This window comes from Vidua chalybeata, chromosome 2, assembly GCF_026979565.1.
Source record: "Vidua chalybeata isolate OUT-0048 chromosome 2, bVidCha1 merged haplotype, whole genome shotgun sequence".
NCBI classification, from domain to species: Eukaryota; Metazoa; Chordata; class Aves; order Passeriformes; family Viduidae; genus Vidua; species Vidua chalybeata.
The window spans coordinates 70959879-71177545 of record NC_071531.1 but is presented as its reverse complement, the minus strand read 5'-3'; the positions used below and the strand labels follow the sequence as shown (position 1 = coordinate 71177545).

General features: G+C 37.9%; 1 protein-coding gene across 10 annotated transcripts; it reads right to left on the bottom strand.

Annotated features, from left to right (window-relative positions):
- Window positions 1-1005: 1005 nt before the first annotated feature.
- STXBP5L (syntaxin binding protein 5L) lies at window positions 1006-182697 on the bottom strand. Of its 10 annotated transcripts, XM_053933533.1 has the most exons (28): window positions 182354-182697; window positions 166366-166463; window positions 115643-115724; window positions 113525-113625; window positions 93315-93449; window positions 82219-82282; window positions 75306-75389; window positions 70439-70562; window positions 68828-68906; window positions 68500-68654; window positions 66840-66912; window positions 65460-65607; window positions 63848-63915; window positions 62613-62653; window positions 59265-59482; window positions 55395-55567; window positions 50955-51080; window positions 46964-47115; window positions 45202-45273; window positions 38515-38580; window positions 30963-31013; window positions 19498-19668; window positions 7298-7537; window positions 6037-6397; window positions 4915-5080; window positions 3044-3155; window positions 2451-2671; window positions 1006-1450 (listed from the first exon to the last, which is right to left on the bottom strand). In XM_053933533.1, the coding sequence occupies exons 1-28, from the start codon at window positions 182540-182542 to the stop codon at window positions 1409-1411; spliced, it is 3612 nt and encodes a 1203-aa protein (XP_053789508.1). In that variant the 5' UTR covers window positions 182543-182697; the 3' UTR covers window positions 1006-1408. The 10 variants fall into 10 exon arrangements, with proteins under 10 accessions (XP_053789508.1, XP_053789546.1, XP_053789517.1 ...); XM_053933571.1 differs by lacking the exon at window positions 19498-19668; XM_053933542.1 differs by lacking the exon at window positions 30963-31013 and having other exon boundaries at window positions 182354-182696.
- Between the last annotated feature and the right edge of the window lie 34970 nt (window positions 182698-217667).

Below are 217667 nucleotides of genomic sequence, written 5' to 3'. Positions count from 1 at the left end.
TGGCAGTGAGTCTTGTAGGATAGGGTGGAGCAGGATAGGCAATAAATCCAGCTTACTGTTCTCTTCTGTGGCTGTGGGTTGCAGAGTTTTCTGCAGCATTCACTGCAAAAACCAAACAAGCCACTCTGAAGCAGAAGCACTTTTAGCAGTGTGAGCAGAGTATAAATTGCCACTCACCCATGGTGTCACTTTATATCTGTGTTTTGTATATGTGTTGACAATGGTTTTCCATGCTCCTCCCTGGCCCACTGTGTAGTGTTCCTGCTGTAATCTCTCTTTCTCAAAAAGGTTTTGGGGGGGTTTCTGTGCAGGCCTCCTCTCATAATTTCAACTGAGCACTTAAGCTGCTCTGCAAGCTTCTCTGCAGCCTCTGTGAGCAGTGTTTGATGGGACTGTGGTTTCCCATCTTGCCTTTCCTAACTTGAGAAATGCTTTCCAAAGCTGGTTTTCTATTTCTGTTACTGGGAAATAAGGCAACCAAGTGATACAGACTCCACAGGAATGAAAAGTGCCATGGCCCCACTTCAAGGACAACAGATGAATCTAGAGCACATTTTAAAAAGTATAGATTAGGATGATGTTTCATGTGCTATGAATTGCAAATTAACCAGCTATGCACATGTATTAATCATCTTTTTAGATAGTGCCTGTCCAGCTACCTGCAAAATCGTTGGATTCTGGGGATAGGACTTTAAATTTATTTATTCTTCTGGTAGGAGTTAAAGGGCACTGCCTTGAGCAAGGCTTTTCAAGGGAAATAAATAGCAGATAAGAAAATGCAGCTCAACTCATTTTTATGTGGAGAACAGCAGCAAACATGCTTGAAATGTCCTGGCTTTTTATAATATAACTTTTAAAAAATAAAGATTTTTGTCATTTAAGGTTTTTTTTGTTTTTGTTTTTTTTTTTTTTTTTTTTTTTTGGTTTTTTTTTGGTTTTTTTTTGTTTTTTTTTTTCCTCAGAATAGAAATAAATCCCAATTTTCTTCAGTCACAACATGCTTCCTTTTTCTCTTTTTTTTTTTAAGTTGGCAATTAGTCATGCAAAGTTTTATAAGTGCATTAACATTCGAGTTTGTACAGAATATTTTTAACCAGATGCACTCCCCACAGTTCATACCTACAGCTTCTGAAAAACTACATGCCACAGTGATGGTTGAGTTCCTTTTGGGAAGAAATTGGCCACCCCAAGAGTCAGCTGTTGGAAAGACCCTCACGATTCCAGCTTCCATTCCACGGTCTGTAAAATTTCTCCTTGACGTCCACTGTGATGAATCCAATAACAGTAACAGGAAAACATCTTCTAGGAGAAAAAAACTGTCTCTTGCCAGTGACTGGTAGATCTGGGAATAAAGATTGCTTCCCTGAACAGTGCTCTTAATAAAGCCACAAGCAGCTTCTTTGAAAGTCTAAAACTGGTACCACTTTTTGTCCTTGTATTTGAGCATCACCTACAGAGATGGGGAAAAAACCAAACAAATGACAATCAAACACTGCCCTGCATATGAGAGACCACACATGACCTAGGCCCATTAACTGTCAAACTTCAGAATTTATAAATGCAGAACAATGCAATACTTCACTAACAAAGTCAGCAGGTCTTGAGTCCACTGAGATCTCGTATTTAATTTCATAGTTATTACATTTAAAAAGCATTACCTGCTATTGCTGATTTTAGAAGATTTTCCCTGTGGAACTTTAACTACTTTTCTTCCTCAAAAATTAAAGAAACTTGCTTTCTATAGGAATAAAAAGACACTTCTCTATGGAGCATAGTAGATATGCCCTGACTATATAAACTTCTTGCAATTCAGGGCACATTCTTTCTGCCTCACACTAACAAAAGCCAATAAAAATGTAAAGGTCTTGTCCAGAGATGTGATGCACATTAAATGAAAAACGTGCATTTTGGGAAGAATGCTTTGATGTTGTTTTATCTTCAAGAAAAATAATTTTAGTTTTCCCAGCATGGGAAAAGTTTCCCAGTTTAACAGCGTGGGATGGAAAAGCTTTCCATTTCCAGCCCCAAGCACAGAAGCTATTCCTATTCCTGGCAAGGCCTGTTCTACATAACAGTACCACAGGGCTGTACTTACTCTTCCCAGTAAGATCTGTAAAGGTTCCTATACACTCATCCACCTACCTGTTTTCTGCCCTAATGCATGGTTGTGCTGCATTAAGTGGCATAACGAATTTGTGAGAAAGGCAAGATGAGAAGTGCCATGTTCTAAATTCAGAGGCTAACAATGGATGCTCATTTCTGGAAACGTGAAAGGAAGGAGTATGTTTATTTTTGGCATTCTGATAGTTTGGGAGCAGGAGCACACCTCCAACACCATAATTGGGTGGAGGGAGAGATGGGCACTTGGCTTTCCCAAAGGGAAGCACAGGCAGGGTCGCAGGGTTGGCAGTTGTCAATTGCAGGGTGTGGGTTCCTGCCAGGGCTCCTACCTCGTGTGCATGTTTGGAGAATGCCTCTGCGCTGGCCATCATGCTGGCAGTCCTTTCATCCAGCTCGCCCAGCTTCTGTCCCCTCTCATCCAGGGCAATGCGTGCACGAGTCAGGTCCCCGATGACCCCACCCGCGGCTCCTCTCACGCCTTCAATCCCGCCGGATCCAGGGATGTGCTGGGCGAGGCTGCGAGAGGCTTTTCCTGCTGTGGCCTCGCCAACTGCAAAGGAGAAATGGACAGAGAGACAGGGATGAGCTCCTGGCCTGGCTCTGTCATTGCTCCCCAGTCTTGAGCTGCCACCTTGCAGCAGTGACATCGTTGGAGGGGTAGGTGGCACATCTGGAAGGCTTTGCTCTGCCACCACCACATCTGCAGCGCAGTCCTGTGCCCCTCACTCAGCTGATCAAAAGAAGCTGCCAAGGTGAAGTTTTATGCAATGGCAGACAAGGAGCCTCCCCTTTCTCCACTAGGTCAACTTTCTCTTTTCATCAATCATCTAAATCTTGTGTACTGCTCCATCCTAGATGACAAGGGCAGGGGATCTCAAGAATGAATTTCTGCCCAAAAAACCCCAAGCAATAAATTACTCACAAAGCTCCTCCCTGTCAAAAGCTTGTCCACTTCCTCCAAAAAGTCCTTTGAGGAAGCCTCTGTTTTGGGCTTCTGGTGTTTCCACAGGAGTAAACAAATCCCCAAGCATGTCCTAGTAAAGTCAGAAAAAAGTCCATGTAAAAGGTTGAAGAGTTGAAAGTGGTTCTAGGTGTTTTCTTGATTTTCATTAACAGGCCACATACACTGGATCTAATCAACTAGTTTTAAAAGAGTCTGTTGTGTGAACAGTATGGTGCAGGTAATATTTGTGTATTCTGACAAATGCTGGGGCTAACTAGGCTCACTCATGCTTTCAAAGGGACTTGGTTTGTCACTACCCAATCCCATGTTTGTTACCAGAGAAAAAAACCTGCAGTTAATACAGAATGAAAATACCAGTGATAAGGTCGCATTTTGCTTAGAAACAGCAGAGGTGACACTATAATTGAATAAACCATTTGTTGAACATTATGTATTTTGCTTTAGTGATTGCTCAGCCAGGCTGGGCAGTCACTCTGCTTTCTTTTTATAGCACACCTGAGTTCAACACTTGCCGGCAATTCAGAGTTTGGTAGTTTTTTACCTTCCTACAACCTTCCCCCACCCCATTAGTGTGCCATCAGCGTAGCTAAATAAGCACATCTGCTGAAGGCACTGCTCTGGTGCCACATCTTGGAACAGTCACTCTGAACAAATGTCAGGCTCAGATTTATTTGCAGCAGTATTAGGGAAAGCTGGTTCTCTGGAAAAAAAAACTGATGGGAAAAGTGTGCAGTCCCATTAGTGTTTGAAACCAGGGGGCTGTGTGCACTGGGAACAGTTTCTGCCCTGTTGCTCAGCTCTATGTTTGCTCAGCCAAGCCTCAGCAGGCAGATCCAGCTGCTGTGCTGCACACAGCGCTCGCTCCTGGGGGCTGAGTGCGAGGACAGCGCAGTGACTCACAGCCACTGCTCCTCTGCACAGTCACCTGCTCTGGGGAGAAAAATTACTGCAGCCCTTGGAGCCTAAGTGGAGCTCTCATGCAGCCCAGCTTTGTTTTCTCAGGTAGCAGGTGATACTGGGTCATCTGCTTTCTGTACACACATAATGACCATGCAAACCATTTTTTTTGCCTAAAAGCCAAGATAAAAGCAGCCCTAGTCCAGCAGTACAGAGAAGCAAGGGCTGTATTTCCCTTTGCTTGGTAGTTGCATGGCTGGTAAAAAAAAAATTTAGCTTGTAACAGCCTCTTGCTGTAGGTCCATAGTCTAAGATGCATTGGTCAAACCTTTAGATTATTTTAAAATTAGCTCCTTGCAAAATAATCTCCTCTCTGGTGCACAAAAGCTGGTCTGCAATGCTCACTCCTCAAAGTGCCTTTTCAGACTTGAGACAGTGCTGTGATGTGAGTTGAGCAGCTCAGCACATGTTATTCCCTAGGGCATAATGAGTGCTGGCAGGACCATTTCTTTTATACTTCCATTCTGGTTCACTGCTAATTATATAACCCAGAACTTATTCCCCCTCTTTTTTTTTTTTTTTTTCCTTTTATTACTCATGTTTCTCCCTGTAACCTCTCACAATTCCTTCTCTTCAGTAAATGACATTCTTATTTGCATTTTCATTGTAAAATAACCCAACCAAACCAGCCCATCTCTAACATTGTAAAGACTTCTTGCACAGGTGCAGGTGAGAGTGCATGAAAAAGCCCAAGGAACAACAGAGCTGCTGACCTCCCTCTGTTGCTTTGGCATCATTCAGTCAGGGCAAGTGGAAAGGAACAGATTTGTCCTGCCCCTGCAGCACTGTCCTTATCAAGGCCAATTTACCCCTGATGAGTAAGGCTACCATCCCTCCCACACACAGGCACCAGAGTGAGGTGTGAGCCCTACCTGCAGGTTGTCACACATCTCCTGGCTGTACGTCAGGCGCTGGATCTCTGTGGGAGAGCTCAGGTACAAAGCCTGCCCTTCGTTAGTGAAACAAAAGGTCCGTGCTATCCTCATGTCTGTGACAGGCAAATAGTTGATGTCCAGCAGTGGGCGAAGGCTGGGCAAGCTGAGGAGAAGCAGATTCCCAGGTTAATCACCAGCTGCCACACATGGTACGCCTGCTCTGTGCCTGCATTTTAAACAACACTTCACTTTATGCTCTCCATAACTGCAACAGTTAAACTACAGCTCTAAGCTGAAAAATTCTGCCATAAAACCGCTGTATTCCCATCACATTTTGTTTGCTTGCATGGAGGAATTTTAGCTGCCTTGCCTCCATGGCCCTAAGGCTTCTGCTACTGTCTGGATATGGGATGTGCATGTAGCATGGTACGGCTTGTGCCACAGGACTGGGTTGTTTGCAGGGCAAGGCCTGCAGGGACACCTATAGGAAAGGGCCTGGCAGGGCCCTGCTTCCACCCTGTGGACAAAGGCTCCAGCATCGCCTTTGCTGTCCTCCAGCTTCCTGTGGTTTGCTGTTTTGGACAGAACTTTCCCAAATTTAAATGGCCTAGCCAGGGAAACAGGGAGCAGCAAGGTGAAGGTACAACTACAGGGCTACTGCACAGTCAGCTCCCAGGGGGAGGGGACAAGAAAGGGGAACCAAGTGCTCTGAACAGAAAAGCTTCAGAAGTGCCAGGAGTGGGACTTGGTACTTCACAAAGGATAAACAGAACCCCTTCTATGGCTGAGTTCTATACTTCTCTATACCTGACCCACCACAACTGGGCAAAATTATCAAGGCTTTCTTTTATCATAGTTAAAAATCACCAGCCATCAACTGTCACAGGTAGATTACTAGAAAAAAACAGGAGCTTACTTTACTGTGCACCTGCCTGCCTTAACTCCCCACGTGGAGACAGCCCAAGGATCAGGTATGGCTGCATCAAGGCAGGGAATTAACGGCACCCACCAGGGAGTTAATGCAGAGCATCAGGCACTCTGGGGCAAACACAAGTGGAATATTACAGCACTGTGCCTCCTCTTTGCTTAGTTTTCCCACAAGATTAGTTAGATAAGTACCTTAGTGTCATGATGTGCCCATTAGCACAAAAGCACGCCAGACAGACGCTGTTACAGAGGGTGACCACATCTGCTCGCAATAAAAAGGACGTTTCGGTGATGTTGTGGACATAAAGACATGTTTGGGAAGGCAATGAGAAGACTTTGGCTTGTTTTTCTGAACAAATGACTGCAAATTGATGATCACCCATATCCTGGGAGGAGGAAGGGGAATGCATGACAAGTTTCCTTTTCCTTGTTTTGTCACCATCATCAGCACTGTGTGGATCCCTCCATACTTCATAGGGCTGATGTGTCAATGTCCCCATGCAGTCCAAGCACGCGAAGGTCAGCACAGCTCCCTTCAGTGTCAGGACGGTGCCTGCAGAACAGAATTTCCTCTCACTGGCACTGCAACCACAACCAGACTGCCTGTCAGCACAGCAGAGCTGACACCCAGCTTTTGTAAACACAGCACACACATTAATCCAGCCAAGGTGACAAGGCATGCATGCTCAGTTCTTTCTGACCACATGAGAAGGTGAACAAACAGCCTGCCAGTACTGGAAAGCTCTCAGGCAGCTGATATCTATAATGCTGGATGTAATACATGCTGTTGAAGATGGCCTGTTGTTTATCTCTACATTATACTAGTAGAGTATGTATTCCCCAGCAGTAAAATTGCTCTAAGTCTGGTGAGCTTCCACCATTGTTTTTCTAAACAAACTGGGGGTGGGAAACCTCTGCTTCTGTGCATTCTCCATTTTTTGTCCATTTTTTAAGCACATGCTGCCTCTCCTCAGACCTGACCTCTCAGCCCTCTGTTCTCTCTGCTACACCATCTGTCACTCACTCAGCCAAGGATCTCTCCTGGTACAGCAACCTGCCAACATTTTTGTTTCCTCTCCTGAACTCCCTTCTGCTTCTCTGCAGCTTTCTGATACTAAGACAGCCAAACTGCTTGCAGAATCCCAGACAGAATTGTAAACAGGACTGTAATTTCACAATATGAAGGAGCTCTGGTAATTTTCCCGTCCTCACAAGAAACACGTAACTTTGCCTGTTACACAAGGGTCTCTTTGGAATTAACACAACCAAAGCATCTCAGTCCATGAAGCTGTTGGTCCCTCATGAGCATCTTTACCTGTGTGCCCTCCACTCAGTCAGTGGCCACTGCTTGATTTTTTGAGACATTTCTGCCCAAAAGGCCATACAAAATCATACAGTTATTGCCTCATTGTACCAAGAGAGATAAAAAGCAGGAAAAGAGCTGCACTCTCACCACTTGGTGACACCACGACTGGCTCTGACTGCCGTAAGTCGTCACTAGCAGGCAGATTAAGGGACAGGATTATGACCATTCCGAGGCCTGTTCCGACCCAGAGGCAGGAGGAAACAGCAGAGTCGTTCTTTCGGGCAAAGGACTCCATGAAGTACAAAGCTGTGATTGCCTCCTTTGAGTCCCTGTCGATACTGGACACGCTGGAGCTTCGGGAACGGCTGAAGGAGTTTTCCCTATTTTCTGCACAAATAGATACAAGCAAACAGGCATAAATTAGTGCTCAGGAACAGGCACGAGCCTGCAGCAAATACAAACTCCCTGCAGAGTACAGAAAATAAAGTTTTCTTAACCTGAGCAAACATTCTGACCCTAGTGTGATAGCAGCTTGCTGCCAGTGTATAAATAAGTGTGGAAAATGCTGTCAGACATCATCAGTTAGATCTGCATTAGAAATAGCTGCCTATTATGGAGATTAGCATGGACTAATTAGAATTTACAACAGCCTTAGCTCAAAGGACTTGTTCTAAATAGCACAAAATAATTTTAGACCCATATGTTACCAATGCATTTGGAATTAATCCATGTATCTCACTGCTGCAGGACATGAAGGGAGATGCCATTACCAGCTTCAGAGCACGTGTCCCCTGCTCTGCTCTTGTTGCCATCACTAGGACGTTCTAGCACTGCGTTCACAGCCATCATTTATTGTGAAGGTATATAACTGCTTCCTGGGGAAAAGATACCCATTGCTGAACTGAACCCAGTCTCCAAAATGTCTCAGGGTACACATCCACTCTGGCTTCCCAGGGAGTGAAGTGAGAAACCTGCTCTGTGCCCTTGGCAACAACTGCAGAGTGAGCTGGCACTGCCTAAGTTTTAGCAGGCAGCATCGAGAGCCAGCTGGAGACAGAGCTGTGCTCTCCCCACTGCAAGTGCCCAGGTACAGAGACTTTCTCTGAGCTTTTCAGAGAGAGGTAACCATGAACAGGCTGAGGAGCTCTGCTTTGCTTTGCCTAGTGCCAGGCAGGAAGCACGAAGCTGTGTGAGGGAGCTCCTGGCATTAGCAGGAACATCAGAGGCTACAAAGCACAGAGGGCTAAAATATTCCTGAAGAGTCAAGGAGGCAGAAGGAAGATGGGACTAGGTCTGGCTGCTGCACAGTGCTTGCAAAACAACTTATGCCAGTGCTGCTGTTTACCAACCTGTACTTAAAAATGGGATCAGATCATTGGAAACCCCACATGATCTTTTGCAACAATAATAACTGGAGGTGGAGAAATAGTTGAAGGTACTCGATCTTAGATAAAGGTCCTGCTCCTGAACCTATCATTATAAAGCAGATCTGTATCTGGTACAAAATTATCCTTCTTATAGCTCAGACGAGTCACCTCTTCAGAACCAATAGAAGTGTTTAAAAAAGAGGAATTGTTTCTGCCATGGTTGAAGAATAAAATTAGAAAATTACTTTCTTACATACTCCACCTTAAAACGGAGCTAATCCGCACATCGTATACATGGTTCCTGTGCTCCACCAGAGCAGCAGCTTTGGCAGTGAATCTGTTCCTCAGACAGCAAATTGCAGCATTGTGCTCCCCTGCCCAGATGCCTCAGTGCAAAGTCATCCCTACACTGCAACTCCCTGGGGAAGACTGGAGAGAACCAGGGCGAAGCACTGCTGGAACCACACCAAGTATTTCTGCATGTGCTTCTGCCTTAAGTGCTTGCACACAGGGTTGGGGCAGATTCTTCTGCTACTCTTTCACTCTTGGGCCACCTTGTGTCCTTTGAGGGCATCTGTAGCAGGTCAAAGAGGAGTTTCACAGGACAGCTGTTCCTGGCACTTCAGTTCCACTCTCATGGAAGAGAAGCTTATGTCTGCTTGAACTTCCAAGCACGGCCCTCACCCCATTTCCACATTCATGTTGCATGAGAGCACTGTTGTAGCTCTCAGGTTGTGTCTCAGCACTGCTTCATGTAGCTGCATAAACTGGGATTGTTGGCACATCTACAGACACAGCTGCCAATACCTTGAGAATTAGTGTCTCCCATAACCCCAAGAACTTTGTACTTCTCCTGCAGGGAATGAGTTGGCCCAGCTCCTTCCTGAGCACTGACAGCTGGCAGGTAAAGAAAGGAAGACAGCAATTTCGAGGCAGAAATCATCAGGGCTCCACATATATATATATATACACATACACACACACACACACACATATATATATATATTTTCTCCCAAAGGGTACCTAATCTTTAATAAAAATGCTATTATATAATTAATCTTCTCTTTAACAGGTGTATTAATATCACAGTCACATAGAATTCAAAAATGGTGGTGCTCAAGCTAAGAAAGATGTTGAAAGGACAAATGCAGTTAGTGTAGGCGACATACACAGAACTTAAAATATATGATGTGCCATTTGCATGTGTCATCAAGCTTTCTCCCTCCCTAAATTAACAAGAAATGTTCTTCACTCCTGTACAGTACAGTTAACTAATACATCTCTGCAAAACTGACACTAACAGATATAATCTTTAGGACACTTTTGGGAACATACTGTGCCATTTTCTATTAAATACACTACTCAAACTGAAATTCTAAAGATCAGCAAGACATATGCCAAAATTTGATGTCATTAAACATATCTGAACAGTAAAGTCTGAAACTGCTATGTGACTTTATTGGCTGGCTCTAAAGCAAGGTAGAAATCTTTACTCTTTCTAAATTTCAGGATAAAATTTAGTTAAGTCTTGTTCCCTGGGACTCTTTTCTCAAAGAGATTCTACCCCAAATTCTTCATCTAGAAAACATGCAATTGTATCCTGGAGAAACACAAAAGGACTTTCCGTGGGAAGTTTTAAAAATTTGCCAAATCATTTGCTAGTGTGATTTCTATGTCTTAAAATGACATCCCGTATTCTCAAAGTTGACTTGCCAGTCTGTAGCAATCCTTAACCCAACCACCATATTCCAAGTTTTCCGTTCTATTTTCCTTTTCTTGCTCTGCATGAGGGGTGTAGCAAGAACGTTAGCTACATCTTTCTGCAGGAGTCTGAGCTAGGACCACTTCCATGTAACATAGGTCAAAGTTGATTTGGACTCTGTGCTTCAGTGAGGGGACAGAACATTAACCTTTGAAAAGCTCCTCAGAAGTTTCTATCTTCTCCTCTGGAGAACATCCTGCTACATGGCACTGTCTCATAAATGTGCTCCTGTCTCTAGATTACTTCCTGCTTTGAGGAAGCCCAGTATTCCCTTTTCTCTGAGAGGCACATATCCAGCTCCCAGGATCCATTAGGTCCCATACAGCCCCTCAGACCACCACATCCTTTCTCCTCTTCCTCTTGCACACCCAGATTTCTTGGCTTTTCTCCTATATAGGTCTCCAGACTGTTCCTGCAGCTGGCAGCAGAGAGCACCATCAGCCGGATCCAGTGGCCCGAGTGCTAAGTAGTGACTGTAATTTGGGAGATGCCACTGTTGGATGATGAACAGCTCTGAGCTAAAGCATTACTACCTGCAGTCAATGCATTTCAAAAAGCTGCATTCCATGGGTCAAGGCCACACAGAATAAAAACCACTGCTGTCCTAATAGTAGCCCTGTTTACTTCAAAATGTTTTCATTCAGCCCCATCCTATGCACACTTTGGGTTAATGAGCTGCAGATGGAAACTCAGGAACCAACTTCCTTTGTGACACTGGACTGGTTGTTAAATTTGGGTGATGAGCCAGCAGCATACAAACAGAAGCTTCATGACTTAAAAGCAACCAAAAGCCCTCTAAGTTGTTTCCCACCTCACGGAAAAACACACAGGACACTTCAATGCACACACAGGTTAAAAAGGAAGCTGGTGCTTTTGAGTCCTCCCTTTGTTCATTTGTGTCTGAGCAGTGCAGTGACGCTCATAGTGTGAGGATGTCCTGATTCCATGGAAGTGCTGGAACTGGGAATGCCACTCACTGCCACAAAGGCACACACATTGCAAAAGGACAGGAACAACTGAGCCAAACATCATCATGATATTTATACAAAAGCAGCCCTGAGCAGTTGTCCCAGCTCCTTTCCTTGCCTGACAGAGTGTCCTGCTGCAGTGCACTGGTGTCTAGGGGAAGATTTAATTTAGGGTTCGGGGGTTTTTTGAGAATTTAAAAGATCATTTGAATAAATGAGTACATGCATTTCAACTGACACCTGTACAGAGCAAAGATTGCAGAGATTTTTTTTCCCTTTAGCTTCCTTTTGCTTAGAAGAAACAAAACCAGAATTTTCTCACCTTCCCATGGAATTAAGAAAACCCCACGTGTATGCTGTGCTCAGGGGAACATTCTGACTTCTCTATTCTCAGCTGCACCAAAAGCTTTGTATGGGGAACACATCCTCACATATCCTATCTTTCAGGAAACTGTTACTGGGATTTTTATAAAACAGTGGAATTAGGACTAACAAAGTGATTTTCTTTATGAAATTAGGAATCAGAAAAATAGAAGCATCACTTGTTAAGAGGAATGAAAAAACCCAGCCTACCAGTAACAAAGATCAACATTTTCATAGCAAATATTTACATTCATTACTGAAGTTTTGCAATTGATTGTCATTGTCTTGGATGCTATTTATAGGTTCTTTCCTGGTTATAAAGTAATGAGTAATTGATCTGTTTATGAAATATATACAAAAGTTGACCTTTTTGACATGGAAATCAATATAATCAGGGGGGAAAAAGTGGAATTATTTATATTCTCCTCACTTGGAGAACTCTAAAAGTTTTAATCCCAAACACCAAACCTAACAGAGGCCAATGGAACTATTTAAAACATTTGCCAGTTTAAGACCATCATCTTACATTTTTAAGAGAAATCTGTCACTTCCAAAATTATGTAGTCAGGAAAACATTCAAAGCTCTGAATGTCAAAGGAAATATACGGTACAGGAATTATACTTACAGCATGAATTTGTGCACAGTAACATCACAGAGACACAGAGACCAAACATGGTGCTGATGGCAATGCTTCAGCAACACCGAGGAGAAAGGGGCAGGACGTAACACACATGAAGGAACACTGCACATTTCACTAGCTATAAAACCAACATTTTAACAGTACCACTCTAAAGCTGCTTTCCACATAACACAATGCACTAGAAAGCAGCAGAAGTTGTCCTAAGCACAAATAATGTGCTGGAATTTTACTACAAATGATCTCTTACCAGATCTACTTATATAAGTTAACCTAAAACTATGCTGTGGATATGTAGCTTGCAGAGCATTCCATTCACTGGAATGGCTGTGTCTGTGCTCTCATGGAGCTCACAGCTGTGGGATGCTTGACCCTCCCCGGAGAAAGTTCTGAAATGTATTGCCCTGAAGTTGCTACAATTAAGGCAGTGTAACCTGAAAGGTTTCATGGAATTCCCACTGACACAACACTGATGGAATGGATGACAAATAAATGCTTGAAACACAAAATAGATTCATGACAGTAGACCTGGATTTTCGGTATTTCCAGAATATAGTAAACTTGAGGCTTATGTTTTAGTTCAGCAAGTTTTAAAATCAGAAGGGAACTGTCAGGGCAGAATGATTCTTCAAGTTGAAAAAGTAGAATTAATATCTATAAAAATGCAAAATATCTTTGCAGTAAGAATCTATCAAACTTCCATATTTAATTGTATGAATCACTTTCCTTGACTTACACAAGCAAATTGTCTTTACATTAACATCACTAAAAGCTCAATTTGGACTTACTTTACGCGCTTAGACATCTGTTTTTTAATCAAAGACATCACAATTCTCTAGAATTGAAACCCCAACCTGAACTATCCATTCTGTTGAAGCATCTTTCATAACACTGATGGTTCAGGAAAGAATAACTTGTATACCTTTTATACATGGAAGTACTCAAGGGTAAGGTGGAAACAAAAGGCATCATGGAAGATGATGAAGCCATGGCATGGCAATATCCCTGCCTCCACATCTTTCTCACCTGGGCCACTCATGGTGCTGGGGACCTCAGCCTCATCCCCAGGCTGTCACTAGGGTGAAAGTTCAGAGACTCACAAAACTTGAACCTCCAGGGGCACTGGGAGTGGAAGAGGCAGGCCAAGGAAAGTGACCATGGATATAGAAAAGCACTTTGTGTTGATCTGAAGTGATAGCTAGCAAGGGAGAAAAGCTAAATTTGAGTATGCAGGGCATAACTCACCCTCAACTTCAACATGCCTAGAGTACAGTGTGAAATTAACTTCACCTGGAATCAAATAATTATTTAAATGAAAACTGACTAAACTGACTAGACATTCAGTGATGGTAAGAACAACAATATTTTCATTGAGTTGGTTGTTTTAAAAACAAGGAAAATTTGCAGATTCTCATACGAAATCAAGTCGATCCTAGTAGATCCTAACAGAAAACATACTCCAAGGAAAGTAAGAAACACACTTTCTAGATCTAGAACAAGTCTTCTCTGCAACATTTTCATCTGCTCCTCTGCACAGACAAGAAATATGGTGACAAATAGAACAGTTAGTGGGGACTGTGGTTTACCATAGTGTCTCTAAGTTTTTTCCTGTTATATATATAAGTCTTACCAATTACACTGATGGCAAAGTAACTTCAAACGCTATCAAAATTGAAATGATTTACAGGAAGAATTAACACCATCAGCCCCTCCCTGAGGGGAAAAAAAAAACCAAACGATAAATCAAGCTAAGGGCTTTTCCATATGCTATGAAAGTCCAGCTGTGAAAAGCCATGGCATTCAGGGACCTCATGAAGCGTGGCCCCAGGACTGCTGTGCCATGCCCAGGACATCAGGTAAGAGTCAGTCTGGCTTGGCTCCTTGGGCAAGGAAGTTTACCAGAAATGATCCACTCTGCAACACAGAGAGTATTGGCAATGCGAATGTGCTGGAGAACATGAGCTGTTCTGAAAACCTGCCAGAGAAGCAATAACCTCCTCAGAGAATTAATTTCTGCAGTTAACTACCCTTGTGATCAAAATGAATCCCCAGCTGTCTTCCTTAAGTCAGGCTTCTGCCTTAGTAATTTATGTCCTGTCCTTTTCTCAAGAGACACTGACAGCTGACTATTCCCTTCCTCTCTGCAGTACCCAGCCATGCATTTGAATAATTTTGTGCTATTTTCCCAATATTTTTCTAGATCAAGCAATCAGGTTCTTTTTCTGTTTCCTTGGAGGCCTAAGAAGCACTGCCTTAAAAACTACACCAACCATCTTCTTGGCCATCATTACCTACCTTACATCCACATGTGGGCTTCAGACCCAAGAGACTCAAGAAAAAGAACCAGTGATAAAAACAGAAACCTCCCTCTTTTACCCCCACCTTGCCGCATGGGAAGGAAACCTCATGGCCACATTTACTCATGCAGTGCAAAAAATTCCAATGTGTTATGGATCCAGCACTGCTGGAGATGGCTTAATAGCACAGCCATAACTGACAGGAGAAAAATGATATAAATTTTGTATAAATTACACAGCAAACACTGCAAAGCTCAGCATGACACCAGGTGAGTCTGCTTCCTCAGGCAGTGGCCTTTTTTCTAAGATAACTACTCAATATCATGTTTCTAGACCCTAACTACAGCACACTGGACTTACCTGGAAGTGTCCATCAGGCTACCTAAAAGGGTTTTTTTAAATGGTAATTTTCACAAATACTTTTGATGAATGAAGAAAGTTTAAAATATATAGTATATACCAAATACTGTGTATTTTCCAAAACAAATTGGACAAAATATGCAGATGAGAGAACAATTTATCCCTGAATAACTGTAGTCATCCTATGCATATACAGACACAAAAGAAAAGCTTCAGGTATAAAAATATACTGGATCAGTTAAAATGGAAATTGTGTTGTACTTGCCATAGAATTTTGATAAGGTTACTAAAAATAGTAACTACTTGAGTGGTTCGTTTTGCCAGCTCACAGTGACATTTCATTCAAGTGCTCTGTATCGAATTTTAACTACATATAATCAAAAGAGTTAATCCAAAAGCTAAGTGCTGAAACAGAATTGTTTTACAGGAAATCTAAAGCAAATTCCAAGTCTTTCTTCTTAGCATTCTTAGAAAATTACAATCACAGCAAAACCTTGCTAGGATTCCTGGTTCAGAGGTAATTTTATAACACCAATATGTGAATGGCCTTCATAGAACAAGGTGATTAGGCTGGACTAATTAAAAACTACATAGTGGGGAATAAAAATAATAGTAAAAAAAGGAAGACAGTTTTCTATCACTGCTGCTGGAAGTAAATGAATTTCCAAACACAACACTTCAAAGGAAAAACTCCACTCTGTCTTTACTTTCTTCTCATGCTGTATGATGGAACCACAGGTGGATATATGTATGCAGAATGCCCAGATTTCTGTATGGATGCAGACAAGGAGGAAAAAATGGCAGACTTGGCCAGCACAAGCCAGAGAGAAACATTTGTAGAATGAAAAACATCTTTAAATAGCAGTGTTTGTAAAAAACCCAAAACAACCAATAACCAAGAAGTATCAAATCTGAAAGACTTCTCGTAACACACAAAAGAGAAATGTGTGCCAGCATGTGGATCTGTGCACACAGCCACGTACCCAACAGCTACACAAGTACAACCACACTGAGCTCCCTCCCACAGCAATTTTATTTTTATTCTTTAATGCCACTGTTTTCTTTAATTCAGGGGTTTCTTTAATCTAAAATTGCAATTAAAAATTCAAACAAAATAAATTTTCTTTTCCTGTGCAGAAAAGAAGCAGATGTTTGGGATCAATTCATCTACACTGTGATTCTTGATCAGATTGGGATCTCTGCAGGTTTAAAAATTATGATGTTAGCTCTTAGGCTGAGATGGACTATTTTGGGTCTGTGCCACAGTATAGAAGGCAAACCAGTCGAGCCACACAATTTCCCCAGGAAGCTAAACAAAAAATTTAATCCCTATTTCAGTGTTTCTGTGAAGACCTGCAGAAAAAAATTGGGTGCTAGTCAGAACCCAGAGCTGGAACAGACTGAAACAATGCAATGAGCAATGCAAATGGCTACAGCCCTCAAAGAAATCCACTAAGCTTGAAGACAAAACACATTCCCATTCTACGGAATGCTATAATGGGTCAAAATCTCTGTAAGGATTTCATTGGCTATGAAGAATTTGCATTCATGTGGGTTCTTTTATTGCTGTTTAAGAGCACAATGTTAACTTCATAATAAAAAAATGTAGTTTATACTCTGTGCAAGAAAGCCTTATCAAAGAAATATAATCACTAACTTCTGAAATCTCAAAAACTTCTTTTCAAAAGGGACTTGAAGCTCAGTAATGGAATTTCCTGTATTTGTGGGTTTGTTTACAATGCCCATAAGTTCTTACATTATCTCAAGAAATATACTGCTTAATCAAAAGTACGTGAAAGAATTGTTTAGACTCAGTGATCACGGGATCATAGAGTAGTTTGGGCTGGAAGGAACCTTTAGAGGTCATCTGGTTCCAACCCACCTGCAACAAACAGGGACAGCTTCCACTAGGTCAGGTTGCTCTGAGCCCTGAACAATCTGACCGTGAATGTTTCCAGGGATCACCTCTGTGGGCAACCTGCTCCAGTGTTTCATATTAAAAAAAAATCTCTTCCTTATAAATGATAATATGCTATTGAGAATTTGCAAGGTTCTAATTGTTTTGCTAAAATTAGATATAGAATACTGAAGAACTACAGAATTTTTTACTACATCCATGAGAGCAGTGCATTAATGAAAGCAGAAGATACTGAGACAACATGCAACATTTCAAAAAGCATAAAAGAGGATGATGAGGAGACTGGGAAAAACATAGGTTTAGGCAGTAACAGTAATGATGCACACTTCTCTGCCACTGCTACTTGGCTTTTGAATTATTCTGTTATGAATGTGGCAGAAATATCAGCACTGTATGAATCTGAGCAGTTTGCAATATTTCAACCAGCAGACAACTACCCTGCCTTTCCCTGCCCCCCCGCCATTTCCTTCCTATGATTCATCAGTGCAAAGACGTTCTTCAAAAATGTTTGTCTATATCAGGAATCCTTCTGCAGAAGTAAAGGGGTGAGAGTCAGCAAAATCTTGCCAATCAGCTCACTGTAACAAAGTCCCAAGAATTTATTGTGTGAAAGTTTGTTGAATATAGACTTGATGAAAATGCTGGAAATACAGCTCCTGTTGTATTCCAGGAGGTCAGATTTGAGTAAGTAGAGTTTGAAATCCAATGCAAGGGGAGAAGATTAATCTATTATTCTAATATATGTCTTATGATTACTTACCAAAATGTATTATCTTTTAAATCAAATCATATGGAAGAGGTTGTAAAGAACAGGAACTGGAAGCATTATTAAAAAACCTCCAAGTATTATCAGTGCCTTTGAGACAGGCTTAAAAAAGGTAAGAACCATTTAGCCACACATAAAAGCTTTTTTTTTTTTTTAATGTCCAAGAAGTCCTTCTGAGACAGCAAACTAATCAAAATTCTACTCTGGTAGAATAATAAAATCCTACCAAATTCTAACCTGAAATGCTACCTTCTAGAAAGGATATAAAACATGTATCCTGACTCACCTCATGAGAATATAGAAATAAAGGAAATAATTTCTTGGGAATACATCTATTTTTTTGTTGCAGCGTATGCTCATAAGTAGCCAATAAATTCTTAGCAAAGAAGGGAATTTTCTAATTTTTTTTGGAACAGCTCAACCAGGTTTTGATCAAAGTCACTTTCACATTAGAGAGAAAATTCTTATTCTCAGCATATTCTTTCTCAAACCTTCTAACTTCTCTTCTTCCTTTTCCCTCACCCAGACTAAGAATCTTTCAAGCATCATACCACCTTCCACCATATTATTTAGTAGAAAAGCCTTTAGAAACACATCAAACCCTTGACAAAGCAGTTTGTGTAGAAATTCAAGATACATGAAGAACAGTGGAATGTCAGTCATTCCAGGCAGATCAGGCACTAGAGGGAGAACTCAAGAAATTAATACCACCAACTGAAAAATAGTTTAGACAAGCTGGACAGAAGACTTTGTTTTACTAAGAGTCTACAAATAATCAGAAAACTATTTTAGTCAGCAAACCTGCTAAAAGGGGACTTGTACACAAATCCACACACCCAAGGACAAACTGCAACCATGCCCCATCACATTACATGCTGACATAAATGACTCTGGAGATTGTCTGGCTTGCTCTTGGCAACAGTTGTTTCACTGACTTTACTGAAAGTTTTAATACTATTAAAGTGATGCTTTCAAATAGGAATTTTTAATGTCAATTTACTTCTCAAGCCTGAAAGCAAGTTAGATTATTATCTCTAAAAGAGATACACTTTTATAATAAACTTAATAGGTATTATAAATAATGATGAATGAGATAAAGTGAATCTTTCATGACAGAGATATGCAGAACGCAACATTATGCCATCAAAAGTATCACTGTATTACTAAATGTTTTGTACACAAGAGCCAGTGGGACCACAGGCGGCTGTGGGTTCTGCCTACCAGTGACCCTATTTACTCTGGGAGGATGGAAGAAAAAAAGAAGCATAAAAGGATTAGATAATACTGTGGCCTTGGCAGGTACAAGTAGTGTACAAGAATTCCAGAAGAATTTGGTACTACATAGGATGAAGAAAAACACTCAGCAATAGAAACTACTGTAGCAGTGGTATATTTTCCATCAGGAGCTGTTACAGTGTAACTTACCATGTTTGTGTGGCAAATAAAGAGAGCTATATGAAAGGATTATGTTATATTCATAATCAGTCATCAATGTGGAGGAAAAAATTTGCTATTTTATGTTACTATAAAAACTAAAAAATCAAATCTTCTAGCCATGTGCCACTAATAACAAAGGTATTTGAAACAATTTGCATTTAAAAATACAAAGGTAGACAATCTGAGTGATATAATTCCCCTTGCCTTGTCTTCATTAAATAGTGTGGAAATCAGGGAGCACTGGTTCCAGCTGTAACTGTGATGCATACACTCCTGCAGGTGGGTGGCTTAGGATACAAATATTCCTCACAAAAAGAGGATTAGGATCATGGTGTTGCTGATTGCCTATCACAGTTTAAAGTGTTAGTTAGCTCAAGGCAACAACCCAGACAGGAATCCTGCTGAACTTATTCCCTTTCACACCTGGTGAGAAATTCACAAATAGCTGGCAAAACAGTCATTGCCACCCACCTTCTGTGGTGACTGGGAGAGAAATCTCCATGCAGGCTGCAGACTGGGCTTTCCTGAAGGGGGGCCTGCCAGGCCCTCGGCGGTTTGCTCTCGACACATCTGCACTGGAAAGTCGTTTGCCTGAACTGCAGCTCTGGGATGTTGGGCTTGTGCAGTGACCATTCACGTGATCTGGAAAGTGAATGCAACAAATGCTAGGTAAAGTGTCAGCTCCCAAGATTCAGAATGGAGGAGAAATGTGTGTTCTGACACTTGAGAATGGGTTAAATCAAATCTTCTGTGAATAACTACTGATTTATTTTACCAACCCAACACATGTATGTAGAAAATAACTCACCATATCTTTAAGGTATAGTTTGAAAAAACCCAAGGGCCATAGAACTGGTACGTGTTCTTAGAGCTGCAGATCCCACAGCATTTTGCTGACCTGTGCACACAGGCATTTACCAAGGTAACACTGGCACCCTGCTGTTGTGTCTCCTAAGAGATACCAAGTCAATTTGAATGTTTTCTTTCCCTTTTGCTCTCATAAGAACTGCAAGTATAATTTACTAAAGGGTAGAATTCAGAGCTAGACATCTTCCCTGCCTGAACCAAAGCTGCAGGAAAATAGCTGCCACTATTTGAGATAATTACAAAAATAGCCACAATATTGCTAAGTATTTTATTCTTTATATATCACATAAATTTATTTTACTTCTAAGGAAACTGACTGCTGAACAATTGATTTGTCTGCTACAGCTCTATAGAAATGAGGCCATGGTCAATCAGCACACCGCATGTTGCTGTCTCATGGGGTGGGAAACAAAACATGCCTGCTTCAAACTCGTACTGCATTCATCTGTTCTTGGTCAACAGGTCTTTAAACCACAACATCCATTGATCAGGGTTTGGATCAGAGTTCAGAACTGGACTGGACTGTAAAATGTTCAGGTGAAATTTTTCTTCCTCTCATGCCGGGCAAGACAACACAAGGAGAATTACTGAACACAATTTCCCCTTCAACATATGAAAGGATACACACCCAGGTATAAGTGAATTATTTTTGGTCAGCAGGTCATTTTAAGTAAACAGCAGGTCATAAGCAAAACAAAAGTTACGATTCATGCAAGCACACTGAGGATTTTGTTCAAAATTGTAAAAGCTCAACACTATAGGTAGGGACAATCTTGAGGTTTCTGCCTTAATTTTAAATGTTGAGTTATTTATATCTGAGAATTATCTTAGTCTTCAAGGGTCTGCATTTAAGTACCCTATTCAGTCAACTCCCTTTGATTTGTACTGTATCCAAGGAAAAGATGAATGTTCATGTACCAAGATAAATTTATTTCTTGGTTACCATGCCATGATAGCACCAGTGTATATTATGAAAAGCTATTTCTATATTCACTCAATATTTCGGTCCTGTGCTGAATAAAGTGTTAGTGTGGTACATGTAGCCTTTGAATGTGCAGGTCATGTCCTTTCCACATGAAAAAAGTTCACTCTTAATGAACAAAAGTGGAAAGAAATGTTCAGAATTATAGATTAGAAAGCAATTTAGTATCTGTACTGTGTAACAAAATAGCTCTGTAGGAGACACAACTTCCATGATTCTTGTCATTTTTCGTTAATAGATGGCTATTAACTGAGCTAACAGCAGATATAAAACTGATGTGGATGACTCATTCCATTTTTAGTTAGGAAATTTTCCAAAATTTGCTGGAACTGTTTGTATATTTCAGCAGAAAGTCCTTTGAGATCGGGGGCTTTGTTCAAGGACACAGGCTGACTGTTCAACCTCAGCAACAGACACATCCTCATCCAGCTGCTTCCTTTCTTCAAAATTCAGTTTGTGGGAAGGTGTTTCAGCATGATATCTAACTATCTCCACGGGGAATCCTAGGAAGTGGTGAGGAACATAACAGAGTGAAAAAAATAATATTCTATAGAAACATCAACAACATTTGTGAGTCCTCTCCACTGAGCATTGTAGAGAATGGCCACAACACATCCAAACCCCTGCCCACTATGCCTCAGCATAAGAGAAATGCTGCTATGTTTCTCTAGTATGCTGGCTTGTCTCAGTTACCTTCAAAGACCCACATGAAATCATCATTAGGATCTGGGCACCTAAATCCCTTTAGCTGTTTTGATAATGCTTTTTTTGAATAAGCAAAGCCAGTTCCTGAGAAGAAAAACAAAAATCAGGCCTCATCCTAGAAGCTGTAGGGACATCCTTCAAGTACTGATGTAGGTGAAATATTAGTGGGTGCTATAACAATGAACAGAAGAGGGATTTTAGTGATCAGCTACAAACTTGTCTGTATTTTAACATTGTTCTGTTCCTCTCATTAGGTACAACTTTTTAAAATGTATACAAAAAAAAAAAAAAAAAAGCAGGTCTTCAAGCCTTATTAAAAACACAGGATAGTACAATGAGTAAGATAATTATAGGAAACATGACTGCAATTTTTTTTTTTCATGGAGAAACTGAAAAGAACCCAGCAGATAAAGACCATGCAAATCTATGAGAAAATTTTATGTGTGTATTTAAAAATTCTCACATTTTTTAATGCTAAAAGGTGATACAAAACAATTCTAAAGAAAGGTTATGTACTGTTTAAGAAAGGGTTTCTTACTGCATTGTCTGAAAAATGATGAAGTGTGTAAGAAAAGTGACAAGAAAAAAAAATCACTACTTTTCTACAGTGTACTTTCTAAGGGAGAATGAGAATGTTCAAGCTCTCAGCCTTTCAGAATGACTGCGATGATTTACTACCCCTCTGAGGCCTGAGTCACCTGATTCTCCTTTGCCGTGACAGATGTCTCCCAGCCACCCCAAAGAACATGTACAGGAGGCTTGTAAAAATACAGCTTTTTGCCAGCTTTGTTAGATTTGTAAGGAAAAGCAACATTTGAACTTTTGTCCTTGCTGGATTACTGCTTTTGTCACATGGCCACTGGGGCTCCTCTCAGCTCAGAAATATTAATTGATATGGAGCATTAGTTGACATCAGGGACATAATTGTTGGACTTAAGCAGCAAGGCACAGATTGCTCTGTTCTACTGACACCATCGTGCAACAGCTCCTTACTCTTCTGGAGGAGGCAAAGAGTTGTTGCTGAAGAAAACATTGCACAAAATATCCCTTCTCTTTTCTACCACTGCATTTACCATCACTTCCTACCCTTTGGGTGGGACTACACCTCCTACACCCATGGGTGCTACTACCCATGAGATGAAGGGAATTAGAATTCTCCTCTCCAGTGCTCCTGGATCCCTTCAGCCAGTCCCACACTAATGCAATATATTTGGGCAGCAGGGTTTAGTGGAGCTTATCCTTGAAGCAGTTTCCAAACTGTGTAAGAGCCATCCCACTATCTACTCCCTGTGGATAGTGAACTAAATGGCCAGGGCTCAGTTTATAGCTATTCTGAGCATTAATTTAAAAATTTAGTGCTCATGCAAGCCATTGGAAGTAATCATAGGCAATTACCTCTTTAGTCCATTTAATACAAATTAAACTATATTAGTTTAATAAAGTAGTAAATCATTGTATGTATATATGATGTATTAAAATACATAACAGTTTACAACACAAAATTCTGTAACGTTCTCCATGGACTGCTTCTACAGTGCAGTTCATGGTTGTATTCCTTTGGGGAATTTGTATTCCTTTGTTTGGGCCCATGGAATTACAATTGCTTACCCATATGAATTAAAAATGCTTTATCTGTCCCTGTTACCAAACACTAGCACCATTCAGTGCCCTGTGCACCCCACAAATTGCTTTAAAAAAGAAAGAGAACTGTGCTGGATGTAAGGCAAGAGAGTCACACAAAATATCAGTGGGATGATGAGATCAAGAGGAACTGAAGAAGCAACATCAGTTTCTGTGAACCTGATGAAACTACTGAGAGATGTGATGTGCAACATGACAGCAGCAAACCTGCAGGGCAGCCTCAAATTAAGCCAAATTTTCTTGAGGCATGTTGCGCAGGGAGAATATTCTATATACACATGTGGATTTTAGTTTACACACAGTAACATGTATATCCTACAGAACCTGCCTGATTACAAACATAGAACTTTTGAACAACTTGCTGACTTCTGCAAAAATGCAAAAGAGACAAGAATTTACCACTAAAAAGGATGAACGCTTGTTAAAGCTAAATGCAATGAAAATGTCAGCAAGAAAGAAGCACTCATTTTCAGTTAGTGCATTGCAATTTTTTACACTTGACACAGAAAAACAGGAAAGAATATGATCAACTAATTCTTTCAGTTCTAACAAAAGGATAAATTCAAACAGAGAAACTATCTGAAAACCTTCTTCCTAATGATTTGAGAGAGGCTGAGACAAAAAATATAAACTTCCATAATTAGAAGCATTATAATATCATTTTAAGTTGCAAGGAAGTAATCAATAAAAGAGAAGATGAGAACCAGAAGAGAACTGGAGAAATGCTTTAATATGGAGGAGAAAGAACCTGAAAAATAAGTCTCAGAATCTTCTCAACAGCTGTTGAAGAATACAATCTTTAGTGTTAAAGTGAAGAAAAATCAATCTGTTCCCACTGGGGGATTTTTTTGTGCATTACCAATAAATTAGATTTTCAGTAATGATTATGATGGTGGCTAAGTTTTATTTTTACACAGCAGAGAGATACACATTTAAGTTAAGAAAAAAATGCAATCTTAAAACTGTACAAATGGCCCCAAGAGCTGTCTCAGGTTTGTCTGTAAATAATCCAAATTAGTGTAATAGTGTGAATATTCATTAGTGAGAACACAGACTGATACCATAACATTCAAAAATTTTTTGTAAGGAATTTATTAAAAAGAATTTCCTTAAAAATCAGAAACACAAATTTCTCTCAGTGCAGATCTGTCAGCCAGAGAGGAGAGAAGATGAAAGCCCTGGCAGAAGAGGTTAATGCAGATGCACTGCCAACAAAAATGCACATTTAACATCGTGTGTTCATCAGTTTGAAGAGGAAGGAAGAGCTGCCCTAATGACATGCTGGTAGAATATCTAGGTCCACTCTAACACTATAATATGCTGTCATTTTAACATTCTGCCTACTGCCTGTATGATATAATGCTATTCTGCCTATGGTAACAAAATCCTCTCATACACTTGGTTCTAAATCCACTATGTTTTTTGAAAGCAGGATGAACAGATGTATTTGTCAGAGAACCAAATTACTGTGAAGTGCCTGAAAACACTATGTGCATTGTCAGATCACTGACAGATTCTCTTTTAAAACTACTATTTTTTGCCTGAAATTACGAAAAAAAAAAAAAACAAAAACCAACCAAAACTCTCCAAATGAAAAACATTGAGAATACATTATTGTATGTCATAACATCACCTCTATGTTATCATATCTGAAAAATCAAAACCTGGCTGTGCTAACAAATCTAGCTTTGCTTACACAGAATAGTGGGAAATTTTTGGACTACTTGGTCTAACTCTGCTCCTCAGATTCATCTGCTGAATTTCTAGTGATCACACAACACTACTGGACTGTCTTAAAAAGCACACAGCACTCAGTGTGCCTCCACAGAATAATCTGACATAAATGGTTGCTATGCTTTGTGCAATAAACAAAAAAACATAAAACAGAAAACTTGATTGAATTCTGAAACATAAGCATGAAATGTGTAAGTCCTGAGCTGCACAGAAGACAACACTGGAACATGCAAACAGAGTGGATAGACCACAAGACCACCTGAATATCAACAACTTGTCCTGAGCACTCCTTAGTGCAGCATTGCACCTGTATTTTCACCATGGAAAAAACTGGCATTCATTCTCTGGCTTTAAAAATGAAAAATGTTACAACCTGAGAGGTGAACAGAGACCCCAGAATGGAAGAATACCCTGTATGTGTTTGCAGTGCTTGAAAGGAGTGGAAAATTACTTACCTTTGAAGTCCTCAGTAAAGAACTCTTCTTTATGTAAAACCAAAGAACTTGGGAACAGTGAGTACCTGTTACACTGGAGCCTAGCCAGTTGCATTTAATTTTTTTATTACCAACTTCTAAATGTAGGATGATTGTTACTGCTTTGTTTTTCCAGCTACCAAATTTCACTGCCTTTCCTTTGTGATGAAATTTAACTGTATTACTTATAATCATTTTAGTTAGGGTATTTTGTATAGTTCAAGGCACTTACCTTTCCTTTTAACTACTTGCTTGTAAAATTCCCAAGTAGATCAGCTTGTTGTATATTTTTTTTTCTCATCTGGAAACATTAGAAGTTAGAACACAGCCCCTTTCTGCTGTGAAATATAACCACAGAACACACGTGTATTCTGCTATAATAACCAAATTATCCTGTTGCTTTTTTAAAATTCTGATTATTTGGATTGGTAGAGGGCTAATATATCTATTAGATATATAGGTTCTCTTTTAAAAATGTTTGACTATAAACATTCTTCTACTTAAGGAAGGAAGAAACTGGTGCTATCATACACCTGACCTTCGGAACATCAAGAGACTTTTCTCTAGTAGGGTCCTCAATACAGAATATCAAAATCCCAGCCTCAAGATGTGAAACATCTGAAAGACTAAAGTTTTAAAACCATTTTTGTAAAAGTGAAAGACTTTAGTCCTTCCTCACAATGTTTTGCACCTTCATAGTGATCAAACTTGAAGCAGAAAAGGCAAAGCTCATCCTCCACAGACTCAACAAGAGCATAAGCAGCTGCTTGAGGGCTGAAATCCTTCCTCCGTATTTGGCATTTGCCAGACTGCAGATCAAGTGCTGTGAGACTTGACTGGACACTGTCCTGACCTACCTGGTGTAGCCTGGCCTGCTTTGAGCAGGATGGGGGTCTAGACAACCTAGACCTGTGGGGTCTAGAGGTCCCCTCCAAACTTGATTATGCTGTGACTCTACCAGGGGGCAGAGTTGAGATGATTCCTCAACTCAGATGGTACTTGCACACTGAGAAGAGGACAGAAAATTCCTCTGCCCTCTGGCAGGAGACATACAGTGGACAGTCTCTAAAATCCTTATCATGCAAAAATACAAATAATTTCCAATGTATATTGCCAAGCATTTAAAGAAAATCATTGGTACACCTGGATGTCTGGGCTGCCTTTTCTACAAAGTCATACCAAGGAGGAAAGCAAACTCATATAGTTTCAAAATTTCTGAAATGTTCTTCAGCCTTGTAAACAGAAGTACAGATCTAGATAAATCAATATAGAATTCTCCATCTAAAATCTACCAGTTTGTCCAGTGCAGTAGTAAGCAAAAACAGATTAAAAGCTTCAAAATGGTGTGAGTGCCTAATATCTGCTGTAAATACTTTGAAAAATGAAAGCAAGAATTGCTATAACCCCACTGCTCATTCTTAAAATGGAAACGAGGTTTCATTTATTCAGGCAATGTTTTGTAGGCTTGGGAGCATCTAGGAAGTGATACTTCCCTGTCAATGAAATACAAAGGCATCAAATGGTGGATATTTTCATACTATAACTCTATTACCATTTACATAAATCAAACAGATTCCACAAACTTCATCCAAAATGGACAAAATGAAGCACAAACCCATAACCCCAGGTGCTTAATCAGATCCTTACAATTATGTTTTATGAACCCAACTTTCAGAATTAAAGCTCTTAGGCCTCTGCATTGGAATGCAGAAAAAAATGAACTCATTTGGTAATTTTTCTAGATTTTCACTGCTGTATAAAATGGAAGACATTAACTTGACTTGGGAAAGAACTCATTCACTGCTTATAAGTATCTGCAGAAAGCATAAGAAAATATATTACAGTTTTGAAGATCACAGCTTAGCAAGAGGGAAAAAAAAGACATCTATTTATATTTGCATTTCCTTTTGTTCTTTCACTAATAAAGTCTAGGTGATGGCATAATTCCTTACAGTCAAACCATCTGTTCATAGTAATTCTAGAAAAGTCAGCAATTACTGTCTCTCCCCCATCTTTAGCTGTGGCTTCTGTCTGGCTCCCTGTGATCAGCTGGAACCTTTAAAAGCTTTTAGTAAAATGAGCAGAAATATTTTCTAAAAGAAAAATACAAGGTGATGCTTGAAGTGGCTGGTGAAGCAACATTAGAAAGCTCTTGTACCAAAGCAGTTCTATGTGTCTGGATATATCTCAAACTCTCCACTTGATTCAATAAAATTAGGATTATCCCCATAATTCATCTCTGTGAAACACTGCAAGGAAATGAAGATGATCTGTTCAGAAGACTTTGGGAAACATTATTAGGTTTAAAAATAAAGATACTATTATTCAGAGCTGCCTCTGAAGGGTAATAGAGAAGCTGTACAGTCTATGCAGCAGCGTTGCCATGTCTTCCTTCTGGTCAACTCAAATAAACATTGGGTTGCTGTGACCTGCAGTAGCTAAAACTATCAAGAAGTTTCAGTGTATCCCTTCATGAGCCACATCATTCATTTCTGTGTGGAGATACAACATCCACAGGTGACAAGTGCTTCAGCAAGGAGAGATAATAATCACCGCATCAAAATAAAAAGAAGCTGAGATCAACTTCATCAATCATATAAAGGTCAATGTGGAGTCCCAAAGTATCTTTAGGTCATGAAAATCCTGCTGAGGTTTTACAAGAACACCCTGAGTCATCAGATCACACATTATTCCCCTAAATGATAGCAAACTACTCCCCAAACAATTTCCAGTACAGGCAACACCTCCACCTGAAATAGATTTAACTTCTACTTAACCTCTACTATTTACAATTCAAAGCAAAGTGAAAGCAAGGACATTCCACGAGGCAGATCATAAGAAGGGAGCAGAACTGTAAGCTGCCAAATGCTAATGCATGTCCCAATTAGCTGCAGCCACTGCTGAGAGTGGGCGATGTATCAGCACTCTCTAAAAAGCAACAAGCCAGAGCCAATGGGATATATGGACAATATTTTATCATCTCAAAGCAGTGACCTGAATATCTTTATAAGAAGTGTGGGCCAAAAACTATTGTTAGCCCCTGAATATTCAGACTATGGGCACAATCTCAGGCAACAGCCAAACAGTGGATAAATAATCTCTGACAGTGTGGCCAGGACATTTTGGAGCAGAAGTAACTGAAATGCGGTCATCACCTTTTCCAGGAACTCTCATTAAAATGTAGCTCCTTATACTGAGAAAGAGAGGCTCTTCCCAGCCTGTTGTTAACTAAGCAATCTATAATTCAGCACAGTTTTAATGGCTAGAATAATTAACAGGAATATTTTGCCCTTCTAAGACAGTCATGAAAGAATTGAAAGTCTGGGGGTTTTTCAGTCCATTTTCTTTTCCTTTTCTAAACCTCCCTCTGCTGTTGATTATCCATGAGCATCTGCCAGTTTATACACTGAATGCTTCTTCCACGTGCTTCATCCTTAGCTCCTGGGTAATCTGAGCACAGGATACCTGGTTGCTGCAGCACTAACAACAAACAGGATGCTTTAGTGACAATTTGATCACTCCTTTCAGTGCTTATGAAGCTTTTGGTACAAATGGCATGCCACTATTTTCTGCAAGATGTTGAAGTAGACCTTCTTAAGCTTATTTCAGTTTATACTTAGCTTGTTCTATACTATTAAAAATAATTAATACAAGCAAATAAAGGAATGGTAAAAACATGACTACTCTGAAATCAAAACTACAGGCAGGATTATGCATTCCATTAATCTTCCCAGTTCCTTACACGTCATACATTTAAATGGATCATTATGCTTCCAACCCTTTCAGGTTGAATTTCTTTAACTTCTGGAGCTTTTTACCCTGCTCCCCTGTCCTTGGGATTTTCTGGGGATTTTTTTTTGGTGTTTGGTTGGGGTAGTTAAAATATAAATCCACCTGCAATTTGTCAATATATTCCAGGAAAAGCTTACAATGCCCCGCTCCCAACATGATTACAGGAAAGCTGATGATAAGGTTGCTTTTTCTCTCATATGCAACTTCTTATATTACACAATAAAGCGCTCACCAATTCTAATTACAGTGATATACTTCTTTCTTTTTCAAAATCCTCTAAATCCAGTCTTTTGTCCATTAAGTTTATCTTTTGCTTGTCTTATGCTTCAGGATTTAAAGTTATTTAATACTATGTGTCCTTCAAGACAATGTATTTTTAATAACACTAACAAAAAGAAGTTTGATCTGTAGAATATGGCTTAGTCTTAAGTCATATCCTATGGCTATTTTGATACTATAAGTATTCACCTTCCCTCTTAACAGCTGCCCATTATATTAGTGATAAATATTAATTTTACAGGTTTATAGGTGCCTATTTCTTTCACCTGTTTGGAGTAGTAGGAACATTACGATTTTCCACTCCAAATTGTGTTTGGTTGTATTCCTCCATTTCTACTTTCTCAAACTTATTTCAACTAAATCACTTTGTATTCTGAAGCCTGCACAATTTGGGTTGAATTTTCCAGTGATTTTTCAACATTTACTTACTTAATCTTTAGCTTTTTTTTACTTACTTAATCTTTACCAGGAGGAATTGACAGTTTTCCAAGTTTCTCAGTCATCTATAAGGTGAAAGACACATTTATACCCCTGACTTTTGCCTTGTGGAACAAGTGCTACCTTGGTTAACAGGTGCACATGATTCCCAGTGACAGAAATGAAGTTCCTCTGTCTTATCCAAGGACATGATCCAACTTTAATTTTTATCTCTAAAAGGACACTAAGTAATGAGGCATGGTTACTTGGCTTTTGCAGTCATCTTACAAGGGAAACTTCCCAAGAGAACAAAACTAGAAAGAACTCCTTGAGACTGAGAATATCTAAAGAACACTTATAAGAATTTTTTTTGTGAACCACACATTCCAATCCAAATACCAGGAGCAATACCCTTTATGGTGTTGTATGATCTGCTCCCAGCAGTTTTAGGCTATTGAAGATATAGAAATTTTCATTTTAGCTTTTTTGAGGTGAAATTTGTGCTCTCATTATGCTCTTCCACTGAAATATTAAAACAGAATTGAGAAAAAAGATTGCAGCAAACTATGTATTTAACAGCTGGCTGCGGTCAGTCTCAAGGAGAGGACTGAGACAAATGACTGATTTCCAACCTGACTTCTCAGACATTCGAAGACACCATAAAATACAGATGTTCAATTGTCTTACCACTATTGTGGCACAACTCGCACACCAAATAAAGAAAATAGACCAGCGCATGCATTGGGTATTATAGGCAGAGTTCACCAACAACCAGCTCGGAAAAACTTCTGGAGTTTTTTCAGAATAAAGTATTACACACACAGTGTGTAATGATTGGCAACATATGTCTACATGAAATAAATGAATATTAAACAAGCAAAATGCTGAGAGCTGCCAACAGAACTGTATGGGTTAATAGGTGGTTTTTAGAAAGCCTTTTCAGACAAAGCCTCTGACGTTATTGTGTTATCTCATGAATCAGTTGGTAAAATGTTTTGCCAATGAATGTAAGGAAGTTTAAAGCTGTTGGCTTTCGCCTACCGTACCAAGATCAGTCTTAAGATCTGTTGGCAGACTTAACTTTCTTGATCCTTTAACTGAAACAACAGAAAAAGGAGAAAGGCAGTTGTTAATAAGTAAGAAAGAAAAAAGAGCGAGGGAAAACAACATGCCATCTTCTGGTTAAAACCATGTTGCGAATTTGTAGCACTTTTAATCAGCATATAAAGGCAGAAAAATGGTTTAAATATTTTCATTTACACCATTCAGTGAAATAAATGCAATTGAACAAAGAAGCACTGGAAAAAAAATTACTCCAGCTGTCAAGGAGTAATGATGTTTTACACAGCTTTGGCTCTGTGCTGCAATATCTTACCTTGTGGTGACAGGAATGATAAAAAAAGAAACTACAAATGAGATTAAGGCAAATATTGCACATGCTGGCTATGCAGCATATCACAAATATTTAAACACCTGCAAACCAATTTAATAAGAGGGTGCAATGAAATTATGAGATCTGATGACATCATACCTCAAGATAGCATTTGAAAAAGAGAGGGCATATTGTAGAGGTTATGGGGACAGAACATACTGTTGTAATATTATGGAAAGGAAGACAGATTGCACAGAAACGAAATACAGCAGCTTCAGGACATAAAGTGGTGTTACCTAGTCATCAAAATTTGCACTCAATTCAGTGAAGGTTTAATTATTTGCTGTGTTACAATTATTCAAGAAACTGGTAATTTTGCTTCTGTTCAAAAATGTTTTCATTTCCTCACACACGAGCACGTTTTCAAACAATGAACACCAGAGAACTGAAATAAAGCATGTCTTGTAGCAGTCAAAATGGCATTAAATTTATCAGAAGAATGCCTTAAGAAATCTTTTATTAATTATTCAGAAGACTTGATTTCCAATTTGGTTATTTCATTTTGTATTAATTATGTTTTTTTCACATGGTTTTCTGGCTTTTACCCCTTACCCATGCTGTCTGTTACTAGAAGGGAACAATAAAATATTTGTCAGCTACTTATTTTATTACTATTATTATACTTCCAAAGAAAGTCCCACATGATGAGTACCACAGTGACAGGAAGATATGAATATAAGGAACAAATTCTTTGTAATTTGTATTTAGTAAGCTTTTAGGTCAGAAGGATGCCCAGAACAGACACTTCACTCTTTTATGTCACAAAATCCCTTAAAAAAAAAAAATTCTGTTGTAGTCTTTTGCAATGCCTGCAATTTGGCAGAATTAAATATCAGCCAGCACCTATGTTATTCTTTTTCTCTTCAGGGATGAGTAGGGGAACCCATGAGGCTCTTAAGCAATATTTTGCTATCAGTAGAACCAGCACAGCCCTCCCACTAACTCATCTGTAGCCATAACTTTAAATCAGGACATGGTGAAGAGGTCTCTCCAGAGCAGCCTGACATCAAAAATACACACCCCTAACACTACTACATAAAAATTCTCTAATTTGGATACCAAGTGTTAGGCACCAACATCCATTTTAGGCACTCACACAAAGGGCAGTTTGATTTTTAGAACAGCCTTTAAAAACCCATTCCATTTATCTGAGCAGCTGTCAAATACTCTTTCAGACTGTGAATGGGTGGCTACTGCTCCAGAAAATCAGTGCTCTGCTATAAAGAAGCATCACTTGTGATATAATCTCTTTCTAGGGGAAGGACAACATCTGGCTTAACCAGCCCTCTGAAAAAGGACAAGCAATTCATAAAAAAAACTGTAGGACACTTCACTAACAGATTAGGACTTAGAGTAGCCAAATTAGTGCTGTTATCATGCAGCTTTGAGCTTTGAAAAGTGGTAGTCTAGCCTCTTCTATTTCTAGGTTACAGGTGTTTGTGTACAGCAGGAATGATGTGTCTTGTGCTGCATGCCACAGCTGTCCCCCAGATGGTGACACATCTGAACCGCAATAGCTCCCAGCAGGCTCATACGGCACATGCAAAGTTTGGACTTTCTGATTCCTCTGAAGGAGTCTACACAGGCTTGGTTTGGGAGCTGCCATGTGACAATTGCACACCCTTCACGTGGCAGTCACACAGCTGGACATTGATGCACTAGGACACAGCACAGATCACTGATAATAGACCCCATATTTGAGGGTAATAACAACAGAAGAAACTGGTTGTTTTCATGCTTTACTGTGATTAAAGCTGTCTATATTAATTTTTTTAAACTAACTTTTAACTATTAATAATATCCACATTCTGATCAGTTTATGTAACCTGCTTTTAGTACCTAAATCATGCATGTTTTACTATCTTTATGCTTATTATAAAGAAGCATCATACATGTAAGCCTATCTTGCTGACAGAGAGCTTTTGAAAACCAGATTTATTTGAGAATGGAGTATAAAGGCTCAAGAGGCCAGCAGAGTTGTCTGCTATCATCATTTGTTTATATTCGTGCTGGAGGCAGCCAGCAGAAATTGTGATGCTACAGCATAAGGCAAGACAGCCCCTACCCAAAAGAGCTTCAAGTGTTAAGAGTCAAATTATTCAACTGTGCGATGAGGAAGAGTTCCTAGGTACAGTCTAGTAGCAGCTAAGCTGAGCACGCAGGTCTCCTGACCTGACAACATCCTGCTCCGTAGCCATATGGTTCCTCTCAGTCTTTCAAGGAAAACACCACAGCACAACCAACAAACAAACGCACACTCACAGCTCTGGCACTCAATGCTGAGTTTCCCTCAGCTATTACAGCAGCAGGGTGGTCACAGATTTTCATGTTATTCAAAATGAAGGTGACTTCATACAGGATTTTTTTCTACTAAGGAGCTTCTGCCTGGCTAACACTCAGAAATATCAGTCCCAGTTATTGCTAAAGCCCCCTTGAACCCTGAGCCATGCACCAGGGGCTGCACAAGGGCCCAAACCCAGGTCCTCAGCTCACACTGCTCCCTGTTCCTTGCTAATCTGTACAGACAAGTCGCTTCTCAAAAACTTAAGCATGAATTCACCTGTTCAGAAACTCCCTTGCTTATGGGAAATAGTAATAAAATGCACCTTGTATCCACACTGCTGAAGCTAATCTCTAATTATTGTCTTCTGACTAGTTAACATTCTTTTCAACTTAACATGGATAAGAAGAAATGGTTTTGCAGTGTTATCAGTAACTAAGTTTCAAAACAAATTACATTCCATGTTTTACAGACACAAAATGTTTTGAAACGTTTACTTTCTAGCTTGTTTTCCAGGAGAATACAATTTTCAAATGGAGTCAAATCTCTTCAGCCACTCTGAAGTCACCCACATGTTAAGAAAGGGAATGATTGTTAAGAAACTTAATAATATTCTTCTTGAAAGAAAGCTATTTTAAAAACACTACACATAGGAAAGTGGGAGTTTGGCATGGCAAAGGCCTAATCCCAGCAGATTTAAATAGTGAGATGAATAAGGATAGCAGCACTTGGAAATCATAGTATGTATAAAAATTTGTGGTCATGTCATTAGGGACCTGTCTTAAAGCTCATAGGATTTAGTTGTGGGAATCTTTACACAGCCTTCTCTAAGCTTCAAAATCTTAAAAGCATTTTGGATGCAAGCCCCCAATATGAAGGTGCTTCTTAAGAAAAAACACAAATCCTTTTTCATTTTAAAATAAACATTTGAGAAGTCACTCTCCTATACACAGACAGAAGAAATTCTTTCCTTCTGGTCTTTGAAAGAAGTCTAAAGCGTCCACTTGCATCTCACACAACAAATGACCTATCCAAAGTTGAATTTTCCTGTGCTCACAGTGTATTCCCATTAATACCCTTCAATATGAAGCTCCATATCAATGTTTAAAACAGTAATGGACATACATAATTATATATTATACATTATATTCCTAAGAGCCCCTGAATAAGTTTACCTAATGAGATGATAAAAATAAAGACAAAATTTACTGGAATGGATACTGTTCTGTAATACATTACACAGTAATTAACTCAAGCATTTGATACAGCACCACTTACATGATGAGTGCTTTAGAGCTACTGAGCTCTCGTGTGCCACTGCAGAATGAAAACAGTACAGAGCCCTTTTGACTCCCAAATCACAAACAAAAATGAAAATGCAGTTTGAAAGAACAAGGCATGCAGATGTAAGAATAGGATGTTCTGAGGCTTTTGGTTTTAAGGCACCAAATACCATGATATGGCATGCCTTGCTGCATTTCCACATTCATGAAACATGCTTTAGATAGGTAAGAGTTTGGGGGTTTTTAAAGTTCTTTTCTTCCACATTTTTTACCAGTGTTATTCCATATATATTACTACAGCTAGAATATATTTACAGTGGAAATTGCCACCTCTCAGATATTTAAAAATAAGCAGAATCTTTCAAATGGCTTTACTAACTTCTTTTCCTTTATAGTGTTGTAAACACATCACTATAGTATTTAAATACTAGTTTAATTAAACAAGATACCAGTGGTTAAGGAAGATTATTCTCCTCTGCCTACCATTCTTAAAAAGCAAGATTGCTATTTCTTCACTTGCTGCTATCCTCTCTGTGGCACTGTGCATTTCAGAATTTTTTTAATCAAATGGTTTAATTTTATGTTCTATTCCGAACAGTGTTCAGAACGGGAATCTGATTTTTCAATTATAACATCTGCAAAGTCATGTTTTAGTAAGTATCACAGGAGGAACATCTGAGAAGACAGTCTTGTGAACCAAGTTAAATATTACTTAATGGAGAAGTAGGATTTGTACTGAATTATGTACTAGCCCTGAATGTGAAATAAGGAGTACTCTTCAGCTCTGAGTCTCTTGCTCAGTGCTCCATCACTCGTATCAATGATAGTACACACGAATGCCTAATTCTGCTTTGAGGCAGGGAGAAAAACAACACAGACAAATTACTGAGTTGACCTAGGCTGTCTCTGCAGAAATTTAGTCATAGGTTAAAACATTACCAAGCACTAGAATGTTATAGGCATAATCAATTTTTCATGGAAACAGAGACAGTTCAGGCCGTCTAAGCAATGTTCAACATCAGACCAAGAAATGAGGAAGAAGGACATTTTTCAAGTTCTCCAAAACACCTTTACCAACACTGTTCTTATGGCCTGACTGGAATGGAAATCTGACTAAGCTACTAATGGTTCTCTCGGATGTAGAACTACTCATGTTTACACTGGCAATTAGTGTGCCCTAGGGATTCTTCCTAGGCACTGTCTTGGAAGTCTCAAAGTACACACATGAGCACAGCAACGTTGTTCCTCAAATCATTGCCCTTCTGACAGAGCTAAGGATGAAGATGCTCACCACTGTGCCAGCCATCATGTGTGCAGTGTTTGCCATCTAGACTCAAACTGCCCTCCAGCAGTTTGCACTTTGCGTATGTATTGAGCACACTCAGGGCCAGCACCTGGCATGAACTTCCCTGCTGGGAAGAACTGATGTTGATGTGCTCTGGCAACCAGAATGAACAGCTACAAATCAAACTCCGTTCCGTCTGTCTTTGCAACCTCATGTAGCCATACCCAGGAGGCCCTCCTCCACTGGGCAGCAACTTGAACCACTTCACAGAACAGTTCAAGTGTTCTTTCTGGTTTTGCTAAATTTCTGAAGGAGCAAGTCTTGGTCTGTTTTCAGCAGAGGAATGTGGTCAGTGGTTTTACAAAACACAAAGATCACAGGGCTCTTACGGAACACAGCACACTTCCATTGCAGAACCTGTGTGCCATGTACTTTAAACAGATAAAGGCAAGGCTGGAAGTAGAAGGATTCTGCCTGACAGATCTGTAACTATGTAGCTGTACTCTATGAGCAAGAAATATTAGTCAGTGAGAAGGCTGATGTGGGTGTGAGGCTGTGCTGGTTAAGCACAGGATTAGTTCCACTCTCAAGTTTCGGAGGGTGCAGTTTTGAGGTCACTTATTCCAAGTGACTTGGTTGGATTCTGCCCCGTTTTACAGCAGACATACAGAAGCAATATTAATTAAATTTTGCAATAATTAAATAAAAATAATTCATATCAGTCAAAGAAACTTATTGTTTTAAAAAGTAGTTCTAATAATAGTTACTTCCTACAAAACTGCACTTGATTTCACATTTAAAAATATAAATATAGCTTGGAAAACAACATGAAAGTGCTAAAATAGGAAACACCCATAAATATGCCATGTTTTCCCTGCTGAATATCTCCAAAACAGAAAAAAGCAGAATAAATTTTGGAGCAAATTATCTCAGATTTATCTAAGAAAGCTATTTTTGACCACTAGCAGAATGAAAAATTGAAGTTAACTGCAGAAAAAGTGTTATAGGAGACACTCATCATTATAAAACTAAGAATATACACATATGGTTACCAAGTCAGTCATCTCTTAGCTTTCACTGAAAAGAAAAGCTTTTAGCTCATTTCTGAAGAGAAAAGTGAGAAGTTGAATCCCAGTGAGCCACACAATAAATAAATTTATTATAACTGAGCTATCAAATGTTTTATTTTAAAGCCTAGATCATGAGTTTCTGAGGCCCTGCTCAAGGGTTTGAGCCCCTAGTTTTATACTAATATTATTATAGCCTATTTCACTTGGATATCTTCATATCTACAGATTTTGGGTTGCAAATAGTACAAGAAAATACATATTTCAAAGCAGCTGTTTTGTTTTAGCTCTTACTGTGTCAGGGAAACACTTATTAGTTTCAGCTTTTTATAAATTACTAACTAGTGGCTTTCATTCAAGATTAATGTATCCTGTTATTATGACATAAAATATGTGAAACAATAACAGAGAATTTGAATAGCATACATTGAATACAATAGGGTATTTGTTACCATAACTAACGGGGAAAAAATCCAGCTATCAATACTTACCAAATTACAAGGAAAAGAAGTGTGATATGTATACCACAAGGAAAATGAATGTATCACAGCTATACCTCCTTATTTTCCATAACATTTAAAAGCCAGCTACTAGAAAACAGCTCTTAGCAGCCATCTTTAAGACAGTGAACTCACACTAAAGAGATCAATGTAGACTAGGCACTTGCTGAAAAGGTCTCTAGAAATGGATGAATTCCACGTTTTGAAGTACTGTGGGTAAAATGGGAAATATTTATGAATTTTTGTGTGGTCAAGATTTCCCTGCCCTGGCTCATAAGCAAATATTTTTATCTGAGGTTCTGCTTTCATTGCAAATGATGTAAATCAGGCACTGGGGTTCTAATGGCTAAAATTTACCATCTCCATATTGCTGATTTCAAATAATTTCTCCATGTACACGTACGCATAATATATACATTTAGAACTACAAGGACTCCCTACTGCAAAAAAAAACTTAGCCTTTTAAGAAAACAGAGAAACAAGCTTCTTATAGGAGGTTATAGGAATATACCTGCATGATCCTTTTACTTCATATGTTTTACACTGTTCACCTCAAGATGCACCACGTACATTTAAGTTTTCCTTAAGGAAACAGACTTAGGATTTTACTGTGCTACGTAAAAAGCGCTTCTCCAGTAATTTCTTCTCTTTGGAACTATGCACTTCAGTTCTTAGGGATTAATGAAACACAGCGATGCATGACATGAATGGCTTATACAGACTGCAGGAAGAGAAGCCAGTCACCTTTACCTGAAGTGGGAGACTTGCAACGCTCAAGCTCCAGGGAAACTGGACTGTCACTGAGTTCAGTCAGGCCTGAAAAAATGGAGTTAAAGAGTTAAGTCACAATCTAACAGGGCATGCTTCAACTTTCTTGGTTGATGATATTCTGCACTTTAAAGTCAATTTGGAGAAAGGAATGGTGTGAAATGAGAAGGAAATAATCTATTTCAGATAAGTGCAGTTATCAGGCTGTCACTGCAGCAATTCAGGCTTGGTTTAAAAAAAAAAAAAATCACACCTCTTGTTAACTCAGATTTGTTTTCCGAGTGCCTCAGGATAGAAAAGAGTGACTGTACCTAACAAAAGAAAACAAGTAAGTATAGTTTAAAATTTGAAAGTCTGTGATATGACTCAAACTCATTCATCCCTGTCAATCTGATGTGGAATCAACTCTGTGCTTTCAACTGCTGCATAATGCAGGGAAGAAATCTTAAAAGAGGGGAAGAAAAAAAAGTAAGATTACCACTACTGTGCAATATTAGCATTTTCATGAATTCACACAAGATAGGTCATTTTAAGGGACACGGAAGCATTGATAATGCTGGCTGGGTGTAACACTGAATTTTTTGACAAAATACTTTATACATAGTTTATATATATTTGTCAGGAACTTCACCTACATTGAAGACAGCACCAAGGAAAGCAATCCTAGTCTGTACTGCATAAACTCGAGCTTGTTTCTGTTAGCAAACTAAGATCCAACTTTGGCACAGATTGAACATTCAAGTTCAAATATGCCTTTGGCATGGGGGAGGGAAAGTCTGAGCTCACTCTATCTTTTACCATGGGCTAACTGGGCATGGCCATACCTGTTCAAATGCACCCTTTCTATGTATCCGTAATGCCCTGTGGCTTACCCTTGTTATAGGAGCTCTGGCACTCCATACCATTGGCTACCTGGGACTGACAGGCAGCCCTGCCCAGACATTCACATGCCAGCTAGGTGGACCCACAACACTCAGGTCAGAGTGCACAGTCAGGGGTACTGTCCAATATCATACTGATATTGGATTTACACACACTCTGCTTGTGCTTCATCCTGAGAATCAAACATCCTACAAGAACCTTTCAGTATGCTTTAAATGGGCACCGTGGCTCCTGTAAGAGAACATGTTATAATTTTTATTGCTTCTGGACCCTCAGGCCCGGAGACCCTCACCACTAAAATTCATATACACTCTTGTTTTGGAAAATTCTGCCACTCAGTCACCAGTCCTGCTTTCTTAGTATTAAAACCAGTGTAATCTTAACATAGGTACTGACAACTTTATAACAATGTATTTTTGAACTGCTATAAAAACTGGAGACGATCCAGAGCCCCAGCCAGCAGAACAAAAAAAAACCTCCTACCACTAATGAAGATGCAGGAGTGCAAGAATAATGCTGAGAGTCCTTTGGAAAACCAGCAGTACTGATTTAGTCTGTTAAATCAGCATTAACAACATACTTGTTCCTGACTTAAGAAACAAGATCTGCCAAACTAGACACTATTGTTGAAAACCAAAGATTTTTTATTTTGAAAAATGTACTTGAATCTTTCTTTCATTTCACTTAGAATCTGTGAGAAAAATTTATACTTCAATCAATTGCAAATTCAGTCACTTTTGATGTTATGAGAATATTCAGGAACTGTAATAATTTGGGAAGCCTCTCTAGTACAGGAGATCTTACTTCCACTTGAACCCAAGATTTCTGTATGTACCTAGAGATTTGGGACAGAATTGATTTTTGCTGCGGAACTGTCTGCAAGGCGCAGCGGAAGCAGTTTTGCATAGCGTCAGAGGCCTTGGATAGATAAAACTTATACTATTTATTTTGTAAATGCATTATTGGAGATAGGTAAGTTTTAACACCTTGTCTAAGATGTTCTAAACATTGTATATTCAGCACTGATGTTGGATACAATATCAAATCCCTGGTCAGACTTTGCTTCTAAATAGTTTGAGGTTTACTATGGAGTTCATAAGAATAGTATTCCATCTCAATATAAATTATAGTGCTATGGACTTGAACAGGAAAATCACCAAACTGCACCACCCAAGAGCAACCACAGTGAGAAAACCATGACTTCTTCATGTTTGGCACAATTTGCAACATAAAACATTAAAGATACATTTCATGTTATGCTATTTAAGAATGTTGAACACGTGAACTTCTCTACAAACCTTCACTTGCTGTCAAGCCACTGCCACCCCTAGCAATGACCACCTACAGATGCCTTTAAAGAATGCAGCATATCCCTGTGTGAAATGTAAGTGGTACCATGTGCCCTGCACAAGAGCATTGCCTTAATCTCACTTAGATTTGCTTAAGCACTTCCACTTGCAGATTTTCTCCTGCCATAAATCTTTATTGCTTTGAAATACTATAATGAGTTTTGCTCATTACACTCCCATTCATCCAAAGTCTCTTTTAATCTTGCTAAATTTTAAATTCTGAAGATATTATAAGGCAATTAATTGCTCAATCATCATTCATTGCAAAGGATAAACACATATATGTCAATTTTTATGTGTTACCTTTAATTCCACTAAATGTTTCCCTTTGAGATAAGAAAGTGAGCTCTCAAGCTTTTCCTTGTACTACTGCTCATTTTCCGCTCTCATTTCCTTTTTAAGGAAACAAAACGAAATATTTTCAATAATTAACCATGTATAAATATTTCCACAAACCTCAGCTTCCCTCAAATGTCTGAGAGACTACAACAGCTACTGAAGTTAGATTAAAAAATATTTTCACTTTCCATTTTGAATTCTACAGGCAGTTTGTGTCCCAAGATATTTTAGCTATTTTCAGCCCCCCCCAACCACCACCCCAGCAAATATTAAACAAGATGAATATAGCAGTAAAAATAAAGGCAAAAACCTGAGACTGGCAATGTGAACAACTACCTGAGAGAAGATATACTCATGGACATTATAAAGAAATTGGCTTTGGTTTAAGCAAATCATAAACATGTGCAAATAGGGCAAGATATAAATGTATCACATAAGGCATTAAAACATTTTAAAAGACATGTCCCATGGATACTTTTCTAAGCTTAGTGTGATTTTAATTTCTTTTTTATTCAAGGATCAAAACCCATACTAGTGTGAGGTAACAACTTTAATGAACCCATAATTTAAAATTATACTTGAAATTTCTATCTCTATGTTTGAGTGATACATTTACTCTAAAGCACCCAAAGCCATCATATCTTTGCTTATAAATAAATTAATTATAAATAAATTACCATAAATATTCACAAGCCAAGAAATTAAGTAAACTCAGCGCTATCTTAATCCCTCAACTTCACACTGAATTATCATACCATGTTTTCTTTATGTTTATATAACTATATATATCTATGGATTCTTTGGAAATTAGTTCATTCAGAATATAGCTATTGACTTAAACTCAACCTACATTAGCTTCTTAGGTGTGAATTGAAGTGCCAATTACTGATATACAATGACTCACAGCACACAGTTTTCTGTATCCTCCTGTCAGACCAACATTATTTCTGCTCACCCCCTCTCAAGGGACTGGCCTGAGGGAGGAACAAGGACTTCTCACTGAAAAGTCTTCATTATGAAAATTATTTTGCAATGTATGAAGGTCCTTTGGATTTGACAACATTTTGGATGTTTCATAAAGACTATTTTCTTGTTCTACCAACAGATGGTATGAATTTCTAGTAGGAGATGCAAATTCCTTTTGCATCATTTTGGTATTTTTATATTCTGCTGCAGACATTATCCCTCTAGATGCAATAAATGTACTTCTTTTAATATTTGAATGCATGTTATCCAAAATCAGGTAATAACACATACAACTTGATTTCAATTGAAGAAGAAAACCAACCAAACAACCTCATAATTCTGCAGTACATCACAGAGAGTTTATTTTATTTAGCTTGTCATATAATCTTGCTACAAATGGAGGTGGCTGTGGATGTTACAGCAAATGGAACCAGTCATCAACACCTGAAAGTTATCCCCAGCTCTGCACTTATGCTTATCTTAGCTTCTTCTTTTCCTCAAATTTCTTCCCTGATTGGAAAATTATGTTCCAGTCTCTTCTACTGTGTATGCCTAGAGCTGGTTACATTTCTTCCCTCCTTGCTTCCCTTTCCCACTTTCACCTCCCAAACCAGAGAATGTGCTGCCTTAATGCTCTAAGTCCACTCTGGGTGCATTTGAGTCTACTTTACATATGTAACCAGTATCAAGCTATCGATAGATTTATTGGCAAAATTCAGAACATTTATTCCACCACTGTGCTTTGCATATTGGATGTCCTTGACATTGCTGATTATGTCTTTCCTCTAGAACGCCTCTTCTCCAACATATTGCTTCTTTCCTCTTACATGTTCATTCTTTTTTTTCCCTTTCCCTATTCAGTTGCAGGACATCTCAGACTGAAATATCAACACTTTTTTTCCTCTGACCCAGTAGTTGAAGATATTCTTTGGTATAAACATGGCAATAATTTTATATATATATATATCCCTAGTGATTCATAAATACACATCTTTAACTTGGATTTCTTCCATCCAAGTTAGAGTAGTAATCCTGTCTTTCTAAAATCTATTCAGGAGTGTTGAAATAGGAACTTAACATCACCAAGATGAACTCAACTATTTTTTTTTTTTGTGCTGGTTTCCTCTTTACTACATGAACAGAGCTATGAGCATCACTGTCTTCTCTGATACTCTAATCCATAATCTTGGTTACATCTTTGAATGTCACACTTTCACTCTCATAATTAGGCTGGACACTAAATTACATTGTCTCTTCCTGCAAATCGCCTCTAAAATGTCCAACAAAAATCTAACTATCTTGCTCAATGATAATATCTTTTTTTGCTTCAATGCCTGCAAGTCTTATTTTCTCATACTGATCCACATGAAATTATCTTCCTACTTCATTACTTAATTGAATCAACTACTCATTTATCTTCCCATTAACTTCCATTTTCATTGATATAACCCTAAAAAGTTTAGACCTAATGCTTCTGTTATCACATGACCGTTCCTGCTTTTGTCATAATAATATTGGCTTTGACTGCACAATTTCCAAAAATAATTTACTTTTCCCATCATCATCCCTTATCAGAGAAGATAAACTTGTAAGCAAAATCCAAAATCCTCTCTTAATACCCCTCTTAAAATTCATCTCTCAGATAAGAGGTATAACAAAGCATGACTGGAGAATGACTTTGCAAGATATTTCAGTCTGTGACAGATTCTAGTCCTGTTCTTGATTTTACTGCATGGTGCATCTTTCAGACCATACAATATATACTCCTGTGTAAGTATCAAATGAAAAAAGCAAGAACCAAACCATTTTTGACGAAAGAAATGAAGCTGTTAATGATCTTGCCTAAAATTCAGATTACTACTTCATAGGAAGATTTTGCAGACTTTTCTGACAGAAACAAGACAATACATTTTCAGCTATGAAAGACTCCATGGTCTATTTCTGTAATTCTGAATGAAAATATCGGTAATTTTTGCCCTTAGAATTTACTAATTTTTTAGAGGGGGGGAAAAGAAATCCCAAACATGTGACTTCTGTCTGTCACTCAGGTTCTCTGCTACAGACTTGAAATTAGCAAGATCAGACTAATAGACTTTAAGATACCATACACCAAACCTTTTTATGAACTGTTGAATTTGTAACTGGACTAGTCTTTCAACTAAACGGACTACCTTTTATGAACTATTATGAAAAAAAGTCATAGAAATAAGCCTAGAGGGATGGAACAGAATGTGTAGTGCAAGTGTACGAATGTATTTCAATAGCTACATAACTTTATATTTATGAGAGATGATAAAACAACTACCACTCTTTTATCCTGCCTATACTGAATATTTAATATAAAATTGCCTATCTTGTTGTTCTGTGAAAAGCAAAAAGAGGCATCCTAGAGACCTAATTACATATAAGGACTGCAGTTAATTAAGATATGTATGGCTCATCTGTTGAACAGTCATTTTTGCAAAATTAATTATAGCTTTGTTCACTGCATTCTGCAGTGATGAATACTAATATTTAAATTTCATATCAGTATAACTCAAAATTTAAAGATATTAAAAACATGAATTTTCATAGCCCTCTTTGATGTATGTATTTTTATGCCCACTTTTACATTCCCCATCAAAGAACAGAGGCACGGGATGGTTCCCCAAAGCCAAATATTTAAGTACCAAACCAAGATTAAAATTTTAAATTTCACAGCATCCAATTCAATGGGTACTCTTTTAAACCACATTGTTCTTCTGAAAAAAGGGAAGAATTAATTGGTAACTACAGATAGTGCCATTGCAAAACAAGAAATGCTTCATATTAGTAAGTGTATGTGGAAACAAATATAAAACCAAAGAAAGATACTGTTACCAAGAACATAACACTGTCGAAAAATAATTTCTAAGGTCCAATCTGTCCCATATAACACTGAGGTTTTCTCTTTGACTTTCTTTTTAAAGAAAATAATTGCTGTATAACACAGGTAATTGTCAAAAATAAGCATGGTTGACATCATAAAATGTAATAAGTTTGCATGCATGCTGAATGTGTTTAAAAAACACATTACAAAGCACAAACACATGGGTTTAAGTCAGGCATAGTCCAATCATGATAAAGCTTTTTGCCTAACCTTTATAGAACTTACTCTGATAGGAAGTACGGATCCGTTTCGTTAAATCTGGATAAAAGTTAGACAGGCCACGCATGCAAAAGTTGTCTTTGGAACATGCCAGTACACCAGCATCAGCAGCAGGCAGAGGAAAGAGAGAAAAAAACAGTCTAAAGTGAAAGGAAGTGATATCATAACCAGCACCTAGAACAGCCAAGGTGAAGAAATTTCAGCAGATGCTTACCTTCCAGTTGGGAGATATAACAAGAAAAATAATCAAAAAAGTAAAGGATGTGGGATGGATGGTGAGAAAGCAGCTGAGGCTTTTTTTAGATGCATAGTTGCTATGAGCAATCTAGAAGTTGCAATCCTTCTCAGCGGTCATTTATCCGCAGTGGGCTCCATTCTGGCAGCACTGGATAGCTGGAACGATGCCTTAAAGGATTGGCCCAGACTGCCACTGACAGAGAAAAACCCTCTGTGATACAGTGCTTATAACAGCTTTTTCTACATGAGCAATCCTCCACTTTTTGTACAGAGTTCTGCAGCATGTTGTTTGTGGCTAGCTGAGCTGCTCACAATTTTTAGGGAGCTGCTGTGAGGCTGGCTGAAACCGGACAGAGAATCTGAAGGCAACTTGAAGCTGCTCATTTCTTCTCTCCTCAGCTGTGCCAAATTTACATATTTAACACTTGGCACAGATGGGAATTAAGCTTCCCATGTTTAAATGCATAGCAAGTGGGATAAATGGTCTTTCAGGAGCAGAAGTAGGCCTGAAGACTTGCATTTTAGTCTATAAATTTTCCTCTAGACTTTACTTTCTGTTTGGAGTGTAAACACATTCCCAATTAAAAAAAAGTATTTCCCATAACTCTATGGAGAAGTAGGACTTGATGATTCAGTGCAGGGTCTGCTGATGAAAATGCTGATGGCATAAACCCACTATAATCCGTTGCTTTTATAATTTTAGGATTAGATTTAAAACTCTGCATTTTCAAAGATATTTTAAAATCAAATTTTAAAACTTCACAGCTATGCAAAACACATTTCATAATTGTGTCTGACTCTTGCATGTTACTATGGAATATGTCAAGTGGAAAGACTTGAAACAGATGATCTGACTTTTTCTTGTACAAGTAAATGTTTATACAAATAAATGTTTAGATAACCAACAAAGTATGGCAAAATTTAGCTCTATTGAAGTATTAATATTTCTAATACACAACACATAATAACAGTTATGACTTACTGTGAGCCTCTTAACATCAAATTTTAATATGGATATTATAGGTCTATATTAAGAACTTCAGTTCACTAATCAAGTGCTTAATTTGAGCTCCTTGTGTTACCTACACAACATGCCTCCCAGGTGTTACACATCTCTAAACACAGCTGATTATTTAAATTAATACCTCCTGGCAGAAGGTACATTTAAGCTTAAATTGAAGTCTTACTTATTGGTATGAACTTATTGAAACCAGAAAGAAAACAGCATACAAACTACACATCAAGTGACTGCCAGAGAAACAATTTATTGCTCTGCTCATTATGATTTTTTACAGACTCAGCTAAGGGAATTACTTGCTGACCTCCATCCCAAAAGGAAAAAAAAAACCTCATAAAACATATTATTTCTGAGAAAGTGCCCACACCTAGAGCATGTCAAGTTTCTTTTGCCAAGTTATAGAAACTCCATTGGCCGGCAAATAGTCATGCATTCCAAAAGCACTAGAAAAGCCACAGGCAAAAAAACCAAAGAAACATATCAGGCTCATAACCACAGTGATTTATTTCCTACCTGCAGCAAACTGCCTGCTCTTGCGAGGTGAGCGGGGCTGCCGCTGGTATGGATCACTGGACCCATAGAGGTCGAGGGTGCCCATGCTCAGCAGGACTGTCTTCTGCATGAAATCCACAACAGCCAAACCATTGCAGTTCCCAAAAGCCACTCTGCAAAGAGAAACGTCCCTCAAAAGTGTCAGCAATATGTAATTTAATCCTGAAAATAATTATAATTGTTGTTATGAACAGTGCACAAACTTTTTCTTCAGGAACTACTCAAGCTCACATTTTTTATTTCTTACAGATTTGTAATCCTGAATTTTTAAAACTGTTTTCTGAATTAACTTTCCAGAAAGCAGAGTTACAACTTCTACTAACTTTCTGTATCAAACACATTGCAGTAATGTCTAAACATTACTTCATTGAACAATATAATTCTAATGATAATGATATCAATTAAGCCTAAAAATCGGGACATGGACCTTAAAAAGTGGTTATTCATTTATATAAAATACAAATATAAATTAAAATATAAATACAAATACATGTAAAAAATTCTTTTAAAGCTAAATGTTAATGACAAATGAAGTATATTAGACTGTGTTGTGGAGATACCCAAATCTGAAAAGCATTTATAAAATTTCCTTCTAACTCTGTCAGCTTATCTACAGCAGAGATTCCTGTTAAAACAGTCTCTATGCCTCTGAAATACTTCTGCAATGCATATTGATGGTGGTTTGATTTATGGACAAGATCTCTCTCCTTCTGTATCAGACTGCAATTTTAAATTCCAGACAGAAAGGATAGCAGGTACAGCCACAAAGAAACTCAAAAACCCAAACTATGTTCAATCATATTCAGAATCACTTGCTATCAGGTTCTGTAATTTTATGCATAAAAAAACTTAATTCACACTAAAAGTGAGCCGTGCACTCACTTCCACCTGACTCTTCTTAATGTATCTCCAAAATATCTGAAAGCAATTTGTGTGTGGAAAAACAGTGATGCAAAAGGAAAGTAATGAGGTGGAGGGAAAGCAGAGTAGCTAGAAAATTTTCTTCTGTCCTACCTTTTCTTACATTGCTTCTATTATAAAAAAAGAGGGTTCCATACAGCAAATTAAAAAGTAATATGTAAAGAAGAATGAAATTATTTTTCCTCAGTTGTCAAACTAGCAAATTAAGGCACCATCTGCAACAGTGGCTTGAATTCTACTGGTTGTTACTACACTGTGTTTACCACTCTAGTCTCAACACTGACTGCAGTACAGCATGTATAGAAATACTATGGATGCACTTTGACTCTTCCCCATTGGCGTTTTTTTCCCCGACTGATGTCTCTCAGGGGCCCATACTGGGACCAGTACAGCTTAATGTCTTTAGCAGTGAGAGAGACAATGGAATCGAGGGCACCCTCAGTAAATATGCAGACAACACCAAGCTGAGATGTGCCTGAGGGACAAGTGCCATCCAGAAGGACCTGGACAAGCTTGAGAAAACGGCTCGTGTGAGTGGGGGCAATGGTTTTAGACTAAAAGAGGGTTGATCGTACATGTTCATGAATTCCTGCATTCTGGGTGGAGGAAAAAAAAAGAATAAAAATGACAAGTGTCAATCTCATCTATTAATAGTTTAGGGAAAAAATATGGTCATTTGCACTTTGAAAATTTTTAATCTGAGATTTATTACTTTTTGAAAACAAGAGTTACAAGAAGAGCTAGTGATCATTCACACCCCTGGTAAGCAATTTAACAAAATGTATAATCTCCTGGTCTGTATTTTTCTTAACTCCTCTAATTTCACACACAAGCATGGATCTAATGTTTCTTATACCCAAACAAATTAGTTTAAAAAAGAATCCGAAATTGCTCATTAATAACGCTTCTGAGGATGGATAAAAAAATCTAGACAGCCATTACTATTAGCAAGGCTTAAGATAAATTGCTAATAACCAAGTCCTTATGAAATCAGAAAACAAAATTAAATTCTCAGTTTTGAGCAATGAACAGAATTAGTTGCTAGGTGATGTCCTATTCTGTTCTTATCTTTTACAGAAATGTCATAAAACCCTCATCAGACATTTCTGGACAATTAATATGCAGATTGGCTGAAAACTGTTACCCAGTAATAAATTTTCAGTCACTGCTTTCAGTCAAACAGAACCTACTTCAAAACAAATCTATTATTTTTATTTAACCTTGTTCCTCAAGGTTAACCTAATTCTTCAGTTGTAATTGAAGCATTTTGTAAAATTTTCTTTTCTACTTTCATAACATGAAGAAGTTTTTGATGATTCATTTCGACATAAATAAAACAGGGGTTAATACTTTTAATTTGTAGCCTTGGTACTCTTAAAAGTAAACCAATTACATTAAATAAAATTTTGCAGAGTCTGAAGTCTTTCATCTTTGCTGGGAATAAAGGGATTTTTGCATCTCACTTTATTCCTGTTTCATGGCTGTAGTGTAACAGTTCCAGAAATCATAGTAATTAAAAGAAACTTGAAACAGACTCTCCAGAACACACAGCATTTTATGTCTTCAACCTAGTTAAACTGATTGGTATAGGAAGAAAAATTAGGCAAAAGATGACCCAAATAACTCTACAATTAGCTTGGCAAAAACGATGTAGTTTCAGGCTTCATGCTGAAGTGGAATAGGTTTTTCCACATGGTGAAGATAGCTAACAGGTGACAATTAAAGCAGTAAACAAAAATTTCTGAAAGAAAGGATTATGCCTTGTCATAGGCCTAAGGAAAAAGTTAAGAGCAACAAGAGAAAGGAAGAAAGAAGAGAGTCTGCAGAAAAAATGTAAGGAAAAAGACCTTTCCTGGGTAGATTTTGTAGGAAAGTTAAATTCAGGTTATCAGCCTACTTTATTCATGCATGCATTTATTTCTGAAACACTCTTGTACTTAGCTTATTGTGTTTTAAAGGAGGCTTTAATAATCCATTATTGCTCCTAGCAAATGAAACAATTTAAAGCACTTGATTGAATCAATCAGGGGTTTAGGAAACCATTGTGACCATTAAGAGAACCACAACCTATCAGAGTAGTTTACAAGTGACAGAACAGTGTGATTATTCAGATGCCGTCTTGAGGTCTGAGACCTGCAAGGGAGCAAAACCTAACAATTTGCACAAGTGACAAATGCATCAAGGTATGGTAAACAAAAGAAACTTCTAGAATTCATTAATAGGAAACAATCTAGAAATTCAGGCTGAAAACTTGAAAAAACAACCCCCAGAAGACAGGATTTTTGCAGAAATGTAAGAACTCTGCATTAAACTGCCAAAGTCTCTGAAAAGAGCCCAGTGACTTACTGAAAATCAGAAGGAGTCACCTAACATCCATTACAGCCATATTGGACTAACACATACAGGGAAAACCATTTTAATGTAACAGGGTGACTCTCAGTAAGAGAAAACATTAACAATTTGCAAATAAACTGAACCTGAGGAAACAATTACACACACTCATTTGCATTGCCATCCAGAATACAACATTTAAATGCTCCTTATTAAATTCTCAATTTCAGGTCACCAATTCTTGTGCAAACAGACATTAGCACAGACATAAAAATGCTGCTCTCAGAAGACAATTTCCAACTAAAATGTGATGTCATGAAAAATGGTATTTAACAGTTAGTCACTTCACCATTTTCCATTAAATGCATTTCACCTTGGTGAACCTTTCAAAATAACTTTGAAAATTACAGATTTGAAATGCAATTAGATCTTATTTGAAAGGATGGAAAGAATTATGTGAAAAGATTCAGTCTTTTAAATAGGATTAGTAAAAATATTGGCAAAAATGGCAGTTTAACATCCCATATTGCAATCTGTATGTCAGTTCAAATAACTTTTCCCCAATAATCTGATTTACAGCATCTTTTGAATACTTCGCTCTGACCTTAATTGTCTGTGGGAGATTTCAAAGTATAGTTGGAAAACGTGATTTAGCACAATAAACAATAAATCAGTGCAACCTTAATTCTGAATTACTTACAGTCCATAAGCAGAGTTTACAGCAAGACTGGTGATCTGTTGTGGAGGCTCACCATCCACCCACACCAACTGGATAACCAGATCTGCCTGGTAGCCAGGAGGCATTCGCACAGGTCGAGCCTTAACGCTAAGAAGAGGCACAAAATGAGAACAAACAAACAAACATTGGGCCATGAAAAACAACTGATTTGCATCATTATGAATTGTCAACTTGAATGCAAAACCTTTCTTTTGAGACTTTGAAAAAGGACATTTCTGTGTATTTGGAACGTTTGTCTTCTGAAGTAAAGCATGACAGAAAAATGCAAAGAGGCAAGAGAAGATGAGAAGATACACCTTTCTGCAGCGGTCCCCACCAGAGCATATTAAAAACTTATGGACTTAACAATTCTATTTGTCCATGTAGTGCAAACAAGTCCTGTTTTACCTCTAGGAGTATAATCACCTAATATGTGAATAAATGGTTCCTACAACAAATCTGATACAACAATTAACACCTGTTCCTACTGTTTTATGGCAAGTTCAGTGACTTGCAAAGCAGGTAGCGAAGAGAAAGTGTAAGAGCTGAACACCTCTGTATGACTGCTTTATGTGCTTTTTTGAGTGGTACAATAATGTGGGATATGCGGGAAGAAAACATTATGCAATAATAGTAATACTTTGAGGTATTCATGTTAATCATTAGTACATTCACGCTGTAGTAGTAATTCACACGTAAAACCCACTAGTCAGTGCATTTTTACTGTACCTTTTACTGGTGAGAGTGCTTGTATTGCACCCCTTTGCATATAGGCATAAAATAGGGCAGTATACTTTATGAGAAAGTCATTCCTCATCTATCCTCTAAATGCATTTCCTTAACAGCAGCTTGGCACATTCACTGTTCTATTTCTTTTCCTTGTAGTACTCTTCAGACCTTACATGTGTATTTGTCTGGAGCAGTAATCAGGCACTTGGCTTGGATATTGTTGTAGGAAAGACATGACAGTGCAGTTCAGCAAGTGCCCAACACACCACACCTGGCAATAGCTTTGTATTGTTGTTTTCTATCAACAGCAAACCTCTGCTCAGACCTTTGCAATTTCTAACCGGTTCTGCTGGCATTAAAGCTTTGCCCTTTTTTTGTTCATATGATACATAGCCACGAGCATTTCTGAAGTGATGCTTATTCCTAACCTTAAAGAAGCAAGCCCTGCATTACCCAGGAGCATTCTTGTGGAGAACAAAGGTGTGAACATCTGTGAACTCAAGCTGCGGAGGGAGAGGGGTCCTTTGAGACCAGGATAAGCTGAAACTACAGACAAGAGCTGTATACAGTAAAGATGTATTGTTTTCAAAGAAACTTCACAGCAAGTAGAAGCTGAATATTTTACAAGCAGTCCTTCAAAGTATCTTTGTGATGGAGCCCTTCAACTTCTAATGTCCGCATGTAAGCCTTTAAGAGGCATAATAGTGGTGGTCTTTCCATCTTGTACCCCATTTTCAGCTTCCAGCTCCTGCTCTTAAAAATGTTAGAAAAATATAGAACAGGTAAATGAAATCCAAGAACCAGAACTTAGTCTAATGCCATTTCAGCTGAGCTTTCTGTCCATATTTTCTAATGGATAACTGAAGGTGTGGGAGAACACAAGAGGCAAGCATGCTGCTCCAACAAGTATCTGTCAAAGCAAATATCTGGTTCCTTCTTCTAAACAAGCTACCATGAGACTGACAATGGCAGCAGAAGTAATTCTGATCTTCTAAAACATGTTTTTTAATGTAGTTTTACTTTTCCGATGTGTTTTTAATGGCATCCTGAAAAAATTAAAGAACTTCAATTATCTTCTAAGTTTTCTTTTGGACTGCTGTCACTTGAGGGGGAAAGAAACAAACACATTTCCCTCTAAATATTTTTCATGATAAATTTGAGGATCTGCTTTGATAAAAATGGATATTATTTCACAGAGATTTTCTCTAAGCATAGAATAAACTATAGATGGTGAAAGACTATAATAATGGATTAAAATAATTTCAGATTTAATAATTAAGGTTGTCATTCCCATGTTTCTGTGACATCTTCCTGTTTAAGAATCTTTGAGGTATTTCCCTTGTTTTCCTAACTATCCTGCTTAAACAGTAATGCAGATACTCAGTTTTGCACCTTGTTTTGGATGGCTTTTTATCTCAAGTGTTATAATAAAAGCCTAAACAGACTGCAGGACTATGAGCAGAAGGAATGTAGACATTGCAGAGATTTCCTTGACATGTTCTTGTTATGCTACACTGAATTTCATTGTTGAAAAGTTTTGGTTTTTAGTTTTTTTCACAAGATATTCACAGTTCCTTATCACTTTGGAGTTACTTGAAGCTACTGTCAAAACCCTTGACTGACCTAATTTTGGGATGATACTAGAAGTCTGGGAACAAAGACTGACATTCTGGGTTCAGCTTTATGATAACAGCATTTACATCAAAAGTGTTTATCTGCATAATCACAAATCCATTGGTTTCTTAGGTTATTACAGCTGCCTATTTCACTGCAAAATCTTCTGAAAGAAGCAAGAATAATATTTATTCCATACTGCTGCCTGCCTCTCTTGGTAACAGTTACTTTTGATTTCAGAAAAGCGCCAAGTTTTCATTACTTCAGTCCCTCCAATTACTTTCTTCCTAGTAGCTATTCACAGACACAAACACATTCAGTCATTCTGACTTTTGGCTAGAAAAATTTATTTAGTGTGGAATGCCATTCACTTGCTGTAACAACGTTGAGAAGCAGATATGAAAATAAACATAATGGAGCCAGTTATGTTTGTGCGCAAAATTTTATGTGCGTTAACAGTATAGTTCAAGCTGTGCACTCACCCTCCATGTGCAGCTGGCTGCAGCTTTATATTAATATTGCTCTATTTTAGATTCTATCCTGCTGCCCACCCGAATGACTTACATATACAGTCAACAGCATCACCCTGGTCTTTACTGACTTTTTCCAGTGTTTTCGGCACTACTTTCATTTTACCATCATAATTCTGTTTAAATCAGAATTTCTTAGGCCAACAAGGCCCATGGATCCAGCTAAGATTTGGGGAGAAAGTGTGGATATTTGTATGTCTTTCCTGAGAAGGATAATAGCATACATAAGTATATTTTCATCTAAATGTAGGAGTGTGCCAGCAGTTCTCGTGGTATAATTACTCTGACTTTGAAAAATCACTTAGTCAAAATAAGATTACAGTTACCTTGTCTAAACTTTGACAAAAATGTATTGGCTGGCTTAATCTGACACCATTTGAGATAAGAAAAACTTCTAAAAACTAACAAGCTGAACCTCTGTGGGTTCATTACAACTTTTCTGCCTCTAACATCAACAATTCCTCTCTTTCACAGACAAAATCAAGTAAGAATCTCTTAAGCAAAACTCTTAGCCAGTGAAATGATTAAATGATTGCATTCTGCCTGATATCAATGTCATAAACAGATTTCACATTTGGATTTTTTAAATAACTAATCTCTGCCTCTTCTGTTGATTTTCATAGTTCAAATTAATGATTAAACTGAGGTCTGAAGTTCAACTGCCTGTGACTAAATGAGATGGACAAATGAATAGAATGCCAAAAAATACTGTTAATTTTACAAGGACAATATCACAATATTGCTTTTAAATGCCAATGCCATTTTCAGAAGCCAAGCAGCCTAAAGTATCTGCAAAATCAGGAAATGTTCATTTTAACTGCTTTTGAAATAATGGAGGCATTTAAAAGATTTAATAATAATTAGACCAAAATAATAACTAATTCACCAAAATGAGAGCAATTCTTGTCAGCAATGCACTCTAATTGCTGGAAAATTACAGTTTTTATAGAGTTTTGTACAGAATTACTGTTTTAAGCTGTTCAAATCCATAATTATCTGCCTTAATAATAAGAACATATTAATCTACTCCAAAACAGTGACAATGTATTCTAGCAGAAAACAATTTGCTTTTTTTCTAAAGATTAAACAAATATACACTTCCACATGGTACGATTGTTTCATAATCGTACATTTTAAAGATTGTTTCATAAGTATGAACACAGTTTCCATGTCTTACACACCATAAAATACATACAGTTCTTTCATTTAAAAAATAGTATTATATTAATTAATCAAGGACAGAAAGGTTTGCACATGCTAGCTTTTATGGAAGTTTCTTAATGAACTACCCTCAGAAATTCCTTGAAGATGTACTCCTAGATCACACTGGAAAATGAGAGTCAAACATTTACTGTAACAGTAAATGTTCTATCCTTTTAAAATCCCTAGTTGATTATTTTGCCTTAATTTGTTTTTGGTTTTGTTTTTGTTTCCTCCCATTTTGTGTCACATACATACAGTTAATCTTTTTCTTGGCAGTTGATGGATTGACTAACAGATAAGAATGCTTCTTAGAAAGATCAATATTTAAACAATGGCATAAACTTACCTAAGACATGGGATACTGTCCTTCATCGTTCCTTCACATGCTACAGTGTTGGCACTGCCTGAAAGGCTCTTTAAAGAAGGAAGCTGGGAGGAGGCATCTGGAAATGGAGGATTTGTTTCTGGTTCAGGAGTAATGATATCTTCTACTTCACACTGAAGTCGTACCTCTAACGACTTAAATAAATAAAAAGCTAAGTTATCATTTTATAAGGAAAGCTGCTGAAAGTTCTGTTACTTTCAAATTAATATCAGTATGCTTTTTTTTTTTTAAATAACCCCCAGTTATCATTATAATTTGCAAGCAAAGAATACTGTCATTTGTTATTTATACAGAGTAACAGCAACATCAGATAGGAACTAGAAGGATCACCAACTCTGCTCCATGATTACTCGTACGACTGAGTCTCTACGAGACAAGTTTTAGCCAGGATGGATAAGCCTGACAGTGTGAATAGTACTGCTACACGAACTTCATTTATCCATAGGTGGGGCCAGGAAATCAAAGATTAGAGCACAGACAGCTCTGTATTCCTTAGAATGAACATAAGTTTGGTGGATATTAGAAAGCAAAATTCAAACCAGTTACCTTTTGCTTTCCTTCTGGCCTCTCTAGAAAAGGAAAAAGAGGCCAAACCACCCTACAATTTTCTCCACTAATTCAGGAAATATTGAGGACTCCAGGGAGGAACTGGACAGGAAGTTCAAATCTAGGTAAGTAAATACTGAGCAATTCTTTCTACCTCATGAGTTGTCCAAGGGAATCCGCATTTTGAAAAGAATAAAAACCAAGGTACAGCTCTCAAGGAGACAAGGTCTGGGGATTACTAGCTGAACAGTCATTTCAGTGCTGCTACCTTCATGGGAATAGAAGCAATTGCAGAGGTAGACACTTTAAACTCAATCTTAGTGACCTTTCACTGAGATATCACCTGTACCAGAATGAAGATTAACAAAATAGCTAAATTTCATGAGAACTGGGAGATAAAGGTGAGGAGTACTGAAGTCACCTGTTTCTCAACCATTGTGCTAAAACAAACAAGATTTCAGAAAGAAGAGATTCTGTTCAACCAGGAGAGAGAGTAGTTTCTCAAAACTTCCCTTTTGTTTTCTCCTTTCAAAATCCATGGATATTTTGTGCCTGAATCAGTTAAAGAAACTACAAACAACATTTGCCCTCAAAGATTAATGAGTGAAATATTGAGTTCAGGAAAATCTAATCTGGAAGTAATTGCAGCTGACTGAAACAATTTATAATGCTGTTTAATCTTTATGCAGGACTGGAGTAACTGTTGAAGAGTATGTTCTTCTGCTTACCATGTTAGAAGTGCATCACTCTTATTTGAATGTTTTTCTGTGTGTATTCTTTTTTCTACTAAAATTAATTTTTAAAGTTCTAGCTGTTGTGCACTTGAAGAGAGAAGGAAAAATTCAGGCTAAAAACATGATTGTGAATTTTTCTTATGTTATTGTCCCTGCTTTGACTGGACTCTAGGAGGGTTATAGAAATGTTGAACCAATTTATTTTGACACAGATTAAAGGTATTTTTGGGGAATTTCATCACTGGGCTTACTGATTCCCCTTTCCACATTCAAATGAGTGTAAACATTTTTCTTCTGTTTCTTCTCAAGAGCTTTGAAGAGAAGCTTCACTGAGGAAAGACTGCTCACTGAGAAAGTGATCATGTTTAATTAATAGATCATTTTGAGATGGGATGAAGTGGATTCAGATAAGACAACAAAAATAACAGCAGTAAATGCTTTTTATATAACTGCATGGCAATGACTCCAAGGTTGGATAGGAAGCAGAATTTGTCTCATGCATACTCCTTGCCTCCAGAATCTGATATGAAATGATGCAAATAATACTTCTGTTGAGGAAATTCCAGGCACAGCCTATGCCCCTGAGGCATATTCAGCTGCAGACTTCCCTACTACATGGAGCAAACTTTGAGTAGCCCCCACACTTCCCATTTGCCACAGCAAAAACATTACAACAGTGACATCAGGGCAGTTAAACCAATGTGGGGGCCTTAAAATGCTGGGATTTGCAGATTGAACTCAAGGTAAGTTCAGCCTGGCTGATAAGGAAGGGAGGACACAAAATGCTTTCTACCTCAGGCAGCAAAGAAATCCTGAGATTGGCCAGCTCAGTCTCAATACAGACAAAAACACACAGCCTAAAGTCAGGTACAGATCCTAACAAAGAATTCCATACTTTTGTTTAAAAATCCCTCCCATCATTTAGAGCAACGACTTGAATGCAAGAAGCAAAAATGCAGAAAGAAGAGAGAAGGCCCATTTCAGAGATGCACAAAACCCAGGGGAATTCTGTGACTATGCCACCAAGATTGCATAATTTAATATTTAGGGAAAAATGCTTATTAATTACAGATGAAATCTAAGAAACTGTTAAATTGCACCTATTATAACTCTTTGGAAAATACCAGTAATGATGCAATTCAGCCAGAGAAGTGAAGAACAGTGAAGAAAGACATTAAATTATAGATAATAAAAGATAAGGTGCATTTGCTGTAGAACAATGTAAGAATACTGAAATGGAGTAATTTTAGCAGCATTATACATGAGCTGGTCAGTAATGTGAAATTACTGTTCATCAGTTTTAAACCTTTCCTGAAATGATACATTCAGGCAGCCTAATAATTTCCTGGGGAAGAGGGGAGAAAAGAGTGGAAAACAATAGAAGATCTACAGGTAATGAGTATCCATACAGAATGGCACATGGCTAGAGGCCAAAATTAACACAGGTTTTTGCCACAGTAGAACTTTCTAAAGAGCATTAAAATACTGTGAAAACGAAAAGAACTATAATCAGGGAAGGTGACAAATAATCTGGCATTTCATATGATTTCCATTTTTAGGGAAACAATGTCAGCATAAGCCAGAAAAAAGATCAACTCTTTGTTTTGTTAAACCCACTGATAATTTTCAGTCTCCTTATGAACAGAAATTAAAGAGATTAAATACTTGAGTGAAAAATATACATTGTGCATGTACACAATGTATATTAACTGATAAAACATACAGCAGACTGTAATTTTAGACCAGGTAAATACAACAGAGATTACTGTATCATAAAGTCTTAAAAGCAAACCATGTCTGAAAGCTGCACTGTATGTTACTACTGAAGCAAAAAAAAAAGTGGAGAGTAGGTTCCCAAACCCTCAGATTTTTGTCAGTAACTGAAGCAGTATTACGGCTTGGTGTTCCCCGGGGGTCCGTCTGGCCCCCGGGGCAGCAGCCGCCGTAGGTGTCCCGGATAGCACTGTGCTGATGAGGCACAGCCTGTCTGGGCCCCCCGGCTAGCTCCGAGCCGCTGGCTACTTTAGCGAGCACTTGTGGAGTGATTTCAGCTCTGTGCTCGCAAAGTGCCTCAGCAGACGCAGAGAAGGAGAGAGGTGAAGGCTGTGTGGAGTTCTGCGGAGATGTCTTTATTGGCAGCTTCTGCAAAGGGTTCCAGTGACAGCTCTTCCATCTGAGCTGGGCAATGGTATGGGTTTATATAGGCTGTTGAGGGATCAGGATTTGTCCTATGGCTGAGGTCGAGGAGAATACGACCTATAGCCTTACAGAGAGATAACAGAGGTGTGATGTGCGGAAGAGGGGCAGCTCTCTTCCACTCATCATGACTCTGCATTTCTTATCTTAGGCTAGTGACTGCTATGGAGGCCTTGCATGGCCTCTGACTGCTACAAAGTAGGATCAAGATTTCCCTGGAAAGGTTTAAAATGGAATGTCCCTAAACCTGTATTTATACTGACTGCTATTTTTATTTAAGTACTTGAGCACAGATGAATCAAGGCAATTTGATTTAGAAATTGTTCTCTTATAAGAGAGTGAAATGAGTACTTACTGCAATTTCAGTATTTACTTCATGTTTGCTGAACCTGTAAACAATCACATATGCAGAAACTCCTGCCACACAGAAAATTCTGCTTTCAGGACACCAGTACATCATCTGAACAGCAAAAGGATCTTCTTCCACAATTTCAGCTGTTGCTTTTCCTTCTCCCACTTTCTGTTTTTCAAAGACCTTTGATGTTTTTAGTTTGTACAACATCTGTAGAGTAACTGGAATATATTAAAACATATAAAAATACTAACATGAAACAAATCAGTTATAAAATTCCTCAGTTCTCACTTTCATTTTAGTTGTGGCATAACAAGTAACCTTAGGAAAGCCTAAGAGGAGATGTGTATTATACAATCATCCAAACCAGGACAACAATACAGATACTGTTCTGGTACACATTACTGGTAGGATATGTATTTATTACTTCTCAGAAGGGTATTTGTCTGTGAAATACTTCTTAGTACTTTCTGGGGAGGGGTGTCAAAGGTGTAAATCACTGTGTCCATAATTAGGCTTATAATCAGTGCTATAGAGAGCTCTGATGATGTTAATACTTTCCTAAAGAGATGTGAAACTAAGATTTCATTTGTCTGAGGTTATGGTCTTGATAAAATGTAGAGTGTATGGCAATTCAAGAAAAAAACATTAGGAAAGCATGCTGGTGGCCTGGTCAACAAAAAGTTATTCTGAATTAATTGGAGTTAAAAAATGTTTTGAATTTCTTGACTAATATATAGATCTATATTTATACCTGTATATAAAATCCTAGTATCCAGAGGCTTTTGTTAGAACTCCACTGCAGCAAATTCCAGAAGTAAAGGAGGGGTGACAATTCACCCCATTATGTTTTACATTCTTCCCTGTTTTTACTATTTTTACATTAGTTTCTCAGTGACATTAATCAGTAGCTGCATAATGTCAGAAAAAGTCAGTCAGGCCCAGCACCTATAAAGGTGTGCATAACCACAAAGGCAAAGCTGCTGCCTACGTCAGTGTAATTGTGGTAGCTAAGCCTGGCCAGCTTGTGTACAAGAGCAACAGAAAGATGAAAGGACAGTGTTTTAATTATGTAACCAGATGATGAACACAGCAAAATTACATTTTTGTTTGGCAGTGCAGATATATTCCAGGAGGTTTAGTATATACAGTTTTTAAAGCTTTAAAAAGTTTTAGCACATAAGCACTTCTGAATCTCACAAATTACAGTAAGTGCTTCTGTAATAAATACATAATTCTTCCTGCCCTCAGTGGCAAATAAAGAGGACTCAGGTTGCCAGTTAGTGCCAGTAGCAAATCTAGAGTGGTACTTCAAATCAGGCATCATGGGTCCATGCATATTATGACTGGAAGAATTATAGAATCATAGGATACAGAGACAAGACAAGACTTGTCTTGCTGTCTTACTGGGTAACATCTGCACAAATAAATAAAAAACCAGCAGTATCTTTTGAATAAAGATACATTTCGGAAACAGCTCCAGTGGCCTGGCAAGTCCCTGTCTTTCACAGATCTGTGCTTTCAGACACAAGATTACACAATTAAAATATGTCTAAAAGCAAAGCATTTTGTGCCTTCAAATACCAGTAGGATATTGTGCTTGCTAGGGAATCTCAAATGAACTTTGAACTCCATTAAAAAGGTTAACACCTTGTAAATAAAATAAATAACAAAACTTTGTAATAATCAGAACCTTGTAAATAAAGAGTACCAAGTATGGTAGGAGTAACATAGTACATGCCCTGAAAATCAGGACTAGGACCAGGACATCAGAGATGCACTGAAAATACCAGTACTGTTGAAGAGATTGTGAATATTCATGATCATCTAAGCTTTTAATGTTAAGAAAAATTCCTACTGTAGTATGTATATATTGATTAGGTTATGCTAATATTCCCTATGAGAGGTTTTTTCCTTTTCCATTTCTGCCAGAGTTCTAGAAGGAATAACTAGCACACTTGCTTCCTGTGCAGTACACACACTAAATGCCTTGGGGTCTTCCAACAGTCTGTATTGTTTCACCCTAACTTTAGAGCCTGTATTTGTACATTCTTAAAACTGAAATATTCACAAGACAAAGTCTAATGTCTCACCATACTTCTCGAAATAAAACTAATTATCCTACTTTTGTTCATATTAAAGCTCTCAAAAACTTCTGTTTCAGCAGATAAACTGTTGACCTCATTTGATGACTGGTGTTCACCATAACTTGAAGACAGTGGAAGATGTAAATGCTGAGCGCCATGTGTCTGTTCTCCCACCATTTCCAAACAGACAAATTACATAATAAAAAACCAACCCATGGCCATGTTCAGTTTCTGTGCCAGTTTAATACATGAAATGTATTTTGTGAAATGAGGCTTTGGAAATCTTCATTTTCTCCTTGTCCATCCTGAGTGAAAATATTTGGTATTAAGCAAAAAGGCAAGTACCTGATGAAGTCATCAGGTTTAGCTGACATTAAAAACCTGTCAACATTCCCCCTGCTTGGCTGGTAATGGTACCAATATTAATCATTTCAATTCTGTGGCACCACATGGAACTTGCAGGTATTTTAAGTATCCCACACTCTATGATCTTGGCATCCATTTAAACTGGTTATTAGGGCCGTATTAAATAACTCTATGCCTAACATTTAATCCAGAATTTTCTTTCACACTATTTTTTCTTTAACACACTAATACCTCATAAAAGAGATATTACCCAGACATGCCTGTACCATCAAAAAGACAAGAATACAAGGCAACTCTACAGGAACTTTGGTGAAGCACTGTCAATTATTTGAAGCAGAATATTTTAAAATTCCATCAAAATGTATGTGTATTTTAATAAATATATTTTACTAATAAGTACCTTATGTATTTTCTGTAGGGGAAAGTACTGGTTGCTGATATATGCAGTTTTAGCTAGATTATATGGAACAAATATTTTCTGAAGTTTTTTCCTGCTAGGATGAATGGAAATGCTTCCCAATTATTTCCTGGGATTTGAGACTGGAAAAGAAAAGGTTTTGGTATTTTCCACCCTCACCAGATTAAATGTTTTGAAACATATTAATGTATTTTAGTATCTTATTTTCACTTAGCTATAAAGAAGACTTGTTGTACAAGTACAAATGTATTTGTTGTACTCAGTATAGAAGTGATATGACAACTGGAACTGAATGTTAGATCTAACTGAGCCTTCTCCTCTATACACACAAGTAGAGTGTGCCCTAGGGACACGTGCCCTTTGTCCTAATTATATCAGCCCAGCCATTACTACTCAATCTGTTAAATATCCTGTTTTATATAAAAATGTGTCTTTGTGTGATTTGTCAGCATTATGTAAAAGTGAACTTTAGAAACTTACTGGCAGAAGCATCCCAAAATTTTACTGATCCATCTGCATGGCTTAAAAAAATATAAAAATTAAATGTGTTAAACAAGAGGCAATTCTAAAACATTATCTACTTTCAGTGACTAATAAATACAAACAGAAAAATTCATTTTGTTTATGTAAATCTCTATAACTTACTGACAATATATTAAAGACATACATACAAATTAGAAGAAAATATTTTGTTATTTGGTTTCATTTGGTTAACAAAATATTTTTATGCATTTCCTGCAGAGAGGTAAGCTCCCAATGAATTTTAAGATTGCAACAAGAAGAAATTACTTCCCATACTAATAACAAGTTTAAGTCATGGCACTTTTGGCTTTGCAGTGGGCCAGCATCAGACCTATGCACTCTAAAAATGCCGTGTACAGTGAACTTTGAAAGGACAGAAGGTAACTTCATTTTGCTTGATACTTCACAGCTGTGTTCCTTTTATTAAGATAAAATTCCTGAAGCAAAGCTGGCAAAAGGAGACACTTCTGTTTACAATGAGAATGATTCCTTCATCACTTTCTCGTACTACTGCATACATCATAACCTTATTTTTAAAATCAGGTCTTTAGTGTCATTGATAGGAACAATTTATCAAATACATGACTGAGACTAGAGGAAAACTCATTGCACATCATAGCTGAATGAATAGTGTCTGTTTTACAGTATGATCCCTTGGGAATCCACCAGGCATTGCTCATGGAGCTCCTACTGCAATCTGAGCCGTTCTTTTTGCTCTGTCTCTCCGCCCACAAGGTGAAATTCATCCCAGTGGACCACACCCTCACTAATGCTGACTATTAAAAATAATTCCCAAACTGTCCCCAGATATAGAGTCCAGAAGGCCAAGGGACAACAGCTGCTCTCATTTTTAAGCTATTCTATGTGACCTCCAAGGCCAAAATATTCTCTTAAAATAGATTTTTTTTTCCAAAGACCCTGCCTTCACAAGCATTGCCATCTAACACCGGTTATTCTTACTGTATTGTATAACACTGGTTATTCTTATTCAATGGTTATTCTTATTGTAGCTCAATCCTGGGTACTACGTTCTGCCTTCTACAGCAAAAGAGAATTTCTGTGGTGAGACTACTCAAGTGAAGAGCCAGGAAATTCATATGTGGTGAAGTCTCAACTCTTATCTATAGCTAACTCACAATCAAAGGAAGAGATACAAATAGTTTTAAAGTACCAATCCCCAGTTTCATTCTCACCCTGTAATAATGATTTCAGGATATGTCTGAGCTCCAAGGTTCCATGCTCCACCACTGATAGGCCATTCCTAAAGAAACAAAAGTACAGAGATCACAACTCATTCTGATGAACCTTGTTTGGCTAATTTTTAAATTCAGAAGTAGACTACATCTTCCCCCAAAAAGCAATAAAACTCTTAAAAGAACAAAAATATGAATAATTCAAGGCTTTTTCAGTTTATTAACTTTTATTTTTGTGTCATCAGTTCAGGCTTTGGAAATTTAATAACCCTTTTATATTATCAACTAATGTTCTATGCTTTTAAAATATTTCCACACAGCTAACATTCAACAGCCTAAAGCAGGAATGAGAAGGAGGAGTAACAAACAATTCTGCTGGTCTTTTGAGATGGCTTTTCTCTTGGAGATTCTATAGAACACTGAATAGACCAAGAATTTATTTTTAATACAAAGACCAGTGAAGAAGCTGGCCCAGAAACAAGTATCAGAGCACGATGCCATGAGATAAGAGAATGCAACTTTTACAGAACATATGAGATCATCATCTCTTCCTTGCCTTTTGTTTACTAATGGTCTAGAACACTACCCTGTGCCTAAAGCCCTGACATGTATGGATACAGGATGTAGAGGGTGACATATGTGCAGAGTGGGTCAGGATGGGTGCAGAGTATGAGTGGGTGGAGAAAAACCAGGAGCACAGATTGCTTGTGTGGATACATGGAGTGGATGCTTGTGGGTCAGTCTGGGACAAGAGTGACCACCTGCCTTCAGAGTGCATTTGTACATGCATAAAAAAAGCAAGGGGGCAAGAAAGGATGTAGGAAATACAGGTAGGTGTGCAAAGTGTATGAGGTAAGTGTAGATCCAAATAGGAGAAATAAAAGTATTTTCTGAAGTGCTTTTGCGAACCAAGGTGCAAAAGAAGTAGAGAGGGTTCACTCTCTGAGTTAGTGGAAAACAACCCAGCTCCAAGGAGAATACTTCCATTGATTTGAATGTAAATTGATGATGTCTCACTTGTTTACCCAGTATTTTTTTTCTACTTTATTTATTAAAATTTATTAGTTCCAGCCAAAATACAATTCAGTTAAAAGCCTGAAATTTATACATTAATTGAATTTCTCCTTTTATGTCCTGAAGCTTGTCCTCTTTCTACAGCATTATGGTAAGACTTTGGTAGGTCAGTAAAATAATTATTAATATTATTATCCCTATTTAATAACAAATCTCACAGACACTGTCAGCTCTCACTGAACGTCTGCCTACGTCTTTCAGTTATAATGCTTTCACTTTTTTCTTGGATAGAGAGAACCTATCCATACAAATTTGAATTATACACTGATGGCTCACCTTTAACACAATCTGATCTGGAATAACTCCAGCATCTTAATGATTAAGTCCTATCTAATGATAACTAATGGTTCTGCTTAAGTGGTCATGTTTCTAAGGGACAAATACTGGACTGTAATCAGGCTGCTAAGCTGCTGGCTGCACTAACCTTAAAGTGATTATTAAAGGAGTAAAACAAAAATAATATGGTAAGAGGTTACAAAAACATAGGTTACACATCTACTTCCTTTGCTTAAAAAAAAAGAATATTGGTTTTTTTTACCTTATTGCTGTATCCTTGCTTTTTATGTTTTGCTCCTACAGAATAGAGTACAGGGATCAAATCTGGAGGACAGTCCGCAAAATATTCTGTGCAGGTAACAGGTGACTCATGAATGTCAATAGGATATGGATTTTCAAAGATTGGAAAACTAGTTAAGGAAGACAATTTATTAGAACCACTGTGACACACTGAGCCATAGAATAAAGCATATTCTTACATTAAAGTATATAACAGAATCTAAGTAAAATCACTACTAATTAAATATATTTTCCCTTACTTATTCAAACTTATGTATTGTTTTTAATATTAGTAATAATGTGTAGTTACTCAAATAAAGACATAAAAATTCAACAAGACAAGAATCCTACATAAATACTCCCTAAGGCTAATAGGGCTACCTTTATGAATGAACAAGAACTATTTTTTTCTGATATCTCAAAATATTATTATATAGAAGTGACACATTTTCCAGAAGTTTCAGGTTCATGGATCTGATATATACCATGAGCTACAAACTACTTTTACAATTGTGGATTTTATATTGAACATCTTAGCTTATTGAGTTGGTAGACTTCTGATTATACAATGAAAAATTGCAATAACCGATCTCAGTTTATTTCTCGCTTCCGTCAGTTTGAACAGCCTGATAAGGAGGAAAACCTCGCTTTTCGCACATTAGACAATGCTATTCACAATTAAAAAATATAGGAAACTGGGTTCTGATTTCAGTTATGTCCATTTTACACTTCTGAGATGATCTGAATTATTCTTTAAAGTAAGTGAGATCTGAATATGATTCACTTAACATTTTTCGATATTTTTTTTTTGACAGCAAAATCTGTTCCTTGTTACACCAGTGTGAATGTGGATGTCCATTACTTGTAGTATTGGAGGCAGAACAAAAGAAATAACTGGATTATGTTTTACATGATGTAGAGTTCCTCTTTGATAGGAACATTGATTCTGATATGAAAAAACTATTTGTCATTTAAACCAGCAACTGGATCATGAAGTAATTCTGTAAATCCATATAAAACAATGCCATTAAGATTCTGAGGCTCGACATGCATAAAAGTAGTTGCTGAATCTTATTTCCAAATTACATATGTGTTCAAATATTATTTAACTTTGGTGTTGAATGAATCTTTGAAGGCTGTGCTGAAGGGACTGCAGATTTAGCTTTATTCCAAAGTTTAAGAACAAATATTATCCTAAGTTCCTCTTCATTAGATGAACTTAGCTCCTAAAGTGGAAGTAAATATTTAGCAGGAGTTATTTCCAAGAGTGAATGATTTTGGATAGTTAAATGATTTGGAATTTTATGGTAATTTACTGGACAGTTAAACACACAAATAACTTCATATAAAACTTTATACTTACTTGCTTTGTGTCAGGTCAACGACAATGAGATCTTTTTCCAAAAGCACAACTACAGCATAGGGTTCTTGAAATTCTGTAAGCAAGGGATCGAGTATAAAAGACATGGAGTTCTCCTACCAGCCATTTTAAGCAAGCAAGCAATATTTATGTTCTTTAAACTTTCACAGTGTATTAGAAGCTTTGAGGTATCAACCCTTGACATATGCACAAACCAGACATAGCTGGAAACTAGGGCCAGAGAGGAAGTAGGAAATTACTTTTGGACAGTACTGTTGATAAACATACAAAGCAGAAGAATTGGAGTATTATAGTCTGCCAGCATGATGCTATGTTGAAAGTAAAGAAGTAGAATATGAATAAGTTGTGTGCATCATTGCATTATTGAATCAAATTGTTATACAGAAAAAGTATTTTTGCTGTCCAAAAGTAATACTTCTACTGTGTACAACTGCTCTGCAGAAACAGATAGTGCAGAATACTTCATGATACACAATGCCCCCATTTCTGAGATGATTCAAGGAGAATATTCCCTAGGAATCCTGTAAGTCTGCTGTTTTCAATTCAGGTAATGACATGCCCCTTCCTCCCACACACCCTTTAGGGGATTATATGCTTTGGTTTTTTATACAATTCTCTTTTTATTTATCAAAACTAAAGAATTAAGATAACAAATAAATGCTTCCCTTGATGCATAGAGTATATTCATTTACATACTTTTTATCATTTACATTTTTTATTTAAAAAATAGAAATGTGAAATTATGGCTTTCTTTTCAACAGCAGCAAATCATTCCAGCACGTGCAAGCTCAGAACAAACTGGTCAGATGGGTGATGCCAAAAGGAAGAGTATATGAGAGCAACTTATTCATCTTCCTTTCAGTCCTGCTATGAATGCACATTATTTGTTGCCTCTTTTTATACTTGGCTATCAATAACACAAGTTAAACCAAAATGTTTAAATATTGGTCTGTGAGCAGGAGAGGATGCTAAAAAACCTAAATACTGGGAAGTATTTGACACAGTTAAATGGAAGCCCAAAGCAACTCTGATTACAGAAAATTAAATTTTTGCATGATATTGAAGTACATTTACACTTTACTAAGTGTTTTTAATGTGTATTTGTTTTACCTACATATATAAGATTTATTATACTTTTCTGCTTGAGGGCTGAAAATGCTGAAGTTAGTTCCTTTCTGACTTACAGCTTTTCTTTATTTACTTTCTGGAACTTACTGACAACATATTTCAGAACTTGGCAGCCCCACAGTATGCAGCAAACATAACACTTTTTAACAGTTCATTGCATGCTGAAGTGTAAGAACTTTTTTGCAGGTAAGTGATAGTTAAATTTTCATAATTTAGCGAGCTACAAATGATGAAAATTTTCAGAAATAAAAGCACCTATCTTTAATAGCAATGTTTTCTCACAGTAGCCCATGGGTTTTAATCCTATAAGTGGAGATTTATGCATGCTTTCTTGTCCACTCACTACTTGCTTCCTACATTTAGACTGCAAACAAGTTCCAGGTACTTCCAGTTATGTAGTTTTCCCGAGATGAAGACAAATATGAGGCTGGAACTCCCTGGGATGGGATTAATGTATGAGGAAAGATCACTTTGTTTATAGTTTTCATAATTGTATTTTTCCCAATAAACTCACCATTTGGATATGGGGTTTCACAAAGAGTTAAAAAATCAACTATAGGATGATCCATTTCAAGAACTGTAATTGCTTTCCCATGCATGATTGTTAAACTTGGTCTTCGACAAGGCTTATCATAGGACAATCCACCAGAAAATATCACAAATGGTTCACTGTATTAAAAAAAACCAAGTGTAAGTCTACACAGTACATACAAGTTTATGTTATACGTTTAGTATCTGCAGATACTAATAAATAGGTTTGTAAAAAGAAAGCAGGAAAATATCCTAAAAGGACTTAAACTTGGGAATGTAATATTGAGTTAATTACGGAATTATAAACAAACCTGTTTTTACAGGTCTTGTACTCTACTTTAAGAATTGGTTTACAAGATTCAGGTTTTTTTCCATCTCTTTGAACTTTTCCTAAGGAAAGAAAGAACATGAAAACTATTAAAACATGAAATTGAATGTTCAAACTAAAACATATACATTGAAAGAACTGTATAAGAAACAAAAAAGGAACTTTAAAGCTACAAAAGATTAGAAGCATTAGCTCCTATTTCCATAAAATACGCATTTGTCTAAATTAATTACATTTATTGTCTTTGTGTTTTTACTGCCACATACATCTAAAGAACTACAGAACACACTTCAAAGACATCTATAAACCATGCAGATTTCTGAGTATGAAACTTCACTAATAATGAGTGAATCAGACTAATTAGGTGCTTTTTTTTTTCTGAAGACGTAATGACCATAACAATTTAATTTTTTTCTAAGCCATTCTTAGATTGACTTAATTCCTGATGTTGACAAAACATTACCTGCTTTGGAGTGTAACTAGTTGAGTGATAAAATTAAATGAAGCATACAACTGAAATTCATTATTTCTTGGTTAATTATGGCTCAGTACTTTTTTCCAGTCAGAGAAAAGTCACTTAGTCACTTGCAAACTGAGAAAACAGCCATTTTGGGTTTGTTGCTTTGGAAAGCCTCTGTTGGCTTTTGACAACAGCCTGACTGGAGGATACAGTGTAGATGGATAAAGACTTTTCTCAGAGGTAAACAGTGCTATGATGGGAGATAAAGGACATAAGCTGTGGCATGGAAAATTCTGGTTAGATATTAACAAAATAATTTGTGCTACATGGGTCATTAAATACCAAAAGATATTGCCCAAAGAGGTTGTGCAATTTTTTGCTGGAAGTGTTCAAGTGCCCAATGTCCTGAGTTTACTCATCAAATCAGGCCTGTTTTGATCTGGTCATCTGACTGGCTGAGAGTTCCCTTCTGACATTGTAGAATTCTATGACTAAAAATGATAAAACAGAAGTAAATTAAGAAAATGCTAAATTCTTTTGGGGCTACTTAGATCTTGACTTCTTCTCCTTCTTCCCTCTCTACTCAGACAGTTTTTTCAGTAAAGTAAATGTAAATGTATACATTTAAAATGGTGTCAGTAGTTTTACATCTAGTTTGTAGGAAGCCATTTTATACAGAATCCTACACATAGAAATAAAGCCATCTCTAACTATGGCTCCTTTAAATTCTTCATTGCAGTTCTTTGGGAAGCCTTGTACCATCCCCATGACAAACACCACACTACCTTGTACAAAACACACTAATTTGTTGTGAAAATTGCACAAAAAAGTACAAACTATGAAAGAAAGAAAGAGCCTGAGTGTCTCACAGACCAGCAGTCGACTCTTAAAAGGAAGTGGATATGACATTAGAGTAATATTAATCAGAAAGAGGTATTTATGACACCAATTACAATAAAAAGCTTGATCTAAGCTCCTAATTTTACAATAATTTGCAGCTACTTTGGAGATCAAAACATTTATGCAAGAAGCAACATCTGGGCTACAAAGAAAAATTAAAGAAACATACATATTAGCAAGCAGCATTGAGAACACTGTTGCTTCTTAGTTACACATTTTAACTATCAGAATTACCGTGTGGAATTGTGGTCTGGAATGGTCTGTTAGGGCTTTTCAGATTCCATAAGGTCAAGCTGCCATCAGAGTGACTACACATGAACTGTTTCCCTTCATGATGCCAAGCAACAGAATGAATAGCCTACAGAAATGAAAGAAGAACTTGAGACTGGAATGGAATATAGTGTTTACACTAATGATAGTTTCATGTATGATTTCAGATTATATTTTTCTGATGGTACATCAACAGTTGGACAGTTGCTGTTTGTCTGAAGTCCATTACCATCACTTTTTAGCCACAGATGGCTGTAATCCACATTTCATCATAAAGGCTAATGTAACATGGTAATGATAAAAAGCCTGTACTGAATCAGGCCAAAACTGAAGGAAAAGGGTATTAAGGTAAAAGTGTAAGAACAAGGGCCATGAACAATGCAGTTGTAATATGTCTGATAGCTTTCCTTAGAAATATTTAATCTGGTAAATTTACAGGTAATTCTGTGTTAAAATCTTTACAGGTAACATACAACACACAGAGTTTTCCCCAGAGAAAGAAAAACACTTCTTAGATAATTTCCACAGGTACTCTCACATACTTAAGTTGTAGAGCAAGTCCACAGAAATCTGGAATGTTTAATGTCAAAACCAAAATACTAAAACATCCAGGGTGTTTCACTGATATAGAAAATTACCAAAACAATGATATAAGATAGTTTTGGAACAGATAGTGCATCAGAGAAGAGGAATATCACACTCCTTTGTGCATACAAGTACCACACGATGAATGTTACATATACCATTCTTAGTATTTTGTGCAGTGGAACTGACTTGAAAATATCCATTGTTACATCAAACTATCGGAAAGGATAATGGTGTAAGTCCTTCAATTTCCCTAGTATGTGCTGGAAACTAACAAAAGCCATATCCTGACAAAATATTCATTCCTTACCACAGTTCCTCACACACTCCTCACAGAAGCACAAACTCACAGAATTCTCCCCAGAATCCAAGTCCCTTCCTTTCACTGCTAAATAGCAAAAAACACAATATAATTTTATGTAAATGTAAATAAAAGATACCGATTTTTGAATGCAGCTTAATAAATTTCCAGGGTTTTTTTCAACCTAGGAAATGCTAAGGCCTTGCATGCACTTAAAATTGCATATAGACATTTATCTGATTTATTCAAATGACAACAACATGGCTGGGTGTTCATAAGTCTGCATTGCGGCTGTTCATATTAATTTTGTTTAAGTGCTGCTGGTCACTATTTAAAACTCCCTGTTGGTTTTCCTCTTTTAATCATTATATTGATTGTTATGGTTGGTTACAGCTCATGGTCTGGAGAGAGTATCAGAAGAAATCAACCAAAGGGCCATGACCCTTTACCAAAGCTTTACTCAGCTCCTGGGGCTGGACAGCAGAGCCACATATCAGTTTGCATTAAGATGACCCAGGTGTTTTAACAGGAATCTGACACACCTTGTATATGAATGCTTGATTAACACACTACTAAAACAGTTGTGCCAAAAAGGACACACAAAACAGAGCTGAAAAAAATTGAACTCTAGATATTTATTTTTTGGTGACATAATGGGTATCGCCCAAACTTCTACCTTCCAGAGAGGGAGTTGGTACACAATTCCTCTTAAATAACCAGAAGAAACCAAACCATAACTGAAGTAACAAAAGAAAGATAACACAGAAGGATGGTTCATGTGGAGTCCAGTGTTGTTGCCCTCAGGTAGAATAACCTTAGTTCTGTGGGGAGCACTGCTTCACTTACACTGAAGGCATGTCTATCCTCATGCAAATTAATTCTGACATGAACTCATTCATGCTTGCTACCATGCCAAATTGGAATCTGGTTTTGATGTGTTGTCACCCTTAGAAACATTTCACATGGTTACAGTCACTGACTGTCTGAGCAGGAGCTAGCAACTAGCTAAAAAACAAACCAAGCTGCCTGTTAAACTGCCTCTCTGTGACCAGGTGCCACTGACCAGCATCAACCTCCTGTGGAGGGGAGCTGAGGTGGGATGATCCTGGCACAGACAGCTGGCATAGCAGCAACTCAAACTGACCTGTTAGACTTTGCCACAAAATGGGCAAGAAAAACAGAAATGCTTTTGGAGGTCTCAGCTGCAAGTTACGAGTAATTCTGAAAGATGGTCCTGAACAAATCCTGAATTTTCTCTCTGCTAGATTATGTCTAGCATTCATATCCACTTCTTTAGCATCCACACACAAAAGGAGCAGTTATTTGCTTAGAACAGGAGTTCCTTATGGTGGGTGGCTCATGTGAATGTTCACATAGTGTATGCACATAAAGCATCTCACTCCAGATTAGGTATGTTCCTCCTTCTGCAATACCCACAGTGGTTGCATACACATTCCATCTTCTCTCACACTCAGCATGTACTAAAATTAAGCATGCCAAACACCATTTCAGTTCCTTCCCAATCACAAATCTTCTCCACAGAGGGTCTTTAGTACCACATCTAACCATATTTTGGACATGAGCAATGCTTGTCTCATCTTACTGTTTGAATGCTAAAAAATTGTGTTCGTAGTACTGCAGGACCATTACAGCAAGGGCCACATCCTATTTGATACTTCTACAGTGGCATGGTGCTAGACAAAAACAGGGAGTTGCCATTTGGCAAATGCCTCTGAGAACTCTGCAGCTTCATTTTGGGGATGCGTTCCAGTGAAAGATGACAACTGCTTCAGACAGCTCTGAATAGGGGTTGATGCAAACTTCGAAATCCACCCAAACTGGCTGGATTTTGGGTTTGCTAACTATCAGTAACAACTTGAGAACAATTTGAAAGCTCTGTCTTGTTTATGTGTTGTCTTTTCATACCACTTGATGGAAATAAAACTTTTGCAGGAAATTATAAAAGAGCTTGGAAGGAAAGCCTTTTATAGAAGGCATTGTGTAGGAGCCTTGTTTGGAAGGGCCTCAATGTCTCATGCATATCACCAGTGAGAAGATGAAAATCATAATGATAGTAACAAAAGTGAGGGTGAATTAATTTAAATCAGAACTCATGCAAAGAGGCACTTTGGTACTTAATCAAGATACAGAACACTTACAGGAATTTATCTGAGACTTCACAGATACCCTGCAACTGGAACTGTTCTGGCCCAGTCCCAGAAAAATACTGAGAGACTGGTCAGGCATCATGGGGCACAGAGGCCTTCCATCAGTCCAGATAGCATGGTGAAGGGGAGCAGGAACAATGACTTCTGGATTGTGATCTTTGGTGGCCAACCCGTAAGATGAGGCTTACGCTTGATAATTTGTGTTGCTGCTAAATACCAAATAGCACATGCCAAACTAGTAATTTTTGACTCACAGAACCTATGTAACCCAGGATTTAAAAAGGAACCCTTTTTAGTGGCTCCCTAAGGGTAGTGGCTTCCCTAAAGGAATTCTAGCAGGTCTGGAACATTATGAACATGGAGCCTGAAAGTCTGGAATAAAATAAAATGGCTAGTCACACAGTCCTTTAAAAAACAAAATAAGAATCTTGCAATTATTTCAGTATATAAGAAGCTAGCACAAGTTGAACAAAGTGGAGTAATGACACCGTAAATAACCACTGAGGAGGAAAGCATGGGACTGATTAAAAGGCAAAAAAAAGTTCCTGAGAACAGTATTGAAAAATGTGGAACAACTAAATTCTAAATTGTATGAGGAATTTTCAATATCCATCCACTCTGCCTCAAAATGAAAAAAAAAAGGGGAACCAGCATTAAGATCCTGCTTATGTAGTTTCATTCTGAGTACAAGAGAGGACAGTGAGTGAACAGACATCCCCACCCCCACCCTTCCTGAAGAGAAGGAAGGGTGTAAAAGGAAGAAGTTGTTCAGCCTTAAGTAATAGAAGGGGTGCAATTTCACAAGTGTTTGCACAAGCAGACTGTCACTGAGAGATAATTCAGTGGGCATGTCTTGAGGCTTAAGTGCTGGCCTGTTCAAACTTGTCCTTTGAAACATTTGCTATGTTGATGCTCAGAAACTTAACTTGAAACTCAGAGTAGCTTTAATGTGTCTCTGACAGCAGGTCTGAAAGAATGCAGGATCCACATGTATTCAGATTGCTTTTTAGAGGGGGAATAAATGTGTATACACTCCTTATACATAGCAAAATGACAAGATGAAGAAGGAAAGAGAACTACAGGAAACCAATTACTGCTAGGATCACTTTAAAGAAAATGTCCTTTTCTACCTTCAGCTGTAGTTGCATTCATGTTCATCCATGGTGAACTTCAGAGGACTGTCAGAACAAAGAATATTTTTTCCTAGGGCTAGTGCTAAAATCATAATAACTAGGAGTATATCTATTTCTCAAGCAGCTTGATTATTGATACAAGAACTGCATCTGTGGTTAACACAGGCTGCTTACAAATGACAAGAGACAACTGTGTGATAACTATGACAATATAATTTTGAAAACTGTTTAATCAGATCTTAAGTACTAGGCAATATCAACAGCTGTACAAGGCAATTCATCTTCCAATATAATGAATGTTCTAGATATACCCAGTAGAGATTATTATGTAATTGCTATTGTAGCTATATCTCAGGTCAGCTCATTGCTAAACTCTGTTCAACTGAGGATCCCCACAGAGAAGTTGATGAACTTGTCAGGATCAAGGGGAGGACATTCTGTGTCACAGTACACTCATGAGAGCCTAAAGCATCAGAACTAGAGATTTCAGACTTTTATTTCTATTGTCAGTAACTTGCCCAAAAGCATAGCACAAACAGTATTTCCAGAACCAGCATTGCCTTTAGATAAACATCCACCTGCTTGGTAAGACATATGGCAAACTGCTGAATAATGGCTTTGCTGAATTAATGGAAATTGCTTACCTCATCATAATAAGCTCTCAGATCAGCTCTTTTAGATCGTAAGTCCCAGAACACGATGGTCCCATTTTCATAGCCTATCAACAGCTGGAGCAGGGACAAAAACCACAGTTACATTTTTTGGTTCAAAAGGTACATATAAATATTGAGTAATATAAAAAGAAATAACAAAGTGATGTGCAAGATTGTAATTTGCTCTACACATAATACCTTCTTTCAAATTATCTTTCAATATAAATTACTTCACATTGATGACAATTTAAGATCGGACATGTCAAATCATCCCTGGATGATTATGCACCTGGACAGTCTTCTCAATTGCATATCTGCTGAAAACCAAAGATTTTAGTATGTTCCTACCAGCTCTCACCTTCCCTGCCCCTTGTTGGAGAAAGAAATGTTTGACACCTAATATACCACCTAAATAACTTCAAACCAAGAGAGTCACTAGATTAGACTTTCATTCAGTTACTTATATTCCTTTTATTTATGTTTGCTATTGCTTTAAAACATTCTGAAGAACTTCTCCAGTAGAGAAAAAATTGCTTGCTTTCCTAATAATTAAAAAAAAAATTAACTGATATTTCAATTTTTGCTTCTTATAGCACTGGGATTTCATATCATCATGCACACCAGAGAAATACCAGCAAAGATTTCTGAAAAGATGAAAGAGGAGAAAAACAATAGTCAGGAGAAAAATAAGAATGAACACAATAATTTCTCCTTGTCTCCACTGAAAAGAAGTGAAATATTGATCTGGTTCTGTACAGTTACTCTTCATTTGAACACAATTAATTTCAAATCTTATGGACAATATAATGTCTAGCTTATTTAGGTATCCTGGAAACTGTTTCCCATAGAATCTGTCTTCTTAAGAATCTGTTCTGGACATGAAGACTGGAAATGGCTAAACTGGCAGACTCACATTTCTGTGATAGAATATTTCATACAACTGGCAATGATAATTGCAGTTATTCATCATGTGTAAACAGACATATCACAGAATGCAGACAAGGATTTACAGTTTCTATATAAAGAATTTGTGAAGAATAATGACAAGATAATCTCTTAGTTGGAGAAACCTTAACAGCATCTTTGCTATCACTCACTTTAGCTTGCATAAGTCCTAAAAATGAAATTTGGCTGGGCTGCTAAACAAAACATCACCTTCTTTCCAAGTTAAGTATAACTGATACATCAATACTGCTACAAAAGAGCCTGGGAATACTCTCAGATCTACTGGATTTGGTTCTTTTTCTTGACAGGAGAATATTCCTTTTGTGGAATCTTCTAGCTAATCTGGAAACAATTTATGGTTAATATATTTAATACCTGAATATGAACAATATCTACTTATGCTCCTGAAGAATCATTCTCCTGAAAAAAAATTCAAACTGTCCTGGAAAAATTCGAGAATATTTAGCCATTTTTCTCTGGATGGCTCCACATGGGATTTTTGTGTCAGAGTCAGAAAGCATGCAGCTAACTGAATAGTTCTTGTGTCAGGATGCCATATGGTATTCTGGGATAATAGGCTGCCATTGAGAGAGTGAGCAAAGGAGGGTCTTACTGCAGCTGCTTGCACTGTTGGTATAGCAATCCCAAATGGAAGCTATTTGTATATCCAAGAGTTAGTGACGCTCACAGCAGTTCTCTTGAGTAGGTGCAGGTCTGTGCTGTGTTGTGCTGCACACAGCACTTGGCTTCCAGGCCTGCATCATGCTGCACATATTCCTTGGCCACAGGGTAAACTTAGCTGCTAATTCTAAAGGACCTTGTAGGCTTCTCCCACTTGATAAAGGTAAGGACAGCACCTCTGTGCCTTTATCTTAATGTAAGGCACTATGACTCATGTGAACATCCTTTTGCTTGACAGTAGGAATGGATATGGAGCTTTCAAAAAAAAAAATCTTTTGGGATGTCCAAAGACCAAAATGCTGGCAAGAGCCTCTTCACAGAGGACAGTGCCATGTCCTTATTGGAGATCCATCCAATGCTACACAGCTTGGGGTTCCCACCCTCCTTTTTGTATTCACTGCAATAAATAGTATTTTAGTAATTTATGGAGTCTTGAGTGCCCGTCTTACTGTCATCACAACAAGCACTTGCACCCGTGCATTACAGCTGGGTACCAAACCAGTCATATTCAGTTTGTATCTACCAATACTCTTTTCACCTCAGCTTTTGTACAAATATATTCAGAAAAGTGAAGGAATTGAAAAGCATTAAGTATGTGGCCCTGTTTCTTAATAAGCCTTTCTTCCCTCTCTTTTGCAAAGATATCATGCTCCAGGTAATTACTAAAAGGTTACATATCTTTTATTAGAGGCCATATTTCACCTGAACTATTGCTGAAATGCTTAATGCCCAACTGCACTAAAGAATTGCAAGTTATAAAGTGTGATTTCAGGGAACAAATTGAAAGGCAAAGAGTTTTGCTGCATAGCCAGGAATCTCTCTTTTTGTTCAGACAGTAGTCATGCTGCTCTAGTACTAACACTGTGGTACAGCACTGAAGTCACAATTCCAGCTTGAGTGAATGGGATTAGTCTCATTGCCAGGATATTTGGGATGCTTTGGATTCTGACCTGTCTGAACCATAGGAAACTCAAACATTCCCAGTCTCAGTCACAGTGATCACTTGGGAGATCTACAAGACAAACTCTATTTCTGTAATAGAAGTAAAAGCAAAATATCCATAAATGCAGTTGGAGAGGAAAACCCAGACAAAGAAAAACAGTATCTGTAAAAAGAGTCAAGGATGGAAAAAACTCCAAAGATTTATCTTGCCTTTTGTGGCACCTCATTTAATTACTCATGCTTAATTAGGTTACAAAAAAGCAGAACATGGGACAGAATTTGGAGAGAGAAGTCCTGGCAAGATCCTCCTTGTTTAGTGGAGTTGTTTCACATTTTGACTTAAATCATTCTTCATCAAATGCTTTTGATAATGGGAGGAAATTTCTTTTTTACAGTCAACTAATTACATTCTGGTACATGACAGCAAGCCCCTTCCTTGTCCTGGTAACACAAAACAGCTGGAGAAAAAATCCCAAACAAACAAGCCTGCCAAACAGGCTTGTTGTTTTAGGTATTATTAGATCTCAGAACTCAGACTCAGAGATAGGAAGTTTAGTCCACCAGCTAATTGTAAATAACATTAAACCTTTTCCTATTAAGCTTTCTCTGTTTGCTGGGAAACTGCAGATTGTTGCAGTTAATGTCTTTTCCTTTGTCAGCAAGAAAAGTCATGTTTGCAACAGATCTGCCACTTATAAATGTCTATGCCCTCCAATCTGTCCCTAATGTACACTTATTAATTGATTTGGCAGACACAGTTATATTTCATTAACTTAATCACTTGGTCCCGAATTGTTCTTCAGTGACACATTAAATGCCTAAATTCTCTTTGATGTTTGTCTTCCAGCCACAGCTTTTTAGATTCATAAAAGAGACTTGTCTCCAAAGCCTGCCTGGATAGTTTGCCTGGAGGCCACTCTGGAAAAGTTCTGAATGGCAGAAGTCATCTTGAATTGCATTCACTCTTTTGGCACAAGGAACCCCATCACCAGTCCATGAAATATACTGGAACTTTTAGGAATTCAAAGGATCTTAATGAAAAAGGTGAAGATACTGCCAGTGCACAAACTTCCCTGGTTTTCAAATGGAGCTCTAATGATTGTACTAGATTTTGACTATGTTTTAGGACACTAAACCACTCAGTGTTCATAGGAGAAATACTTATTTACTTCAGCAAAACACTCCCAGATATGTAAACAACTTTGTAATACCCCAGAGAAGGCTATACCACTGGACTCTTGGAAGAGTACTTGCAGAGTAGTACTCTTGAAAAGTACAGGAACATCTGCATTTTGAGTAATGATTATGACAGGTTCGTATCTACTATTTAATTCCTGAAACACATGCAAAGAACACTTCTATCTGCTGCCTATCATGATGTGATGTGTGGAATCTGATTCTGCCACCAATATGTTTTGGTTGTCTTTGGTTAGTTTTGAGCTGTGGAGATTAGCAAAGTATGTGGAACTATCATCAAACAGCTATTTTATCTAAAATAACTCTGCTAAATTAAATAATAGTCTACCTATGACAGTATCTTGTACTGAAATGGCCAAGAGCAAATACCAAGTAATATGGGAAGAAGACAAATATTTGTAACATTCTCACATGTTCTCTCAGTCTAAGTAATTTTCTCATTCAACTATAGCCACCTCCTCAACTATACATGACTCTGTTTAACCTCATCTATAAGAACCTTTTAGGAGAATTCAGCAAATCTCATCAGTGACCCTCACATGGATTTCTTTTGTGTTAACTTTTCTAGTCTTCCTTGTGATCAGTACATTTTCAGCACATACAATAGCATTTGGAAAAAGTTTCATAGGTTCTACCCATTGCACATTTGAAGAAGTACTTAATTGGCTTGTTTGGAATCTGACCAGACAGCTTTATTTGGTATCCTTTTAGTTTTTGTATTGAAAGACACTATGAGCTCTTTCCATCCTCTTAATATCAACTGTGATTTTCAAACTTGGAATCACAGTCAGGTCTTTTCCATAGTGAATTTTCCTGTCTCACTGAGTTGTCTCTCATATAGAAAACTCAGTTCCTTCTCTGAATTTCTTTTAGCATTATGTTCATTTTAGACACAGAAGGACAAGTATTATACTCAGTAATCAGCAGGCAGGTCAACAATGCATTTCTTTAATAGCTTTGTTTTGTTCTCTATTCTTCTCTGCATAATGCCTAATTTTGATTTTCTTTATTATTCACTACTGAGCATTGAGCTGACTGACATTTCCACTGAACTATCAATCATCACTCAAAGCTCCTGATATCAAACAGGAATCATCAGCTCACACCCATTGGTTTATATGTAAAGTCAGAAATATTTTGCCCTACATATATCACTTGTCATCATTTACACTGACTATACTTAAAAAGACAGTATTTAACCTGCCATTTTACTGCTGAGTTTCTCAGCCTCCTGAAGTCCAGCAAACCAGGTGACATCACTGCTTACTCTATTTTCTAGGCTATATATGACCATGTTGAACAGTAAAAGTCCCAGGAGCTGCCTTTTCCCCCATTTTTACCTCGCTCTGAATAATGATTGATTTATTCTGCATTCTTTAACTAAAGTTTAATGAGACTAAGCTGAAAAATGTAGTTTAATTTATTTCTCCACTGTTGATTTTTTTAATTTAGAATTGTCTATTGATTTAATGCTTGGATCGTCTCTTACAGCTGTGTACCTTTTACTGATATCTTCCTGTAAACACCATCAATTCTACATTCTGCAAAACTGCAAGAATTTTGTTAGTACCAATTCATTCTTTGCACCACTCCCAACCTATCAATGATATAAAGAGCTGCATTGAGATGGTTTTAGTATCCCTTACATTTTCTACTCCTTCTCCTCATAAATTTTCAATGTTTTTTTCATAGGCATTTGTCTGAATTTGCTGTTGTTCTTCGAATGCTAGTACTTCATCAGTGCCCAGATGTCTCCTATGTGCCCTCTGAGCAACAAGCACTTGTATTCCCAAGCCAGTTCTCTTTTAACTCTCTTGCCTGGGTCCTTTTCATCTTCTCCCTTTATGCTGAAAAATATTCTTAGGTTTCTGTTTGTACACAGTGCATGGCACTTCTGTAAAAAATCTTCACTGACAAGACCATTTTTTTTAGTACCCCTTTTTCCTACAGTGCCTTAGGTAACTCAGCAGCAGCTTCTGTTGTGGCCAGCAAACAAGAATGATGCCTCATTAATAAACCTTTATTCTCACCAGGTATTTTGCCAGAGATAATTAAACTGCATTTCTTGATGGCTTCTTGTTTGAGGCTGCAACACTACACTTCAATATGTTGAATTACTTTATCTGATAGTATTCTAAATTGCTTGACCTATTGTGATTCTTCCAGAAAGGCTTAGAGATGCCATCGAAGTTGTTGCAGGGTTGGTTCACAAGTGCACCGTTTGTGCGTAGCTCACCTCGCAATATGGGTAAATCCAAGGAAAAGTGACGCAAATGAAAATCACATGTAGCCATCAGAGCTTTTCTAGGTACCCATAATTTCAGCATAATATCCCCCATATCAGTATCAGAGATTTAAACTGCTGCTAGTTTCTAACAACTATTCGCTGTTATGTGAGGCACGCTGTCAAACATATACACCATTTGGAAGATGCAGTACTTTATAAATACACACTGAAATGCAATCACAAAAAATGATCAAAACCAATAAGAGAGTTAAATACCGTTTCCACACAGGCAAAATGCTCCAATATCAGTAGCAACACATTAAAAAAAAAAAACAACTGTAATAGAACCAGAATTCTGTCAACCATATTTCATCTTTGAAAAGCTGCCATACAAATAAAGCCAACTCTGATTCTGCCTCCTGGTGGTATCAGTGACAACCCTAATGCTCTGACTATATGTTTGGTTTCCATTTGTGGATAGTGAACAGAGTTGAGAATTGCAAACAGCAGCAAGTTCCAAACCTGGGTTATTATGATAATTCTTATATAAGAAAATATTTCCTATCTTATAAAACCTTACTACAATGCCTTCATAAGCGTGTGTTTATCCAAGTACCGAAGTCATGATACAGTTTTTAGTCAAACCTTACTTATACAAAGTCAAGCTTTTGTAAACAGGAACAATTTAGATGGCTATACATTTCAAAGTAGAGTATGTTGTCTGCATCACAAATGTTTACTCATTAAATTTGTACAAAGATCATTTTTTCCTTAAGAACAGTAAAATAAAGTGACTTGCAAACTTAGAAAGAAAGCAGATAACAAAATCAGTGAGTAAGCAAAAGGAAAGAGTAGCAAGGCAAATAAAGGCTAAGAAATACTGCAAGATTTTATACCAGTGGTTGTACTCACTTTTCCTTCGTCTCTTGGGCTGTCGCTTAAATGTACAACTGGGCCAGGGTGAGTCTTGGTGGATCTGCAAGACAAAAAACAAAATCTGTGAATGTTTTTTGTTGTAAGAAGAGCTAGATACCTCAGCTTCTAGGTGTGCTAACATGTACCTCCAATGGTTTAAAAATAATTGTGAAAAGCCTAACAGGGTAAGGTAAAGTTATAGGTATCTTTAAACATTCTCCTCTATTTAGTTTTTGCCATTAAAGACAAAGATTCTCTTTTCTTAATGAATCCTTCCTTCATTTCTTTTTTTAATCTCACTATTCTTCCTATTACAGTAATTTTCCCCTCTCTCATTCTTACAGCTTTTTTGCCTTTTCTATTCTCTACTTCATCTCTTTCTGACTCTCTCTCCTTACTTGTTCCATTTGAAGGGCAATTTGCCAAGGATTTACAAAGTCTTTCTTCACTGTATTCATTTCAGATACTGATAGCATGACTCACCAAGTTCCAGTGTCACTAAAGAAAGGGTTTCAGTAACCTCACCTACACTGCCCTGTCAGGAAGGGTTTTAGCATTACTGCAGCAGGGTTTCAGAAATGGAGCAACTTGCCTCTGTCTGAACTGTAAAGCCTTATCTTCAGACCAACTAACACAGTTACACCCACAATGCATGTTCGGCGTGGTTCCTCAGCCACAACACCCATCCTATGAGTCTTTGTGAACCTATATAGAAATGAATTACTATCCTTGACATTGCCTCCCTTTTTGCAACATGTATCAACCACATCATATGCAACTTAGTATTGAGTTGTTAATGTCCAGCACCTGACAGAAAATGCAAATCATAGGAAACTGATTGGACAGATGGAGATTTTTCATCTATCATCTTTTTTGACCTGACCTTCAGGCCCTGGCAGTCATAAAGACCAAGAAGACAAGCACCAGTCCACACTGAATGCCTGCACAGAGAAGGACCTTTCTCCCATCTAGGTTCTGGGGTCAGAGTACATGTCCCTTGGAGCTCAGCTTAAGATCTGAACTTGCATGACTGGTCTTGGTTCACCAAAGTTCATTAGGAAAAAAATATGGCAGAGATTGGCAGAGTCCATAAAGTGAAGATTTTTCCTGAAACCATATGTAAAATGACCTAGGCTCCAAGTTTTATAACAATCTGCAAGAGAACTACAGAAACAAACCAAAACAAGCTTCTCCAGCCAAACTACTCAAAGGATTTTTCTAAAATAATGGCCTCTTCCTTTGGCTGAATACTGCACTGTAGCAAAACTGGTTTCTGTTCCACAGGTCAGACTCCAAATCAAGACTGAAAGTGGTCATAAAAATTCTCAGACAACTCAAACATTAAGACACCGTGGACTGATCCATGGCCTCATAGGTTCCTCCTTCCCAGAACAGTATGCTCCAACACTCTTAAAAGCATGCATACTCTTCTCTGGCCTCTAAACTTTGCCCACATTATGTTTTAAATATTTTAAATATTTTGTCATGCATCAAAGCTGGGTCAAAGCATAGAAGCAAAGATCTAGTCTGATATTTATTTCTGAGCTGAGGACAATGAAAAATTACTCCAGACATCCTGAACATGCAGCATGTTATTCTCCTACATGAGGTCTCCATAAGCAAGGATTCTGCAAGAACATTTTGCAGCACATCCCATCACAGAAATGAGATCAGCAGGAAAGCAGAGGACAGACAATTTGTACAGTGACTTCTATACAACCTGTCTTTCATGGTGCCAGCAGCAAGCACCCGTTTGTCTTGAGGCCTGGCACAAAACCATTTCTTACAGAGATACAGACAGCAGATCTGGCTGTCATTGCTATACAAGCCAACTTACCAGAGAGGACCCCTCTGGCTGAGCTTCTGTTTCTGAGTAACTTGTACTGAAATAAAAATATCATTTGCACAACAGAAGGCCTTGGAGCAGGCAGGATAGGTAGGCAGTGATAGGGAACTGGGGGGCGAAATGAGGTTGCTTGCAAGCAGTGCTTAGACCTACACACATCTTGTACATCTGTCCTGAGGGAGTGTATGTGACAGTCTGGGACATTCTAGGCTGTTTCAAGTGTTGTTTCTGACATAGATTCACCTGTCTGAACTGGTCAGAGTATTTTCACAGAAAGAACTAGGTCTGTTTGGAGCATAAGCTGCCTATGCAGTGATGTGCAAAGGAAGAAGGAGAACAAGAGGATAAAACAAGAAGACACAGAATAAGAATTTTCACTTTTTAGCCAGATAAGAACCACAGACAGATGACATAAGAGAGAGCAGAGGCAAGCAAACATTAGATATGTTTCCCCAGAAAGCTGGGGACAAACAAAATGGTAGCAGAAGCACATGGAGGCTGACAAAGCACAATGGGTTGGGCAGCTATCCTAGGTCATTGACCCAACCAGGATGTATGGTTGGATGCCTGGCCATTCCAGTCTTGGTACATGACCAGGAACATTGGCAAAATCATGACAAATGGAGGGAGAAAGGAAAAAAGCATACCATCTTTCTAAGGTAAAGATTGATTCCATTTCATCAGCTCTTTGTACCTACTAATTTTAAAAGTCAGGAACAGTTTAGTTAAATCTGTGCAACCAGTTGCTTTGAAGGATACATATGACATTGCTTACCAAAGAATGTATCAATTTCTCTTTGGGTAGAAGAAAATTCTTACATGACCTGTCCTCTACTCTTTAGGCTAAGTATACTTTCATAGTCACACAAACTCATTGTTCCTCTGTAAATGGTATAAAACCCCTGTCTTTTACTACCAGTCTTATTTTTATATTACATTCCTGCAGGCTGTAGCCTCAAATTTCCATGCTAAAACCTCAGCTGAAAGGGGAATCCTTCACTAATCAAATACATTTTCCAATCTCCTCAATTTCCCTCTTGAATTCATTGTAGTCGGGGGATCCTGGGATTTACTACACTGTATTAATATTGTAGGGTTTGGGTATTTTTTTTTTCTAAGGCTCTTTTTGTTTCTTTTAGGAATATTGTAATTTAATTATTATGCACCTAGTTACTTCTTTAGTTTTGTTGAATAACAGCTTTATATACACTATCAGCAAAGTTCATACCAAACACAGCAGTCTGTGCATTAAATGTATGAGATTTTATTTTTCCCTATCGTTTTTCCTCTATATTTGATATAATGCTCTTAGTATTCATATTACTTTACTTCTTGTTATTTTAATAATTTAGTTGTTTTGTATAACACCTGGCTTGCTCTGGCTTCTTCCTTTTTCTTTCAGTTCTATTACATTTAAGACTGTCAGGTATGCCACTCCATCAAAAGACTCAAGAAACCATTCTTTAGTTTTCACACATACATCATTGGTCTAGGAAAAATAAGGATTCAGGGGGAAGGGGCTTTAGCTTTTGTCTTTGTTTCTCATAATTCTACTCTGTTTTAACTGGCAATAAATTAAATTAATTTTTTCCAAGTCAAGTCTGGTTTCTCCATTGACAGTAGCTGGTAAGTGATCTTCCTGATTTTCTCTTTATTCATGAACTTTTCCATCTTATTTTCTTTCCCTGTCCTGTTGAGGACAGGGAGTGAGGGAGCAGTTGGGTGGAGGTTTCCCAACTAGCCAGGATCCAACCTCCACAATTTCCTTGATTGCTTAATGGAAGCCAGCTTTGTTTATACATAGGTAAGAGTAAGTAGAGAGTCTATTAAGTTTGGCAGTTATAACATGGCTTCTGTCAGGAAAGCAGAAAGGATCCTTTTCAAATAGTTGTATATATCTAATGTGCCATCACAGGTAAGATCGCACACAGTTGACAAGAGATGTTCCTGAAGCTTTTTGGAAGTGTAGAGCCTATTACCTGGCAGTCCTCCTACACTTCCTTTCCAGAGCTCCAAGAAACACTGCTTTTTTTATAGACAGCAAGTGTTGTTATTGGACACGAAATGAGTATACAGAATAAGTTCAAAGAGAAAAAAAGAGGAAGTTTTATTTGAACATCTGGTATTTATAGAATTCCAAAGGTGACCATGGATTGGAGGATGGAATTACCACCTCTCCAACCACACTGGTCAAACTAACAGTCCATCAATGCTCTCTTCTTACAAAGAAGAATGTAAACCAATTATTATTTACATGAACAGTGCATGAGAACTCTAGTAGAAATATGTAAACACTATCAGAAGGCTAAAGAAGTTTTATGAGAACTTTAAAACTTTCAAAAGAACTATAAAAGAAAACTTAACACTTTTAAAAATCAGGGCAACAAGTAAGTAAAGTATTTGCATCAAAACTGATTCCTCTTTCGACTACATAAGGAGGAATATTCACAAGATGCAGCAAGCATAAAGTTTGGTGTTTGGTTTTGGATGAACATGCACAGTCCCATCTTGGGGAGATGTTTGTGGGAGGATGAAGTGACACAAAATAATTCCAGTTCAGGTGGAGCAAGGAAGAAAGCATTGCTGTGTGTGAAAGCATTGCAACTTCCACAATTCTGCAAGAGCTTTTGCTTATTGCTCTGAGCCTGCCCGATGGCTGGATACAGAAGGAGTGACACAATAAATCTTCTCTGGTTTGCTTCTCCTGAAGTGATGTTATCTCCCTTTGGGCACAGGGCTGTGGCGAGGAACACAAACCTTGTCCTTTGTGCCACACTAAGACCAGGAACTGTCTGCCAAAGGCAGATCAGTGCCTCACTTCTTGCATCTCCTTGTCTCCTCAAGGAAGGTATGTATAAATAGAAATAACAACAATATCTTTTTGAACCCTAGGGAAATGTTGCTTGTAAAAGAAGAGCAAGGCATTAGGCTGTACAGTCAATTTCTCTTGAGGATAGACAACATGACTGCACTACATGCAGGATTAAACAAAGCAATTATTTAGTTAACTATATTATATCAATAACATTATTTTATAGAACCCATGAAACACAATCAGAGCTACAGATACCATAATTACTGCTTTCAAACAGTAAATTATACTGCAAGGGGAAATGTCTACACACAAACTCCATTTCGCCTCAAGTTGTTTTTGTATACATAAAATGTTCTGTTTCCCCTCATTGCTATTACAGTAAAGTTGTCAAGAAGGTCGGAGAGTTGGACATTGTCATTATGGAACTGCCTACAAGATAAAAAAACCCCACCATTGAATTATATTAAATGCAAAAGCAGAGATCCAACAGCTCCTGGAAAGAAGAAAGAGGTGCTGGAAAACCAACCAGATTTGAAGCTATTGTGAATAAAGCACTCTACTGTTGATGACAGATACTTGTGTATAGGCATTCCTTCAGCTGGCTTTGGGGAGCTGCATAAAAACTAACTAGATCCTATTCCCTGAGAAAGGGAAAAATAAAGAAGAATCAGCAGGTGAAAATAAGGCGTAAGTGAAATAGTTGAGCAGGGAATGTCTGAAAAGACACAAAAAGGATAAAACACAAATCCAAGTCAATACTCAGCAGAAAGAAAAAAGAAAAAAAGAAGGTCAAGTCTAAAAACTATCAGCAAGGATTTGCAGTAAAAAAAATTCTGAAATGAAAGGTAGCTTCAACAGAGCAAGAAAAAATATGAGCTAATGATACAAAACTTTGCAACATTTCATAGTCTTCGTTGACCTTTAAGCACAAAAAAACAGACTTCAGAATTGAAAAATTGAACCAAAGATTCCCATGACAGCTGTGAAGAACTAAAACTAGGCATTTGCTGAGAAGACATTGATACTTTGAGTTGTTCTGCACTTCATCAGAAGTTGTTCCTGACAGCAGCAGGTATTAATTTACTTGGTGTGTATTCATTTGGGGAAATGAGAGAGTGGTTATGCTGTAAGACATGTCTCTTACTCAGAAGAACTGGACTGAAATTAAGACAGCAGTCACTTTAAAACAGGCTTCAAAAATTTTTAAGGATGGAAGCTTTTATTTGATTATTTTATCCTAAAATTAGAAAGCTCAAAAAGAAGTCTTCGGCAATGTTACAATCTGGACCCAGCAAAATGTGGAAAATACATAGATGATGTAGTCCTCAATCATCCTGGAATGTTTTATGCACTCTAAGAAATCAAGTGACTTAAATACTGTCATAAGGACTTCAAATGCCAAGACAATCTTTAAAGCAGGTAAAAGTATGCTGTGACAAAATAGAATCAAATCAAAACCAATTTCCTTTTGAAAGAAAAAATAGCCTGCACAATTGGAGAAGTACTGTAATGATTTCTGAGAAGGATAAAAATCTGATGTTAGAAAGTGATAGAAGCAGTTAGGAGAGGGGAAAAAGAAAGAAAACATCCATATTCATTGTTATGAAGTTGACTGAATGTGGCAGTGCTGGAAAAAACACGTGCACAGACAAACACTTCTTCAGTGTCAGAAATCGGACATCATCCCCAATTCTGCCTTCCATAAAGGTGCAGTGCTGCAGGGAATTTAAGACCCTCTTTTCATTGGTAGAGCCATAGAGAAATTTAAGATAATAAGTTAGACACACTATTCATATGATGTGGATCAAAGCTGGGAGTTGGAGTAAGCAAGAATCAGTTCAACCTCAAGATGCAACTCTGAGTCTTAGACATATTTTCTGAAATGTCCAGAAAAAGGAAGCCTTGAAAACTGTGCTTTCTTTATATTAATAACTATCTCCATTTGGGTCTGCACACAGAGAGGGTAGCAGATTCTCCTACACTGTTACGTCTCCTCCTCCTTTATACTGCTTTCCCTCACTGCTGTGGATCTACTGACTGAGTTTCCATTTCAGGAAATGGGGATGGGCAAAGAAAGGGCTAAGAAAGGAGATACCAAGTTATGGCTCTGTCATAATTGAGTTCCAGTCTGCCCAATTCTTTGATCCTTCAAATCCCATAAATTTTGTCAAGTTGCAGTTATTCTTTCATTAGATATTGGGGTGTTAAAACACTGGAATCTTACTGGGAGCTTACACTGCAAATTTTTCATTTTTGGAGCTCAGAGGACACATATAAAGATCTTTTCCTTTCCAACACTAGACGACCTTCCCAAATGTATGATCATGCTGTGAAAATTGATCTCATTGTAGTTGGAGTAAATGGAGACATGCTGGGCTCATTGACTATTTTTCTCTTCCAAAGCTGTTTCCAAACATTTGGAAGGAAAAGAGATAAACTATTTGCTTATTAGAGAGTAGAAAACCAAGCAGTATCATGAGCCTCAAACCCGTCTGGCAAAGGACTAGCTGTGCTACATGACAGAGAAATGACAAGTGAAACAGTTTTGATTTATTCATTCTTAGCTGAGAAGATTGGTTCGGTGTGGCCTGAAGTATTGGTGATGCATGAGATGATAGAAATGGCTGAGACAAGAATTGGTACCCATATGCTTGTGTTTTTTCTCAGTTCTGTTCAAGGACAGGTGCACTGAGACACAGACAGTGTACATAATTTAAGAAGGAAATTTTTCCTGTAACTTCCAGAATTGGTTATGACTTAGTTCTGAAAATAATCTGAAAAAGAAAAGAAAGAAAAAAGAAAAGAACAAAAAAAAAAAAAAAAAAAAAAAAAAAAAAAAAAAAATCTGTTTCCTTTGCATTATTAGCTGTTCAGGCCTTAATTTCTAACACTAGATTCTGTTTAAGCTCCCTGAATTTCTCTCCTAAGAGAAGACAATAGTCACTTTTGATAGAATATGTATTGCAATCATCTTTTTGACATGTATCTCCACTAGATGCTTGTGAACAGGGCATAAAACCAGAAACACTCAAAGAAAATAGTGCTCTCCAGATCTTTTAGATACAAAAGTAGACAATAAAATCACAAAAAAACCCCTCTGCACCAAATGCCAACTTTGTAAATAAAAGTAGCAGTGCAGGACAATGTGATCAGATTTCTTGCATCATATGCAAAGTCTAAAAGTGTTGCATCTAAACCTGTTTCCCCTTCAAGTCTTCAAACTATCAAGCCTTTTCACCTCAGTCTTTCACTGCAACAGAATCACTGTTACAAAAAAAAATCTTGCAGACATTTGATAGGCCTCACTGACTCAAAATATTTGATTGTTTCTGAGGGTGAGGGTTACATGGAGATTTCATTAGAAGTAGATACAAATCAGGGAAAAGTAAGAGGGGCAATTAAAAGAAAGAGAAGTTATGTTGGTAGACTTTTGAGAATTGCATGAAGAGGGATGAACTCCTTCAGGCTTGTTAGAACAGATGATACACAAGCTTGACACACTTAAAATTTTATTTATAAACCCTCCATCTAAGCTGAGGACTTGACTAGAGCAGCAGAGCAATGGCTTTTACTGGTCTTTTCTTGCCAGTAAGTTTGAAATACATATGATTGCATAAAAGGTAATCCCTTTCCTTCCAAGCCTTATAGAGAACAGTAACATCTTCAACCTAACCTCACACTCGGAAATGTTATCATTAACTCAGAATTTAACATAATGTTATGAGCATTGTTGCCCTTTACACTGTTCATACTAAGGTTGAAGATTTTCCTGAATTTTACATACATATATTTTCCTATTTTCTTTTGTTTTTGAAAGCACCTAACATCAACAGATCCTGTGAACTTATGCATCCCAAAACAATCTGATTTTACTGTAAGCAGGAAGTTGGTCTTGAAAATTCTAGAGAAGCCTTACAACATGAATTATTTTATGTTTCTATAATATAAAATGTAAAAATATGCAAAAATTATGTGAAAATAATGTGGAGATTAAAAATATAATCAAATCAGAACATATCCATGGCCCAAAATAAAACTGTTCTCTCAAACATTTTTCTCAGTAATATTCTAAAGGAAAAGTCTACAATCATAAGCTCACCCTCATGAAGTACATTTAAAGGTAATAACATTTCCTTTAAAAGCTAATCTACATTCCATTTTACGTGCAGGAAAGCAACAGTACTGGAAGAGACATTAGTTTATTACCAGAGAGTGTTCCAATTACTTTACTGAGTCACCCAGTTTCAACTTCAGAGGGACTATAGCATTTATAAAAGAGGCTGCTGTGGCAAATCACCATTATTCCCACCAGTCTCTTCCTCTAATACAGAGAAATTAATCTGAAGACACACAGGATCCCCTGACCACCTGCAAAACATTTACAAGGACAACATCCTCTACGCCATATCAAGGACTACATGACAAGGTTGGATGGAAAGGCTGGAGCTGTAGAGAAGCACACTGCTTACATGGATCAATTTATCCTTGTAACACTGGTAGAACTAGAAGCAGTAATGAATGAATACCTGTGCTCACCTGTCAACAAAACAGTACATGGCAAACTTGCTGTTTAGAAGAACAACCTATTTTGGTAACCATGCAGCGCCTCCAAGTACTTGAGGTGACACAGACTATCTTTATTGTGCTGTCATTACCTTTTACAACTTATGGAAAGAGAAAATTTGGAAAATCTAGATATTTTCCTGCATAGAAAATACAGAGAAGGAAGTTAGGAGGGGCTGCTTGCTTCATTGAAGGTTCTAGAGAGGGAGCATATTGCACAGCATCTAACCTATGTCAACAAATCAATTGTGAAGCTTGTTAGAAAGCAGCCCTTATTTTCCACATACAAAGAGGGGTATCATTGTACTCTACTTTCATGAAAAATGTTTGTTGTGGCCACCAAAATAATTTAAAAACATTTATCCAGAAAAATTTTGAAATAATTAGAAAGTGAAACTTGGTGGAACATTTCCAGTCCATAAAAACCTTTGGATCTATTTCCCTACAGAAATAGAAACATCCTAATTTCTGGAGGAAGCAAAATTACAAGTGCACACAAAATGAAAACACGTGGTTCCCAAAAACTTAAAGATGTTATCTACTCAATGTAGTAAATATAGACATTCTAAAATACAGGATTCAAAAAGCCCTCCAATATGTCAATGTCACCAAAACAAAGTGAGAAACAGAAAATAATTACGATACTTTCCACCTGTGTAACTCATCAAAATTATCATACTCTCATGGTTGAAACCATGTTTTCCAGCAGTACTTTTTTGCAGCCAAAACTATTAAACAGAGCCAAGCAGTCGCACAGGGGCAGAACAACCAAACATTCCAAAATTGAGAACTGGATGGAAGATTTACCAGCAGACTGCATCCTGATTACTATTTGAATCCTTGGTTTTATGTCCTTTGAAGGTAAATCTAGATTTTTACAACTGTACCTATGAAGTTTGGTGAGGGCAGAGAGGAAGAAAGAAAATGAGGCATCGGTTCAACCTGGGGGACAGAGTGATTACTATAATAATAATAATAATAACAGAGGGAAAAGAAAGGATTGAATTTTTGAGAACTTGGGTTACACTGCAGGCCTGTAACCCTGTTCTTAGCTACTGTTCTTTTGGTTCACTGAGATCAGTGTATTTCAGTTTACTACCAGAGGTTACAGGTCCCTCACAACATTAAGCAAATGTCTCAGAAACTGCAAGCAGTACTTTGAGCTTTCCCACAGAAGTTCCTCTTGCTGGAACTTCACAGAGGAACCAGCAGAGAAAGAGTTTTTCATTTCTGTCAAGGCTTTTACTTGCAGGAAACATAGATGTATCCCAGATTTTTGTATGTCTCTTTCCATTCATACCCACAACACAGGTACCTTGCTTAGCTTTTAATAGGCACTCATTATCTTTCCCATCACTTCATCATGTTTTGATCTGTTTGAATTAACCTTCAAATTCTCACTGTGTCGAGCAGGAGGCTTGGTCTAGAGACCTCCTCCTGTCCCTTCTCATCTAAATGATCCCACAGTTCAATTAAGAAAAGTTCTCTATAGAATCTTAGGGCAAATATCCTCCATTATTCTCTTCAGAGGATGGAGACATGGTGATCAAGCTTTCCTCATAAAAATAGCAAAATCTGAATTTTAGTGATTAAAGACTTTCTGTATTTCATGGAACTTTATAGTTAAACAATACAACTTTTTTTTTCTTTCTTTTATACAAAATATAATTACATGGTCTCTAACATAAATCTGATTCCTAATGTCCTGTAAAAAAACAGCTAATACTGCAAATGCATTCACTGAAATTAAAGGCTTCAAAAGATGTGGTAATATTTGAAAAACCAAATAATTCTTAAAAATTGAATTTAAGACAGGTATGAAAATGACCACACATACAAATGAAAAAAAAAAAAAACAACTGCACTTACAGTTCTATTGCCTTGTTCCACATGATAACATATCCAGAAAGAATGAAGGACTCAATATTTACAATGTGTGTATTTCCTCTCTCTGTTCCAACATAAAGCCATTTACTCTGGAAAGGTAGATGGCAGTAAGTAATCCTGGAAAAGAAAAAAAAAAACAAAAAAAAACCAAAATAAAAGTGACTGAATACCACATTAACAATATTTTTTAACACTTTTGCAGCTGAAAGAATTACTCTTTCCATTTTATAACTTGAGAAAAGCCTGCCCAGAAGGCATTCTGAAGAATGTGCAGGTTCTGGGGGTCATCTCCAGGAAAATAATAAAAGAGAACATGAAACAAAACAGGGCCATCCTGCCTGCCAGTATTAAGGGTAGGACAAAAGAGAAGCATCACCTGAGCACTGAACTAGGTCTGTCTATCTCCATGAGCATGTAAATTGCACTTTGGTAGTATTCAAGACTCTCAAGGAAGGCTTTCTTACATCCTTTCTCAGAGTAAGCAGATTATCCAGTTGAACAGAGTTTTGTGTACATAAGTGGGATTCATGTTTTGCACAACATAAGTATAATATTATAATTCACACAAAAAACCAGTCATTTATTTGCCATTTGGAAGAGCAGGGCCCTAGATAAGAGCATTTATCAAAACTGAACTACCACAGACACACCGATCCCTACACTCATTACAAGGTGATGAAAAAGTGCTACATTAGCTTGGAAAGATGTCATGACAATTTCTCATGATAATACATACAAGTTTTCACAGATGACAAATTAGTAGGTTCAGGTCACTTTTATATTATATAGATATTACATACACTAAAACAAAACTAAATCTATATGAAATGAGAAAACATTTACTACTAAAATGTAAGTGAATGTATGCTACCTACAGAGACTGAAACTTAATCCAACCTTATGGTACAGACTTGTAAATTTTGACAAAAAAAACCAGGTTTTTTTTCTTGGTATGTCTTATGTTATTAAATTTATCACTCAGTTCCACAAACAGGCTATTTCTGGCTTTTATATACAAACTCGATTTTTTTTCCTTAGCACCTTCAACCACCAGAAATGTACATGCATTATTTAAAACCATGCATATTAAAAAATTTCATTCTTATGGTACAGCAATTTTTCTGAATTAATTATAAAGGAGTGAGAGGGGTGTTGGCAATCTTTCAGTAATTTGGCTCTCTCAGTCAAGTAAAGTCCTCTGAGTATGGCATTTGCCAGTCTTTAAGGAATTGTTCAATAATTATACAAATTAAATATACTTTATGTAATGGTTTCCTATAAAGTACTCAACAAACAAAAAGGTTCCAAAAAGATTATACTTGGTATTTGCATAGTTCTGTAGTTTTCCAAGTATCTAATAAGCTGTCAGTACATTTAATGCTAGATTCATTCAAGTGAGGAAAATTACTTTTTTTTGTACTTATGCATCACACTGGATTGAATACAGTTGAAATATGGAGTCTTCACATTTGTAATTTATGGAGAAAATTACTGTGGAATCATGGAACCTGGAAAAAGGCTTACCCTTCACAGAAATCTTGTTTTGTTAATTAAAGTGAGACCTAAATATGAGATAGCCTTTGCTCTGTCCAGCTGTACAGGGCTAAATTTTACCATCAGTTGTCTAATTTTGGCAAAAATTCCAGAGCCTTTAGTGGAAAGAGCACCAGCTCTTCCAAGAGAATTGCTTTGAGAATGGGAGCTATATTTTAGAAGGCATAACTGAAAATGCCTTCAAGCAGCAACATAATACTGATATTGTGGGCGCAGTCAGACCAACAAAGATCCAACAGAAACAACTGCAGAAGGTATATGCCACTACAAAATCCTTGATGGAGTTCAAGCTATGAGCTTTATTCTTCTGCTCATAACAGGTGCAAGGAACCATTTGCCCTTTTGGCTTTATAGTTTCAAATGGGAAGTTGTTTTTCACAACTTTCCTGATCCTTTTTCTTTAAACTAAACAAGTCTCTTTCTTTTGCTTTCTCTTCTGGTCCACCATTTCCTTCACTTCTGGTTAAATTAATATTTAGTCCATTTTTTTGGTTGTTGTTGTTTCATTTCTTGCATTTCTGTTCCTCTACTCTTCTTTCTTGCACTGCAAAGCATATGGATGTTTCATTAGGTCCCAGCCCATAAAAAACTTCCCTAGCTAATAAACCCTCTTAATCACTTCATGTTGAAGATCACCCAACACTTTTTGCAGTAAACTGTTAAATTACAGAAGAGGAGATAATTTTGACTTGAAGGTGTTGAAAATGCAGCTATCTAGTCACTGACAAAAAAATTCCTAGTTCCAAAGTGAGCCCTACTTCACTTGAACTCTGCTACTCCAAATTCTTGCAGTAGTGCCATCAGACTAAGCAGCTTCAAGTCCACCTAGGACAATGCTATTTTTCAGTCCTCCGTTAAATCCAAGCACAAGCCACTACAGGGTACAGCAGAAAACTTGAATCTCCCATGTGCAAGAATGAATTCAACATCTTGATTATGAATAAAATTTCAACATCACCTCACACACTGTTTGAGGCTGCTTTGGGCTGCTTTTCATCCTTTTTGAGATTTGCTTCAACGTCATAATCTCTAGGACACACTGCCACAACAACCAACAAAGTGGGTGTCTGCATTCCCAGATATTGCACATCCTCCATTTGCCTGCCTTAGGTTTAAAATTTCAAAAACTTAATGCTTTAAGAACAAGGTCCTACAGCAAGAGAAAAATCAGACCAAGGTAGTAACCACTACTAATAAGTAGTTAGGCCAAAAGTTACTAGACTTAATATCTTGCTGGCCTATCTGAAATCCCAGACACCAGTCACTACTAAGCCTGGATGTACAATATGAAGGACCAAAAGATAATTAAGTATTGCTAAAGGATAAAAAAAAGCACCACAGCTGAGCCTGTTTTCTTAAGCCCAACTATTTCCTCTTAAATAATTTCATTTTGTTCTGCCAAATTTATGGGACAGCCAGGTAAGAAAGTATTCTGCATGTTCTTTCTTTCACAAAGTAAACTACGCTATGAAGCTTTATTGTTTACCCAAACTGTTATTAGACATTATGAAATACCAAATTATGAAATGTATAAATGTCATTATGAAACCTTTTAGAATATGTGAGCTTATAAGGAAATGGCACTCCCTTAAAGACAATCCAGGTATGTAACAAACCTATTAGAGCACAGGGATTACTAGGCATTTTAATAAAATATATTGCTAGGCTTCACCAAACAAAGCCATATGATTTTCATATTCTCCTAAAACTCTGCGCTTCTCTAAAGTAATTTTATTTTACATTATGTAAATTAAATTCAAACTGCTTTATATATTATAGGCTTTTCACTTCTACAGAAAATATTAACTTGACTTTGAGGCTTGGAAGCTTTGAAGCAAGACTCAGATTTTTAATGAACATCTTCCATCTCAGTAAGTACTGAAATTACATAATGATTTCTTCAAGAGAAAACAATGAAGTCTCATACTGTAGTTTTCATTGGGGATGAAAGGTATTCTATTATATGACTCTATTAGTCATATATCCCACAAGCAAATGAAGATGTCTTTTGATGCCATTACAAAAACAAGTCAATAAGACAGAAAGAAAGAAAGGCTATTTTTCTTCTGAAGAAGTTAGGGGTTGTATTGAATTATGTCAGTATGAAGTGCTTTTGACAAAGTTTAATCAGATTGCCAATCTGATTGAGATAACATGCAACAAAATTAAATGGAAACTTGAGGATTTTCTCAATGTTGATCACTTAACAGAAAGTCAGCCAGAAATGTGGATATTGTACATTCTTAGCAGCAAACCACAACATGAATCTTATTGATCATTATAAGAAATAGCAAAACAATTATGAATTGACCCAAAAAGGTGTTTCTATTCTGCCAGAACAGTCTGAAACATTGTATCATTTTTTTCCAAATGACAAAACAGGATATAGAATATCCTGTAGGATATAGTAATTTTTAAAAAATCAAAAGGTACTAACTTAAATCAGAATTTAGTAAGGAAAAGTACTTTGCTAAGGTCCTAAAACATACCTTATTTAAATAATTAAACATATTATTTACATAAATTATGTAAGTAATAAAAGAAATAAAATGGAATAGCTGAAAGAGGCATTGTCTCTCTCTCTTCAAAACATTGAAATTTATTTTAGAAAGGAATATATTCTGACTAGCAAATCTTGAAAAGATATATTTTTCAGAAAATCTCAGCACTCTAGAATCTTACAACCATGGACAAAAACTCATTGCATATTAGTAGAATACTACAATATTAAAATAATTTAGAATGCTGTAACCTCTAAAGTATTAGTAAAAACTCTCAGATTATGTAAAATCATCTTTATTACGTTGATTGTATTCCTCTAAGAAAAAGAAAAGATAATTTTGAGAACACTTCTTTCTGCCTCTGCTTTGTTATTTTGTGTTTTTTTTTTTTTTTTTTTTAGCATGAAAAGTTTCCTGGAACACTATTGCTGGTAGTGAGTGGGAAGACCTGGTGAAGGACGGAGAGAAAATTGCATTTTTTTGTCAAAATGAGAAACAGTTATTCCAATTTAATTATTTAGTCATGCATTCACAGACATTAAAATTGTAATTAAATTTACACTATGGCTTTTCCCTTTATACAGTTAACCTTAAATATGAACAAGCATAGAAACTATGTATTCCTTATGCCCAGCACTGACTGTCAGAGTTCAGTTTCTCTAAGTTCCTACAGAAAAAAAACATTAGCTTGAACTCCCTTTCAGATTCCTACCAAAATAAATTCAGAGTCCAGGTTCTCAGGAAATATGGAAATCTCACAAATTTACAGGAAAAGAGGGAGATGAAACATGAAGGAGCATTAACTCGGGAACATCATTGTTGCTGACAGGAAGCAAGCCCAGTAGCTGCAGGACACACCAGTCATGGTCCTGGGCCAGCCTTCTGCTCTCAGTGACTCCTAAGGGACTGCCACTGTCTTACACCCAATTTACAGTGAATTGCCCCAGCATGGACAAATTCAGCTGCTGAGAAAGTTGATCACCTTTTTAAAATGGTTATGGCTATCAGAAGTCTATATTTTCACTGCAGTGATTATGGCTTTTTTCCCAGACTCCAGGGATTTTCTCCAGCATCCTCTGGTGCTTTCAGTACTTTCAACTAATTTATGCTATTTCCTTCTGCTGGTCATTCCCAAGAGCTGTTTTCTTGTCACTGCCACCTGATAAACTGGGCAGCATCCCTGGTACTTGCCAATAAGTGTCAGATGTTATGTCAGGTCCTCTTTCAAGGCAGCTCTTGGAAAGGATTCCTCTAGAAAGGAATCTATGGCCAGTGTATCCTTCAATGGATATTTGCAACAGGGGAAAACCACTGCATAAACCCTTCCCTTCCTTCTTGACTTCTGCAGGATTTCTTCACTCCAAAAAAAAAAAAAAAAAAAACTACACCTGCTGAGTGGGCTTCATGACTTTTTATCAGTCCTCTTCTCCCTCCATCAGCAAGCACAAATTATTTCCACACAATTTATTTTCTTCCCTCATACTCCCTTAATCTTTTGGTAATTTGAACAAGAGTAATAAAAACCAAAGCACACCAGACTCAGCTAGTGTCCCTTCCTTCTCCAGTGCATGAAAGTGGACTGAGGTAGCTTCTGGCTAGCCAGTACTCTCAGAAAGTGTAAGGTAACTTTTCCATCAGTTTCGTAGAGGATATTCAAGCTGAGATTATTGCTTTAAGTCACAATATGGACACAGGAAGATCTGGACAGATATTCAGGCAAAGTAATTTGTAGCTGACCTGAAGTGCCTAAACAGAAGCACAGGTTAAAGCTACTGACAATGAAAGAAAGGAGTTGTTTCCAGCAGATCTAGCAAAAGATGTAAATTATGAGCTATTTCGCCTCTGGAGGTCTTTAATCTTCTTCCTGCTCTATATATAAATTTGGAGTTCATCAGCACTGTAAGACATGTAACAAACATGTACAATAGCAGAAATTCATGCAGTCTGCCATCCACATGATGTGATGTGTTTTCAGCAGATGGTTGTGCAGTTCCCCAGATAGATGTGAACTGGGTCTGTGCATAGTAATAACAACATCTCCTCTGCTACAGGGGGTGTTGTTATGTACCAGGAAGCCCTAGAAAGGCAGAAACCCAAGATGAATTCCATTATTATGAGTTCCAATGTTTAACTTCAACTCTCATTTTAACTTACTTGCAGAGTATGCAAAGTCTGTAGGGCCAATGTAAGAGCATAGGAAATACTTTAAATTGCTAAGTGGCTGACTTTTTAAAGAAAGACAGTAAAATGAATTGCTTTACATGAGGCAATCTAATACATGTTGCTTATAAAGAAACATGAATGAAAAATGGAGTCAAGGCAGTAGTAACAGTTACTTGCTAGACTTCTGCTTCCCAATGTCCAAGTCTGGTATCTCAGACTATTGATCTTACCCAATCAGTCCAGAGAGTAGTTTTATTTGTCTTTGTTTTATACTGGTTTAGATACAAGTATTCATCACAGTCACTGCTGCTTGTACAACACCAAAAATTTAATTTGTGGATTGGAATGTATGAAATGAACCTCTGAGATTCCTCTCTTCTGTTTAATACTGATTTAATCTGATTTCTTCAAATTAACTACCACTTGAGCTAGAACAAATTACTATAAGATACCTCTTGATTTAAAGAATTTCAGTGATGGGAGATTCTCTACAAATGCTGAGGTAAACAAATCAGTATTCCACCTCTAATCTATAATTTCAATACAAATTATCCTAAGCAAAGTATACTTCTACCTATTTGTGAACATCCTACATATAATTAAGACATCCTCCTCTCCCCGACCCGCACTTCAATTTCTGCAAATTCTATGTAGAAGTAATGTTAAGAAAACATTTTCAATTTAGAGTTCCTTTAAAGGCCAATAGGCCTAAATAGTGCTGAGATATCTACCAAAATGATTTATTTTGACAAAGCAAAAAAGCTGATGCAGCTATTTTCTAGCAAAATATGTCATTGAGCTGGTGGTCCACTGCTGCTTTCAAAGTGTTTAAGATACAAACATTTTTCATGGTGTTACCTACCTGAAATATTATACATAAGAAGCTTACAAGAATAAGAAACAGGAATACAAAAAGCAAAAAAAACAAACAAAAACAAAACACAAAAAAAAAAAACAAAAACAAAAAAAAAACCCATACAATTTTAAGAAATGCAGCTGGAAAACTATTTCTTTCTCATGATATTTTGGTTTTGTCCTTTTTTTTTCATTGTATCTATTGGTACATTCTGTTTTTTAGAAATTGGGACTGATCATTAATCCTTTGAAGTGTTAAAAACGAAAACACAAAGTTCATGGAAAAGCACTATTCAAAAAATTCAGTTTCTTGTTTCCCTTCTTTTCTGTTAAAAAAATTGAGAATAAAAGTAGGCTGTTCCTCTGTTTCTTAAAAAGCCAGAACTTCCTGTGTAAACCTTCTGGACAGAGAAAATAACCCTAAAAGCCTGAAGTTAGGCCCATTCTTGACTTGTGAGCTTAGTATTTCAAATGACTTTGCAATCACAACTGTAGTTAATAGCTTACAGCATTTAAAAATACTTGTTTTTAAGAAATGCTTATGTCAACCACAAAAAACATCAGTGTAGCAACTACATGAACATTTGTAATGGGTGTCAGCATAAATTATTTACAAGCAGTTAAAAGAACCTAGAACAAATCAGAAAAAGCATGTTCAGAAATATTTTAGATGCATTCCATTTGATTAAATTAGTAAACCCAGAGATCTCCCTTGAATGAAGATTTAATTTATGTATTTAGATAAATTCCTATTAGGTTATGATGAACTCTTTACAAGGACAGCCAAAGTATACAGCATGCCACAGGACCTTTGGTTTTTCCCAGTTTTATTTCTTTCATTTCTTTCTTTTATTTACAACTCCACAGAAGGTCACCCTGCCCTGTCCAGCATGCCATAACACATACACAAAGACAGCTGCACTATAACTTCCTATAAGATACAGGCACTGAAATTCCCACCCTCAATAACTCCAAGGCTATCTGCAGGAACACTGCAGCAAGTAATGGGCATTATTGGAGCTCAAGAACAACTTAGAAGTCACTCTTGAAATCCCAGTATGCAAGGGAATGTACAACTTTTGTAGCCTGTGCTACGAATAATTTGTTTCATTTTCAGAATGACAGAAAATTACCTTCCTTCCTCTTGGGCAAATGCACAGCAAAGAGACATGCTCTTTTGTCAACTCCCTTCTATGGTTTTGACTGCAAATCCACTGGAGTATCTTACCTGTAGGAGAAGGATCACTGACAGTGACAGTGACACTTTCTTCCTGCCTAGATTTTTAATATTACACAATAATAATGCTGTGGATCAAACAGGTGCAGCATGAACATGTGGTCCCAAGAGAAAGATATAAGGAAATTACATGGAAATGCACTTCCTTAAATAGAAAAAGATGCTGGAAGAAACCAGCATATTTTTCATTGACTTCTAATTTGTTTCTGATGCTGACTCAAGGTCATTACACAACAAAAATGAAAATAAAAGTTCCACAAAATCAGTGAGGTGAGAAAATTAATGAAACAGGGTTGGAAAACAGACTCTTGCTCTCATCTTCAGGGGAAAGACAATGTACATGATTTTTCTCTTGTCTACTGGCTTGTGAAATCCCTATTTCATATTTGTAATACTTCACTTGTCCTTCATAAATTTCTTTGATGGTTAAGTAAAAATGGCGCTGTAATACCAAAGAGTGACAGTGATGGGCAATACAGAGCACAATAAGAGCCACTAAGTTTCTTAGCAATGAAAGAAAGCCAAATAACAAAGGCAGGAAGAGGAGGATAATGTTCTCAAAAGAGAAAGTTTTTGATGTATTTATTTCATTGATTTTGTAGAATCTGCATTAAAAAAACTCAAACAACTAAGGGTAGAGTTTCTCTCATCCCTTCACCCAACACTGAATACATAACTCAAAAATGAAGTTTTTGATTTCTAATTTCATAGTTCCAAAAAAGTAAATTGAGACCTAGCTCAAAGATGAAAGGTTGAAACTTGTCTTTTGTTTAACAGCTGGACTTCACAAAGCTGTTAGAAATGCAAATTAAAGATATGTTAGTATTTCACCCTCTGCTAGCTGCAACATACACAAATCTGTGTTTATCATACATTCCTACTAAAATAAGTTTAAACCCAATTTTACATCAAGATCAATCAAGTTATTTTGAATGACACGCTAAAATCACGATAAGGCTGAAATACTGAAATTTACTTCAAAGAAAAAATAATTTTATATGTGTATGCTTTTTCTTTGTATGCATGCTTTTCTCCTTAACAGCTTTCATCAATTAAAATCATGTAGACTTATTGGAGACCAGCTGTTCTCATTTGTTGCGCTTCAGTAGACAAGGCACTCTGTGATTAATGGTCCTTGTTTTTCTGCAATCTGTAGTCTCTCTTCTCTTCCTGCTCATATTCTGTTTAATGATATAATCTCAACACTGACATTACAGCTCTATTTCTGATTTACTGGAATAATGCCCAGAGTTTATTATTGTGACAGAAGGAAAAGTATCCTAAATCATTGCATTGGGTTCTTCCTTGAAGCTGACATGTGTCTGGGCAGGAAAGAGGTCATGTGGTTTCCAAGAACCAAATTACTTACTGCAAGTGAATGGGTGCCTGTTCTTCACTGCTCTAAGATATGAGCAGAAATCTAATATAACAAAGGTCAAAGGAAAGATCTGAACAGAACTCTGAAAGATATCTCAAAACTCTAATTTGAAAACTTCAAAAGAGAATGCCACATAATTCCCATATCTACATTGTAAGTATAACAAGAAAATTCCAACTGATAGTGTAGACTGTTTATGCTGCCTGAACTTGCATATATTTTGAAAGACTTTGTTTTTTCTGTTGTCTGATATGATGCATTTTTGTATTACAGTATTGGGCCTCTCATTTGTTATGAATGAAACCATGAAAAAGCTGTTCAATGCATTGCTGTGAGTATATATTTTAAATTTTGCTATCCAAACCTGGCCTCAGAGCAATTTGGCAACATAGCTGCTAAGTGAAAACAACATAACATGCTACCCTGTGTTTTCTCAAAAAAGCATAAATCTACTGACAAAAATGTTTTATTTTTTACAAAGCATTAGAAACAACCAGCACACTGCTCAGCATATGATGTAAGGTTTGACAGCATATAGCAACATTATGTCTCCTGCTAAGGAATCTTTTCCAGAAGGAAGAAACCCAGGCAAACAATCACATGTGGCCGGATGACATAAAATTTAAATAAACCAGGACATGTTTTTCTTCCCTATTGAAGGAAAAGCAAAACTTCACAAAGATGCTTTTTTTAAAAATGGAATTTTGAAGAGATAGATTTTCTTCTCAGAGAAATAACAGAAGGAGCTACAGCCAGAGAGACCCAAAGAAAGACATAGATTAGAAAAGTGGGGTTTGTCAGGTCAGAGGGCCCTGTGCTGTTGTTAAGTCCTCAGGTAATTGTGCCAGCTATACATTTTTCTCCAGCAGCTCTATGGGCCATGATGGTTTCGTGTGTGCACATGTTAAGTGATTGGTTGTAAGTCATCTTTCAGGGGTTTTTTGCCCTTCTTTCCTGCCCTTCAAAGGCAGCTGCTAGCTCTAAGAGTAATTCATATGTAGCATATTAGGCATTTTGCCCCCAGAGATGTTGTTTAACAAACACATATAAAAGCAGATACTGTGGCATAATGCATTTAAGGACTTTTTAAATTGAAATTAAACTGATGATAATAATATTGGCAGAATCCTGATGGACTAAAAGTTACTTTGGGGAAAGACTGTAAAAGCCACCATTTAGAAAGAAAAGAGATTCTTAAATTCAAGTTTGGGTCTGGATATAAACAGAGATCCTTTTAATATTCTATAATGAAAAATATGACCAGGACTTCTGTGATCTTCATTTAGAGTAACATTTACCTTTGTGTAATTTAAGCATAAAGAAACCAAACTGGTTTTAGAATAGCCGTCTTAAGTTCTTGCAGCACTTTTTCTGCAGTGGCACCAAGTCTCAGATTGCATTACAAATCCCACCCAAGATGGTAAGCATAAAAAACTAAACCTGATAAAATTAAGCCATGATGTTATCTCTGATGTTCTGACTGAAATGTTATTACTACTTGCTCACCTATTCTTAAAAATACACACTAACTAAGATTTGGAGTCCTTCAAAATGTTTGTCCTTCAAAAGGAAAAATTTTGAAAGTTATAGTAAGATATGGAAGGTAGGTTCACCAAAGGTAGGCTATTCCAGAATATTCCAATTATAGGAAATACAGCATATGTCAACATGCTCAATATAGCATTTGTAAAAAAATCACTATAAAATCACATTTTTAATGTCTAATTTACACTTGGTTTTACTGCAAAAGGACTTTTAAAAATTGGATATTTGAGAGATTCTCAAGAATTAGTTTTACAGCTGTTGTAATTTCACAAGTGATCTTGGTACTAATACTAATGAAACTTCTGAGGGACACAATATTACAGAGGAAGGACAATCTGCATGAGTAAAGTACAAGAAATTGAATTAAATTTAAAATGCAAAGGGCGCAGCCTCAAACTTCAAAGAACTTCCACTTTAGGGTTAGAGCTCATGATACAGAATTGATGAAAAAGATAACTTCAATTTTCCTTGCTTTGCTTCCACTATTAAAGGCTTGCACTGAAAAGCAGCACATTCCCTGCCAGAATATCCCTAGATATACATCAGGGAAGAAGTGTAATGGATGTATTAATCAATCACAGCAAGACCAAAACCATTGGTAAGATGAAGCCACATGAAAGGAAGATGCCATTTTTGCATGCATGCATCAGTAAGCATATTCCTGCAGAGATTACAAATGAAAATGGTATTGTCAATGGCCACAGCACAGATGGAACCCTATCTAGAATGTGTTTCCTTGATGAATCATCAGCTCAGAGAGAATTGATATGAGGAAAAAGGCCCAAAGAAAAGAAAAGGTAATGAAGACAAAAAAATTAAAAAGGAAAACACAGAATCTTGTGAAAAATAAACCAAAAACCAAACGAACACGGAACAATTTTCCTGCAGAGCAAACAGTGGATTTCAGCCTGAGTAGTTACATAACAGTGTAAGGTCCTGGGTGGGGGACTGTTGCATGTGGAGACGTTGGTGATCCACACACGAGCGACACCAAGTAGGCACCAGGGGCTGCATGAGCAGTGCAGTCTCCAGCCTGTGTGGAGCTGCACGTACCCCTCGGAAGCTGGATAGACACAGCCAGCTTGGTGTCACTGAGAAGCCTGCAGGCAGCTCCCACTTGGTGGTTGCACCAACAGTGCAGAAGGAAGTTTTAGTGTTAATGTCCTTTCTGTTTGATAGTAGGAATAATGCACACAGCTGTCTCTTTACAAGAAAATCCTACAATAACTTAGATGACAAAAATGGGGTGATGTTGTCTTGATTTTTAAAGGTGTTAAGTTTTTTGTTTGGTTTTTTTTTTCAAAAGAGAAAAAGAGTAAGTTTTATTCGAACATTTGGTATTTATAGAATTCCAAAGGTGACTGTGGATTGGAGGATGGAATTACCACCTCTCCAACCACACTGGTTCAAAGATTAATCAATTAATTTCTCTCTACCCACAGAGAAATATGTAAACTATTCTATTTCTACATGAAATTGTGTGGGAACTCTGACTCTCAAATATGTAAACATTATCAGAAGGATAAAGAAGTTTTATGAGAATTTTAAAACGTCCAAAAGAACTATAAAAGAAAACTTAACACTTTTAAAAATCAAGACAACAGGGTGACACTTTCTATAGACAGGTTACCTGCTGACTGAAGGCCTGTGTGACAATGCCCAACTCCAGGCTCCCAGCATCTACAGGGATGCAAGATTCCCTGTGCTCTTCTGCCATTCTTTCTTTGTAGTGCTAGTTCTAATAAATAGCATTTTGAATTTTAACTTCTAGGGCCTTGAGTGCCTTTCTTCCTGGGATCATAAGGGACTGGCAAAACCTTAATGCAAAACATCGTCAGCTTGTTCATTTAAGAAAGGGAGGTATATGCGTTCTCTGGTGTGCAACTGAGGGAACCAGACTGAGGAGGTCCCTTCAGCTCCATTCCACTAGAAGGCTCACATGTCTATCACAAAGAATAAGGATCAATTGAATTTTCATTTTATTTCAGTAGATTGCACAGTCTCAAAAATCTGTCAAATCAAACCTGTTGATTCTTGGTATCAATGAGCAAATCTATTTTTTACATTTTTGCTCTTTGCTGATTGTTTAGTTAACCTGTGTTGAAGACAGAAAAAACCCAAAATGCTTTTGCTTGATTTCTTTTTATAACCCAGATAGTCTTCATTTCAGCTGGGTTGCATGACACTTTCCAGGATGAGCTTATGGCTCTCATTGATCCTACAGGTCAAGTGCACTATGAAATTTTCTATAACATGATATAAGATGTGAAAAAATAATGCCTTTTTTTTTTTTTTTTTTAAACACAGAAAGCAGAGGCATGTGGTAAATACATTTACAAGATTTGGGTCAGTCTCACTGAAGAAACTTTCCAGCTTTTTGTCCTTCTGAAGTGACATTTTGACAAAGTTAATTTTCCTGCCCTGCAGCACTAAGGTATAGCTTCCTAGAACAAAGGTTTTTAAGAGCTTCAGGAATCTTGTCAAGCTCCTAGAATTGCATGAAAACATTGGGTTTTGAAACCCCTGAGCACCATTCTTTCAAAAGTGAAAAATGCTGATGCAAGACACATATAAAACCAACTACACATATAAAACCAACCAACCAACCAACCAACCAACCAACCCACTGCCAAAACCAACCACAACCAAAACAAATCCCCAAACAAAACCCCCCAGAAGAATGTTTTGTAAAATCTTCATCAAGATGTGGAAGTGAATGCCAATCATATGGCTTTTGGTTTCCTCATTTTTTTTTCCATCATCAATCTGAGAAAATTTACATCCTTTCCAAAAACTGGCATGTTTTTATGGTGAACTATCACTTTATATTTTGGGTTCCATGGTTCTTTGCAATAGTTGAATGCTAGACCACACCGTGTAATCAGAATCTGTTTCATTGTACAGCATGACTGTGCAACTGTACAGAACCTTTCTTGATGACAACCTCTGACAAATTTGAAAGTACATAAACAGAGTTTGCAGCTATAAGCTATTAACCAGGAGGTTCATTTATGAGCAGGCAAGCTATCACAGGAACCCAGTTCCTTGAACAGGCAGTGAGACAGAGAATCTACTTTAACTAACCCACAAGTTCCCTAATACAAAATGAACAGACACAGGTACTGCTGTGACAGCAGAGCCAGTCACCAGTATTCACTCAATAGCCTCTTGCTGTCATTTTGATGAGGTTTATCTGCAAAGGAGAGAGAAAGTATTTAAAATGCCCTTAACACAGGACACAAAACCCTGTAAAGATACAGTGAGGCAAATAAGATTCCTATTGTCGGGAAAGAATATAGACCCAAGAAGTTACCTATTTAAAAACGCCCATTTTTTTCTGTTTTGGGTTTGGTTTGTTTTAATTTGTTTCCAAGCATTTGGAGTAATAGTCTCAATCATCTTGTTCAAATACTGCAAGATCTCAACTGTAGGAGTCAAATTTCTAATTAATAGTGAGTTATAGTTAACAGAACTGCTCTAAAAGTCACCCACTTAAAAGGCTTCTCTTGCTCTGTGCCAGCATAACTTAACACTGAATAAAGTGCTAAGAGTCTCAAAGCCAGTTATACAGATTGTGTCACCTGGTGATTCCCCTCAGAAGGGCACTTGTGGCATTGTCATGCCACTGGTGAGGAGTGCATGCAGATGGATTTAAAGACCCAACACTCTGTGTCACACTGTGCTCATGTGTGCTGCTGTAAGTCACTGGCTAAGCTGCTGCAGCACTATGGGCTCCTTTGTCACACACCAGTCAGCAATGGCTGAAAGAAGAAAAAGGGCTGTCCCCTGTGACAATGAACATACCTGAACCAGCTCAGCTTTGGAATGCCGGGAAATGAACTGTATTCATAAATGAAATGAGCTCCTGCTGGCTTATAGGACCTGGATTTCACAATACAATCCTTGCTGGTTTTCCTAACCCAGCTGCACTTATATTAAATGGGAATCTGTAAGCTGTTGTATATTTAAAGCTGCACTTGCTGAAATCTGCTCTGATTATATTAAAAATAATGAAGACCTATAATAGTTTCCAGTGGTTTTGCTTCATCCTAATGTTCTTTGCAGCAGATTGAGACAGTGTCTAGTTCCAGTAGCTGAGTTATTTATTTTGCCTAAAGTGCCTACTAAAGATCAATCTGGCATCTCCTATGACATCAAGGAAGGAAAAAGAGGTACTAACACATGGAAGGTTTCCACAATTTTGACCTTCAGAAACACTGAGGCAATTCTTATAGAATGTTTACAGAGTTTAAAATGTTCTACCTGTCTACCCTATTTGTAAAAGAAACCATAAATCATGTATTACCAACCATATGCTACTGTCAAATATGTCTTTGAGTAACTGTCTTATCATTACAGCTCTTGGTATGGAGCCAAGCACTGAGACACATTGCTTACATTTGTATTTTCTTGAAAGTTCTTAATGCATTGTATTACATTCCAATTATGGCAATAGAAATCTAAGATTATTACTTCATATAAAATAATTTTTTTTTTTGCAAAAATGTATAATCTGCTTAAATCCAAAAAAGTCCAGAGCATTATGTCATAAAACAGAAAATATCTGTTTGCCATTAAGTCTCTTTAGTGTTTCTTCTACACTTGCTCCAAAGAGTGACTTAGTCAAGGAACAGTGAATTATGAATTATTATTGCTAGTGCTGCATCATCATTGGTTTAACAGTAAGTCAGAAGAAGAAAAAATTAAATCTGGAGAAGCTGCATACTCTGATTTAATAGCTATAAAAGTGCACTTTGCTAGTGAATTATTATTCATAAACCATTAAGTGTCTTAATACTGAATCTTACCTACTAAGTCAAAGACTACTGCTTTTAAGTGTTCTTTGCTCTTTGCAACTATGTTTTTACCAAAATTCAAGGAAAAGAACAAACATTTTTACTTTTGTGGGAGGGAGGGGATATATGTATGTATGCACTTGGGGAAACTTGACTCAAATAATTGCAGAAACATATACAGAAACACTGCTAAAGAGCAGATTTTAGTCCATTATCCTGAAATCTTAAATGTCAAGAAGCAGGAGCAAATTGCAGATTAAACAATTCAACTACATGATGACTGGTGCATTGTGAATAATAGCCAAAGACTAAAGTAACATTCACCTGTCTAACAGAAACTACCAGCACTATGGTTCATGAGCCAAATACCAAAAAAACTCAGAATAAATTGATTCTACATGAAAATGAATTAATCAAAGTCAAATAAAACAAGTATTTGGAATAATGAAATCATCTTCATCATCACAATATAAAACATTAACATTTTAGATAAAATATTAGAATATTGATAAAATATTAGAATTTTAAGTGCATTATATTGCATCACTTCATGAAGTAAATCTGCCATTTGTTTTAAAAAAACAACTAAACCAAACAGTGTGACAAGGAGACTAACATACTGGATTAATAAAATTATTTTTTTTTTAAATCCTGAAGAGAGATATGCAAATGGAAAAATTTGAAGGATTCACATGTTCCATTTTCATATATAAAATGCACCTGAACAATTATGTATTTGGCCCTGTGAAAGCTACCTAAATCTAAAATTAAGTTATATTATAAAGAATCTTATAAGAACTAGCCTTTGACTTTTTAACACTTCCCTATATGGCATCTTTCAATACCTTACTATTTTTTGAAGACATGCATCAATATTTTAAACCTATTTTCTGTCAACAAGCATTTCTCTCAATTTAAGAAACATTTAATAACCGGCTTGTTCACTGGTTCACAAACTTAAGACAAAAGAATCTCTATTCAATATGAATCTTTCTTTCTCTTAACCCTCCTCTTCAAGATGAGAGGGAAGGACGAAAATAAAGTATTTTTAACTGTTCCTAAGTGAGGAAAACATTACTTTTTGGAAGCCAAACCTTTGAATTTCTTGAAGAAAATCAACTCTGAAGTCATCACTTTATCAGCTTCTCAAGTTCCCCTTACATCCATTTTGTCATAGATTTCATATAGCTAAGGAAACCATTATTTCATTCACTATTTCTCTGAGCATTCAATAATTTAGAGCTTCTGTTCTCTAACACCAAAAACATATTCAGAAAAAAATGAAAGTTCTCTTTTAGACCTAGCTCTATTAGGCATATAAATGTTCCAAACTGAGAGGGTTAATTAGAGCTTTAGCCTTACTTTTTTGCTACTTGCCCAGAGGCTTATGTTGAATTTTACATATTAAATGTGTAATTGAGCTTAGAAAATTGAAAGTTAGATGATTCAAAATAAATTTAAATGTATGTAAAAAGAAAATATTATAAAAATGAAGAGATTTCATTCTGAAGCCAAGTAATGAATAATAATAAAAAAAAAGAAAACAAAAAAAAAAACCCCAAAAACCCCCAAAAAAACAAAAAAAGCCCCCAAAAACCCAAAAAACAAACAAACAAACAAACAAACAAACAAACAAACAAAACCAAAAACAACCAGAAGCTTAGGGCAGTGCTAGAGAAATCTGAGAAGGAATGAACTGCCTACAATGTTATTTCTTCATATTTCTGGAAAACTCTTTTTTAATTTAAGACTCAACTTAGTTCTTTGACAATATCATATTGCAGGATATTTGCCTTACAGACTCTAATGTGCTAATAAAAATTATTTAAATGGCAGCAATTGAACCATTTACACAAAATACACATAACAGAACTAACAGTATTCTTTTTGTTCACAACTTACTAAATTTTGATAAAAGGCAGTATAGTTAGCTATGCATTTGTTACAAATAACTTACGTTCTCAGATCCTACTTGCACCTCATTCAAAAATTTCATTAGAGAAAACTTGGTTTTAAGCCAAGTTTTCCAGTATTCTAAACAACTTGCATGCAAACATTTTGCTCAGTGTTTTAGGGTGTCAGACAAAAAAGAAAACTAGGTAAGTGTGATGACAAATGTTTTGCTCTTAGCAAAGTGGAAATGTGTGTGAGTTTCTCTTAGCAAGAAATGCTGATAAAATATTGACCAAGATAACAGGTTAATATCTCTGAACAGAAGGCAGAGATGAACAGAGGTTGCATTCTTATAAGCAATGATTGGTTAGGTTGTGTGTCAGATTGCTGGCTGGGAGAGCTCAACCAAGATGTACTGGAATAACTTCTATGATATTTAGATTTATCAATGACAAACTGTGAATAACGCATCTACCTGATGAGAATACCAAGATTCAAACATTTCGCCATATGTAAAATGATAATTTACTGTCCAGAAGCAGCTAGAAATGCACATCTAATTTTTCATTTTCATCTTCCCTCACGCAGTCCCAAACCACTTGATACACTTTTGCTATAGGTTATAAACTCATTGGAATCAGGATGTATATTTCCTTCCCACTACAAATCATGAACCTCAGTAACATTTTAGTGCAAATATGATTTATATCTGGATAATAAACAACAAAGAAAAATGCATTTCCATAATAATTTTCAGACTTGCTGCAGCTAAAGATTTGATGAGTCTGTTCACTTCCCAGCTCTGGTGAAGTACTGGGATCTTTTCCCACTGCAAAGCAAATATATAAATATCAAAAAAAGTCGCTGCACCTTAATAAACACTGAATGCACACACAAAGAGAATGAAAATATGAGTTAAATTTCCAGTTAAAAACAACTGCTGCATTTATGCACTGAATCTTGGTCTCCTGACTACTGCCCTAATTCCTTAAGAGAAACTTGGAACTTTTTCTCACTATTAATAGATGTGCAGCACTGAAGTTCCCTAACATCATATCAGGTTTTACTTGGGTGACTAAATACAGATTGAAGTGCTCAGCTACTGTTTGAATTTAAAAATTACAACTGTTGGTGTTTGCCTGCTTGGAATAAACCCGAAATTGTAAAAGTCCTTGTTCCCTAGCCCGTGCAGCCGAAGAAGAGGTCTGGAATGCGTCCAATTGCTTTTTCAAGGTTGTTTATTTCTTCTTATCTAAACATTCTTTCTCTGACCTGCTGAGCTCTGGCTAGCAAGTCCACCATAGCATTCTGCCCCTGAGCCTCGGGTGGCTCCCACCTTATATACTCAAAACTATGTGTATTATGTTTACAGTTTATTACCAATATCTAACATTTATGTTGGACAGTGTGTTGCTACCTTAAACCAATAGAAAAGTGTCACTAGCACAGCAAGACATGGAGGACAAGAAGAAGGTCAGGACAAGCCCAAATTCCTCCATCTTGTACCCCCTTTAAGCCCATTCTAAAAATCCCAAAATTCTACTTTTCCACCCTGTGTCAATTCAAATATCACACTACTAAAACCCTTGTGGCTTGCAATTCCCCATACAAAATTGACAGTTTTTCACAGGCTAAAATCGAAGCCATAGATGTTTTTGACTTCTTGCAAGGGTCTCCGAGCCCCCTGCCAGGGTCTTGAGACAGCCAGGGCAGCCAGAGGGATGTCCTGGACTCCGACAACAACCACTCATTTAATCTCTTTTTAGTAGGGATTTCTACAATTAGGTACTAATAAAGTAAAATTAAGAAAAACACTCTGATTCATTTTACACTTACCAGAGTTTCCCAAATTAATTCATACTTTCCACTAAAGTTCCAGTATTTCACAAAAATAAAATTATTTCAAGGTAAATAAAGTAATTATTACCCTCATACAGCCAGCTGAAGTACTCTGTCTATTACTGAACAACAGTTCAGCCAAAAGTGAGTGCTTGTGTCCAGTCTGAAGAAAAAATGAATTACTGTTCACAGCAGTTCATGCAAAAAGAAGTAAAATGAAGAACATTTTGGCAAAAAGAAGACCAAGTTTTTCTAGTTCTGAGAAAGCTGCAGAAAGAAAAAGTGAAGTTTTTGTTCCATAGAAACAAACCTGAAAGAAAAATATTCAAGGCAAAACTATATCCACCTGTAGAGAGGCAAAATGTAGTACCAGAAATCCAGGAAGTGTTATTTTTGCTATGAGATCTCTACTGTGTGTCATATATTCTTACCTTTCCCTGTTAAATTTCAGAGAATGTAGAATAGCTGGTCGTTTCTGTCGGAGATTCCACAAATGAAGTGCATCATCTGCACACGCACTGACCAAAGCACCCTAGAGCAGACACAAAATACAGCAACACATTATTTTTCTGCAGGCTCTGTATTATTCTTACATGACCGTCACTGCTAAAGATCTACCTGCAAAACTGACAGTTTATGAAAAATCATTCCTTTCTTCTAGAACAAAAATACTCTACCACAAATAATACACAATTGGATCTATCTGGTAAATGTAAACACTTTAAATTAGTACAAGATGAGCCAAAGTTAAATTAAAACTCCATCAATTTAAAATTCAAATTAAAGCTTTGTACCAAGGTTACACAAGCCAACTCTCAAATCTTCCCACATAAGCAGAAAGATTAACAAAATGGAAAAGAGACAACACTTACTTAAAAAGTTGAGTGTGAAAGACATAACTGAGGAAAAAAGGGATTAGTGCATGCACGGGCACATACATGACAGTGCCAAGCATAGCTTAGTAGTCATATCAAGGTAATTAAAAAAAAATGAAAATTCAAAACTGGAACTGTGAAAAGAGGATGCAGATAAGAAAGTAGGGACAAGTAGCAAGAGGACAGGACATAGGAAGAACTAAGATAGATGTAGACAGAAGGAGAGAGTCTTTATCACAGATCAGAAATACTCTGAAGACTGGTTCTGCTTCTGCTGTCCCAAAAATGGTCATCTTTCAAAGCGCAGGCCTCTATCTGACTGAGAAGCTTGGAGTGAACTTTTAATTGCCTTTCTCCTCACCAGAGAATATTGATGACATGTGAAAACTACCTGCAGGGGAAGCTTCCTACTGCTCCTGCAGTGGTTTGCTATACTTACATCTCAGATCAGGCCAGGCACAGATCTGCCCTTGTTTATTACCATCAGAGAGGAAAACAGATTGCCCAAAAACAAGGTGATGCTTTATATTGAGGAAGGGCAAATATGTAACTGGAAAGATTAGTTCCTACAATCTATGACTGACTGATAAACTTCTCTAATCCTAGCAAATGTTCTTTTCAACGTTGACCTATGCCAATAAAATTTATGGAGGTGAGACTTCTCAAATACAGTGTAATCCATACTTTAAGTCTCATTTCCCAAAGAGTCAGAAATAAAATTAACCACTGAAATAAAATTAACCTGATGTATTAGGTGGTTTGCTGGTCACCCAATGAAAAGCAAGAATATTGATTCAGACTTTGTCCTTCCTCTTCTCATGCCTGCATTCTTCTTAAGAATTTCACTGGAGTGTTTCACCGGACTCCCTCCTCAGTGTCCATGCTTCAGTTACTTTCTCCAAATAGGTGTAGGAAAAAAATCAAATATTTTTCAGGTTTAAAAAACCCATAAAACTAAAACTCTTCCCCTGAGAAGTTCTAAGATCTCCACATTTACAAAGAGGACTTGCAACTGTCAAAAGTGTTTCCTTATGTCATGGGAAAAAATTAATCAAAACTGAACTAAGATTTGGCCAGCTTCCAAGGTCCTCAAAAAAATCACTCTGAATTGTATTCACCAGAAAGTCTTCTTGCCTATTCCCATCTTCAGAACCTTCTGCAAAGAGCAAGCTATAATCTGGCACTGTTTCTTCATGTTGTCTAAATTTGATTTTGTCAAACAAAGACTAAGCATGATGGTTTGATTGATGATCCCTGCAATTGCTTTTCATTGCTTCATGTAATGGCATATCCCCAACTATTGAGTTTTCAGCCAATAACCATCAATATATTTTGATAGAAAGATTTAGCTCATTTATTAATTTCTATTTGAACCAGAACTATGCATCATATTTAGTAACTTAATGGATTTTACATCATTTTACACACATTTATGCATTGACTGCCTTTTGTTCAGTACTTTAAACTGATGTATAGGAAGGCAATTCTCTTCCCTGAGTGCAGTTCCATAAATATTCTTCTAAAAGGCTGTATGTTGAATGTCCTCTGGATGTACACCACTTATTTTTTGGCACAATTTGTCAATGGGAGATGTTATATCACTCAATTGCAATAATATGAATTGACTTATTCAACTAAATTTATACAGAAGAATCTGAGTAAATATGTCCTTACCTCATTGATTAAGAACTGGAGCTGCAGAACTGCAGCACCACTTTCATGTTGGCAGTAGCAATCAACACCAGGCCTGCCCAATCTGTTGTCATCAAAGTCAAGGATTCTAACATTCCTGTTATAACCAGAAGTAAAGAGGGAAAGAAAGAACTACCAATTAAACTCTAATTAACCTTTAATTAACCTCAATTCTTCTTGCTTTCTGTAAAACAAAAGAATTCATGCTGACATTCCACTATTCTAATTGAAGTACCAACATCATCAGCCTGAAACGTGCAATTGTGAGTGATCTGTTCTAGCCTATTTTTTTTTCCTGTGAAACAAAGTACATGAATTAACATACAAATTCAGCAGGATGCAACTTAAATTTATTTTTATACATTATTGGTTTATATAACACATGAATATACCAGATTTTTGTACTTATCAAGACTAGACATATAATGAATGTAGCTTTTTATCTGTTCTCTTCAGGTCTTTTTCTGTGCATGCTAAATTGTCATCTCCCTAACATAGAGGATGATGGCCTTTCCCATCTGAGTCAGAGACTTAGCAAGAAACTGTTGCTCTAGAAAATTACTGAAGATCAAAAGTAAGGCAAGAGGAGAAATATGAAATATATTATTAGCAACCGTATTGTGTGAAACTTATGAAACACCGCATATTAAGAATATCAGGATTATGATTAGAAACAATTATTTACAATATAGAACTTGATCCACTTGTAACATACAATCATATTAGCATATTGGAAAATCCTGACCAAAAAAAGCCAACTGTCCACTTATTTTAGCTGCAGGTAAATGTCAGAATCTTTACTTCCCTTTTCACAGGAGAAAGGTGTACAGTGAACCATTCTAATATTGGCCTCCAGAAAGTATAATCCATTAATTAGCAAATTAGAGATTTAGAAGCTCCAAGTATGAAACAACTGCTCTTCCAATTGTTAAACAAGCAGCTTAATGGATACCACTTACCTTGAGACCTGAACTCTACTCTTGATTTTGTCAACTGGTCTAGTGGATAACCTTTGGGGGAAAGAAATTTTTTTTCTTACCTGAGCTTCATTTCTCTATTTGTAAGATGGAGATAGAGTTTTATAAAACTGGTGTTTATAGATGAAAAGTTGTGTATAAAACATCATAACTACATTATAGAACAGCAAAGCAGAGAAAAAGAAATAACTCAATTTGCTGCTTGCTCCCAAGCTGTAGTCATGGATACAATCATAACTGATAAAATAATAAAAACCTGCATCTTTTAAACAACCTATTCAAAATGGATAATAACAAAGTACTGTAGTCTAAGGCACTTTGTAAGTGTTGATGGTAATCCTCTGGTCCATTCTGAATGACTGTTCTATGGCACTCTTTTTTAACATTTAACAACCACTTCTTGTAATGTGAGAGAAAGTACCAAAACCAACCAAGCAAGTCACCAACCCACCTGGGATTTCAAGCTAACTGGAACTTTTAAGAGATAAGTGCTTTCCTTTTAACCTGAGTTTAATACTCAGTACAAATACATGGTATTACTTAATGATTGTCCTTAATGAAAATTACAGCTGCATTGCCCTGATTAAGCATCTGTCACCCTTCAGCATCAGTGCAGTATCATGCTAAGTCAGTTTTCTAGGAAACATCCTAGCAAAGTAGATGATTTCACTCAGCATATCCCAAACAAACAAAGCACTCTCCAAAAATTCACATTTATATGCATCAGTGTTCACCCGGAAAAATAAATTACTAAAGTACCCACAAATTACTAAAATAAGAGAGAAATTGTGCTGTCTGCTTAATTCTGGCCAGTTGCCCTGAAGTGAGAATTGATGCTTAAATAGCAGCATTAGCACTGACTGCTGGTGGTTTTCAAACATTCTGGGAGCTGCAGTGAGGTCCTTCCAGCAGAAGGAGCTGAAGAGATATGATGACTTGGCTAATGTTCTTGGCACTTGAGCCCATCTTCTGCAAATTCTGTGTTTTGCTGCCAAACATGGAGAAGTACAACCTTACCTCATCAAATCTTTTCATAGCAGTGTATTACAATAGGACATACAGCAGAAGAAGTACCTATAGTTCAAGCTTTGGACTGACTTTATTCTTTTTACTTTTGCCTTTTCATTAAACGATGACTCTGCTATCAGGGAGAATGGAGTATCTCTGAGGATATTAAAAGAGGGGACCAATACATCTAAATACTGCAAAGTAGACACCGTGGGTTTCAAGAATAAAAGCTAGTCACTATCTTCTCTCTTATCACTATGTTGGATCTCCCAGGGGCCTTCAAAGCCATGCCAGATTATGCTAATTTATACATAAAAGTGAAAAAGATGAAAACTTAGTCTGGATGTCTTTTGGGATCTAGAGCAAAACAAGTAGAATTAGAATTACATCAAGCAGTGAAAGTGTGACAGTAATAACATTCTATTTCTTTCTGAAAACTACACTTAATCCTGGTTTTAAGATCTGCAAGAGTGAAATAGGAATTTTGCTCTTCATTCACTTGTATGCAACACTTTTTGACTGAGTGTTTCAACATCCTGATATTCCAAAGCTTATAATTACTTGGGAAAAAAATCAGTTGCTAAGATGACTAATTTTAAATACTTGGATTCATCTTCGAAGATGCAGACTTCCATGACAGCATAATACATTAGTAACCAAGAATTTACACTCTCACATCCTGGAAATTAAAGTTGTCAGTGAATGATTACATTCATGATGAGAGGTAACAATGACTAAATCTTTTCATAGCATGATCTGTGACCACTTTCCACAGTACCCCACAGCTTTTTTATTCCATGATTCATTTTTACTATGTCATACACACAGATCTGATGTGTCTCATTCTTCTCAGAGGTTAGCACTAATGTAATCCAAAGACTTGCAAGTCCTTGGTGTTCACTGAGAACCAAAAGCACAGATTACTACAGAAATGACTCAGGAAGTTGAGGCCAGTGTCACCTGCAGCAGGTATTTAACTTAGGATCAGAAGGGGATGAGGTAGGACATGTTTTCCTTCATTAAGACAGTGACTCATTAGTAGTGTGAGATTAAATCTTTTAGCAATAACAAGGACTACAGTGTGATTCATTCCTCTTTGCAGGGGCAAGGAAGTGAAGATAGGGTGTCATAAAGAACCTCCTTCCACGGCAGATAGAAGATATCTCAAGTAAAAACTCCTAAATCACATATGGCACCTTTTTCAAAACCAAAACTCTTCCATAGAAGAAAATGATACCAAACTATGTAAATAAGCAGCTCTAACTTTTTTTGGGTACTTAACTAATTTCTTCCATGACTAAGAACAGTCTATGTACAGAAATGAACATTAGAGCAGAAACCATGGTCTCACATCTACTATTTTATTAAAATGATACATACAGAAATGGGAAATCTCCATTTACAACCTCTCCTTTAAACATTTGGGAATTGTGGGGTGCTGCAAAAGTAGCATTACTGCTCTGAGTCCTTGTCATCTGATCTGCACTGACTGGTACATGTTTGAGTAGGACTCCAACAGCACCCTAAGAGCAGATGCTTGTGGGCTGGTGTTACTCCATTACATAAATCAACTGCAGAATTGACTTGGGGTATAACTTGAATATAGGACAGCTTTTTTTTGCAGAAGACTTATTCCACTGAATTGAGTGATTTATCAGTTTAAAAAGCACCAATGGATTTATCTAAATAGTCAAATACTAGAATGATCAAAGAATTCAACCACACCACTGACCACCTAAATCAAGCAGAAGGTTTGTCAGTTGTATCTGTGTCATGAGGCAGATCTTGTCAAAAGATAACAATTATGGAAACAGCACCTTTAGCACCTAGATTTGCAGTTCTGAACATAGCTACTTTCAGTTCCTGGAATACATATTTTTACAGTTCCCTAATGGAGTTTCTCCAAGTCTCATACACATTAATTTTCTACTAAGGACAGTGCATATTCTGGTACAAATAAATGCCACAGTCCTAAGTCCCAAATAAATGCCTAAATCCTCAGTACAAAACTGGGCTTTAAACTAATTTTTTCTCTCTTTACATAAGATATTCTATATTTTGATTTCTGAAGTGTATTGCTCCAGTGTTTTGTTATCCTCACTATTAAGAATGTCATGCTATATGTGGAATCAATAAATTTAGCTTTCATTTCAAGCTTTTGCATCTCATTACATCTTTTTATGCTAAATTAAATACCTTCATATTAGCAGAAATTTCCTGCTTTGAAAGCTGTATCTTTTCTATCTTCTTCATAAATAAAAGCAAAAACTCTGAGCTCCTTTACTTTCATGTCACCAGCAATTTTCTTAGCTTTGAATAGTTCCTGCCTGTTTTCATACATAATCTAGAATGTGTACTCAACTTCTTTCAAGTGTCAAAACCAAAGCCACACACATCATCTTGGTAATGGTTTCTTTAATACAATGTAAAAACATGGACTGCATTTTTTAATTTCTTATATTCAATATAGTTTTCAAATGCATGTGTGTACCACCTATTTATTACAATAACAAATTGGGAAATCATATTAGTTTTGGTTTTTGAGACTTCTCCATTGCTCTTCAAAAAATAAGCACTCCTTAAGAAGCTCAATTCTGTCAATTGCTTGTAGCTGAGCTCACTGAACTCCTGACAAAGGACACACAACCTCTTCCTACCTTTATGGCCCTCTATTTGTTGTAGATTCACTGGGCACTGCTTCATTAAGCAATATCTTTGTGGGTTTTGTTTTGAACATAGAAGGATTCGGTTTTACAATGAGCTGGAGTTCATTCAGCTGGTTAAATAAATAGCTCCTTTTTTTCCCTCTCCACTAAGAAAAGGTGAAATATTGCTGCACTTGGCTGCTATCTTAGGATGCTACATGTGGAATCTTTCATAAATGTGAACTTTTTTAGCACCAACAAACATGAGATTTTGGTCTACAATGACCTTCATCTTGTTTACTTTTCTTGACATAGATTTCTCTGTTCATGCATACAAATTATGTAAGAGTTAATCTCAGGAACACTTAAATATTCATTATTATCCTTACTGGCTGAAAATTTTGCTTTTGGCAAATCTTTGATTTCTTCCAGCTTAAAGCTTATAGATAGCTTGTATTTAATGGCAACTCTCTATACTAGAAGCCATTTTATTTCCCAAAGTATATGCAGGCACCATGAGAATAAGCAAAACTCATAAGGCTACATATTTTCATCTCTTCTGAATAAAACTGCCTTTCAAGGTCTTTGTCATTTTGAGAACTATCTGTTCCAGAAACAGAATACAAATACAGTCAACATGTGACTGAACTCAATCAACCCTAAACCTGAAGTAGTACATGTGAAAAGCATTTACTCAGGAAGTACTAACTTTAGCAACGTTTCACAAGTAACACAAAATCATTGAATGGCTTGGGTTGGAAAGGACCTTCAAGATTATCTAGTTCACATGTAGGGGAATAATTTCATACTCCATTTGTGGAATATCAATAATTTTAAATCTCCTTTTGCACATGCATATACACACACACACAGAGACACAGACACACACAGAGTGTTTAACAGAAACTACTGTAGTGCTAAATTCACTTACAAAGAGAAGTAATTTACTTATTAGTCTGTAAAAGCTCCATATTGCCAAGCATCTACACTGAAGAATCTGTATTTTGAGGCTGTACTTCAAGCAGTAGTAAAAAAAAAAATTAAAAGGTTGCATTTACAGTGGGCTTCCTCTTCTTTCCCAGGCAGTCATAAACCTCAGCAAGTTCACTGACACATACAGATAAAACCAAGAAAGGTAAAAATGAATGAAAACTGGAATCCATGGAAGTGAGTGAAAAGTATAATTAATTATATTCACAGGTGCCAGTGTTTCAGAGACAGTGCAGACACCAGTTCAGTCAAAAACATGACAAATATGGGAATAGGAGGAAGGTATCTGTTTACAAACCCATCTGGTAAAAAGCTGCAGAGCGAATAAGCTGGGACAGAAAAATACTTTTGCCCTAGTGCACACTGGAGGTTATGGAAAACTAAACAGACACAAATGAGAGGGCTGTGTGTTCCAAAGCCAGAAAGTTACTCGAACACAACCAAGATCCTGAGCAACAACCTGCAGAGATATAGACAAAAAAATTGATAAGACCACACCATTTGATTCAATTTACTGCCTTTTAAGAGGACTATGCAAATCATACCATTTGCTGCCCATCTGTTTGCAGTGGGCACAGATGGTAGTCTTACACACTCTGTCTTACCAAAGAAATAAAGCAGGTAGCCTTAACTCAGCCATTTTGATTTGCTTTCTTCTCAGCCTTCAGGCATTAATATTTAACACAGTATTTGCTCCGTGTGGGTCTCACACCCAGAACATACATAACAGATGCAGGTTATCACATGTGCAGTCACTGATGACAAATGCATCCATCTACAATGGTTTCATACTAAACCTAACTGCATTTAAAACTTAAGCACCAATGTGTTAGTATTTGTTTTCCCTGGTTTTGTACACTCTGCCACTGGATTTGCTGATAACAGATTTAGACAAAGTTTAATGAATTTTTGTATGTGCTCTTCAAGCAAAAATGAAAGACTATATAAATTCTACATAAGGTCAAAACTTAGTATTATTCATATTGTTCTTCAACATAAGATTTTTTCTAATGTTTCTTGAACTTTTAGTGATTAGTAACAGTTGTTACAAGGCACAGATTTTCTTCATAGCTGCCAGTTATGAAGAACAACTGGTGACAACAGAGGATAGAATGAAAAGTGATCTTATAACCAGTCTTTTGTAAAAAGGTCAAAAGATCTGTAACTAAAAATAAAAATACATTTTCCCAAATATTAATTCCTCCCAGAGTTGCTATGGAAAAGTTAGACAAATAAAATAATAAATTAAGCCTTCATCCATATAGTGACAGAGCTTGAGATACACATTATCCTTTCTCTGTTAAATAGAGACAGCACTTAGCTATTACTGGAAATCTTTAAAGCAAGACTGCTTTCTTTCCCAAATGCTACTTTCAGCCCCAACAACCAGATTAGGAACAAGGTGATGAAGGTCCTATGGCAAATTATGTAGTCTGTAGGAGACGGGAGCAAATGATGAGATAATGTTCCCTCTTACATGAAATCATTCCACTGTTTTGGCTAGTACTTACATGGGAAAGAAGAACTTCATTGTTCAGAGGTGATAGAATAATTAACAGTTGTTGCAATTACTTCTGGCTAATGCTTCATGCCAGATACATCACAGCAATGAGTCCCACACAACTCTAGTTCTGTGTTTCATGAGCAATTACGGAATTTTAAGACTAACACTGCCTTGCACACTGTTGTGTTACTCCAAAAGCAAAGCAGAAGGAATCAGGAGAACATATATGACTGGTTTTCTTCGGAAATTCTGTGCTCTGTCCTATAATAAGAATATCCTACATTTTACTCTTATCAGCTGCTAAGACCCTGCCAAAACTGCTTTTATCAACCAATCAACACTGAACTGAAACAGTGAAAAGTTTCTACTGAAAAGGTGAGAGCATTCTATACATCTATATTATTCTATACTGAAAAAATATAAGCATCTTTACAAGGCATTCAGAAGACTCCTTTCAACACAAAATAAATTATTTCTATAAGCAACTCTTTTCTTCAAAGTTCAATTCACAGTTACCTGCTAAAATAACAACAAAATAACCCCAAAATTAATTTTAAGAAATTTACTCCCTAAAATCTCCAGACTAGCTATCAAGACAGTCAATAGGTTATGAAAGTGAGGTGATTATCCAATAATAGATAATAAGCAGAGCTTATATACTGATTGACATATTTCTTGTCTGAACTCAACTTTACAAATAAATTAAATAACCATTCTGTTAAATTTTCTGATTATACTGGAATAAGCAGCAAGAAATACTGTGCAAATATAACCCCGGGGCTCTAAAGTAAAAGTGCATGATTTGAGGATTTTTTTTTTGTCTTATTCAGTAATATGTCAGAAAATTTCCATGCATAACATCACAGATCACTTTTGTTAACTGAGAAATCTAAGTATACTTAGAGAGATATATAATGCAAGGGAATTTTGGTCAGAAAAAATTGCACTAACACACATGTACTAATTGGGAAAGACTTTGGGAAAGACAGCATCTGATCTTGACTCAGGCTTTGGAAGTGGTAAGTGGTGTGGAGATTTGTTTGCTTGAGTGTTTGAACATTGCCACTGTTCCAAGGAATGTGCCCTTTAACATAAATGTGCCTATAGAAATAATTTAATTTCAGTGTTTATCCAACCACAAGATAATACAGATGCTGAGGTCATACATCATGTTCTTTTTAGGCAGAGCAGTGCTGCCTAAAATATTAAATAATTCCATTACTCCACAGGAAACTGCTCACAGCTTGTTATCTGATGAGCAATTCCTTAAATTCATCCACTGCTTCAGCTCTATTATCATCTGTTTAGCATTGGAGGTCTCTGGTACAACACAGAAAAGTACTTCACATTCAAAAACTTATTAAAAGGAAGTTCAATATGTTACTAGGCAATAATTTCATTCCTGCCTCAGAAAAACAGACAAATGATATTGCTATAAATTTCATTTAGGCTCTGCTAATATTCAGCTCTTTTGCCACTCAATATATTTATTTTGGCTCTTAATAAAGAAAGATGTTAATCTAGAATTTCATTTGTTAAGCAAGAATGGTCATGTAAAGCACACAGGAACACGTGCTATCGATAAAAGCCAAAACTGACAATGAAGCTATTCAAATTTGAATTATTAAAATTAGAAAAATATAAGAATTTAATGGAAATAAATTTAGCATTTGACAAAATTTCAATGAATCATCTGCCAAGTTTTATTCTTAGGTTTAGTTCCATATAATTGACGCTATAAATATGCTTATGTTGAAAGGCATTTCAAGTATCAGTCAACCTTAAATAATTTTCTTTCCTACTATCATAAAACTCATGTCATTTTTAAGAAAATATTTCAGCAATGAGCTACATGGAAGAGGTGTTTTTTCTCTAGTCCAAGATACAAGTTAAATGACATCTACATTTATCACTTTTATAACCCTCCTGAGCCACATAATTATTCCATCTGATTTTGAAATAAAGTACAATATAGACCACAGTTGATCAGCCCTTCCATTCAATAGACATGAAACAGGTAACCAGCAGCTGGCTAAAATGTATTTCAGGAAGTCTTTTTGGTGTAAATGAGTATGAACTATCATTTTGCCACTTTAAACAGACACTTGCAGATTGTGTTATACAAATTATGTTCATGTTTCATGAACATAGCTCTAAGAAGCATTTGTTTTATTTGCATTAAAATTTATAATCACATTTGTTGAGATGGGTTAAAACATGAGTAAAGGTTTGAAAACATAGTTAGTGAATACTGAATAAGTTCCAAAGAGCATTTGCATTTTTAAGAATAGACTGACTACTGCTGGGAATAAAATGGGATATACCACAAATCTCCCAGGATCCCAGATTTTTCATGCCAATTACTGAAAATCTGCATGTTTCAGTAAAGCAGGACACTGTTTCAGAACTTACCATACTAATACAGCATTATTTCAGAATAACCCAGTTCTTGCTGGACAAGAATCAAGAAGGATCAAAACTGCTTCCACATTGCCTTGGCAATTCTAATTAAAAAGACTGAGAGCTCTGCCTTCCTTTGAGGGATTATTCTTTGCAGATTTGGAGAGAACTGAAGCACAGCTACAGCTGAAGTAGATCTGGCTCCCCCAGGAAACTGACAGCGTGATGGTGCTGCTGGGGGTGCTGGCTCCCAAAAAACCCAAATCCCTCTCTACAGAATGAGGAGACCTGACAGAGACTGTAGAGGCTGGACGGTTATCAGTTCAGTTTTCCCACTGCCAAGATCGGCTGGGTTTGTTATCTCATGTCAGGAAGCAGGCCTGCAGTAACAGCTGCAGATCCAGCCCAGCATGATAGGACACACCACCAGGGCCCTGCTCTCTGCTCAATACAATGGGAAAAATGCCTTAAGCTCCATCTAATTTGTGTTTCTGCAGTGTGATGTGAGGCAGGAAGCCTGCAGGGAAACAAACTGGGCAGAGGAAGCAAGATACAGCGTAAGCCATCCATTCTGCCTCCTGGAGAAGTCCCCATTACAATTTTAATTATTAAGATAGGCTTAATCTAGGGAGAGACAGCTCTTGCAGAGCAATCTATCATACATGTAGGATGAGCAAAAGAGAGGAGAAAAACAGGGAGAAATCCAGCTTCACAGCATACACACACATCAATTGCATGAGCTTCTCCCCACAGTGATTTTCAGCAATTGGAGATATCACTCCTATGGCCATACTGAAGTTTAAGTATTTAAACTGTAGGTAGGATGAAAAAGGGACACCACCAATTAGTTAGAGCCTTTGACTCTCACTAATGTGAATGTCAAAATAGAAATATTTGGGAAGCTAAATATGGAGATATAGTTAGCTTTGGTTTTGTGAAACCCTAACAAACATTACTGACTATTCAGTAGCATAAAAGCTTTATCCTTTTCATTCCACAAACAATAATCCCAAAAGTCACATTTCAGTAATCCTATATTGTCTCCAAGACTTGATATATAAAGATCACCTTTGCATGGTCACTGTTCCTGCACTTCTATATTCCTGATTCGCCTTTTTACTAAAGGAAATTTACTGATCTAAATGTAGGGGGGAAAAAGCACTGTTCTTCCAAGTTCAGCATAGAAACTATCACCCAGATTAATTTTAAGATAGATAAAAGAATATAAATACAAAAGGTTGATATGGAGCAACTGGGGAAGAGTGTTATTTATCTCCTTTTGAATTCAGTGCACATAAACATCACATTGGTTGGGATGTCTGTCTAGGAAAACAGTAGGATGATTCTAAATTTTGAAACTGGACTGCCATTTTCAGCTGTTGCATATTTCCTTTTGACTTAGTTTACCAAAATGAGCAGGAGTTTTCCAAGCTTGAAAACTCAAGAGTCTATCACCTTTCCAAATGAATATATATTTATTAAGAGATGCTTTGCGTGACCACAATTTATTTGCTAAATAAGCCCAAAAACATCAGACTGGAAAAGACAAATGCATGCACAAACACAAACATACTGTGATTGAGAGAAATGTTTAAAAGAAGGGGGAAATGTGAAAATAACAAGGCAAGCAGGATGTAATTGATTAGTGCTTGCAAAAGGCAGAAAAATGAGATCATTCCTATCAGAAAGTCATAAGGAATGGCAGAGAAACAGAAAGTTTAGACATTCTGTTCAGAAACAGAAAGTTTCTGGCATTTTCCAGACAAAGTGAGGGGGAGGGGGGACATCAAAATACCCTAAACGACCTCCCAGTTTTCTTTAACAGACTTCGGATGATGTAATTTTAATACTTTGGAAGGATTCAGAATTTTCAAAGAGTAGGTAAACAGATTTAGAATTTAGGTTTGCCCAAGGAAATGCCAGTATCTGTACAGATAAAGCAGGAGCTGTACAAGGTCTTCTGAGAATACTGATTTATTAGAACAAGCATTGACAAGATATACTCACAGCTACTGACAATGCTTGGAGGCTTTCTTGTCCAAATTTGCTGATGGATTTCTCTTAAATATGAGATATACTTGCATCCTAATATGTGATAAAAATGTAAGGCAGTAGCTTGGGTAAAGTTGCACAGTTTACATGTTTTACATATTAGTAAAACATCTTTGTAACTTGAAAACTGAACTGATTAGTAAGTAAATGGAAAAAGAAGAAATGCCTATGAAAGGGATGATGTCTAACCAAGTTTAAAGGCAAATATTTATTCTAGCTGAGTGTCCCAGCTCCTCTCTGCCAAAGATAGACATCAGAACTTGAAATTGATAGGTATCTACAACAGCTGCTTTCGTGCAACTTAAGCTATCATTATGTAGAACATGATATTGATTATCTATCTATACACATTTTTCCACAAGAATATGAAAATCTCACTAGAAGTCCTCTGCTGTTGCAGCCCACAGTGAAGCTTTCTTGTCAATTGGCTTTGCCAATTAGTTCAGCTCTATATACTCAAAAGACTTTAATTCCTAAACTGACTTTTGCTGTCCAATTTAGGTCCCATTTTTCTAGTGGCTTACTTTCAGTTTTGTCTGGTTTCAAGCAATCACTTTTGAGAGGGAGCTCTAGGTCTACTGCATCAACAAACATTTCCCATACTGATCTTGCCAGGAATAAGAGAACTGCAAATTCACCACACCAAGGCTTTTTCAGGGACTAAGACCTGCATTTTCCTGACTACTAAGATGACATTGGTTGCTCAATATGATTTCTATGATCCCTTAACAAAATTACAATTTTTGTTGGATTTTTTTAATTAAACAATTTAAAATCTAAATCACACAGGCATTTATATTTCCCACAGCCTAGTCTAATATTTAGCATTCATATTCATTGCACACTAATCATTGGTCAGATTTATTATTAATGGTACTATAAAATGATACTGATAGTGTCAAATTTAAGTGTTCCCCCTGAGATTTAAAAAAAAGAATAGATTCAATAATATTTATCAAAAAGCAATTAAAGTATCTGAATTTTTTATCTACCTAATAACTCAAGTATATACTTTAGATTTCATACATTTTTGTTTTAAAAATCAGTAACGCATCTAAGTCAATACATTAAAGACAATAAAAGAGGTTGTGTCCCAGCTTAAGGAAGATTATCTTTTGCACTGATGATCCCACACCATGTTAAAATCAAGGGTTACAAGTGAAAATATTCTTTTCCTTTACTACCTCATGACAGTAAATACTTGTAATTTTCCTTCATTTCTTCTGAATTGCATCTCTGCCACAAGGGTGCAGACAATCTATCTGCTCCTCCAACTACTCCGCTGATTTTATTTCATCTGGAAAGTATAAGAACTTCTTCTGTTCACTGAATATACACATTACACATGGTTTCCCTGCTATATTTCTTAATCCAGAAATAAAATGTGGTAAGAAATTAATTTACAACTCTAAATTTCTTATTTCCTCTATTCTGGCTACTCTGCCCCATTATTACCATAGTCTCTGGTGTCTGAATGAGCAAAATACCTTTTTTGATACTTAGAGATTCGGGGGAAATGAGTTTTTTTATTGTTGGTATATTTTGTGGGTTTGGGAAGAGATTGTTTTTAAGTAACACAAGTAATACCCTGAATTTCTTTGAACTTCAAAACATTCATACTTGTGGATGACCAATGCATTATGCACCCTGCTTTACCTAATCCAGACCAATGACAACAGCTTTAATGCACTCTATTCCAATGTTTTTAAAAACCTGATTCCTGTGACAAACATTACCTTTGAATACTCAGATTCTGGCCATATTTCTTCTGCAATGATTCCCCCAGGAATACTGTTCCATGAGAACAATGCAAATGCCACAGCCGGACCCTGGTTTTAATGCTCTGCTGAAGAGTAGAAATTCTTCAAATGAAGGAAATAGTGAAGAGCAAAGTGACTGCAATTGTTTACTTAGCAAAGGCCTGGTAGAAAAGCAGGTGGAAAATCATAAGTCGGGGCAGCTCCTTCTTTGTTTTAAGCCTTATTTGAGTCAAATTCCAAGCTCTGCACTAAGGCACTTTGCATATCAAAGTGTCCTGCATTAATTTAAGTATGTTTTGACATCTTTGCATGACAGATTATGAAACCTGAACCAGATTCAGTCTTAATTTTCCAAGACTCTCTCATTTCTTCTGGTGCTGAATCTATTTCAGATCACTGTGTAGCATATCATGGTATTCTCAAGGTACAGGTAGTCACTTATTGATGGTCTAACCAAAACTCTTACTAGAACATCCTTTCAGAATTAGCCCTCTTCTATTACCAGCTCCAATTTTACAAATATGCCAGAATTGCTGGATTAGCATTAAAACAAATCATAAGAATAAAAAACCCACTAGACAAAATACTATAAAAAAAGATACCTCTGTCTGAAATTAATTTTTTAGAACTAGAATTCCCTGGTAGTTAATGGAAAAAAGCAAATTTTCTTGGGTGTTGGAGCATGAAAATGTCTACTCCAACCTCTTGTATTACCTCAATGAACGCAATACTCTTTAATAAAAGCCTGTCTTCCAGAAAGACAATAAAGTTTAAAATTTCAAGAAATGAAGACCCTTTGAACTTTCCTTGGTAATTCATTTCAAAGACTAAAACATATATTGCTAAAAATATTAAGGCAATTTGTCAAATTTTAATTTCAAGTCACTAATATATTTCTCTGTTACTTTAGAAAATCTTTTCAGTAGCCATTTTATTCCTTTGGAAGGGCATGTAGAAAGCAGTTAAATCATCATTCCCTCTCCTTTTTCATAAACTAAGTCAGACTGAGATCCTCAAGTCTCTCATTATAATACACTTCTTCCAGCCAAATAATTTTTGTTTCTCTCCTGTAAATCTATCAAGATTTCTATAGTTATCTTTTACATTCACAAAAACAAAAAGACAAGGCAAGCAAAAAAGAGAGAAAAAAGAAAGCTACTCTAATTCTGGTTATTCAGCCCTTATCTAGATTTCACACACTGGTAATTTATATCTCTGCTATAAAATAACTCAACAACCGGTGCAGAATTAAATTAGTAATGCAGCAGTCAACTGTTAAACTTCAGCACCATTAAGACAAACTCCTGTTGGTAAGGCAATTAACCAGTCCTCTGAGTAACCCTCACATTAAGGTACAGAATCATAAATAGAGAAGCATAACATGTAATCACCTCTCCAGAAAATGAGACATACATTCTCATTCTTCATGGGAGATAATTTCAATAATTTTCTCTTTATCTAAATTGCTACATGCTTCATGAGAAGATGCTTTATCTCTGAAGACAAAGCAGTTTACCAGTCTCCTAAATATTAACCTCATTAAGTCCTGGGGCAGTGAATGTGCCCCAGATAAAGTAAATACAAACTCTTCCTCCTTGCACCTTCTTTCCTGGTAAAGATTAGTCTGAGCCATGGAGTTGTATGGCAGGTATGAAGTCTAGCTGATGCTACTTACAGAAATAATGGAGCTTCTGGGATGATTTGGGCTGCCACCTCCATCCAGAATTGTGCACTTCCTAACTAGGAAGGCTGCCAGAACAACAGTGATCTGTAGCCAGTTGGTATGGTCAAAGTCTTTGTTATTGTGCAGCAGGGAGAGAGAGACTGACAGATAAATTTTTAGGAGATTTTGAGGACAAAAATCTGTCCAAGAAAGGATTTTTCAATGTTAATTATTTTGCTGCCTCTTCTACCTCTACCCAGCCCTGGCTTCTAAAACATCATGTTTAACATTGACTATAAAATCAATGTTAAAAATCCAAGAAAGGATTTTTCAATGTTAATTATGTTGCTGCCTCTTCTACCTCTACCCAGCCCTGGCTTCTAAAACATCATGTTTAACATTGACTATAAAATCAAGCACTAAGAAGAAGTTAAGAAATGTTTTTCTCAACTCTAACAGAACCTCTTATTTTGAGGATTTAACTGAATGGAGATAAGAATGTGATTGTAGTTTATTAATTCCCTTATTTTTCCTGATTACTGAGAAATAAATTGATGAAACACACAACTATTATTTTATCATTACAAAATTGCCTAATTTGTTTTTGTTTCAAAGAAAGCAGCTAAAAATTTAAAAAATAAACATTTTTACTACACACTAAAAAAAAATAAATATCACCCAAGCACAACAGTGTAATTTTTCAAGAAGTGAGGCATTAGTTACCAGTAGAAACTGTGATCAATTTTTCATTAGATACGGAGTTCTCACATAGTGCTGCTAATTCCCTGGCTTTACTAACAATTTAAGATAAGATATAAAATAACAGAGAAATAATTTCTTGTGCTTGAGACAAAATGCTTTTGATTCTCTAACTACATAAAAATCGAACTATACAAAGTATATCTAAACTATAAATCTAACTATATAAACAGCATAAAAAAAAAAGAGGAAAATTCAGGTGGACAAAAACCCACACAGACCATGTCAGGTAGGCAACAGCATGCAAGATTTCCTGGTATTTTTTTGCAATCTGAATTATCATCACCTCTCATACAGCATGAAAATGTATTTGTATTCTGCAGTTTAATGTTATTTGGTTGTTGACCAGCACAAACAAAGAAATCAGAAGAGAATGAAAAACATTTTTCATAGCATACATTCCACAACATTGGCTGTTGTGTTTGTTTGGTTTTTTAAGCAGAAAAGACCATGGTAATCAGGAAAAATCACTTTTTCAGACTAAAATACTCTTAACCCAGTAACTAGACCTTTTAAAAATGAAACTTTTTATGAAAAAGTACATTTGAAATGACACAGGTAGGAAAGCTTGTCACCTCACACTTAAATTAGTCTCCCAAGTTCTGATGTCCAATACAGAATCTGGTCCACATGTGCATAATAAAAAGGTCACTGAAGCAAAAATTGACACAATATGTGAAGACTCTGCTTGATAACAAATACTGTGAGACTAAGACTAATTTGTTTAAAAGCCTGAAACTGTAGGGAACTCAGGACAAGCCTGCAGAGAATTTTGTAATCATAGAAGATAAGGAAGAGCAGGAGTTCTTCCTATCATTCAGGCCACATTTGCCTAAAGCAAGAAGATAAGGGAGCAAAAGGAGGTGGCCACTGAGTAGGAAGAGAAGATCTATTGAATTATGCAAAGCTACCCTAAGACAGCAATAAAGAGAGGCTTACATTTGTGGAAAGCACAAAGCAATGCTTCAAACATTTCCCCAGAGTGGAGGGAGAGAACACAACACAACCTTGCCTCCGAGCTTCCTGCACATTTCCCATCCTGATCACAGAAGAAACACTGCCCTTTGGCCCTGCTATGATCATACATTTCAGAAGAGCTACCTCCTCCTTTCCCCCCAAGTGGGCAACCTCCAGAGTTCCCCAAGGGCTCGGGATCACTGACATGAGCTCTTGTCAGGGCACAAACCAAAACATGGGGAAGGATAAAAACTAAGGCACGTTGGGAGTGAGGTTGCTCCAAAAACAAGTTAACAAGAAGAAACCTCCACATTGCATACCCTGCACAGGGGTATATCATCCCTGAATGGTTCCTCTTTGGCACCTACAAAAGGTCTCATTTTTGTCTTCCACCAGAGCTGCCTGCACACCAAGCTCCCAGGAATGTTGTTTTCCACTCCTTACTCTTCCCTCCTCCACAACTGGAAACTTCCCATGGCTGAGAAGATTTGACAGCAAACCAGGGATATCACCTTTGCCTAGAGATCCAGCCAGCCAGCAAAGGGTGTAGATGGAGCCACCACAAGGCAAATGGAAGACCTCTCTTTCAACTGACCCAGATAATTCATAATTTTGTGATTTGGCATCTGGAAAAAACTTGGGGAAGCATATGGGATATTTTTTATATTTTCACTTATGCAATATGTCTTTCCAACAGTTATTTTTGTTGTCACATGATATTTTTATGGCACTATTCCCATGATTAATAAGCTGTTTTTAAAAATGAACAAATATATAGCAATTTATTGTTTTCCTTGGTTATAACAAAAAGTGATGAAGTAAAGCTCTGCAGACAGCTTAATATAATTATAAAACAACAATATCTGGCATGCATAAATATGCTTTAAAGCATGCTATACATAAATACTATACTATTTTGATATCTTTATTTCATAGACTTAGAAAGACTCAGTTAAACTAAATATACTTATCCTCAAAGAGCAACTCAGGTACTTATTTTATAATATTACCAAAAACTAGGATTTTTTTCAGACCTCCATGTTTTGAGGGGTTTTTTTTTCAACTGGCTGAATTTTTTACAGAAAATTATCTTCCATTCTTCACAGATTATGTATCTGGAGGTAAACCAAGAGATTTCATCAGATTCTACAGATTACTGTTTATTTTGAATTGTCCTTATATACACATAGCTTTCAATCTATCAAGCCATCTGTCTTACTCAATATGCAGAACACTCTTGGTCATTATAGCTTATAGATATATATACATATATCTACACACACAAATATAAATACAATACATATGCATAAACAAAATACAATTACACACTTATGTGTATATACCAAATATATAGGTTAGAAACTCCAGTTTTCAGTGACAAATGTTTTGTGGCCAGATTCCTATGAAAGGCATATTCCCTTTGAGGTATCTGGGAGGTACCAACATCAGAAGAACAATGTCTGACATATGAAAATTATACACAATATATATAGCATACACAATATGCTACATAAATAAGGCAGTAAAACCAGCAATATTTTGAAAATTCAAGACTATTTTAATAAAAGATATGTAAATCTATAAAAGGAAAATACAGTGATTGTTTATTGCTGCATAAGAGCCATGATCTTTTATAGTTCGGTCTACAGTAATAATTTATAAGTTAATTAGTTGTAAATTTTTAATTGTTGCTACTATTGCTATTTGTACTTTAAAATGTGGAAAATATTGTAATTTATATAATCAGAAAATATTAATGTGGTTCTGTAACTGAATAAATACTACTTAAAATAGCAAAGGCTGCAATTTATCCTTCACTATCAACAGGTAGTTCCCTTTTATTTCAGTTTTGGTAAAATAGCTCACTGTGCTTATTTCTTCAGAATGAAAGAGAGATAATTAAACAGAAGCTATTCTGACACTATGCGAAAACTTCCATGGATTCCTAAAAGGAAAGTGGGAATAATGCAGGAGAGAGAAGATGAAAACACGAGTATTCAGACATTTGCACTCCACAGAGTGGTAAAAGCAAGGTAACATACTGAGAAGCTACAGAAAATATTTTATTTTCACTTTAGGCCTGGCCTCTCCAAAACCATAAGACTAACTATGCAAATGTCAAGCAGTAGCATTTTTCTGCAGCTCTAGGCTGAAGTCTGAGGGAATACTGCTGATCATGATCCTTACCTAACCCAGATCTAAAAGTCGTGTACTAACGTTTGTGAGGGAGTTTATCTTTTCAGTAGTGTTAGAACAGTACTATATATATAAACATAAACTGATTTTTGAATATATTTAAAATCAACAAACTACACATATCTCTGACCTGTTAATGAAAAATGTCTTTCACTTTATCCAATTTAAGGCCATTTGTGTCCATTAGGGTCTGTGTATCAGTCTCCAATTGAAGAATACTGCACTGATAATATAAATATGCAATACATCTATTCTTTATGAGGCACATACCAAAATTCTCCATTAGACTGTGAAAGGTACCCCATCCTCACAGTCCTTCCTTTCACTTAGCCAATTTATGACCCTCAGCACCTGCATGCTCCATCTTTCAGCCATAAGTCCATGCACTTCTGCCAGAATTAGAGCCCTTCCTGCACACCCCCCACTTTCTCATCCTGTCCATGTAAGAGGTTCATCCTGCTTTGTCAGTCATGCACTGTGACTCTCTCTAGGAGTCAAGTATAAGCAGAGCTGTTGAGATCTCACAGAACTTGCTCCTCCAAACAGGTAGTGAACCCTAGACCCTCCATCTCTCCATTTCAGTTTCTTAGGATTGCTGTTAGGAAGATGTTTCTTATAAAGTTCTAGAAAATAAAATTAAATTCCACACAGCCTGGAAAAAAGTCTCCAGGTAAGCAAACTTATTCACTGCTGCATTGGGCATATGGTCAATGTCTGCTCAGCGAGTGAACACACAGCCTCAGTCACATTTATTCTTTTACAGAGGACAAATGAAGACCATGGAACATTTAAAGATTCCAGATAGCTTACGTGAGGCTGCACAATGCATAATGCTTGTATAGGCAATCTCCAGAGACACAACGTTTACTTCAAAAAATGCCAATGTCACTCTCAATAATTGCAAAACTCTAGAAATCACTAAAATGTTCTTTCACTGTGTTTCATCTGACTCACCCTGCAGTGAGCTTTCAGTGCTGCATCTCTGCAGATGCAGCAGTCATTGGATTTTTCAGAGACCACTTTCACAGCTCTGGAGACTCAGTTTTTAGCAGAACTAATACTATGAAACTGGCTCTACAGTGCTGATATTGTCACCTCCCACCCACTATGAAAAAATAAATGTGTGGGGAAACCAATAATACAAATTCTGGTACAAGCAGAACCTCAGAAATTACTGAAGGAATACAAAAAAACTTTTTTTTTTTTTTAAAAGGCAAGCCAAAAATCTGAAAGGATAGGGGTAACATGAAAGTAAGTGCAGCACACTATACAGTCAATGTGTTCCTGAACCAGCTAACAGCAGAGTGACCAGAATGCTGATCAAAAACTCAAAAAAAAAAAAAAAAAAAAACCCAAAAAAACAAAACAAACCAGTAAGGAATAAACAATACCTGGTCCATGAAATTCTGTTTCTAAACTACTGAATCTCTATGGCAGACTGATATTTATGTATATGTTGCTAGCATAAAGAAGAATTTTACAGTAAAAACTCTTCCATTTACATACTTGAGACCTTAGAAACTACATGGAATTGCAAAGACAAGACACCAAAAAATCCTAAAGGAGGACAAAGAAAGTTAAAAGACTTCTAAGAAATCCAGGAATGAACACTAGTTTATTTATCAAAAGATAGCAAGAATTGTCTAGTCCTTTTTATTTCCCTCTTGCAACATGTGGACGTAGAAAATAATGAAAACCTGAACGGTGTAGATAGCCTCAAGAAAACTGACAACATAAACATTGTCCTTGTTCTGGTTTTCAGATCCCACCCCATAAACTAACACAAGGTTTGAATGAAGATTATCTCACTTTATATCTTCTTAATCCCTTTTCAAATGGTGCCAAACCCTTAGAATTAAAAGCCAGCCTTTGGATTACATACATATATATATGTGTATGCAGATATATACCTATATCTACACACTTGCACTTAGACTTACATATAAAACATAGTCAATCCTAGAATGGCTTGGGTTGGAAGAGACCTTAAAGGTTATCTAGTTCCAAGCCCCCTGCCATGGGCAGGGACACCTTTCACTAGACAAGTTGCTCAAAGCCATGTCCAACCTAACCTTGAACAATTCCAGGGATGGGGCATCCACAATTTCTCTGGGCAACCTGCCCCATTGCCTCACCACCCTTACAGTAAAGGGTTTCTTCCTAGTATCTAATCTAAATCTCTTCTGGTTTAGTTTAAAATTATTCTTCCTTATTCTACCACAATCTGTCTGTGTACAAACTCACTCTCCCTCTATTTTATAAGCCCCCTTTACATGCTGGAAGGTTGCTATAAGGAAGGCTCCCCAGAACTTTCTCTCCTCCAGCCTGAACAACCTCAGCTGTCTCAGCCTCTCCCGATATGAGAGATGAACTCCAGTCACCTGATCATCTTTGTGGCCTCCTCTGGACCCATTTTAACATCCACCAGAACCCCCAAGTCCTTCTCAGCAGCGCTGCTCTCAATGAATTCATGTCCAGTGCTCAGGTCTAGGCTTGCCCTCACCCAGCTGCAGCACCTTGCACTTGGACCTTTTAGAACTTCACAGGGCTCTCATGGGCCCACTTCTCAAGCTTGCCCAGGTCCACTGGTATGGTATCCTTTCAAATGACAGAATATCCCTTCTATACTGGAAATCTGGACTTTCCTAAACCTTATGTTATTCACATTATTTGGTTCAGCACTCAGAATTGGCCTTTTGAACTCACTGAATTAAAACAGAAGCAACAATTTCTGCAGAAATGGCAGCTCAGTCTGCAGCTAAAAGGACAGTATTTACTGAACCACCCCTACTAACAACCTCTCTCTAAGTCAGTGGTCTTTTGCTCAACCACTTTCTCTTTTTAGCAGTCAGCATGACCTTTGGTCACAAAAGTAACCGGATCAATAGCATCAACACAAACAAATCCTTGTGGAAGCATTTATTTCTTTTTTGTCCTTTGTTAGACCAGAAAGAGCAAGAATTGCCCCAAGTCTCAAATTATAAGCCTAAGATGGTACACTTCAAGTTATGTTCCCAGACAATTTAAAAAGCAATCTGATTTTTTAGAGCTAAGCAAGCTCGGTTTTCTTTGTCTACTGATCTAAGAATTTCGGTAGTCAGAAACAGTGTGAATGCAGGTTTTGCAGCAATAATGGTTTTTAGACCAAATATCTCTAAATGACACACTGATATAACTCAGTTTGCAAAAAGTATGTATGGTAAAAGGAATCCAAGTTCCCTGAATTTAATCCTAATCCATATTTATTATTGGTAATTTTACTGATGCACACAGAAAAAGTGCATAAAATTCTTCTTTGGGTAAAATGTCCAAAGGCTCGCAAATAGGATGTTGTTGGTTTTTTTTAACTTGGAAAGCAAAGATATCATGAACAAAGCTGACTATACTGGTGCATACATAAATCTATGATGTCTAATTGCGTATGCCATGTCTGTAGGAGAGAAGATCTGTTCACATTTAATTTTCTCTCATTTTGAAGCAGTAAAGAAATAAAGAAACTTCAAAAGTGGCATCTTAATTTTCTAGACTTTCAAGGCTCCTTTTCCATGTTTTTCTCCAACACACCAAATACTTATTTTGTCCCAGTGCCACTGCAGCATCCCACTTGTGCTGGGGAGAGTACCTGCTGAATACTCACCATGGTGATGTGAACGTAAAGGTACACATCATTTTTATACCCATCTCTGTTGCTGGTGTGTAAAAGGATTCAACATTCCAACACAACTGTAGGCAGACATTTTAAGCCCCAACAATTCTACCTTTGAGAGAGGGTAATTAAATATGGTCAACAAAGCCTAGGGCTGTAGAGTGTAAGAAAATGCTAATAACAAATCAAAGGAAGAAGAGAGATGAGAATTTGTGCTTTCTTGATTTCTAGTTTATTTATGAAAGCAGAAGAGGGCAGACCAATGTACAGATTTTTGGATTCTTGGAATGTTGTGTTTTGAGAGCTCATTTTAATAATAACAATGAGATAACCTAAAAAGATGAAACAAACGATTACAATCTATGCATTTTTCCCTTAGAAAGAGCAGCAATTAAGGAAAAGGCAAACTCTGCATGAGATTTTTAAGATGACTGCCAAAATTCTGCTCATTTTCATTCCTCAGCTATTTAATAATTCAGGCAGTTTATTGCAGTCAAAAAATGCCCATTTGCCATTTCTGCATTTATATAAAGCATAAGTCAGTGGGTTTTAATCATGCTGCCTATCTTTCGAACTGTCATTGTCCTTTCTTATTTCACTTCTTTGAGGAGAAAATCGGGGATAACAATTTAATATTTTGAAAAGAAACATAAAATGCTATAATCTGTAAAACTGTAAATATTCATTTTAAATTTCATCCACATACCTTTCCAAAATGATGATTTATCCTCACATTCCAGCGAGGTGAAGATATTTCTAAATAGCTTTGCTAGTTCTATTCTGCTACCTTTTTCCATTTGATTAAGGTTTTTTTTTCCTTCTCATTCTTTTAGGATATCACTTTCAATAAATGAGTATCTAAATGTTAATGTCACCCTTACACAATATTATACCAGGTTGCCTTTTGCACATGTATCTTGTTGCACATGTTTACTTTGAAATTCAAATTGCAGAAGTTTGAATTTATGGTGTTTCTGCATGGAACAGACTGGAGGATACACAGCACATGATGCCACATGTCATATCCTTACAAACACTGATCTTTGAGGATGCTTGAGTCAAGAATATTCATTTATGTACAAGTCTTGATAGTGCCTTCCTCTTAGCTCCTGGACAAGGCAGTGATGCAGGAGTTGTGCTACCAGGGCTTCTAAGAATATGCCTCAAACAAATACACTGTGATCAACCTTTTTTTTCTTTTTTTTTTTTTCTTCTATCTTTTTACATCAGAACATTAGTATAATGTCCCAGCCAGAAACTTCTTATGAATGGGAGCAATGTTCACCACTCACTGGAGGTGAGTGGGGAACTGGCAATCAAAGATATTTAAGCCAACAAAATCTATTGAATTAAAAAAGACAAATAGAACAGGACAAGAACTCAGGGATATCTGAGTAATTAAGATTACCACTCTTCCAAAACAATGCTCTCAAAAGTCTGGGTCAGGGTTTTTTGTATAGCTGTGCTTGGCTATCAGTCTAAATTACTGCTGCTGTGCTTCCCTGCATAAACCCTCTCCTCATTCTCTCTGCTGGCACCTTGGAGTATAATTGCTTGGGAGATCAAACTGGGTCATGAATGGTATGCAAGTGAAGTTAGAAGCTTCCTTTGCTCTTTGGTGGGTAGGAGGCTACTGGCCAGAACATGCTGGTTTGAACATAGCTGATTGCTGCACTCTTTATTCTTCAATAGATATCAGCAATGCCCCTCTTATCTCCTCTTTTAATATGTTCAAACCTCATCCAGAACGTATTGTTAGTTAAGACTATCCAGACAGAAAAAAACAGTAACTCCTCCAAGATATTTTGGGCTGCAGGACTATATGCATGCCAGATCCATACCTTGGAATCCATTTGGCAGCCCTAACAGCCCTAGAACAGCAAGCCTGTTCTAACAGCAACAAATTTTGCTTATCCCAAACAAATCCATCAGCTAAGTTTAATAGTGTTAAGGATCCTGCAGAAAAAATACTGTGCATATAAGTAATTAAAGATCACCTCTAGAGTATTTCCAAAAGAAAGAGCTAAAACTACAGTGGCAGAGATAAGCATAACAATGTTTTATTTTAAATACATTACCTCCTGAATTATGTTCTGTTCTTACTATAAGAATAAAAACTATCCTGCGAGTCTCTCTAACTTAAATCCTTTACTGAATATAATATTGCCATTAGGTAACAGGTATATGAACAATGGTCAATTCATTGTACATAAACTCATTAAGAGAACCCTTAAATGTTCCCTTGAGTCAGGATAATTCTAAGTAATGCCCTGATTTATTGCAGCTTGCCTACAAGTTTGCACTCAGCAATTGTGTGATAGCTTTCACTCTTAGAATCTAAGAACCTCAAGGAATGATACTAGTTTTAAACTCTGAGCTACAGAAAAACAAAAGATCTAAACAGAATCTCAAAAAGCCATTCTGAAACAAGGTGCAAAATTAATTCAGCTTCAGTTTGAAGCATGGTAATTTTTATATATCAAGCTATGGAGCATATTTTTGGTGCTATTAAATTTGATAATATCTTGCTCAGAAACAGCAAGGGAAATAGTTTCACCTAATTAAATTACTTGCTAGTAGGACCTTTGGAGCATCTTCAAAAGCCATACGAACAAATTACTGGAAAATGCAATAGCCTTCCTAATTTTGTGTGTGATGATTTGTTAATGATCACATTAAGAAGAAACTGATCCATATCAAGCTATTAAGGCAAAAGGGGATAATTTTATCTTTCACATAATGCAGATCACAGGTTTTTGTTATGTGGTTCTTACATTATTGTGATTCTGTTTCAACAGGCATATGTAAGTTAGAAAGGGGTGAATGCTGCTTTAAAGATGTCAACACTAAGCGCTGTAAAACAGCGCAGACTGTACATCCTCCCTTCATGCACTGAGCCACAGAACACTTATAATGCTACATTCACACAAGAGCCTTGCACGATGATGGAACAATTCTCTTCCTTGTGTCAGAGAAAAACTCTCCTACGAGGCTTCCTACTGCCTTGTCCCAGACGCAAACCACAGAGTCCATGGTCACACAAAACACTGATGTGGAAAGCATGATTTGCTTATTGTGTATAAATCTGCTTTAAAAAACCACAACAACCCCCCCCACACAACAAACAAACAAACAAAACCAAACAAAAATAACCCAAATAAAAACCCCATCAAATGCAAACAAACAAACAAACAAACAAAAAACTACTAAAGAGTTCTGTAATCTGAGAAAGCCATAATAATAGGCAATTCCTGAAAACTGAACTCAAAAAAAAGACGCAAATTTTTTTACAGATTTAAGAAATGAGTGGGAAAGGGTGAATTGTGCACTTTATGTCTTCACATCAAGACTTATATCTTACTTACAAGGTAATAAGAAATAAATATCACATATTCATTTATTACTATGATACTTCACTGACAATGTGAGAAGACAGGAAGAGTAGCAAAGATCATTAAATATATGCATGACAGATATCTTGCATAATATTTAATGTTACTGTATTGGTGTCTTTAGTAATTTAATGCTTGAAAAATAAAACATTCATTCTGGACAACAGCAGCTGGCTGACAAACCATGAACACAGTTTTTAACTAAGGTGCCTGGTTCCAGAAAAAAACCTCAGTGGCTTTGCCACAGTTGACACAGCTCCTGGTTAATTCAGTAGGTACCTTTAAGTAGCCAGACTGCCTGATTTGACAACTGTCATCAAATGCATTTCTGTCTGGTGTTTAAATCCAAGGGAATAGAAATGCAATAGTTGAATGTGGAACTAGTCCAGACTGTAAGGAGCAGTTGGAAGGCAGACTACTCCATCTACTTTGCTAAGTAAAATAATCCCCAGGAACAAAGCGAGGAGCAGATTCCATGATTATCCATGTGATGTAATTGTTACTCAGCTTCCAGGCTGTTTTGAAGAGATGCATTTAGCTCACTCCAAGACCTAACCAGGGAGCTGTGCAGAAGGAGAAATATTCCATGCAGCACTCCCCATATACAATGTGAAAATGTTGTGCCTGGTTTGGGTTGTTCTTCCTATACAGTCTTCCAGCTCTATCCCCAAAGGTCTTTCATCCTCAAATACCACTGCATACATTCCTACCACACATTGGAGCTTGAAAGACACATCCTTTGTCATGTGTTACAAAAATACTGTGCTGTAGGGCTGAGACACAGATCTTACATATTTAAGAGGCTTTGAAGTAAAAAGAGAAAAGGAAAGAAAAAGATCAGACTCCCTTAGTGGACCCCAATCAAGTGCTATGCTGGGTGAGATCTCAGAAAACAGAGACATGAGTAGTTTTGAAGCAAGATATGCCATTCCTGGGAGTTCAACAAGCATTTCCTCAGATGGACACCATTTTCAATTGCCCATACATCCTCTGAGTCACCTCTACTCACAATTAAAAGAAAAAAAAAAGATTAAAAAAATTAAGGAAAATTTAAACAGGTGAAGAGACTCTGTAATAAATAGTGATCAGGGGAAAAAAAAGACAAGAAATAATCAAGTGCAAAATACAATCTTGTTCATAAAATCCTGAGCCGGGATTTAATTAGATTTTTAGTTAGTTCAGCTAACTAAAATCTTTGTTTTATTTAAAGCCTGTAGAAGGACGAAAAGCAAGATGAACTACAGTAAAAAAAATGGCAAGATAAGATTGCTCTGCCTCTAGATGTCAGAAAAAAATTCTGAAGGATTTGCTTCTATGAATGTTAAAAAGAATTGTTTAAGAACCTGAGAATGTGGAATCCTCTTCTGCCTGCAAAAGGTTAGTGGGGGAACTATGTAGTTTGCTCAAGCTTTTAAAGAGAAGTATAGACTACCAAAATTTGCACTGGCTCCAGGAAAATTCTGAAGTATGACAGATGTCTATCCTGAACATGTTCTGATTCACCTTCATATATCTGTTTTATCTTTACAGACCAGAGAGCAACATACAGCAAGCAAAGGTCATAGGTCCTTCCTGCTTGTGCAACACAAAAGTCTTCCCTTAGCTACAGACATCCCATGTTCTGATGATACAAGGGCATGTACTCAGTGAGTTCCCTGGCACAGTCACTTGAAGCATAAAACATATGCATAACTAAGGTAATTTAATCCTTTAAATTTGACTATTTAGGGGATGATTATTTGAGTTCAGGAACCTTTTAGTGCTCATGAAACAAGACTTGGATATTGCTTCAAGATACATCATTTTTGGATTTAGGCCAATTCTGAAGTTAAAAGTCTCATAGTATTTGCTCCATTCCATGTGTATTTTCCCATGTATATTGTTTTGCTTAATGTACCAGTAAATTGTACAGCAGTTCGATGCAAATTTATTTCTAATCTTTGTTAAACCAAAATCAGGTGTGATTGATGAAACATGCTTTTATATAAATTCAAAAAAGTACTTTGAGATATAGACATACATATTTATAAAATATTCCCATCAGCAATAACAACTGCAACATGGAAAAGAAAGGAACACACAATCAAAGGATATGTTCTAAAACATTTTTAAACTCAGCCACTCAGCAACTGTTATGAATAACATCATGCTCAGAAAAGGAAAGAGTTCACGTAGAGATGAAGTACAGTGAAAGAAAAGGAAAACCGAGCAAAGACAAAGTCATAACACTGAACTCTTCCATGACAAGCTATCAGTAATACAGCAAGATCTGACAAAATTAGCTAAACAGAATAAGGAAAAGGTTGACATGTGAAAAAACAGTTTGACTGCTTGAATGCTATGTATCATTATATTTCATTCTAAAGAGCATCTGTCTCAGCCACTCATGGTCATTTTTTAAAATAACTGCCCTTTATATTTCTAGCGAGCATAAAGATCATGCAGCAGCCAAAAACCAATACACTGTCAAAATTAAACAGCAAATCTCTGCATGGCTTAATTCCCAGGACCTTTTTTTCTATGATTATTATCATTACTGACCACACAGAAGCTCTAAACAATTTGTACACATGCAGTATTTGCCCTGTGGGAACCTGCTTTTAATGGATTCAGAAATGACGTCAACAGTACTTCACTTCTGGTAGCAGACTGCAAAATGTTGATGGTTCAACATCAACTCCTCAAAGCACTGGGAAATGAAGGGGTAAAGAGGCAAAGAATGAAAATCAGAAGCTGGGGCAAATATTACAATTATGGATTAAAAGTTATTTGGGAATTTTTGGACCACCTGTATTACCTGACAGGATTATAAAGCAAAAATGTGATTACAAATATTTATATAAATAACTTTCAAAGTTAGGTAGAGCACAGTCACATTTTCCCATAACATGTGAATGGGGAAGTGAAATCTTACAACTATAGTATCATTTAAAACTAATCAACCCATTAACTTGTGCAGACATCACCCTTTTCAAGATGATGGCAAAAAAACATTTGGAATTTTGTGCTACTTGTATAGATAGCCTTCTGAAACAAGCCAAAAAATTGTTGAGACAAAGCCCTGTATGTGGATATTTTGATTAAAAATAGCCATTCTACATCGAAGGAGAAGCTGCTGAAAACAGAGATACTCCTCATTGTAATCTGCAGTTTTCAGTGACAAAGAGACATGTTGATAAAATCTAGACTGTTAGTTATGTAATTGCACTACATAGTAAGTTTTGAAACATCGTATTGTAGCCAGAGCTCTGTGACCTGACTCAGTCCAGTTTGTCTGATCTTTCTGCTCTGCCTCATCTTTTTGATGTTTGCAAAGATGACTGACAAATTGAAAATCAATCTAGTTAATACCTGCAGATCATCCATAACATCAACCGTTAAACAGCAGAGAGGGAAGTGCTGTGATGTGGTTCCATGATTGGTCCAAACAAATTTCAGCACACAGCACTGACAAAAGTGATGCTCTGGCCTTTCTCACTGCTGCCTTTGGCTGAGCAGTCTGATCTTTCTTGTGCTGACAGCGTGGCTCATTCCACTGCCACACAAGCATGAAGGGGAGGCATTTGTGCTGAAAAGAAGCTACACAGCAAAAGACAAAACAACTCCTTCCCCTTAGATTGAATTTCCCAGTTCCCAGTTCCAGATCACAAGGCAGCAAGAGGGAGCGATGGCAGTGCTGGCTGGTGGTGGATGGTACTGAATGGAACCAGTCCTCAGAGCAGAACACACAGAGATTAGTTTAAATCAGCAGAGCACCTGCACCTGTTGAGACAACCTTAAATGTCTTAAATGTTCCAACTTGCTACAATTTTTAGTCCTTAACTCCTCAAATAAATGAATGGATTTAAGAAAAAAGAGAGAAAGAGAAAACGGCTAATTTTCTCTGGGTGTTCATTACTAAAAAAAAAATTAAGTTAAATTACCTTGAGTTTGTTAATTCAGAAAAACATACCAACCCATTCTTACCTGTCTAAATAGATCAGAAACCTAATGCAAGGTATCTAGCCTCTAAAATATTGCAAGAGTCTACAATACTTCAGTGGTTTTTCCCACTACTTTTTCTTGTATATTTAACGTCCCTTTGACAGTTTTGTTTCTAATTAAACTTTGTATCTGGAGATCTTGAAACTACAGTAATATTAAATTGCTTTCTGACAATGGAAAGTGAAACTGTCATGCAAATATCAGTGTATACTAAAACCAAAATGTCAGCAAGCAAAAGTAATCAGCAAATTATTCTATATTAATTTTATTTCCTATTTCTAGTGGCATTTTACAAAGGAAAATATTGTAAATTAATACCTTCTCCAAAGGAAGTGTATGCAGACAGGGAAAATAGCCTTTTTTTTCTTATTATTTCTTGCACTGCTTGCATCAGCACAGAAAGAAGGGGGTTTTAGTGTTTCAACAAAGATGCTTCCAGTCATTCACCCCACCAACAGAATAAAGCTTCAAGCAAAGCTTTCACTGCACTCACGGAAGACAGGGAAAAATCTGAAGCTCTAGGAAAATATATAACCACTTGTATGAGTTTTATGGCTGAATAACCTTAAAAGTAGAACATATCTTGAAGTGTTTAGTTCAAACCCAGTTTTATCAAACCCAATGTGTGAGTTGGCTCTGAACACATTAAAGCAGCAAAGAGAGCACATTTTTTTGCTGCAAGGTTTTGGTTTCTTCCACAAGTTTCAATTTAAGTAAACACAAACAACTGGAATTCCAAATTTGTATCAGGCTTATCAAGTAGATTCTAGAAGAACATTTTAGAATTTTAATAACTCTCTGTAGCGTAGTATGTGCTGGATTACATTTCAAAATTGCTCAAGTTATTTTGATCCTGGATTAAAAAATATGCATTGTAAGGGGAATCCAATTGCAGGACAAAAGAAGTGGATCTGCCTACTTAGGAACCTACTAAAATGAAATAATTTCATGATTTTTATACTTTTTTCTGCCCTTCCCTGTAGAGCTGCTAGAAAGACACCATTCCTAACCTTCCCCTCAACACAAAGGGGTAAAAATAAAGGATAAGAAGAAGCAAATGGAGAAATCTAATGAGATAAAGTGGCAGTGAAAAGTTCTAGGAGTTGCAGCATTGCTCTTCCTTCACCAACTCAAGTGCACAGCACAGCTCCACCATTTCCAAATACCAGGTTGTTCCTAGCCTGGGCAGGAGACATCCTCAGGGAAGGTCAAATAATCAGCCTCAGCTGCAACTCAAGAACTCATAAAGGCAGGAACCCTCAATATTTCTAGGAAGTATATCAAGCACATATGATCCCATTCTAAGATGGAAATGATTACAGATAAACAAGCAGATGTATTTTCCAACTTGCTCTGAAAACATGTGACATTTGTCCATGGTCACAAGTCAAAAAATCATTGCCTTAAATGGCTTTCTGATGTGGATTTCTAAAAATAAAACTGCATCAAAATCCTTCTAGCATTGCTCCTAGTATTTTATCTTGGGAATGCTTTTCCTCTCCACAAACCACTTCAGTCTGGTCACATACAAAGGATCAATAAGAAAACACACAATGGCTACATCTCTGAGGGGAAAAAAAACCCTAAACTGCTTGTAAAAAAAGATATTTTTAGTCCACCAGATTTTTTCACATTTTAATAACTGTAAAGAGTAATTTGTCTTTAAGCATTATGAAACAAATTGCATTCAAGTGTAAAGTCTCTTCATAAATAGGAAGCACTAGTGTGGGGATCCAGTGAGCCGCTAACCAAGGTAACTCACGTGTAAAGTACTTTTTATGATGCGTGTGTCAGCATATTTCCAGGCTAAGAATAGAGTAGAGTAAGTAATTTGTTATTTTTTTCATGAAAATAGATTAGAATTCATATTGCACATTATTCATGCAACTAGAAAACTGCAATCTTACACGTTTTCCGTTTTACTGCTTTTCTTTGCCAAACTGACTGAAATAAATTAAGGTGACACATTATGAAAATCATTGCACATAACAAATTCATAACTTCTGGAGCAGAAACAGCACTAATTACTCAAAAGCTGTCTTAAACATTTATGAGTTACTGTAAAATACGAAAAGAGTACAGCCTTTAGATACAAAAAGACAACCATACAGCCAGCAAAGATGTGACTACAGTTCAGGAAGGTAATTCCCGATGAGTTCACAACACCCTGGTATTGTAATAATATTGTCTGCAGCAGCACAAAGGTCACTGTGGGCTGACCTCCCAGCATGTATTCACATTCCCAGGCAGAATGTGAGCTCACCAGCTGAGTTCTTTCCTACCACAACTGTAATCCAGTCACTCAGTTTAGGTATGCCCACAGCTGGTGAAGCCTATGGTGGTGCAACACCCCAAGAAGCTCTAAGCTTTAATAAAGACTGGAAAAAAACATTCTTCAAAATGCAAGAGTATTTGAACAATCTCTGGAGACTTGCTGATTAATTCAGAGAACTGTCCAAGTCACGTGATATTTATTCTCCTTCTCCTTTCAATTGACCCAATTGCATTAAAAGAAGTTAAAAACAGTACTGGTTTGGTTTGGTTTGTTTTTAGGTTGGTTGTTTTTGTTGGTTTTTTTTGTTTTTTTTTTTTTTGGTTTGGTTTGGTTTTGTTGTTGTTGTTTTTGTGTGTTCCATTCTCAGCAATTGCTATAGCTGTCACTAGAATATTCTTCAACTGCAAGCAGGAGAAGAAACTTTCTGTTAAGTTCTTTCTATTCAGCTTCATATTAGTATATATGGTCAATATATCCTGCAGCAAACAATAGCAACAGAAGACTAGAGCTCTGCAAAACCTGGCAGCTCTTACAGATGAACAAAAGGGGTAAGATCTGCTGGGTGTGCTGAGAGGCTGTGAGACACAGTGGAGGGAAACGCAAATGTCAGACCTGAGAAACATGCAGAGGCATAGTAACATGCAGAGGAGTGCAAGCCAGGCTGGAGTGAAGGACTCCTGGGTTTGCTAAGACAGCTTTAATGTGGCTCTCTGCTGATACTGAGAGAATGCAGAAAAGTGGCCGCAGATTTCTGAAACAGCAGAAATACCACAATATATGAAAGCTAAGTAGTCTGAAGAAGCTGGAATTGAATATTGGTATTTTCTGCAATAGCAGGACAGTATTCTACAGCAGAAGATTTTGAAATGACTGTGTCCTCTCCCTGAGATATGATGTTTCAGCTTCCCTCTCTCCTGTTTATCATCTCTTGTTAAGATCCCAGTGAAATAGACAGATGGACAACACTAGGCTTCCAGTTCAGGATCTATGACAAACCCACATGAAGACCAGGTTCCCCAAAGTTTTGCAGAACACAGGACTGCAGCAGAACAAAAGTATTTCTGGGTGCAAGATGTAGAGTACCTGGTAGCTTTACAATTTAGTGGCAGGGGAGGTTGCTCAAGTGATTGAGATGACTAGCAAAACACAGTTGGAGACAAGGAAAAGGAATAATACTTTCCTATTAAAGTTTTTCCTTCAAGATGTGACTCACACCAAGTAGCTTGAGGACTGGCTATGGCTGTAGCAGCAATGTGAGGTCTTCTTGTATGCACTCGTTATTTCAGTGAATGTTCAATAGTTAACCCTGCCTCATCCTTCAGAGAGAAAAGACAGGGAAGAAGGGACAAAGGAGAATCGGGAAGCTTCCCAATTCCCCTCTGTGAGAAAGATGGTAAGAGAAACCAACAATAGAATTCTACAATATGGATGATATAACTGGTTTGAACTCCTAAACAAGAGTGATCATCATTTTGCCACTATGACTGAAATTAAAGCAGTGTTAGTGAGATGGAAGAGAAATGTAAACAGAGGCTTTCAATAGCAGCCTTACAGAACCTAAAACCTAACATACACACAGATTTCAAGAGCCAGTTCTGTCTGCCTGCAACTTTGATATTCTGATACACAGTACAAAGAATTTATTCAGCCTTTTATTACCTGGGCAATAAATAGTTTGTAACCCTGTTAAATTGATCAATCCATCAACTGTTTTCCCTTATAGGTGTATCACTATTTATCTGTTCTGTTAATTTTATGAACGACTAAAATCAAAATTGGAGACAGGTGGTAATTTTCCTGACAGGTGGCCACATTACGCAGCATTTTCCCAGTTCCCCCCCCCCATAAAATACAAATGCAATCTGGAAGTATGCAGTTGCCAAAAGCATCTTTTTTTCTCTTCTTTTTTGTGTATACTGTTTCATTTTTCCTCACTTCAGACAGGAACTAAAATAACACATAGAGACACACATTTGGGTGACAAAATTTTTACTTCTTCTTACATTTCAGGAACGTGCACACTGAATCTATTTATTCCATGATTCTACATGGCATTTCTGTATGTAGCAATACATTAAACAAATGCATATGTATGCATCACAGTGCTCAAAACCTGACTGGGAGAACAATTTTCTTATGACCTAGAAGACAACATGTAAGAGCACCATCAGAAACATGCACACAAACTTTCAGGCTAAATGCCATTGAATTGAACAGCTTGTGGTTGAAGTGCCAGCCTGAAAATCAAAGGACCTATGCACTTCAAGCATCTCATATTAAAGACTGGGTTAAATCATTTTAGTGCTTCAGTTTCCTCACATCAGTAAAACTGGGATAGCTCTATCAATATCCCTTTTAATAATTTTGATGCGTGGTGATTAAAGGTCTCCCTAAGAAATACTGCTTTGTCCCCATTCTATAATGTTGCTTTTTGTAGTTTTAATTCATATTGGTATAGCTTTTAAAATACTGATCTAGACTGTTCTATTTGAAATCAGTTCAAACATGTAAATGTAAAATGGAAATATTAAAACAGAATTAAATCTATCTTCCTTCACATTAAATGTTTCCCAAGAGTGTTTAAACTTCCTTTTTAAAGAAACTGATCAAGATCCATCAGAACTATATTATTCCCTGCACTTTGCATGGTGTTACACCCATAGGCATTGGTTAATAAAATGGATTTTCTTGTAGAACTAAGAAACTAAACCCAAATCCTACATGCATTTCAAGTAAAGACTAAGTGACTCATTAAATATGATGGAATCAAAATGGATGTATTATTTTCCTGAGAAAGGCAGAAGAAAGTTTTTACAATGGAAATTTTGTAAGAACAGTAGCTGGGCTAACAGTTCAAACTTCATGTAAAACCAGTTTTTAGTACAATTCCTTGCCCATTATCAGAAAAATAAAATATATGTTCTTGCTCAAACATTTTATTTTATTTTATTTTAGTCAGGAGAATAAAACCTGAGGGAAAGTGCTGCCAGGCTATGTGGAGGTGGAAAGTACAACATCCATCTGGATAGCCACATTCAGCTCAGAAGTGTTGCTCTAGATTTACACTGTTGTACAGAGTATTAAGAGAGATAAAGGTAAAGAAAACTCAAATGTGATGTTTTGATCACATTGGAAATGGAAAGCTTAAAAAACAGTAATTACAACAAAACCTGATGAATCTCTTGGGTTCCCCTGGGTTACAGGAAGCAATCAAACAAGAATATAAAAAAAATAATTATTTCTTTGATTCAACTTTTAACAGAGTATATTGGCAAAGGTTCCTTTATGCTGCTGCACACTCTTTATTTGTGTGTATGTGTGTCTATTAAGTAAGATTATTAAAGATACAGGTATCAGAAATGTAGATTCAGAAAGCAGCAGCTAAAGTCCCAAGTAAACTACTATGTCATGCTTTGAAAGAGCATAGGAATGAAGCAGAATGGATGCTAGCAATGCCCACTCCCAAACCGCATAGCTAATACCTCTAAAAGAGACTTGAGATTACCCAGAAAATTACAAGACAGTAAATCTTACATTGGAATCTTGCAAACACCATTAAATTAAAATACTAATATAAAAATAAAGAATTTAGTCTAAACATGTTTTTATAAAAACTAATAATAATGCCTCCCAAAATATGCATATGATACTGATCTGTTGCTACTTCTTGGCCCTCCAAAAAATCATGAAATTGGAAAAAAACTTCCTCTGTTGTCAAAAGGCTGCAGAAAATCTCCTTAAACAGAAAACAAACTAACTGAAGACACAAAACAAGAGAAAATACCTTCCTTGATTAACAGTTATGGTAGAAAAAAAGGGTATGATTTACTGCCAATAAAAACTTGAATTCTAATGGGCTGCAAAAATTTCCAGTAATTGAAGAGCATTTAAAAAATGAATGGGAGATAAGGGAACACAGTCCACTTTCAGTAGTGATTTTGACATTCTGAAGACAGTCACCAAAAGCAATGGCATTTTGGTAAAATCACAGTATCACAGTATATGTCTGATAAAGTTGCTATATTTCTTAATCTGTTAAAGATCTAAAGAGTTAAACATGTGACAAAGCCATTTGGTTTAGCAAGTTTAGCAAGAATCTTTAAACAGACCAAAATAACTTGATGAAAGAGCAAAATGATGGCTATGTGCAAAATTGACCAATTCAGTATAATTTCCACTACAAGAAAAAATCAGTTTAGTTGCTTATGCACATCAGGAGAATCTAAACTTACAGCAGGAATTCTACGAAGAGATGTGTGAATCTCTACAACCAGCTCTATATGCAGTGTTGATGAATAGAATTGTTGCAATAAAAAAAACCCCATGAGAGATCCTGTATGTTTACAAGCTTCAAGCTGACATGGAAGATCTACAGCTCAATTTCTCTTTAAAAGATAACTTTACAAGATTCTGTTGATAAAAATACCCTGCCTAAATTCTCAGAATCATGTCTGAAGAATCACTGCAATGAGCAGTGACAACAAGGCTCCAGGGCAGACATACTATGATTATATAACCATAAACTGACTAGAACTAAAAAAAAAAAAAAAAAAAAAAAAAAAAAAAAGCACTGTTTCCATGGACAGTATAAAAATTCTCACTTAAATAACACTTGCTAATTTTGTCATTGGTCTTGTAGTTGGTTGATGAATAAGAAGTTTTCTAAATATGCATTTAAGAAAGTAAGAAAGTTGGTGAGAAATTGGTTTTCCTTTTTTTTTTTTTTTTAATGAAAGATGCTTGCACAAGGAGTCTGCTCCTCCCAAAAGCTTCTGCTGATTTTTCAGGCAGTTTGAAAATACTTCCTATGAAATTCTCAAACTATCTAGTTTGGGGGAGCTTCTTTTGCTCTCATCCAAGATGCTTAGCTATTTCATAAGCAGCAACACAGGCAGATTTAACTTCTATGTCTCTGATACCTTCATTCATAAAAGCCACTCAAAGCCTCACAGAATACAGACAGACTTTCCCTTATAATCATTACTGCAACTATAGACAGTATAAGTTCTTTTCAATCTCTACTAAGGAAGAAGAAGAGAAAGCAAAAATGAGAAATACTGAATTGAAACTTGGATTCTAAAGGTATTATCAAGCAGGATGATAGTTTTAATTAGGAAAGTAAAGCTGCTAGTTAAAAGGCAAATAAACGGATGTTTTTAATAGATTTGGCTATTTCTAATTCAGATTTTGAGATACTTTATACAATCTGGGAGGGGGGGGTTTCTGAAGTTCAACTGATTTTATGTAATTATTAACTCAGTATTAGCACTGATGTTTTAAAATACATTTCAATACATTTACAAGAAAATAAGTTGTGATTGCAACACCAGTGCAAAACTGACCCAAATCTTGAAAAATTGCTTACTATATCATCACACTGAAGTGATAAAGGACTGCTAAAGAATGTAAATGAAAGCCAAGAATTCAGAAATATATTTACCTGGAAGGGTTAAAGTTGCATATGAAACCTTGATTTGTATTCTATTTTGGCTTAATTAAAATCCTGATGCCAACATCATATCAGAGTCCACAAGTGCAACATATTTATCTTGAGATGAAGCCCCAAAACAAAAGGTAACAGTCTGTCATTGCCTGGTTTTTGTCAATGCACAGACCTTGTAAAACTAGGAGCTGATGATCACACAGGTGATGTTCTAAATATGGGAAATATCAGAAGCAAGGATAGATAACATAAACCCTACTTAATTACTGGTTCCTTATCTTTGCAAACTGAGAGATCTGTTTATACAGGTTGATAGCAGGAGCCTCATCTAGTGGTGCTTAGAGACAAACCAGTAGCCAAACAACCCTTAGGACCCAGTGGAAGTTTTGTTTCTGGATAGCAAAGATAACATGGAGCACACAGATTGTAAACATTCTTTCTGACTATCTCCACCATTCACAAGTTTCACCTGTCCTGTTAGAAACTGCACCACATTAGCAGAAATTGCTGGATTTTGCCAACATTCAGGATCCTGTTCTCAACTAGGGAAGTAGAAGAAATCTTTCAACTATTCAGCAGCAGCAGCTTTGGTGGCTCTTACCCAGATGAATAAATTTAGCTGTACCTGATGCCTCTCTTGGGAGAACACAAGAACTTTCAGTCCCTGCAGCCAGTTTGAAACATGCCAGGGGACCAGAGCAGACACTTTGATTGCTGTACTTTGGGAGCAGTCAACCAACTAGACTGTTTCATGAAACCACCAACATTTTTTTCATTTTTCTCTTCATGATATAACATCAGTCTCACCGGAGATGAGACATGAAACCAACAACAGAGAAATGCAGTAGTTCAAAAAAGCAGTATTTCATCCTCATTTCCTCTAAATGTAATGTCTGTGCTTCTTCCTTTCTCTACAGGTCACAGCATGGCAAAGTAGACAAGAACCCTGACATAACTCTTCCTTGTCAGGCCCCAAAGCATAAGGTTGGTGAAGAATCCTGACAATAGCAAAGCTGGAGAAGTGTGAGGAGAGAACTGATGCAGGACTAATGAAAAATGAACTGAACATGCAGACCTAATTGTACCATTATTTCTAAGAACTCTATGTTTGAGTTCCTTTGGAACATTCTACATTCCTTCTGCATTCAGGGTATGAATGTAGAAGTAAAAGGATTCACTCTTAATATAATCTCTCAGAGTATCTTTTCTGTGAAGCCCTAAAAAGGGTTATGGCTGGCTAGAATAGGGACCCTGGCAGTGGTTAGCTAAAATAGACAAGTAAGGTACAACATTCTACCTGTTTGCTCAGAACTACATTAACTAATGAATTTCAAGTCATAAGAGAAGCATTCCTCTAAAGAAACAAGTAAAGACTCATTGTTTTTCTGTCCTCTCTTGCAGCAGAAGATTTAGTCTACTTCTAGGAATACGTAGCAGGTAGCATTATCTAAATTCCTTTTAAAAGAGTTAAACTTTTTTTTTTTTTTTAACAACTGGAAAATATCTCATCTTTAAGTTGTTCAGAAGCCATGAAAACAACACTGTTTTCTTATTGCATTTATTGATCTCCCAGTGACTTAATTTATGCTTAAAAAACAGAAAGCTTCTATGCTGTAGTAAAACTGTCAGCCTAATGAAGTGATTCTTGTACTTTCAAGTTCAAAATAGTGATCTATCAATTAAAACTGAGGGAACTTATAAAATGAACCATTTTTCATTAGTATTTCCTTTCATTTGAGAGTTGCAATGCTAGAGAGGTCCTAAGCTACAAAATTCAGGAGCATACGAGAAGATGTTCTTAGCAATGATATTCACAGGAGAATTTGCTTCTCCTCTTGTTTCAGAAAAGACTGGGGTTTCTTGTTTTGTTTTCTTATTAACTGGGACATCCTACTTGAGGAAGTTAACAGCTTGACAAGCTTATGGTCTGGATGATGATGATGATGTTAATTTAGATAAGATATTTTTAATGTAAGGTTCATTTTTATACAAAATTCTATTTTTATTGAGAAATACATGCTCACGAATGGGTTATTCATTCACATTATACAAACCAGACACTATGGAGGCATAATCAAAACACACCTGGTAGTTCACAAATGCTTTTAACAGAGCCCATTACTCTGATGTCAATGCATTTAAGGATTTCCTCTGTCTGTTGTTCTGGGAAATATAAATGTGGTATTCTTCATCATAAAAGAATTTTAAAACCATGCATTACATTTATTAAATGTAATGACTCCTTGACACTGGTTGATACCCCTCTGTTTTACAGCTACAAACAGCAGGAATCAAGTTAAAAGCTCTTTTTATTAAAGGCCAAAGGACTTGAAAAGGCAAGTCTCGGCTCTTGCTGAAGATTAGAACTTTTTTCTTAAAAAATCCATGTGACCAGTTCTAAATTTGCAGGTGTCTCTATCCACCAGACACCTTATTGTATGAATGAAAAGGTGTACTGATAAAGGATGAAAAAGCTTCCCCATTAACAGTGCAATAATTTTTGTGTCTCAAAATAATAAGGAACAAAAAATGAATGGTTATTCTGCTTAAACTAAAAGTGCTATAAGCACAGTGTCCTGACCACACCCTACTTGGAACTACAGCAACTCTTGACTTGTTCAGCTTAGGTGGGCAGGATGTGGGAGTTGAGAGAGAAGGGAATATTCAATTAAGAGAGATGGAACAAGAAATCATGGCTAGCAGGTTTTCATCTAGGATGGGAAGGTCTTAGGTTCCAGCCCCTATTATAACCTGGTTATAATATCCAATGATCTGTTTATAGAAAAGAAATTAATTTACCAAAGACAAGAGCTATAGGTGCAGACAGGCAGCTCTGAATTTAAGCGCTACTTTGAAATCACCAAATCTACTGGGTACCATTTGATCTTCCAATATAAACTAATATTTTATGAACAGCTTCTCTTAAACAAACTATATGAAGCTATTATGAAATAGATATTCCATCTGTCTTGCTAAGATAACATGATCTACAAAAATGAGGAGATGTTATAACTATTAACATGTTACAACTATTGCATCTAGTCGCTGTTCTAGGTAAAATTTATAATCTGTCCCTGAGCACAGACTGGAACGTAAGATTACCCCTTTAAATTATGTGACTAAATCATTATCCTATAAACACAGAGTTGCACTTGCTTTTCCTATAAAGTGCAACACTTTAAGGTGAAAAATACCTCACAGGTATACATGGTCTGGTAGGAAAAATGTTGTGTGCAGCAGGATATGCAGGTTTAAAACATTATGCTATGAAAATTGAACTGACAGTCCCACATCTCAACTCTGTGCATCCACAGTACAAGTCAGTGGATGAGCACAAACCCTTAGAAGTAGCACCCACTACTGCATTTTACATTCAGTCTGACCTGCTACACTTGCTCTGAGACGGTCTGCCAGATTCTAATCCTGTAACAGAGGCTTCTGGAGAAGATTGATCAATCATTTTAGTGTTATATCATGAGACAAAATTAACATTTTTAGCTTCATTTCTTTATATAAGAGACTGTATTCTTGGGTTTCAAAATTATGCCCCTCTCATGAATTTTGCCAGTTAGATAAAATATATTGATATTAAAACTATGCAAATAATCTACTAAACAGAATGTAGGATGTTTGCAGAAGGAATATAAGATACTTCCCCTCACCAAATCACAAATTTTAAATCCAGTTCTTCAACCAATAAAGTATTGATGCATTATATTAGCCTCTCCTTAGTTCTAAGCATTTAACTTAAAGTGGAATTTCTCAAAATCTACAAATTAAGAGTAATAAAACAGCTGTGAAAAAGAAAGCCCTGTTGTTATAATCTAATGGGAACTGGGGAACACATCTATCCACACCTAAAATGGAGAAATTATTTGCAAATGTGAACTTACGTATTGCAAGGAATTAGGGAAATAATATTAAGATAAATATTTTAAAAGCCTAAGTTGGTATGTTCTGATTATAGTTTTCCAAGAGAATATTGAATAAAGTCATTCATGTGCTTGCCTACTACATGAATATACTCAAATGTATTTTTCTACCACACATCTCATATTGATTCATCTCATAATAAAAGCATGGTGCTTTTGAAATCAGTGTGTCAGATCGGACCTCACAATTCAGTCAATCCTTATTTATTTACTGAAGCAACTGAAATACGTAAATATGTCACAGAGCTATCAATTCTGCACTGCAGAAAATACAGCTAAATAATAAAACAGAAAAAGTCACAGCATTTAAAATGCACTTGTTGTAGCTGCTTAAAATGTAGTGTATTCAGTGATTTGGGCTTTGTTGGAGCAACCACACAAAAAACCCAACCAGAAATCGACTATAGTACTAAAGAATGATGTTCCATTATTTCTTTCTTGTGCTATCTGTGAGCATATTTTAGGGTTAATGTTGAATATCAACATATTAATATACTATATATGGTAAATCTATTTTAGACCATATAAGTATATGCTGCTATTCATTCAATAAAATGGAAAAAAAAGAACCAAAAATTGGTTACTGAAAAGCATAGTTATTGTCAGTAATTAGAGAGAAGATCTATCCTTTTTCTGCTTAAATTATTAGTTTCACAATTAAAGCATGTTAAGAGCACTGGATTTCCACTCATTATTGTCTGAAAACCACAACTGTTCAAACAAAGAGTACTGCAGAATTTTTGAAAAGTGTGCTGTGTCTGGCTGAAATGGAGCTGATTTTCTTCATGAAGGCCTGCAGGGTGATGTGTTTTGAGTACAAGACTAAAACGGTGTTGATAAAACAGCAGAATACCTCCTTCATTACAGCACTAAAGAGGAGCAGACTCACAAAATTTCTGGGTCACTTCTCCTCCTTGTGCTCTCTCTGGACAAAGAGATTGATGCCACGTTTACATTCTTTAATGCCCTCTAAGACTTGGCTATTCATTTTCCGATAGCTCTTGATCCACAATCTCTTTTGGACGAACTTGGCTTCTCCCATGATGCTTTTTAATACTTCCTTTTGTACTCATGTGTAGCTTTGAATGTGGAATCTGAAGCACCTGGGAAACATCTTGGCTCTTGACTTGAACAATTTCCTTAGGAAAATATGTAATTCAGAGACTGCTTTGCACAGGTCAGGTGCAAGATGGAGACTGAAAGAATATCGTTTGCTTAATGCCACTAAGAAAAGACAGGTCAGGGGTAAGGAATAGAAATCTGAGAACTATAAAAACTGGAATGAGACTAGGTCAGTTAGGGAAAGAGGAAGTAAGCTGACCATGGATGAGGGAAGAAAACTTCTTCAAGAAAACTTTTCCCTCCCCCTCTCCTGAATGAGATCATAGTCTCTGTTTTGTTCATCTCCCCATTTCTAGAACCTCAGGAAAAACTGTGCATTTATCCTACAGCCATCCGGGAGGTTTAGGCTGAAATAGTGTGTGACTGTCTGTCCCATTTCCTACTGAACCACTCATCACATGGTTTATGTTCCTTGCTATGATCCTCATAGGAGGAACTCTTTGGTTTCAGAAACTTCTCCTTAGGTATTCCCAATGCAGAGACAATTCAGAGTCATTGTAGCCTTTCTGCCTCGTAATGGGCATTCAACCCTCCACAGTTCCCTTTCATCCCTGGTCTCCCTCCATTAACAACATACATGCAAGTGTAAGAAAGGCACCTAACTTAAAGAGGTCATCAAGAATTTAAATTGAATGAGTGCCTGTAGCTAGACAAAAATAGGTCTCCTTCCACAACACTAAAATGCTCCCACTGTATGTGTCTGTGTATTTTGGGTTTGTCTTTTACTAGATATTAGCTTTCCTAAGTTATTTGGAGAAGTATCAATTCCCTCTACCATCAAGAGTGTCTGGCAGATAAAAACAAAAGAAGAAAAGAGTCAAAATAACTGTGTAGTATGACTACAAATTTCTGTGGTTTAAGGATGTCTGTGAAATTTAGGTGATGGATATTTGTCTAAAAAGGATAATTAGCAGACTGGAAAGGATGGCAAATTGATGTACTTTATTTCCTATGCACGTTAACACTTCTGTTGATGACAAAGGTTAGAATAAAAAAGGTAGGGAAAGCTCTAAAGCTGATACAAGGTCTAATTAAGACACATCACTTATTTGAAATAGTTGACTATCACCAGTAGTCATAATTTCACTATCAGAGTAAGTTGAGAGTTTTTTTTTTTATTATTATACTCAAAAAAACCCCTTGTAACAGAAATCCAGAAAGCATTTTTTCAGATAGTGTTCATAAACACAGTCATCAGCTCCACTTAAAATGCTGCCAGAGTCATCCACCTGTATGCCAGTTTTGCATGCATCTCCAAATACAAGAAAATCTACATTTTCTCAGTAGATTCGTTTGCAGATGTCAGATTCCATTTTTATCTCCTGGATAAACAGCAATTGAAAGTGAGGGAAGTCCAGTACATTTAACTGCAACATATTCAGTCTGATTACGTAAAAAGCATGGAAGAGGCTTGGGAAACAAACAGACACAAATTTATGCATGTATGCACAAACATTATATAGATATTAAAAAAAAACTAAAAAACACAAAACAAAACAAAAAAAAAAAAAAAAAAACAAAAAGAAAAAAAAAAGTGAATGCACACATAACCAGATGCACAGTAGTCTTAACATTAAAAAAAATTCTCTGCACTCTGGTTCTGTCAGATTTAGTAATACAGGTAAATTTTATTATTTTGGTATCTCTTACAATAATTTTTATTCTTGTAGATTGACAATAAATTCATTTCTGTAATAACCTATTTAGCTATCTATACACACAAAAATAGACATTTGCATCTTGATTTCCAGGGGAATTTTTAAAAGAACTTATGTTAGGAGTACTGACTCTCAGTGAAGTTTGTAATCCTGAATAGCTCAAGTTGTCTAGAAAAATCTCAAATACATTGTACAATGAGATAAAAGATGAAATGTATCAATGATTCCTCCAAGTCAAACAACAGAATTTTGGGTTTATGATCTTGTCTGTGCTACCCCCATTCCATCTGCCCAATAAATCACACAGAGTAAACAGCAGAGAACACAGTCGGCTTATTTTGAGGATAAAGAATTACTGAAACCTTGTTTAGGTTAAAAGACATCAGTTCCAGGGAGAGTTAACCTGTCACAATTTATATTTAGCTTTTATGCCACCCTTCTCACAGATCAAAACCCCAAATTACATTCTCCTCTTTTCTTTTAAAGTACATCCAACCTGATGTCAAACATTCTTTACCACATTTCCTTTAGCTACTGTAAAATTCCATGCCTACTCAGAACTCTGCCAGCAATGATTTAATTAGTGCTATTTATCTTCTTTGCCAGATTTTCTTTTTTTCTAGAGTACACAAACAGCCTCCGTTTTACCTCCCAGCAATACATTCTCTCTGTGTACATCAGCTGCTGAGGAACCATGATGTTCAACAGAGCTATCTTGGGTTTAGATTTCACCTTCCCCTTTACTTGGCACAGTAACTCTGGAATCAAAGATATGTTTACTGGCTGTTTCACAGAAAGAAACAAGATGATCTTATAAAATCATTTAGCTTGGAAAAGATTTCCAAGACCATCGACTCTAACCACTAACCCAGCATTAAGAAGTCCACCACTAAACCATGTCCCTCAGTGCCACCTTTGCACGACTTCTGAACACTTCCAGGGCTTGTGACTCCACCACTTCCCAGAGCAGCCTGTTCCAGGGTTTGACAACCCTTTCAGTGAAGTATTTTTTTCCTAAGATCCAACCTAAACTTCCCTTGCACAATCCAAGGCCATTTTCTTTCGTCCTTTCAAGTACTTGAGAGAGTGACAAGGTCCCCCCCACCCCCCTTTTCTCAAGGCTAAAGCTCCCTCAGCAGTTCCTCATAGGACTTGTGCTCTAGACCCTTTTCCAGCTCTGTTTCCCTCCTCTGGACACACTCCAGCACCTCAATATCTTTCTTTTAGAAAGGGGTCTAGAAGTGGACACAGGATTTGAGGTCTGGCCTCAGCAGTGCTGAGTACCAGGGGACAATCACTGCCCTGCTCCTGCTGGGCACACTATTGCTGATACAGGCCAGGATGCCATTGGCCTTTTTGAAGGCATGTTTGTTTCTCCACAAAACACACCTGTTACAATAAGTGTTGCTGTACCTTACTGACATTCAAAAATCACTCTTTCTATTAAAGCACTGGAAGAAGTACATAAACAGGCCAGAAAAACTTATTCCAACTATGATCCTAAAGCAGAATCTCCCTTGAGCAGAACCTGTAGAATTTTTGTGATTTGCAAATGGCTCTACATGAAGATTTTTAAAACGTAAGTAAAAGAGATGGTATCTCCTATACCACTCAAAATTGAAAGACTATTTCTATATTTTGTAGCAAATTTCATAGACAGCTGCAATCTGCCATACCTGAATTTATCAGATGCAATTTCATACTCTAAGACAAGTCAATTTAATAACCTGATCCTTAGTGCCAACATTTTGTTACTCCCCTATTTCCTTCTCTGTCCAGTCCCAACTGCACTCCTTCAACTTTATTTATGCATCATTCTGACTAACACTGGAGGTAAGCACCAGATAAATCAGTTTGCTAATCTGGCAAAAAAAGTAGCACAGCAGAAGAACTGGTATTTTGCCAGGGTAGTGCATTGGATGGCTCACAGTAATAGATCTGACAAGCAGCAGAATTGGAGCAAAGGAAGGATCAGGACGGTGCAGCTAAGCTAAAGGTGGGGATAGAGCAATGCTTCCACTGTCATGTATTAGCGAGTCAGAATAATGTTTTGTTTGCCTAGGTACAAAATGGCCACTGTATTTTCTGATAGCATGGATAACCAGCAGCTATGCCTACTAGAAAAGACTTGCATGGGTTGCAGATGCCTTACAGCTTTGCTCAAGCAACTAATAGTGAAAGTGAAGATTTGTATGCCACACAACCTGCATCCATGACAATATGGAGCCTGTAAGTCTAAAGAATATGTATTAATAACAGTACCAGACCACACTATAACACATACAAAAACACATTACTAATTTAAGCCTGTTTGATGGTGAATTTTTCAGTGATGTGGAGGCCCTTCTGGACCGAGTAGGTAATTTTCTTTGCACTGGATTTAAGATAAACTTCCTCTCATTTCATGATAATCAAAGATGGTAATAGCTAGAGAAGAGTTTCTTTCAGAATTTCTCACTGCAATTGACCACTAAATAATCAGCAGTTTGATTTTAAAAAATAGAGTAGATGTTGTATTCTGTATGTTTGAAGTAGAGAGCTGTAATGGCTAAGCACAGCTCTGAAACAATAGAAGAACTCCAAAGGAAAGGATTCAGTGACTCCAGGAAGTACTTAGAATTAATTTTAACAAGAATTTGTCAGCTGAATAAATGTAGACAATGTAGAAATATACATCCTGAAATCTGAGCACAGCATGCCACTTCTTCAGATCTGTTACTGGGATAATCACTGTTAAGAATACTGATTTTAATCTATTTGCTCAGACTGAGAATGTGAAAAACCCCCAGACTTCTCCTTTTCCTCTGAAATCAAGAAGAAACTTAAGTCTGACCAAGTATCTTAATTTCTCACCTCCTTGTATAGTGATACAGAACCTTCTCTGACAGCAGAGACTGAAAAGTTGGTCTTATTGTGTCAGAAGGTTCTTCACATTGGGACTAGAGAAGATGGATATGGAGACAATAAGAAAAGGAATTCAATTTCATAGCCCCTCTTCAATAGAATGTGTTTTCCTGAAGCAAGTATATTCCACTTAAAGTGGTATCAGGCAATGATCTGAACAATGATCACAAGTATGGAAGCTGGAAACTGGCTTCCGACAAGAAGAAAAGACCTCAAAGGAGAAATGAAATTTGCTATATTTAGGACAAAGGTAAAGAATGATCAGATGCCAGAGCAACTGTTTCAGGAGTGGGGTTTTGGCCCTTTATTTGCAGCTTTGTTAGGTAGTAAGGATACTCCTCCATTGATGATTTGCAGTGCAGTCTGATTCTGTGGGCTGCACCTATGAGGATCCAGTACCCAGCAGCCATCACTGTAGGTAACACCTGCAGGTGTTTGAACTTCCTTGGGAAACGCACAGAGGCTGCCAGGATCAGTAGAGCATAGCAACAACAATTCCCAGTGCTACAGGAGCCACAGCAGTTGCATCTAAGCACCCTGAAAAGAAATCTAGGAGAAAACAAATTGACTGCCACACCAAAATGAACTTCCATTTATCTCTGCATTCTAATGGCAGCTTATGAATAATATGCTTTATTTCAGGACAATTTAACATAGTCAACTTCAGTATTGCTGCTGGATCACTCAAAATGATCACCTGAAGGTCTGATGTTAGACATTAATTCACAACAAAGAAGGACATGCTTCCTTTTCTTAAAAAACAGGTTGTCTTTCGAGACCTGTTACCTTGTGACCAGTAGAAATACCAATACCTTGTGAATCTTTTAGAAAGTTAAGGAAGCAACAATACCATCATGTGACTTGGACTCATCACAGGAAAACTTGTTCTACATCATTACATGAATATTAAACATAAATTCAGTCTTCCTATCCTTTTGTGTTCCCTAAAGAAGAGACTCTGATCCAAACCAGGTACCTTTGGCACTACCAGTAAACAAACAAATAAATAATTAGGTGAATTTCTCTGATGGCAGCCAAATAGTCTGTCCTTTCACTCCATCAACAGTACTGTTTAGAAACACCAGCCAAACACAATGTATGTATGGAAAGAATTCTCTTTTTCTTATGCGACATACTCATGGCAGAATGAAATTGTGCAGTTCTGTTAAAAAGTATTTTTACAGGATACTGTGGAAAACTTAGAGCTACTAAAACCTGTATTTTCCTTAGTTTACTAAAAAAACACCCCACATGATAAATTCTACTTTCAGATGTAGTATTTCATCTGTTATATCTTGGCTTGAATTTTATTGCCTGATTTCAACAACTACAAAGATCTGCAACAAGACTGGCTTAAATGAGTGGTGTTCTGGGGGTAGTCTTAGGGCCTATTTCACTGCAAATTTATTAGTCCACAAGTAGGTTTTTTATGCAGAACTTACAACCAAGTGGAGAAACCTCAGTTAAAATGAATGAATAAGTAATTCTTTTTATGGCACCCTCTGTCTTCAAAGAACAGTTTCCATTAACTCAGGGCTCAATTAAGCAAACCAGGCTCTCTGTGACTAAGCTGCGAAGCATTTATGTTATGACATATCATCAAAAAAAAAAAAAAAAATCCCTGGTAATCGTGATGCTCTTGCTTGATTAAGATACTAGAACTGGTAGAAATTTTTCCATAAATGAGATAGGAGTTTGCTAGCAAACAGGAGAAGAAATGTTAAAAGGAAGGACACTTTGAAAAACATTCTTTTCCCTTCTGCTAACTCTTTATAATCTATTCTTATAGAAAACATACAGAGAATTTTATATAAGCTTAGGGATATAGCTATTTTTCCACTTCATGTTCCATTCCTGTGGCAGGAGACATGCAGGTTTAAATTAATTCTACATAAACCTGTATTAATTCAGGCTCTGTATCCGAATTTTCCTCAAAGGAGGGATTTGTAGAGATAGAGGATGCCTAGCCAGTGACAGCACTGCTCCTAGAAAAGCCACATAGCTGAGATGGAAATAAGAGGTGGGCTCAAGAGTCAATCTTCTGCAAGGTCATCTTCCTACTTCTACCATGAAATTCCCAATACCCTCACTCTGATGATATCAGTGAAGCCTCCAGGGACAAAGCCCCAGACTTTTTAACCTCTAAAAAGAAGAAACCATGACTACTAGACTTGCACTTCCCAGAAGTACACAAATTCACCAACACTTTCTTCTTTGCATTTGAACATAATATAGTCGATCTACTTCATATAGGTAAGAAATAAAGAGTCAAACTATCAAAGCAGAGCTTGTCACATAACTTGAGGTTTAGTTGAGTCTTGTGAGAAATTCTGGATCAGACAGAAATTGAGGCTCACAAAAATGCAACTGTTCAGACCAAGAGTATCCAAAAATGGAAGAACCAAAGTTTTAGCAACGTTACATGAGGCACAGGCTTCTTTTCCACAAGGAGATTTTTCTTTACTTTGTAACCTGCCTTGGGTTCATTGCATTAATTGATATCTTGGGAACAGGGATAGCAAGAGAACCAGAAAATATTATATTGCTATTTCATACAGCATTGTCCTCTACTTTAAACACATAATTTATTTAGCTACAAAAAGTTTGTAAAAAACCATTGATTTATTAGTTCTGTGTCCTGTAACTTTAAAACCTTCTTGTAATAGTCTTTCTCCTTTTTTTCCTTGCTTTATATGTATTTTCACTGAAGTGGAAAACACTGGAACCATGCCAAACTAAGAAAATTAGGTAGAGAAACATTTTGAAATACATCACATACATTAAAATACATTTAAATATTCTTAATTTTTTCTTTAATTTAAGTCTTCAAATTTTAATTACCTTGTAATTAAATTTATTCTGTATAGACTTCTAACTTCAAAATCCTACTGTACTAAAAACAACATATAAACTGCTGGCACTGAAGTACCTTTATAGTTAACAAAAAGAAATAGGCACTTTTATAGTGCTTCACCTTCTCCTCTGGGAAGAGAGGAATTCTGTCCTAAAATTGCTTATTTCCCACCATTCACTTGGAAGTCTCTAAATAATTTCATACATAGCCATCTAACTGCAATCTAACATTGGCTAGCTGCATTGAAGCAATGAATTTATTTATTGCTAGCAAACATTCACAACTTGCTCATTACCACTTTGCTGTCCACTTTTACTTTGCATGCTGAAAAAGATCAATTCCGTTTTGTCTTAACCAATCTATGCCAAAACCATATGCTAAAAATGCAGTCAGAAATTGTTCTTTGAATCCCTTAGGGACCTGGCTGATTCCTCAACAGCACATCTTTTTCCAGTCTGTCTCATAAAGCAAAATGAAGCAGAACATAACAACTGTAGCCTTACCTGAGCACTTGAGGAAGGTAATTCCCATTCCTGTATTACAAATACACAGAAATGGTGCAAATTCTGAATGAGAAAGGATACATTCGTATGGCTCCTGTTCTTGTTCCAATTGCCAGAATTTTCTGAACGGGATCAAAAGCTAAGGCAGTGGGTAGGTAAGGAAATCCATGGCGAACCGTCTGAAACAGAGCAAAGGAGCAAAGTGACTGAACTGCAACCACAGAGAACACCATGAAAGTTTTATGCTTATGTTTTTCTGTATGTTGTAGCATTTTCAATACATTTCAAGAGAAGTATTTAAAAAGATACAGTGTTTTGAATACACAGGTGAATTTTGTTCATATGAATTTCTAGTTATGCTTTTCACTCAGTAATATTTTAAATGGTTTTATTGCAACAAAGTCGATTGCAAAGTGTATGTTATTATACAGCTGGTATATATTGCTGAAGTGGTATACTGAAAGATAACCTTAATATGCAGGGCAGCTGAACTGTAAACTGAAAAAAAAAAAACCAAAAACATAATATGCTTTCAATACACTCAGCCTCAACAGAACAGCTCCAGCACAAAATGGAATACGTCCAGGGGAAAAGATCCAATAAACCAATAAACTGAATTGAGTCTATGAGGTAAAAACCCTTAATACCAATTTAAAAAACAAAGATGCCAGAGAAGATGCTCTCAAAATGAGCAGCTGAACCACTCGCCCTTTCTTAATCTTTATTTACAATACTATGCTTTTAATTCTAATTTTTGCAGAGATCCTTCAGGGAATAAATAAACTGAGCATGATACAACACATCCTTGAAGACTGTCTCAGCATTTTAAGTTACCTTAATCTGGAGGTTATGACTTGCCCAATTCTTATGAGGAAGAATCAGACGAGAGAGAACACTAACATAAGAACAAAAGTCAAAATAACAAGACATAAAAAAACCAAGACACATAAAAAATACACATAATAATCAATTGTAATTAAACTTGTGTGTGGGGCTGCTTACCTAAAAATGGGCGCAAAATGCTATTTTTTAGTATAATAATAATGGTTTCTGTTATTTAACAAAATAAAACCTTGAACTCTAGGACTGACTCTTTTTTTAGTAAGTGGTTGGGATTGGAGAGGAAGTACTTTGAACTGAATGAATTTTAACTTTTTAAGCTGTTTTCCTCTTCCTTGAAATTATCTAGTTCAAGAACTATGTCTGCTGAAGCATTCAGCAGACCCTATGGAACAACATCAAAAAAAGGGACTCCTTAATTGCAGACCTGTTGAGTAAAAGGCAGCTGATGATTCCACAGCTGTATCACTCAAACTCCTCCATTACAGCTGGAAACACTTGAACTGACATTCACAAGCAGTTTGGGAACAACCAAATGTATGTTTTTCAGCAAATAACCACTTCCTTAAAAGAGATCTTACTTGTCTCATATCTTAATTACTGCTGATAAGGGAAGTTGTTTAAAGAATGTCTAATTATTAGTTTCTAGGCTGAAAAAACCCAGAAGCATATGCTACTTCAGTAAGCTGTAGAAAAGTAACTCACTTTTTATGTTAGTGTAGGCATTTATCAAAGATCTCCATTCTGTTTCTGATTTGGTTTGCTTTGTGTTTTGGGTTTTTTAACTTTCTTATCTTCTTAAGTGTTAGGATTACTCAAATATAAAGTTTTTTGTTCTGATATCTAAGCTGGGACCAGACTTAGACACCCTAGAAATGGTTTTACCTCTCATGTCACAAAAATATCAGTAATCATAGATTGCAGTATTTTCTAGTGTGTTGAAAATGTAGCATTACTAATCTGCTATTATATTTGAAATTTCTGTATTCTGGTGAACAAACTTTCTTCCTTATCTGAAAAACCTTTATTTTCACCAATTATCCTTTTTTAATTATTGATTTTAGAAAGGCTTTCTATAATAAAGTTTGAACTCCTATCAGTTTCAGTCACAGTAAGCTTCTCTGATGTTTAGCCATGACTGGAGTTTTCAGTACTATTTTTAAGATCTCTAAGAATGCAAAGATAAATATTTTTGAAGACCTATTTGCATCCTCACCTACATATTTAGGATCTGCATTGTATTTTCAGTATTTCTGAAATCTAGAGTCAGACTTCCCACTTGGAAATTTTAATTTGGTCCTGTATTTGAGATAGAACTATGTTTTAAAAGAACAATGATGTACATCTTTTCAGGATCATAGCTCAGTACAATTTTTGAACTCTAGGACTGACTCAAAAGTGCTCTTTCTATTTTGCAGACATTTTCCAAATTTGAGTATTTAGACTAATTCAAATTGGGAGTTTTTTGTGACTGCAAAATTCTGCCATTTGTAAAATATTTTTTTTAAAATGATGAAATCCACTGAACATCCAAGTAAAATACACCTTTCAACTAAAATATTCATATTTATTAGGATTCCAAAAGAAAAAAAAAACATTTTGGAAGGAAAGCCAAGTTATACATTACAGAGGGCAGGAAAAGATGTCTCTATAACTGAGGGTTTGGCCCAAATTAGTGCAGTCTCAGAAATTATTCTGAAGATTAAACTTATTACGAAAGAACATGGAAAATCTTTAACACTCCAAACTCCCAGGTTCTTGTCCTCAGCTTTGGTCCAACAAAAGCTTTTTGGTCCCTTCTTTTTCAAAGGACTGTGAGAAAGATTGACATGAAAAGCCAGCACTTGGAGTAGACTTTTCAGCTGTGCTTTGATACAGCTCGAGTGAACCTGAGTGTGAGTAACAGTTCTAGGACTGTGCCTAGGCTTCCTTACTAATACAGATGAAAAAGAAGAGAAGGCCACAAAATTAACTTGATCCTAGGGTGACCAAAAAAAGTACATTCCTGTTTTATCTGAGTTGTGTCCAGTAGGAACAACACTGAACAAAACTATCAATGGTGCTCAGAAAAGCAAAACCAAGTAGTTGGGGTCAATAGCAGGCAAAAGCATAAGTATGGTTAAAAATCAGTCTGTGTTCAAAGAAATACAGAGGGGCCTAACTAGCCCAAATACCCCAAGAAAGAAGCTGCCAAGAAAATAAAAGGGAGAGAGAAAAACCAGACAGCAGATGGAGCCAGGACTGCTTTTCTCCACATTATCCAGCTTCCTTTTATGTCTCCTTTTTGGGCATGCTGTCTCTAGAGGCAGTCTGTGCTCCCTAGGACACACAGTTTCTGTGCAATATGCAAAGCAATTTTATTGAAACAGAACAGTTACAAATGCAGATACAATTTCAGCATAAATCTGTGTTCAGCTTAGTTATTTTCTCTTAAATTCTCTTTTAAATAATTTTAAGCAGTGAATTGCACCTAAATTAATATAGGAAATTGATTATTTGGGCTTGCTAGTAATCTGCCAATGAACATTTTACTATTCTGTACAGAACATAATGGTCTTTTTCAGTCTAAGATACCATGATATATTTCAATCTCTGAAAAAAAAAAAAACTGCACTAGTACTAATATGCAATATCCAGTACAATTGTTCACAGTATGCATAATGCAATTCTTCAGTATAAGTTTTCTTAACATTTACGCTGTGGTAGTTTATATCAGACTTCAAAGACACCTTTCTAATAAAAGTGATTATAACATTCTCTAAATAGCTCCAGAAAACACAGAACTAGACAAAATTTTAAACTAATAAAGTTTATAGCCAAAAATCTTTCTGAAAATTTGCATAAACTTAAAATTTGTAACTTTTCTACTAATATTTTATAGATACCCTGTTCCATTTAACATCTGACAGCAAAAGTGATTTACTTAGGTAAATAATTTTTGAGAATATGTACATTTGCTAAAATTTAACTATGTAATCTAAACCTGTGGCTCAGTATGTAGAGTCTGCTTCCAAATTGTCACCAACATGCAGAAATGTCATTGAGGAATAATTGATTGGTTTTCAGAACAGAGGATGAAGTGTTGACTGAAACCTCTCCAGCCTCTTGCTCAGCTATGTCAGAAATTAAAAAATGTCAATGATTACAGCATTTTCACCACTTCAATACTATTTTTAGTATTGTGGTGTTCCAAGACTGTAGTGATAAAAATGAGTGCTTATACAAATGAGCTGCCATGTATTATATCACTACAAGACCATGACATCTCTCATTTATGGATCTCTGTATCTGTAATCTCTGATTGGTAAGACTGATCCCTTCTCATGAAAAATGGAAAGAGGACAAGATATCAGCAGGCTTCCAAGCAAAGTAAACAACACAGGAGAGATAAATTTTTTATTAGTTAAATTTTCATTTTTTGAAGTAATGCTTTTTGTAAAAATCACAGCTTAGCTACAATTTTCAAACCCAAGTTATTGATTCCATCCAGCTCTCAACCTCTAATAGGAACCAGGGCTTCTGAGCATATTCACAGAATATTCTCAAAAACTACCTTTTTTTTTTTTTTTCCTTAGATAAAGATACCTACAGATAGTTCTTTTCCTTGGTGTAAAGCTAGAAACAGTCATCTCGAAAAAGCCATTTACAAAAGGGACTCTGGACCTGTAGACTGGGAAAGCTGATTGCTGTCCCTGACAAGATGATAAAATAAAAACTAACAGAGCACACAGATAAAGATTGTTGCAGAAGTCAGCAGAGTTTCTTCAATGTGAAATCATGTCTGACTAGTTCCCTCTAATTCTATGAGGCTGTCAGCATGCAAGTAAATAAAGGGAATATGAATATACATAAGTTTTCCAAAAGCCTTCCAATAATATTCCACTGCAATGTTATTAGAGAAACAGAAGTGTCATGGGACTGAAGAAATTTCTTTGTGGACTGAAGGCTGGTTAGATCACAGAAAACAAAGGACAGTTTTATGGAGTTCTTACCATGAAGAAAATTCATGAGTTCTCCATGCTTGGATCACTTCTATTCATTGTCTTTAATGACCTATAAAAGGTAATGAACCCTGAAGTCTCCGAGATCATAGCTAATAGTAAGCTCCTTTGGAGAGTGAAATTCAGTACTACCAGTGACCAGCGCCTGAAAGACTTCATTAGAGTGACTTAACTGGGCAAGAAGTTGATAAATGAGCTTCAGTGTGGATAGATGTAAGATATCTAGAAGAAAAAACAAAATCTTACCTAGATCTGCACAATGCTGAAATTGGAACTAGCATTTACAAGTCAGCTAAGTAATTTTTGGGCATGGTTGTCATTCTTCTGAAATATTTGGCTTACTGTTCAACAGCAACCCCAAAAAGCCCAGTAATATTGGAGATCGTGAGGAAGAGCTTAAGGAGTAACACAGAGGGCATCATTCTGCTGCTAGAGAAAACCTCTGTGAGCCCATTGCTTGAGACCTGTTTGTGGGGGGATATGACTAAGACTTTCATAAACTAGTGAGTGGGTAAGCTAAACATATTTGGCAAAGCCATGGAGGCATTCAAAAGAAATTAAAGATTAATTTAAAATGGGGGAAAAATGGGACAAATTCATTGACATGATTGATAAATGGATTTTAAAAGGACCAGCTAAAGATACTCCCTCTGACATATCAAATGCAGTGATGGTGAATGATGGGAGATTGGAAAGGGAATGGACTACAAAAAGTGATGTAACTTATTACCCTCCCTAAGTGACAATTCTGATGCCACTGTCAGAGACTGACTGCTGGGAGATATGGACCATGGGTTTGTCTCAGCAGGCCATTTCTTATGAGCTTATTATCCTCGCCAGTAGCAGTGAAACAGAGGGGAAGAAAATGGAGATCAGTATTGGTGGAGAAAAATACAGTAAAGAAAAACATGGAAAATGCAGGCACAAAAGAGAAGTGTTACTGAAATAGGAATATTGGGGCAGGAAGAAAATATATGTTTAAGAAACAAGCAGATTTTCATAATATTCCCCTACAAAAACTTCTGGCATAGAAGAATAATACTTTTAGTAATAGGCAAATTTGTTTTGTTGTTTTATTTTTCTAGTATGGAACTTACTTTGTTATAAAATGTCACTTAATTAGCTATGGTAGAATTTTGAGAAAGTAGCTGTCCTGGACATAAAGCAGACTTCAAATACAGCCTGACTTTTAAAAGTTTAGTTTCACAACTATTACACACTGATAATTATATGAAAAATAAGAGAGATTTAAGATTATTTGAAATTAACTGACTTAAATATTATACATGTTTTGTACAATAAATGTATGATTTTTTTCTGTAACAAAGATTTCTGTAGATACTTCAGAGATGTATTTTTCCACTGTCACTTTCAGTTCTGCAAGCTAGATGTTAGACTATTAAATAAAGATGGTCCTATTTAGATGTGATTCATATAGATACAAACAGCCAAGCTAAGCAAATCACAGGGGAAAAATAAGACCTTCTGAATTTCAAAAAGCATTCTCCTCATGCTTGTCCTTTGAAATACACTGTAGTGTATCAAAAATACAAAATTAATATAATTTACACAGGAAAATCCACAAATAAATAAAATAACATTGATCCATAAGCTTCATTATCCCCAGCCCAGGTGAGGTTGGAACTCTGCAGAATGTCTGGTCCAACCCCTCCTGCCCAAAGCTAAAGGGGCTGAATTTTAGTATCACTTTCTGGATCTATTTAAACCAGTGTAGCTGTGGCCAAGCAACTGCTTGGCAACTACACCATCCTGCGACATCCACCACAGCACTGAGTTACAGCATAATAACTTACAGGGTAATACATGAATATAACCATCCCAAGAGAGGCATTATACCCTCCGGAGAAATCCCAACTCCAAGGGAGAACGATGTATGCAAAATTCTTTCACGTCTTCCCTTCCTATTCTTTCGAAAAGAACTCTCCCAAGTCCAAAAACAAACAATCAAACAAACAAGCAAACAAACAAACAAAAACCCAGGCAAATATACAAAAAGGGAAGAAAAAATGAGACCACAATGAAGGAATTGCACCCACTGTACAGTAAATATGGTATCATGTACTTCCCACTATTGCCATGTAAACTAGCAAGGAGAAATAGGGCATCAGCATATGGAGAAATGTCTTGATCATTCATAAAACTGTATCTACCCTTGTCTTCAATGTAGAATTTTTTTTAAAAACCCAACCCTAAACTACTGTTTGCAAAGTTCATTTTGGCCTACCTACTTAAGCAAGACTTCAGTCCCCCAAATGGAAAATCTTTATATATAATTCAAATAGCAGTTCCATTGATTTTATCATTGCATCATTTAACTGTACTACTCTAGAACTTGAAACAGGCTGGTTCAGAATATCATCTGTCTGATGGAGATCTGCTTCAGGGGCATGTACAAGAATTATAAAATCATTCAGCTTATCTGATAGCCCTGAAAGGAAAATATTTTTGTCTTCACTATGACTGTGGATACAGAGAATAAGATAATTTCGTACTTTAATGAGAAATTAAACAAAAGGAAAACTGTTCTTATTAAGTTTATATGAGACCAACATAAAAATAACACTAATTAATTTTGCATTACTTCCCATTTTTGGATTTTCTGAAACTTCACTACTTTAGACTAATTATGTTCTGTTATGGCTGATTGTAGTTTCTGCTCTGAAACAAATGCTTCGGTTGCTGCTTTCAAAATATTTTTGTTTTTAAAAAAAGGCAGCCATAGTGGGGGAATTGAAAAAATGTTACTGCTGTGATAAAGTTCTTGAAGGGTGGGGGGTTGGTCTGGGCAATGGCAGGGGAGGAAGCTAGAGAAACAGAGTGTGAAAACCACTCTGATACAAAGATAATCTGTATTATTGGTTTATTCCTGTGAAAATCTTTTTTGCAATGTAACTTTGCATTCTTGTATACAAATGCTATTACCAGATTTCATTACTAGCATTTACAACATTGTTTACTATTTAATATTAATTCATAATTAATCTTATCCTACCTTCTTTCTGTATACATGCTGTATGCAATTTGAAGATTTTTTTTTCTGATGTTGAATTGAGAACTTAATCTGAAAACAACAGCCAGCATCTCACCTCACACAGGGTGAAGGTATATTCCAAATTAAATGCAGGTATTTTCTGGCAAGTTTTTACCCTCTCACATCAGTGAAATCCAGCAGATCCTGCACATCACTGTCCCCCTCTGCATTGCCTATGAAGCTAGCAAGGACACAGCTCAGACAGAAATGAAGACAGCACAGCCAAGGATCGTAAGAACCAGGTCTCTGTTTACATAACCACAGGCCACTTTTCCTGCCCTTGCCTCATTCAGGTAGCATTTCAAAATATATGCAGGGACAAACAATAAAGCAGGGATCTGTGGACTCAGTAAAATTAAGTTTTATCCACAGATACATGGAATGTATCTGTAATACAAGTGATGATGGACAGCTGTAACTGAGAGCACATCTCCACCCTGAAGGGATACAATAGATGGAATAGGATGAACAAAGCACAGATGAATATTCATTAATTTATTATTATTTACTATTTTTGTGATGTCCAGTGGATAACACAGAGACCTTCTTACAAGAACTGTGGCAAATAACATAAACAGAATAGCATTCATCCTCCTCACATGTTGTATACTGTTTAAAACAAATGTGAGGGAGGACAGGAACAAAATATAAGCAGACACTTCAAGAAAATAAAAACATGCAATAAAAACTAGATTGCTTCACATATAGAAATAACTGGATACTAGCTGAATAAGGGATTTAACTTCTGAGTGTGTGACCTCACAGTATTCTTACATAACAGACTTTTAAATGAATTAGAAGCAATTATTTTTAATTTGTTGGATTCAAATTCTGCAAAAAAGACATGCTACCACACACACATGCATCTACTTATGCACACCACAGAATTCAGTAAGGCTCCTTCTGAGTCCATGCATTCACCAACTCAAAGCCTTGAATACCGAGGTTGGGTTTTTTCAGTATGATATACAACTTAACTTCAAAGGAACCATAAAGAGTGCACCTCCTCAGACTTTGACCCTAGCTACAGGTGACAGATTGTCTCTAGTACTTTTTATTATTCATAGTCTTTGCTGGTGATCTGTTAGGAATGGACACAGCACTGCACAAAGATAACATCTTATTACATTTGAGCGTACTTGCCAGCCATCTGTACCTAATAATATTGCTTTCTCTCCTCTCCACAGATGCACATTACTTATATTTCTAATCTAACAGTCCTCTAATTTTCCCCATAATGATTCTAACACACATTGGGACAAATTAATATACCCCACAAGCTTCTTTGATAAGCACCTTTTCTTAGAATAGCCAACAGATGACTATACTCATGTAGTTCAGGAAGGTGTATTCGTTCACTCTCTACTGCTTCCCTTTCACTATAAAGTGAATATACTAACTTTTCACAGTATTTTCACAGAGACTTCAGAAAGTGTTTTGGGCATAAATCATACAGCAGGGAGTATCAGATGTCTCAGAATAGGAATCAGATATGAGTGGATATTCATCTAAACAAAGTGAGAATGGGATCTGTCTTGGATTTAGTCCAGTTCCACTGAGGACAGCTGCATGTTTTACACAGAATATGCATTTCTATCTGGAAAAAAAAATATTTTTCTTTTTAGCCAAGAACCTCTAAGTAATTTCTTGGTAATTTTTTTATTTTTAATTAAGTGTAAGTATTTTTCTTCCAGAAGTAAGCTGGGGGCAAAGTTGCTCACGCAACCACCTTTTTATGTGACAGCTCCTCAATCAGAACACTGTGAGCCAACCAGTCTGAATTTCCTCCATCCCTCCTACAAGAGATTAAAAATTGCTTTTCCCACTGCAATAGTGAGAAAAAAAATCTCATTAACTACCTGGTGACCCACAGGTGAGGAATAATGGAGCCCACTAGAGCTGGAGTTGTTCAGCCTGGAGCAGAGCAAACTCCAGGGACACCTTATAGCATCTTCCAGACCTAAAGCGGGCTAAAATAAAGCTGTGGAAGGACTTTTTACTAGGGCATGTAGTGATAGGACAAAGGGCAACGGCTTCAAACTAAAAGAGAGCCGATTCAGATTAGATATCGGGGAAAAAACTCTTTACTGTGAGGGGGGTGAGGCACTGGCCCAGGTTGCCTGGAGAAACTTTTGATGCCCCATTCTTAAAAGTGCTCAAGGACAGGCTGGATGACACTTTGAGCAGCCTGTTCTAGTGGAAAGTGTCTGTGCCCACGGCACTGGGGTTGGGACTAGAAGATCTTCCAACATCTATGATCCCATGGATTAAGAGAAAAACCCCAAAAAACTCCCAAACCAACAACCAAAAAAAAACCCCACTTGAAATGGGACACAAAATTAGAGCAAATATCTTAACCTTTAGGTTTCCCTTTGTGAAATCAAAGAGTTGAACTCAGTGATCCTCAGGGATTCCTTGCAACTTGGATAATTCCATGATTCTTATATTGTTAAAAATGCAAGGTCAACCATAAAAAGCAGAACAATTTTAAAAATACATGAAATAAGTTAATCTTTGCAGTATGAATTTGTTCTCCTCTTGTAGGGATTAATTACATTATCTTCTTCTGCCATAGTACAGTGGAGCCAGAAATCCATCTGTAGTCATTTGAGACAGAAAGGAAATTCAGAGTCATTCTGGCTAAGGTGGGCATATAAACAGAACAACTAACCTAAAGATCACTCTGCAACTGTGCAGAATATGTGCAACAGAATGTGAAAACAATGGGAGGCCCAATGGGAAGACATGGGATAAGTTAAATATGCTAAAAGAAAAACAGATGCAAAGCAGGTCAAGATGGAAACTCAAAACAGTGGACCCTGGACATTTTAGATTTTCTGTGGCATCTATACTGCAGGGATAATATAATTTCCATCTCACAGAAATATTATGAAGGTCAATTCATTAATGTTTATAAAGCTTTCAGAACTACAGTGGTGAGCACTTCTGTTGGAAAAGTCCATGGGGGAACTTAATATTCAGGCATGCTCTGAGTTTTAAGTATGCAAAGAAATATTGAAGTACTTTCCTATGAGCAAACACTATTTGTTCTGCTAAATTAAACCTATAGAAGAATTATGGGATCATATAATTAAAAGTTGTCTGTGCAAACAAAGTTATTTAAGAAATGTGGAACTTTGTGAGTGCTTTATTCAGCAACCTTAAAGGTCTGGAAATAATTTTGAAGATGTAATTGCATGTGTTGGCCATGAAGGATGTGCATTACTCAATTTAGGTTTACCAATGCAAAAAGACCAATATTTGCACAAAAAAAAACCCAAACAAGTGAATCCAATTATACTACTACAGGTACCTTAAAATCTTCAATTTTTTTTCAAAAGAAGCTTTTAATGTGCTATGCTCTTTCCCATGAATAAGTCCTATTTCTAATTAATATAAACACTTAAAAAAGAAGAATACATTACGCTCATCACAAATTTAATGAAATTACTATAATCTAATTTAGAAGTGTCATTTATGACTCTGCAGTTTTAAAGAGAATAGGGTTCTGCACCTAGCTTTAGATCCAAACTCTGGTATATAGGAAAAAAAATCCCTCCCAGCATTATCTTATTTACCACTTAAGTATTAAATGAACTCTGAGAACTTACAAGTAAGAGCTCATACTAATTTTAAAATGGGTTTTCACTGCAATGTAGCACTTTTATTTTTTGTTCCCTGTATGACCTTAGCAAGGAAACAAGACAGATTAACCAAACAGCTCAAACTGACTAAAACACTGTGGATAGCTTATAACAAGGATTTTTCTGGTTTTAATTCTTCATAACCAAAAATGTGCTCCTGCAGTATTGTGCTTAAATTGCCATTCCAAAATCTGTTATCACTGAACTATAGTGTCATGTTGTATTTGCAGTTAAAATACCTACTTGGCTGTTGTCAGAAGGATTAAATGTTTGTCTTCATAGGTTGACAAAATAAAGTATTACCATCTATAAACTCTGGGAATTAAAATTTAAGACCGCCTGATAGGAAATCCAGATAATTAAGGTATTTAATTTGGCAATGATTGACTGTATCTCAGAGGCCTATTGTTGCCAAACATAAGCAGGATTAGGAAGGCACAATTGCAATTGGCCATGGGATTCCATATCAGTTTTAAGAAAAGCCTAAAACTGTTCTGGCCTCCAAGGGTTTTGCATAAAGACTGGGTAATGAACATACTGAACCTATGACTATACCATCAGTATAAACAATACAGCAAGAGTTAAAGGACATTTATTGTGTTGCAAGACTACCCAGTAATAACACTGAATACAAGTTTGGGAAAGAACAGAAATCTCATGCTTTGGGGTTTAAAGGCAGTCCATCACCATTTGGGAAGCAACTATTTGAGAAGATTAAATTGCCAGTTCTTGGACCTTTTCATGGGTATTCAGTTGTTGTCCACAGCAAAAGAAAACCTGTTAGAGTAGATCAATTGTATACCTGATAAAGTACAACTGTTACTGTGCTCTTAACTGAGGTCTTGATTTCAAAGTTATTGACCTCATGCTCTACAAATTCAATTCAACTCTATGATTGTTCTCCAAGAAAATCCTGAGCAGTTCTACATGGGAGACTTGTTTTCATGAGGAACAAGAACTTCACATACCAAAAAAAGGTACATCTTCATTCTTGTCATCCCCTAATAAGCAACCTTCTCTAAAAGTAATAAAATCACTGTTTTCTCCTTTTATGTTTCCTCTGCTCAAAATTCTACTTAAATGATTTAAAACATCCTAACGGCAAGCTTTTCACTTCTTTTATTAAGAGCAGATCTTTCCTCAGTGCCATATTTTAGTTTCTGGACAAACACAGGTGAGCCTAAAAATGCTTGCCAGAGGAAAAAAACAATGCATATACAGAGGGAAAACACAAAGAAGCAAACCCAAGGAAATTAGGTCTATTCCAATTAAAATTAACATAGACTTTAGTAGCTTATTCTACTGGATCATACCTAGTTTTAGGATGATGCTGCAATCTCACACATTCAATTCAACTAATGTGAACTACAATCAATATTTTCATGATTTCCACTTGGATACTCAAATCCCAAAAGCAGCCCCTAGATGCAGCTGAAATTGCATCTCAGCTTTCTGCTGTCACAAAATAGGTAAGACAATATTTCACATTGCTTGAGTACTTTGAAAATGGTGCCACTGATTCATTATTACAACTATCAACATATAAATATATCATGCTTAAAACAGGATGTAGCTATTTCACATGTAATAGTTTCAAGAATGTTTCATTCTTTCAATACAGAAGATCACATTAATGATTTAAATATAAATGCCAAAAGTAACTCACTGAGAGCATCTTGGTGTAAAATATTCAGTTTACTTCTGTTAAACTCTAATCTGTATCTCAAAAAGACACTGTGGTCATAAGCAATTTAAAAATGCCACAAAATGGAGAGCTGGCTTTCAGGTGTGTTAACAAATGAAATCAGGTTACCCTTCAATACAGTTTTCTCCTAGAGGATTGGATCTGCATTTTCAGTCAAGCAAACCTCCCACAAACTTCAGAAACGCAACTTATTTACATAAAAAACTGCAGGGAAAGGCCCTTTAATTCTTAAGTATGAGTCAGCTTTTATGTTTCACTTCTAAATGAGGATTTTTATAATCAGAAAAGAAAGGAAAACCAGTATGAGGTGCTACTTAGGCTGTTAGCCCAGATGCTTCGACCCTGCAGATAACAAACCAAAACTGCCATTAGCTCTACCCAATTCTGCGTGCAGCAGGATTGCAGATCCTTAAATATGCAGCCCATATAACTTATGTAACTGAACATGCAAATACCCACTTGAAATACCACAAGTGCCACACAACAAAAGCTCGGCAAGGATGGAATTTGGGTTATGTGTGTGTGGTGTACTTCCAATGCGATGCAGACTGACCGAGGTACAAATTGTGGCTGGGCTCTGGCCCCTGGGGCAGGCAGGGGGAAGCTGTGCCTGCGTCAGGCCCCACTGCCCCGGTTCCCGTGCAACAGCGCAGGGCCCGCACAGCTCCTGGGGCTTCCTCCAAACGCGCTCCCGGTGCTCCTCAAGTGCAGCAGAGCTGCTCAAGTGGAGCCCATGGAATAAACACTGTGGAGTGTCAGGAGCACATGATCACCCAGTGTTTTGGAAGTTTGCTTTCGGCACACCTTTGTATCTTGGAAAAAGGAAGGCAGTATTTTGTGTACCACAGAGCTCTGCAGTGACATGCATTCATAAGCAAGTGCTGCTGCAAGCAACCCAGAGGTTTCCTACACAAATATTTACTTTGTTGAGAACATTTTAACCTGAGAGCTATGACGGGCAAATATTAGCTACTGAAATCTTCTTCAAATGACATATTCCTTTACACATATTCCAAGTAGATCTATCAGGACATAACACTAACACTCTTCAAGTAATATCAAAGCAAACAAGAGAAATAATGGAGATTAGGGGAAAAATTGCATTTCATCTTATGTTGCTTCTTTTCAGAAATATGCCATACAAAATAAGAATATATCTCACTAAATACAGATCTTTGTCCTTATCACAAGACTTAAACAAAAAGAAAAAAAAAAAAAAAAAACAACATGTTGAGTTTTAGCCTTACCTAGAAATCTCTGAATGTCAGACCGTCTAATGATATTTTAATGTACCTTGATTATTTGTGTTATCTTTTTACTGACATGACAAAAATGGGATATCACTGTACTAAATACCTGGAATTTCACAAAATGCTAAATTTCTGTGTACCTAAGCAAAAGTAGTCAAATCCAAGCCTGGGAAGCAGGCATGATTCTAATGCACTCATCACTGACACTCTTAAACTACAGAATCATTTGTGTCAAAAGGCTGGAACCTGTTGTGGTTCAGGATGACAAAGAACTATAAGAAAAAAAGAATTAGTATTTTGTAGAACCTATCTAAAGGTCTCTGAGTCTTTAAGCCATAGGGGCTCATTCTTCTCCCCTTGAACTCTGCAAGAGTTTTGACACCAGCTGTAGCTGCAAGCCAAACAGAATTAGAAACATGGTATCTGAGATCAGGGAAGCTGTGTGTTTAACAAATACCAGATCTGCACACAAAATGTCTCACAGGCTTGTCTTGGTTGTTTATATTTCTTTCTTCTTTCCAAAACACAAAAAGAAATAATGATGTGCTAGAGTTGACTGTCATCTAAATTTTAGATCAATTTGTATCTGATTAATAAAAGCAAAGTATACTAAATAGGTGGAGTCCATTTACTCCTAGTAAAGCAAATTGCACTAATTAGAAATTCTGGTTTTGAAGCTTCTAATCAAAACAAATAAGCAAATAAAATTTCTAGTAAAGCCACCAGAATTCACATAAAACTGACAGGTAATAGCAGAATACCATAATCTCCCTTCATATTTTGTCTTCATTACGAAAGTATGATTTTCATATTCCAGAGCTGATCAGAAGTACCAAATAGTTTGTTCTGTTTTACAGGTGCAACTATTTAAAACCACAACTAAAAGCTTTGTTGCAGAAAACAGATACAAACCAAAATACATACAAGGATATCTTATGCTTTCTACTCATAGAAAATTCCCACTTAAGGAAGTGATCAACACATAAAACCAGAACAGATTTGGCAACTTTTGGTATTTCTGCTGTCCCACTAAGTTTGCTATCAAGCAACCAGAATCCTCAGTACTAATGGTAAACAGCCACCCTGAATCTACATCCAGCTCCTCACAAATAATTGAAGTCCCGGGTTCAGTAGTCACCGCACTGTCTTCTATTTCTAGCTTGTGCCTTTTCCTTAAAATAGAGAAGGAAAGGCAGGGAAGATGAGAATAGTGAGGAGGGGAAGTAGATACAATCGTCAATTTCTAATGACTTGTAAATGCTCATCAGTACTAACACCAATTGATTTGCTTTCCTGTCCACAATCCTGTCAGCCGTCCGGGGTCCAAGTGTGAACTTGGAATTCAGCCCTGAGTGCTGAAATCAAGATTTCTACAAACTTACTGACCACCTCAACTCTGCAGCAGGAAGAAAAAAGCAGCCACTGGATCTCTGTCTTTTCATTCCAAAGTCCTTATACAACCACTGCAGTTCTCAAGTAAAACGCTTATTGGTATCATATTACTACCCCCTCGCCACAACCCCCCAACCCAGAGTAGCTTTTATTATTTCCGTAGAAAATAAAAATACAGCCTTTACCTTACAGATCTGAAAATAATCTGAAGTGAGTGTCTCCTGGATCTCCTCTCTGGGTGTCCCTGCAGCTCCCGCAGTCCCTCCTGGGTGCACGGAGCCACCAGCCCCACTTCCACTGCCACCGCCACTGCTTCCAACGGGGGATGCGGCAGTTAAACCATCCAAAACTTTGCGAAAATTAAATTTCTTCATTTTGGAAAAATCTTTAGGAAGATTTGGGGGGGGAGAAAGGATGTGTCGTAACACATTCAGCTACATGTAGCGACCGAGAAAGTCTTTAATGGTCCTCTGAGTGAGGCAGCACTTTAAGTCTCTTGCACCAAACAGAATGTCAATATTAGGTATAATTGATTGAAAAATACAAAGGCTTCATTTTGTCAGACGCAAAAGCTACCTGGAATGGTCCTTTCCAAAAATAAATAAATAAATAAATAAATAAATAAATAAATAAATAAATAATCCACAAGCGGCAGGACTAAGATTTACGTTCAAACAAGGAACAATGGAACAACCGCCATCGGGTTCGCAAAATCCACATTTAGCAGTGGTCAAAACAGAAAAGTAAATAAAAAATTCAAGCCGGCATCCAAAACAGCGGGATCCATCCCTCTACCTGATCTGCCTAAGATCTGCCTTCGACACTTGATTATTTCAGCAAAACTACCAAAACGCGTCTACATTCAATTTCCCCTTCCCCTCAAAAGCCCTTTGAGCCAGGGGTATCTCTGCCCCCGGGGTTTCCGCGGAGCGGATTCCCCGTTCCTAGCCGCTGGTGCGACTCCTGTTTCTGGTTCCCTGCCCAGCCAAGCAAATACCGGCGGCCGCTGCCGCACTCGGTGCTCCTCTCTCTCCCCTCGGGCTCCACGGCGGGGTGCGAGATGCCAGATGCGAGCCCCCTCGCTCTCCTCGCCGCCCCGGCCGCCGCTCCGCGAGGAGCGACGGCAGCGAGCGACCCCCTAGGCCAGTCCGGCCGTCCCGGGCTGACCACCCGTCCCGTCCCGGCGCTGACGGACCCCCGCCCGTCCCGATCACCGAGCCTGTGCCGCTGCCGTGCTCTCCCCTAGGAACCGCTCCCGGCGGGACCGGGCTCCCTCCGGCGCCGGGGAGACGCGGGGCAGGGAGGGGCGGGTGAGGAACGGAGCGGGGCAGGTGAGCGGGCAGCGGAGGGCGGCGGTGGCGGCTCTTGCTCGCCCGGCACGCTCGCAGCCGTTCTCCGAGGTACTGAAAGCTCCGCCGGCGTCAGCCGCAGCTCCTCCTCCCGCCCTTCCTCCTCCTCCTCTCTCTCCCTGCCTCCCGCCCCCGTCCGCCAGGCCCCGCCTGCCGCACCAGCGCGCAGCCGGCGCCGGGACCCCGCCCCCCGCTCCCGGCTGGGCTGTGGGCGGGGGGGAAGGCGGGGAAACGTTAGTGATTGACAGGCACGCGCGGGTTCCTAATCCGTACTGCGGGCAAGCCGCGGGGACGTGACTGGCGGACAGGAGAGAAGGGGCGGTGACTGCGCGCAGCGTCTCGGCGGGCGGGCGGCTCCAGATGGGGAACAAGCGATGTCTGAGGGCCCCTGCGATCCGCAGCCTCTGATTGGAGAGCTGCGACGATGGGCACCCGCTCCCACCAATAAGAGTGCAGCTCCGCGACGCCCCGCCCCCAGCCCGGCGAGGTGGGGGTGGCCAGGGGAGCCCCCGCCCCACTGCGGCGAGAGCGGCAGCGGCCGCGGAGGTGCTGAGGGGGAGCCGAGCCGGGGCAGCGGGGCTGGCGGGGAACAGGGTTTATGGCGGTGGGGCAGACTGAGAGTTGGTGTCGCAGCCTCAGCTGCGTGCGGGAGGTCGAACAGACCCAAAATTCGGCATAAAGTTGTGTCAGGGGAGACTTGGGTTGGATATTAGAAAAAGGTTCTTTCACCCAGAGAGTGGTTGGGCACTGGAACAGGCTCCCCAGGGAAGTGGACACAGCACCAAGCTTGACAGAGTTCAAGAAGTGTTTGGACAATGCTCTCAGGCCCATGGTGTGGCTCTTGGGGATGGTGCTGTGCAGGGCAGGAGATGGACTCAGTGATCCTTGTGGGTCGCTTCCAGCCCAAGATATTCTGTGATTCTGTGTAAATGTCACGGGAGGTGACGGTCTTGGCGGTGGCAGGGAGCGGTCCTGAGTGAGGAGCCTGCATTTCTCGCCGTGGCTCGGAGGGGTCTGTGCGGGTCGGTGCTCAGCCCGCGCTCTGCCATTGCTTCGTCGGGAGAAAATCCTTTTTTCCTTCCCAGGAGAAATACAAAGGACCCAGGGCTGCCCTTCCCGAGGCTCGCTCCGAAGCCGTACAAATTGCTTGGGACAGCTCTGTGGCCTCCGAAGCGCGATCCGGCACAGGAGGTGTTACACTGCACACAAGCCTCTATAAAAAGGTTATTCAGGTCAGGAACAAATGAGGCAGCGATTAAAAGTGACTCATGGCACGGCGCTGTCAAAGTGGTTGGAAGCCGAGAACTGAATAAAATGGTGTAAGGAATAAGCACATAACACCTCTCCTGTATAGGAATTAATCTGCAACACCTCACCAAAGTGTTGCACATTCCTCACACTTGAGGCGACCAGTGAGTGCACACTGGTCACCTCATTTTTTCAGATGTTTTAGGGGTGCTTAGGGATTCTAATACCCACTCTAACCTCTGATTTGGTTTTTATGAATCTTACAGTTCTGTGAAGCAAGATAATAGTTTTTATTTCGGCATCTTACACTGAGATCCATGCTTTTTTTTTTTCCACTTTAGCTCATTCCTTTGTGTTCACAGGTGCTCCCCATCTGCATGATAAAAAGATTGCAGTAAAGTTCAAAGAGTAAGTGTAGCTTCACTTGATGCCCTCATGAAAAATAAAGGGTACATTGCTGATGAAACTGGAAATGTTGATAGGTTTCTGTAGCCAGGAAAAAAGGGAACATAACTTTGTATGGGAAACAAAATGTATGAGGACTATGGCAAGGAGACAGAAATTAAAAAGGGCATGGAACTGAGTAAGCAAAACTGTAAAGATAAAAGTACAGAATTTTGGAGAATGAGGAAAAGTCAAAACCCAGTTGAAGCTATTTGAAGAATGTCATGTCCTACTAATACTATGTTCACCAGAGGCAATGCAAGTTAAAAAAAAAAAGGCTAACAAAACCCAAAAGAAAGATAACGACATGAATTGTAAATAGGAAAGGGAAAGATAAGGTTAAAAATGAAATAATTAGGCTGAATAAAATGTCACAGAGACTTGAAAAAAGTCTGTCTGGGAGTCGGGGGGTGCTAGAGGAAGAAAATCTGATAACACAATAGTTTTACAGTTCTAGGGAGGACAGTGATAAGACTGTTTTTAGTCAAGAAAAGGATGAAAATTAGAAGAATGAGTGATAACTTTGGAGTTGGAATAAGGTACAGACATTTTTTGAATACCAACAACATTTCTCTTCCAGAGAATTGCTATGGAGAGCTGGGTATTGATGATTAGATACTACCTCAGAGTATCCAAAAGGACAAGCAAGGATCTTCAGACTGCCAGTGTGCTGTTAGGAAAACTGACTTGTAGGAAAAAAAAAAAAAAAAAGAAAAACCAAAACAAAAACAAACTGACCAATAAAATACAATCATTCCTGTTTATAAACACCAACTGAGAACAAAACTTGGTCTCACTACTGGTGCATGTAAGGCATGCATGTCCCCTTTGAAAGTTTTTCTCTAAACTGGACACAAATCTAGAAGCAGAGGGGGAGTGATGGAAATGAGAGTTCTGGGATGGTGCAGAGGGAGACAGTACAGTGCAGGACATGGGCAAACTCAGTAACAGTTTTGACAGGCACAGAAAGGAGCCTGACCACATTGCTGAAAAGTTTTGTTATATAACAACAACAAAAAAAAGGGAACAATTTGGTTTTGACACAGTAAAAAAACTATTGCTTTTTTTTTTTCAGCGGAGAAGCAAGCATGAGAAACATGAGGCATTCTGTTGCTGACTTGTACTGCTTTAGATGGTATTGGTGTTTCATAGGATACTTGTGAGATTGCCATCATGAGTTTTAATAAAAGTTGATAAAATTAGGAAAATGTGGAAAGATTTTACATATTAAATTGATAGATAAACGAAGTTAAATAATACATGCCAGTGCATTGTGGGAAATATGTATCTGAATCTGTATTTTAGATAGTAATGAGAGGGTATTCTCTTCAGTGTCTTTTTTCTGAATAGAATCTTTTACATTCAGTAGTCATTTTGTTCTGCAAGGTCAAACAGAAACCAAATGTTAAAAGGATAAGTTTACTACAAAGATTTTGCTGAGAAAGAGGATCTTTAACAGTCCACACCATCAAAATTCATATGAACTTTCATTCTGATTTTTGCTTAATGAAGCTTGTAATTATGTGCAGTAATATAAAAAGATAGGTCAGAATCAAACCTGGTAAAGGAAAGTAATATTAAGTGTTCTCTCAATCTGATTCAAGAACTGATCAAGAAAATGAAGAATCGGGAAAGATGTGCTTAGCTCAGCTGACCAGAAAGTGATAATATTAGAGATTGTATATGTTTTGATCATTAATGTTCTGATCAGTTCTCTGGCTTTCTTGTTTATTTTTTTTTTAATAGCAAATCCTTCTTCAGCCTATGAACTAGAGTTTCATGACTTTTCAAAGCTGCAAACATATTTTAATCTCAGGTTATATTTTTGGTAGTTAAAAAAAATACATGCAGAAGTGTGCAGTAAGTGATGGATTCACAGTTGACACTTTTTAAGTGATTCATGTGAGTCCCTTTGATAATCCATGTGTTAGCAGTTAAAAGCAATGACCCTTGAGAGAAATCACTGTATGCCCACCAGAAGCAGACTAGACCACAGCCTTGCTACTATGCCCTGACAAAGAGCTTCTGTGCCTCTAGAGAAATGAAAGAAAACTATGTAATCAAATACCAGAAACACATCTGTGCCAATGCAGACAAAACTGTGACTTTGCTCAGCTACCTATTCCTCATTACACTGTGGGATATTTGCCAGTGTTGCCCATGTTTCTGTGTAATTCCAGAACATCGAATGGCAGGCAGCAAGCATAGTGTTCCTGCCTGCGGAGCTCCACTAAAAATATCCCCAGTCAGTGCTGAATATCTGGTTAGAACAGCTTGCTGAACTCCATCAATTAGCCAGATCTTAATCTATTTAATGTGTTTTATTAAGGCTATATAATGCTAATGTTTTAATCAAAATGTCAAGCAGTACTAAATCAGATTCATTAGGAAGGTCCAAGTCTATCACATCCATGTGGTTACCTTGATCAAACAAACCTGTAATCGCATCAAAAACTGAAGTCAGGCCTGCTTGTCAAGTCTTGTTTCCATAAGGCCATGTGGACTTGCTTTAACTCTTTATTGATTGAATCACACATAGCACGACTGCTCTAATTCACATAACATCACTGTTTTGTCTAGGATTACCAAGGATGCCAGGTCTGTTATTACCTTGGTCATTCTGCTTGATTCTTGGAATAACATGAGCTTTCCTTTCACTCTTTGAATATTAGCTGTAAAGAGAGCTGTTAAAAATTAACATAAGAAGGCTGGAAGTCTCCTACTCTTTAAGGATCTTTGGATACTCAGGTGCCATAGAGATTGCTGACTGAAAAACAGCAGTGCCATTCTCATCCTACAGAGGTGTCAATGGATAGAAAGATAATTCATCATCCTCATGTAATATTAATACATTATCATTTTTCTTTCTTTTCAGAAGTACAGGATGGAAATATTTACCATAAAAATGAGATCTTTTATGCATGCTCTGAGACCAGATTTCTTAATGAAGAAGCTGTGGAATGTGTCTGTACAAAACTGAGAATGTAATTTTGTAATAAGGACTCCATTTTGTGCAGTAGGCAAAGTACAGGTGTAAATTAGCCCATGGGTAGAGTTCCCCATGGATAAATCACCTCAGCTTGAGGTGATATGTTCTCATTGCTGTTGAAAAGGAAGGTCCTGTATCCATTTGAGTTCTTGTGGGGAGGGGGGAGGGGTTGTCCCTTCAGCAATGCATTCATTTACTAGGAAAGCCAATAGTTTTATTTGGGGTTAATGAGCTGGATTAGCTCTGCACAGAGTCAGACAAGCCCTAGAGCCAGTGCAAAGAAAAGCAGAGCCACGGACATAGACAGAAAGATGAGGGTAGCCCCACTTTTGTTAAATGTGATTCAGCTCAGGTGTCCACTAAAAATTCATTGTGATGGTGGCCTATTGAGCTGCATTGCAAATACATGCCCTGCTCAGGAAGGGCTGCATATCTCAGTGAAGAGATGTCCAAGCCACCTGAACAGCAGCTGGGGGCGAAGAGACTGCCCTGTTGTGACAGAGCAATGGGGGTTTTTGCAGAGGGTTCTCCCAGGGCTCTGGGACTCAACCTAGATTTGGTTGCTCTGAAGCAGGGGACCTTTTCTAACAGGTTGTGGGGTCCAAGGTGTTACAGAAGCCACAGAGGAGCTGAAGCCTCGAGGATTGCACAGCAGTAACTTGCTTTTTTACTATAGTAAGTCTGCAGATATCTGGGATGTCAAATTGAGATAACTTGGGTTCTAGTCAAGAGAATGTGGGGCCTTGCCTGGGACACACAAGAGGTCAAAGAGGCTTGATAAATTCTAGGGTAATTAATATATACCATGTACCATGTTGCCAGAGATTTCTTATCCACCTTTATTGTAGCTCTCAGACTGACTTTTTGGTATTCTCTCTGCATCCAGCTTGCATTGTATTCCATGCACAGTTTTCTACTGCTTCCTCTTAATCCTTTTGCCTTACACTTCATTTTACAGATCCCCGTCTGTCATGTAGTTTAGCTCCCTGTTTCCCCTCTTACCCCTTCAATAAGGATTATAAAATGGTCTGGCTTTTCCAGCTCCTGCTGTGAGCCAGGCTATTTGAACTCCTAATGACCCAGGACTGCAATCCAGCCTGTGCACATCCAATGCATCTGAAGGTGTACTGGTTCATTAAAATATTTTTAGTAACTGGCACAGGTTTTTGGAAAGCAGAGTTGTACTCTGACGTTTTCATTTCCATCAAGCATATGTCTGACTTTTGATCAATATATACATTTCTGAGTTTTTTTGTGGATGTTTTCCATTCTGAACATTTTCATCTTCTCTAGGAGCTGCAAAACAGCAGGAGCTGATGCCTTCTCTAAAAAAAGACACCTACAGAAATGGAATAGCCATTAGCTTTTCAATACAAGGGAATGCTGGGGTCCTTGACCAAATCTGTACCTATCCAGATAACAGATCCACCAAACTGACCAGTCATGCTCCCAAACATGTTTGCAAGAGATCACAGATTTCCCAGTCATTGAGGATAAGCTTTCAGATAAGGAACTTCAAGCATCAGTTAAGCACGTTAGATAATCTACTGTATTTAAATCCCTTGAGAGGAGAATATCCTTTATTAAAGCAAAATCAGTAAGAGCTTTAGCAAGTCAGGAAGACTGTAATTCACAGTGAATATTCTTTTTGTTGTCAGCTATGCTACAAATTTGACGTTTTATGCCTTTTTCCATTATTGCTCTGAGTGTTTTGCAAATTATCACTGACATTTGAAGTGACAGCCAATGTATTGCAAATTGTTAGCTCACTTTACTAGATTCTGCCGTAACAAAGGTCTCAGTTAGGACTGGGCTACGTGTCTTGGTTGCTTTTAAACCCACACAGTCTTGCAAGTTTGAAACAAAGTCTTTGAATTCATTTAAAAGCATAAGGAGTTTGAAAGGAAAAAAAAATACATTTAATGAGTCTGCACTTGCTCTATAGAAAAGCCATCATCACAGTTTGCATTTTTGGGCAGGTTTCTTCCAATGTTCACAGAAAAGAGACTTCTTATTAGCTGGGGAAAATTTCAGCTGTCTTTCAATATCCTTCAGTTTAAATTACAGGGTAAAAATCTCCATTCACTCAAACTAGTTTGATGAATCATAGGAACCAAAAATATAATGTGTCAGTTCACAAAACATCAGATATCACATTTCTGGTCTATTTGTGAAAAACCTTCATAGAAAAATCTTCTTCAAGAGCCAGTGACTGCATTTTGTGTGGATGGACCTTAATAGTGTAGATATTTGCATTTAAAAAATAGTTGGAAAGATCAAAGTAGAGAGAGAAAAGCAAAGCAGAGGTAAAATGGAGCTCACATTCCAGTACTTCAATCATTTTGTTATTAAGAGCACTCAGTTTTATGTTTGCACCTTTCATTTTAACAATTGATATATTTTGCAAATTGCTGTTGACCTGCAAGACCAATATCCTTGTCTCTTTTTGACTAAAGAACTCTTCATAATAAACAGCCTAACCAGAAGGCTCCAGGGAACAAATGCTACCTGCAGTCTGACTTCCAACCTTCTTTTGAAGTTTATGAAAAAAATCCTTGCTGCTACTCTATAGAATCACCCTGTCTCCCAAACCATCCCCCAAACCTGGACCACATCCTGATCACAGCCACATCCTTCAGCACAGGACTGCAAACCACCTAATCAGCTGTCTAAGAATTAATGTCATGTTGAGCTATTCCATGGGTGAATCTAATCACTGAAATGGCTCTTATGCCTTCCCTTTCCCCCCTTCAATCTTAATTTAAGAGCAAAGTGAAGGCAGATCCAACCATTCTGTCTCCTCTGCAAGTATTCTATGAAATACTCCATCCTAGTCTTGATACTTTGTTGAAAGGAAGTCTGGCAGAAATGTTAGCAGTGAAAATCCAATCAGTTCTAAAAGTTTAAAAAATGTTTCCTCATGCCAGAAATGACAGCTGTATTATTCCTCAGCCCTTGTTCTCTCTCACAGTCAGGGATTTTCTTTGTGCCAGTGTGATATATCAAATAGGAATTTGGTGTGTAGTGCCTGTATTGGATTGGATTGAGTTGTCTCAGAGGCTTGGCATCCTTGCCATCCCATCTGCATCCTTCAGGTAGTGGATATTTGCAGAGCGCTTTTCCAGCTAAGAAGTTAGTGCAGGGCTGATCTGCCACACAATGCTGAACACAAAGTCTGTCCCTCTGCAATCTGTGTGTGTGCAGTCCTATTGATGGCCATTTCTTCAAACCTGGAGGAAATGAGAATCCACCTCAGGACAGATTCTTCAGTGTATAATCAATATGTAAATTGATAGGAATTATCTGTTTTCCAGTTCAGAAGCTCAAAATAATATTAATACATTTAAAATATATTGAAGTAAATATCCAAATATAAATTTAAAAAGGAAATGTCTGCTTTGAAAAGATCAGAATTATTTTTCTAAATGTTGCTTGCATTTTATTTCTACTAGAATCATCTTCTAAACCTGACATACAGGTTCAGTCTTCATGTTGACTCAACCTAGTCCAAAATAGCTGTCACTGACTTCCACTTCTATCCTTTATAGATGTTTGATGCATTTGTCAGTGGAGAATTAAGCACAGCTGTCCTACATCTCAAATTCTGTGTGATGACCATTGAATCAAAGCAGTTTCCCGGAAAAATGCAGGAGCACTTTTCTGAAATATTTGGTAGAGACCATGGTCCCCATTGCAAATTCAAGTCTCTCTCAGGCAGACCCACCACCTCCTAGGTGGAATACACCAGACTGATGGGCTTGCTTATCCCATCTGTGTCATCAAGCCATGCCTTATTACCCAAATCCAGGCAAAAGATTAAACATTCTCTCTATTGTTCTACTAAGTGACTAGCAAATAATTACATAGCCCACTCATGTACGTCACATCATGCTCATCTCTATCCACAAGGAAAATCACTTTTAATCTTTGACTCCAGTGTTAGGAAAGTGTTCAGAGTGATAAATCATATGGAACATTTTGATAGTTTCTTCCTAATAGAATTCAGCTTTCTGTATTTTTGAGAATTATTTTCTCATCTCTGTAAAACAAATAAGACTATAAATCCTGGTCTAAAGGATAACACCAGGAATCTGGCAGTTATTAAATAACACACAGCCAAAATGAAGTATTGTACCTCTAACTCATTTGTCACATATTTTAGTCATTTGTTTTACCTGTTGGCAGGTTTGAAGGTGAATAGGTATAACGGATACAAACAGTAATTTATTTGGTATTTAAGTTTGCTTAGTGGTGCCTGGGCTGTAGGAGTTTGGGTGATTCATCAAAGGCTCTTGTCCTTCAGACAGCACAGACTCTGTTTCCTTACAAGCCCAGCATTTTTTGAAAAACCAGGAGGAGGAGTGTCTAAGCTTTCCATTCTTGGTAAACATGAACACAACATCCCAGGCCTTGCTTTGCATCTACCATGTGCTCACAGACAAACTGTAAAACCAAAGCTCTCACTCATTTTGAATATTAAGATCCCCAGACATGTTATGGATTTTGTGCCTTCTGGCATGTTCAGTTTGATCAGGTGCATGTTCACCTCCTATTCCTCACTCAGCAATATAGCCTATGGAGGATGATTGGCATTCATACTAGAAATACCTTATGCTTTCCTACCACTATGAATTATTGCTTTCATCTCTGAATTTACATACACTGATGCTTGGGCAGATTCTAGACACATTTGGAAGGAAATGTGTTTCAAGTGACTGATGGAACAAAGAATGTTTCTACTTCTCATCAGACTATTTTTTAAAATATATCACTGACTTAGTATTTTGATCACTGCATTTAGTTTAGGCTCACCAAAACTCATTCTGTCAAGGTGGGTTTGTCTTCCCAAATATTTGTGCTAAAATCTAATCTGTTCTGCATCCTTAGTGTTTTAAGGTTTTTCTATTTTGATGCTACTGATGCCACTGTGTTTTATTTAGAAGAAAAAAAAGGCTTTAGTTCTTTACAAAGGAACTAAAAAAGGGTATAGTTCCTCACATCCTCTTTGCTCATATAGTCAGGATTTGACTCCTCTACATAAGAAATGGTTTTGCTTCAGTGTTGCACTGGGGTTTGTCTGACAAGATTTTGGTAACAGGGTGGGGCCTACAGGAGCAGCTTCTTTGAGAAGCTGCGAGAAACTTCCCCCATGTCTGACAGAGCCAAAGCCAGCTGGCTTCAAGATGGACCAGCCATTGACCAAGGCTGAGCCCACCAGGCCTCTGTGATAACTTATTTAAGAAGGGAAAAAAAATATTGGGCAGAAGTAATTGTGGCCAGTGAAGAGACAAGTGAGAATGAGAATATGTAAGAGGAACAATTCTGCAGATGACAAGGTTGGTGCAGAAGGAAGGGCCAGGAGATGCTCCAGGTGCCAGAGCAAAGATTCCCCTGCAGCCTGTGGTGAAGACCCTGGTGAGACGTGCTGTCCCCCTGCAGCCCATGGAGGTCCATGGTGTAGCAGAGATCCACCTGCAGCCATGGAGGACCCCACGTTGAAGCAGGTGGATGCCTGAAGAAGGCTGTGACCCCATGGGAAGTCCACACTGGGGCAGAGTCCTGACAAGACCTGTGGCCCTGTGGGAAGAGGAGCCCATGTTGGAGCAGGTTTGCTGGTAGGACTTGTGACCCTGCAGGGGACTCACACTGGAGCAGTTTGTGAAGAACTGCAACCCATGGGAAGGAGTCATGCTGGAGAAATTTATGGATAAGTATCTCTTGTGGGAGAGACGCAGCGCTGGAGAAGGGGAAGGACTCCTCTCCCTGAGGAGAAAGCAGCAGTAAAACCAACCCATTCCCTTCTCCCTGCGCTGCTAGGAGGGGAGAAGGTAGAAATTTGGGAATAAAGTTAAGCCTGGGAAGGAGGAAGGGGTGGGGAGAAAGTGTTTTTAAGATTTTTTTTTACTTTGCATTATTCTGCTCTGACTTGATTTGTAATAAATTCAGTTAATTTCTCAAAATTGAGACTGTTTTGCCCATGACAGTAATCAGTGAGTGATCTCTCCCCATCCTATCTCAACTCATGAGCTTTCATTATATTTGCTCTCCCCTGCTCTCTCCAGTTGAGGAGGGAAGTGACAGAGCAGCTTTCTTGGGCACTGGCATCCAGCCAGGGTCAAAACACCACAAGTGTTAAATTGCACGTTTTTCTGTCTCTGCAGTTTGTTCTGGCTCTGTTACACTGAAGGATGCTGCAGATGCAGGCAAACACTGTCCTGTACACCACTGACAGGACTTAGCACATCAGCATTTACCTGCGCACAAGTGTGGAGCTTCTGGAAGCTGCAGGAAGTGTTCTCTCCCTTCACCAACTCATATTCATCTTCTGCCCTGTAGAGCTCCAGAAGGTCTTCCCTCTCCCTTGATTTTCGTTCTGGTGTGAATATATAAAACTTGAACTCTGGATACATGTTGTATTTGACAGGCTAATTGACCCATTTTAATTGTCTTTGGCTCACACATAAGAGATCACCTTTCCCATAAGTAGCTTAAGGAATCCACTCATTAATCTTCTTAAGCAGCTATTCTGTTCTCACTTCCTCTAAGGCATTTGCTTACACAGCCTCCACACTAGACTCATCCAGCAAGGAAATCCCCAGAGGCTCTTCATTGAGCTCTGGGAGAACCCTACCTCACAAAATATTTTCTGGAAGAAAGGGGTCATTATATTTTATTTAGATGCTCTTTTAATTTGGAAAAGGAGCCAAATTAAGCTGACCTCAACTTTTTTGAAAATTTTCCAACTTCTAGGAATTACACAATTACACCTGGAGGTAGAGAAGGTCCTCTAAAACCATCTTTCTGGTACTACATTAAAATCACCTCTGAATAAAAACCACCATATTTTCAACCCCTTGCTATCATGCTGAGATGAAGATTTGCATTCATTTTAAGTAAGCTTTAACAATTGCAAGTATAAAAACATATTGAATCTCAGTTTTTGCTTGGTGTAACCTCACAGATACAGAATTCATGAAGCAAGAAGCTCTTGTGCTTTTTTTTTTTTTTTCTGGCTGCATCACAAATGTTTTTGGAAATGTCTTGTTTGGGCCACGTTTTCTTCTGCCACACAGCCTGCTCTGGCTTGTAAGTAGAAAGGTAATAATGCAGTAAAATCTCTGTTCTCACTGGTGTTGTAGAGACAGGAGCTGACAAACCTACTGCATTTGACAGATGTAGTTGAGTCAATGAACAAGACAGGGTGGATTTTAGAATATGCAATGCAAGGCAGCAAGGTTTAAAAAAGACAGGGTGAGAAATCTGGGACAAAGCTGATACAGACTAGATACTGGTGTTAGGACAAGGCCGTAGGTTTTCAACATTTTTGGGAAGAGAAGAGAAGAGGGACTAACAGAGAAGGAGGGGAAAAAACACAAGGTGGGGGAGAATGGGAAAAATCAAAATATGCTTTTTGTTTTGGTCATACTGAATTGAAGTTGACAGCTATTTAGCCCAAAAATTATGTCAGATGAAAGCTGAGATGTTAGTTTGGACAGGAGAGTGACACCAGTCACTACTGTGTTTGTCAGGATCGTGATGCTTGTGGATGAAATTACCCTCAGGGAATGTGCAGAGGGAAAAAGAGTCCTAGGGCCAAGGATATGGAATCACCAAGAAACATTTCAGACATAAAAGCCACTTTGAAGGGTTGGAAAGTTTACGGCATGCTAACCAAACATGGCTGATCCTGCCAAATGTGGCACAGAAACCAGGACACTGTGCCATCCTTGGAGACAGCACATGCTGAAATGTGTTTGTGGGTGTACAGTGGATTGTCAGCAGGATAAGGCTCTCTGTCCTTCCCAATGGTGAGCGTAGAGGAGTCCTTAGCACATCTGTGTCCATCTCTGTGGGGCAGCAAGCTTAGTACAGGGCTGGTTTGATATTATTTATGGGACTGGCACCAGGCCAACTACGCAGGCTTTCAATCAATCTTCCCTTTTCTTTATAAAGAGGAAAAGAATCCCAAACAACAAAGCTGCCATGGGTGACCACTCAGTTGGGCTCTGTGTTGGTGATGACAGGTCAGCCTGACTTCCTCTGCCCTTACACCAGCCATCTCTCCCTTGCATTGTGTTCCATCCCTTGTACCAAATCTTGTCAGATTACATGTGTAAGTCAGATCAATGTGCTGAAACTATTTGCTCAATGTCAGCTTTCTGCCAGATCAGCTTGTTCACTCAGCCCACCCTGCTGTTGCAGAACCTCTACAGCTTAAAACTAATGCAGGGGAGTCGCAGGAGCATGTGGCTGGGGCCAGGAAGGTACCCCCTTTCTGCAGGCTCTGGGCAAGGCACACCAAAAAGCATCAGTGGAGCTGGTGTCCCTGTCATTAGGGTAGAGAGAAAATGTCCTTGTGAAAATTAAGCAGGCTGTGCTTTAATCCCGAGTCACCAAAGTGCTAAGCTCAAGTTTTCTATTGCATTTACATTTATTAACAGTAAAAGTACTAATTGCCTTGCCTTGCTGGGTTTTGGTTTTTTGCACATTCCTCTTCATTTTGTACTAAACAAACACTGTTCCGATTCCTTTCCATAGGCAGACTTTACATTGAGGTCTGCATGTAGACACTTTTTTGTGTGAGCAAAGTGTGAGCAATCATTTTTAACCTCTAAGATGAACAGATACACTCAGTGGTATTTTGTCACCACTTTTAGCTCAGTTTTTACAATAAATAAATCAAAAAATCAAAGTGCTCCAGGAGGGTACATTTCTTGACTTTAAGACCAGTCAGTAAGTGGGAGGTGGGACAGATCTGCCCATGTGACCTGGGCAATAATAGATAAGAGTATTTTGACACTGCATGTTTCTCTCTCATGTACTGTGCTTGCCTCCTCTCACCTTGATTATAAAGTTAAAAAAAAAAAATCCAATTCTTCACCACCTACACACATGCTATTAAAATCATGATGTGTATTAACAAAAAACCTTTCCCAGCTGGATGGGAAATTGCTGATAGTGTTGCTATCAACAGAAGCCAGCTCTTCATTGTGCAGCCATCCACCATGATGCCATAAAACTAAAGCCTGCAGGTTTTACAGTCTTAGAAATTGTTTGTTTCTCATCCACTCCTCCATCTTTCTTTCATTTTTTTTGTTTTGCCTCCTCTCTCCCTGGATAAATATAAACTGCCAAGATCATGGGTAGCGCTGACAAAGCACGATGGAGAGGTGACCAAATTACTGTGTCTCGTGTTCCATTATTTTTGGGAATGAGGTGGGAAGGAGCAAGTGGATAATGCAGGCAAACCTGCATTATAGGCTCTAGCTCCAGAGCAGCTGCAATTACTGATGCACCCTCCTGACCCTCCCTCCCTGGCAAATAGCTATGGATGTAGATGGTTCTTAGGGCTAAGCTGTTTTCAGGAGAGTAACAAACTCCATTTAACAAGGAGCAGTTCTGAAACAAGTCCCTTGGACAGCAGTATCTTTCAAATTCCAGGAAACTCAGACCTCAGTTCAAACTTCAGTGCTTTCCTGCTCATAATACAGCACTTGACAGCTCTGGTCATACATTTTGGCTGGGGTTAGGAGGTGATATCAAAACGCAGGCCTCTTGCCAATCTGAAGTTATGCTTGAGCTATGCTTTATCTGTGGGAAAGATAGCCGTTTACAACATCGTAGTAACTTAGTCCCTCACTAACTCCTCTTATTTTTCTCTGAGATTTCTTCAAGACTTGCAATAGAAAATACTGAACAAGTGAAATAGAATGACAAAGCTGGTCTCTAGGAGGAGAGGTTTTCTCTGGAATTCAGTTGGTGACAGCTACTGCTTCATTGTGTTCATTGTGCTTTCTTTTTGGTGTGAAATTCAGTTGTCAAATATCACATACCTACTTGGGCTGGTAACTAACAGCTGTAGCCCTGAATGATTCCACATATGCTGGCAGGATTGCTCCATTCTCAGTAGTCCTTATTTCTGCTGTCTGTGAAACACCACAAAACATGAATGATTGACATGTGGATTAAGTACAGTCTCTAGATAAATTGTAGGTAATTAATTCCCACACCAAAAGGAAACATGTCAAAAACCATTAATGTATAAATAGAAAACACAAAGCTTAGTCAAAACAGAACCCACAGATGCTAACAAAAGTAATTCTATTGCTGCTGTGTTCTGAGCCCAAAGGAGACTAAAGCAAGTAATTAATGAGACATCTCCTTGTGTCTGGGTGTTGTGTGTCCTTTTCAGCAGTTACTGAATATTTCCTCGGCTTTCATATATCTTCTCCCACCACTTTAACATGAAATAACAATTTTCACTTTGTAATTAAGACCTGTCTTGCAAGCATAACAGAGTCTCATCTTCCGCACGGCTGCGGGACCTGTATCACACCTCCTCTCCTCAAAAGGAGCTGATCTGAAACATGTGAGGTGAGTCACTATCTAGGCAAACAGAGCTGGAACTGGAGAATTTAATGCCTCCACCAACCTTTATCGCATGTACCCACTTAAAAACAGCTGGGCCTGCAGCACAGGGCTTTTGTTTTAACACACACTGAACTGAGAAAGAAGGAAAGAAAAGGAAAGAAGGAAAGGGTTTTGTCCCTAGGTCCTGTGAGCTCCATGGGGAGTTGAGAGGATGCCCAGGGCGAGCATGTAGACATTCTCTAGAGGGACCTAGCACCAACCAGGGGACTGCTCCACTACAAGACTTGGCTTGGAAAAGAGAGTAAGCATCTCTTAAGGTGGATGGACTTTAGCAGTGTAGGTGTAGCTGTGGTAACCGGGTATTTCTCCACTAAGCATCATCAGTGAAAGAGTTAACAAGTTCGCAAGAGCTGAGGTACCAAAGCCCAGCAGTAAATTGTTTCCACAGTCAACTTTGCTCTGGGCTGTTGCTGTTATATTTGATTCAGAACAAGAAGCCAGCGGTTTGTGCTCAGCTAGTGTTCAGTTTTTCTGCAGTGACCAATACAACAAGTTAATTTTAAAATAAAGATTAAAAATTTTCTATCATGTTTACAGTGCCTATCCTGACCTGTAAGATATCCTGGTTGTGTTTTATTTTTAAAATTATTTAAGTTATTTGTCCCTTGGGATTTTTTCTTTCCTCTTCCATTCCACTCTGTTCCTTTGCAGGATGGTAGTCCATGCTCACCCCCATACTAAACTGAAACTGTAGTGGATATCTTGACATGGTATAGCAGCTGCTACTATATAAGTGGAAGAACTGGAAGAACTGACATTTTTTTCCACTTACTCGCAGGTATCGGGGGACACACTTTCCTCTGCTTCTCCAATTCAGTTAAATCTGTGCCTTCTGGTGTGGCTCATCACTTTTGGTTTTGTCCTCCTTCTGAGTTTGGCAACACCTGTCTAAAATCTGGCATCACTGGTGCTGCTTCAGTCAGGTATCACACATCACCTGTGCACCTTTGCAAATGGTCTGACTTGGTCTTTGCTGTGAAGTCACCTTACAATCACCAGGCCAGCCTTGGGAGGTACAAGGATCATCCAGGGCCTGGTCTGACTCTGGAGAATAGGGGCTTCCTGACAATGATTTAGGGGCTGGTAAGCAGAGCTCTCTTCCCTTTTTTAATACTTTTGCATCCCTGTCCCCAGTCCAAAAAGTTACTGCATAGCTGTGCTTCACCCTCTCTAAAGCCTCTGTGTATGTTCCCTGTGCCCTCCAATGGGCACAGCCACAGCAGTAACATATTAGTTAGGAGTATTTCTGCTTGGGAATAAAGCAGAAAAACACAGCATGTGGAACCACAGCATGAGTAAACAAAACTCTAATTCCTGAAAATGTGCCTAATTAGAAATGGCCAATTCCATTTTCCCTCCTGAAGGGGGGAACCAAGGTCCTATTCTTCTAAGCTCTCCAGTCAGGAGACTTACTCATATCAGCATTAAGAAAGCTTTACACTGAGTGTTGGGGTTTTTTTAAACAAACAAAATAGGTGCAGAGTTGCTAGTTCTTTTGTCTTATTTCTATCCATTTGGCTTATATATGTTTTGAATTGTGCTGATCAAAACATGCTTCAATACTCTCCAGCTACATTACTTATTTAAAGTCATGACACCTATTAATCCCAATATCCATCTGATAATACATTTTGTGCATTTATGCCAGCCTCATCTAGCAATTCCCTCTTGACTATGTTCTCATTAACCCTAGGACTCTTTTCTGTGATCTCTTAATTTCTCTGTACTCATGTTTATTCATCCTTTCCTTTATTTGTTGGGGTTGAACTTCAATTAATTGATTTCAGCTCATTCTTCTAGCTTGCACTTTGTGTATTCTCACCTTCCAAGCTTTGTACATGCTTCCCTCTTTCTATTCCGCGGGTAAGAGCAGACTCTCAAACTGAGAGGGGTTGCTTGGGCATGATAGAAGACCTCCTTGATTAACTCTCCACCACTAACACTTATCCTGGGTGTTTGGCTGTTTTTCATCAGGCTTTGTACAAGGCAGAGGTATCATCAGTTGACACTCCTGCAGCAGAGACTTGTTTGCAATTTCACAAAGAAATAGCTTCTCTTGTTTCCTTGTCATTCAACATAAAGATAAGAGAGGACTCATAAAATCATAGAATCACAGAGTGATTTTGGTTGGAAGGGACCTTGAAGGTCATCTAGTTCCAGCTCCCCCACCAGAGCACAGATGCCACCCACCTGGCTGACAAAGTCATGTAGAATGCAACTGACAGCAAGAACCAGGAGGGGATAGGGAAGTCAAATACTTGTTCCAGATCTCAGGAGAAATAGACCAAACTGTGTTCTTATGTGACCCCTCCCAAGAAGATGCACTTCTGTCCTCCTCCAGTAGCAAGACCACAGTGAGGTTCATGAATTTTCTAATACCTGTGTGTTAGCAGATTTGATCCATGTCACCCATTCCACCCTTGGATCATGTTTTAGGCTCTAGCATTGATACTAATAAAGTCCTTGTGCTAACTATGCTGTTTTTAACCACTGGAGCTCATGGTGTTTGTAGATCCAAACCCAGGACACAGGGAACAAACACCTTTCATTGCAGTAATGCCAATATACTGACCATGGCTGGAGTTCCAAACGGAGCTCCTCTTCAGAGAGTGTCTGCCTTAAATTTACACCCTTCTATCCCTCTCCTGGAGCCCTTTCTAGTTGCCTGACAGAGAGCCAAGGAGTGAGCTCCTCCCATGCTGGCTGAAACAAGTCAGGATGCTTGAACAATGCCACCTCCCAGCATGGAAGATCAGGCAGGCGAGTGGGTGACAAGGAGGAGGGAAGAACATACCTTTGAGCAACAGCCTTTGTGATGCATTTGGATGAGGGTGTTTGTTTACAGCTCCAACAATTTTTCCACCTCCAGCAAACTGCTGACTACCATCTGATGGCAAAATAAACCAAAATTGTGTGCATCGCCTCTACTGCTTGCTCTAGCAGCAAAACATCTGCATAGCTGTGCTCCTGAGCCCCTGTGGTAGTTTGAAGTTGAGGATTCAGATCCTTCGTATAAAAAAGGATGTGATGTAATCCACTTTTCATTCAGTGGCTTTCATAGATGTGGAGGGTGAGAAAACATGCTTAGAACAGCCGTGGGGTTTAAAATGGGTGTGTTGGCTGCAAAACACTGCGTGGCGGGACACACTTCCCTGCATTTGGCACACGCTGGAAGAGCTGGGGTTTGAGAAGTACCATTCAGATTTCAGTAATCCACATACAAGGTCATCTCAGGGAACAATAGACATAGCTACTGTGGAGTATTTTTTGTCCACTAGGCTTGTTATCCTGTCAAAGAATATAATTAAATTGGCTTTTCAGATGCACTATAAGCCCCAGTTGTCTGCTATTTATCACCTTATTTTGCTGTAGCTGCTCACACAACAACTATGTTATTAATTCCTTACCTATTTTTTAGTAATTGATGTAGTGTTCTTGGTGTTCTAGTTCCCTGTCTTCCATTACCTGTGTGTATTGGAAGCTATCTTATTTCTTGGAAGGAAAAGCTGGCTTCTATTCTTTCCCAGCAGATAACATTTAGGGTCACACTTTGCTTTCAGGAGTGCTCACAAGTAATCATCAGCAGCTGTGATTATTCAGCTGGTTACCCAGTTTACATTTAGTGGTGCTACACTGAGGAATAGCCTGTATTTACGTTTTCTGTGTCTTCATGTTGAACTTCAGAGATTTGTTTTGTGATTTGGCTTGTTGCTTCCTTCCTGCTGTCAGGAAAAGCTTTCTAAAGGTATTATGCTTTTTGGTAGAAAATAGGCAAGAGTTTCAGTCTTCATACAACCACAATAAACCAAAATGCTCTGCGTGTCTTTCCTGTAGTAACTGAAGGGTATCCACCTGCTTTATTAACATGAACTAAAAAGTTCTCAATGGCTCCTCTGTAGTAGAAGGGTATCACTCTTGCTATCTCTTAGAAAAGGCAAACTGGGGTTTAGAAAGAGTGTAGATTGCTCCAAGTTCATTGAGAGCCTCAAACTGTGATTGAAATCCCTAATGCCTGCCTTGAATAGCTACACTGGAGCATGTGTAGTTGTAGTACAAAAGCTGCTCAGAACCAGCTTCCTCAGCTCTGCAAGACACTGATAACTCTGTGGAGCCCTCACTTTCCTGGATGCTCTCTCTTCCTGCAATAGCCAGATACACACTTTGGGTGAAATGCTCCCCAAATTTCTCCTGGTTGTTTTTGCCACCCTCAGGAAAAAACATGTGTGTCTGGTCCCCGACCTTCTGGATGCAGCTTGTATCCTGATCACCCTAAAATCCTTTCCTAGAGAGACTTCTGCCAGGATATAAGAAGGAGGGGGTTCTAGAGGTAGGGAAGATCTTGTCAACCAGGACAAGAGGCTCTTAGGGGTAGAAAAGTCATACTTTTTCAGCCTACTTTGCCCAAGCTGTGGCAAGACAAGTTACATTGTGCTAATGAAAGAGGAGCCTGAGTTTTTGGAATTGGTGGGGGACAGCAAGTCTTGGAGGTAGAAGCAACCTCTTTTCTCAGCATCAGTCTCTCCAGGGGTTTCTCCTACTTCTTCCATCCAGACCTATCTTCTTTTATCCCTCCTTTTCCCAAAACCTTAAACCCGGGAGTAGTAAAATTAAGTTTTGCCAAAGTCATTGAAGCATTGAGCTGTTCCGGAGCTGTAACCTCTCTGTGCATTTTCCATGCTCCAGTATCTGAGGTAAAAGTTTCCTTTCTCAAAGAAGAAAGGTTCTATCAAATACAATTCCAGGCCCAGAGGGGGAAGAGTGAATAAACATTCAAAATTTATATTCTTAAATGTAATGAATTTTAAAGACAATCTTGTGTTTTGAGACCTGATGTGTGCTTTTCTATCATTTGGAGCTGGCAAAAGTACAAGTGTCTGGGGAAGTTTTAAAACCTGTTTACATTATAAACAGAGTACATTGCTCCCATTCCCCACTCCAGATCAGCTATACTGGGTTTTTAAAAAGTGCCTATCAGAAACATCAGCTCCCCTCCTTCAGGGGTTGCAAGATCTTCTCTAAAATGATCCTGTTTGCCCTCTAGAAAATGCAGCTTCACAGGTGGAATCAAGCCCTGACAGAAGGGCACACTGACGTGGAGGAACAGCAAGAGGGACAAACAGCTCCGAGGTGCCCTTACTCATGCAGGGATGCAGGTGCTCAAGCACGAGACACTTGGGCGGCGCGCTGGGAGAGGAAGCTGGCTCTCTGCCTGAGCATGGCAGCAGCTGAGATATTAATTCCATGCTGCTGAGAGCGCTGAGTTCCCTCAAAATGAAAATAAGGCAGTTGTAAAGAGAAGTGGAGACCCAGGGTTAACTGTGATATCCTGCAGGAGAAGATAATATTGAAGTGCTGTCAAGCGCTTTCACACGCCCCGGTCATTTCATCTTTGTGTCCAACACAATGGCCAGGAAGGGAGCACAGCACTTAAGGCTCAAAAAGGAGAACAGATAGGGGCAGACATAGATAAAGGGCTTGGAAGGTCAGAGAAGAGAAGGGAAAACATTTCCATGTTTCTCACAGCAACCTGAGCAATAATCCCAGAACATGGACACAGCTGCAGCTGGCAAAAAAGATGCAAAACCAACAATAAAATCCTCCTGGGATTAGGAAACAGTGAGGAGCTAGACTGAAAACCAGACACATTTCAGAATAAATTCAGTGTTTCAAAAGCAATGATGTGAAAGGCACACGAGCCGCAGTAATAAAATGTGATATGAGCTGTTACCGTAAACAGGGAGGAATAATTGACAGGGAACTAAAACAGATCCGCACAGCATGCATAGCCCAGGGCTCTGCAAGCCTATGGCTGAATGAGAGGAAGAGGAGTGGCATGGGGACAAGTCAGAGAGAGACTGACAAATCACAGCCAAAAAATAAATAAACCACACAATAGCCCATGATCCCTGAGACTGAAGATTCATCTGCAATGTGTCTTGTGGTGGATCAGAAAGAATAGTAGGCACAAACAGACTCAATGTTAGCCCAAAATAGAAGTACTGGTGTTTTTATATATAAAAATAATACAATGAAAACCAAATGTCTTTGGGGCTGAAGAAGAGAGACAGTGTTTGTCAATTGGTTGGCCAGTTTGTTTCATCCTTTGGGTATGTTTGCTATCAAAAACCTGCAGCTTAGGAGGAAGTGGCCAGTTTGGATGTGGAGGGGAGAAAATCCATGGCTGGGATTTGAGACACAGTACCACAAAAAAAAAGCGCTTTGGAAAACAGTGTGGTGTGGTGATGGAATAGCCAAAGATGCAGGATAAACAGCACAGAGTGCAGAAAGCTGCAGCTGAGAAAAGGTTTTCCAGAATATCTGACAGGTTATCACATTCTTCTGACACATACCATAGACACATGAAAGTATGTGCACAGACACAAATGTATGCATGCTATGCATGTTTGCATGTGTTTATGGACTTCAAAACCACCTGAGAATAACTATGGGTGGTGTTCGTTCCAACAGAGAAGGATGTTGCTGTTTCACAGTTCAACAGAGTGGTGCTGCACAGTTTCTTTCATGGAAACCATATCCTAGAAATGCTCAGTGAGTTAAATAACACAGGCACTGCTTTAAACAATAAGTAGTAGTGTACATACGAAGGATGTTGAGAGACTGCAGGAAAGGAACACCAGTGATGTTTTCAGCTGATATTAGAAAAAGATGGAGAGGCAGATGGGCACTTGTGACTGACCATTGGACAGAAGGGATCATTGCTTTGTACCCCACAGCATGTGGGGAGCTAGCTACAGCAAGGGGCCATATTCATGCTTCCTGGGGTGCCTTCACCACTAACAGTGGGTGGTTAGCAGCAATCCCTGCTCATAGGCAGCAAAAATCTAGGGAGGTTTTACCACTGCCACCCCTACAGCCACAGACAAATGCACACAGATGGATGAAGAGGTATCACTTAGTCCTATTCCATTCCTATTTGTGATGTTTTCTGCCTCTTTTGCTCTTACAATGCCATTCTTGCAATTTCTTAAGCAATCTCCACAGAGGGGACTTGTAAGCATTTTACCTGCACCTTTCAAACACAGTTTGCACCTTAATTGGGATGTAGATTTTTCAGTGCTGCTTCAGAATAACTAAAATGCTTTTTCCATACATGTGAAGAGAAGTGTATCAGCCTTTGATCATCAGTAGCTATCCTTTACCTGAAATATAATTGGCTATGGCAATGTCATTTCCTTGTATCTTGTGAGTATTAGGAAAGATGGGCAGATAAAGAACAAGAATAAAAATGAAACTGATGATGAGTACAAACTCCTGCCATTACAGCAAATTCATGCCATGTCATAAGCCAACTGAAAATGTCTGGGCATGCATTCTTTGGTCATTTGTCATCCCTGCCTGCTCAGAAAATGAGAACAGGGGGAAGCACAACAAAGCCAGTGATGTCCAGAGGAAAAAAAGTAGAGAAAAGGACTTCCTGCCTCACTAAACCTTGGGATTTGTCACTTTTCTTGGTTCTCCAAAGGCTCAATGAGAGGCAAGAGCATCATCTCAAAGAGTGCTTAGAGCTCTGTAGACTCAATCTTGTGTGTTTTGACAGATATTTTAATTTGTTTTGCTGAGATCTTTAGGACAAGAGGCAGATCTCCCCTACATGCTGTGAGTCTCTCACTCCAAATGTCTTTGTTTCGTGGACATTATAGAGGAACCTACGATCAGGTACATCTAAACCAGTCTGCTTGACATTGTAGGAAACTGCTCTATGAGTCTGTTCAGAGCCCTGTCATAGATAAAAAAAGGTTCCATAGACTTCCTCAGGCTTTGGATCAGATTCTGCAGAATATGCTCAACACTGATTTTGCATTAAGCTATCACTTCTATATGCTTAGATTCATCATTTTCAGAGAGGGTCAGCTATACAAGAAAGATACTCATGGCATTTATATTTTCTTCCAATGACATGAAGATGCTGTGTAGTACATATATGCATTTTGTTCAAGGTACCTGTTTAAAGGAGGGGAAAAAAGAGAATAAGCAAAATTGTCCTTCCCATGTCATTATCAGCCATGGTGTGATTAGGAACAGAAGTGCCATTATTTGAACAGCAGACATGAGAGTCTGGCATCCTCACAGAGTTGGATGATTGTCTGTGATGGCTTGAATGGAAAAAAAGCTTTCCCTGTTAAGCAACTTCTTTGTAAGTAAAAGATATGCCAATATCCATCTCCATTATTCCCCTGCATATTGCACTGCGAGCACCCGGAGGTGTCTCAGACTCAGCATTTTAGTTTGGATTACCTGAGTGCTTTTGATGAGACTTTCCTGCTTGTGCCCCATCTCCTGCTTTGGCTTGCAGAGTGGAGCAGCCTTAAAGCTGCTAATGGTGATTCAGTCCACAAGTCGAACCAGAGCTGGTCTGAACCAACCCCCCCACCCCAAATGGTTTCTCTGCACAGGTCTGCTCTGATGCACCTTCACCTCTTGCTTATGAAATCGTGCCTGAGATAGCATTACCACAACTACTTCAAGTTAGCCCTTTGTTCATCTTTTTGTTTAACAGCAGAGATCTGTTTATCCAGTGAGCAGCAATCATGAGGCACAGCAAGGTCCCACATGGCATTGAAGTCTCTGCCAGGGCAAAGATGATCTTCCTACCAGGAAAGCATTTGTTCTCATTTGGGAGTCCTATGGGCATTACTGGTCAGTCAAGTCTGTCTTAGTTAATTAATCCTTGACCCATCATTTTGTGCTTTTCAAGTTGCCCCAGTAGTGGGTTTTTTTTTGGTTTTTTTTTGGTTTTTTTTGGTTGTTTTTTTTTTTTTTTTTTTTTTTTTTTTTTTTTTTTTTTTTTTTTTTTTTTTTTTTTTTTTTGTTGTTTTTTTTTTTGTTTTTTTTTGTTTTGGTTTTTTTTTTACTGAGATCTGATGCTTAGGGAGGTGGTTATGCAGCATCTTTCCTTCCCAAGGTAACTTCACAGCCATTGCAGTGCCAGAAGTAATGTGATATGACCTCAGATATCTAGCTGAGTGATTCCTGTGCAACAGGGGATAATGAAATTCAAGTGTCTGTCTGCAGTGTTTGCAAGCAGCTGCCCGAAACAGCCCAGGCGGCTGTTTGGAAACAGCGACGCAGGCAACAATCAGATGGTTGCTCTTGCAAGAGGTGTCACGGATGGGTGTTGCTATCTCAGCTCTGGGTTTGGTGGCTGCCCTGCACACCCCCAAGAAAAGAGAGAGGCAAAGCTTGATGCAGTGACAGGCACTCTCAAATACTGCCATCCAACATGGCAAGGGACAGGGAGTTGCCCTGAATCAGACTTGATGGCCACCAGCACTCACCAGGGCTGCCTGCACACAGTTTGTCTGGGCAAATACAAGGTTTCAAACAGGTATAAATCCACTACTTGCCTAATGACCTGGGCTAATAATCAACTGTTCCGTGTTCAAATCTTGTCTTCTTCCTACCTGGAACTTATGTATGATTATTCTTAACTGCACTATTTCACAAACCTAGCTTAGCTAGATGATGACAGATCTATCTACTGCCAGAAAGTGCTGCCCTTGTGAGTATTTATAGATCACAACCAAAGTCAGTTCTTGATCTTCTCTGGACCAAACTTCAAGTTGTCATGAAAAATACTGAGCTTTTTTTTTTTTTTTTTTTTTTTTTGACAATTATTTGGACATCTATGAGCCAGTCTTTAATTTCACCAATGCAGTACTGGCTACACTGATTTTTTAATTGTCTTTTTTTAAATGAGAAGGATACATGCAACTGTCAAATAGACGTCTCTTACTTCCAGCAATCTATAGAGATAACTTCAATCAGATAAATAAAAAAAAAATCTAATTTTTATAAGAGGTTTCATTGATTGCTTTTAAGAAAATAGGTTTCAGCATTTGCTGGCATTGAGTATGCTCCCATTCATTAATGCTTTATTCACCTCCCATATGTGCTTAGCCATTATTTTGCCTGGGACTAGTGACAAACAGATTGGACTTGGGAAATCCAGGTATGGACTCACAGTTTGAGGGGGCTGGCATGCTGCAGGCTGGCACATAATCTGCGTGGTACCAGGCATGCAGTACCAGCTGCACAGGTGCCCAGTGCCTGCAGGGGACCAGACAGGTTTGCAACCAAATCTTCTGCACATGCAGGAGAGCAGTGCCCAGTATGTAATGCCCCCAGTTCTGGGGGCAACCCTGGGTCATGCTGTTTAGCCAACAGTCACTTCTCTGTCCCTTTGTAGCTTCCCCTGTCTTTCAGTATATTCTACAAATACTCTCAGTGTTTCAGGAAGCTCCTCAGACACTTCTTTCAATATTCTTGGTGACAATTTTCTAGTAGTACTTCTGTGCGTTGCCGTGATGGCTGCAACAATCTATCCATTGCTACTGATGAGATAGAAAGTATTTCTTCCTTCCTGTGGAATGATCACATCCCATTTCTTTCCAAATACACAACATAAATATTCAACGAATATTTCTTTTTGTGTTATCACAATTGGTAATTCTGCCACCTTTAACATTGGAGCTACAGGGGCTAACAAAGGGAAGAGATGTTACTGAACTTGATGAGTGGCATTTTTGTCAGAGAGAGAATGGGTGTGAAATGCCGACAAAAAAGTTTAAATATGAAATCACAAGGAGGTTATAACCAATCAAAATACCAGGTTCTAAAATGCTTTCCACACTCTCCTCCATCCCTTGGAATCTGGGGACAAAAAGAACTACTTTAATACTACTATTTCCATGCAGAAGATTGTTTGATATGGCAGTACAGATAGCATGAGGATTTGATGGTCCAAGAGGTCCCTATGAATCCTATCCTCCTGTATGATTGTAAGGATTTTGTTAGGTCTTAGTATACTTAAATAATGCCTTCTTGCCCTTAATCTTTAAACCCAGGATTTTTTCATTAATGTTTTATCTTCTTCCATCAGCTGTCTCTTTCCTAGCTGGTGACTTGTTTGCACAGCCACTAGCCTTTCTGTTATTCTCATTTGTTACATATAATAAGATTTGCAATAATCACTGTTGCCTGTCACTTTCACTTCTTGTCTTTACTAAGATGGATTTGAGACCAGAAAGCCTTTCACAGAATGACAGGTTGTGGGTTTGGGAGGAATCTAATTGTTTTTTTTCAAACACAGTGTTCTTATTTCTACACTAAAATTTTTCCTTGCAACTATTTGACTGTAGCTGACCTCTAGAGATTGTCCTTGGAAAGAACCAAATAGACTCCTGCAGGCTCAGAAGTGGTCTGTCTGCACCCAGAGGAATCTGTCAGGTGCTTCCACAGAGGGAACCAGCTGTCTTAGGTGCTTGTTTTTACCCATCCTAAAAGAAAATATATCCATTATTCCCTGCAAATGTAAGATTGTTTCCATAGTGCTGGGTCCAAACCTGTAGGATCCAACTCCTTTGCTGGGACTTTGGTGTTCAGCCAAGCCCCAGCTACCAGGTTGGGCTGCCGGGTCTGGCAGTCCTGAGGAGCTGGGGACCCGACAGCCACTTCCAAGTCTGGAAGTGCCAGTGGAGGGCTGGGAGGTGAGGCAAGGTACGCAGATGGGTCATTTCTCACCAGGGAACAGCACCCATGGATATCAGCAGTTCTGTGCAGAGCAGCACAGGACTGTCTGGCGGGTTAATATGTGGCTTGAAGGGCAAGGAAACCTGGGCACCCCTGATGAAGAGTAGACAGGCTGTAATTGAATCCCTTTCAGTTTATACCTTGCTGGCAGCTTAGCTTCAGAAGTGCCAGAAAAGAAACCCTGTGCACTGAAGAAGCAACAGCTCCGGGCAGGCAGAGGCATTTTCCATACATGACCTACGGTGAATTGCCTCTTTATGTTCGAACTTCAACACTTCATTAGCAGCAGGGTCATTGGCTGCTCCTCCCTCCAAAAAACCACAGAGGCAGCACTAAGTGCTGGAGTGAAAAAGGAGTAAGCACTTTTCAATTAGCCACGAACTTTATGAGACGTGAGTCTGCGGCAGCAGCACAGAAGGTGCTGGGTGTCCCCGGGCTGGGCTGCTGCCGGCAGTGCAGCCCAAGGGCAGCAATAGGCACGGGGGACTCAGCCTCTCCACTTGTTCGTTAAGCCTGCTGCTCATTTACAGCCATGAATGTCACGTTTGGCTGCAGTGGCATAAATAACAGGTGACATTTTAACAATATTGTCAGCACCATGCGGGGCGTCTTCTCAAACTGATGAGTTATGTGAGGCCAATGCGAGTTCTGTGGGGTTTGTTAGTCCTCCTCTTTCGAGGCAATTGCCTATTTGCTCCTGAAAACAAATGTTAAATTAAAAAACACTCATATGCATTGCAAATAGCTTCTTAGGAGGATTTCTGACGTTGTAAAATGGCAGAGCTATAACTCTGAGTGAGTGAATACTGGAGGATGAGAGATGGCTATGAAGAGAAGCATCCTCCATGCACATGTCGTGAGCAATGGGATGGAAATTGCTCCTGATAATTTAGCCTTCTGAACATGGCAACTTAGCATGAACAACAGGTTTTGCTGTAAAAACACATTCTCTATGTTGGCATCTGCCTCTCAAGTGTCCTGGGCCTTTCACATACCTGGAACAATCCATTAGAGTAAAATGGAATATGTATATATACATGCATAATATAGCAATATCTTCTCTTGCTGCCAACCTTTGATTATTTCTAAATGACACAATAATTAAACTGAGTGATTTATCTCAGAAATACATGGGAAGTCACAGCCTGATTAAAAGAGGGGGAAAAAACCCATCAACTCACAAATATAAATAATGAAAGTACTGAAAGTCTGCACTTTGATCCAAATCACCTTGAGAATTTCAAGCCATTTAACAATATTTTACAAGCTGTTTCAAGCTACACAAAAACTTAACCCTGCTGCCAGCCAGCAGCAGCAGCATGGCAGCATGGTGGCAAGGAGGGAGCACTCCACTATCCCTCATTTTCCTTTGGCACTTCTTTCTGCCTCCAAGTCAACGTGCTCAGCTGATGCTCCTGAAAACCCCCTGTGCTGGCTCTGTTACTGCCCCCCTGTCACCCACACTCAGTGCCAGAGAAGGGATCTGCTGAACTCTCATTGCTGAGAAAAAGATCAGCCTGGAGAAGAAGGATCCAAAATGGCTCCCAGCAACCTGGGTGCATCCATCCCCATGTCTTTCTCTTCTGCCTGCAAGAGGTGTGGAACACCAGGGGTTGTGTACCTGTAGTCCTACAGCTCTAATGTGATGTGATTTCATCACATAAGCAGCTTTACCTTGACATCCCCTCCTGCACTGAGTGCAGTGCAGGGTTCCAGACCTGCTTCTCCTCTTGCCTCTTGACCTGCTGCTGCCTTGGTCACCCTGCAGAATAGGAGTGGGCTGTGCTCCCACACTGGCAGCACTGCTCACATCAGGATGCATCCAAACTGTGTGTCCAGCTGCCTCCTTTGCTGGGGTGTGCATTTCAAAGGATATTTAGGGCTTGGACCTGTGACAGTTTGGACTCATGGCTGATCTGACACCTACACCTATTTTTATTTTTAATTATCTGCTGAAACACTATTGTTTTTCTCAACGCATTTCTGCCACACTGCAAAATCCCCAGTCTGGTTATGGGCATGTACTGCCAGAAGGAGAGATGGAAACTTCTTATCCCAAGGCCAGGGGCTTATTGCTAACATTAAATTTGGAACTTCCAACTGCAGAATCAATTTGTTTCACCCAACCTAACAATGTACCTGGAGAATCTTCTCCATTTTGAGGTTCCCCAGTGAGGAAACACATTAACATAGAGTTCAGCAGCAGGTCTCCAAGATGGTTAGGGAAGGGCAGTGTGTGACGTACGGGGAGAAGCTGGGTGAACTGGGTTTGTTCAGATGTAAGAGAAGGTATTGGGGGATCTTAATGCTGTCTGCAATGGGAAGGCACAGAGAAGATGGAGCCAGATTTTTCTTGGAGATGCACTGTAGCAGAGACAACGGGCGTGAGGTGGGATGGGAGCAATTTGGAAAATTGTGGTATGGGAAAAGCTCCTTTATCCTTATAAGGGTCATCAAAGATTGAAATAGAGTCCAGAAAAATTAGGAAATCTCTCTTCTTGAAGCTATTCATGACTCTGCTGGACAAAGCTATAAATAACCTGATTTAATTGGGCCTGCTGTAGTGGGGCCTTCGGCTGGATGGCCTCTGGAGCACCTTCCTGACTTCAATTAGTTTGGGATTTGGTGAACATCATTTATTGAGCTATGTTTTTCCTCTAAAATGAAAAAATACCTCTTTGATGAGAAGATAATATACTTGTTATAAACCCCGTCCCCTGGGATATCTCAGAACTGGACAACTAAAGTGCTAAATATATGCACCACCACTCAGAGCTGGTATTACATTGCCAGCACTTCACAGTTAATTATTTTTTTGCTTTCAAAGGAGGAAAAGTAATTTAAAAAATAGTTCAATATCAGTCTCACACCAAAGGTGTTTCTTGCTGATTTTCTTCTATGAACCATCAGTAGCATTAATTAAATTTTTAATTTCTTTTCCAGTTCCTTTTCTACTGTGAAGACTGGACCTTTAATAAGTAGCTGCCACCTCAGCAGTGGGTCCTTTCAGAATCAGGGCTGGAATTTGTCGAGGAGATACACATGTGGGATCTTGAGGAGAGGGGCATGGTGGTGTCAGAATTACAAAGGCTCTGTAATCAGCAGAGAAGACCAGACCTTGTTGTAAGTCATGATCCATAGTCCCAGGAGCACTCCAGCACTCAAAGCTATGTCTCGAAGGATCTGCCCAGCTCCCGGGAAGGCAAGACTGGAAAGGACAGAGCCTTAATGTATTTAGTCTCTCCTCCTAGAGGGACTGTTTCCTATCTCCCCCCTGTCTAATTCCAGGACCTGGCAATGCTGCTGGGCTCCCAGGTCCAAGTCCTCCCAACTCCATCACTGCTCCTCAGCAAGGAAGAGAGGTGACCTCATGCATACTACTCCCCCAGACTGCCCTGAGTTTGTAGGCTAAAAATGGACAATCAGGGAAACAGGACACTGAAGTGACAGGATTCTTGTGGAGTTTGTCACCCTATAGTGCTAATATATCCCTTTGAGGATGCTGTTACTTGGAGCACAGCAGCACACATTCTGAGATCAGGGCATATCAAGCTATTACAGGGTCCTGTTGTGCACCTTGCTCCTCCCTAAGTAACTGCCAGATTTCTGGACCCCTTTACTACTCTGGATATTGATCAGTCTTCAGGAGCAGCACCAGGCTCAGCAGTGATTCATCCGGAGCATTCTCTTTCCAGTGGGAGTGCTGAACTTTTCTTCCCACCTTTGCTTCCAATCTTATCTTTCATTCATTTGTGATCATTTGATGTGGAAGATGGTTGGAGAAAGTGTGGGATAATAGCAGAATTTTCCTTGTTTGTATATCTGGTGAGGGCATTTCAAGGCACTTAGAGTGGGAAAGTGCAGCTCTCTGCCAAAGAACTTTGACTCACACTGCCTGCAATGGTCCCAAGAGATCATTAATTCTATTTATTCCAGTTTCCACTATCTGATGAGTATGGAAATCACATCCTGTACAGAAATTGGACACACTTGTTTCCTGCTGCTGCTCTGCTACCTGGGCAGTGAGTCTGTGCTATACTGCCAAGAGCATGACCACAGGCTCACTTCTGTTCCCTACTCCAACTCCAGACTTTGCAGGCCAGGAGTGGCACAAACAGAGATGCTCTGCCTTCCAAGGCTACCTATTCATCAAGCAATGAGGACAAGAAATTAAAATGTGCATATTTCTATGCAGAATAGGTGAACTCCTTTGGCCAGCAAGTACTAGAAACTCCATGCACTTTATCACCAAATCCCAGTAAAAGCACTTAGACTCAAGATGACACACAGATTCCAGCGCTATCAAGTCACAGGCACAAAGCTGGAACTCTGGGCCCAACAGCTTTGTACAAGGTCTAAAATCAGGTAAGCCTTGAGTTAACTCAATTGTACACAAATACGTGAGATAAGACAACCTCACCTAAGGGCACTGTGTTCCACACTTTGCTTCTTGTGCAGAGGAGAACGTCTTAGAGACAAGTCAAATATTTCTTTCTGGTACTTCAATAGTCTCTCTAAATAAATGTGTTTTCATGGCAAACACAGGCACATGTATTACATCCTCACCTTGAGAGTGTTTTTTCAGGGATTTGTCATTCACACAGCACTACAGAATAGTGCTGTGAGCTCAAACAAAATGAGATATGGTATTTTCAATTTGGCCTACTCAAAGATATCCTCTTTGTGTAGGACATACAGAAAGAGTTACTCATTAAGCTTTCAAGGTTGTGGTGCTTGCTGTCTATCTAGGATTTCCCAGCAGGGACTTCTGTGTGGCAAGTTCTCTACACGGTTCACTTACAAGAAAAACAAGCCGTGACAGACTGGGACATCCTGCAGGCCAAATGGGGCAGACCAATGGATTCAATCTTACAGGCACCAGAAATCAGATTGCATTTTTAGTTTGTCTGATGTTGCAGTTCCATATGACATGGAAACTGAAGGGGTTTGTCAGACGTGTCATCCTTTCTAAACCATCCTTCAGGTGAATGGGCTCAGAGGCACCTCACACCTGGTTTTGCTGCTGTTTTTTCTCCTGCTTGTTTTGTTTCAAGACTACTTGTTAATCTTCAAATTAGGTTTGACATCTCACTGTAAATAGTATGGGTTATAAATATCTCAGGTGCCAAAATCTGAGTGCATTTGCCTACCATTCTGATTTGCATCTCTTTCTTACTCTGCTTGTTCAGCAGTTGTGTCCTTAGTGATGACTATGTTTGAACCTGGAATCTGATTTAGACACAGGTTTGGGTTTAACCAGTTAGAGCTGCCTAGCAGGTGGACAGTCAACTCCAAATGAGAAAAAGTTACTCCAGAAAGTCTGGTGAGGAGCCAGGGAAGTGGTGGCCATGAGCACACAGCTATTGAGAAGTCACAGGGAACCGGGGCTCAGTCTCAGAGCAGATGAAGTCACTTGATGAACCTGGTACATCCTTGCTTCTTATCTTATTCTGGATTTCAGAATGGTTGTGTTCAGCAAAGCATTTCCTATCACTTTTGGTCAGAAGAACAGCCAAATCCAGGCAGGTGAGGACCAGTCTTCACATGGGAGATCTTTACCAGTCCATCTCACCCTGATGTTAACAAAACGTTTTGGGTCATCTTGTTCCAACACCCCTGTCATGGGCAGGGACACTTTCCACCAGACCAGGCTGCTCCAAGCCCCATCCAGCCTGGTCTTGAACACTTCCAGAGGTGGGGCATCCACAGCTTCTCTGGGCAACCTGTGCCAGTGCTCCTCACCACCATGACAGTGAAGAATCTCTTCCTAATATCTAATCTAAACCTGGCCTCTTTCAGCTGCAGAGACAGGCAGCCTACAGAAGGCTGAACACTGTTCAGCAATAAGTATCTGATCCAGCAATAACTCTGGGCCCAACATTTTCAAGAGCACACCAACTTACATAATTTTTATAGGATTTAAATGAAAACAGTAATTCATCAGAAATATGTGAGGAAGTGACTCTCCATCTGACATTCTCCCCATACTAAGAGACACAGAAGCAATTATCTGCATGCCTTTTCCTATGCAAGTGGATTCGTGTTATGCCTCTGTCTCAGAAGATATTCAAATGTGACTTGGGATTAATTAAATCTCAAGACACCTGGAGGGCAAGTAAGAAGCATGTACATTTTCTACACCAGACATTTTAAAGTGTGGAAAAAGGAATATTTTACCAGCAAATCCTTTTGGTCTTGATGGGGGAGAGGAACTGAAGACCAGCTTGGGAATTTCAGGGCAGAAAGGCATAAGAACCCAAACCATGAAAATGGAAGTGTGTGTAATTGCAGCTACCACCTGATGCAGCTGATGGTCTCTGGTGTCCAGTAGCGGTTGAAGGGCTGAGAGGTTCCACTAGTGCTGCACATTGTACAGGTGACAGTTTCAGGTTACCTATTATTAACAGCAGACCCCTTTTGGTGACACTTCTGGTGATGGCAGCAATTAAGAGTCTCAGCTCCTGTGAAGAGGATCAAGGTTGCCCCATTCTCCTCCCCCATCTTGTTCCTGCCATTTGAGCAAGGAAAGATGTGCAGGGTCCTCCCCCTCCATGCAGGAGGCACCTGCTGCTGATCTTTCCACCATACATGAGCTCACATGTCAGAGTATCTGCCTCTGGAAATAAATTCATCTCAGAGCAAAGCCCCAGTGCCCCTTGACTCCAGCTCAATACCTTTCTTGAGCTTTCCCACTATATCAGCTCCCAGATCCCCAGTAAAACATCACTTTAATGCAGCTTTCTAATTGCTAGACACTGTTCCCTAAAGGATTAGAAACTTGTGAAAGTTTTAGTGGAATGCTAGGAATTTAAGAGGAAGAGTCAACACTGTCCCCAAGGAAAAGCTCAAGAAAAGACAAGATGGTCAACATGTCACTGTGCCTCAGCCACAGCAGAGGAGCTGTCCAACTCTCTGCTACCATGCCTAGGAAAGCAGACATCCCAGCAAGCCCTGATGGAAAAACGGTACCAATAATCTGTGTTACCAAATCATGTGTTACCATGTTGCCTGCGGGAAAGAGCTCAGTGACACAGAAGCATTGGGGCTCGGTTCATGTGCTATGCCTTCCTACCCAGTGGGGTTTGTTCGTGTGCCCAAGCCTTTGCTGCTTTTAAATTAAGTTCCAGAGCCATTTCACAACCCACAGCAGCTGCAGGACTCCCGCTGCTGCCCCTGCTCTCTGTGTTAAGGGACCTGTCTCTCTGCAGAAACACTTCTGACACAGATCTCTCTGCTCCCCATCCCTTTTCCACCCCCAACTCCAACTTGCTGGAGACAGGATGGGATCCAACGGTGCTCTGCCAAGTTGTGGGGCTGCCTGACAGCCACAATGAGGAAGCACATTATATTTTAGAGCTCAGTCCAACAACTGCCTAATTAATTCCCACCCCCCACCCCTACATCCAGTACAGATTGGGGACATCTCCATTTTCTTATTCTCCCAATTCGGGGAAGCTGTGTCACAGTGAACTTCCACGATTCATTCCT

Coding starts and splice junctions, on each gene's coding strand:
- STXBP5L (XM_053933533.1), bottom strand. CDS start 182,542: ATGAAGAAATTTAATTTTCGCAAAGTTTTGGATGGTTTAACTGCCGCA. Junction 68,907..70,438: donor CCAGACCACAATTCCACACG/GTAATTCTGATA, acceptor TTCTTTCCTTAG/GAAAAGTTCAAAGAGATGGA. Junction 59,483..62,612: donor ATTTTGGGATGCTTCTGCCA/GTAAGTTTCTAA, acceptor AATATATTCCAG/TTACTCTACAGATGTTGTAC.